Source organism: Arachis hypogaea, chromosome 12 (assembly GCF_003086295.3).
Source record: "Arachis hypogaea cultivar Tifrunner chromosome 12, arahy.Tifrunner.gnm2.J5K5, whole genome shotgun sequence".
In the NCBI taxonomy this organism is placed as follows: Eukaryota; Viridiplantae; Streptophyta; class Magnoliopsida; order Fabales; family Fabaceae; genus Arachis; species Arachis hypogaea.
This window is the reverse complement of record NC_092047.1, coordinates 11,317,523-11,605,880: the sequence shown is the minus strand read 5'-3', so window position 1 is coordinate 11,605,880 and position 288,358 is coordinate 11,317,523. Positions and strand designations below refer to the sequence as shown.

Here is a 288,358-nt window from a genome sequence, read left to right as displayed (position 1 = left end):
AACCACCTTTTACTTACAATTGCACATATTTTCCCATCCTTCATGGTGTTGAGTCGATCCAAGCTTTTGGCAGTTGTTGAACGAATTAAACATTCTAACCAATAACAATCAACCACTTCCAAATATTTCAAGTGAGTGAGATTTACAAAAGAAAGTACTATAGTTTTCATATATGAACTGCCACAATTCTTTATAATAATCAATGACTCTATCCTTTCAAGTGTTGCGTCTTGTTCAAATCCAACATACTCAGGATAAGGCAAGTCTATTAGATTCAAGATTTTCAGCTTTGGAACAACCCCTAACGGCTTTCAACTTTAACTATCATTTCTTGAGGCATCAACTCTTTGAGATAGCGACATTCCTTCAACCATAGACTCTTCAGGTTAGGGTTACTATGAAGGAAAGAATGTGGAATATGAGAATTATGCGACGGTGGATACTACAATGAAGATTTTATAATTGTCTTTATGTGAATATATTTCTTTTTGACCTTTGGATGATGGATTGTATGGTTAGATTTTGATATTTATAAAAGTGTTATTTTTGTTTAAAGTGTGGCTAAATAAATAAACCACACTTTTAACCAAAGCATCTCCATGAGAAGATATTTTTGCCATCTTCATTGTAGTATCCACCTTATGCGATAAGCCAGATAAGTGAAGCTCTTTCAAATCATCCCTTCGAAAGTCGTAGCTAGATGAAAAACTTACATGCCTCGACTAAATTTGCATGGACTTCAACTTATTGACTACCTATAATAAGTAGATAAAAGATTATGAAAATAAGAAAGAATGCTTAAATTTAATATTATATATAGAATTCAAATTTTATATTAATTTATCTAATATTTTAATTAATAATCAATTATTAGAATAATCAAACCTAACATAAACAATATAATTAAACTTTTTTACAGTAAAATAATAAATAATTTCATTCGATTTACATGTAAATAGCCTTATCATTGACCTATTCTGATTTGTGATATTTGCATAATTTAAATTCTATTTATTTTGTTAGCATAAATTACACCAACGACGCTGTTGTTGCTAGAAATACTATGTTGGATTTGAAATCTGAATCGGTGGTACTTCCGTTGGTAGCTAGGATTGTCCAAACAATAGATGCTGCAGTAAATGCAACTAAATCCGAAGGTGCTGATTTTCTTATATATGATAATGATGATCCGAAAGATCTTAGCCAGGAAGTCAATTCTGTGTGTGAGAAGGTGAAGATACCCATTTTTGTCTCATGGAATTTGCAAGGAGCCAGGAAGTCAATTCTGGTACTTGATCATCTATGTTGCTGCGTCATTTTTTACTTATTTTTTCGTTTAGTGTTTTTGCAATACCGCACTATGTTGTGCGTGTTGATCCTTGCAAGCTTTGCACTATTGTGAATCCCATCTCATGTGAATCTTCTTAAGTAACAAAAGTTTTCTTTATTGTTTTCTTTTTGTATTTGACATCATTATTTATTTGTTTACTTATTGTTACTTAAATTTAGTTATGATATTGTCAATATATCTGAACATTTTTTTAATATTAGTTTCTATCGAGTTTCGGTGGTGTGGGTGTGGCTGGTTTATCTGCTTTTATTGACATATCTGCTACCAACAACATTAGAAGATCTTCTTGCTCTTGGCATTTATCTGCTTGCGGTATTATGATTTTCTATTTTTATTTGTAGTTGACTTCCTTTCTTATTGCTCAAGATTGCATTCAAAAGTTTGTTCATGTTGTGATAGAGTTGATGATACCTCTGATCTTAAATCTTGTAAAGGAAACATATTGCACTATTACGAAAAAGTTGCATGAAATAATTATATCCAATTAATCTTCCCGAGACACTCATCTCTATTATTTGCTAGCAGTATATTTGTAACTAATGCAATCTTATTCAACCATCACAATTTTTTAAAAAGAAAATATATATGTCATAGTTACCATAGCAATACGCTATTTACAAGTAAAGACATACACAACTTGAATTTTTATAGTAACATAAGGTCAAAGTTATGCATTAAAATGGTGTTATGTAGAAATAAAAAATATATCTACATGCCATTTTTAATTCGGTTCTTAGAACACAAACCACACACTCCTTCAATATTGTAAAATTATTACAATCTACTTTCATACATGAAAGTGCACTAATGCTCTCAATAACTTAACCACACACACTTTATATATTGTATAAAAATCTAAAATATAATTTATTCATAAAACACACTAAGCTTATAACTTTGTCAGTTAAAAGTTAAAAAATAATCATACACTTCTTCCTGCATAATAATACAGGGGATTTATTTATATCATGCACAACACACCACACTCAAACAGAAATGAATATTTGTTGCTTTGATGGGATCTACTTATATTCTCCTCCTGCATTTGGTGTCCCATAGAACCTAGAAAATAAATTTCACAAAAAATTGTGTTAGATAATATTGACTAAAGTTCAAAAAGTTACAAGATTGAAAAAAAGCAACATTCTTTATGATTTGAGTTGAATGATTGTTATCCAAACTTATTATAGTAAGACTTTCCTGTAGCAAAAAGAAATATGTAACTGCGTCAAATTAACTTGTGTTTTTTCTAGCGAATTGGTTACTTGGCCTAATAATTTTAGTGGTCAATTTGTCATAATCATGAGATTGTATCCATACACAATGAAACCATAACCATTTCCAACTTTATTTATTTTTTAAAATAAAAAGAAAAATCTTACTAACCATCCTTATTTATTCGTCCATTACTCCTTGATTAGACTACTAGTTTTGCAAGGCTAACTGGTAACAAATGCATGCCTTGAAAATAAGCTTCTCTCAGCAAGCAACAGATTTCCTGCAAGAATTTGTATACAAGGGCTAGTTAACTCGAGACAAATTAACTGTACTGTTCTTTTTAAAATTCTCAGAAAGGACAAGCATTGGATAATAAAATAAGCAATGTCAAAAATATTATATAATCGAATATGAAGGAAGCAAATTAAATGACATTTCAAAACAGAAACTTCCTCCATTGTTTTGGTGCAGTGTATAACATGAAAAAGTCAAAGAAGATGCAAATTGAGAAGATAGAGAATAACTTACATGTTAAATTATGATTGTACTAATTAACTCATCAATGCTGCTTTATTCGATCGATTCTCAAATTGTTGACTAACTGTAGTGTTTAGAGGATTCTCGTTTGAGCAACGAACTCCATCTATCTCCACCTTCCCTAAGATAGGTGCTTCGACGTGACCGTGTGAGAAAGTTTTCATGCTCTCGCATTGACTGATGCAAACTTCAAACCTATACCTTGGGAAATTCAAAGTTGATGAGTTTCCGGTGAAAAAACTTTCAAGTTTTGGCAATTCACTAAGAGTCAGATATTCGAGGTCTGAGAATGTGAGATCTTCTTGTGGTTTGTCTTCCTCTTGTGTTGTCAATACTACTGTTTCCAATGACTCACATTTGGAAATCTTCATCTTATGCAAATTTTCCAAGCTTTTGGCAGTTAAGAATGTGAACATGTACTCCAATCTGTTGCATTCAGTGAACTTCACTTTCTTCAGAGATGGGAAATTCAAAGTTGAGTTTCCTTTGTAGAAGCTCTCAAGTTTTGGTATCTGGCTAAGAGACAGTTTCTCAAGCTGTTGGAATATGATGACATCATGATCACCATCATGTGGTTGATAATCCACCATTAAACTTTCGAGTGCTTCACAGTTGGATATGTGCAACTGTTCAAGTTGAACAAGACATTTGGCGGCTGAAGAAGTGAACAAATACTTCAAAGATGCACAACCCTCAACTTTGAGCCATGTGAGATTAGAGAAGGTTACCCAGGTGTGGTCTAACCCAATAGATTCAAGCTTGTGCAGATTCCTCAGTTCCAATTCTTGAGCAAGCAGCTGCGAATGAATATTCTCAGGCTTTTTTGAGGGAAATATCTCCTTGAAAGCACTGTCGGCCACCCCAAGCATCTGAATATTGGGAAGTGGCACCTTCTTTGGGAAGAAATTAAAGGCAGATGTGGCATCTGAGTCATCAATATCATTAAAGCCCTGCAATCTCAGATATTTTATGTTTTCGGGGTCCAAATGAAGCACTCCTTTGTCAAGCATCATCACACCTTCCATGTCTATTGACAATCGCTGTAAGTGAGGGGTAACAACCTGCTCCATCGGATTCAAAGTTAATAAGAAGGACAACACATGGCCATCATGACATGTCAACATAATTTACCTTCTCCATTTTTTAATTGCTGCAAAATGCGTACAGTATTCCAAATAAAATCAAATAAATGAAGCATGCAGAAATATATATATCTTAGATGTGCATATAAGCTATACAAGAGATCAGAAATGGCAAAAGCTGCTCATATTTTCTAATGGTGGGTAGCTTCTCATATTAGATACATGCATTTGGCTCATTATGAATGATTTAAAAGGCTTGGATTGGTGCGCGAGAGATATATTAAGTTATTAACAAACAAAATAAGAATGAGTTGCTTATTGTGATAAAATAAAATGCACTTTCCTCAAAAGTACATATTCTACGGAGAAATAAGTATATCATATATAAAGCTAACAAGATTAGAAAGTTACGAATATTTTTAAGGCAAGAGCTTTCGTACCTTTGCAGTGGAATCTGTTGTAAATTTACAATGAGAAATATCCAACTCTCTTAACTCCGTAAATTTAGAATTTGCATTCCAGCATAAATGTATGTAAGATTTGGCAAATTGTGCAGAGTCAATGAGGTTAGCTCAGGGAACATAATAAGCTCCTTATTTGTTTCTTCATTGTCTGCTTCATCTTTTGTAACAATTTCAACCAATTCCTCACAGTTTTTCACATCTATTTTTTTCATGTTAGACATGGGCAATGATGCTGGCAACAAGCTTGTGAGGCTTTTACATCCATTCACAACCACTTCCTCCAGACATAGAAAGCTGAGACTACTTCCTTTAGGATCATTGTTCCAAATATGGCTTAGAGTTGGCAGATGCTCCAAAGTCAATTTCTTCAATGGAATATCTATAGCAGTATCTTTCACATTATTTGTTGGAGCATCTTTCACATCAAATATTGTCTCAAAAGAATCACAATTCCCAACCACCAACTCTTCCAATCTATGAAGGGAAGGTAGCATATGCCATGGTAGTAATGCATTTGATAATGAAAATTCAGAGTCTTCCATTTCATGATAAATGTAGCTCAGATTTGGCAAATTCCACAGCTTCAGACAAGATAGTTTGGAGAAGATATTAACCTGTTTATCTGCATCTTCTTTGGCTAGTTCATTTCTTGTAACAATTTCAACTACCTTCTCACAATTCTTCACTTCTAACCTTTGTATGTTAACTGATTCTGGACACAAGGATTTTAAGCTTGCACATTCATCAATAATAACCTCCTCCAATTTTGGAAGACTGAGCTTTCCTTTCCAAACATGGCTCAAAGTTGGAAGTTTCTCCAAAGTCAATTTCTTCAAAGGAATAACAATAATCATGTTTGTATCTTGTTCATTTGTTGGGGCATCTTTCACATCAAATATAGTTTTCAAGGAACCACATTTTTCAACCATCAACTCTTCTAATTTATGAAGAAAAGGTAGCAACTGCGATAGTAATGGACACTTCAAATTTGGCAAATTCACCATCTTCAGACAAGATAGCGTGGAGAAGATGCTAATCTGTTTGGCTACATCATCTCCAGCAACAATTTCAACTAACTCTGCACAATTCTCCACTTTTAACCGTTGTATGTTACCCTTGCCAACTGATTCTGAAAACACCGATTTTATACTCGCACATTCATCAACAATAATAACCTCCAGGTCTGGAAGACTAAGCTTTTCTTCAGAATCCTTGTTCCAAACATGCCTCAGATTTGGAAGTTTCTTCAAAGCCAATGTCTTCAAAGGAATAACAATATCTGATGGTGTATCTTTGACTTCAAATATGGTCTCAACAGAATTGCATCCCCGCACCACCAACTCTTGTAATCGATTGAGGAAGGGAAGTAAATGAGAAGGTAGTATTGCGGTTGTAAAGAATTCATCACACCCTTTCACCATCAGACATTCCAAATTAAAACCAGAGGAGTAGGATTCAGCTGAGATATGCACTTTACTAAGCCATAAATCTTTCAGTTCCAAGTGATCGCCAAGATCAAGGTGTCTCTGAATTTTGTTATGTCAAGAAAATAAATATAATAAAAAAGATTAATTAAAACTATAAACAATTATGGTGAATATAATTAATTACAGAAAAAATAATAAATAAATTCTGAGTTTTTTATTGGAAAGACGACTAAATATCTTATCAAATTTAATGGACAACATATAAATTCCTTTGTCGATAATTTGAAATTGATATAAAAAATCTATGTATCACTTGTCTATAAAGGTTTAGCTAGATATGGTTAACATAATGTATTTTCTAATTATTTGTTTGTCACTTACCACTATATTCAAATTAAACATTTTATAAATAGATATTTGGAATTTTATATTTACCCGCATTGATCATTTTGTCAAAATTATTTTAATTAATATCTCTTTTGGCGTGACCATAAAATATAAACAATGCTAACAATATATATATATATATATATATATATATATATATATATATATATATATATATATATATATATATATATTGCCAATTTTCATTATTTCATTTCTAAAATTTATATCAATATATAATAAAAGGATATATGATCAATTTCTTAACTGGTAAATTTTGTACCAATCTTAGCACATTTAACTTAATTTTAGAGACATTTATAGCCACTTATGTTAATTTATATTATCAAAAAGCAGTACATATATATATATATATATATATATATATATATATATATATATATATATAGTTGTAATAGCATAAATTAAATGCAATGTTAAAAACATATAAAAATTTATCTTCGTCAATTTTAAAAAATTATACTCGATGCATCCTTTTTTATATATTACTCTAAATAAATGCATTTATTGTTTAATAAAAAAAATCAAAGTGGTGAAGAAAAAGAAATAATTAGATTATAAAAAAATATGTCATATATTTATTTTAAAATACTTGTCCAAAAAAATAAAATAAAAACGTATATTAGCCTAGCTAGAATGTTAAAAGTGAGATATTATGGAACAAAAAGTTTAATAAAAAATAATTATCTAAATAAAAAAAGGAACACATATTAACACAAAAATAGGTAAATAAAAATAATTTTAAATAAATGAACATACATAAAATAATTATTTAATTATCTCAATTAAATTTTTATGATATATCTTTCTATTTATAGTTATTTCTTATTTTCATTTTTATCTCATTTTAATTTTTAACTAAGTCTTATTCAATTAAAATATTTTTCTATTAATATAAATCCAAATTAAAAATTTGTTAAAGGTATTTTCATTATACATCAGAGTTGCACTTCTTTATGTTTAGCTTTTCATATTTTATTATTGTCTAAAAATGATTATAATGTCCTTATATTTTAGTCGCATTATTCTATTTCTTCATTTTGGTATTTAAAACCTCGAGTTAATTAAAAGTATTTATATATTTTTTTGTATTAAAATAAAATAATAATTTAACTATTTCTTAATTGAATATTTGAGATATGCTACGTACCAAAATATATCGTAGAGTAACATAATAATAGAAGACTGATGTTAGCCTTATTTTGTTAAAATTTTTAGAGAGACACTAGTATTTTATTTTGTATTTAGTAAATCAAAATAGTTATATATTTATGTTTATAATTTTAAAAATTAAAGATATTTTTTAAAATATTTAAGGAAGTATTTTTTTTTTAAATTAGTTTATATTTATCAAAATTAAAAAAATTCTAATATAATTTTATATATTAATAAATATTTATATTTATTCTTGATTAAATTATTGATGTCAAAGTTTATTTACAATCAAAATTCTCTCTATTTTTATGTTTATTATGATCATTTTAAATTTTAAAAATTATTTTACTAAATACAGTTGTTATTATTTGTACTTATTAAAAGTCACTTTTAATTTAATTTACCAAATATAAAATGTTATAACATTTACAAATATATCTTTCAAAAGTCAATTTGATAAAATTATTTGTTTAAAATAAAAGATTTCTCAAACTAAGTCTTTGTCATTTTCAAGAATAATGATAATATCACTCTTCTTTTGTGTTATTTTTAAATTATCCTTTATTTTTATTATTTTATTTTTATAAATTTTTTTAAGGCATTACTTATATAAAGATTCCAAAAACAACTTTTTTTAATTGTTATTTAGCCACAATTAAAAAACTTACTCTAAAAACACATAGATTAATAATAAAAATATAAATTATGAATAAAATTAAAGAGCTAAGAAAAAAAATTACACTAATGATTCTAACTAATATTAATTCAAATGACATTGAATATTTCTTAAATCAATATAAAATATTTTTTTCAAAATCTCAATTTCACAATAAATTTTATTCAAAGAATTTAAAAATAAATAAGAATTACTAGAAAAAAATAGAATAATTAAGACATGGTAGATTAAAATAAAGATATTCAAAATTAAGAGAAAAGATATTCAAAAATAGAATAAATTTTATTATCACCAAGTATTTTATTTCTAAAAATTTATCTGATTAATCCACTTTATAGTTTCTCTTATTTAATTTTTTTTTGTTTTTTCCATACTATCCTTCTAAATTGAAATCGCTTCAAAATAAATTATTTATCAATTAATTAAAGATGTTCGTTATGGTATCTAAAAATTATTGTTTAATTATTAAAAAATTAAATAATTAATTTTAAATTTTAAAATATAAAAATAAAAAAATTTAAAATATTTAAAATTTACTATAAAAAAATAAGTTAAATAAAAAATAGACACCAAATAAAAGGTACTATAAAATTAGCCTTACTTAAATATAACCAAGTTTCTACGGAAAATATTTCAAAGTGGCACAGAGTAAAATTTTATTTGGAAAAGGGTCTTTATTTATTACCTGACTTAGAGACTGCAATACTACGGCATTATTAAGATCACGGTGGAAGACCAAATCATCACTTGAGTCATTGTAAGAAACTTGAATGCTTCTAGAAACGTCGACATTTCCATGAGAGAAAACTTTCATCTTGGAGCAATTCACTATGTCCAGTTGAATGAGAGAGGGTAACTTCAAAGTGGCATTCCCTGAATAAAAGCATTCCAGGCTTTCCAAAGATCGAAGGGTAATCCTCTGTAGCTGCTCAAATTCAATAACTTCGTCTTCCGTCGCACTCTGCTGTTCTTCCCCCACAATTTCTTTCAATGATTCACAACTCTCAACTTGTAACTCCTCAAGGTGTATTAGCATTTTCGCTGTTAAAGATGTGAATAGACGCAGCATTGCATCACATGATTCTATGTGCAGTTCTTTCAGATTGGAGGAAGATTGTAGCACTATTGTTGTCATCAATTTTGGACAATCAGAAACATCTAATAGACGCAGCTGCTTTGACAAGTATTCTACCCCACTCATGGATTTCAACTCATCTAACTTGTATAGCTTCAATTCTTTCAAGTTTCCAAGAACCTCCTTATTATTAGCATTATGATGGGAGGGCAATATATTTTTGAGGTTTTCATCACAGTAATAGCATACTTCCAGTGTTTCCAAGTTGGGTGTCTTCTCAAATAATTCAACTGGGACATTAGAGTTCCTTTTCTCATCATCATCAACAAGGGCAAGTTCATTCAAACTCTCAAGATTTTCGTTATTCAATTTTGTCGACCATGAACTTAAAGCTTGAGTGTGTCTCCAATTCAGAGTCAAATTTTCCATCTTGGAAATATCCTATGACAGAAAGGGTTGATAAGTATAAATAACTTTTTGAAGCTTAGGATTATAAAAACTAACAATTAATTATTTCAAAATTGTGAAATTGTTAGCGAATTGACTCTAATAAGTATCAATTATGTTAGACAATTATTATATAGCTTTTACAAAATAACTATCATATAGGGTTTAGGTTTATTAAAACTAACTTTTTGTGTATTACTCAAATAAATATTAATATCTTTTTAATCAAATAATCTAAACACGCATAAATTATTTTTATATAATTAATTATATAAACAATCATTTAAAACAAATTTAATTTGCAGACTTCTTCATTAGAAAACAGAGAAGAAAAAAAGAAAAAGAAAGTGAAAAACATACAATAATATTTTTTTCACATCAGAAAATATAAAAACAAAATAAGTATTTATCGAATACTCTTTTCAAATTCGAAAGTGTGCATCTCATTCAACATAATTAATAAAATGAGTTTTAAGTTACTATTTATTTTTAAAAGTGCAAGTAACATTAAGAATATAAATATGAGATATAAATCCTATAAAATAAAATGACTTATAAATATAAAATGAAAAGTTAATCATTAATAAAATAGAATAATAAAACTCAAAAGTTGTTATAATAAATTACTTTCACCTTAGAAGATATTATAACGAATAACAATATAAATTATTTACCGTTATATTCATGAAAAGTGGTTGCTTAGCAGTTGAAGTGCTGTTTTGATTTTCCTCTCCTTGACTCTGAAATAGCTCCAGTTGATCATTGCAATCATATACCACTAAGCAATTTAACTCAGGCAGAGTGAACTTCTGAGAGCAAAAGCCAGTAAGATTTGGCAAATAGCACAATGCCAATGTGGTTAAACAAGGAAACACAAGATCTTCATCAACAGTTCCACCTTCTATAATATTGGATAACTCATCACATCCTCTAACATCAAGTTCCTCAAGCTTCTTAAGATCTCTGGCCAAGGCTATAGGAAATAGAGTTCTCAATTCCTCACAGCCATTGACAGTCACTATTTGTAGACTTTTGAAGCTGAGAATTCCTTGTTTTTCCGGGTTCCACACATGTTTCACATTTGGAAGCCATTTCAAAGTTAGCTTCTTCAGTTGGAACGATGTTTCCTTGATCTCAGTATCATTCATTTCAAAAATTCCTGTTATTTTTTTGCAGCTATCCACTTCCAATTCTCTTAAGTTCTTGAAACTGAAAATAACATTTGATGGAATTGCGTATGGTTCTAACTCACAATCACTCAGCTTCAAAGTTTTCAAATTGTTAAACAATTCTCCTTTGCATTGCCATAGTTGTTGTAGATGAGCAAGATCATCAGAAACACTTAATTCCTCCATGCCTTTGAAAAATATCTGTCATTATATTAAATTTACAATTATATTTCCTATATTATTCTTTACCTCTAATTCAAACAATCTTATTCGAGTCAAATAATTTATTTAGACAATACCTTTTTGTTGAATATATCTCGTATTGTTTCTTGTAAATTGTTTGTCCAGTACGCTTCCACCTTGTCTTTTTCATGGACAACATATACTTTTCCCAACTTGGGCGGCGGTTTCATGTGTTCTTCTTGGGAGAAACTTTTCAATTCGGGACAAGCACTCACCACAAATTTCTCTAATGATGGAAACTGAAACGCACAACTCTTGGACCTGCAAAAGCTTTCCAGGCGCTTGAGAGACACAAGTTCAATTGTCGTCAATTGTTTGAAAATGATGTCATCATTGTCTTTATGATCTTCTTGTCCTTCCTCTGATACAAGTTCCTCAAGAGATTCACAATTAATTACCTTCATGGTGTTGAGTTGACCCAAGCTTCTAGCAGTTGATGGTGACATTAAATATTTTAATGTGCCAGAGTTAACCACTTCAAGCTTTGTCAAGTTAGAGAGAAATACATCAGAAGGTGCTATGGTTTTCAAACTTGGGCAATTTTGAAAAACCAATGACTCTATCCTTTGAAGAATGGGGTCTCTTTCGAAGCCAATGTTCTCAAGATAAGGTAGATCTGTTAGCTTCAAGCTTTTCAGCTGTGGGACAACACCTAAGCTTTCAATCTTAGCAAGCCTTTCAAGAGGCACCAATTCTTCAAAAGAAGCATCGTTCAAGCATAGATTCTTCATATTAGGATTGCTATAAAGGAAAGAATACAGAATTTTAGTATCCTTCAGTCTAGATAATTGAAGCTCTTCTAGATGGTCCCTTCGATAATCATAGTTAGTCGATGACGTTGCATGTCTCCACTCAATTTGAATTGACTTCAAATTGTTCATTACCTACACATGGAATAAATCATGAAGAAAAATTAATTTAGTATGCATAATTAAAGTTAAATATATCAAAATATAAATGCATGCACGTATTCTACGTCATTTTAAATTTTTAATTGGGGTTTAGTTGTGACGATATCTTGATTTTGTAAAATTTCATCCGATCATGAAAAATATTTTATTTGATTTTTTTTAAATGATTAAAGGTTAAATCGAAAAAGGAATAAATAAAGCATGTCCCTAGTAATTAATAATAGAGCATAATATAAAATATATATATATACTCATGTTAGACCTAAAAATATAATCTTCTATCAAACCTCAGAGATATTTTTATTTGATGATAATGTAAAAGTTTAATTTACAACCACGCCCATTAAATCTAATCAATTTTATTTTATTCTAAGTTATTTTTCTTCTGCTATTATGAAATAACAATAGAAATAAGAGTTTGAAGGTATTGTTATTACCGTTTCAGGAAAGAGGGCAGGCTTTGTTTGTTCATCTATGATTTCTTCTCTGAATGGTTCTAACTTGTCACATTGTTCAATAGACAAGTTGTTCAGTGCTGGAAATTTTATTTCTTTATAGCACCTCCAATGGTGAGTTCTTCTTTGACTTTTTTCTAACATATAGGAACTCTAACCATTGGAGGAGAAAAGGAGTGAGTTCCTGCACAAGGATCAAGGTAAGGGAGTCCCTCTAAGCAGGGACTCAAATTAACCAATAATAACTTGCCATTTGGCAAATTATTATAAAAATATAATAATATAAAATCTGAAATAATTAAATAATTAAATAATAATTAAATTAGTAATAATTATAATAAAAATTATATTAAATAATTATATTTTTATTTAATTAATAATTTATATTAATTATTTAAATAATTAATATAAATTATTAATTAAATTAAATAATTAAGTTTTTATTTAATTAATAATTTATATTAATTATTTATATTATAATTAATATTGAATATTATTTATATTATTATATTAAATTATAATTAATTAAATTTACTTACATTAAAAAATAAATTTAATTTTTATATCTTATAAAATAATTTTTAGTTGAGTTGGTTATTTTTATTTTTAAAATTTAAAATGATAATGATATTATTAAAATTAGCAGTTGTAAACACAAAACTATAAATTAGTATAATCTCGAATTATATATTGTGTATTATTATTATATATGAATTTATTTAATATTAATATCTTTTAATAATGAATTATTTTAAATTTATAAATTTAAATAATATTATTAAAAAAATTAATTATATTAATTTTAAGTATTTTAATTAATTAATTAAGTGGGACCACAATAGGGACTAAAGTTAGTTCCTCCTAATGGAGAAGAGAGAGATGCTTTGAGTTCCTATTTATTGTTTATAACGCAAAAGCTGATGTGGAGTTACTTTTTATGACAGGTGGGCCATAAACAGGAACTGGGATGAGTTCCCTACTGGAGATGGTCTTAGTTCCTGGTGGATAGAAACTCTTGAATTTCAAAAATTTGATTGTTGCAAGTTTCAAAAAGTTAAATTCAATAAGACTGCTGGCATCTTCTTCTTTTTTCTTGGCAACAATTTCCCTCAATTGAGAGCAATCCGAGACCACAAGCTCTTCAAGATTATTTTCAAGTGTTTTAGCGACAGGAGCAGAAAATATATTTTCCAACCTTTTACAATCTTGAACCCATATTTTATGCAAATTGTTTAACTTAAGAATCTCTTCAAGCTGTTTTATCTTCATGTTGAACATATACTCTAATTTTGGAAGTGATTCAAAATGAACATCTTGCAACTTGGGTGTTGCATCCTTAGAAGTTCGCTTCTTTTCCCAAGCTGAAGCCGTTGTCTCAAATATAGCTTTCATTGACTTACAATTGGTAACGCTTAAGTTGCTTACATGCTGAAATATTCCCACCACATTAGAAGTGAAAACATGGTCCAGTTTATGACACTCATCAATGGCTAGGCTCTCCAACTTTTCGAAAGAGGCTTTTGGGAGTTCTAATTTATTATCACATATCCCACTCAAAGTCTTCATGCTTCTCACTTTAATACTCTTCAAATTTGGAAAGATGGTAACCTGTTTTGTGGTTCACAATGCAATAGCAAAAAACTCAAATTAAGTCAAATGTCACAAAATCAAACCAACAAAGAAAGATCGCCAAAGAAATGCTTGCATTGCTATTAGGAGCGAAGCTATATTAACTATTTAGGGAGACGGTGTTTAATAATTTACTAAAATTATTACCTGTATAAAATAAAAGTGAGGAATTTGAGTAGATGAAGATATTGAGAGAAAAAAAAATTTATATTTTATTTTTTAAATATAGTAAACTATTAGACTAAACTTAAAACTATTATACTTTGTTAATGTTATATAAAAATGGACTGATTTTTTTTTATGAATGAAAGGAGAATTAAAAAAGTGTACCCAAAAAAAGAGGAACTGAAAAATATATAAAAATTAGGACTATGTTTATTATTTTTTTTTTAACAAAAATTAAAAATTTGGGAGGGCCATTACCCCTTCCCATACCTGTAGCTTCGCCCCTGATTGCTATTTGCAAGTTGGCATCACGAACAAAACTAGTAACAGTAACTCAAAATCATAATATTGCAATGTTGAGCTTTAATTTAATTTAGCTTTTGTTTGATAAAATTTTTTGAAAAAGTGTTTCTACTCTTTTTTTTTGGTGACTTAAGTGCTTTTACTCTTTAAAAAAATAAATTTTTTATTTTATATTTAATAAATAAAAAAGATTACGTATTTATGTTTGTAATTTTTAAAAGATCGAGGTATCTTTTAAAATATTTACAGGTGTAGCTTTTTAAAATTAGTTTATATTTTTTAAAATTTAAAGTCTAATATAAATTCATATATTAACTAATTTTTAATTTTAACACTCAAATTTATGTCTTTTATAATATTTTTAAATTTTAAAAGTATAATTGTTGTTTGTGTTTATTAAACGTTATTTTTAATTTGATTTACTAAACATATAAATACTACACTTTTAAAAAAATAAAAACTTTATCAAACTAAGTCTTAACACTAAGATACATTTTCGGTGACAAAACTTAAGAGATATATATATATATATATATATATATATATATATATATATATATACTTTTTTATAAAAATATATAAAATAGTTTAAAACAAAAAATTTATATATAAACTTATAAATGGACTATAAATAAAATTATGCAAATATTGAATTGAAGTTTATTTATTTAACTTCATATAATTATATTTATGTTTATTCATTTTAAGTACGTAGTAACTTCTATTGTTACTTTTATAGTATTTTTTAGTTATATTTAAATATTATATTACAAGGATAAAAGTATTAGATAATATACAAGTATGAATATAATATTTCAATAGTTAAAAATTAAATAATATTTAATTTTTTTATTTTATTTTTTATAAATCAAAATAAAATCTATTTTCAATAATATTATTACAACTACTATATAAATAGTTAAAAGAAAAAGAAAAATAATATATAAATGACAAAGACAATATATAACTAATAAATACAATTAGACTTAGAAAATGAAAGACTAAAATAATATAAAAGAACATTATATATTCTAGTGTTTTAGGGAGTTTATCATCTAATACATATAATTAGAAAACTTAAAGAAGAATTATGGTTAAGAATAGAAGAGAAACAATAAGAGGCATGATATTAGTAACTACTCTGCTACATGTACACTAAAATCAATTATTAAAATCAGTATAAAAATATGAGATTATATAAAAGGATATAAAGAATGATAAAATAAATATTGACTTTTATAATAAACCTACATAAGAAAGAATATAAAAGAAGGGAATAAATTAAGTTTTATTACTCAATTTATATTTATTAAAAAAATAACATACATTAATATTGAAGGCAATCAGTAATTTAATAAAAATAAAGAATAAAAATAATATGAAAAATAAGTCTAAATATTAATTTTATAAAGAAGAATGGAAAGATATGAAATTCATATAAAATAATTAAATAAATTTTATAACTCAATTATATTTATTAAAAGAATAACATTAAGATTAAATACGCAGAATAAATGTGAAAATTATGAATTGATAATAAGTTGGTTACATAAATGCTATTTAATTACTATGCTTCTAAATGTGATTATATAAATAAATAATTTTATAGCATAATTACACATATTATAGATGATGGCGTTAAAAAAAGATATAGTAACCAAAAAAAAAATATAAAAAAAGTAAGATAATAAGATAAGAAGAATTTTAAGTCAATGTAAAGAAAAAAGAAATTAGATTATGCCACCTTGAAAAAAAGTATAATGTGACATAATAGAAAAATATTAAGAATGAATGAAAAATATATACTAACACATTGCAGAGAACTCTCTCTTCTTGAGAAATTTTAATATTATAATTGTGCTAAATTTATGGTCTCTTGTTTAAGATTATCTTGATGATAAAATTCAATTTAAATTCTTTTTTCCAAGTAACGATATTTCTTATTAAAGGAATAAATTAGCACATAGGAACTTTTTCTTGTGACTTTTTAAAATTTATTTGAAATAATTATCCTTTAAATAGATTTTAATAAGTATTGCTAATGTTAACTTTTTTTCATAACCTATCATCATTAAATTTTCTTAAGGGTACATAGAGGGGAAAAAAACTTAGTATCATTATATAGATTAAAGAATATTATGTATGCCACCTAAGAAAAATTTTATATGGAAAAATGAAATGACGTGAAATATCTAAGAACGACCAGAGAACTACTTTAATTTTTCTTATCTCAAAAAAAATTGAAGGAAAAAGAATTTTAATATCACTACATAGATTGATTGATAGATATTTTTGTCCGAATAACAATTTTAAAATTAAGTTAAATCTTATGAATAATTTTGTAACTAAAAAATATTAAAAACAAAAAAAATGTTTAACTCCTACCTTAATAATCAAAATTGTATTTAACCCAATCTAAAACCTTGTTTTTGAGTTTGACTCTCCAACAAGTAACAACGATTAACCTAATAAAAAATAGGTGCATTTTTTTTGCACTCGCTCCTTGAAAATATCAGAGTAAATACGGCTCGTATCCGAGATTTAAGATGGTGGCATACCTTGTGAAAAGCTAATTGTGTTGCTAATTTATTTGCCAAGAAAGAACAAAATCTCCCCCACAACCTCCACATTTTTGACTCCATCTCCATATTTATATCTTGCTCCGACTCTTGATTTTATTGGAACCCTCAGGCTTAAAGAGGTTGCTTAGTTTGGTTTTTCTTTTGTTTTTTTTTTTCTTGGTTTTTTTTTCGGGATCCCATGATGTCTAACACTCCAACAAAAAAACAAAAATACTATTTATATACTAAATTCACTCACTAAATTCAGTTAATAATGTATTTATATATAAATATATATATGATTTAATTTATTTTTAACATGTATTTATATTTTAACATGTATTTTATTTTGAAAAGTACTTTTAAGAATAAAGTATCGTTTTTGAAAAGTACTTTTAAGAGTTTTGTCCCCAACATTTGGGGTAAGTCCCAAAATTGTTCCTAACATTTAAATCATCCTATTTAAATCCTAACGTTTCAAAATTGACTCAATGTTGTTCTGCCGTTAAGAATCTGTTAACAGAATTAACGGCGGGAAAAAATTGAGACGATTTTGAAACGTTAGGGATTTAAATAGGATGAAAATATTGGGGACAAAAATGATACATAAAAATAAATTTTATCTTTCAATAATATCAATTTTTTACAATACATAGTTATTCAATTATTTTTTAACCACATGTAAATAAATTAAACTTAATCACATTACTTTTATTCTAAATGAATTTATTTTTTTATAATTTTACTCTTAAAGATTTTTTTACTCATCATGAAATGTTTGTAGAATGAATAGTACATAAACTTGCGAAAAAAAATATACATATACAATAAAGTATAAATTGTACCTTTTGTCTCTAATGTATCGAAATTTTTTAATGTTTAAGAGTAAAAATCTTTAAAAGTCAAATTTTAAAAAAATAAATTTATTTAGAATAAAAGTAATGTGATTAAGTGTAATTTACTTAAATGTGATTAAAAATAATTGAATAACTATGTATCGTAAAAAACTGATATTATTAAAGGATAAAATTAAAATTTATTTCTATGTATCGTTTTTATCCATAATGTTTTCGTTCTATTTAAGTTTCTAATGTTTTAAAATTGTCTCAATTTTATCCGGCAGTCAATTATGTTAACAGATTCCTAATGACAGGATAACATTGAGCCAATTTTAAAAACGATTTACGGTAGGAACAACTTTAAAATTTACCCCAAACGTTGCGCACAATACTTTACTCTCCTTTTAAATATATACATATATAATTATTGAACATTAAGAATACCAAACGCCTTTTTTTTTTGGGTGACTCCCAAACGCCTTTTTTAAAATAATTATTAGTAGTCCAAAATATGTTTAAATACTTTCTTATACAATTATTATTTGTCAAAAAATAAATACTACTACTCTAAAATAATTGTTTCTTCTACACTAATAACAATCAAGAAAGCAAAATTTTGTTGTAATGATATATGAATCTTATTCATTCGTGGTTATAAAATAAAAATATATGGAATCAATGGCCAAATTACGTACATACCTTCTTTTCACTTTGAGTATCATTGCTGTTCTCGTTGAGAAGAATATGCATCATGTTGTCACACTCGCTGACAGATAGACTTTGGAGAGTCTTCATATTTATAGCCATAGACAATGTTAACAAACTTTTTAAATTATCACAACCATTCACTTCCAAGTGTACCAATTTTCCAAAAGGAGGATTTTTGCCATTCCATATTTGGTGGATTTGGATAGAGCACAACTCTAATCTCTCTAATTTTGAGAATTCAACCTATGAAGAAAATACAAATAATAACTATTAATTTATGTCAAATGAGAAAAAAAAAAAACATCATATGTAAATGTTGATTAACTAAAATTTAAAATGTAAAAGAAAAATAAATTTGTTCTATAGTTCTGAACTGACCTGTTCATCCAACAATACTTTTTGTTGCGCTGTAGATGAAATGGAACAGAATCCATGAAACTCAGGTAATGATTTTAAGGTCAAAGTGCGTAATTCTTGAAACTTAAGAGACTTCGACGCATTAGCATCTTGTGGATCTTCCGCAAACACAATCTCCTTTAGAGAGTTACATTCCGAAACTTCAATTGTTTGAAGAGCAACCAAAAGCTTGACCATAGACATTAAAAAGACATTCTTTAATGAACCACAAAGCTTAATCTTGACAACTTTCAGTTTACAAAATGAGGATGATGAAAGTGACACGCGAGAGCATAGTTGCTCCATGTTATCGAGCTTGTAGATTTGCAATGTCTCCAGTTTCGGAAAAGCGTTCTCAGGATGCTTCCTCTCCTGTGGGTTGATCAAATATCGAATGCTAGAAGTACTCACAATGGACAAAGTCTTAAGACATGGAAACCCTTTCAAATTCAGTGCATAAAAGATGTCTTGGACACCGTTGAGTTCTTCCAGCAACAAATTCTCAACCCTTTCAAACAATATTTTGATCCCTTTCTGAGAATGAATGCCAACATCTTTCTCCAGTATTGCCAAATACCTCAACAGTTGATATTTCTCCGGAATCTTGAAATCTGGCTCCAAATGTGTACTTGACGAGCCAATTACAATTTTATAGCTATGCAGTTTATCAAAGAACAAGTTTTCTGGCAAATGGGAAACACTTGGGATTTGTAAGTCAACATTTGTTATCTGATTTAGATGTCCCAACTCCGAAAGACTAGCATTTTTGTTTTCAGTTTCCTCTCTATTATTATCCACCCTCCATTCAACCAAAGTGTTTCTCATGTACAACTCCTCCAAATTAGTCAAGCTAGATATTACACCAGCATGAATTGATTTTAGTTGGGAGCAATTACTTAAGTCAAGAATTTGCAGCTTTGACAAATCCTTAAATTCAGTGGGCAAGCTTTTAATATCAGATCCAGAAAAGCTTAGAATTCTTAGATTCTTCATAAACTTGCCAACATCGATGCATAAGTTCTCATCTAGATTTATGCATTCCTCCAAACAAAGCTTTCGGAGTTTTGTTAGGTATTTCATTGATGAAGACATTTCGGAGAGATCAATCCCAAGCAGAACCAACGCTCTAAGTTCTTTCATTCCTCCAAAAAAGTCTTTTGGTATTTTGAAATGTTGATGGTTATTGTGAAAATGAAATACTCTCAGTTTAGGACATTTTAAATTTTTAGGAAACTCAACATCACATTGATGTAAGAAAATAGCAGTGTATCGCTTGAGTTTATCATCATCAGGCCATTCATCTAGCTTTCTTTTCGCCAGCATGAACACATTATTTTCTGATGCTATCAACAAAGCTGCATTGCGAATAAGGTTTTGCATCGTGAAACGATCATTTGAATAACTGTTAGACAACAAACCTGACTCTTCTAAATGCATAAGCAACATTTGCACTTGATCTCTGGCATCTCTTACTGTGTAGACGCCTTCAAGAAAATCCAAACCAATGCATAATCTCACTAAGTCTGAGACCAATGCATCTTGACCCAAACAAGCACAAAGCAAGAAGATACGCTTGAGTTCCTCATTTTCTAAAAGTTGATAACTCAACTTTGTAGAATATTCAGATGTTCCTGTAAGCTTTTTCCTTTCAAGTGTTTTAAGGGTCTCTTCCCAAACTGAGTCGCTTTGGTTTTTCAATGCCTTTGCCGTTGTAACTATTGACATGGGCAATCCAGAACATTTCATGGCAATCTCAATAGCTAACCGTGCACGATTAGAGCTTTTATCATCATCTGCTATTCCTGCCTATTTTGTATAAAAGAATACAAGTATTGAATACAATATGATATGATATATAATCAAAACAATTTTATGAGAAAAGAAAATTGTCAATGTACTTTAACAAGTTTGAAGTAACAATATACTGGATTCTGATGTATACTATAATCTGTTAATACATATACTACTAATAAAATATGGGGTCTAATCACTTTGCAAATAGTGGCTGTAAGTATTTGAAATCAAAGGAATAAATAAAATGTATAGTGTAGGCTACTGTGCGACATACAAAATGTAATTTAAATTGAATGATTGTTATGATATTTAAAAATAAAATAGTGTCTAACTTGTTAAAAAAAAAAAGTAAGAATTAATATTTAATTTAAAAAATATAAAAATAAATAATTTTTCAATATTTATAATTTATTATAAAAAATAAGTTAATCAAAAATTAAATAATAACTCCTACACACTATAAAATTCTCCTTTAAATTGTTGTACATTTCAAATGTGAAGTAACTATTTTGGAGGATTACATACAGATATGTAATAGAGGTACAATGGTTAAATTACATAGAGAGAAACAGGTTTTCCCTCTGAAAGAAGTTTAAGTGGTGGCCAAGAATAATAAAATATGAGTTTATATATCTATCTATTTATTTTATTATATAAAAGTTAATATCAATTTTTTATATATTGAATTTAAATCATATTTTCTTTATTAATAATGCCATATCATCAATTTTAATTACTTAGCAAAATTTAAAAATTAATTAATAAATTTTTAATAAAATATTTATTGTCTTTTAAAATAAATTTACGAAAAAAACACTTTTATTACTTTTACTATTTATATTTTTATTATTTTATAATATTTTATATATAATTATATTTTAAGATCTTTATAATTATACTTATTTCAATATACTATTTAAATTAAAGAATCAATTTTAATTATTTTTAATATTATTTTGAGTTTGTATCATTTGAGACAATATCTAACAAAAAGAGTTAAAAAAATATTAACAGATATTTGTACTTTATACTATTTAAATTATTCTTATTAAAAATAACTTATCTAAAAAACTGTATATACTAGAAGAAGAAAAATAAATAGATGTCAAAAAAAAATCTACAAAAAATGAATTTGTTGTGCTATAACATAAAAAATTATTAACAAGTATTTTTACTTTATGCTATTTAAATTATTTTTATTAAAAATAATTTATTTAATATATTATATATACACACAATAAATATTTTAAAAAATTTATTCTTACTATTATATATGTCATTGAAAAACTGTATGCATTAGGAGAAAAAGAATAAGTAGATGTCAAAAGAAAATCCACAAAAATTATTATAGATAAAATTATAAAAAATTATATCAAATTATACTTACCATAAAAAATTCCATCAAATTATAAATTACTAACTGAATCATTATTATAAATTCAAAAATAAATTAAAAGTTTTAGATCAAAATGCTACAACAATTTGTATGCTATTTGATAGAAAAACAAAAAGAAAATTTATTAAGTACAACTACCTTAAATCTAATTACACTCCAAGACAACAATGATACTGAAATACTATCCCAATTAAAAAATTTATACAATCTCACACTTATATTTGACATCAAAGTAAATGATTTTAACTATGCTCTCAACAATACACTATTATCAAGACATTTGTCCCAACAAAAAATAATGAAACTCAACTCCTATTACAACAAATAAAACAAGTAATACAACAAAAATTTTATTTATTTAAGATATCATTTACGTTGCTCATTTATATTTTTCATTTATTATAGGAACTAATTTTACCAACACTAATATCTTCAAACGTAGATGACATACAAATTAAGAGATTGAAGAGGAAAAAAAGTAAATAAATCTAAGACACATCTTTAAATGAAAAACATATATACAAAGATAAAAAAAAAAAAGGCAACAGAAAATATATACAAGTTAACCATTTAAAATAAATATGTCTCCACAAGAATATATGACATGATGAAAAAAGAAACAACTTCAACAACAATCAAGAGGATAAATACAATCAAAAGGATAAACACCATATAAAAAAACTAAATCTGTTAATTAAAACAAATCTAAAATAAAAACAATATATGAAAATGTAACTTTGTATAATTTTAATATAAAAAATAGTTAAATTACAAAATATTTTAAATAAAAAATATATCAAATTTAATATTAATTTAGATATATTTTAATTAATTTTTAAATAATATATTACTTATTAAAATATATTATATAATATCATTAATTTATGACCCGCGTATCGGGCGAATCTTATTCTAGTTAAAAATTATTTGAGAATAACATATCTATCTTTAGTATAAGAATGAGTACTACTACTAACTCTTATACGTGTCATAGTGGGTAAACATGATATTATATAGTTATTTTGAATATAGTAAAATTTCTTTTAGAGTTTTGGAATATGATATTTATATAATTTTTAGAATTTTTTATATTAAATATTGGTGCAAGATTCTATTTCTGCAATAATTTTTGTATGCAAAAATAGGGAAAATAACAATTTTTAGCCAAAAAATTAAAATAACCAACAATTCACAATAAATAAAAGGCGAAACATCCAAAACTAGAAATAATAAAATATCTAAAATTCTTTAAGTCAAACAATTTAAGATTTAGTGTTTAAAGTTAATGCTTAGAATTTAGAATTTAAAATTTAGTATTCATGATTTAAAATTTAATGTTTAAATTTATAATTTAGAATTTAATGTGCAAAAAGTTGAAGATTTTAAATTTAAGATTTAGAATTTTAGATTTACAATTTAAAATTTAAGATATTAATGACTGATGGTGTGACGTAGGGCTGGCAATTCATACCCTATTTGTGGGTATCAAATCCGACCCAATTCGTTCCATTGTGAATAGGGTAGAGATCGGTCCGGGTATGCCTGTGGGTAAGGTAGGGTATGAGTTGTGGGTGTACCCTACCAGGTATACAGTGAAGGAAGTAAGTGTTGAATCCATAACTTCTTTCATATAATGACTTACAATAAATGAGCAACCACTAAACTAGTTAGTTAATTTAGTAATTTAAAGCACTAATTTTTTATTTTTATTTTATTAATATATGAAATTCAGAATGATTAAATTTTATATTTATTTTGAAAAAATTTGATATTTCTGTGGGTATAGTAGAATAGGATAGGGTTTAAAATTTTAAGATGCGGGTAGAGTTAGAGTTGAGAGATTCTCAACTGGCAGATAAGGTAGGTAGAATTTTAATGAAATTTTTAATCGACGGATAGGATTAAAGTAGAGTCCAAACCCTACCTTACCCTACCCATTGTCAATCCTAGTGTGACTGGTGACGACAGAAGTAGACTGTGGTGATTTCCAGCGGTAGAAGTGGCTTGCGGTAGTCTCCAAAAGTGGGGATCCACAGCGGCAATTGTGGCAGGCAGGCAACAGTGATGGTTGGTGCGGTGGAGATAAATTACTTGTGGTGATAAATAAAATTGTAGTGTTAAAAAAAAAAAGAAAAACAAAAAAGATAAAAGTAATTTCAAAAAAATTGTGACTGAATATTTATTTATTTTTAATTATTGCTTGATATATTGGCTGATTTCTTTTTAGTGAAAGAATGGTACTCTAACTAACTAATTAATTACATTGCAGAAAAGCTAACTAACTAAGTTACGAGAGTGACTAACTATTGGTTAGACTAGTGACTAATTAACTTAGATGATCCATAATATCTTCCCTCAAGTTGGCAGATAAAGATTTATTATACCAAACTTGGAAATGAGATTGTTGAATTGAGTTGGGGTCCTAGCTTGGTGAACACATCGGCTAGTTGATATTGCGTCCAAACATGAACGAGCCTAATAAACCCTGCAACCACTTTTTCGTGCACAAAGTGGCAGTCCACTTCTATGTGCTTAGTTCTCTTATAAAAAGTGGGATTGGATGCTATGTGAATAGCAGATTGAGAATCACAAAACAGCATAGAAAAAGAAATATCAACTTGAAAGTCAAACAGGAGGCCTTTCAGACATGTGAGTTTAGTAGCCGCTGCTGCCATGGCCCGATACTCAGATTCTGCAGATGATCTGGAGACTGTGGTCTGCTTCTTCGATTACCATGCAACAAAGGAATCTCCAATGAACACACAGAACCCAGTGACAATCCGTCTAGTATCCGGACAACCCGCCCAATCTGCATCCACATAAGCTATTAGTCTCTTCTCGGAGTTTGCCGAAAAAAGTAAGCCTTGCCCTACGGTGCCTCTGATGTATCGCAACAAATGATGAATGGCATGAAGATGTGCAGTGCAAGGTTGGGACAGAAGTTGGCTAAGGGTGGAGACAGCGTAGGTGATGTCCAGGCGCGAGATGGTGAGGCACATCAATCTCCCTATAAGCCTTCTATAGCTTGCGGGATCCTTGAGTAACTCCCCATCTGAGCTACTAAGTCTTAGGTTGGGTTCCATAGGCAAAGAGGTAGGCTTAGATTCAGCAAAATTGGTGTCTTTAAGGATGCTGAGGGTGTACTTACATTGGCTAAAAACAATTCTCTCATATGATTTTGCCAATTCCAAACCCAAAAAAATACTTCAAATCACCAAGAATCTTCAATTTGAAGAGCGATTCCAATAACTTTTGCACCTTGTACAGTATGTCCTTAGATGGAGTGGCCAGGATAATGTCGTCGACGTATACAAGGAGATAGACTGTTTGGTTGCCACTACCATAGGTGAAAAGGGAGTAATCGCTCCTCGATTGTTTAAAGTAGTGGTTAAGCAAAGCTGAAGAGAATTTGCAAAACCATTGACGGGAAGCCTGCCTCAAACCATAAATGGACTTGTTCAACTTACATATAAGTCCAGAATTTTTGGAATTGTAGCTGAGAGGTAGGTCCATATATACCTCTTCGAATAAATTCCCATTCAAGAAAGCATTGTTCACATCCATTTGAAGCAAAGACCATTTGTTTATGGCTGCCAATGACAGAAGCACTCGAACAGTGGTGAGTTTTGCCACAGGTGAGAATGTTTCCTTAAAGTCTATACCAGCTTGTTGGGTGTATCCTTTTGCAACGAGTCTAGCTTTATATCTATCCACAGAACCATCAGCTTTGCATATGACTTTGTAGACCCATCTTCATCCAATGGTGTGTTTGCCAGCAGGCAGGGGCACCAAAGACCAAGTATTTGTGTCTTCCATGGCCTGGAGCTCTTCATCCATTGCTCTTCGCCATTCTGAAAACTTGACTGCTTGATGAAAGAAGGCAGGTTCAGGGATTACAACAACATTGGCAATGAAAGCACAGCGAGGTTGAGAGAGATATTTAAAATTCATGTGGTAAACATTGTGGCATTGATAATCCTTGAGGTACGGAGGTGGTCTTGATGGTCTAGATGTTCGGCGAGGCTCAGTGGTTGGAATCGCCTGAGATGAAGCTGGGACTTGTTGAAGTTGTGGCTCTACATTGGTAGCAGGTGAAGAGGAACTAGGTGTCACATCGGGAAGGCAAAGAGGCATGACCACATCAGGAAAGATATCAACAATGGTGCTGGAAGTCTTAGAGGATTGTTAAAATGGAAACTCAGACTCCACAAAGGTAACGTCCCTCGAGATAAAAATCTTCTTAGCGATTGGATCATAGAGCTTATATCCTTTGTAGCCAGAAGGATATCCAATGAAAACTGACCACACTGCACGTGGAGAGAATTTGTGTCATTTGAAAATGAGGGTGGAAGCATGAGTTAGACAACCAAAGACCCGTAAAGAATGATAGTCCAGCTGTTTGGAGAATAACTTCTCATACGGTGAGCTATATTGAAGGGCTGGACTTGGCAATCTATTGATTAAAAATGTGGTAGTCAGAACATATTCACCCCAAAATTCAATTGCAGCCTTGGATTGGAAGAATAGAGCCCGAGCCACATTGAGCAAATGCTGGTGTTTTTGTTCAACTACGGAGTTCTGCTCAGGCCTTTCGACACATGAGAATTGATGCACTATCCCTTTCGAATTGAGGTATTCGGTGAGGAAAAGTTCACCTGCATTGTCCGATTGTATTTGCTTCACCTTGGTCTTAAATTGAGTCTCAACCATATTAAAGAAATTGATAAGAGTATTAGCAGCATCAGATTTATGTTTCAACAAGAAGGTCCATGTGAATCTAGAGTGATCATCCACAACAATAAAAAATCTCATATTATTATATGTAGGGACACGATAAGGCCCCCAAATGTCACAGTGAACCAAATAAAAAATGGCAGAACAAAAGGTACTATTTGATTGAAAGGATAAACGCCTAAGTTTGGCTAATGGACACACATCACAATTGGAGTGATTGAATTTTAAGGGTGTTGAAGACAAAATAGAATTCAACTTATTGAAGACTTTTTCAGACGTATGACCTAATCTTGCATGCCAAGTAGAGCTACTAATAGAAGAAACTAAATGACAATTATCAACATCAAGAGAGAGAGCATGCATTAAGGATGGTGATTGCAGAGCAAACAGATCATCAACTTCATCACCTCTGCCAATCACTTGCTTGGAGTTCTTGTCTTGTATCACAAATGATAGGTCAGAAAAAAGGACACTACAATTTGACAATTTTAGAAAGAAACTAACTGAAATCAAATTGACTCTAAAGGATGGAATGAATATGACATTAACAAGTGTTAAAGAGGGGTTGAGGACAACATTACTAATGGCTAATGCATGAATTTTGGTATGATCAGGTAAAGCAGTGGTTAGATAACGGTTTTGGGTCAATTAGAGAATTAAAAGAGTTGGTGATATGGGTGGTAGCACCTGAATCAACAATCCAGGCACTTAGAATTGTCTTTTGGTTCATGTAACAAGAAGAGAACACTTCACCTGCACATATCTCAGGTTCAATGTCTTGAACAGCTTGCTGTGGTTGAAGAAGAGTCACCAATTGGTTGTATTGAGCTACCGTGAGAGAGAATGGAGAGGTGGGTGATGAATCTTGCACTTCTGGAGCATGATTCACTTGAGCCACATGATGCACCTGAGGCATGGGAGTCTTGTTTTGCAGATAGCCTGGTGGATAGCCATGAAGGTGATAACACTTGTCTTCAGTGTGTCCCATGAGTCTACAGTGAGAGGAAGTTGGACAATCTTTCTTACCCTTTGGCTTCAAATTTTGATACATAAAGAACTTCGGAGACTGCTTGACTGCGAATGCCATGTGCTGGCTAGGTTGAGGAGAAGTAAGTGCCCGTTGTTTCTCTTCTTGTAAGACCAAAGAGAAAACTTTGCCAATTGAAGGGAAGGGATCTGATAACAAGATTTGGCTTCTAACATTTGCCAAATTTTCATTGAGCCCCATGAGGAACAGCATGACATATTCTTGATCATGGTAGGTTTGAATCGATTTGACACCACCGCAGGAGCACGAGACCAGAGGCTTGAAGGTATTGAGTTCTTCTTAAAGGATCTTCAATTTCGTGAAGTATTGTGAAACAGAGAGAGAGCCTTGGGTCAGTGATATGAGAGATTGTTTTAGCTCAAAGATGCGAGGTGCATTGCTTTGAGAGAAACGAGTCTCCAGGTCCTGCCAAAGGAGAGCGGTTGAACCCGCGTAGATCACACTCGCAGCAATGTCCGTGGAGATCGAGTTTAGCAACCACGTCGTGATGATGTTGTTGGTGCATTGCCAAGATTCTGCAAGGACGGGATGAACAGTTGGATCTGATTTCTGCAAAGAACCATCAATGAAGCTAATCTTGCATTTATCACTCAAAGCAAGACGCATCGATCTGCACCACGAAGCATAATTGTCTTCTTGGAGTGGCTGAGAAACAAGCATGAGTCCTGGATGATCACCGGACTGAAGCGAATAAGCCTCGCGAAATCGGCAAAGACTGTGCCGGAGAGTTCGAGTTGCCTTGAGAGGTATTCGAATCAGAAATTGTGGACATCTTGATCGGGATCGGTGAAGCAAGCAGTTCGAAAAAGAAAGGAAAGAGAAGAAAATTGAGGCAAGAAAATCGGAAATTTTTTTCTGAAAAATCACAATGAGAAGGAAAGTGGAGAGGAATTGTGAAGAGAATTCACTTCTGATACCATGTTACAACATGCAAATGTAGAGAGAAAATGAGTAATCTCATTGATTAATTCTGTTACAGATGGGATATATATACATATACATAACACAGGGGTCTAACTGCTTAGTGAAGGAATAGTACTCTAACTAACTAATCAATTACATTGCAGAGAAGCTAACTAACTAAGTTATATAAGTGACTGACTATTGGTTAGACTAGTGATTAATTAATTTAGATGGTCCATAATACAAAGTAATTTTTATACGAGGAAGGCGTGAGCGAAGTACGCATGTGAGAGAAAGAGAGGTGTAATAATATATATGCTTGTATTAGCATACCGAGAGGAGAAAGAATAAATCATTCCCAACAATTTCAATGTGACTCAAATCGTATCCAGAAACATTTGATCAAATTAAATCTATCAATTTTTTTTTAAAAATAAAATATCTTAAAAGTTTATAATACTGAAATCGAACATAATAATCTTTTTTCCAAAAATAAAAATTTTTAAAACATAAAATTGTATTTAACATTTTTTTTAAAATAAAAAAATCTCATAAACAGATATGGAATCCAGTAATCTCTTGTTTTATTAAATGATCTCCATATCTTGAGAAAAACATAAAAATACCAATATCCATGAAATTTACATATTTTATATTAGTCCGATCTTAAAGATTTTTAGCTTAATATTTGATGTAGATATACATAAGTAACGGATAATTGGCTAAAAATAATGTATTTATAAATAATAGATTCTAACCCTTTTTTTGAACAATTTTTTGGCATCATCATCATCCTCAGATTTTATGGCATCCACAAAGATAATTGAATTTGCATTCACATTCATCTGGTATAATACTTGTTTTGCCTCGGAAATTAGCAAAACTTTGCATCCTTTTTGATTCTCTTGTGCTGCTTTCCCTACTTTACTAGAACCAGTAGAGGTGTCTTCAATTTTTTTCCCTGTTCTCGTCTTATCTATACAAAAATATGGATATAAGTATTGAATACAATATATGTGTATAATATATAAATATGATAATAAAAATGTTGCTTACAAATTTTAAAAGTTTAATTAAGGTATTATCTTATACAAATATATATACGATATGCGTATGCAAATAAAAATTAAAATATATGTGCATTATAATTTGGTACCTTCTGTTATTGATTTTTGAGTTGTCAAATATTTTCTAACACTATCTATTTCTGACTTTTGTTCAGCAGTCTTTGTCTCTTCCTTAGTTTGAGCTGCTCCAGAGGGATTAGAAGATTTTATTCCTTGTTTGAGAATGAGATTCTTCTTGTCATCGCCACTCTTTGATGAAATTCCCAACTTATCCAAATCCATTTTTGCATACATATCATCTAAGATTATAAGGGTGCTTTTTCCTTTCTTCAAATTATCTCTTATGCGAATAGCTCTCGCATACTCACCTACGTTGTACAATTATCATAGATATAAAATACAAAAACAACAGAAGAATTTATTTTTTCTTTAAAAAAAACAAGTCAACCCCAACACTGCCATCAGACCTATTGAGGGTCTCTTAAGGCATATCCATCAAAGATAAAGACTTAGGAGAGAACATTAATAATATTAGATATAAAAAAAAAAAAAAAGGTATCGAGAGCCAATAATTATAATGTACAATGTGTATAATGGGATGGATTATGTGGTGGTGGTTACTTTTGAAATTAAGATTAATGTGAGTAAATTTTATTTTTACTTCATATTGGACCAATTAAACAGTTTATTGTACATATTATATAGATACTCTATTAACTCTCTAGCAGGACTCTTAAATAAATATTTATATAAAGATATTTTTATGTTAAGATAATATTTAAAAATTATTTAATATAATATATATTAATATATTAATTATTATTTTTATATAAAAATATCTTCATATAAATTAAATAATGACCATAATATTAATCTAAAGAAAAAAATACCATATCCATAAAAAAAAAATCAATTATCAAATTAGTTATTATATATTTATGTGGAAAAATAAATGTGTTATTTAATTTATTTTTAATATATTTTTAAATTTTAACACATATTTTATATAGGTGATTGACTTAATGATTTTTTTTTTTTTTGCCACACAGTATTATTGTGTAAAGTATTATTAAGTTTAACAATATTCTAGATATTATGTTTGTAGATCTGTCCCAAATTCTTACTACAATAATATTTTTATGAAACAGGCTAAAGCGTGGGTTACCCAGTTATAATGTCTGTATTTATACAATAGAAGAAATTTGATATAGTAGTATTTTTTGGTGACTGATATAGTAGTATTTGATATATATATATATTATGGTGACTTAATTGGTACAGTAATATTTTAAATCGTATATTATTTAAGTAAAATTAGAAAAAGAAAATCAGAAAAATAGTCTAAAAAACGTTTTTTAATTAGTGGAAGTAGAGGTAAACATGTCTTTTAATTAGAGGGGGTTGAAGTGGGTGTATTGAAAATAATTTGTAAATAAGTTAAAAAAAATATTAAATTGAGGGAAAAGATACCAAAGAGCAAAGAACGTTGCAAAATGCAACTTAAACAACTATTTTCAAAAAAATCCACTCAAACAACATTTGAAAATTCACCGTCTTTTTCTTTGTTTGAGCAATTATTTAAAAATATAGTTGTTTGCGTTTATTATAGGTATAGAATATAGATAAACACTTACTCTCCTCTTGCAATGTTATTCCGAGCATGTCAGCAATCTGGCCTTGAATTTTTCTGATGTCTGGATTTTTGCCCACATTTGCCATAATGACCATATCAAATAACTTTGGTTCTCCACTTTGAAGTGTGTTAATAGCTTTTATGACCAAAGTAGTCTTTCCCATACCAGCTAGGCCGTGAACACCAACCATTGTAAGACTCGAGTCTTCCAAGGCTTTCTTGACATCTTCCATATTTTGTTTTCTTGAATCAAGCTCTTCATATTCAACAGAAGGAAGCGCATAACCCATTGAAGAAGGTGGGCCCTGCCAGCGAGATATTCTATCACGCTTCTCATTTTGCAAATTTTCAGCATCTTCTTTGATACGTTCGGCTATTTTGCTTTGACGATACCTTATGTCTAAATTTTGAAATGGAAAAGCAAGTGCATACCCTGCATTATTATCATGATCTTCTTTGAACTTATTATATTTAACAACAATTTCATCCACACGAGCCAGCCATTCTAAAACATTATCGTATATCGCTCTCCCATATCGTCCTTCCTCTTCCTTGGCTCTATCGCGCACCTCATCTCTGTCATTCTTGAGATTCTCTACAACTTTGCTTACATCATCGAATCTTTTCTCGTAATCCCATACATACTTTACTTGCTCTGTTAAGAAACCGGCTACTGCATCGAACACACGTTCTTGCAAAAAGTCCGGTATAAAGCTGATCGACATGCTTTTATTTCATCCTTGGTCTAATGGTCTCCTTTTAATTTGCTACATCTTCATGCTACACATGATGTAGAACTCAATGAGAAATTGAAAATGTATAAATGATGAAATGTAAAAATACTCCCCTGATTTATAATATCCGTTTTATTTCTATTCTTTAAAGTTTTAACATTTTTATCTCTAATCATAGTTCTTTTATTTCTTTTTTTTTTTTGTTTTTTGTAAATTTACCCATAACGATGATAGAATTGTGAGAAAGAGATCAAATAAGTGCCCTATTAATTGTATTAAAACATTTTAAATTTTTCTCTTATTACATTAAAAGAAGAGTGAAAAAATACTAAGTTAATTAATGTTTGTGTTTTTTCTTTTATTGGTTAAATGCATATATATATAGGGTAATTCTTTGGTGGCCAAGGTTATAGTGACTAAGAGTGGCTAAATTTTGACTGACGAATGAACACATGACATGTGGAGAGTTGGGTGAAAGTTGTTAGTTAGAGTGATAGGCCTTATTGTTAGTGAGTAGCAGGGCAAAAGAGTAAATAGACGGACCAAAATTATGTGGGCCTTTATTTTGAAGGAAAAAAAATCTGTTAGTATTTTTTAAGTGGATAATTTCTATCCAAAACTTTAATGGTTGGGCTTTAGTATGAAAATCTATTATAACGATAGATTAATAAAAATCATGAACTATTAATAATAAAAGTAATAAAAAAAAGAATTAAATTATGTAATATTTATGTGAATTTTTACTATTAATATATTTGTGGCATAAATTATATGAGAGTATAAATTTATAAAGTGTTAAAATTTTATAAGAAAATATTTTTTTTGAATAAAAATAACTATTAAACAGTATTGTTGATATTATCATGGTTATTATTATTTTTGTTCTTGTTATTATTATTATTATTATTAATAAAAGATAAATTTTTGAAAATTAGTAATTTTTAGTAGTTTTGTTTATATTTTGGTGAATATAAATACTAAATTATTTTTAACAGATAAATTTTATTAATTTATATGTTCAAACTCTAAAAATTTTGAGTGCAAATAGTAATAATTTATGTGTATGTGCAAAACTTTAATAAACATATGTGTAAAGTGTATGTTTATTGTGTACAAAATCTCTATAAATATGAGTACAAATTATTACCGACTAAGCAGGAACGGAGCCAGGTAGGAGGAAAGGGGGCAATGACCCCTTAATTTTAATTTTTTTACATGTAAATTATATGTAAATTTCAGTTTAGACCCCATTAAAATTTTTATTTTAGTCTTATTTTATTGTGTAAATATTTTTGGCCCCCCTCTAATATTTCATCTAGTTCGGCCTCTGTGACTAAGTGCTGACAAAAAATGATAAACTTGTTAGTCATATAACACTGCTCTTATTAAAAATCTTCATAATAGTTTTATTAATAAGATTTACTTTTTTACTTTGTGAATCCACTAAAACTGACATCCGTAAATCTTGAATTCATAATGTCATACCTTCTATAATTTACTTAAATAAACTAGTGGAAAATCAATTATACCAGATTGTCTTAAAACTGAATTTACTGTTAATTTTATTTTTTCTCTTAATATTTATATAAAACGTGGTCTTTGTATAAAATTTTAAAGAAACAAATATAAAATCTACAAAACCACCACAATTTGTGAAGTAAATTTGTTAATTTTTATCAACGTTTATGTTTTTTTAAGATATTAATTTGTTAATTTTTATTTAACTAAAAATTCTTTATTTTTTAATTTGTATATCCATGATTATACATATTATTTGTTAATTCCATTATATAAGTTTTAAAACTAAGGAAGAAATGGCATTAAGAAGCAGAAAACGTAAAAATATAAAACAAAAAGAGTCACTCGTGTTTTTTTAGGATATTCGTGTAAATTTACGGTAAAAAATATTTTAATTATAATAGTGTATAAAATATTTTTGTATTAGATTTCCAAGGACGGATCTAGAATTTTTAATATGGAGGGTAAGTATAGACAAAATTTTTAACTTCTTTTTTAGATTTTTTTATTACATAAAAGTAATTTAGGAATAATATATAGTTATTGAATTGATTTTATCCAAATATAAAAAAAAAAATCTTATAAATTATTTTTTATAATATCATTTTTGATATGACATACAACATATCGATAATATATTATAAAATTATAATGGACCAAACATTTATAGTGTATTTAGTTACAAAAATTATTAATTAAAATTACTTGAAAAAAATCTTAAATTATTAATTACTTAAAGGTATAATACTGTTATCAAATATAAGATACGAATATCAAAATAAAATGATAGCTAGAATTAAATAAGTTAAGATAAAAAAAAGTTTGGTAATTTTTTTTTTAAGAATGTAAAATTAAACGAAAAATTGAGTATTTTTTTGCAAAAAATAACATCTAAGATACACAATATAATTATCAGAACATAATCTCTAAGTCATTACTAATATTTTATATAATAATATAAATGTTAAATATGTTATTATTAAAAGAACAAACAATTTTTCTTAAAAATAGATATAGAGATAAATATATAAAAACTAATTTGATAAGTATAAAAACTTGAGTGTATAATATTAAATTGGTTAAGTAAAAAATATTAGAGAGCTAAATAATTAAGATATAAATCTATTATATAATAAAAAATTAATACATATAAAGTTACTAAATTACATAATATTTTTTATTTTCTTAGACATATATTTCATATGTAGACATAGTTCTTTAAATTTTTTGGATGGCCAAGACCATAACTGTCTCCTACATATTACAATAAAAGATAAAAACAGAATAAAAATGAATAAAAACTGAAATTCATATTTTGTATTTGACTGGAACTCAAATAAAATTACATATCTACAAACATATAAATTTAAACCATAAATTTTGTTTTCGAAAAAAGTAACCTATATATAACCTTCTAATATGGTATTTTAGTATAAATTTTTTATATTTTAAAAATTTTAAAATAACAAATAATTATAATAAAAAATTTTTATAAAACTCTAACCAAATTTATACAGTGTGATTCTAAAAATATTAGGCCATAGCATTAGTAAAATTGTTATTTCTCTTTTAATAATAATAATAATAATAATAATAATAATAATAATAATAATAATAATAATATAAATAATAACAAGAACAAAAATAATAATAACTATGATAAAATCAACAATACTATTTAATAGTTATTTTTATTCAAAATAAAAATATTTTATTATAAAATTTTAATATTTTATAAATTTATATTCTCATATAATTCATGTCACAAATATATTAATAGTAAGAGCTCACATAAATATTACATGATTTAGTTCTTATTTTTTTTAGATTACTCTTAGCATTAATAGTTTATTATCTTTTATTAATCTAATATTATAATAGATTTTCACACTAAGGTCCAACTATTACAGTTTTGGAATTATCTACTCAAAAAACACTAACAGATTTTTTTCTTCAAAAAAAGCCCACATGATATACACATTATTTTGGTCAGTTTATTTACTTTTTTGTCCTGCATAGACTCATCACTCTAACTAACAACTTCCACCAAACTCTCCACATGTCATGTGTTTATTAGTGATTCAAAACTTAGTCACTTTTAGCCACTGTAACTTTAGCCACCAAAGACCTACCCATATATATATAATTATAAGTTATGTGTCATTATTATATTATTCATTAGTCAACTTTTTAATTTTATTTACGTTTGAAACTATTCTTCTAACAACTTTACTTATTTTTTTAATAAAAATTCTTAAAACATAATAAAAAATTATTCTAAAATTATTTTATTTTGTATTTATTAATTATTGTTAAAATAATTAAATAATACTAAATGTAATAATTGTATAATTATGTATACATATTATATATATATATATATATATATATTAAATAAAATTATTTGAAATTATTATTTTCTTAACATTATTGATTTTAATTGGATTTTCTATAGTTTAAACTTTTATAAACTCCATCTAATGTGTTCAAACAAAACTCAATCAACTATAATCCCTTGTTCTATCCACTGTTACAAAAACATCACAATAGCTTCAATATTCTATAAAATTCGTTTTCCTAACTATTTAATATACACTAGAAAATGTTTAATTTGATTTAATTTGATATTTAATATATTTAAAATAATATATTTTGTTATATTTACAATTATATATTTTGAATTAATTTAAAAAACTTAATTAAAAAATTATAATTAACCATAGTAATGAGACACATTAATTTAAATCTATTTGTGCTATAAAGTAGAAGCGTTATTAGCCTAATGAATAGGTCACACACTGAATCTATTATTTTGTATGAGCATATAGAAAAAAATATATCTTTACTAGAAATGAAGTTGTTCGAACGTACGTGTACTATTTGATTTGATTCCTATAAATATATTGGGTATTTTCGTATTGATTCACTTATTCAAATGAATTATTTTTTTAATAAAAAATATATTTTTAATAATATTATTTATATGAGCTCTTCTAAATTATAAGTATACTATCTATTCATCAAATTATAAACTCACTCTGTTGTTTTTCTAAAAAAAAAATTTAAATACAAATATCGAATATGCAAGTCTTTATTAGTCAAAAGGAATGGTCTACAATAAATACCTAATCTTTATTAACATTTTCCGAGGTTTAATAATACTCCATATATTATAGAAAAAATTTAATCATAATAATATTTTATATCTTTTGAAAATATATAACTTATTCATCTTAGAGTATACCAATTATACATGTATATTTATATAATTTATTTGTAACTTTATTATTTAATTTAAATTTAAATTTATTAGAGTTGTTAAGAAATTTTTTTGTGAACATCAATTATGACTCTTTTCGGCCATGATATAATAAAAATTAGAGGCGTTTACGAGTTAGGTTGGTTTGGGTTCGAGAATAAAAGAGAACTAAACAAATTAAATTCTAATTGATTTAGATCGGTTTGAATTTAAATTTTTTTGTAAGTAGATCTGTCGAACTGATTAAACTTGGATTGGATTGATTTGGGTAATTAGATATCCAATAATTAAAAATAAATTTCAACAAAATAAAAAAAATTAGAAAAAATAAAATAAATCCTCTACATGCTGTAAATAATAATAATAATAATAATAATAATAATAATAATAAACAATACATCATCAATTCAAACTTAAATAACTCTCATTATTTTGAATACCTTTGGATTAGGACATAAAGTTGTATATATATTGCTAGATTTTATTTACTTATTTTAAATAATATTAAATTAATTAGACAATCAAATTAATTCGAATTTTATGATCTTAGAACTAATATTCGAACCAATTAAGATTGGGTTTAATTGGATCTAAAAACAAATATCATCATCAATTTAAATTTAAATAACTCTCATTATTTCGAATACTTTTGGATTAGGAGATAAAGCTGTATATATATTACTAGATTTTATTTACTTATTTTAAATAATATTAATTAATTGGACAATCGGATTAGTTCGAGTTTTATAATCTTAGAATCAATATCCGAACCAATTAAGGTCGGATTTAATCGGGTCTGACACCGTTTATAATTGATTATCCATCAGATCCAAAATCAATATAATTATTGGATTGGATTAGTTTTAGATAAATAATTAGATTACATATATCTGTGACTGTAAACACACTTAATAAAAAAGATTTAATTATTCTTTTTATTCTATAATTTTATCAAATTTTTAGTTAGGTATTTATAATTTAAAAATTTATAATTAAATCTTTATATTAGATAAAATTTTTCAATTAGACACCTTCAAATTATTTTTTGTAAAAAGATACAAAATATTTTTAGTATCTTTATTTTTGTGTTTGATGTAGAATAAATTTTGAAATATTATGAAAACAAATACTATAAAATTATTGTGTTTTTTACTTAAAAAATAATAACCAGTGAGGATCTAATTATAAATTTTATCTAATATAAAAATTTAATTATAATTATTAACATATATAAACTTAATTAAAAATTTGATAAATTACAAAGATTAACAAAATAATTAAACTTAAAAAAATGCTCTTACTTAACCCTCATTTTTCTCGATACCCCATCTGAGTCTTCCCCCTGGCCTTTTGTTTTCTTTTATTTGTTTCTTTCCCAATTTTACCCAAAATTAAGTTCCCCTCCTTAGTTTATTTTCTTTTTTTTTTTTTTCTCATTTCTTCTTTATTGCTCCACAGAATAAAATAAAAGGTGGTTTATGAATAAAGGATTCATGAGAGAAAAATGTGTCCCCTCCTCCCAAGAACTTTTAATAAGAGAACATTTTAAATTTGAGTTCACGTACTCTTGACAAAATAAAATAAATAAAAGTTAGTTCTCTCCGTGCATCACACTTTATGCAGACAGGCACAATGTTTGTATTTTTTTTATTTAGCTCAGTACATTTTATGATTTATAGTTATCAATTAATTATTATTAATATTTTTATTGATATGAGATTATATCTTTTTTTTATTTTTAAGTATTTTTTTGGTTTTCATACGAGATTATATTTAATAATATAAAATTATATATTTTTTAATAATTAAATATTGACTAAATTTTAACGAAAATGCTGATCTTTAATACTTCCCTTCGTTCTTTTTTTACTTTTGTATATATTGATAGAGTTGCAACTTTAATTTTTTTTTACTGTATCTCTCATATATTTAATCAATTTAACGGAATAAGTAATAAAATAAAATTATGTCATACTTTTTATTAGGATGCGTACATAATAAGATTAATTTAAAATGCGAAATATGATATTAATTTTCATATCTTACGATGAAATAGAAATAAGAAAAAAAAATAATTATGATAAATATTTACCGCATTTTTTTGTGGGGTTATCTCTAAAATTGGGATACTATATCAATCTTCAAGTCTATAACCCTCCCTTTAATAGGGCATCCTTTTCCAATCTTCTGCATTAGGTAAAAATACCGGTCAATGGATCTTTTAGTTTTAAAAAGTTGGTAGAAAGTTATATCAAAAATAATAATATTTTATAAACTTAATTTTAAAAAATCCAACACATTATTATTTTTACTTTTTTCAAATGCCAAAAAATTATAATTTTAACTAATTTCATACTTATTATTATAATACATATTTAGTATGTAAAATGGTATTTAATAAGTCTTGAATCCAAAACTTTTTCGTTAAAATATAATATACTTACTATTATGATTAAGTTTACATAAAATAAAATAATTAAAAAATAGATTGTTAATATCTAATAATAATAATAATAATAATAATAATAATAATAATAATAATAATTTACATTGAACTTAAAGCTTTCAATTAAATTTTTTTAGTGATTAATATCCTTTCTCAATAAATTAATAATTCTCTTTTTTTTTTCGGGGAGTGATTGGTAACACATGTAAAAAAAGAAAAATTTAGTTAACTTGTGTTCTAAAAATACATAATAAACTTATTATTAGTAGAAAATTTTAAATATTTTTAATTAATTTTTTTTATTTTGTAATCTTAATATATGTTCTAACATAATAGATAAACCTAAAAAAATACAAGAATATGAAAAAGAAAAAAGTAGATAATGAAATGTTGAGACAAACCTCCATATCAAACAGGATGTATAGTCCTTAACCAGAAAGAAGCAGCAAACAACCATAATAGAAATTAGAAGCTCTCATGATTGTCTGGTCAATTCAAAAGAAACTTTTTTTTTGTGTTTTGTGTATTTCTTTTTTTGTGTTTTGTTTTTTTTTTTTTTTTCAGTGAGAATTGGGTTGATTAAAAAGACGTGAAAATAGTAATGTGTTGAATGCAAGACCAGGAAAAAAAAAAAGAAAAGAAAAAAAGAGAAAGAAAGAGAAGTGAAAAGACAAAGGCAAAGGCAATCAAAGAATTAAGATCGATATGAAAACAAAGTTGTGGAAAAGAGGGAATCAAATAGCCTAGATTGGTGGAATCATCTTTCAAACAGCAATTCGCTACGAAAGTGGATATTTAAAAGTGTTGTGGAAAAAGACAGAAGAGTATTATTCGACGGAAAATGATCCTTTCCCGTTTTTTTAACAATGGATAAAATACAGTGTAATTTATTACCTTTGATTCTATGAGTGAGGCCAGAAATAAATAAGAGAAAGAGAATAATGAATGGTTAGATTGAACACTGGATACCATTCAGTTTTTTTTTTTCATTGGAGAGGATCCACTCCCATTATTTGACTATTTTTTTAAGAAGTAAAAACACAAGCAGTAGCTGGTAAGGATTATTACATAAACACAAGCAGTAGTTAGCCTTTCTGCTCCGTTTTTATTTCGTTTGCTAAACTTATATATATATATATATATGGTGAGTTCTATGGTGCCTTTGTTATGATGCCTAAATTGCCTAACTTTCCTTTTAAAGTAAAAAATAAAATATTTAAAATAAAAAGTAAATCATGTAAAATTTATTAAATATTATTTATTTACCTTTTCTAGTAACTTAGGTAAAAAGTGATAGGCACCATAACATTCACCTATATATATATTGCCTTAGTTTTCATAAAAAGTTTCACAGGTCATTTAAATTATATAGCATTATTTTTTTTAGTTTGTTCACATGACAAAAAACAGGGTCTTGATCTTAATTAATATTATATAGCATTATTTTTTTTTTTTATAATCTGTTGACTTTGTTCACATGATGAAAACGGAAAAACAGGATCTTGATCTTAATTAATATTATATAGCATTATTTATTTTTTTATAGTTTGTTGACTTTGTTCACATGAGGAATCCAAAGCCCACTGTTTACCGACCAACCCTTGCACAATGCAATTAATACCAGAATAGCTCTTTTCTCATCCACCTTTGGATAAGGTGCTGCCCACTTCTCTCTCTAATTTTGAAGCTGTCCATTTACAAGTCTTTGCGACATTACAATTCTATTAGCTCTTGTCGTTTTGTGTAGTCAAGTAATGTTAGCCTTGGTGTGAGCTGGTAGTTGAAGAGATCTGAAGAGTGGGCCATAGGTTTTTGTTTATGGTATTTGGGCTAGATACTTCTGTTTGAAATATACTCTCCTTTTGAGGCGTATATGGAATAATGGACTGCACTCAATTTATACGATTTAGTGATAGGGCAAGTTGACATTTGTGTGTGAAATTATTTTTGAAATTTTGGGTCAAAAATATTTTATCTGAATAATAATAATAATAATAATAATAATAATAATAGTAGTAGTAGTAGTAGTAGTAGTAATAGTAGTAACAGTAATAGTAAAATGTTTTAGTAAATATGTATAAAATTTGCATAATATAAAATTTTCTTATAATAGAAAATATTAATTTCAAGACTTTAATTTGTCCATTTCATGAGTAATACTTCAATTCGTTTTTTAATAAATTTTTTATTCCAAAAAAAAAAAAGGAGTTTGACAACTTGGTTTTTAATATTTTTAGAATAATAGATAAATTTGGACATTTGTATTTTAATAAGAAATTATTTATTTACTAATTATGTTTAAGAAATATAGTGTACTCTTATAAGTATTATTTGTTAAGTTTGCAGACAATTTTATTTTACAAGCACATTCTGTAAAAATAAGTAAAAAAAATAGTATTATATGTTATGAAGAGTAAGATTTTAAAATTTTAAATTAACAATGGTTGAGTGGAACATAAATGATTCATTTTGCTGTGTAATATAATATAATTAATTAAAAATTTAACTTAGTATGATTAGCGACATATTATTTATTTTTAAGCTTTTATATTGATAATTGCCTTTGATTTACGAGGAAATTAATAGTAATTTGATTTTTGGTGAGAGTTTATAAATTTTATTAACTCCGCCTATGTTACACTTGCGGTACATAGCCGGTCCTAAGCCCGAATAAAGGAGGAGAGTTGTGTTAGGTCTTCGACAACCAACATAAAAATATAGTCGAACCCCCATGACATGAATTAAAGACATTATTGCGCTAAAGCTAGGTCGTTGCCCAGAAGTAACGCGCTGTATGGCTCGAGTACGGTGTCAAATGAGCAAGAGCCGCTGCATCGGTGCTCGGATGTAGTGTTAAATGAGCAAGGGTTCTTGCATTTTCGTGAACGGACGAGGGTAAATAAGCTAGTTCACAAAGTAAAAGATAAAGGTCGGAGTGACAGAAGGTTAAGATTTGGGACATGGAACATAGGCACTCTAACAGAAAAGTCCATGGAGGTGGTGGACACCATTAAAAGGAGAAAGATTAACATTATGTGCCTACAAGAAATAAAATAGGTTGGTGCGAAGGCTAGGGAGTTGGATACTTCTGGCTTCAAATTTTGGTATACAGGAAAGGTGAAGAATAGGAATGGGGTTGGAATAATTGTGGATAAGCAGTGGAAGAAGGACGTAATGGATGTTAAGAGGGTGGGAGATCGGATCATCTCTATCAAACTTGTGGTGGAGGGAGGTGTTTTCCATGTGATTAGCGTCTATGCACCGCAAGTGAGTTTGGACGAACAACACAAGATAAGGTTTTGGGAGGATCTAGAGAGTTTGGTTCAAGACATACCTTTGGGAGATAAGATTTTCTTAGGAGGAAATTTAAATGGCCATGTTGGTAGAGAAGTGACTGGATATGGGAGTATTCACGGAGGTCATGGTTTCGGGATGATCAATGCCGAGGGTAAAACTGACTTTTTCTCAACCTTTGATCTTCTCATCGCAAATACATGTTTTAAAAAGAGAGACGAACATCTTATAACCTATAAGAGTGGCATGACAAGCTCTCAAATCGACTTCTTCCTGTTGAGGAGAGTCGACCAGAAATTTTGCATTAATTGTAAAATTATCCCGGAAGAGAGTTTGATAACACAACATAGGGTGCTCGTCATGGATTTCCGCGTTGAGTAAAAGTTGAGGAAAAGACATTATACAAAGAACCCAAGGACGAGGTGGTGGCGGATGAAAGGTGAGGAACAAAGAAGCTTCCTAAGACGGGTGGGAGAAGAGGCAAAGTGGGATGGAAATGGAAGTGCGGAAGAGATGTGGAGAGAAATGGCAGAAGTTATTAGAAGAACAGCAAAAGAAAGCTTTGGTGAATCTAAAGGAATAGGACCAAGAGACAAGGAGTCCTGGTGGTAGAATGCCAGTGTACAAGAAAAGATAAAGATAAAAAGGGAATGCTTTAAAGAGTGGTCTTTATGCCGCAACGTAGATAACTAGGAAAAATATAAGGCGGCTAAGAAAGAGACAAAAGTGGCTGTAAGTGAAGGAAGAACAAGAGCATATGAGGGTCTCTACTAGTCTTTGGGCACAAAAGAAGGAGAAAAAGGTATATATAAAATCGCAAAGAGCCGTGAAAGAAGAACGAGAGATTTGGATCAGGTTAAGTGCATAAAGGATAAGGATGGAGAGGTGTTGGCTCAAGAGGAGAAGATTAAGGAAAGGTGGAAGAGCTACTTCTATGAGTTATTTAACGAGGGACAGAAGACTCTTCCGAGCCTTGGTCGATTATGCACAAGGGAAGAAGATCAAAACTTTGACTACTATCGAAGAATTCAAGACTTTGAGGTAAAAGAGGCTCTAAAGCAGATGAAAAATGGCAGGGCAGTAGGACCTGATAATATCCCGATTGAGGTTTGGAAGGGTTTTGGAGAAAAAGACATCAACTAGTTAACCAAGCTTTTTAATGAGATTTTAAGGTCAAAAAAGATGTCTGATGAGTGGAGAAAGAGCACCTTGGTACCTATCTACAAGAATAAGGGGGATATACAAAGTTGCGAAAACTATAGAGGGATCAAGCTTATGAGTCATACCATGAAGTTATGAAAAAGGGTGATAGAACGGAGGTTGAGAAAAGAGACACAAGTAACAGAGAACCAATTTGGATTCATGCCAGGCAGATCTACCACTGAAGCGGTATACCTTTTAAGAAGGATGATGGAGAGGTATCGTAGTAATAAAAGGGATCTACATATGGTGTTTATTGATTTGGAAAAAGCATATGATAGGGTACCAAGGGAGGTCTTATGGAAGGTTTTAGAAAAGAGGAGGGTAAGGATCGCATATATGCGTGCAATTAAAGACATGTATGATGGGGCCACAACTAGTGTGAAGACTCAAGGTGGTGTGACAGAAGAATTTTCTATTGGTATAGGATTACACCAGGGATCATCCTTAAGTCCATACCTTTTCACATTAGTCTTGGAAGTACTCACAGAGCACATCCAAGAGCCTATGCCATGGTGCATGCTTTTTGCCGATGATATCGTCCTTATGGAAAAGTCAAAGGAAGACCTAAATAAGAAGTTGGAGTTATGGAGATAAGTTTTAGAATTGTATGGTCTGCGCATAAGCCGTAGCAAGACGGAATATATGGAATGTAAGTTCAGTCCGAGAAGGGAAAACCCTAATATAGAGGTGAAGATTGGAGAAAACACCCTACGAAAAGTTAAAAGTTTTAGGTATCTTGGGTGCATCATACAGGATAATGGAGAGATTGAACAGGATGTAAATCATAGGATCCAAGCAGGGTGGTCAAAATGGCGGAGTGCATCTGGTTTTATATGCGACAAAAAAGTGCCTTTAAAACTTAAAGGTAAATTCTATCGCACCGCCAAAGACCGGCTATGCTTTATGGTACGGAGTGTTGGGCGGCTAAAGGGGAGCATGAACATAAACTGAGTGTGGCAGAGATGAAGATGTTGAGATGGATGAGTGGTCATACGCGATTGGATAAAATAAGGAATGAAGATATAAGGGAGAGAGTTGGAGTAGCACCCATTGTGGAAAAGATGGTTGAATCGCGTCTTAGGTGGTTTGGACATGTGAAAAGAAGACCGATAGAACATCCAGTCAGGAGGGTGGATGAGGTGGAAGATGGACAAGGGGCGAAAGGCAGAGGAAGACCTAAGAAGACCATCCATATGGTGGTCAAACGAGATCTACATGTAAATAGTCTCTCTGTAGACATGACACATGACAGAGCACAATGACGTCGTTTGATTCATGTAGCCGACTCCACTTAGTGGGACAAGGCTTTGTTGTTGTTATTTATAAATTTTATTGGCCGTTTATCCTTTGCAAAAAAATATTATCACAAAATTATTGATTTTTTTATTATTTAACCTGGAACAGGTTAATCAAAATACAAAATGTAGGATATAAATATCTAAAAAAACATATATAAAAAACTTATGGATTATGCAACACAGGTAAATTTATAAGAGGACGAAGTATAGAAGACGACAATATACTTTAGTTGTTATTGATGTGCGTTATTTATGCAAAAACAAAAACGTTGATTTTCGTTAAGAGATTAAAGTAGTCAGTAAAAAAAGTTTTTCATTAATAAGTAGAAACATAACACGATTGAAATGAAGAAACAAATATGATAAAAGAAACTTTTTGGCTAAGATGAGCCTAAGGTGAAGAAACGTATTGGTTAGTGGGGTCGTAGGAAGCATCAAGGTATTCACACTTTTCTTCCAATTCAGCAACCCAGACAATACAAGCATTGTTAGCCTCTTGCAGAATTGTTGCACAAAGGTAGTTGTAGTCCCTAATTTTCTCATGTGTCATGTGAAGGACGGTATCGAACATGCGATAGGCTGCGTCTTGTCTTGCATCCCACTCGACTAAGGAGTATCTTCCCTTTGCATGGAGATAGATTCCGATCGGATGGTTTGGGAGCACAACTTGAAAGCCGTAGAAAGGTCCATCATCCTGGGTTAAGGTTTCATTTCGATAGAAAATAGGTATCAGAATTGCCGCGTCATAAAAAACTTTGAGGAGCCAATCCTTTATGCTATTGTTGATGGCAAATGCCGAACTTGTAGTCTGGTTTACTAGAACCATGTCAAAGCCTAAAAGATGTGCTCATTGTTGTTGACTATATGTATAATACAAAAATGATGATGAAGAGGGTGAGTTTAAAATGAATTTCATTTAGAAAGTCGAAAAATGTAAAAAATGATTTATTGTGCTATTCTAGTGTAAGTTGTCATAAAGGTAAGAGCATTGTAGAAATTTAGACTTAGAAACCTGAATGTGTTGCATGTGAGAGGAAGATAAGGACTTAGACATATAGTGATATGAAGAGTTAAGAAGGTAGCAGCACAACCTAAGGAATCACATGAAAGCAGCGCATGTAGAGACTACTCACAGCAGGATATTGGAGCACGGTGGCCGTGTGCGGTTTCCCTTGTCCTCGGTTGTGGCGGTGGTGATGAAGAGGGCGAGTTCAAAATGAACTGCATTTGGTAAGTTGAAATATGTAAAAAATAATTTGTTGTGCTATCCTAGTGTAAGTTTTCCTAAAGGTAGGAGCATTGTAGAAATTTAGATTTAGAAACTTGAATGTGTTGCATGTGAAAGGAAGATAAGGATTTAGACATATAATGATATAAAGAGTTAGGAAGGTAGCAGCACAACCTAAGGAACCACATGAAAGCAGAGCATGCAGAGACTACTCACAGCAGGATATTGGAGCACAGTGGCCGTGTGGGGTTTTCCTTGTCCTCGGTTGTGGTGGCAACGATGAAGAGGGCAAGTTTAAAATGAACAAAATTTAGTAAGTCGAAATATGTAAGAAATGATTTATTGTGCTATCTTAGTGTAAGTTGCCCTAAAGGTAGGAGCATTGTAAAAATTTAGACTTAGAAACCTGAATGTGTTGCATGTGAGAGGAAGATAAGGACTTAGACATATAGTGATATGAATAGTTAGGAATGTAGCAGCACAACCAGTGACGAATCCAGAAAATTTTGATAGTGGGGGCAAAATATATATAACATTATAATAATTTTTATAATAAAAATATTACGTTTACATAAAAAAGTAGCTATCAAATTGTCTATTATAAATTTGTGTATAAATACATATATCATTTAACTTATTTTAAATATGTATTTTGTATTTCAAAATTTATATTTTAAGATTTATTCTGTACAAGTGATTATTTTAATTATTGTTATAATTATATTTTGTTATTGTAAAATATGATTAGGTTTCAAAATATCTAATTATAAATTAAAATACTAAAATAGTAATTTAAATAATAACATATAATTTAAAATTTAATTTTTTATATTTCATATTTTGAAACTTTGATAATATAATTAAAATATCTTTTTTTTTGTATATGTCGTTAAACAATCATTTAAAACTCAACTTGCATACAAATTAGCTCTTGATGATATTCATAGTTGAAAAAGTTCATTCAATTAGTGTAGTTATTATGAAAAAACTAAAGCTAATTTTAAAAGAAGAAACACAAATGGATAGATAATATTCTTTCGAGTCGATCTCTAAAAAAGAACACCAATCTTATCTTATTTAAATTTAAAAATTGATCATTATAATGGACCTCTAATATGAAGTTTTCAAATTGGCTATTAAATGTCAAAAGTTGAATAAAAAATTATTGTGGGGTCAAATTTAATAATTTAGTGGGGACAAATAAATATTATTATTATATACTACTCAATAAAATTCCAAATTATAGTGGGGGCGCTTGCCCCCACACCCACATGAGTGGATCCGTCCCTGAGCACAACCTAAGGAACCACATGAAAGCAAAGCATGCAGAGACTACTCACAGTAGGATATTGGAGCACGGTGGTCGTGTGGGGTGTCCATTGTCCTCGGTTGTGGTGGCGGTGATGAAGATGGCGAGTTCAAAATGAACTATATTTAGTAAGTCGAAATCAAGGTTGCGAGAACCGGACCGGTCAATGAACTGGTAAGGCAACTGGTTCACTGGTTCAATGGTCCGACCAGGGTTCAACCGGAGTTCAACCGGTTTAATTAAATATTAAATAAAATTATTAAAAATTAATATATGTAATGCTTGATCACTATCTAGTTGTTCTATCTTCAAAAATAAAAATTTCTAATTAGTAACAACTACAATTTACAAACACAAATTTACACAAATTAAATACATTTACAGTCAATGACTAAATATTGATTGTTGAAAAGAAAAGTGAACCTGAACAAAATCACTAAATGAAGTCAATCAAAATACAATGGTTCTCACAATGGTTCTCAACAAGCAACTAGAGAGGGCTAATTCCATAATTTCTAGCCTTGAAGATGCCCACAGAATTATGTTGTAGTTGCTGATCATTTTGTGGCTGTTCCATCTAAATTCAAAATGACAGCAATCTAGAATCCAGAAAAATATATCAATCCATATAACTCATACGACATTCATTCAACATAATTAACAGAGTAGAATTGAATTTAAATTTTAAACCCCAAAATTCAACAGAGCAGTATTCAACGGAGCAGAAATAAACAAAACTCAATATAGCCAAATCCAACATAGCAGAATTGAATTTATATACCGAAATTCAAAATAAACAAAATTGAAAAACAAAACAAGAATAATTAACAAAATAAAAAAAATTAATTGAAAAACAGAACAAGAACCGATGAAGCTGTCTGAGATTCTTGTCCAACATTATGTTGTTGTTGTTGATCATTTTCTGACTGTTCCATCTAAATTCAGAATGCCAGCAACCCAGAATCCAGACCAATATATCAATTCATAGTTCAAAGTTCATACAATTTATAATTTTATATGCATTCAATAGAGCAGAATCGACAAAATAAAAAAACTAAACAGAGCAGACTTGAAAAGATTCAAAAAAAAATAAAAATTGAAGAACAGAGCATAACATAATTTTCAATTTCAACGTGCATCAATTTTATTCTCAAATCCAACATACAAGTATACAACAAATTCATTCCACATTTGATTAATCATATAAAAAAATAAAAGAACAGAAGCCAGAAAAAAAAATTGAAACAGTATACACTGAACAGACGCCAGAAACCCGATCTTACCTCAAGAGAAGAACGAAGAAAAGCCAGAAAACAACACAGCACGAAGCCACGAACAGAAGCCACAAACCCAGAAGCCCTAAACCCAGAAATCCAGAAACCCAGAAGCGGAGAAACCTAGAAGCCAGAAACGGAGAAACCCAGAAACCCAGGTGCGCGAGCGTGGGCGACGGTGCGCGACGGTGCGCGGATGTCGGCGACGGTGCCCGAAGGTGGCCGAACGTCGGGTGTTCTTCACGGCGTCCTCTGATCCGTTTTATGCAGAAGCTGCTTCAATGTTGGAGAGTGGAGAATAGATTGGGAGTGGAGCTGATGGTTGGGAGTGGCGGTGGAGGGTTCTTCAATCTTCAGTTCTTCACTCTTCAGCCTTCACTTCTTCGAAGATTTTGGAGAAGGAGAAAAGAGATTAGGGATTTTGGCTTTGGGTTTTCAATTTTGGGAGTGGCAGCCTCAGCAAGTCACGCGTTCTTCATCCCCTTTTTCTTTTTTTTTTTTTTAAAAGAAACGACGCCGTTTGACTAGTAGGGAAAAAAACCGGCACGTATAAAAACCGGCCCGGTTCGCCCGGTTCACCGGTTAACCACCGGTTTGGCCGGTTTTTTCACCGGTTTTTTGCAGCGCGGTTTTGTTCATGGACCGGACCGGCTACATGACCGGTTTCTGGTTAACCGGGTTGAACCGGCCGGTCCGGTCCGGTCCGGTTTTCAGAACATTGGTCGAAATATATAAAAAATAATTTGTTGTGCTATCCTAATGTAAGTTGCCCTAAAGGTAGGAGCATTGTGAAAATTTAGACTTAGAAACCTGAATGTGTTGCATGTGAGAGGAAGATAAGGACTTAGACATATAGTGATATGAAGAGTTAGGAAGGTAGCAGCACAACCTAAAGAACCACATGAATACAGAGCATGCAGAGACTACTCATAGCAGGATATTAGAGCACGGTGACCATGTGGGGTTTTCCTTGTCCTTGGTTGTGGTGGCGGTGATGAAGAGGGCGAGTTCAAAATGAACTACATTTAGTAAGTCGAAATACGTAAGAAATGATTTATTGTGCTATCCTAGTGTAAGTTGCCCTAAAGATAGGAGCATTGTGAAAATTTAGACTTAGAAACCTGAATCTGTTGCATGTGAGAGGAAGATAAGGACTTAGACATATAGTGACATGAAGAGTTAGAAAGGTAGCAACACAACCTAAAAAACCACAGGAAAGCAGAGCATGCGTGCAAAGACTATTTACTGCATGATATTGGGGCATGGCGGCTGTGTGAGGTTTCCCTTGTCCTCGTTTGTGGTGGCGGCGACATCTCCTTTGAGATAGTCGCTATTATTTTAACAATCTCTTCGTTTTCTGCTATGAAAGTATCGATTCTTGTTTGGAAGGCGTTTTCAGCCAGAAGTACAGAACGAAACCTTAAGCTTAACCCATACCATCTTCTCATTTTTTTTGCAATCTTGCAACCTTGTCATCCATTTGTCTTTCTCATTTTCTCCAATTTTTCCAAAGAAAATAGCATAGAACAGTTGTCTACTTGTCTTTGGTGGGCTAGCTCGTGCTATCACTTTTTGGACAGGTAGCTTTCTGTGAAACTGATAACATATAGTGGTTTTTATTTTTATGCATTTTTGTTTCAACTAATTAGCTTTAGTGAAAGAATTTGAATATTAAATTAAGTTAATACTAATAGAATATTCAATTTTTCTACTAGAATACAAGAGATTTTGTAATATGTTGATTACTTTTCTATGTTTATTAATTTATTACAGATTTAATGATAAAAAATCAATAGTTTTGTGATAATATTATTTGTAAATAATGCATAAATCAATAATAAAACCATTTAGCTCTTACCAAAAAGTTAAATTACTACTAATTTCATCATAAATCAAGTGAATGATAGATGATTTGTCAATATAAAAAATTAGAAATAAGATGCCATCACTCAACTGTTGGTCATATTAAATTAATTTTTCAAATAATTATTGGACATTAAAATAAGACACTCATATTTCACTCAACTATTATTAATTTAAAATGTTAAAAATCTTGTTTTCCATAAGACATGATACTTTTTTCCTTTAATTATGAGGAAGTGTCAACCGTGTCAGATGCATGCCAACTTTCACGTCGCTTCCCCAGAAGAATTAATTAGTATAACTTCTCCATAGCCTTTTATAAAATGGAGACTGGACCTACTCGAGCCTTTTCCTCAAGTGCCTGGACAAGTTAAATATCTCATAGTGGGAGTAGACTATTTCACAAAATGGATTGAAGCAGAGCCTTTAGCCACCATCACAGCACAAAGAAGTCGAAAGTTCCTTTATAAGAATATCATTACTAGGTTTGGAGTCCCTAACTCCATCACCACAAATAATGGTACTCAAATTACTAACACTACATTCAGAAACTTGGTATCTAGCATGAAGATCAAGCATCAGTTCACCTCGGTCGAGCACTCTCAAGAAAATGGGCAAGCCGAGGCTGCTAACAAGGTTACATTAGCAAGGCTTAAGAAAAGACTTCAAGAAGCAAAGGGAGCTTGGACTGAAGAGCTCCCCCAAGTATTGTGGGCCTACCGAACCACACCTCTTTCCACTACTGGAGAGACACCCTTTCAACTTACCTACGGTATAGAAGCCATGATCCCTATAGAGATCAACGAGCAAAGTCCAAGGGTGAGATTTTACGACGAGGTCGGCAATGTTCAAGTGCAAAAAGAAGAACCTGAGTTGCTCCCCGAAGTCCGAGAACAAGCCCAAATACGAGAAGCAGCATTGAAGTAAAGGATGACGAACATATACAACAAAAAAGTCATTCGAAGAAGCTTCGACTCAGACGACTTGGTTCTTATCAGAAATGACATCGGCGTAAACAAGTCGGGCGAAGGAAAGCTTGCTGCAAATTGGAAAGGACCCTACAAGATAATTGAAGTCTTAGGAAAAGGGTAGTATAAGGTGTCCGACCTAGAAGGATCAGAGCTTCCCAGATCGTGGCACGCTTGCAATATGAAGAGATATTACAGCTAGAAGCGAACCTCGCTCCCTGATGTACTCTTTTTCCTGACTTTATGGTTTTTTCCAAAAAAGGAGTTTTCCTAGAGGAGATTTTAACGAGGCATCACAGCAAGGACTAGGGGGCAGCAATTCCCACCCCTTAGTAGCAAAAGCATCTTTATAAAGCCATATTACATTTAATAATAATATCTCTCTTTATATTATCTTATTTCTCTTTAAAATTTCCTTTTTCCATTATTACGATATGCATTGACTTAAACTCAAAAAAGCGCAAGAATCCGTTGACCGATGATGCGTGAGCATCTTTCCTATCTTTTCCTAGTGAATTTGTATTTAATTTGTTGAGTTTAATCAATAATTAATTATCTTTTAGCCACTATAGATTTTATTTTGATTCGTGTGCAATTCTGTTTATTTTAAGTAGCATTTGGCTGGATTTGATGGAGTTTCCGCAGAAAAAGAGAAGAAGGCGAATGATGCTGTCAACCCTGACCTCTGTACACTCAAACCTGAATAACTCGAGCTACAGAGGTCCAATGGATGTGATTTCAGTGGCTTTGGAAAGATAACTTCCAGAGCTTTCCAACGATATATAATAATTCACACTTTTCTCCCACCAATTCGACCAAGGCTGCGCCTAACTTGAGATTTCTCAAGTTAGGCGCAAGACAACAACAACACGCAACCATAGGCGTGACTCCTCAAGTAAGGCGCACGAATTCTCCAAGTAAGGCACATAATCATTCAAGTGAACTCAAAACCATGCGTCCAAGCTCAAGTAAGGCGCAAGAATTAAATCTTGCATGATTAAAATAGTTAGTAAAAAAAGTCAATCAAGGAAAATAGATAGTGAAGCCTTAACTGTTTCTCCATATATTATTCACAACTTGTATACTGCTTGCTTTCTAATATTCTGAATTTATTGTTAATGCTTTTGAATCTTCAAACACCCGCAAAAAATTTAGTGCGGAATTTACAACCACAAACTAACCGGCAAATGCACCGGGTCGTACCAAGTAGTACCTCAACTAAATGAGGGTCGATCCCACGAAGATTGATGGATCAAGCAAAAATGGTTGATTAATTTACGTAGTTAGCCAAACAGAAAATGGTGTTTGAAGATTCAAAATCATTAACGATAAATTCAGAATATTAGAAAGCAAGCAGTATACAAGTTGTGAATAATATATGGAAAAACAGTTAAGGCTTCAGAGTTATCTATTTTCCTGATTGACTTTTCTTACTAACTATTTTAATCATGCAAGATTTAATTCATGGCAAACCATATGTGACTAAACCTTAATTCTTTAGACCTTTTTAGTCTCCTCTAACTCTCATCAACCGCCAATTCCTTGGTCAATTCATTCCAACTAGAGGGTGAAGTTCAATTCTAGTTATATGCCACAGAAATTCTAATTACCCAAATATAAGAGGATTATATGTCACGTATCCTGTTAAATGCAGATAATTAGAAATTTAGGAGAATATATTTTCAAGTTGTTGTTCAAGTAAAGAGCTTTTCCAAGTTATACAAGAACTCAATTAGAAAGAGGGTCATACTTCCGTTCCACCCAAATTCATAAGATAACGAACGAAAACAATTCTTGAATTATAAATCAGTACATGAATTAAACTAGAGAAACAATAGAATCAATCCATATAATAGACAAAGCTCCTAACCTTAACAGTGGAGGTTTAGTTGCTCATGGTTTAGAGTGGAAACTAGGATTCTCTTAAACTGTAAATTGGAACGAGGTGGAATAATAGAAGAGAAGTTTCTTTTTCCCTTTTATATCTAATTCTAATTAATTTAAAATCTATTTTATAAAACTAAAATAATATCTTTTCCTATTTTAAAATAAAATACAAATTTAAATCAGAATTAATTAAATCTTCGAGCACTCCTAATTTGGACGCTGGGACCACCAATCATGCACCTTACTTGGTGAACTTCTATGCCTAACTTGAGTTGTTGTTGTGCATTGCGCGTGCTTGTTAGCGTCTTGCACCTTACTCAAGTAAGGCGCAAGGTATCCTTGAGTAAGGTGCAAGACACTAACAAGCACGCGCAATGCACAACAACAACTCAAGTTAGGCGTAGAAGTTCACCAAGTAAGGCGCATGATTGGTGGTCTCAGCGTCCGAATAAGAAGTGCTCGAAGATTTAATTAATTCTTATTTAAATTTGTATTTTATTTTAAAATAGGAAAAGATATTATTTTAGTTTTATAAAATACATTTTAAATTAATTAGGATTAGATATAAAAGGGAAAAAGAAACTTCTCTTCTATTATTCCACCTCATTCCAATTTACAGTTTAAGAGAATTCTAGTTTCCACTCTGAACCATGAGCAACTAAACCTCCACTGTTAAGGTTAGGAGCTCTGTCTATTATATGGATTGATTCTATTGTTTCTCTAGTTTAATTCATGTACTGATTTATAATTCAAGAATTGTTTTTGTTCATTATCTTATGAATTTGGGTGGAACGGAAGTATGACCCTCTTTCTAATTGAGTTCTTGTATAACTTAGAAAAGCTCTTTACTTGAGCAACAACTTGAAAATAATTTCTCCTAAATTCTAATTATCTGGACTTAACGGGATACGTGACATATAATCCTCTTATATTTGGATAATTAGGATTTTTGTGGCATAATAACTAGAATTAAACTTCACCCTCTAATTGGAATTAATTGACCAAGGAATTGACGGTTGATGAGAGTTAGAGGAGACTAAAAAGGTCTAAGAAATTAGGGTTTAGTCACATATAGTTTGCCATGAATTAAATCTTGCATGATTAAAATAGTTAGTAAGAAAAATCAATCCAGAAAATAGATAACTCTGAAGCCTTAACTGTTTCTCTATATATTATTCTCAACTTATTTACTGTCTGTCTTCTAATATTCTGAATTTACTATTTAATGCTTTTGAAATCTCAAACACCATTTTCTGTTTGTCTGATTAAGCCAATCACTCAATCATTATTGCTTGATCTATCAATCTTTGTGGGATCGACCCTCACTCACCTGAGATATTATTTGGTACGAACCGGTGCACTTATCGATTAATTTATGGTTATAAATTTTACAAACCGACCTACATAGTCGGCAAGATAAAGCGACGAGTCACAAGTCAGGTTCCTGATGCCTCACATCAAGTCAGGCGCACCAAAACCTTGAGTTAGGCGCAGCCCCCCTCCCTTACTAACTACCCCCCGTTCATTGAATTCTCTAATTCTAGACCAAATCATTCCATTCCTAAACTAAATCCTGTTTGATTCCATCCCCACACCCGAGCCTTATTCCTTTTCCTTTTTCCCTTCCATTCCCAATCGCATCACAACTTTGTTTTACCTTTGACCGAAAGCCCTCCCCCTTCCACCCTCATCCCTTAATATATATATATATACCCCTTCTTATATATATATATATATATATATATATATACGACCCCCCCCCTCCCCTTTTTTATATATATAAATAAATAAATAAATTAGTAAATAAATCACTATATATATAAATTTAAAAAAAATACAAAAAAAGAAATAAAATAAAATAAAATTAAAAAATATATATTTCAATTATTTTAATATTTTTTGTCCTTTTATCATTTTCTTCTTCTTTTGCAATAATATTTGTTGTTACTCCTCCGTACATCTTTTTATGTCCCTCCCTATTTTCAGTTTTTTTTTTTTTTTTTTTTGCTTGAGGACAAGCAAACTTTTAACTTTGGTGTTGTCGCTTCGCTTGTGGCTTTTCTGTTTATTTTAATGGCACCAAAGGGAGGTAAATCATCTTCACGGAGAAGCACAACCTGAAGAATGAGACGGCCACTAGGATACCTGAGGTGGTTGAGTTCCTTTCATTCTATATTTCCTTCCATTCTTATTATGTTATATTCCTGTTTTCTGCTGTTTTACTTGAATGTCTGCATGATCCTTTGTTATTTCAATTCCTATGTTCTAGTTTAGTTCTACTATTTTAAAATTTTCTGTTATTTGCTTTAATGTTGAAAGGTGTCTCATGTATTGTCCACTAAACTTGAAATCAAAAAGAAAGAAGAAAAGATGTAATGCATGAGAAATTGAGTTTAATTTTAAGAGTAGTCTCATTTATCCAAATGTGGTGGTATTTTCTGTGACTCTGAATGCATGACATGAACAGTGCATATTTAAATTTGAATAAAAAAATGTTAATGTACAAGGAACAGAAATTTAGAGAACTATTATGAATTCTCTGCAATAAGTGAAAGTTTAATCCTTGAAGTAGAAGAAACAGTAAAAGAAAAATAAAAGCAAGGTCCAAGGCTCTGAGCATCAATGACTAGGGAGGTCAGACATGATTAAAAGCTCAAAGAGTTGTTTCCCTGGTCATATGCTTGTGGTGTGATTGTGTCAAGTAATCCTTGAGATAGAACACCAAGAGTCGAGATCAAATGCATTTAACAGAGTATGCCAAAGGCTTTGAGCACTACTGTCTGGGAGTAACTGAAAGAAAAATCAGAACTTAAAGAGAGTTCCCTAGTTAAGTGCTTGTGGTGTTTTTGTGTCAAGTAAAACTTGAGACAAAACATTTAAAGTCACGGCTAGGCTCAAGGTGCAAAGCACCAAAGAAAAGAGAATCAAAAGAAATTTGCTGTGTTCAAGGATTAAATTGAAGTACAAAAGATTAGAGAATTCATAATATTATCCAAATTCTAATTCCGAATGACAATGACATCCTTCTAAATCAAAGGAGAATGGGATGCCAGAACTATTCAGGATTGCGGTTGTAAACCCTAATATAAGAAGAGACATGAGCTTAATCAAACTCTCATTCTCATGCAAATTCACATCCTAAGCCTATATTAGTTTGGTTGCTTGAGGACAAGCAATAATTCAAGTTTGGTGTTGTGATGCGTGAGCATCTTTCCTATCTTTTTCTAGTGAATTTGCATTTAATTTGTTGAGTTTAATCAAGAATTAATTATCTTTTATCCACTATGGATGTTACTTTGAGTCGTGTGTAATTCTGTTTATTTTAGGTAGCATTTGGCTGTATTTGATGGAGTTTTCACAGAAAAAAAGAAGAAGGCGAATGATGCTGTCAACCTGATCTCTCTGCACTCGAACCTGAATAACTCGAGCTACAGAGGTCCAATGGACGTGATTTTAGTGGCGTTGGAAAGCAAACTTCTAGAGCTTTCCAATGATATATAATAGTCCACATTTTCTCCCACCAATTTGGCCAAGGCTGCGCCTAACTTGAGATTTCTCAAGTTAGGCGCAAGACAACAACAACATGCAACTATAGGCGTGACTCCTCAAGTAAGGCACACAAATTCTCCAAGTAAGGCACAGAATCATTCAAGTGAACTCAAAACCATGCATCCAAGCTCAAGTAAGGTGCAAGGTATCCTTGAGTAAGGCGCAAGACACTAACAAGCATGCACAATGCACAACAACAACTCAAGTTAGGCGCAGAAGTTCACCAAGTAAGGCGCATGATTGGTGGTCCCAGCGTCCGAATTAGGAGTGCTCGAAGATTAACTAATTTTGATTTAAATTTGTATTTTATTTTAAAATAGGAAAAGATATTATTTTAATTTTAGAAAATAGATTTTAAATTAATTAGGATTAGATATAAAAGGAAAAAAGAAACTTCTCTTCTATTATTCCACCTCATTCCAATTTACAATTTAAGAGAATCCTAGTTTCCACTATGAACCATGAGCAACTAAACATCCACTGTTAAGGTTAGGAGCTCTGTCTATTGTTTCTCTAGTTTAATTCATGTACTGATTTATAATTCAAGAATTATTTTCGTTCGTTATCTTATGAATTTGGGTGGAACGGAAGTATAACCCTCTTTCTAATTGAGTTCTTGTATAACTTGGAAAAGCTCTTTACTTGAACAACAGCTTGAAAATAATTTCTCCTAAATTCTAATTATCTGGACTTAACGGGATACGTGACATATAATCCTCTTATATTTGGATAATTAGGATTTTTGTGGCATAATAACTAGAATTAAACTTCACCATCTAATTGGAATTAATTGACCAAGAAATTGGCGGTTGATGAGAGTTAGAGGAGACTAAAAAGGTCTAAGGAATTAGGGTTTAGTCACATATAGTTTGCCATGAATTAAATCTTGCATGATTAAAATAGTTAGTAAGAAAAATCAATCCAGAAAATAGATAACTCTGAAGCCTTAACTGTTTCTCCATATATTATTCTCAACTTATTTACTGCATGTCTTCTGATATTCTGAATTTACTGTTTAATGCTTTTGAAATCTCAAACACCATTTTCTGTTTGTCTGACTAAGCCAATCACTCGATCATTGTTGCTTGATCCATCAATCCTCGTGGGATCGACCCTCACTCACCTGAGGTATTACTTGGTACGACCTGGTGCACTTGCCGGTTAGTTTGTGGTTATAAATTCCGCACCAACCGACCTACATGGTCGGCAAGATAAAGCGACAAGGCACAAGTCAGTGTAAAGAGGTTATAAAAAATGATTATGGCAAGCTCGGACACGATATAGCTTATGACTTACAAGTTGGAAAGCCCGAGCAGAGTAAAATACATCACAAGAATAACCTAAGTTATATAAACGATTCAACAGACAAAGCAAAATTGAACGTACAAGGTCAGAGTAATGGAAAACAAAGAGATGTGAGAGTTCCTTAGGGAATCAACGATAAAAGCTTTTCATAAAGACTTTGCCAAAGAAAAACATTACTTAGCAAAAAGGTTTTCTCATAACTTAAAAGGCTTCACATAGTAAAAGCTTTCTGTCCAAAAATCAAAACAAAGGTTTTTTCAAAAAAACCTTGTAAAGGCCTTAAATCATTCAACAAAAGTTTTCAAATAAACGCAGCGTTATCACATAAACAATAAAACGATTACTTTGTTAAAGGTCCTGCCCAAAAAAGGACCAGAAACAACAATTGTTGTTAAAGACCCTATAAAAAGGACCCAATGTTAAGGAACCTCAAGCAAAGTATACAAATAAATATAAAAAGATTTCATAAAAAGGACCCACAAGTCAGGCCTTAAAATAGCTTCAATCACTTCAGATCAAGAAGGGGGTTCAAATCATCTCCAAGAGAGGAAGTCGGAGCTGCAGTCGTGGAAGTCGGAGGGGTCGGAAGCATCTCTTCGGAAGTAGTGGTCGGAGCTTCGCCTGGATGAAAAGAAGAACTCGGCAGGAACCCTTCCATCTACTCAGCCTCAGGAGAAGGAGATTCAATAATGCGCTGCCCACGAGTCTTCAAATCAGATTCTGTCTCAGGACGAAGAGGAGAAACTATCTCTCCATTGACAACCACTTTATCGGGGCAAAGGGGAGAAAGGTCCAAGTCGGGAGCAATCACTCCGACTTGTTCCTTAAACACCCTAAACATCTATTCAAGACTCTCAACAATGGAGTCCTCCAAGTCCTGATAGGCCTCCCGATTCAGGTCCAGCTATTTTTTCAGATCAAGATTATCCGAAAAGAGCCTAACATAATTTTTCTCAGACTTCTCCTTCAACCCCTCAGTCATAGCACATTGGCCCATTAATTTTTTCTCCCTCCCCTGGAGTTGGACAAGCTCTTCCTTCAACCAAGAATTCTCCTCCTGCAGCCTCTTCTCCTCTTCCTGATACATGACAATCCTCCCTTCAAGGTCTTCTATGGATTTTTTAGAAGCACTTAAGGGAGCCTTGTTAAAAATATCAAGAAGAGAAGTATAGACCCCGGCAGTCCAAATTCCCCCCCGAATTAGAACCTGAAGATGGTTTCGAAGGGAAGCATCATCCATAGAAAATTAACTGTATGGAAGGATGTGCTTCCTCGCGAATTTTGGACCATCAAAACTGGCCTCCCCAGCAATAGAGGAACCGGTCTCCGAGGTCTTGCATTTTTTATTCTCAGGTTCTGGAGGGGGCTGAATCGGGAGGACAGGGGAAGGAGGAGGAAGAGGAGGAGTAGGAATAGGATTTACCAAAATCGGCCTGGAAGAAGAGGTCCCCAAACCAGACCCATGGGAGAGAAGATTGCTAAAAGTTCCAACTTTCTGGGCGTCAGCTCGGGCACGAGCCTTCCTCTTCGCCTCCTGCACCTTCTGGTAAGCAGCGCTCGACCCACTTTTCACCATTTCCCAAAGAAAAAAAACTTGGTTAGTATACAAGTTGGAATAAATACAAGTCGGAAGTTATCGAAATTAGCACCAAAGAGATAAAAAAAAAACTACCTAGCTCGATCCGTACAAAATTTGGAGAGCCAAGAAGAAATTTCTTGGTATCCAGGTTTGGAGCCCGCCCCCAAGCCTCTCGGAAAAACCCAACAATAGCCTCCTCTATTTCATCCAAGTTAGTTAGATCATATTTCTCTATAGGAGAGGTCTCGAACCAGTACAGGAGAAATCGGGGCTCGTTATTTTCGTTTGGAAAAAAAAGGTGATGGTCCTCTACAGCCTGGATCTTGAAGAAAAGTTTTTGAAATCATGGAAAGATTCATCAAAGATGGAAAATACTTTCCGGCCTTGAATAGCTCGGAAAGACACCCACTGTTGTTTGTTTTGTTTATTTGAAGCACTGAAAGGCTTAGTCAGGTGAAAAAGGTAGAAAAAGATTCGTAAAGAAGTCAGGAAGTCAAGCTCTTGGCTAATGAGTTGGTATATTTTTAGGAAACCCCAAGAATTGGGGTAGAGTTGGGTAGGAGCCACCCGGCAATGAGATAAAACCTTTACCTCAAAGTCGGAAAAACGGAAAGTAACCCCCAAGCGGGTGAAGAGGCGGTCATACATGAAAAAGAAGTGGGGGTCAGAATCATCAGTCCTCCCACAGCAAACCCGATCCTCAGGGTCTGGTGCTACTAACTCATACTTAGGTTCATCAGCATCAAGACTACAGATACTATGGTATTTTCGGAGTTCGATCATAAAAACGTTATCCACTACAGAGCTTTCAAAAAGAACTGAGGCATCTACCCATCTTAAGAGAGTCTCAGGGATACGAGAAGACATTTTTCAATAATGAGGAAGTGTATATAAAAGTGATAAAACCTACAAGGAAAAAGAAACCATAAAAAAACAGGGCTCTCGAAGATAAGACACTTCTTCTAAAACAAACAAAGAAAGCAGTCAATAGCGGCAAAAGAAATTATTTTTGTAAAAAAGAAAATGCAAAAATCCCAGAATTTCTTACTACAAATAACAAAAATGCATTAAAGATACAAGACCCCTCTCCGACATACAGTATATCAAGCAAAGATAAAGAAAATACTGTAAAAATGAAAAGAGGGTGCAAAGAACTAACCTTTGTGAAAAAGATAAAGAAAAATCCCAAGTACGACGCTGCAGAATAGCAAAGAGAAAGAGCCCAAGGGTTTGAGTAAGAAAATGAAGGAGCAGAAAGAGAAAACTTCAAAGAGAAGACAAAAGAAAATGAAGAAAGAGGAGGGAAAGACATTTATAAGGTGTTAGGGGCATTATCATCAAGTGACCCCCTCATTAAGGGAGCGCACCGTTACCAATGTAACCGCCCTCCACTCATAAATGCGAAAAGCCAAAGCGACGGGACAGTTCATAATTTGAAATCATGCCTTTCCAGAAACCAAAATCACGTCGGTTTTCCGACGTGATGGTAAGAAGCCAACTCGAATATTCCTGAATCCAATACTCGAATCCAACTCACAAAAAGATATCGGAATCGAGTAGGGGCACTGTTCATACCCTGTCCCAAGTAATAAGCCAGGCCCAAACTAAGTTAAGAGGCCCAATCCAAAAGGTTGGCCTTCACTGTTTGTCCGAGCTCCTTAAAGAGGTCAGAGTCAACGCCAGAAGGCAGCCAATACTTATCTAAGTGAATAACTGCCTCCTAAAATCTCTCACCCACTTCTAGAAGAGATATCCCAACAACCCTAAGATAAAGGGACAGTTATCCACCCCCAGAAGTGGAACTACTTCAACGGTGGTTATTGGATCATCACCTATAAATACACTAATAAACTCAGGTAAAATCAAGTTCCAATTCATTCAAAACCTGCTTACCCTTTTGCTGACTTAGGCATCGGAGTGTCTTTGCAGGTACCACCCGCCATTCTTCGAAACATACAACTCAGACGGCGGCTCCCAGACTCGAACAAGTCGGAGACCACCCCCCTTTAATGTTTGGGTCTTCCCTTCAAAGCCCAACCATCGAGTTCTAGGTAAGGCCCGAAACAAGAATCAACAATATGGACATAGTCCATCTCATTAGCTAGCTACCCTTCTCTCTTCTATTTAAAGAACTAAAAATTCTGTTCAAGATCTCCAATACACCAAACAAATTTCTCCTTTAAAATAATATTATTTTATTTTAATATTTATATTTTAATTCTATCCAATAAAAGTACAATTTATTTATACTTATCAAAATAATTGATAATATAGACATATAAAATTTTAATTTTTGAAATAGAAATGAATAAAGATACAACGATGCTATGTGCATACACAAAAAACAGTTACTTGTATAAAATACATATTAAAATATAAAATACACATTAAAAGTGAAACAACACAAATACTTATACGCAAATATATAATGACTAATTTTTTATGTGTATATATAAAATTTTTAGTAAAGATAATTTGACCTATAAATAACTGCAAATCTTAAAATTTGTATAAATTTATAACGAATATTTTCATGTGATTAAACTTTTATTATTTCACAAAATATTTTTCTATTCATATTTGTAATTATGTATTTAAAATTGTTTTATAATATTTATTAACAGCTGTTATCATTTATTTGAGTCATCATTCTAGTTTTCGTAATTTTCAAAACCATAATGCAAACCTCGGAAGCATGATAGGGGAGCCTAAGCAAAGAAACAACTACATATGTCTTATCTCTTCTCTAAACATACAAGTCATCTTTATCGAAGTTTTAAACATATATGCCATTGTCAACTCTGTTCTTAGAACAATCTCTCACAACTTCTACACAAACCATACTCCTCTAAAATTGGAGGTCACTTTTATTTTCTACAAGTACAGTTTCAATAACTTCAAAATAATACACACACCTCACATCATGTACGAAAATACAAAATAATAATACTTTCATGTCACTTAAAAGCCATTCACACTTCTTCTCTGTAAGATTACAGGGAACTTATTTCATGCACACCACATTTCAACAATAAAGAAACAACCACTTTATTATTTGAACAGTTGTTGTCATGATGTGATCCACTTTTGCTCTTGCTGCATTTGGAGTCCCATACAACCTTCAACATAAAATTTCATAAACAGGTATGTAAGATATTTGCAAAAAGTAAAAACAGTTTTAGAATTGAAAGAAAAGAAATTAAATAAGATTCTTCATGTGTTGAATTACAACCACCCAAACCAAGTCACATTTACAACGCAAGGTCTAATGCGTTTATTTTGTGTTTTCATTTTCAATGTTTCTTATTTTCAGAATTTTGTGAAGAAAAAACAACCGAAAGTGAAAACGGAAAACAGAATTTTATTATTTTTACTGTTTTTACCTTTTTCTTTCATAAAATTCTGAAAATAAATAAATAAATAAATAAATAAATCAAACACACCCTTCAATATTTGCTATCTCTGCAAAAAACTCACCTAGAGATACTTTGTTATAAAGATGTCAGACATGTTCTAGAAGAAGATCGAATGAGAATCAATTGTGAATTCAGTGTATATCTAACTTATATATCAAGTCACGTATGTATTACTCAATGTTGAATGAATCTTTTTCACAATTACTCTCTTCAAAGTATCAAAATAATTCAGGTGGAATAAACATCAACCAATTGTGGCTGTGGCTAATTAATATTCACAAAGGACAACAATCATTAGATGATGAACAGAGCCATCACTAATGAAAATTAAAATAATCAAAAACTGAACCAGTACAATTTTCTTGAATGTTTAGCTTCCAACTAGTGCACTGCAGCACGGGAAAAAAAAACATATACTATGAGCAGATAGACATGGTGTAATTAGTTAATATCAGTTACCAGCATATGTAGTTCTTACCCTTGAGAATTAACTTAGCTCATTAGACAATATTCCCTCCATTTTAAACTTATTGCCCAATTAGACAAAGTGGTGTATTAAAAAACCAACATATCCAAATAAACAGTTATTTAAGTTTGAATTGGGTAGTATTGAATAGTATGTATACACTTACGAATAAGTCGTGTGAGTGAGATTTTGATTGTGCTAACTTAAGGTTGCTTCCTTTCCTTTTTCTCAAACTGTTGCTGGATCACAGTATTCAGATCAACTTTGGACAAATGCTCTTCATCTATATCCACATTTCGTAGCTTGTGTGCTACCACCAGATTACCGCGAGAGAAAGTTTCCATGCACTTGCACTCGGTGATCGTAACATTCATCAACCACCGGAACTTCAAAGTTGAGTTCCCTGTGTAGAAGCTTCCAAGTCTTGGTAACTTGCTGAGAGACAGGTTCCAGAGTTCCGGGAATATCACTTGATCATCTGGTTTATCACTCTCTTCATGTGCCACTACGGTTTCCAGCAATTCACAGTTGGAAACAGATATCTCGTCCAATGCAACCAAACGTTTGGCAGTTGAGGATGTGAACAAGTATTGCAATCTTGCACAACCCTCTACATGCAGTTCAGTCAAGCAGGAGAAAGATTGTACAGTAGATGGTACCAAATTTGTCAAACAACTGCATTCCAAGACTTTCAAGACCTTGAGATTTTCAAGAAGTGGGGCCACCCAACTGTGCTCCAACCCTATGGATTTGAGCTTGTATAGATTTTTAAGCTCCAATTTTTTAAGCTGTGAAAGGATTTTGGTATGTTGTTCTAGCTCAGGCCTTTGCGAGTGGAATAACGCTTCAAAAGCACTGTCTATCAGGCGTAGCTTTTTTATATTGGGTAGTGGCACCTTTGTAAAGAAATCATTTGGAAATGTATCTGAATCATCATTAAAACTCTGCAAAGTGAGGGTTTTTATTTTTTGGAGGTCCACATGAGGTAGTTCTTGCTCAATCATAATGATGTCTTCCTTATTCAGGGACAGTTTCACCAACTGAAGGGCAACCTAGGATAAGAAATCAATAAGAAATTAAGATAGGGACAATGTCCATTTAATTTACCTTTTCTAGAATTTAGTTATTTAGTATTTATAACTATTGGAATAACAAATTAATTCACTCTCTTTTGATTCCTCATTTTACTAATAACTTTTAGTCCCTGCTTTCAGCTAGCAATATTAAAAAGTGACATTTATAAAAGTTAAGGATATGCATGATTAGGTATGAAAATATAATAGAAATTTATGCACACGTGTGTGTTTTAACAGATTTATAAAAAGTAAAATAAACCTCTTCAATATCTATAAAGACTAAATGCATATTCTCTGTGTTTAACCAGAAACTTGGAAGTTATATATCAAACTAATAAACATGAGAACTCAGTGCAAATTGCTGGTAACAGAGCTTTCGGACATACCGATCCAGTTGAAAGGATGCCATGACTTTCTATTGTAATGGTATCTTGATCCTCTGGATAAGAACGTGGAGAATTTGGGGAATTTGCTGCTAATACCTTCAGATTTTCACAATGATAAACATTTAATTTTTCTAATAGTGGCCAATCAAGAATTTGCATTCCAGAACAGATACAACCAAGATTTGGCAAATCACATAGCACCAACAAAGTTAACTTGGGAAACATAGCTAGCTCTTTACTTGCTTCTTTGGTGGCTGCTTCATCTCTAGCAACAATTTCCACCAACTCCACACAATTTCTCACTTCTAATTTTTGTAGGTTATCTTTGGCAACTGATGCTGGAAACAGACTCTTGATGCTTTTACATTCATTGATGGTAACTGCTTCCAATGCAAGGCTGATACTACCTTGCGGATCCTTGTTCCAAACATGCCTCATAGTTGGAAGATGCTCCAAAGTCATTCTCTTCAAGGGAATTGTAATAATCATGTTTGAGTCATGTGTTGGTGCATCTATCACATCAAATATTGCCTCAACAGAATCACATTTTTGCACCTGCAACTCTTCCAACTTACTTAGACATGGAAGTAAATAAGATGGAAGTATTGCACTTGAGGAAAGTTTTTCACAGCCATCCACATCTGATGAATCTATAATCTGCATTTCAGAACAAATGCTCTTCAGATTTGGCAAATCACAGAGTGTCAATGAGGTTAACTTCGTGAGCAAAGTAACCTCTTTGTTTGCTTCTTCTTTGGCTGCTTCATTGTTTGCAACAATTTCCACTAACTTCACACAGCTTCTCACATCTAATCTTTGTATATTATCTTTTGCAACTGATGCTGGAAACAAACTCTTTATGCTTTTACATTCATTGACAGTAACTTTTTCCAACGAAAGGCTCAGGCTTCCTTTAGGATCCTTGTTCCAAACATGGCTCAGATTTGGAAGCTGCTCCAAAATCAATGTCTTCAAGGGAATAACAATCATGTTTGCATCATGTGTTGGTGCATCTATCACATCAAATATTGCCTCAACAGAATCACATTTTTGCACCTGCAACTCTTCCAACTTACTTAGGCAAGGAAGTAAATAAGATGGTAGTATTGCACTTGATGAAGATTTTTCACAGCCATCCAACTTTGATGAATCTATAATTTGCATTTCAGAACAAATGCTCTTCAGATTTGGCAAATCACAGAGTGTCAATGAGGTTAACTTCGTGAAAATAGTAACCTCTTTGTTTGCTTCTTTTATCGTTGCTTCATTGTTTGCAACAATTTCCACTAACTCGGCACAGCATCTCACATCTAACTTTTGTATATTATCTTTTGCAACTGATGCTGGAAACAAACTCTTTATGCTTTTACATTCATTGACAGTAACTTTCTCCAATGCAAGGCTCAGGCTTCCTTTAGGGTCACTGTTCCAAACATGGCTCAGATTTGGAAGCCGCTCCAAGATCAATGTCCTCAAGGGAATAATAATCATGTCTGCATCATGTTTTGGTGCATCTATCATATCAAATATTGCCCCAACAGAATCACATTTTCGCACCTGCAACTCTTCCAACTTACTTAAGAACGAAAGTAAATGAGATGGCAATATTGCACATGGTTCTTCTTTTTCGGTATTTGATGACGGGAGCAAAGTCTTTATACTTTTACATTCATCAACAATAACTTTGCAGAGAGATGGAAGACTGAGATATCCTTCAGGATCCTTGTTCCAAACATGCCTCAGAGTTGGCAACTGCTTCAAAATCAGTGTCTTCAATCCAAGTGTAACAATCATGTTTGGATCACGAGTTGATGTATCCTTCAAATCAAATATTGCCTTCACACGATCACATTTTTGTACGCACAACTCTTCCAAATTTTCTAGCAGAGGAAATAAATGAGATGACAGTACTGCATCAGATAAAAATTCACATCCTTCCACCTTCAAAGATTTCAATTTGCTGAAAGAAAAGTCACTTGGAATCTCCTGTGCACCAAGCCATATCTCTTCCAGCTGTGGAAAATCACCAAGAGCTAAATGTCCCTGGAATTAAAAGGAAGAAAAGGGAAGAAAGGGAAAGTCAGGAAAACACATTATATCAATGAGAGCATATTCATACTCAATAAATAATGTTTACTGGTATTTTTATAGTTCATATGAATCAGTTTTGCCTCTTAATCTAGCTGGACTACAAGCATCATAATGTCCTAATTCATCCTTGACAATAACTATTCAATATGAACAGCAAGAAAAAATATTACTAGGACTTAAATTTCTCAGCGGTTTAAGATTTTCAATATTATATTTAATCAAACTATATGTGTATTAATCATCATTAATTTAAGAAATAGTCTTTTTGAAATTGTAACAAAATTTGCAGTGAGATACAAAATTTTACTTCATTGTAAGATGCGATAGTCAAATTATGTTTTTGTCACAACAAAATTGGATACAGATAAGAGTCCTTACCTGATACAAGAACAACCTTCCTATGCTGGAGTTAAGATCACTGTGGAAGACCAAATCATCATCTTGGTAGTAAGAATATCGAATTCCTCTAAAGGATTCCGCATTTATCGGACCACGAGAGAAAATTTTCACCTTGGGGCACTCTAGTATCTCCACCTGAATCAAAGAGGGTAACTGCAGAGTAGCATTGCCTGGATAAAAGCAATCCAGGCTTTCCAAATCTTCAAGTCTTATCCTCTCTAGTCGCTCAAATTTGATCTCTTGATTCTCCTGTATCTCATCTTGCTCATCTTCTCCCACGATTTCTTTCATTGATTCGCAACTGTAAATACACATCTCCTTGAGGTTTTTTAACATTCTTGCTGTTCGGGATGTGAATAAACATGCTAATCTATGACACCTGCTTATTTTCAGTTCATTCAGATTGGAGCCAGATTGCACTACTAATGATGTCAAACTTGGACATTCAGAAACATATAGTAACTGTAGCTTTGGCAGGTGCTCTAAACCACTAATGGAGCTCAGTTCAGATAAATCAAACAGATGCAACTGTTTCAAGTTTCCGAGAGTCCCATTACTATTGATGATTTTGGGAGTATCTAATTGAGAGAATATCTCCTGGATAATACAATAGTATATTTCCAATTTTTCTAAATTGGGTGTCTTCTCAAGCAGTTGCAAAGGCAAAGTGGACTTCTCATTCACATCATCATCTAAGTATAACTCGAGCACATTTAAATATTGAAGTTTTTCATCATCTGCAACTTGACTTAACAATGAACATAACACCGAAGTGTCTTTCCAATTAAGACACAAATGCTCCACCTCAGAAATAACCTATTCCAGGTGAAAACAAATATACTCCATCAAAGAAAGGGAAGAAGTCTGAATTAATTAATGAGACAATATACATCCCTACATCAAGCCCAGTGGTGAAACTGTAATATACATTGACTTGCTATAAGAGGAAGAATAAGTACACAACATTTCTCTTAATCAGACAATTAGAAGAAAACGAAAGAAAGAATGCGCCAGAGTGTGAGAGCAGATAATTCATGTATGTTACCTGTATGCTCGAGAAAGTGGGATGTATGGTAATTGAAGTACTATCTTCTGCTTTTAGCTGACCCTGAAATAGCTGCAACTTATTACAGCCAATCACGTCTAATACGTGTAACTCGGGGCAACCCAGAGTGAACGTTGTAGAGCAAAAGCAAGTGAGCTGCGGCAATATATTTAGTTTCAGCTTTGTTAATCGAGGAAACAAACTCTTTCCTGTAGTGCCTTCTTCTGCTTCCTTTTTCTCTTTCTCTCCATCTTCCCTTCCAACAATTTCTAGCAACTCATCGCAGAAACTTACATCAAGCTGCTCGAGCATCCTAAGATCCCTGGCCAGAGCTGTAGGGAATAGTGTTTCCAATTTGTCACATGACTCAACAATCACTTCTTGCAGATTTTGAAAGCAGGAAATTCCTTGATTATCCATTTCCCACACATGTGTCATATTCGGTAGCCAGTCTAAATACAACTTCTTTAATTGGAATGTTCCCCTAAACACGGTGTCATTCATCTCAAAGATGGATTTTATTTTGTCGCAATCACGCACAGTAAGTTCTTTTAGTCTCTTCAGGCAACAAAGAACATTAGATGGAATTGCATATAATTCAAATTCAATCCCACTCAAGGTCAAAGATTCCAAATTGTAAAACCAATCTTTTTGCAGATCATTTTTACCACCTTGCCAGACTTCTTGTAGGTATGGATGTTCATGAACACTTATCTCGTCCATGCCTTCAAAATATTTCTGTACATATTGCAAATAAATTTATAGTCAATTATATTGTAATAATTCATATAACCCAAATGGTTGAATATTAGTAGAACTTCAAAATTCTCTTCCTATTTGAATCTAGATTATAGGGACAAGTGCAGCAATGTATCAAACTAGAGCAAATGATAAAGCATAAAATGATTTAACAACATGCTTGCTTTCAGGAAATATTTAAGGCGAGTACAATATTGTTAAAAAGTAGAGCATCCTTTCCTCTTTTTCTGCTTTGACAGTTGGGGAAAAGTAAAGGTTGGCAAACTTCTATGGATAAATGAAACAGAAGACTAACACTGCAACATACACAAATAATACGCTATAGATTATAGAATTACGGATACAAAGATTCGACAATGTTTAGAAATTATAAGATATGGCAAGATTTTAGTATAAAATACAAAATTAGTAAAAATAATTAACACAAAAAAGAATATTGATGTCAATATTAGTATAAGATTTAAAAATCAGTGTAAAGTGTAAACACAATAAAATGTACTTATTTAGTTTATTATTTTATTATAAAACTTTTACTTATATAGGTAGAAAATTTAATTTTTTTAAAAATTAGTATGGAAACTAATAATAACAAAAGATTACTAAGTCTAAGAGACCAACACTTTCAGTGAAAAAAAATGGGAAATTGACTAATATTGGTTCAAATACAAGACTCAAATAAAACTATTAATTATAAAGTGATATATTCCTAATATGATAAGTCCACCATATATTCTTCAAACACAGTCCAAACTCAATGATACATTCAAATATAAGTTTCAATTTTCCTTCCATAAATATAATTGCATATCTTGACATTTAGTTTGATTACATTTTCGTACTTCTCATTATTTACTACTAATTCAAACAAAATCTTAAAGTTTGCGATGAGATTACAAGTGTGAGGAAAATTTTCATCCACCAGATTAATTCTGCTCATGATTTTGAAAAAAAAAAAAGGAATAAGAGAACCAGCAAATAATAAAATGAAAATTTAGAGAATATCTTGGTCTCAATAGATTAATATTCTGAAACGAGGGACTAAATTATGATGTTTGTGTGATTTGAAAAACACAATGAGAGAAGGTGCGAGAGGGGGAGAGAGAGTGGCGGCACAAGGGGATCAACGTGGGATGCACAAGGATGCGGGTGAAGAAAGAAGCAAGGGTGGGGGGAGACCAGCCACGCAAGGGACCTTCGGAAGCAAGGTATCCTTCAGGGGTTTCGACACCTAAACCCTTGGTTATTGATGAATATCTGGAGGGGGATCGTCTTGCTGTGGTTGAGGGAGGCAATGGGGGAAGGCCTAAAGTGACCTTTTCTAGTGAAGGAAGAAAGGTTCTAGCTGAACCCTACAAAGACTCCATTGTAGTGAAGGTTCTTGGCAAGCATGTCAGTCACACTGCTTTATCTCATAGACTATGCTTCATTTGGAGGCTTAAGGGAGGATATGAAATTTTGGATGTTGGTGAAATGCGATCTTTTGGAAGATCGAGAGAAGGTTCTCCTTGGAGGCCCGTGGATGATCGACGGCTTTTATTTGGCAGTTAAACCCTGGTCATTTGAGTTCCATCCGGCAGAGGAATCCTTTGGTTCCACTCTTGTGTGGGTTCGTTTCAATGGGCTGAAGATCTTTTACTACCAGGAAAAGGCCATGCAACGTATTGCGACGGCGGTAGGCAAACCGATTAAAGTGGACATTGCGACAAAAGAGGCGGAAAGGGGAAAATTTGCCCGGGCATGTATCCTCATCGATTTAGGAGTGCCGCTGATTGATGAGATTGAAGTGGATGATGTTATTTACAAAGTGGATTATGAACATCTTGAACTGATTTGTGAGAAGTGCAAGTGTTATGGTCATGTTGGAGTTGATTGCAAGAAGGTTAATGACGTTAAAGCGGTGGAGGAAGATTTTCCTTTGCCGGAAAACGATAACTAGCACGCTGACTCTGCAGAGACAGAGCAGCAGCAAGATGCTTCCTTTTTTGGCAAGTCTTCAATTGCTGAGGAAAATCAGGGATATCCAAAGTCAGCGCCTAGTAAGGTGCATGCGGAATTAGGAGATGTTCATGCATCTAATCAGGAGGAGGCAATTGGGGCATGGATTAAGGTGATTAAGAAAAAAGGGAAGGTTCTAAGAGATGTGGACAAGAATCTTAAATCCCAAGGGCCCGAACAATAGGCCCGTCACAAAAAGACCTTTGGTGGTAGCTAATCTCTCAAAAAGGCTAATGAAATATGGGCATCCCTCCTCAGGCAAGTCTAATAATCAATCCAAGGACAATAACACCAAACATCTTTCTCCTTCACACGAGGGAACAGTAGCAGGAACAAGTGGAAGCAAATTAGATACTCCCTTTTTCCATTATAACAGAAAGCGTCTAAGGCCACGCTCCCTTCAGAACTCACCACAAGATGCGGGAGCTAAGGAGCAGGATGAAAGGAACCAGAAGTTTTTTGGGCCCAATGTTGGAAAGGGAAAGGAGATCGCCGAGAAAAGGGTGCTTGAGCTATAAAGCAGGTAGTGTAATTTTCCTAAATTTATTGTTTATTGCTATGGATAGTGAAAACATAAGCATCTTAGCGTGGAATGTGAGAGGGGCATCTAGTAACTTAGCCCGCGTGCACTTTAAGGAGATTGTGAAGAATCACCATCCTACCTTCTTTATTGATATTGAAACTCATAGTCTTTGATGAGATGAAATTCTTTTGGGAGAAGCTCGGGTATAGTAGTGTTGGCATCTTTGAGGTTAGGGGCCAGAGTGGGGGTATCTAGGTTCTGGTACAGGAGTCTCGGAAGGGAAGTAGAATTCTTGATATCACTGAGCATTGTGTCTCCTTCGAAGCGGTAAAATGGGTCTAATGCATGGGTGTGCAACGTTATTTATGCCCATCCTTAGGTGCAATATAGAACCCTTTGGGAATATCTTGAAAAGTTCTCTGCTATTATTTCCTGCCCTTGGATTGCTCTTGGAGACTTCAACGAAGTTCTCATCTCAACAGATGTGAAAGGAGGGGCCTTCAACGCTAACAGATCTCCTGCTTTTGCAACTGCCATGGATAGCTGCGGACTTAGGATATGGGTACGAAGGGAAGGAAGTTTACTTGGCACAAGAGAGTTAAGGGAGGATTGGATGTAGCAAAAAAATTGGATAGGACCTTCCTTAATGAAGATTGGCGTCTGCTTTATCCTGAGGCTTTTTGCGAAATTCTGGGAAGGTATCACTCTGATCATTCACCTATCTTGGTCATGTGTAATCCTGCTGGTATGAATAAGAGGAAGAAAAACCGTCCTTTCAGATTCCAAGCGGCATGGACCACCCATCCCCTCTTCCGTGAAGTAGTTCACAAGGCCTGGGACTCTGGGTCTCCGGATGTATCCAAAAGTCTGACTGCTGTAAAAAGACATGCTCAAAAATTTAACTTAGAAGTTTTTGGCAACATTTTCATTACAAAAAGAGAGCTTGAGCAGAATATTAACAGAGTCCAAATTTCTTTGGAGTCTTGTGATGACCCTGGTTTGAGGGAAGAAGAAAAACGACTTCAACAAGAGTTAAATTCTGTCCTCTTAAGAGAGGAGATTTACTGGTACCAAAAATCTAGGGAAAAATGGATCAAGTTCAAAGACAGAAATACAAGCTTCTTTCACCTCCAAACCATTGTCAAAAGAAAAAGAAATAAAATTCACAGCCTTATGTTGGAAGATGGAACTTGGTCGAATGATGAGGGTTCCCTTAAAGAGGAAGCCAATAATTTTTTCCAGAGACTTTTTTGTTCTCGAGAGGAAGTGGCTATTGGTGTTCTTGATGGGGTTCCTCTGTCGCAGCTTAGTCAAAAGGCCTGCAAGTTTCTCTCTGAACCAGTTTCGATTGAGGAGGTGAGGAGGACTGTTATGGAGATGAACTCCTTCAAAGCACCTAGACCAGATGGCTTCCAAGCTATTTTCTTTAAGGAGTATTGGGACCTAGTTGGAAAGGATATTTGGAAGATTGTGTGTAAAGCTTTTGCAGGTGAAGTTTTAGAAGCTTCCTTTTTTGAGACTCTTATTGTTTTAATCTCGAAAGTGGACAGACCGACGGTCATGAAAGAATTTAGGCCTACAAGCCTATGTAACGTCATATACAAAATTTTAACTAAGGTCCTTGTTAATCGTTTCCGCCCTTTCCTTACGGAAGTCATTGGTCCTCTTCAAGGGGGATTTATCCCGGGGAGAAGAACGAGCGAGAATATCATTATTGCACAAGAGATCCTTAATTTTATGCGCAAGACCAAGTCCAAGAAAGGTACTATGGCTTTCAAAATTGATTTAGAGAAGGCATATGATAGAGTAGATTGGAGATTTCTTCAACATACTCTTACTAGTTTTGGCTTCTCTTAGAACATAACTAGCATAATCATGAGGTGTGTTTGCTCTTCTTCACTTTCAATCCTATGGAATGGTGAGAGGTTACAGAATTTTAATCCTCAAAGAGGGCTAAGACAAGGTGACTCTCTATCTCCGTATCTCTTTGTTATGTGTATGGAACGATTGGCTTACCTTATCTCTCATTATGTTTCTAATGGATCTTGGGTACTTGTTGCCATCTCCAAAGGGAGACCTAGGATTTTGCATCTTATGTTTGCTGACGACCTTCTCCTTTTCTGCAAAGCAACAAGATCGCAGGTTGAAATGGTTATGCAGGTTCTTGATCTCTTTACAAAGGCATCTGGATTGAAAGTTAATCTGGCCAAGTCTAAGGCTCAATGCTCTAAGAATATCACTCAGCGGAGGAAGGAGGTCTTGTCAAGGGTTTCTCAGATTCACTTAACTCAGAACCTAGGCAGATATTTAGTGGTGAACATTGGCCACGATAGAGCGGCGAAAAAGACGGTGCAGGAGGTTATTGACAAGGTCCAAGGGAGGCTAGCTAGCTGGAAAGGTAGGCTGCTTAACAAGACAGGAAGGTTATGTTTGGTTAAGTCGGTGTTGACTTCCATTCCAGTGTATAATATGCAAGTAGTCTTTTTTCCCTCTTGTGGAAAAATTGATTCAATGTTGAGACAATTCTTTTGGAAGGGTTAGATTGATGGGAAGGGACTATCCCTTGTGAATTGGACTAAGGTTATCGCTCCAAGAAAACACGGAGGCCTAGGGGTGAGGGACTCTAGGTGTGTGAACATTGCCCTTCTGGAAAAGCTTGTTTGGCAACTTCTTCACTGCAAAGAGAAATTATGGGTACAACTCCTAACTAAAAAGTATTTGTCTGCTGGAAAAGGTTTTGTGGAGGTTGTTGGGGCTTCTTATGTTTGGAAAAGTGTGATAAAAGCGTTCAATAGCTTGAAAGAGGGCTTTGCGTGGTGCTATGGTACTTTGGTTCAATCCTTGTGGTTTGATCAATGGTCTCCTTTGGGTAAGCTTGCGGACTTAATTCCATACGTTCATATAACTGACCTCCACCTTTCTCTAGATGACGTTATTTGCAATGGTTGATGGGATCTCAGCAAGCTCTATTCTCCTCTTCCTCATCATATTCGTTCGTCCCTAATTGAGTTGCTTGTTCCTGGTAACAACCATTATGGCCCAGGGTGGGTTTGGGCTGCTGCCTCAACAAAGGAGTATTCTTCCAGAAGTGGATATCTTTGGTTAGCGAAAAGAAAACTCCAATGGGATGAAAGCGAAGACTGGAATTGGATATGGAAGCCTTTCATCCCGGAGAAGATCAAGTTCTTATTCTAGCTTTCGCTTCACAATGCTGTCCCTACTGACGCGCTCCAGTTCAAGCGCAAGTTAACACCTAGTGATATTTGTAAGAGGCGTGGTGCCCATTCTGAATCAATTCTGCACTGTTTTAGAGATTGCGACAGGGCCAAAGCTGTTTGGAATATCATCGACCCTTCGTTCATCGAGACTAGAGGATCATCCGATTTAGCTCCTTGGCTCAAACAGGGCATATCTAGTAAGGACTGCCTCTTCGCATCGGGAATATGGTGGATATGGAGGCATCGATGTCATGAGATTTTCAACCCGGATGAAATTTGGTCCGATAAGAAAGTGGCAATCCTAGCTAGAAATATCCTAGCTAGAAATATGAGCTTTGATCTTAGAAACCTTCATTACAACCGGATTATCTATTCAGATATTGAAAGGAAATTTAAGTGGGAGCCTCCACCCAACGGCACTTTCAAGGTCAATTACGATGCTAGTGTTCTTCAGGGAGTCCAGCGAGCTGGTTTTGGTTGTGTTCTAAGGGATGATAGAGGGAGATGGGTGTTGGGCCGTTCAGGTGCTTTTCTTTTCTGATCTGTTTATCGTTGTGAGCTGCTGGCTTCTTGGCAAGGGCTGATGTTAGCCTGGGAAGCTGGTTGCACGAGTGTTATTTGTGAGACGGACTCGCTCGATATCTTGTGTTGAATAACATCACCACCCAAACACATGAGGTGAAGGATATTGTGTTAAAACTCCAAGATCTTTTCTCCAAAGACTGGGAGGTCCAATTCCATCTGATTCGAAGGGAAGCTAATGGTGTCGCTGATTGGTTGGCTAAATCTGGAGCAAGAAGTGATTCAGCTCATGTTTCTTGGATCAAGTCTGGTATAGATTTGGAGCAAATCCTAGTGCAGGAGACTACTAGTTATAGCTAGTTTGGCTTGGCTTGTGTTTTGTTTCTTTTTTTTTTTTTTTTTTTCAGTCACAAAAAAAGTTCTTGGTCCCAATACGCATACCTTGTTCTTGAACATGTCTTGTATTGTAGCTTGTAGATGGCCATTCCAGCACCATCTCTTTTTCTCTTTATCATGCACAACATATATCTTCTGCAGAATTGGTGTGCTCTTGACTTCTCGACAGAAACTTTCCATTTTGGGACAAGCACTCACCACCAATTTCTCCAATGATGGGAACTCAAACACACAACTCTCGGAGTTGCAAAAGCTTTCTAGGCTCTTCAGAGAGACAAGTTCTAGAGTTTTCAATTGTTTGAAAAGAATGTTGACCTCACATAATGCATTTTCTTCTTCTTTCCCTTGCTCCGATACAATTTCCGTGAGAGATTTACAATCAATTACCTTCATGACATTGAGTTGACTCAAGCTTCTAGCAGTTGGTAGTGACATTAAATATTTCAGCCCTTGACAATCAACTACTTCTAGATTTGTCAAGTACGCGAGAGATACAGATGACAGCGCTATGGTGCTCAACCCATGACAATTCTTTAAGATCAAGAACTCTATCCTTTGAAGAATTGCATCTTGTTCAAAGCCAATCTTCTCAAGCCTAGATAAGTTCGTTAACTTCAAGCTTTTCAATTTTGGAACAACACCTAAACTTTCAAAATTGGCTGGCTTTTCAAGAGGCATCAAAACTTTGAAGGAACAATCATTCAACCATAAGCTTTTCAGATTAGGATTGCTATGCAGGAAAGAATATATAACTTCAGTTTTCTTTAATCTTGATAAGCGAAGCTCTTCTAAGTTGTCTCTTCGATAACGAGTTGACGACTTTGCATGCTGCCACTCAATTTGCATGGACTTCAAATTATTGATTACCTATACAAAATAAATGATGAAACCAGAGAAAATAAAAATTGTAAATATACATAAAAGTTGAATGTAGGAAGAGAAAAACTATATGTAACATTTAATTGACTATTTTCTTTAATATGTTAGCTGTACAAAAAAAATCAGCTACCAAATTAGCCATTCATATAGAATACATGATACAAAATACACATTGAAAATAAATTAAACTATAAATATATTTATACACAAATAGATGGTGACTGGTTTATGGTATGCACATAGCATTTTGTTTCTCTAATTTGTTTTTTCTTCTGTTTCCTTTACTTTCCTGAACTAGAAACAATTCTCAAGAATTGAAAAGCTATTATTTTTATATAGTTAAAGCCTCTATCCCAATTACAAAACTATAAACCACAAACTAAAATTTCATCTCACAAACATTAAAACTAAAACTAAATTGAAAGTAGGTTTGCTATTACCTCTTCAGGGAAAAGGATTCTCTCTTTTCCAGATGATGCATCTACTTTTTCTTCTGTGAATAATTCTAGGTTGTCACAAAGTTCAATAGATAGCTCATTCAACAGTGGACAACTTAATCCATTAACTCCTGGATAGAAACTCTTGAACTTTGGCAATTTTGAAAAATTGAGAGTGGTTAGTTTGGGAAGTTTAAATTCTCTGCCTCTTTTTATATCTTCTTCCTCTCCCTTAGCCACAATTTCCCTCAGCCGAATGCAATCCAATACCACAAGGTATTCAAGATTTTCCAGATTCTCGGCCACAAAAACTGGAAACATATTTTCCAAGTTTTCACAATCTTGAACATACATCTTTTGCAGATGGTTGAAGTAAAAAATCCCTTCTTGATTTTCCCTCCATCTCAATACATGTTCCAGTTTTGGGAGTGTTTCCAAATGAACTTCTTGCAAACGGCTTACATACTTAGCATATTTGTTTTTAAAAGCTAGGTCAAATATAGCTTCCATTGAATTGCAACTAGTAACCCTCAAACTACTTAGGCTCCGAAATATTCCCACCAAGTAACTTGGAAACACATTCACTAATTTGTCGCACTTCTCAATGATTAGAGTGTCCAACTTGCCAAAGGAATCTTTGCGGACTCCAAAACTCCATATTTCACTCAACCTCTTCATGCTACTCAATTTGATATTCTTCAACTTTGGAAAGATGCTATCCTGTTTTGGTTCAAAATAGTCACAAGATAATCAAATTAACAAGGTAAAATATATCAAACCAATGGAGAAAATAAGTAGATTATATAGGTTTCTTTTATTTTAATTAAGAAATAGCAGTATATATTGATTGCCAACCAAGCAGCCAGAATAATTATCAGAAAGGATATCTTTTTTTCAAAAGTAAAGATGGAGAGAAAAATTTTATGCATAAAATACATGTATATGAAGCTCATCTATGAAAACACAATACTTACCGTCAATAAAACATAGCCACTGCATGAATAACTATTTTCAAGGGTCATATCAATATTATTGGCAGTCAAAAATATAATTTCTAAAGACAACAACACATATTTATCTCACTGGATACAATTGGTTACATGAATAAAATGATATCATTATTTTTGTCATGCATATCTTTATTAAATTCATTTATGCTTAAATCTCTCTTGAGCAAACTTCTTAGATCTCTTTCTGCCTCTAACTACTAGTTTATCTCCCATCTAATATATCTTCCTTGTTGGATGTTTTGTTGATTTTCTCTCCGTTTACCTAAACCACTTAAGACGAGATTCTACCATTTTTCAATAATATGCGCCATTCCGAGTTTTTTCTTAGGTCCTTGTTCCTTATTCTGCCTATTCGCATATGGTTACTCATCCCACTAAGCATCCTCATTTCATTCACACCAAGCTTATGCTGATATTCACCTTTTCTCACCTAATATTATATTCCATACAACATAACTAGTCTAATAACAGTATGATAAAATTTATCCTTAGGTTTGAAGTACCCTTTTTGTCTCGTATGATACCCGAAACACTTATCAAATCCACTTTGACTAACCTGGTTGAATTCTATGGTTTACATAATCCTCTATTTCTCCATTATCTTGAGCAATACAACTAAGATACGTCTTGACCTATGCTGTGATATTTTTTTCCAATTTTCACTTCTTTGTTTGACTTCTATGTTCTCATGCTGAACTTACACTATATGTTTTGTCTTAATACGACTTATGCATAAACCATATACTTCCAAATTGTCCCCGGAAACTTAACTTCTCATTTCAATCTTTCCTTGATTTTCCTATAAGGACAATGTCAACAGCAAAAAGTATACATCGTGATACAGGTTACTGAATATGCTCAGTAAACACCTCCAAGCCTAGTGTAAAAAGGTAAGAGCTTAGAGATGACCTACACCAATAAAAATTCCTCTATTATACTGCCACCTTGGTTCTTGCACTAGTTGTAACCCCATTGTATATATCCTTAATTGCACGATATATGTTATCCTTACTCCATTTTTCTTCAAGACTTTCCATATATAGGACTTTACTTGGTAGCCTATCGTATTTCTTTTCCAAGTCAATAAAGACCATATATAAATCTTTCTAATTGCTCTAATACCTGTCCACCGTTTCCCTTAACAAGTAGTATATAGCTTCTATAATAGATATATCCGACATAAAATTAATTTTTTTTTAACTAGAGTCTCTTGTCTCAACCTTCACTCTATCATCCTCTCCCACAACTTCATGGTATGATTCATGAGTTTCATTCTTCTATAATTTCCACAATTTCGTATATAGAAAATATAAGAATTGAAATCAAAATGTTACCAACCTCCATACCTTCTTACTACTATCCCGACATTGCTCTTGGTTAAAGATGCATCTCATCTGCTCACATTCACTAATGAAAAGGCTCTGAAGATTCACTAAACCCTTGGCTACAGATAATGACAATAAATATTTTAAATTGCCACAATTATTCACGTCCAGATGTATCAAATTTCCAAAATGAGAGCTTTGGCCATCATTCCATATACAGTCAATTTGGATAGCCGACAACTCCAACCTTTCCAATTTGGTAACTCCAACCTGCCAAGCAACAATACAATCAGTAACTCTAGAAATGTTAAGTGATTTTGCATTTCTCAATTCATAAATTTACATTAGAAAATAAATATTTCTTAAGTTTAATCAAATAGGGTATGATTATAAAAATGTTATGTGTATACCAAAAACCAATAATCATGCATTTGTGTATACATGTGTTATTTCACATATTTTCAATATGTATTTCATATTCGAATATATATTCTATAAGAATTACTGGTTTAGCGTATGACTTTTGCTGATTTTGTTTTTTTTTTTTTGGCAGATATATTATCTTCCACAAAAATTTAAGACTTACATATAATTAACATTTTTTATTAGTAAAATATGAATAGATAATATAGAAGAAAAACAAATTTATATGTTAGTTTGAACTTTGAACGCACCCTTCCGTGGAATAGTATTCTAGAATCTTCAAGCAAAATGGGATCAAATCCAACAAATTCAACCAGAGATCGTAGAGACAAATGACGTAGTTCAGGAAACCCAAGAGTTCCAATTTGACTTGTATTCTCTACGTGGACAATCTCCTTCAAAGAGCTACATTCAGAAACTTCAATTGTTTCAAGTGCGGTTAGAAATCCAACCAGAGAGATTTGAAAGACATTCTTCAATGCACTGCAAAGCATGATCTTGATGATTTTCAGTTTACCAAAGGAAGGTTTTGAAAGTTCACAAGATGATGAGCATATCTCCTTCATGTTCTTGAGCTTATAGAGATCCAGTAACTCTAATTTAGGGAAAGCCATCTCAGGACGCTTCCTGTCTTTTGGGTTGATGAGGGAGCAAATGTCAGAATTGCTTACAATGAACAACTCTTTAAGACAGGGAAATCCTTTTAAATTCAACTCATAAAAAAGATCTTGAACGCCATTGAATTTTTCCAACAGAAGATTTTCAACTCTTTCAAACAACATCTTGATCTCGTTCTGAGAATGAATGTCAAAGCCATATTTTTGCTGTATTGCCAAGAAGCGCACCAGTTCATACTTTTCTGGCATCTTGAATTCTTGCTTTGAATATCTCTCAGAAGAGCCAACAATGATCTTGTAGTTTTGCAGCCTGTCAAAGAACAAATTCTTGGGAAGATGGGCAGCACTTGGGATTTGAAGGTCTAAATTTGATAGTTGATTCAGATGCCCCAACTCAGATAAACTAGCAATTTCACTCTGGTTTTCCTGTTCTTCATTAATCTTCCATTGAATTGAAGTGTTTCTCATATACAACTCCTCCAGTCTGGTCATACTTGATATTACCTTGGGCGGAATACCACCAAGTTTGGTGCAATTGCTTATGTCAAAGATTTGTAGCTTAGACAAGTTCTTCAACTCAACAGGCAAGCTTTCAATCTCAGATCCTGAAAAGCTAAGAATTCTTAGATTCTTCAACTCTCCAATGATGCACAAACTTTTCTCATCTATTTTGCAGTGCTCCAAACAGAGCATTCTGAGTTTTGTTAGGTATCCAATTGATGAGGGCAACGGTAAGAGATGGATGCCAGTCAAAATCAACACTCTGAGTTCTTTCATTTCTTGGAAAAAGTTATCTGGTATTTTCAAATGTGGATCATTATTGTCAATATGAAACACTCTAACCCTGGGGCATCTTATTCTTCTAGGAAACTCCTCAATGAAATCACAATGTTGTAAGAAAATATCAGTGTACTTTTCAAGTTTGTCCTCATCAGGCCATTCATCTAGTTTTCCTTTTGTCAATCTGAACACATGGTTGTCCGCGGATGCTATTGACAAAGCAGCATTGCGAACAAGATTTTGCATAGAGAAATGATCACTTGAATAGCTGTCAGACAATAAACCTGATTGTTTTAACTTCACAAGCAACGATTGTACTCTATCTCTGGCCTCCCTTACTGTATAGATGTCTTGGAGAAAACCCAAACCAATGCAGCGTTTCACCAAGTCTGCAATTAAAGCATCATGACCCATACTAGCACAAAGCAAGAAGGTAAGCTTGAGCTCCTCATTTTCTAGAAGATTATAACTCAACCTTGTAGAATACTCAGGTGTTCCTGTTAGACTTTGCCTATGAAGCTTCAGACGAGTATCCTCCCAAACTGAGGGGCTCTGATTTTTCAATGCCTTTGCTGTCGTAACTATTGACATGGGCAAACCATGACATTTTTTGGTGATCTCAGCTGCTATTTTTCCAAGTTCAAAATTTTTGTCGACAATTCCAGCCCTTTTCTTGAACAAGGTCTCGGCTTCCTTGTCACTCAGGACATTAACTGAGAAGATTAAGCTTGGCTTCACACCCATTTGGCTCAACACTTGTCTCATCTCAGAAATAAGCAAAACCTTGCATCCTTTGTGACGCTCTTCTGTTTTCAGCTTACCAGAACCCACAGAGGTTTTCTCTATTTCCTCTGCAGAACCATCTTTGGGACTTTGTTTGGTCTTATTCTTGCTGGGAGGAAAATTGTCAGCAGCAGAAGATTTCCTTCCTTCCGGAACAATGAGATTCTTCTGGCAGTCAATGTCATCACTGTAAGTCTCTGATGCAATCCCCAAGCCCAACATATCCAAATCTACTTTCACACTCATATCATCAAGGATTATAAGCGCATTCTCCTTCTCTTTCTTCAATCTCTTCTGTATGCGAAGTGCTCTCACGTGCTCACTTTCCTCTTCCAACTTCATTCCCAGCATTTCAGCAATCTGCCCTTGAATCTTTCGAATATCAGGACTTTTTGTCACATTCACCATGATCACCACATTGAATAGCTTGTCTTTCCAAGCTTTGTTAGCAACTTCTATTACCAAAGTGGTCTTCCCAACACCAGCTGGCCCGTGAATCCCGATCGCTCTAGCGCGCGAGTCTTCAAGTGCTCTTGTAATATTCCTCGTGATTTCTTTTCTTGAATCAAAGGCCTCATAGTCAACATTAGCGAATGCAAACCCCATGGAAGATGCGCCCTGACAATGAGATATGCTATCATGCTTTTCCTGTTGTAGTTCTCTAATCTTCTCTTCAATATCTTGGGCTGTTTTGCTGCGCCTATGCCTTGTCTCCAGATTTGACAAAGAAAGGGGATACTCCCCATTTTTTCTGTGCTCCTCTTTGAACTTTTCATACTCAGAAATCACTTCATCTATCCGATCTAACCACACTTTAACATCATTGTATATTTCTCTCCCATATCGATCTTCCTCCTCCTCAGCCTTATCATGCACCCTGTCTCTTTCTTCCTGGAGTTCCTTAACAACTCTGCTTAGGTCGTCAAATTTCTTCTCATAATTCCACACATAGTCTAGGTGATTTGTTACATACTCAGCAACCAAGTTGACCGTATATTCTTGCAAGAACTCGGGTATAGGAATAGGAATAGCCATGCTTCTTTCTGCATGAATAAAACAATTAATAATATCATATATGTATTGTAGAATGGAATGCAATTCACATATAAAAGGTTTTTTTTCATGATTTCTTTCCTGATTATCAAGAAATCCCCGCTTAAAGCTAATAATTAATATTATCAAATGTTTAAAGCAATCAAATTAAATAAAGTCAAGTTAGGAATCAACATACATAGTTTGAATTAGAATAAGTTATGAATCTAGCCCAATAAATCCAATTAATGGTTTAAACTTAGTTAAAGGGGGCAAGAGTCTGGTTTGCTAAAGTTTTTTCAAAGAGGAACTTTTTATCCAAAGCACAAGCACCTCACTTTGTGTTTGGTAAATTTAAAAAAAAAATGTCATGTATTTGCATTTGTAGTGTTGAAAGCACCTAAGGAGGTACTTTACAAAGTTAACTTGTGCTGATCAAAATTAAAAAGTCTAATATAATCCTATATATTAATAAATGTTCAGATTTACCTTTAATTAAATTATTGATACTATATTTCATTCACAGTCAAGATTCTCTCTCTATTTATATCTATTATGATATTTTAAATTTTAAAAATTATTACAAAATACTACAACAACAGCAACAACAACAATAAAAAGTCTTATCCCACTAGGTGGACTCGGCTACAGGGATCAAATGACGCCATTGCGCCCTGTACCATGTCTAAGATCCAACCCAAAACCCACCCCAAGCTCCAACACCTTAAACCAACAAAGAACAAACACAAGCAAAGCATACAATATCAAACACGAGATTACAATTATCTCAAACAGTACATATAGCAATTAGATAATTACATAGGCAAACTCAAACAATCATGCACACCCACTGACCAAGTGTTGGTTACCACTAGAACCCGACACTTCTTTACAAATGGGCGTTAAGTCTCGCCGTCCCATTTGAAAATAGCATCCTCATGGACGTTACATATCGTCGTGCCCATGAGGCGTTTGACTATCTGATCCACAAGTGCGTGTTACATATCGCCATCCTCATTGTGATCGTGTCCCTTGTCAAAATCTAGAGGTGGAAGGGACATCCATTGACCTCCTAAAAATATATAATATCAAACATCAAGGACATTAAGCAACCAAGATGAACACAAGTCCCTGCCAGGTAATAGAATCACTATCATCATACAAGCAGGACAACAACCCACGTCCATGCTTACTCGATAATCAAATCATGAAAGCGAGACAAAAACTTACGTCCTTAATCAATAAATGAAATCATGCAAGCGGGACAAAAACCCACGTCCTTGCCAAATTCATTAATTGCATTCACCATTATAAACCACAAATTAATACTCTCTTATAATTCCACTTCAACTCTTCTCTTAAACATAAAATCATATAGTATCTCATATCGTCGTATTAGACCATCATCCTCAATATCTTTCACTCATTATGATAACGCCATTCTAGAGCCTCATCATATCATCCATAATCGTAGTGTCACTCTCGGATCTCATCACATCATTTATCATCATAAATGTTATCTAAATCATCTCTTAATCATTATCACATTTTCTCTAATTCAATTCACAAAACACATCTATCGGGGTTCGGCTTGTGTCGTTATCTACGGCTTGCGATTCTAAAGGCCTCTGATATGAGATGCTAGCCTAAAGGTTAAGGTTTAGGACTTCATAGACTTGTAAAAAACAACCAATCTTTGCGGACGGAGGATGCCGGCCAGCCAGCATACCCTCGCATATGTTAACACTTGTCGCGCAAGCGGAACATTACCCAGTGTTTCCCTTCATTTCCCAACCTCTCGTTTATGCAGCTCCTTTCCGCGTACACAGGACATCATGCACATAGGACATCGCGTACACGAGATCTTATCGCCCATGTGACGATTCACGTCTGCCACCATAAATCCATAATCATAATTCTTTACCCAACTTTCAAACATCACTACTATCACTAACATCAACCAAAATCAATTATATCATCTTTCACCTATGTCAATCCCACCATATCCTTCTTTTATTCTCTTTAAAAACTAACAAATCAAACTTTCAAAATCCAAACTCGAATTACAACATAACCAGCGAGTCATATTACCTTTACTCCATAGTTCTTCAAAATCATGATCTTGCCCTAATCTTCTCTAAAGTGCACTCGTCTCCAATATCACATACTTAATCCCTTTTAAAATATCATATTTATATCTTCAGCCTCAATCTCAACTTCATGTACTCACACTTCCTATATCAAACCCTCATGCTAATGCAAGTTGATTATGTTTTCGTTATGAAAAATCAATTAATACATAAATTAATAACCTCTCATACTTAACCTCATTATTACCAATCACTTCAAAGCAAGCTTAATTTACTTTTGACCTTATTAGTTGCTACTAGCAAACCTAAATACTTAGCTAGATTCTCAAATTAAATCCTCAATTCCATTAATTAAGCTTAAACCAAATTTAGACTTTCAGATCAAGTCCTATTCACTTCATAGCTCCAATTTAGATTTTACTTTATTATTATTATTACCTCGTTAAATTAACTTCTAACCTTATAACCCACTTACCCTATGACCCAAGAACTTACAAACATCCAACTTATCATTTCCATCATCAATCATCCGCCGCTAGAGATCTTACTCACTAAATCCATCAAAAATAACCTTCAACCAGAATCATTAAGCTTAAAGTAGCTACATAACCTCAACTTATTATGAGGATACTTATTTCGGTCAACAATCTTCTACTCACTTTTTATTAAAAATTCTCAAAAAGATTTTGACAAAAATCTCCCTAAGACTTAGACTTATCCACCTTTTAAAGTTTCATCAAAAACCAATAATTTTTCAATCATTCCTCAACCTCTCGTATCCTAAATGATTTTCGACATGAACATTCTTGGTTTATAATTATGAACTATGTGTAAGTTGTTAAGTTTCCAAACATTAGATTATCAAACAAGGGTCCAAATCCTAATTCACCTACCAAGAGACTTCAGGCGTTGTTAATAATTAATGTTTAGTTACTATTATTCAGTCATTCACAATTCTATTAATCCATTTTAATTCCTCCAACCATTCCAGTTCCATTTCTAAAATTTAACCAAAAGTCATTAAAATTAATCCAATCAACCCTCATTAAGAGTAAGCGTAATCAAACCATAGACAGCCATCAGCTCCAATGTACTTTACTAAACTTTTAAATGTATTCAGTTTTAAAAAGCATCAATTCTAAAGAAAGTCAGCCCCAACCTCAATTTGTCAAAACACGAAAAAATGGAGACGAAGTTGCGCTCACAGCTGGCAGAACGGACAGGACAGCAGAGCAGCAGTGGCTCAAGGCGGTGGCAGAACCATAAACGGCTTCAGCGGAAGACGACGTTGCTGACAGCAGCTCCGTGGGTGGAACAAGGCGTCGCAGAACAGGGGAGAGCAGTATAAACGGCAGGGTGGAAAACGGCAGAGCGGCAGCTCCAGCATCTTCAACGGCGGCCTCGATGGCGGCGCGACAATGGCTAGCCGTCGCCGCTCTCTCCCTCTCCTTCATCTTCTTCCTTCCCCTCTCTCTCTCAGGAGACGACGGCAGTGGATCATTTCACCGCCGTCGCCCTCACCCTCTCCCCATTCTCTTCTGGTCGTTCTTCTTCTCTGCTCGCCCTCCCTCCCTCTCTTCTCATCCTTCACTCTTCGTTCTTCAGCTAGGCGGCGGCTCCTCTCCCTGCCGACGCCGTCTTCTCCTTCTTCCTTGGGCTCTCTCCCTCAGCGAGTTCTTCTCCCCTGTTCTTTCTCATTCTTCTTCTCGGTGCTCTGTACTCTCGTTCTTTTTATTTATCTTTTTCCTTCATTTGCTCCCTTGCCTGGACGTGTGTGTGAGTGGAGGTAGTGCGTGTTTTGAAGGGTAAAGTACGATCTTTGTCCTTTAGGTGTGATTTTTTTTAAGAGTGATAGGAACTTTTGTGATTTGTAGTTATCAAATAATTATTAATAATAATTTTAATAGTGTAAGATTGGTATAAAATGTCATTTAATAATTTATTTTTTTTTGTTGATTATATACTGGTTAAAATTTAATAAAATTATTGATCTCTATACTTTTTTTTATTGATATTTAATTATATTTAATTTTTATCTTTAATATTTTTTATTTATATCAAAATTATTGTTAGATGTTAATTTTATTTAAAATAAATCAAAAATATTAAAGACAAATTTATATAAATTACAAATATTAAAAATAAAATTAAATAAAATTAAACACTAAAAATATTTTTTTTTAAATTACAAACTTAAAAAATAAAAAATATACTTTAGCTATATTTTTAATTTTAGGGCCAAGGTTACAATTACGTGATGAGTAAAATTAGTTTATGAATATGACATTTTATTAGTTAATTCGTCGATGAATTCAAAAAAACAATATTTAAAATAATTAAATATTTTATTTAATGAAAAGTATAATGTGTAAAAATTTATCTATTTACCTAATATGTCACATGTGATGTTGAGTTAAGAAATTAACTAAATTAATTAGTGATGACAAATATTATTTTTGACAAATAAATAATTAGTGTGAATTAATTATAATTACATATTATTAATTATTTATTATGTGTTGCAGGCCATAATTCAATTTAAGCAGCTCAAATTGGAACAAAATAAAACAAGGCTGGGGGCTAGTAAATCAAGCGAAGCCCAAGAAAAACAAAGCCAAAGAAATCAAAACGGACCAAGCAAACCATATCCATATCCAAGCCCGATTGATTTCAGCAAGCAAAACTCTCTCACCTACTCTCACAAAATCAACGTTCACCTTTTGCTCTTGGTCAGAAAACACAGAAGAAAGAGAGAGAGCTTCTCCCATACGCCATTCACCGAAGAAGAAAGAAATAGAGAGATTAAGTTTGAAAGGCAGATGTCAAATCAGTGAGTTCAAACCAAATCAAGCTTAAGAAAAGATTAAAGGTAACCCATTTCCTCATACATGCAACACTCTTTCTTCTCTTCATCTTCAACTCTCGTGTATCTCCATTTTGGGTTATATGGAAAAGAGGATTTCTGTTCCTCTCTGCTGTAAATCTACGGTCTCAAACATGTCTTGGGGACCAAGTTGGTTTTCAAGGGCTTAGATCAAGTTGACCATTGGAAGATTATTGTGGTTGCTGCTTTATGGCTTTCGGTCAAGATGAAGAAGTCAGAAGCAAAGTTTCTACTCTGAGGTTTAATGAGAAAAAGCTAGTCTGTGGGTTGGTGAAACTCAAAACTCAAGGTGTTGACCTTGGAAGAATAACCCAGCAACATGCAAGGAGATAAAAGAAGACTTTTTGGTCATTCAGAAGTAAGGAGAGAAAACCAGAGTTTGAGAGTTGTACTCTGAAAAGGAAGTTTCTCTACTTGGGTAATGCTTTCTTTCAAAGAAGCATTTGGCCAATACTGAAAAACTGTATCTGAGGTTTGTGAATCTGGTTTTGCACATAGCAAAGAGACTGCTGATGAAGTCAATCTCCTTCATGTTTTACAGATTGTAATGTACTTTTCAATGTTTATCTTTCTGTAATTTCTTGTGAGAAAAGGCATTGTGAGAAAGCTCAAGTAAAAGCCATGAGTGGAAAAAGGCTGAGTGATACACTTGAGAGAAAAGTCTAGAGTAATTTTCAGATTTCTTTAGGTATGTCTATGTCTTGTATCTTGTATCTGTGAGGTATCCCTTTCTTAGTTGGGTTAGCACTAAGAGTGAATAGTTAGGTATTAGCATAGCCAATGTCAAATTAGGTTAGAACTTGAGTGTGAAAGGATTGGGTCAATTCTGTGAAATTGGTGTATGTAATACTGTTAACTGTAGTGAAAATTCTTCCATTGTTGTAGAGGAGACTGGATGTAGGTTGCATAGCACAAGGCAACCAAATCAGGATACATGCTGGTGTTAGCTTTTCTCTTCTCTGCTATGTTCTGTTTTCTGATATTCATAAGACAAAAATAAATTCTCATAAATTTTCGCTACTGAGTACAAAGTTTGTTTTAAAAGGGTCATAACAACAACTTAAAAAGAAGGCATAGATTCAATCCCCTTCTCTAAGCCTACCACAACCTTCATGTGACATCTTGAATATTGATATCCAAAATTAAAAAAAAAAAGGGTTATATTCTGATTTGTTAATCACACGTTTTTATTTTTAATATTGGATTAACAATTGTATTTTTTTGAATTGTGACTGTCGTGGTATTTTTTTAAAATATTAGATGATTTAATTTAGGGAGTAGAAATTTGATGATTCGATTTTTAAGAGATACAGAAATTGGACCATCCGATTTTTGGCTCTCTGATTTTTATACTCAGACCTTTCGATTTGTGTTTAAAATTAAAAAATCTGATTTGTATATCCCAACTTTTTTTTATTTTTTAAACACAAATCGAAAGTCCAATTTATATACTTTTCATAATTTTAAAAAATACCAAAAATTATAATATTAAAATATATCACTCATTTTATTTTCATATCTAAAATTTTTAATCTAGTTAATCATTGAGATAAATTACAATCAGAATATTACATATCACAAGTGTACTAAGAACATATAATAATTACAAAAATTGGGATATATGCACTCAGAATATAATTGTATGGGTTTTCTAGCTTCAGTATCTGAGATACGTACGATGGGCTATATATAAGATGTAACCAAGATCAACACTTGAATTTTTTTTTTCAAATTTAGCAAGTTCCGGATAAACTTTTCTCAAAGTTCTTTGAAACAATAAAAGCATATGACAAATCGATAATACATGCACTCAAAGGACATCAATCGACTAAATACAATGTGAGACATAGTTAAGACATTGAATTTTGAGATTAGTTTGTCTTTCTCTTGTTTTAAGTAATTAATTAGTTGACATATTACGATATTTTTATTTACTTAATTTTAATAAACATGTTAAGATATTTTGATTTAATTAGTTAGAAGATATGTTAGAATAATAATATGTTAGATTCACTTAATTTAATTAATTGATATGTTAGAATAATTCGATTTAAATAGTTACAGTAGGTGTTAAAATATTAACATATTAAATTATTTTGATTTAATTAATTGGTTTACATATTAGGATTGTTAAATTTAGAGCTCCATTATTGGAAAGCTTCAAAAAAAAAAATTTTAGTTTTTGACTTATAAAAAGTTACATTAATATTGTTTGGTACAATTTTTTAAATATATATTTAATTTTTCGAAAAGTTATTTAAAAGCTTTTTAAGAAGTAAAAAAATTTGACTTCTCTCCTTCTCAAAACTTATTTTATCACTCTTATTTATTAAAATAATTTTAAAATAAATACTTCTATGATAAAAATTCAAACACAAAATAACTTATTTATAAGTTATTTCTAATATAAGTTTTTATGTTTTAAACTCCTTTTACAGAAAAATTTAATTAAATTGTTTATTTAAACTGGCCATTAATTAGTTAGAAGATCAGTAGTGAGGATATATTAGGATATTATTAATTAATGTTGTTATTTGATTATATCCCTAAATTAGAGTATTTTTTTATTAAAATTATTTTAGATGTGTTAGAATAATAACATATTAGATTAACTTGATTTAATTAATTAGTTGATATGTTAGGATAATTCGATTTAAGTAGTTATAAGACCTAATTAAAATATATTAGGATATTATCAATTAATGTTATTAATGAATATATCCATAAGTTAGAGTACTTTTTATTTAAATACTTAATTATAATATTTAATTACACTAAATACCAGAAGTCCTGAATTAGATAAGATTAATTATTATAATTTAGTTATTATAAAATATATAATACGCTATTACAAAAATTTCAATCAATTGTATTTTTACGTATGTCTAGGTTGTTTTTGTTACGTCGTGTGATGTTGTTTATTTCATTGTCTAATGTCCTACCATCTTATATTAAGGAGGTTGGATTTAGACAGTAATTAAATTAAGAAATTTTATGTCTGACAATGCCTTGCTCTCTATATTTTTTGAGCGATAGAGACCCAAGTCAAAAAATATTAATACTAAAGACAAAAAATGCATATCAACTTGATTCAAAAAGAGATGCAATACAAACACAATGACAATAACAATTCATAGGCATGTTAAAAACAAAATAGGAGATACAAATAATAACCAAATTTCATTGGTCCGAGAGTTGGAACATCCTCGCCTGATATGACCTTCTTGTCAGCATAGACCACATCTCTTCTCCAAATGCTCCACATAGTCCATTTTATTTCACAGTCATATCGAAATTGATCTTCCCTTTGCCTTCCGCCACATGGACAGATTGGACTTAAGCCTTGCACCGTACCATGGGTCCCATATCTTTTCGTCTGATATCAGTAAAAATTCTATCTTATAAACCTTGAAAATTGAAGACATCTGGTACATGAAATTCAAGAAGGTGCCCCACTCAATGCTCTTTACAGAACATGCCGCAAGTGCATAACGACATGAATAATGCAAAGGTTGGAATAGCCCACATACAATCGCACGTACGCAAATTGTGCCAAACGTGATAAAAAGTCTGGATCCATCCTTTTAGAGGCTCCACCTCCTCCACACTGAACACCAATGCTCGATAATCACAGTAGGTGACTTTCATCTTCAGTAGGGTCTCTCTATTCTTCTTTATAGCTGCAAACAGATGTTATGAAAATATCTAACCACCTTGCAGTTGAGCATGTGCTTCGTTCGTGACCTTTGCACACAAATAGTTGTTGCAACCTCTCATAAGTTACCCTCACAATAGCCGCCATGGGAAGATTCCTCATTCCCTTTAAAACAACATCGATACATTCTGGAGATTCGTCGTCATGTGACTATTCCTACAACCTTCATCACCATGCTGGAGCCATAATTCCTTTCTAAACTTCGGTATCCATTCCAACATATCCTTTGATAACCCCCTCAGGCGTCCATGTACCGCTCACATCCCTTTTTGCTTGGACTATACGCTACATTGATAAGATACAGCTTGCTCTGTGCTGATTTAAACTAGGTCATGAAGTTAGATGCATGTGATGTATATGCAATAAGTATAGCGAGCTGTTGGAGGATGTCAACCACTATTGGGTGCAATGCATATGGCTTGAGATCTATCAGATATGAAAAGAATGCCATGTTGTGGAGTAATGTGCTACCTCAAATTTATGAGAAAAAAAGATCATGACTCGGTAGACTCAAACTCTACTCGTGCAAAAGCTATAGGCAGAATATTGTTATTATCATCTTGGGTCATAGCAATTAGTAGCACACCCTTATATTTGCCATACAAATGTGTCCTATCAACCGATACAAACGGCTTGCAGCACTTAAATGCTTCGATATACGGAGGGAAGGCCCAAAACACCTTATCAAGCTGGCTACAATATCTTGTTGGGAATAATACACCATTTCCCATTGAGAAAATACCTTTCACAGAGAAATAAAATAGACACAATCACAACACAAGAATTTAACGTGGAAAACCCCAATTACTGGAGAAAAAAAAACCACGGCCGTTGTCAAATGACAACCAAAGAATATCACTATGTGAAAATTGTTACAACACATAGACTTCTTTCTCTCTAACACCGGCACCCAGTACACCCACACTCTCAAAGCAAATATTTAACTACACCTCACAACACTTTCTAATCAAAGAGTATAGAGGAAAAGAAAAGTCAGATACAAGCTTTAAGTGTTTCCGACTGGTGCAAACAATATGGAGAACTTAGCCTCATATTTATAGCCTAGGCCACCCACTCCATTTGCTATCCTAGGCAATGTGGGACTAATTCAACCAAATCCTAACAATCTCCACCTTGATTGAAATAGTCATACATCTTCAGCTTCCATAGTCAACATCGACAATTCTTTGCTGCCATTATCTATACCGACAATCATAGTTCAGAGAACTATCATACTCCACCATGAAAGTATACTCACTTGGAATCAGACCACTCCAAGTATTTTGCCTTGGTACATATCGAAACCTTGCTGAAAATTCATGGTGCAACTTCCAAATTGGCTTTTTCTGGAAGTTCTTCAGCCATCGACATAACTCCGCCACACACCTTGCATCTCAACACCAACCAATGCCCGTGTGCAATTGTGGACCCGATTGCCACAACTTATCCTTATACATGGCAGTGCGACAATACCATGAGAATACTTCTTCTTCAATGCCTTGTGCAAACCTGATTGTATCAACACATCCTTGACTTGTATTTGCCACAAGCCAAAATTGATTCTTCCATCAAATTTCTCTATTTCAAGTTTCACAGCACTTGAATATCCTGACATTGTTGCAACCATATACTGGAATAGTATAACTCAACTGTAGACCGTGCACTAGGAAGGGTCCCCAAGAAAGAGAGGTGGGTCACAATGGACACACTTAAATACCAAGTCTTTCCTTAGCCAGAACCTTTCCAAACTGCACTCTCACAGTATCACACTGCCTTCCAGCAACAACAACAGCAACTAAAGATCAACCTCAAGCCACATGACAAAATTCTTTTCTGATGTGGAAGGTCAGACTAGGCTGCAACTACAGAGCATACTAAGAATAAATCCCACCGAACCGAAGCTCTGATACCACATGTTGGGAATAATACACCATTCCCCCTTGAGAAAATACCTTTCACAGAGAAATAAAATAGACACAATCACAACACAAGAATTTAACGTGAAAAACCCCAATTACTGGAGAAAAAAACCACGGCCGTTGTCAAATGACAACCAAAGAATATCACTATGTGAAAATTGTTACAACACATAGACTTCTTTCTCTCTAACACCGGCACCCCAGTACACCCACACTCTCAAAGCAAATATTTAACTACACCTCACAACACTTTCTAATCAAAGAGTATAGAGGAAAAGAAAAGTCAGATACAAGCTTTAAGTGTTTTCGACTGGTGCAAACAATATGGAGAACTTAGCCTCATATTTATAGCCTAGGCCACCCACTCCATTTGCTATCCTAGGCAATGTGGGACTAATTCAACCAAATCCTAACACATCTTTCAATCATGTTCCCATTGTAATAAGGAATAGCAACGCAATCGTGTAGGGCACGAGGGAGGCATTGTTGCAAAGTTTGTAATAGGATAAAAATCTTGTTATACGACTCTCAGATAATAGAGCTGTTCATCGCCGACTCGTCGATGTTCTGCTTCTGCTTTCCTGTCGCCATTTCATTCGCCTGAGCCATGTTCCCTTATTTTAGTTGCTATGTTCCTCTGTTTTTAGATCTGCTCCTCTATTTTGGATATGTTCCTGTGTTCTTCAAATTTTTTATTTCGAATAGAATGTTTTTAAGATATTTTGGAATGTTAGTTTGTCCCTATTTTAGTTGCTCTGTTCTTCTATTTTAGATATGTTCTTGAGTTGTTCTTCAATTTTGTTTTATTTCTAATAGAATTTTTTAGTATATTTTCGATTTTTTTATCAGTACGATCCGATCCGTAAAATTTAGTACGGATCTTATCAAAATTTTGATCATATCTAATCTGATTGAATTCGTGTGCAACCCTAAAATTTTCATTAATATTTAACACGAAAAGCTCTAAAATCGACTAAAAATCACATGTCGAAATTCCGAAAGAAATTCTACTATATTTAGAATAATTATACAGTATAATATTTAGCCGTCGTAGTTTGAAAAACAATAAAGAGTCATCATTTGTTTTTTTTTAACTTTTTTTTTCATGCATTAGTTTTTTTTTTTTGTTTATTTTATATTCTTTAATTATTGAAAAATAAATTTATAATTTTAGATATAATAATTATGTAATTATAGGTATTACATATATAAAATTATAAAATTATGGATGTTAAGTAAAATAAAGTAATTTTGTGTTATTGTATCCCCAACATTACTTATTACACAATATGCTTTCCATATTTTTAGAGGCTTAAGATTTACAAATAGTGATGTTCTGCCAATGAGTAATGTTCTCCCAATGAGTATCCATTTCTATCATAAAAAATAATAGAGATGTTATCCCCAAAAATATTTTCGACATATAAACCTGTATTTTATAATTTTTGGACATTATCCATTCAGAGATAAAAATGCACATCAATTTTATATAAAATTTTATATCTTTCTCATGGTTTTCTTTCTTGTCTTTCCCTCTTGCTAAAAAAATGGAAGAAATCCATAGCCTAATTATAGGCGAACTTCAGGGTTATTAACTTATTATTAAGGTGACGTTGCACAATAATATTTATTATGCATCATTAGAAATTTTTTTTCTTCTTTACGTATTTTTCAACACAGATAACTCGGTTATTACTATACACAAACGCATTTCTCACCTATCCTTTCTAAAACTTTAATTATTTACACAATAATTAAGTTATCAGTGCAATTAGATATTCTTTAAAAATGAATTTTTATTCAATTTTTAGAAGAGAAAAAAAATAAAAAATAAGTAACTTTTTTAATTTTTTAAACCATCAATATCGTAAAAGTAGATATTTAAGTAAATAACTTTCTTAAAAGGTTGACCAAATTTTAAAACACAAATAGCATTTTTTTTCTAAGTTACTGTGCACAAGGTCTCAAATTTCTTTTTCTTTGTTCAGTTTTTCAAACTGCACCGTTATTGTGAATTGAATGCCGAGTCATTGTGAATTCTTTTATACTTATTTACCTTCGGTCTTTCGCTAGTTTTGTGGTTGTGTTCTATTGCCTTTAGATTATGCACATCAAGTGATGCTGCTAATTGAGATAAATAATTCAAGTTTTCTGTGACCTACTTCGAGTCGATCGATGTTCGTTGGCTTGCAAATTTAGAATATGTCATCCGCTGAGTTTGTTAATTTGGATTTGGAATTTGGATCGGTGTTTAACTTTATCAATTTTTCTTAGAGTATATACCCACTTTGGTCCTCAAAGAATTTTAAACTGGACACTTTAGTCCCTAACTAAAATTAATTACTCGATTGATCCCTAACAATTAATTCCGTCAGTCACTTAGGTCCTTTACTCCGTTAACTCTAACGAAGGACAAAATGGTCCCTGACAACTCTAACAAGGGACAAAATGATCTCTCATCTCTTTTTTTGAAAACGACACTATTCTTCCCCAATTTTTATCATATCTCGCATAACCTTAATATTCATACTCTCCTTCTTCACCTTCACATTCTTCTTTTTCATCTTTTCCTTCCTCCTCTTTAGCTCCAAGATTAAGCTATCGTGTAATTGTCACACGTATCGCACCTACCTCAACATGTCATGGACCACACACTTTCTAAATTTTTGTTACTGGTACATCCACCTCCTCTGCACTTCACCCACTAAAAGCATCCACTTTCACGTCTTCGATAACATCACCTCCAACCCGGACACGTCCACGACATCCTCAAGACCAAGTTCCACAACTATTCCAAGGGCACGCCTTTCTCCACTCTCCAGCAAGCAATATAGATTGTTGGACATTAGGACACCATGAGAAGATTCTCCTTCGACATCATATGTAAATTCTCATTTGAAATAGACACCGAGTGCTTCATTCCTTCTTTTCCAGAGTCCAAGTTGGCAGACAGCTTCAACCTCGCTTCCAAGCTATCAGTACAACGAGCAATGTCGCCGTTGCCGCTCATATGAAAACTGAAGCGATTATTGAACATTGGTTTGGAGAAGAAGCTAAAGGAAGCGATCGGAGTGGTGGACAATGTGGTCATGGAGATGATAGGGAAGAGGAAGAGGGAGATGGCAACGACGACGACGGGTCTTAACAAATCAGACTTGCTGTCTAGATTCATGGGATCCATCGAAGACGATAACTAGTTGAGAGATATAGGCATTAGTTTCCTGAGTATGAATTGGTTGAGAACAAGTTGAGAATTTTTTTTCTTGTGAACATTAAATTTATAGAGTGTGCATTGTGTAGTTTGAAGTTACAGTGTTAAACTGCTAGTGTTGTGCGAGATATGATGGAAATTGGGAGAGAACAGTGTCGTTTTCAAATAAAGGAGATCAGGGACCATTTTGTCCCCTGTTAGAGTTGTCAAGGACTAGTTTGTCCTCCGTTAGAGTTAACGGAGTAAAGGACCCAAGTGACTGACGGAATTAATTGTTAGGGACCAATCGAGTAATTAATTTTAGTTGGGGACTAAATTGTCCAGTATGAAATTCTTTGAGGACCAAAATGGATATATACTCTTTTTCTTAATTACAAAAAGAAAAAGTAAAAAATAGAATAGAAAAAGAAAAAAAAAATTACCATCTGTAATAAAGCAGAACCACAATCACAAACCGCTGTATTCACAAAACCGAGTTGAATTGAATTACGGCAGGTTGACTTAAACTTCGTAAGCCATCTGTGAAATATAAAACAAAAGTCAAGATAATTTGATACTATATATACAAGATAAAGGATCTGATATATATATATATATATATATATATATATATATATATATATATATATATATATGAACAATGTCGTGCACCCTCTCTCCATTGTTTTATGACTTGTTTGTATCATAAGCACTCATGAGTAAGGTAGAGAAAATCGAGATTTTACGTGAAATCGAAAAAGTAAATAAAAAATGTAAAACGTAAAATTTTAATAAGATTTAAATCATAAAATCGTCAGATTTAGTACAAATTTTATAAAATCGTAATATCGAAAGATTCTAGCTACTATGCTGATGACTCATGTTTAGATGCCATGCGATGCAATACATATACACTCTCATACATAGTTACGTACTCTAGCGAATTAACTTACCTTTGAGTTTATTTGAAAAAAAAAAAAAGAAAAAGAAAAAAAAAAGTGGGCTCCAATTTGTGGAGAAGTAGCTTCAACTCTTCAAGTCATTAGGTGGCTAAAGGTACAAAAAATAAAGTTGTCTGCCATGATTGAAAGAAATTTATGAATTTTGTGGGTGACAAAAGTTTGAAGGCGGGTCCCATGTTACTTTTTTACTATTTTTTATTAGTATACATTTGAGAAATAATTTTAGTTGATTACAAAAAAAAAGAGTAAAATTCTAATATTTAGATTAAGTCTTATTTTTGTTTTTAATATTAAAAATATTTTACTTTTTACCTCAAAAATTTTATTTCGTTTTATTTTAATTTTTTTTAAAAAAATTTAATAAAATTTTTTACAAATATAATTAAAAAATAAAATATGTTATTTTTAAAACTTAAAAATTTTACACTAAGTAGATATTTTTTATAATCTTTTTGTCAATAACAAAAAATATTTTTTAAAAATAAAAAAATATTTTTTAATCCAATTTTTAACATACAAGTTTTAAATTTTTATTTACATGTTCTCACCAGAATAACCGATTAGTCTAAGAAGTAAGAACACACAAACTGGGATTGTCATTTTCTTTAGTTACAGATCAGCATGTGCGCTTACTGAATAAATTCTTATCTATACCAAGTATATATAGCAAATAAACTTGTTATTTGTTAATATTCCCCCTCTCATTTATCCTTCCAGCCAAATACTAAAAGAAGAAAAAATGACAAATAGGTCTTTGACTTTTTACTCTGCAGACATTTACTTTTCTGAATATTGAAAAATATTTTTAAGTCTCTGACCTTCACAAAACTTGGACGGATCAGTCCCTAACGGAGGCATTTAGACAGATCAGTTCCTGACGGAAATATTTGGACGGAAGGACTGATCCGTCTAAGTTTTGTGAAGGTCAGGGACTTAAAAATATTTTTCAATGGTCAAGGACGAAAATGTCCGCGGGACAAAAGGTCAGGAACCTATTTGTCATTTTCTCCTAAAAAAATTATTACCTTCTTTCCAATTTTATTCATCTCTCTCCTTCCTTTCAATTTCGTTTCAAACAACGAAAAGATAAAGAGTTGCCTGGAACCTGAGGATAAGCAAGGCAAATTAAATGAGCAACTCAAACCATTAGATATGAAATTATGCTCATGAGTCATGAATAATCCTATAATTATATACATATAATACTAGCACATTCTTGTCCATAATAACAAAATCAGAGAGGTAATAATACAATTTCAGGATTATTCAAGAATTCTTCTCAATTCTACAAAGGTGAAATTAAAGAACGTAATAAAAGTTTTAAAGTAGCTACAATTTCTTTTAAGGAATATTAAGAACTAATATTTTTCTTTTTATATTTATTTTACATTTGAATCAGTACTAATTAACTCTTCTTTTTTTTTTTCACTAAAAATATTTGTCATTAGCCTTTTCATTTTTTTTTTTCTATCATTAGATTTGCTTGTGTATACACAGTGTAAGAGAGTATTTTTTGAGTGACAATAAAAGAACAACACGAATATATAGCTAGGTTTCTCTCCTCTTTAATTTTACTCTATTCATCAATCCTTCTTATGATCTTATGTCACTCTTTTAGTAGTAGTGTTTCTTTTCTACAAGCATGTCTCCCTCTTTTCTCTTTAATCTTTATACATTTTTAGAGGTTAGAATTTCAACCACAAGAAGAAAAAGAGAAGGATTTGAAAAGTATAGTACAGTCTATTTTTCAATATTTTGTTCTTTAAATCCTTCTGTTTTCGCTTTTTAAACATCAACTCACTAATTAAAGCGTAAATCTATATAATATCTACTCCGACACTCTCTTACAAAAGTACTATATGCTATTTGTACAATAAAATTAATTATTAAAATTAATTACTAATATATTTATATATAAATACACGTGTTATTTAATTTATTTTTAATATATATTTATATTTCAATATGTATTTCATTGTTATGACTAATTTTAATGACCGATTTTGTTGATTGTTCTTATTATGCATGGCCTTCTCAAAAGCAAGGGTGACAGAGTGACAGAACAAGATGGATGAACTACAATAACTTAAGTAAACATTTTTGGGAGATGAATTAGTATAGAAAAGTCAAGATTATGGTATTGACAAGATCACAAGATATATAGAGAAACATACCTCCATAAGCAGCTAGAAGCTCCTACTAATGATAAAGTGGCTAGAGAGAATCATCCCAAATTCCAATTAAGTTCCAACAATGACTTCAACGCAGTGAGAATAACAACCTAAGGTTTATAGCAAAACTAGTGCAGAAAACGTGAGGAATCATAAGAATTATTGTATCTGCTCAATTATTGATTAGTAATTATGTTGATGGTCTGTGTCCTGTGAGGAGTGGGGACTGATTGGTTGTTGTCACGTACACAATGACTTGATGATGGTGGTGATGATGATGATAGTGAGATAATTTGTCATCATGTAATTATATTAGTGTTACTAGTTAAGTCCTATTTTATTAATTACAAATTCAATTTAAATTAAAATACAAAAATTTATTATTTTGTGTATTTAATTTTGTTTTTTGCAATCAAAGATTGCAAAACTCATATTTCAATGATTTTTGGTGATTGTGTCTAGTGTATGGCCCGAAAACCCATTTCGACTCCGAATATTTTAGGGGTTAATTTGGTATGATTTTATCAGGTCTAGGGTCGAGTAAATGTCTCAAAAATAGACTTAATCATTATTTTGAGTCGGTCCGGGTCATAGTTCGGGTCACTTGAATTTGGCCGGTGGCCCGGTCATCATACACAATTAATATTTTGTGTTATTAGTGATGGATGATGGCTATTCTTATGTGGAATTTAAGTATTGTAAACCTTAATATTTTGTGTTATTAGTTATTATAAGACTATAAGTTAATGTTTTATGTTTAAAATGTATAAGATTTTAGACTAATGCATAACATTGTGTTATTTGTATTGATTTAAATATTTGGTATTATTAGACAATATTAATATTGATTATGGTTATGCTTTAATTTTTAGAAAATAGTTGGTTCTTGTTATATTTTTCTAAACGAATTTTACCATGTCAAATAATGGTTGGAGCCTTGAAAATTTGAATATTTTCATATGCTAGCTTTTTTTTTTCCAAAGATAATAGGTTATATTTCATTAATTAATAAAAAATAAAATACAAAGATGTCTAAAAGCACGACAGCATAATAAAAGGTGGGGATTTTCCAATAACACTATACTGAAGGTATTCATCCAACAGTGCGTGGTCGAAAAATGAAGAAAAATCTTAAAGAAGAAAGAATGATAAATCAAATTGAATGCAACTAAGAGTTTGCCTCATGGAGATGACGACTTAAACTGGGAGTTCTTTGGATTTCACGGAGCAACTTGACAGAGCTTGCTAGAATGTCAGACGGCATTGAAGTAGAACCTTCAAAAATCAACTGGTTGCGAGCTTTCCAGCAGTTCCAGCAAATGATGGCAAGCAATTGAGGATTATGGTCAGCATTCTTCAACGGGTTAAGCATCTCTGTTGATGCAGTCCACCATGTCCAAAAGTCGTTAGGACTCTGAGGGGGAAGACAGTCACGAAGATAACTCTGAGATCATGCATCTTTAATTCTAGAGCAATCGATCAAACAATGAGTGACTGTTTCTGTTGCTTCATGACAGTAGGGGCATATTGGTGATATAGATGGGATGCGGTGATGAATCTGAGCAACCATTGGAAGCCGGTCATGGAGAGCTTTCCAGATAAATAGCTTAATTTTATGAGGTAAGTTCAACTTCCATATATCAATCCACGGTTTTTTCTGCTGCATATAATTAGGGCAAAGCTCCAGAGGCAGATGGTAAAATAATAGCCAATTCTGTAACCTGAAGTTGTATCATATTACTTGAATTTGTTCAAATCCTATTGCAATTTGTCCCTACTCTGCTGAATTTTAACTGACAAAATCCTGTTTGCAACTTCTTGGGAAAATAATTCTTGAATGAAATTCTGATTCCAATTCCTATCTTCAGTAATTAGATCTTTAACTCTTAGAACTAACTCAAAAATAGCCTGTCTATTTGGCATGTCAGAAATCATTAAAGAATACGGAGGAGACAACCAAAGATTCTCAAAGGTTCGGATATTCTCTCCAGTACCCACAGCCCAATTAAGACCTTTTTCAACAATCTTTCGGCCTTCCAGTATGCTCCTCCATCCCCAAGAAGGTAAGACTCCAATTTCTGCCGTTATAGCATTATCATTGCTAAAGTATTTACCTCTTAAGATTTTGGATAATAGGGAAGTAGGCTGTGTTACGAGTCGCCAAAACTGTTTGCCTAAAAGCGCCAGATTTTGGATTCTGAGATCTTTAAATCCAAGGCCTCCTTCTCTTCGTGGGCAAGTCATAGTGTCCCAACTAATCAAAGCCATCCGCCTTTCAGAACCTTTTTGTCCCCACCAAAACTGAGAAAGTAGAGAGTGAATTTCCGAAGAAGGTATCAAGGTATCAAGGTAATGTAATATTAACGGCCTGATTTTCACCCGGTTTTTACTCGGTATAATCATGGCCCGAAAGTATATAGGTTTCATCGGGTTTAGAGCCGGGTTCGGATCTAATAAATAAGCCCGATATATATTTCGAGTCGAATATAAGTCACATCAAACCCAATTTCACCCGATCCATGCACACTCCTAATTGTGTGTGCAAAAATAAAAAGAATATTTGTTTGGTATTTTTGTTGTTACTATTAATAAAAATAGATCAATTTTTTTCTGGTATATTTTCTCAATCAATCATTGTCAATGAAAATGACAAAAAAAAAAGAGAGATTCTTTTTCAATTTTGCTGACAATGATCAAGAAAATGTAACAAAAGAAAATTAATTTATTTTTGCTAGCAATAACAACGAAAATAACAAAAAATTCTATATTACTTTTGCCGACAATACTAGTATAAATCATATAATTTACAAAAATATAACTAAATATACAAAACGATAAAATTGTGTACAATTTATTTTATTTAAATAAAAAAGGCCGCTATTTGTTTCATTTCATTTATTTTTTATTTGAATTTTCTGTTTTATTAGTTTATTTATGTGAAAAAAATAATATTTGGCTCGGCCTAGTAACCATTTTCACATTAGCTTATGAAGTAAGGATATTTTTTTGATTTACTATGTCTGTATTAGATACATTTTATACACGATATTTATCAATGTTCTTTTAATACGTGTGTCTTCTGTATTTAACTGTATTTTAATAAAAAAAAAATTTTTATACACATCTAAATACTATCACGTATTAACGTATTCATAGTTATTCTTAACATGCATTCTTAAAATGAATTTAAAAATAATATATATTATTAATTATTAAAATAAAAAATATTTTAAATACTTTACATGATTAAAAAAGACATTAAAAATAATTAAAAAATTAATTTATATTTTATATATATGATGTGTTTTTTTATATCTTATAAAAATTTTAAACTCGTATGTTCTTGTATTCGGTATTGTTCGTGTGTCTCGTGTCTATATTATGTGTCCGGACATCATAAACACTAGCAGATATTTTTATTGCATATTAAATTATCTGATGGCATTGTTAACCAATTTTATAATTCAATGATATTTTTGCTCGATTACTCCTTACAAATCAAACTTTGTTGTGATAAAATGTGGATGACCATGTATGATTTAGGTGTGCTAATCTTCTCAATGCTAAAAGAATCATTTTATAAGACAAAATCTAATAAATGAAGGTTGAAAATAAAATCACCTTTTATGTATAAATAGAAGGCATCGTCAGATGCAATATACACACAATAAAAATAAAGAGCAATTCTCTCTTTATTAAACTTTTCTCCTCCCTCTTTCATACGCTACTAATATATAATAGCAATAAATATATAAGTTTCTTCTATTATTATATTACGATAATTATATTGGTGAATATCAAAACTAGAGTCTTCTATTTATTCATCTCTATTTTATATTGAGTATATCTTTTATTTATTTTACAACACGTTATCAGTACGAGACTCTGATCAAATTTTTAGGAAGACTCAGGTAACAAATTTTCATTATGTCGAAGCTCTCTCATCTTGAATTCAATGCTCTTGATATATCTGGAAACAACTATTTATCATGGATACTAGATGCTGAAATTCATCTTGATTCAATGGATCTTGGAGATACCATTAAGGCTGAAAATAATGTATTCCAGAAGGATAAAGCCAAAGTCATGATTTTTCTTCGTCGTCATCTTGACGAAGGATTGAAAAATGAATATCTCACATTAAAAGATCCTGTAAATCTTTGGAAAGACCTTGAAGAAAGATATAATCATAAAAAAACGGTGATACTTCCTCAAGCCCGATATGAGTGGACGCACTTGCGTCTGCAGGATTTTAAATCCATAAATGAATATAATTCTGCAATGTTTCGAATCACCTCACGAATGAAATTATGTGGAAAAAAGATAACTGACCATGATATGTTGGAGAAAACTTTCTCAACCTTCCATGCCTCGAATGTGCTCCTGCAACAGCAGTATCGAGAAAAAAGGTTTAAAAAATATTCTGATTTAATTTCTTGCCTTCTTGTTGTTGAACGCAACAATGAGTTGCTATTGAAAAACCATGAAGCGCGTCCAGATGGCGCTGCCCCTTTTTCTGAAGTAAATGCGGCAAATCATTATCCCAGAAGAGGTAAATGGCAAGGTTTAAATAACAAAAAAAAATTATGGAAGGAAAAAGAATTATATTCAAAAGAGAAGATATCACCAGAAGTGGGATAAAGAAAGAAATATCGAACAGAATAAATCAATAGAGGATAAGTGTTTCCGTTGTGGTGGAAAGGGCCATTGGTCACGTACCTGTCGTACCCCAAGGCACCTAGTCGATCTTTACCAAGTATCTTTAAAAAAGGATGACAAAGGAAAGGAAACAAATTTTATTTCAAATGATGCTGAAAATTCCACCACTCATTATGATGTATCTGATTTCTTTGAGGATCCTGAAGGAAATATTAGTCATTTGATCAATGATAGAATAGTTTAAAATGTGGGATTGTTATGTATCCATGTAAACAAATAATGTAAAGAACTTATTGTTAAGTTTTATTTTCTATGTATTTAAGTTTCAAATGTGATGTATATAAATAATAATGTTCATGAATTTTGAAATCATTAAATGTGTCAAGTTTTAAAATAAAATTTTAGTATATAACATTATTTTTATGTACAGTGTTTCTTAGAAAAATAATTCCGATCAAGTATTCAATTTAACTTTGCATACTACTCATTTTATTATTATTATTTGTCTTTGAAGAAAATGGCAAGGATATATAATGAAGATGTATGCCTTGCGGATAGTGCAAGTTCACACACCATTCTCAAAAGTGATATATATTTTACTCATCTTGTGCCAAAAGAGGAATATGTTAATACTATTATTGGCTCAGGCAATGTGATAGAAGGCTCCGGAAGAGCTATAAATTTGTTTCCTGGAGGAACAAAATTTATAATAAATAATGCACTATTATCTATCAAGTCCCTAAGGAACTTGTTGAGTTTCAAAGATATTCGCCGAAATGGATATCATGTTGAGACAATGAATGGGGAAAACCATGAGTATTTATGTATCACAACTCATGATTCAAATAAGAAAGTTATATTAGAAAAATTACCCTCACTTTCATCTGGGTTATATTACACCAAGATTAGTGCAATTGAATCACATGCCATTGTAAACCAGAAGTTTACTAGCCCAAATGAATTCATAACTTGGCATGATAGATTGCGTCATCCGGGAACAATCATGATGAGGAGAATTATTGAAAACTCTCATGGACATTCACTAAAGAACCAGAATATTCTTAAACCTAGTGAATTTTGTTGTGCTGCATGTTCTCAAGGGAAGTTAATTTTAAGGCCATTACCAGTAAAGATTGGATTTGAATTCCCTGAATTCCTAGAAAGGATTCAAGGTGATATATGTGGACCTATTCATTCACCATGTGGACCTATTCATCCACCATGTGGATCTTTTAGATACTTTATGGTCCTAATAGACACATCTTCGAGATGGTCACACGTGTGCTTATTATCTTCTCGCAACCTGGCGTTTGCAAGATTACTGGCTCAAATAATTCGATTAAAAGCACAATTTCCAGAAAATCCAATCAAAGCAATTCGTCTTGATAATGCTGGTGAATTTACTTCCCAAATTTTTATGCTTATTGTATGGCTAATGGAATAAGTGTTGAACATCCAGTAGCTTATGTTCACACACAAAATGGGTTAGCAGAATCACTTATTAAACGCCTCCAGTTAATTGCTAGACCCTTACTTATGAGAACAAATCTCCCAACCTCGGTTTGGGGGCATGCTATTTTACATGCCGCAGCACTTATTCGTTTGAGGCCAACGAGTTACCATCAGTTCTCTCCTATGCAATTAGCTTTTGGCCAGCAGCCAAATATTTCCCATTTAAGAATATTTGGGTGTGTGATATATGTTCCCATTGCATCACCTATTTGCACCAAAATGGGACCCCAAAAAAATTGGGGATATATGTTGGATATGATTCTCCCTCTATAGTGAGGTATCTTGAGATACAAACTGGAGATGTATTTAAAGCCCAGTTTGCGGATTGTCATTTTGATGAATCAAAATTTTCAATATTAGGGGGAGAGAATAAGCTTCCTGAAAAGGAACTAAATTGAAATGCATCATCGTTGATACATTTAGATCCTCGATCAGGAAAATGTGAACTAGAAGTTCAAAAGATTATACATTTGCAAAGAATAGCAAATGAATTGCCTGATGCATTTTCCGAAACAAAGAGGATAACCAAATCTTATATACCAGCGAAAAATGCCCCAATTCGAATTGATGTCCCAGTTGGATAAATTACCACCGAAGCAAATACACGCCAGAAGCGTGGCAGGCCTGTCGGTTCCAAAGACAAAAATCCTTGAAAGAAAAGAGAAAAATACTATTCCTGTTGAAAAAAACATAGTAAAGACACCTGCAGTTGTCCAAAATTCTGATATAACGCCAGAAGACGTTCAGGTACCTGAAAATTGTGAAAATGACGAGATCTCGATAAATTATGTCTTTACAGGAGAGAAATGGGACCGAAATAAGACAATTGTCAATGAAATATTTGCATATAATGTGGCATTAAATATCATGCATGAAAGTAAGGATCTTGAGCCAAGATCAGTCGAAGAATGTCGACAAAGAAATGATTGGCCAAAATGGGAAGAAGCCATGAAGGCTGAATTAGACTCACTTGCAAAACGTGAAGTCTTTGGACCTGTAGTCCGTACACCTGAAGATGTAAAACCTGTTGGATACCGATGGGTATTTGTGAGAAAACGAAATGAGAAAAATGAAGTTGTGCGCTACAAAGCCCGACTTGTGGCACAAGATTTTTCACAAGGGCCCGGTATAAATTATGAAGAAACGTATTCCCCTGTAGTGGATGCGATAACATTGTGTTATTTGGTTAGTTTATCTGCATATCATAAACTGCATATGCATTTAATGGATGTGGTAACAACCTATTTATACGGCTCATTAGATCGGGATATCTATATGAAAGTTCTTGAAGGACTAAAGATATCTAAACCATCCAATGAATATTCACAGGGGTTATACTCAGTCAAATTACAAAAATCATTATACGGTCTAAAGCAATCTGGACGAATGTGGTATAATCGTCTTATTGAGTATCTGACCAAAAATGGATTCAAAGATGATGATATCTGTCCATGTGTTTTCATAAAAAAATCTACATCTGGGTTCATTATAATTGCTGTGTACGTTGATGATTTAAATATCATTGGAACTCCTGAAGAGATTCCAACAATTATAAAAACTCTGAAAGAAGAGTTTGAGATGAAAGATCTTGGAAGGACTAAATTTTGTCTCGACCTGCAGATCGAGCATACAAAAAATGAGATCTTTATTCATCAAGCGACATACACAGAGAAGATCTTGAAGAGATTTTATATGGATAAGTCACATCCATTAAGTACTCCAATGATCGTAAGATCTTTGGATGTGAAAAATGATCAATTCCATCCTAAAGAAGAAAATGAAGATATTCTTGGTCCTGAAGTACCATATCTTAGTGTCATTGGAGCGCTAATGTATCTTGCTAATAATACGCAACCCAATATATCATTTGCTGTGAATTTACTAGCAAGATATAGTTCCTCTCTAACCAGAAGACATTGGAGTTGAATCAAACAAATCTTTCGATATCTTCATGGGACGGTTGATATGGGATTGTTTTACCCCTATAGATCCAAGTCACAATTAGTTGGCTATGCAGATGCTGGATACTTGTCTGATCCACATAAAGGGAGATCTCAAACAGGATATCTGTTTACATATGGTGGTACAGCTATATCATGGAGGTCCACAAAACAGACGATAGCAGCAACCTCCTCTAATCATGCTAAAATACTCGCGATATATGAAGCTAGTCGCGAGTGTTTTTGGCTCAGGAGTTTGATCCAATATATTATGTCATCATGTGGACTGATTGACCATAAGATAGCTCCAACTGTCCTGTTTGAAGATAATACAGCATGCATTGCTCAACTTAAAGGCGGATATATAAAAGGTGATAGAACAAAGCATATTTCTCCCAAATTCTTCTTCACTCATGGTCTTCAAAATCAAGGGACAATTGATATCTAACAGATCCGCTTAAGTGATAATCTGGCAGATTTATTTACAAAGTCACTCCTAAAATCCTCCTTTGAAAGATTGGTTCATGTGATTGGGATGCGCCGATTTCGAGACATTAAATGATGTCGGCAAGAGGGGGAGACTATACTATTTTTTCCTTGGTCAGATTTTTTTTCCATTGAATTTTTTCTTGACAAGGTTTTTGATGAGGCAGTCCCCATCACCAAAGGATATTGTACTATTTTTCCTTCACTAAGATTTTTTTCCCACTGGATTTTTCTTTAGTAAGGTTTTAACGAAGCAATAATCCTAAATGGTTATCCAAGAGGGAATGTTGTGATAAGATGTGGATGACCACATATGACTTAGGTGGGCTAACCTTCTCAATGCTGAAGGAATCATTTTACAAGACAAAATCCAATAAATGAAGGTTAAAAATGAAGCCACCTTTCATGTATAAATATAAGGCATCGTCAGATGCAATATACACACAATAAAAATAAAGAACAATTCTCTCTCTTTATTAAACTTTTTTCCTTCCTCTTTCATACGCTACTAATATATAATAGCAATAAATATATAAGTTTTTTCTATTATTATATTAGGATAATTATATTGGTAAATATCAAAACTAGAATCTTTTATTTATACATCTTTATTTTATATTTAGTATATCTTTTATTTATTTTACAACAAACTTATACAATGAAAAGGTTAGTGAAATAATAAAATATTTTAATTACTTTTGAATAAGCATGCATTACCGTATATCTTTATCGCTTTACCAGGTACTAGATTCTTTTTCCCTTAGTCCCTTAACCATGGCCTAGGATTCACTCAGCGCGTCCTGAAAACCCACTCTGACCCTCACACTTCCACACCCGCACGGTGGCCTCTTCTCTCTTCGTACCGTTGTATAGAGGTAACCAACATGTTCCGCAGCCATTTTTTTCAATTCTCTTTTTGTTTCTGTTTTGTTAGCTTCCATTTTCGTTTTTATTGTTTCCGATTTTTTCTGCGTTTGCTTTATTTTCATTCTAAATTATTGAATTTAATCTGCCATATGCATTATTCACTCTCCGACGGCCTCCGCAGATCTCCTACTCCTCTCTGTTCGTGCTCCTCTTTGCTCTCTGCTCGTCGACTCCCCTGCTCCTCCTCCCAGTCCCGATTGGAGATGCCTCTGCAGGTATCGTCTATTGTTTTTTGGTGTTTTATTTTTTGGTTGTTTATTATTTGGTTGAATTATGTTATGTTCCAGAATTCATGATTATGGATTTTCAACTGCGTGAGCTATGCAGCTGTTATTCTCTACTTTTTGAAATTAAAGCTTTAATTTATATTTATATATGAATGCTTCTAATTTGTTTGATCAAGTTGTACTTAGTGAGATAATAACCTTTCGTTGTATGTTAGCCATCCTTTATGCTCTGATCATCATTAAGTAGGTACAGAAGTACATGAGTTTTTATGTCTAGGAGAGTTATTAGTAAGAATACAAACTGATATTACTTAAAAATTATCCTAGATGAACCATATTCAATAGATATTAAGTTTTCCTGAAATCAAGTATAAAAAATTTCCCCTAAAATCGTGTTTTCATCCTCTCCTTGACTTGCTTCCTTAGTTTTCCACTCTCCGTCCATTTTCGCTCACTTTCCCTCCACCACCTCGCGAACGCTCCCGTACTTGCTGGCCGCGAGGGGCCTTCCGAGAATGGGGGGAGTACGAGGAGGCCGTGAAGCGGAAGGACCTTGCCGGAGCCCTCAAGTTCCTCAAAACTCTCGAAACTCAAAACCCAATTGAGCCATCAACCGATGCTTCAATCACTGAGTCTACTCGGTCCCGGTTCCGCGAGTTGGAGCTGTTTGGGCCGCAAAAGGATTGGGAGGTGCTTGACACATGCTTGAATGCTGATGACATGAAGCTTGTTGCCAATGTGTACAGGTTCCTCAAGGATCGGGGTTTCTTGCCCAATTTCGGAAAATGCAGGAACATTGGTAAGTTTTTATATTTCTTTAAGTTCCATTTTTATTTACAGTTTTTCATATATGATAATATCAAAATTGAGAAGGGGGAAAAAGTTGTTTTGTTCTTTTAATCATTTGAGTTGTTCAAAATTAATAGGCTCTTAGGCTACACTTTAAGCTGATTTTATAATTTTATATATATTTATATTATGTACAGAAAACATGCAGTACATAAGCAACTCTGTTAGCTTTGCATTTGAATCATAGCATTAATGACATCTTTTCCTTTTTCTTATAGATTATATATCCTAAACAAATGAATAGTTTGTTAGGATTTTATACTGAAAGTGTAAGTGCAGATGAGTTCTAGATAGATATCTAATTGTGTATTGTTTTATCATTAAAACTAACTATTTTCAAACTCACTTTTTGAATATTTGCCTAAATGCATGAATCTAATTACATAAAGTGCATCAAACTTAATCTCATTTATTTATTCACCTTTCAAATATGTGCATCAAGAGTTTGGTAGTAGAAGGCTTTTGGGAGTTTGAAGTGCGAAACCTTAAATTGGTTTGATGTGTGTACAGTAACTAATGCTGTTATTTGGTACCACCATAGATTTTTCCTTTTATTTGTCAAATTTTAGATTATCGTAAATTATGAATTGCCATTCAGAAGTTGTACATTTTTGGATTTCCTCAGCATTGTTCTGTAGAGTGTGCTAACTCTTTCACATATATGATGTATTCAAACTTTCGCTTCTAATGAGACTGGAATTCTTATTCTATAAATGAATCAAAGCAAGCTTTTCCTGCTACACATGCATTTTTTTTAATTTTACCAAGTTTGATGTTTATTTTACATGGTTTGTTCTATTAGTTGTTTCATAATCACTATTGTTATGATGATGGTGTAAACTTTGAAAACTTATGCTTAGAATTGTTAGAATTTCTCAGACTTTTCCTTAACCTCCTTTTCGGTTTTCATCTTCTACAGTTTTGGAGGGTTCAAGGAACATAACACCAGATGTCTTGAGCTCTTCAACTGGCTTGGAAGGTGTGCATATGAACAGGATAAGTTCCTCACAGATGTAAATTGCTCGATGTCCTGTTTCAGTCATGTTATAGAGAAATGAAGATTACTTATTCACAGTTATATACAGCTGGAAAAAAATGGCTATACGATTTAGTTCTCCCTTGCTTTGTTTTTTGTACAGTGACTAAACTTGCTCCAAAGAAGTGGGGTCTTTCGCCTAGTTCAAGCACTGCCTTGGTTGCTTTTCTTGGTGGAGTGTCCTTTCTCATTTCACAAGGTATTGACCTCAGGCCCAACCTTGCAGTTATATTAGGTCTAGCCTTTGCAGATTCTGCATTCCTTGGTGGTACTTGTTTAGCTCAAATCTCAAGTTACTGGCCACCATATCGACGGCGTATTCTCATTCATGAAGCAGGACATCTCCTAACAGGTAGATTCTGTTGTTTTACATGGGCTTTAGATGTTAAATACTGCACATATTCTTTGTGCATGACGTCTTACAAGGTTCATCTCTAATGAAATTTAAGCATATCTGATGGGTTGCCCAATTCGAGGAGTAATTTTAGATCCAATAGTTGCAATGCAAATGGGCATTCAAGGACAGGTATCTTTTTCCTCCTTTATTCATCATGCAACATTTTGTTGCTTCTAACAGTTTATTTTTGTGGCATCATAGTATATTATTTATGTCTGATGTGTTCTTGTTTTTGAGTAAAATACTTGGTGCTATCTTTGTTTTCCTGTCTCTCATCCCTCCTCTATATATTCCTTTCTTCTTCTATGTTATTTTCTCCTTCCCCTCATTACTGTCCATCTGCCCTTGATCAATTTGATGATATAAATTTTAACTGCCTTAAATGCGCTTTGACTAGAATGAAATTCCTTGTTAACCACTTCTCGTGATACAAAATACACTTTTGAACAAAGTTTGTAAAAAAATGAAGGATAACCACTTCATGTTAGAGTGTATACTTGTTTTGTAAGTAAAATGATAAAAAAATGAAGGATAACCACTTCATGTTAGAGTGTATACTTGTTTTGTAAGTAAAATGATGTTCAGTGGTCATATAGCAGTGTCATCAGTAAGACAATAATGGATTATTTATAGTAGGTTGCACTTGTATACTTACAACAACAAGAAAGGCTTTTCCGACTGATTTGATACAAATATAGATTCTATTGATTCTTGTTTTTTCTTTTTTTTCCCCTCATATCAATATGCTTTCCATATAATAGTTTCTCCGTTAAGTATTAACATAGGTTTAGTTGCAGTAAATTCGTATCTTTTTAGGCAGGGACTCAGTTTTGGGATGAGAAGGTTGCCAGCGATCTTGCTGAAGGCAGACTTGAGGGCACAGCTTTTGACAGGTGAATATACCATTATATATATATATATAGTAAAAATTGTTGAAATAAAGTATAGTTATACTATTTTGGTATGGCTCCACATGTCAAACACGTACCCATCTTGGACCTTATACCAGATCCTAATGACACTTATTTAAGTATTCAATTTGACAAGTATTTTATTTTGTTTCTAATATAGTGGGGAATAGCATGAACAAAGCTCTTTTTATTTTTGTTCTATGAAAATTTAAAAGAAAAATCTCACAAAGTGTTGGTCTATATTAAAATTTACATAATATTTTTTTATTATGAGAAATGCAAAGTTGGTAAGGTTGGAGTGTATACATGATACTATACTAAGAATTAATTTATGATACCATGAATGTTTTCTGTATCCATTTTCTTTATTAAATTTTAATATTTAGTGTCCCTTGTGTCTCTGTTATGTTTGTGAGGCTGTCCTAAGCAGTAAGTACTTGCTGATGAGTTATTCGTATGATTTAATGGTGTATAAGTTAGGAAGGATTTACTTTGTCTGTTTTTCATTGAGTTACATAACATTAAACAAATTTGGTATTGTTATATTTGCCCATGAATCTATAAAACATATTTTTCTTTTATCTTTCGCTTTAAAGGTTGATATCTCTTTTTGATACGAGTGGGAGGTGTCTGATTCTGTTAATCCTCCAAGCTAGGTTTAATTACTGTATATATTCCTATAACTTCCAAATTTTCAATTTTGTTCTTAAAATGAAAAGTTTGGAAGTATTTTTCTATATTGGATACAAATTTTCAATTTATCCCTACTAACAGTTGTCGCTAAAAGGAAAAAGAAAAAAGAAAAACGAAGAAGATTTTCTTAGAATATTCCATCCTTCATGAAATGCAGAGCCTATATATATGTGTTGAAATAGAAAATACAGAGCCTATATATATATATATGCAAATACATGATGACTGGTTTTTGGTGTTCAAAGAGCATTTTTGTTCCACAAACTGTAATAAGAAAGTTAAGTTGATTTTGTTAGTAACTCTGGATTTAGTTATCAACCTGTTATATATCTTATAGACATATACACACATAGTTGCTAAAATGTTCACTCTTATGATTCCAGTTCTGGTCAATATCTGTGTGTTGAAGAACAAATTTTCCTTCGCAAGAACTGGCTCTACTTTGACAAGATAATAAGATATTAAGCAGAAAAATTTGATTGTCTGTAAACTTTTGAGCTGATCCTTTCCCGTCATGCACATTTTCTGTTTTCTCGACTTTCTCTTTTTCATTGAGGATTCATGTGTTACTAATGTAGTATGTAACTCGTGGTTTAGGTACTGCATGGTACTCTTTGCTGGCATTGCAGCTGAAGCTCTTGTTTATGGTGAGGCAGAGGGGGGAGAAAATGATGAAAACCTATTCAGAAACATCTGTCTTCTTTTGGAGCCCCCATTATCAATAGCTGAGGTATCTCCACAGTTAGGGCTGGAAGTGAGTCAAGCCAGCTCGAGCTCGACTCGTTAACAGCTCGATAAGCTAAGCTCATGAGCTGGTGAGCCAAGTTTGAGCCTAAAATTGAGCTCATAAATTAAATGAGCCGAGCTTGAGTTTGGATAAGCTCAGCTCATTAGCTCGTGAGCTGGCTCGATTATATATATATATATATATATATATATAACAATCTTAATTATTTAATATTTATATTTATTTTTTACATATAATTTTAATATATGACATAAATAAAAAATTTATAATTTATTGATAGATAAACAATATATAAAATTGATCTTTTCAAATATTTTTAAAAATATATAAGTTATAATTTATTGATATAAAATTATAGATTATGTATCTATGTTTCTCTTATTTGAGCCAGCTCGTGAGCTCGAGCCAGCTCGTGAGCTTTTGGTGAGCCGAGCTTGAGCTTAAGAAATAAGCTCGATTGTTAATGAGTCGAGCCGTGAGCCAAGCTCAATTTTCGTGAGCCGAGTTTGAACTTGGTCTAGCTCGGCTCAGCTCGGCTCACTTCCAGCCCTATCCACAGTGCACAATTGATGCCCCTGTTCTGATGGTATATGTTCATACGTGATACTGAAATTTTAGCCTTAACGTTCTTGCCTTGAGCAGATGTCTAATCAAGCAAGATGGTCGGTTTTGCAATCTTATAATTTGCTCAAGTGGCACAGAGCTGCGCACCGAGCTGCCGTTAAAGCATTGGAAAGTGGTGCCAGTCTGAGTGTAGTAATTAGGAGGATTGAGGAAACTTTGTATTCCAACAAATGATCCTCAGAAATTCAGAATTACAGACAAAAACATTTATGTTCAACTTACTTACAAGGTTAGCACCTCTTCTCGTCTTTGTCACCAATCTTATTTGTGCATTCACAATGGCTTTATTTCTTAGTCTTACAAGTACTTTGCTTTGTTTATTTTCTCGTGCAGGGTTGTCACAACCGATCTGAAGTGCAGCTGGTTTACTGGTCTGCATATAGTTTTCGAATGCCCCTCTATTGGACTTTGTATAGGATGAAAGAGTGCTATGCTGCAAACAACTGAAGAATTTCAGCTTCAGCAAGTGACCTCTTTGTTCACTTCAGTGTTCACACTGAGACATGAGCCATTCCAAAAGTTGCACCTCGCTTGGCTAAATAATAATTGGAACAATATTTGATACATACGGAGAAGTAACCAATAGTCTGTAGTTGAATAATTTGGAGCAGTGCTTAAGGTTTATTTTATTTCACCAGCAATATTGGCCGTGGTTGAAATCAATCTCGAGTTTGTTTGTAAATAACTATTTAGGGCAACTATTTATATCAATTGGTATTTCATAAGATTGTGGACATAGGTATGTGAATCTTTTTACCCCAAATTAGAACATTCCATTTGCCCTGAATTAGTTTTCTCTTCAAACACTCATTATCTTTATGGCAATTTTTTTTTTTTTTGCATTATTAGCACATGGTGGTCGTTATAATTGTTAAATGTTGGGTCTGGGGCATATTTCTAGCTCATATTTCTTTCAAACCCAAAGCTCATATTTCTAGCCCATATTGTCATATTGATATGGAGTTTGTATATTATATTTAAGCTAGACAATTTTGGTCATGTTCAAACCTAAACTGAGCTAGACTAATTTTTTTATTTTTATGTTGGCCTATATTCTCTCTCATTACATTATTTGAGCTATGAATTCAATTTTAATTTTGTTTTATAACTAACTAATCCTGAAGATTTGATATTTTAATTTAATTATTTAAGATCATGAAATTATTTTAGTTAATTTATGTAGTGTAATCACAATAGTTCAACTTTCAATACGTTATTCCAACTATGAATTTAGAGTTTTTATTTTTTCATATGGTGAAGATAGTATAAATTATTTGGAATTGATTGGATATTGAAGGAATCTAATTCAATCTAATCCTAAATTGAGACCAAATTTAATAATTAAATAAAAGATCTGGTATAAATATAATAAATCATATAATTTTGGTTAGAATGATGTCTTTAAATTTGTTTTAAACCGTATTAGAAACATCTAATGAATGATCATGATAATGATAGTGTATTAGACTACTATCAACTGTAATTTGAGTTTGGGTTTTGATTTAGTTTTGGACATGAAATCTAGCAAATTCAAACCATATTATTTAGGTGAATTCTATGATGTAGAAGGAAGATTCTTTTTATACTTATGTATTTGTGTTGTCAAAAGGGTTGCGAGACAAATGTATAGAGAGAATGTGGTTAAAGACAATCTATTCACAGTAACTGACATACTTCATATATTACATCAATATCACGTGATGGTGGTATATAGAGGAAACTGCTTAATTGTGTTTGTCATGATTAATTATTAAAAATGATATTGGGCTTGGTTGTAGTTGTGTTTTTAGTTTAAACTATTTTGAGAAAGTAAAAATAAATTTTGATTGTGGATTAACCTATCGATCCTAATATATTTTTGTCCTATCGAATTTTGAACGTGTGTTTTGTGAATTGTTAAGCTTGCAAAAGGACTATATGTACTCATCAAAGTAACTCCACTAAATTTGCATAAAATTCAGACTCTCTTTTTTCATGAATTAATTTCTTTTATTCACACATGAAAACTTAAACTTAACTCCCAAATATTTATTAATAACTACTTATTTTAATATGTATATATAATTATATATCCATATATAAATATATATTTAATTATTTATATATAAATAAATTAATATTTTTTCAAATTATATATTACTAATTAAAATTTTTACTATTAGATAATTATATTCTAACTGTTCTCTTAATAAGTTTTAACAATTATTTTAAAAAAATTATTTAAATTAGTACCTTAAATACTAAACCCATATAGCCTAAACAGTAAACATTCATTTAAAAATATTCAACGTTAAATCTTACATCGTATACCCTAAATCTTGAATCATACCTTTTAAATCCTAATCCATAAATCTTAAACTTTAAACTTAAATTTTAAATTGTAAACCATAAATTTTAAACTCCTAAGTTTTTAACCTTAAATTCTAAATCTTGGAGTTAAAGTCAAATTGTGACTCTAAAAGTAATATTTCAAACAAATCTAATTACTTTCAAGTATTTTTATGTAGAAAAATGTTGTTTATACCATTAATTATATCTATATAATAAAGAAAAAGTTTAGGGGCCAGCACTTAATCAATAAAAAAAATAAAGTAAATAATTCAACACCTTTAAATATAATTTTACACTATTAAAAATATTAATAATAATTAATTAGAAATTATAAATCACAAAATTTAATATCCTTAGCACTCCTCTATAATAAAACTATTTGATATATTCCATTCAAATTACATATCATAATTGCCAAATTGGTATATCAAAAATTTAATATCATCATATTTTAATGAAGTATATAAATATATTTCATTGACATATTAATCAACTAGGCATCTTTTTATATATACTCAATCAATAGTTGAAATTCATTCAGCTTCTTTTATAGCTTTTTGAAAAGAAAAAATATTAGGGTATTATTATTATTATTATTATTATTATTATTATTATTATTATTATTATTATTATTATTGTGTCACGTTAATAAAATTGGTACATGTAAAAATAATATACTATGAAACCATATCATATGTATCATAGTTAACCACCAAAAAAAGTTTTTGAATTATTCAAATCATGCTAAAATGTCCAACAGTAAATATGTATTTTCAAAAAATGCTTTAGAGATTGAATTTAGATGCGATTTTTTGCAATCATGATTAGAAAAATGAGATATTATTATTCTTAAAATTTGGTGACTTTTTTGCTAAGTATATATTTTCTTGTGATTTTTTTAAAATATTATTGGTTGTTAATAAAAAAATACAAAAAAATATATACTTAAAAAATGATCAAATTTTAAGGATAATAATATCTCATTTTTATAATTTTACTTGCAAAAAATCACATCAAAATTCAATATTTAAGATATTTTTTGAAAATATATATTTATTATTGGGCATTTTTTCGCGTTTTAAAAATATATATTTTTCAAATAATTTCATTATAAAAGAGTGCTCAAGGTAGTAAATTTTGTGATTTATAATTATTAGTATTTTTAATAGTGTGAAATTATATCTAATGGTATTGAATTACTTATTTTTTTTTATTGGTTAAGTGCTGACCCCTAAACTTTTTTTTATTATATAGATATAATTAATCGTATAAACAATATTTTTTCATATGAAAATATATGAAAGTAATCAGACTTTTTTGAAGTTTTGCTTCTAAGGTCACAATTTGACTTTAACTACAAGATTTAGAATTTAAGGTTAAAAATTTAGGAGTTTAAAATTTATGGTTTCCAATTTAGAATTTAGGTTTAAGGTTTAAGATTTATAGATTAGGATTTAAAAGGCATGATTTAATATTTAGAGTATACAGTGTAAGATTTAACTAAATATTTATAAATGAATGTTTAGCATTTAGACTATATGTGTTTAGTATTTAAAGTACTAATTTAAATATATTTTTTAAAAATAATTGTTGAAACTTATTAAAAATACATTTAGAATATAATTACTTAATAATAAAAATTTTAATTAGTAATATATACCTTGAAAAAGATATTAATTTATTTATATATGTTAATGTATATACATAACTTAATTTAATTTATTTATATATAAATAATTAAATATATATTTATATATGAATATATAATTATATACACATATTAAAATAAATAGTTATTAATAAATGTTTGGGAGTTAAGTTTAATTTTTTATGTGTGAATAAAAAAAATTAATTCATAAAAAAAAAGAGAGTCTGAATTTTATGTGAGTTTTTTTTTTTGGTGACTGAATTTTATGTGAGTTTAGTGGAGTTACTTTGATGAGTACATATAATCCTTTTGTAAGCTTAATAATTCACAAAAATACACGTTCAAAATTTCATAGGACAAAAATATATTGGGATCAATAGGTTAATCCATAATCAAAATTTATTTTTACTTTTTCAAAATAGTTTAAACAAAAAATACAGTTACAACAAAGTCTAATATCATTTTTAATAATTAATTATAATAAATACAATTAACTAATTTACTCTATATACCAGTATACCACTATCACGTAACATTGATGTCAACATAAAACATGTCAGTTACCATGAACAGAGTTTGTCTTTAACCACACACTTTATATATTTATTTCACGATCCTTTTGACAGCACAAATATATAGGTATAGAAAGAATCTTCCTTCTATACCATACAACTCACCTATTATTTATATCTGGTATGTATAGTTAGATTGCATAGTTTAAATTTGAAAAAGAGAAAAAAAAGAAATTTAGTGAAGAGAGTGGGGTTAAGGACCGACCCCAATGAACAAGAGAAATCAGACAACTAGCAAGACAAAGAAACATCGAAAAACACAAAAGAACAAGACCAGTCAGACCCTCTTAATCTAAATCTTCCTAATCCATCAAGATACATCACTGATTGAATTTTTAGTTTCAGAATTTTTTTTTCAATGTAAACTAAGTTTTATTGGTTAATAAATGACACACAGAGAGAAAAAGGTGTTAAAGTATTGCAAGAAAATTATATAGTGAATAATTGAACAAAGATACTTTTATTAATTGTACATAATCAAACGTATATGTCGCACTAACTATGTTTAAAAGAACAGTTAAAGAAAACCGGTATCAAAACGAACTTCAAACTATAAACGAATTTCATAATGATACTATTTAATATTTATTGATAATTGATTTTTTTTGTTTAATTTAATTTTTCTTTTTAATTTTAGTATTGTGATTTTAATGGTATTTTTTAACAATGTGAAATGTATTTTTTCTTTGTATATATCACAAATATGAAGGTTAAATTTTTTATTTTTAATTTTTTTAAATATACAAATCTGATAATTAATTTTTTTTATTTTAAAATTTTTAAATATACAAATCTAATCCTCTATTAAAAAATATTTTAAACATACAAATTAAATCTTTCTGCATCGTTTGTTTTGCCATATAACAAAAAAAAAAAATTACTACCCACAAATTTAAAATTCAGTTTTCTTTTTTACCATAAATCAAATCCAAAATTTTATATCCTAAACAAATTTAAGCCTCCAATTTATGAATTTTGATTTTTAAAAAATATTTATCTCTATATTTATAAAAAACACACCAATTTTCTATAATTAGACATAACACATCCTGGATGTTTATAACACAAAAATTAGCCGTTTAATTTCTGATCTTTATGAAATCTTTTTCTGATTTACCCATAAAAACATAGGTAACTGTCCACCGTCAACAAAACCTATAAATAAAGGACCTCGTATCCCTTCCAATTTTCCTTTACACTATCATACAAACACTTTCTTCTTCGCTGAATCTCTCTGACTCTGATTCAGTGATTCTAATTCTGATTAGTTTTATTGGGCTTTCCGATCTCAATTCTACTCTTAACTCAGGTTTGCTTCCTAGCACGCTACCTTCTTTGGAATTTTGCGCTATTTTCTCTTTCTTTTTTGCGATGGATTATATGCGTGAAGAGTTCTCTCCGATTGGATTGACCTCGCCCAAACTCCACGCCATTCCTTGGAGGAAAGTTAGGATTTTTATTTTAGGGTTCCATTTGAAATTTCTTTTTTCTGTAATGTTCATAACTTGTATTATACTCAAGTGGTGTTACTGTGTTGATGTAAAATTGGGGGATAAGCAGAATTTGGGTTTTGATGAGGGAATGGATTCTGCAGCTTATTCTGATTGGGTTGTTGTTTGAGTTTTGGAAGAGGTCTCTGAGCAATGAAGGGTCTTATTGATGGGAATACTGTGTGCCTGATGTTATTTGGATTGTGTTTTTTTTTCCCTAGTATTATGGCTATTATAACAACAACAAGGAGGACTGAAAGGTTCAGTGGTACAACACCACCAACATGTAAGTACTGGCTAGCTGGGAGATGCAACAGGAATCCTTGCAAATTTTTGCATAGCTTATCGACATTGCCATCCAATGTACATAATGCCAATATGACATATATGCATTCGAAGAATCCACATTTGTCTGCTGAGAAGATGACCAGTTCCTCTGTTAAGAAGCCAACAAATTGCGCACCCAAGGCCTTCAAGAAGCCAGCAAATTGTGCACGAAAGGCTGTTGAGTGTGGATCAGAAGCTATGTCTGTTGAGAAGCCAACCCAGTGTGAACAAATGGATATATCCATTGAAAAGACTGAAAGTGTGGAAGAAGTGGCCACTGTTGCTAAGTCTCCTATGGAGAAATCACGCAGTATTTGTAAATATTGGATGACTGACAATTGTGTGCATGGTGACCTGTGTCAGAATTTGCATTCATGGTTTTATGGTGATGGGTTTACTACACTTGCAAAGCTTCATGAACACAAGAAGGTATAGATGTCTGATTCCACCTTTTATTATTTGATATGAACACATGAAAGGATATTATATTATGCTTAGTGTTTTCGGTAAACTAATTCTGTAGTGAATTGTCTTGGTTTAATTTGGATGTTAGGTGAATATTGGCTAGGAACTTTATTCTAAGATGTTTACTCTAATTACTTCATAAGTGCCATTGAGTTAGATTCATTTATGCTAATATTCAAATTTTGTGACAGGTTGTCACTGGAATTGCATTACCTGCTGGTTCAGATAAACTTTATTCTGGTAGCACTGATGGCACAGTTCGGGCATGGGATTGCAACACTGGCCATTGTGTTAACATGATCCATCTTAATTCTGAAGTTACCTCGCTCATATCTGAGGGCCCATGGATTTTTGCCGGCGTGAAGAATGCTGTAAAGGTAAGCTCACAGTTCCTCTTTTATTTTTATTGTAATAATGATATCTTATGTATAGGAGCTTTAACTGCAAATTTATAATTTGATTGTGGTTGTTGTTAAGGCATGGAATATTCAGACGGGTGCAGATGTTACTCTTGATGGACCTAAAGGGCAAGTCCTTTCCTTGAATGTTGGCAATGATATCCTTCTTGCTGGAGCAGAGGTAAATTCCCTTGCAGTGACTTATGGTTGTTGTAATTCAACCTTTGTTTATAGTTAGCCATTTGCTACTGCTGTTGTTTGATCAGAACCGTCACATTTCAGCTAGCTCTGTTGTTTATTAGTTTTAAAATAATATGTTTATTTAAATTGCAGGATGGTGTTATTTATGCTTGGAGATACAGCTCTGATCCCAAACCTGAGTCTCCTTTCGAACTGGTTGCAACACTAAGTGGTCATACTAAACCGGTGGTTTGTCTTGCTATTGGATGCTACAAGATGCTTTATTCTGGGTCAATGGACCATAGCATCAAGGTAGTGTTTTCTGTCAACTAGCAGTTTGTCTATTTATTTATTTATTTCAGTATGAGATATATGTTTCATGCAAAGCTTTTAAATTTATAATTTGGTCATGATCAGTCTTCATGGTATACACATGCAATTGTTTGTTTCATTCTCTTTTCTAAACTAATAGCGGGTCTGAGATATTTGTTACTCTGCTATCTATAGGTGTGGGACCTAAATACATTACAGTGCACAATGACACTTAACGGGCATACCGACGTAGTCACGTCACTTCTTTGTTGGGAAGATTACTTATTATCGAGTTCATATGATTGCACAGTCAATGTTTGGGTGTGCACTGAGGAGGGAACTCTGAAAGTGGCATATACTCACACTGACAAAAATGTAAGTTGTTTAACCACTGACATTTCTGTACAAATATGTTTAAGTTGATATTTTAATTTTATTGATGAAGGAGGTGATTGGTTTATCCAATTTATATTTTTTATCACAGGCTATTCTTGGACTATATGGAATGACAGATGCAGACGCCAAGCCAATATTGTTCTGCTCGTGCCAAGACAATTCAGTTCGCATGTATGAGTTGCCGACGTGAGTAACCATCAAGCTTTCATCTAATTGTCTTGCTACTGTTGCTGCAATGTCTGTGTTATGTGGGGCTTGTTTTTTCTTGCTTGCTGTTTTAGCTACCTGCTGTGCCTGCTTCTACAGGTTTTTAGAGAGAGGTCGACTATTTACAAGACGAGAAGTTCGATCCTTCGCGATAGGTCCTGGTGGACTCTTCTTCACTGGAGATGGGACTGGTTTGCTGAATGTGTGGAGATGGTTGGAAGAGCCAAAGGTGCCAACCTCTTGAACTACAACAAAAAGATCTTTGTAGGAGGAGAGACTGCATGATCATTGGCACTGCATCACATAGAAAATGTTTGTCAATTGTCAGTGATGATTATTCCTTAAACTATGTTTGGTGAGGGTACTCTTTTTCCTCTTATTAGGGTAGGTATTAGTGTTTTAGCATTTGAGGTTTTAATGAGGCATCACTAACATAGGCCGAGCAGAAATAAAACCTCGGTGGAACTTTGAATGTATAATGTAACAACATTCTATGTATGATACAATTTTCAATAAGATCATAAAATTTTGAAAAGAGTGCATATCATTTTAAATTCTTAATTTAACTTCTTAAATTATAATCATAAATATCTTACAGCCAAAGAAAGAAAGTGACTAATTGAAAACTAAATAATAATAGGCAACATAACTTTGGACTGTTGGAACTTTTCTAGGCTTGTAGATGGAAACTTCTCTCTCTCTGTACTAGCCCCAACCCGACCTGTGCACCCTTACTATTTATAATCATAAGCTTCAAAAAAGTTATTTATACTCAAACTCTTTCTGTCGTTATGATATTTCCAAGATGGAAAATTTGACTTTGTATTGGAGACACACTCAACCTTTAAGTTCATGGTTGAGAAAATGTAAGGATGAAAATCTTGAGAGCTTGAATAAACTACTTTACCTTTTTGATGATGATGAGCAGAGTAACTATTTGAATTATTTGAGAAGACATCCAAATTGGAAAATGCTATTACTATGATGAAACTCTCAAAAAATATATTGCCCTCCCATGATGAAGCTAATAATGAGGAGATTCTTGGAAACTTAAAAGAATTGGACCTATTCAAGTTATGTGGGTTGCAATCCATCAGTGGGGTAGAATACTTGTCAAAGCAGCAGCTGCGTCGATTAGATGTTTATGATTGTCCAAAATTGACAACAATAGCGTTACAATCTTCCTACACTGGTGCTTAGGGATTTATACAAGCTAGAATCAACAGCCTTTGAGCAAACCTGGATGCCCCCACTTCTTGAAAATCTTGAACACTTGAAAATTCTGGCATGTAAGATGAACCTGGCACCATACACTGTCTTGTTCTCCAAACTGAGTCAACTGAACGTAAAGGATTGTGCAAGATTGGAGAATTTGTTTACATCCTCAATGGCTAACAGTTTTGCTGAATTGAATCCATTCACTGTAAACCTCGATTCATTTAATATAGTCTAGACAGTTTCAACAAATAAATAAAAAAAAATTAAAGAAATTTTTTTTAAATATATATATTAACATTTACAACGAGTAAAAAAAAAGTGTTTGCTTTTTTATAATTTTTTACAAATTAGTGTTAATTACAATTTCTTACAACGAGTTAAAGATTGAACCTATAATCTATTTACTTTCTATATCCTCAAATGAAAATTTATAAAAAGAGCTCGAGATGGCAGCAGTTAGCTTTGGGAGTCTTATCACTTCAGATGCCTCAATGATTTTGTTTCTCAATTTATTTATCTTGTGCAAAAGAATGGTTGGACCATATTCTTGCCTGAAAACATCTATTTCTTCTTACAATTCAAGTAAAAGAAATTACTTAATTTGAACCCAAATGAGATAAAAAATGAACCGAAATTTATTAATTTAGAAATTACTTACCTGTTTTCAGTTTTTACATTCATACTAGTGTATGTTCCCGTACTTTGTACGGGATAATACATAAATTTATATAAATTTTTTTTATTAAAATTTAAGTAAAAAATATATATATAGTAATTATTATTATAAATATTTTACAACTTAAAAGTATTAAAAATAATTAATATTTATTTTAATCAATTTGGATTGGTTGAATGATCATCTTATTTGTCCGGTTAAGCAAGTATTTGGAGTTCGAATCTCGTCTTATGTGTATAAATAATCCATTAGTTAGGGACAGACCCTTAATAAATAGAGCATCAATATGTGGTGGATTAGTCGTCCTCAACTTGCTGAGATAGGAATCAGTAGAAAAAAATTGTATTTGTCTTTAAAATAGATTAATTTTTTATTAATAGCAATACTTATGGACTTTTGTCTTTGTTGAAATTTACTTTGGACAATTTTATTCGTTGGTATCATATTCATTTTTGAAGTCAAAACAATATGATCAACATTGTTACTCGTTAAAACTTCACATTTTATGAAATGATTTTTAAATTTTCAAATTCATAAACTTATATCATTACAAAAGTTATTAGATCGATTAATATTTCTTGGTAACATGGTGTACCGAAACACCATCGTTGAGTATTAGTAAGTGTGAAGAGAAACCAATAATAACTTTTGTTATTCAATATATAATTTATTCTATTGAAAAATAAATTAATATTTCCTAAACTTGTAAATACATTTTTTTCTAATTTCTTACACCATTATTTACCATTAAAAAAATAGTAAATGACCATACTATCCTACAATATATACGATGTACAAAGTAATTTCTTATCTTGAAATTAATTCTGGTTAGCGAGATAAAATTTAAAATATTTTTTATTTTCTTACTCAAATTTAAATTTAATTTTAGAATTGATTAACAACTCATCCTTTTTTAATTTCAATAAAAAAATAAATTGGTTAGATGCAAAATATTTAACATTTAATAATTTCAATCATTTAAATTTTAATTACCAAAATTTGGGTTAAAAATTAATTATAAACTTAATAATTGATAATATATATTATATTAGTACGTAAATAATAATATCCAATGTATTGATTATTTATTTTTTCACAGAATTAATATATAATTTATTGAGGATTGATTTATTATCCAAAAAATTTTTCATAAACTTTGTAATACATGAAAATAGTAATCTTATTTTTTATTATTATTTAAGAAATTTTTTTAATTTTTTAATTATGTAATTAACTTTTATTATTGCTTTTATACTAAAAAATATCAATTTATACTATTTACATATTTTTTCACTACTAATAAATAAATAAGTATTTGCACTATTATACTTATTGTCTTAGATGATGACTTAAATTTTTTATTTTGTATGTTAAATAATATTTTGTATGTTAAAATTTATTAAATATTAAGATGAAAAAATTATTGAATAAATTATATAAATAGTCATTATAGAAAATAAAAAAATTATATATCATATATAATAATCCTTGATATATATAGTGTCATGCATATATTAAAATTATCTATTTTAATTATGTGAGTAATTATTGTTATTTTTATTTTTTATTACATTAGAAAATAATATTTATAGCTAAAAGATAGATAATTAATTTTTTTAATTTGAATTAAAAAATATCTTGTAAATATATCCAACTTTTATATATATATTAAGTGTTATAATGTTAAATAGTATAGTATTTGCTATAACAATAACTCAAAATATTAATCCAAGATATATTTGGGTCTAGTAAGACCTCAATGCAAGTAAGACCAACTAAAATCCATTGTTAGGGTCCCAAATCTAACTTAGGTTCATTACTTTAAAGGCCCAATGTAGATAAAGTCCATGCGTCCCCCCTTAAATCGACTCAAATTGGATCTCCGATGCTAGTTAGATATGGTAATGAGTACTTAGGGGAGTGTGAGAAGCCCCTTTCCCATCCCTCATTCATATTTTAAAAAAAAAAATGCCCGCGTTCCTTCTTCGTCATTGCAAGTTTCTGTTTAATTATCCCTTAGGGAACGCAGATCTTCTCGGGTATCTATGAATATTCTTTGAAAACTTTTGAAAAAAATTAACACAAAAAGACATAATATAATAATCATAAAATAATCAATTTAATATAATTCAACATAATTTATAACATATTCGTTATGGAAAATAACATTTTAAAAGGAAAAAACATAAAAACATGTTCCAACATAATAACATAACATAATTTTTTGAGACGATACTGAGCGACATAGTGACGGACTTGAGAGACAGAGAAAGTGAGTTAGAGAGATATGATCGAAGCTGAGAATGAGTCTGGAAGAAAAAGAAAAAATTTGAATTGAAAGCAGAAATTAGGGTTACTAAATTTAAGAAATAGATTTATGTATATATAAATTAGGATAAATTAATAATTTTATATTTGTGTATATTTAATAGGTTCCACGGAGTGGGTACTTATGTCCGTGTCCTCATTAAGGGTGGCAAATGGAAAAACCCACCCTGTCTCGCCAAAAGTCTGCCATCTAGTGGGCTGGTCTGTCCCGCCCGCCTAGTAAGGCGGTCTTGAATTTCTCACCCGTTCTGCCTAATGGTAGGCTGGCGGGTTGGCGGGATCTCCTTTTTTTTTTATAAACCATTAAATATTAAACAATATATATAATTTCACAATAATTTTAATAAATTTATAATTTCTAAAAACAAAAAAAATTATAATTTTTAAATTCACACACATTAAAATTTTAATAATTATAAATATGTAATAAACATAATTATAAACCAAATTTTTTTGAAACAAAATAATAAAACCAACATTGTTCAAATCAAAACAAATATTATCTAAAATATATAATTAAACATCTTCAAGTTTATAATTAATCAAACATAAAATGTAATCCAAAATATAACTTAGAACATCTTCAATTATCATCTTTATCCTCTCATAGATCAATAACATCATAGAAATTTGTAAAAAAAATGGCCCTAATAAAATAAAAGCTTGGCCCAGCGAGGAAGTCTGTCCCACCCCACCCCCGCCCTGCCGAAACCCATGGATTAAGTGGTGCGGGATAGGCGGGCTTTTTAAGTTTGCTGGTCTCAAAATTCCAGCCCAACCCGCCTTTTTGGCAGGTTATGCGGGCCAGCTCGACGGGTTTCACCCCATTTGCCACCTGTAGTCCCTATCCTTTTTCACGTGGCAGGTCGTGAGGATTTCACGAGTCCCCATCTAGCCCCAAAACGCGAGTGATCCCTGCAAATATCCGTTTTGACTGTTTTTGTGATAATCAAAGTTTAGGTTATATCATTTTTATAAAGTCACATGTATCCTTGTTATAACAATATTAATAGAAGATAAATGGATAAACACTAAACTATTGTTTGGATATAAGATGGAAAATAAGAGGAAGAAAAATGGAAAGAAAGAAAATGAGAGGAAAGAAAAGTATATTTTTTTTGTGTGTTGTTTAGATAAAGTAAAAATGAATGAAAAAAAATAGAGGAAAATTTTTCTTTTGCTTGGATGAAAGGAAAAGTAAGAAGAGAAAAAATTATAATAGAGTAAAATTATATTAATATTTTTATATATTATATATAAATTATAATTCAAATGGTAACTCTGTATTTTTACCCATGTTTGCACCTCTGCATCAGTTTTCTTTTGTAATTTTGAAGAGAAAAAATTTACATGATCTCTACATACACTTTTATATTTTTCATTCAATTTCTTTGTTAATCCAAACAATGAAAATTTGATTTTTCCATCCATTTTCTTCTCCAGCATTTTATTTTCCTACAAATTCTTCTAATCCAAACAATGCATAAATAAGTCACGTTTTTCATATATATAACAATAACTAATATCACATATTAGGTTAATTTACGTTGATAAACTAAAGCCACCTCAAAATTACCTGAATCCTCCAAATCCAAAAACGTTACCTAGTTGTCTCCTTTTACATTTCTATATAAATCGAATTTAATGAATTCGAATTAGAGTAATAAGTAGTAAATCGAATTTATAGGATTCGAATTACTTGACATTGTGATTCAAAAGTAAATTGAATTCAAAGAATTCAAATTATGTCATCCTCTACTAAATTGAATCTATAAATTTCGATTTATGTGATCCATGCTAAATCGAAGTAATAAGGTTCGATTTATACTCACTTAGTAGCAATCCAGCTCATTTTAAATCGAATCTCTTTCGTTCGATTTAGTAGCATAGATAGCATCCAAGTAATTCGAATCTTATAGATTCGATTTACTATGAAAACACATAATTTGAACTTCATAAATTTGATTTACATAGATATGTAAATTGAGACATGCACATAGCCTTTTTTAATTTGGGGGATATACGTAAAATTGGTATGTAAATGGTTTATAAAGGTGATTTACCCCACATATTATATCTTGTGAAATCATAATATTTTGAGAAGTGATATATAGACAACTTAAAGGTTGATAAGTCTGAAAAATTTTAGAAAAAAAATAAAAATATAAAAAAATTACATGTTGATCCATAAGATTCTTTTTTTAAAAAAATTTGTCCATAGTCTGTGATTAATAACTTTAAAATTACATATATGTTATTTATTTTATATATTTTTTATTTTATAGACACTTATAATTTTGTTATCGGCGATATTAGTAGTTATAGAGAGATTTTTACCTTTAAACAAATTATAGAGAAATTAAAAACAAAATTAGTTGCTATTTTTCTGACAATTTATTTAGTTTTTAGTTTAAATTAAAATTAAATTATATATTCAATTTATAACAGATAATATATTTAACCATGTTTTGAAAGAAACTATTAACTTTTATATAATTAAAAGTTAACTATAAAATTAAAACTAAAATAAAGTGAAATATAATAAACATATGAGGAGTAAAAATAAAAGAAAAATTAAAAATAAAATAATAAAATAATTAAAAAAAAGCAAAAAAAGACTAAAAATAATGTATGTAGTTGATAAAAATACACTATAAAAAAATTAGTATAATAAATAAATATAAAAAATAAAAGACAAAAATTAAAATATATTTTTGTTAAAAAATTCAAGAAAAACATTGTGAAGAAAAACCTATTAATCAAGTTTTATGAAAATATTATAAAAAATTTAAAATGTTAGTAAATAAAATAGTAACTCCTTTAAGAACTATTAATTAAAATACATAAAAGCACATTAAGATTCCTAAATATAGAAAATAATAAAAAAATAATTCAAATTAAATTCATTTATTTTATTTTTTTATTTATTATTTATTAAATAATTTAATATTTATTTAATTTTGGTCAAATCAGATAATATAATTGATTAGTTATAATTAATGTTGTTCACTCTAATGGTATAATTGAAACATATTAAAACTCTAAAGGTAAAAATTAAAACTAAATATTAAGAATAAAATTAAAATAAAATTGTATTTACTATCTTGTAAATTTTTTTAATAAAAATCTCATTTATACATTTTTAAAATGCATCACTTTAATACAATGATATTTTTATTAAAAATAAAAATTATGATAAATATCTCATATATTTGTTAGTAAATTATATACAAATATTTTTTGAAGTATATCACTTTTATTATATGAAAATAACTTAAATACCTTTAAATGTGATTATGATAATTCATTAAGTATTATATTTTTTTTTAATTTATATTTAATAATTTACCTTTAACTTTTAATTATAGTAAAAATATAAGATATGATGACAAAAAAAAGCTAAAGCGACATAAACTTTTTACTAACAAAAAAAAATATATTTTTTATTTTTTAGACACGTTTCTATTTTTTAAAATTTTACATTTTAATTTATATAAATTAATGACAATTAAATGTACAAAAAAAATACTAATTAATAAAGAAATAAAATTTAAGATAAACATGTCCTGAACAAATTGAAATAAAATAAAGACTTTTAATTATGATCATTAATTATAATCACATATATTTACTTCAAGATTTATACTTTAAAAACTCAGTATTTTAATATTTTATATTTTTATTTTTTAATTTTAGACTATCACAAACATTAGTTACTCTCCAATAATAACAATGCTTTTAAAAAAATAAACATAGTTAAATGATCTTAAAATTATATAATAATTTTCAAAATAACATAAAAAAAATACAATTACCTAAAATATAATATTTGTGTAGTAACTTAAAAAATATGATAATTTTTATGATTTTGTGTGGCTATATAGAAGATCAAAAGACCATGATTATCTAACAAAATTAATTTTATTTATTGCGTTCAATTTGAATGAGTAAAAAATAATCTTATTTTAGTTTAGTCCTTAATTCACATGATTTAAATTTAACTCAATAAATATAATTTGATTTGATTTAATTATTAGTAAAAAATATCTCGAGAACCTATTTTATTCATAGATTTATTATTTTAATGATTAATTAATTAATCTAATTAGTTAATTAATACAGATAAATAATATAATTAATTTGGTTTAATAAATTAAAAAAATACTAACAGAACATTAAAAGAAATAAATTAAAAAATACTACTAAATTAAATTGATATAAATTATAATAAATTATGTGATATTTAAATATCTAATCAAATCAGTTAGTTGATATAGTTAATTTATCATAATAAATTGTATTTAATGAGTTAAAAGAAATAAATCGCTAAATATTCTCATAAACATGTTACGTTAACTCCATCATTAAGTGCAGAAACCTAATTTTTATATAATAGAATAGATAATAAATAGAATATATGAGAATATGATATGTGACACATTTTAATTATGAAATTGGTATTATATAATCGATTTTTTCTGAATCTTTGTTGCTTGTTCGTTGCTAATTTTTACGTAATTACTTAATAATTTCCGTCTATGAAACTATCAACTACCTAATATTATGATTTAATTAATAAAATTATGACATTAATATTTTTTTATAAGTCTTGTTATTATTTATAATTAGGAAATAGCCATAAATAAATTTATTTCCTTAATGAATGTTAATTTTGTTGTCAAATTCTATATTACTTTTAAAATTTTAGCGTAATTGAGTCTAACTTCTACATTTAATTTTGAAATGAATTTACTCGAAAAATTAACATGTAAATCATATTATTATTATAAAATTACTTTTTTAACATAATTAGTGGTGCTTATTTGAACTATTAAATTTAGCTTCTAATGATATTAAAGTCAACCTATTTTATTATCTTGTACCTTCAAAGAATTTATACGACTGACATAAAAATATAACAATCGAAAAAAATTTATTACAATGGGTATATTCATTTTAACAAATATTCTTCTATCTAATACTATAAAAAAATACATTGGCCATTTTGAATTGCTACAGGTCAACTTTCATCCACAGTAGTAGAATGCCTAAATTGAGATATATTCATTAAACAAACAATCAATAAAACACTCATCCGTACTTTCTCATTTTAGGTACATTTATACATAAAAGAAATTATACATAAAGAAAAAAAAAGAAGAAGAAAAGAAGAGTTGAAATAGTAAGAGCAATAAAAATCACGATTTTTATAATTTTGTGTTGCCATTTATATATAGTAGACCAGACAACTATAATTATCTAACAAAACTAATTTGTATTTATTACATTTAACTTGAATAAGTAAGAAATTATCTCATTTTAATTTAGTCCTTATTCACATGATTTGAATTTAGCTCAATATATATGATATAATTTGATTTGATTCAATTATTAGTTGAAAATATTTTAATTGCCTATTTTATTAATAGATTTATTATTTTAATGACTAATAAAGTAATCAAATTAATTAATTAGTACACATAATAAATTTGGTTTAATAAATTAAAAGAAATAAATTAAAAAATTAACACAATATTAAAATAAATAAATTAGAAAATACTACCAAATTAAATTGATATAAATTATAATAAATTAAATGATATTTAAATATCTAATCAAATCAATTAATTGATATAGTTAGTTTATCGTAATAACTTGTATTTAATGAGTTAAAAGAAATAAATCGAGAAACACTCTCAGAAACATGCCACGTCAGCTCCATCATTAAGTGCAAAAATTCGATTTTAATATAATAGAATAGATTTCCCATTTTTGATCTTTTCAGGATCAATTATTTTCAACCATTTCATTACATATATCCTGCCATCATAACTAAGAAAGAAATAAGAAAGTAAAATACGATTAATAGAAGAGACACCATCAAAAGTTCTGTCCCAGCATATACCCTCATATGAGATATTATTAAACCTTAAAAAAGATACAAAAAGTGTACTTTAATTTAGTAATAATTGAAGAAAACTAAGCCCACAAATGCTCAATCAGGCACAAGGAGTGATTGATAATGGCTAGAAATAAGAGATAGTTTACAATAAAAATATGTATTATGTAAATAACTTACAACAAATTTGTTTAAAGCTATTCTTTTTTCAGGTATATCTTTTTTCTTTTTCTTGATGGGATCAAGCACATGGAAGGCCTTCTTCTTAACATCAACAATTCACAACCACCAATGGCCTCCATAGCAAACTGGTGCAAACAGCTGAAATTTGGAAAAAGAATAGAATATTTCAGTCTAAATGATAGCAAGTGACAGAATTATTAAAGAAGTTTTAGAAATCACAACTTACAAATGGATGCAATACTAGTTTTCTTTTGTCCAGAAAAGACAGGAAGTCCTTAAATTCACTGATCTGGTAGGCCTCTTAGTGTTTGGATCAATGTAGTCGACCTTATGCTTTCCCAACATTAAATTCTGCAAAATGAACCTCAGTTAAATCACAAATGCACCGAAAATACATCATATTTAAACTTGTAGTAAAAAAAGCTCAATCATTAACAAGAACACATCAAATTCATTTCTAGATTCAAATGAACCTCAACTAAATTAAAAAATAAACCGAAATTACATCAGATTTGAACTAGCAGTCATATACATTCAATCAGCAAGAAAGCACATTTCAATGCATTTCTGCTTGCAAATGAACTTAATTTAACAAATAGATGAACCAAAATTTTTAAGGAATAACAGATTTTGTGAATACTTAACAGTAGTATCAAGTCAACCTAACTCAATTTACAAATGAACCGAATTTGGTTCAGATTTGAACAAAATGTCATAAACATTCAATCAGCAAAAAAAGCACATTTCATTTTATTTCTGCATGCAAATGAACTCAATTAAACTGAGAGATAAACCGAAATTACATCAGATTTGAACTAGCAGTAAAAAAAGTTCAATCATCAACAAAAATAAATCAAATTCTTCAACAAAAAAATTTATTTAAAGAATAAAAAATTTGGCTTACCACAATATTTGTCGGCACACAGTATATTTCTTCAGCAAATCTGCGATATTTTCTGTTGTTGAGAAGCATACACACTGTAGAAACCACCTATAGGACTGAAATTTATTAGATATATGAGAATAAAACTTTTCAAAGAAAAATCATTAATGTTAATGTAATAGCCGAAGAAGAATTTACCGTATTTTCTTCATCTTGTTCGGGTCTTAGAAACATGAAGTGGAATCTATCCCCTCCAAATATGCTTTGTGGTCCAACATGAATATCGGTTCATACTCATTGGTTAAATCATCTTTGTAAATCTTTACTTGTGTCATCCACTGATAACATTTCTCCCTTATCTTCTTTGTTATTTTTTTTCTTTCATCGGAGTCTTGTACCCTTTAAGGATGCTCAAACTCTTCTTTGCACTTGTTTTCTTAGAAAATTGTAATGCTGCTGTCACCCCAGCATCCATTACCACTTTTGCTAACATTTCATGTTGTGTTACTGTTGGTTAAGAGGTTGGGGAACTTAGTGGAGAAGTCGGGAGACTTATGACAAGGCTAAAAGAAGGTGCATCATCTTCTCAATGCCGAGAACGAGAACAACTGCAAGATGACAGAGGAAGGTTTGAAGTAATAATAAAAAAGCATTATGATATAACATCAAAACTAATAAAAACAATTTTAAATAGAACTTACACATTAAGAAGAGTTTCCTACTCCATTTGCCTTGTGGAAGATTTTTCGTAGGCCTGGTGTTGAAATTTTGGAGGGCAGCTGTGTATAAATAGAAAAGAGTTCAATAATGAACTGAAATTACTTCAGATGTGAACGAATAGTCAAAAAAGCTCAACCATCAATAAGAACACATCGAATTCATTTCTAGATTCAAATGGACCTCAACAACTGAAATTACATCGGATTTGAACTAGCAGTAAAAAAAACTCAATCATCAACAAGAACACATCAAATTCATTTCTGGATTCAAATGAACCTCAAATATACTAAAAAATAAATCGAAATTACTATTATATACCATCAAAAGTAATAAAAAGAATTTTAAGTAAAACTTACACATTAAGAGGAGTTTCTTGCTTCGATTACCTTGCCGGAGCTTCTTCGCAGGCTTGTTGTTAGGGTTTCGGAAAGCAACTGGATTAAACACAAAAGAATACAATAATGAACTAAAATTATATTTATATAATATCAAAACTAATAAAAAAGATTTTAAGTGGAACTTACACATTAAGAGGAGCTTCTTGCTCCGATTGCCTTGCCGAAGTTTCTTCGCAGGCCTGGTGTTGGGGTTCCGGAGGGCAACTGGATTAAACAAAAAAGTGTTCAATAATGAACAAAAATTATTATTATTATTATTATATACTATCAAAACTAATAAAAATAATTTTAAGTAAAACTTACACATTAAGAGGAGCTTCTTGCTCCAATTGCCTTGCAGAAGTTTCTTTACAGGCTGGGTGTTGGGGTTATGGAGGGCAGTTGTATTAAACAAAAAAATGTTCAATAATGAACCGAAATTATTATTATATACCATCAAAACTAATAAAAATAATTTTAAGTATAACTTACTTATTAACAGAAGTTTTTTCTGTTTGAGTTTTTGAAGGGACAAAGGTAAAGGAAAACCACTGCAATAGAAACTCTAAGGAAGGTAAATAAGAGAGAAGTTAATGTTCAATGATTAAAATAGGAACGGAAAAACTAAAAGCTGCACATTGATTATAATAGGAAAGTAAGTTGAAAAACTCACATATCCAAAGATTGAGACTGAGTTTCTTCTTGAACCGCAATGATTTGTTATTGAGGATCAGGTATTGTGCTACTAATAATTAAACAAAAATTCTGTGTGATTAATTAAACAAAAATAATTATCTAAGTTGTAAACTCTGTTTTCTTTTCATGTCGTTTCTTTTTTTCTAAAATATGTAACCGGGGTTTCAGAGGTATTTTTTTAAATAAAAAAGATGCCAAATTAAAATCATCAACCAAAATTTTCTAATTAAACTAAAAAATAAACATCAATTAAAATCAAAGAATTAAAAACACATAAAATTCATTTTTAATCCTCAATTAAACCTAGAAATAAACCGAAATTACTTCAAATTTGAACCTCAAGTAAACTCTATTTTTCATGCAATTTTTTGTTCTAAAAATTATAACCGAAAATTTCAGGGGTATTTTTTCTAATAAAAAAGATACTAAACTAAAATCATCAACCAAGATATTCTAATTAAAAGCAGAAGATGTAAATAAAATTTAAGAGAAATTATTTAGTATTGCTCAGTGCATTTACAGACGGTCCCAAGCTCGTTTTTGTTTATAACACAAGTTTGGTTTTGCTGCCCAAATTTATAGTCGAAAGTCTAAGCAAAAAAATAAATATTAATTAGTAAATCCCAAGAAATTACACGAGATTTTAAGAAAAGTTAGCAGAGAAAGAAAAAAAACTTTATATTAGAAACTCTATCTTACGTCTGCAATAAATCATATCGCGTGCCCGTCGAGTCACGGTCATCCAGAGCAACATTTATTTTTTCAACGCCATCATTTTTTCTCTTCATTCTTTTTTCTTTTTGTTTTCTTTTTTCGGTACTCATTTCTTCTACTTGTTCACTTCTGAAAATTCATTTTTTTTTAATGAAAAAGCTCAACACAACAAGTGGAGCAACAGAAGCAAAGAAATAGAAAAACCACTAGTTAAAGGCATAATCTAATAAGCAAAATTACAAGTTATATGATGCCCCTTGTCATCTTCGGCATTGCCATCAACAACAAAAGGGATCTACACCTAACCACTCCTTAAAATTTGTGAAAGACTGGTGAATAATATCGTCAACCCCTTTTCCTTTATTCTGAAAGATCCTCAAATTCCTTTCAAGCCAGATATTCCAGATAATAGCACATAAGGATACCATCCACCTTTTGCGCTCCTGCTTCCTTGTTGATAACTCAGTCCAACTCTGAAAATGTTCCTTTAACGTCCCTGGACATAACCATTGCCTTCCAACAAAAGATAGCCATGCACACCAAACCTGCCAAGAAAATTCACAAGCAAAAAACAAGTGGTGACAAGATTCAACACTTTTATTACACAATACACAGACCACCTCTTCTTGGTTAATCACTCTCAACCGACTCAGCCTTTCCTTTGTATTGACCCTTGCAGTCAAGGCAAACCAGATAAACAATTCAATTCTTGGTGGAACTAGACCCTTCCAAACTGTCCTAGTAAAACTGAAACTCGCTATAACCTCCGGAAGCAATTCCACCTGCAATTCCTGCACAAAGGAGTTAGTAGAAAATACACCTTGTTTATCAAACTTCCACGCCACTCTATCCTCTCTGTCATACACGAGATTAACCAGTCTTAATGTTTCATGCAACTGGTTCAGTAGGTCCAACTTCCATTGGAATAGCTCTCGCTTCCATTGGAAATTCCACCTCCATTCTAACCCGTCCCAGAACCCACAATCCCCTATGACGGATCCTCTTTGGTTTGAAACTGAGAAGAGTCTCGGAAACACATTTTTCAGGGGCCCACCACGCAACCAGACATCCTCCCAAAAACGAGTTCGTCTCCCATCACCAATCTCCATAGACAATCCATTAATCATCTTCTGTCTTACTTGTTCATTCATAAACTGTATATGGCAGATATCCTTCCACACCCCCCCTCCCGAGTGGGTAAGACCTGGGATGACAGCATTACACTGGGATTCAGATTGTTACAAAAGCACACCACTTTTTTCCATAAGGGACAATTCTCCTTCGAAAATCGTCACCACCACTTAAAAAGAAGGGCTGTGTTGCACACCATTGCATCCCTGACACCTAAGCCACCTAACTTTTTAGGAGCCTGCACCACTTCCCACCTGACCATGGCCATACCAATCCTACCATCCTCCTTACTCCATAGAAACCTTCTCTGTAGGGCAATCAGTTTCTCTGCAACAGCTTTTGACATTTTATACAAACTCAAATAATATACAGGCAGACTGTTCAAAACAGATTTAATGAGTACCAGCTTACCAGCTTTGTTAAGCGCCTTAGCTTTCCAGACGCTCAGCTTCTCCTCCACTTTTTCTATAATAGGCTTTCAAGTCTTCACAATCTCGGGTTCGCTCCTAGTTGGATTCCCAGGTATTTTATCGGAAGAGATGCTGCCTTACAGCCCAGTACACCACACATACGCTGTACCCACTGAGCCTCACAATTAATAGGAACCAGGCTAGACTTATCAAAGTTAATACTCAGCCCCGACATAATCTCAAAGCAGCGAAGTATCCTTCTGTAATTCTTTATGGTCTCTTCCTCCGGGGGACAGAACAGGATAGTGTCATCTGCAAACTGTAGATGTGACAACTCGATATGATCTCGACCCACTAGCAGCGGCGAGATTCTGCCATTTCTCACCGCCTCTCCAAGCATCCTATGTAGAACATCTACCACGAGTACAAAAAGAAACGGAAACAGCGGGTCCCCCTGTCTCAGACCTCTTTCCATCTTAAAAGGCTTAGATGGCGAACCGTTTATCAGCGCTGACATAGAGCTCGTACCTACACACTTTATAACCCAACTCCTCTATCTATGTCCAAAGCCCATCTTCTGCAACACCAGGTCAACGAAACTCCACTTGACTCTATCATATGCTTTGTGAAAGTCTAACTTTATTATTACCGCTTCCTTCTTCCTCGCTCTTATCCATTGAACAGTTTCACAAGCTATAAGAACCCCATCATGAATCTTACGTCCCTTGAAAAAAGCGCTCTGAGTCTCACCTACCAGTCGTGGCATGATTGCTCGCATCCTCCTAACCAGTATTTTCGAAATGACTTTATACACACAACCTACCATACTGATTGGTCTTAGGTCTTTGATCTCCTTTGCACCAGAGAACTTAGGGGCCAGTGCCACCCAAGTGAGATTTGCATCCGCTGGTAGCTTGGATGTAAGGAAAAAATCCATCACCGCTGCCGTAAAATCAGATCCAATTTCAGCCCAACACCTCTTGATAAAATTCATGTTGTACCCATCACTACCTGGCGCCTTGCAAGATTCACAGTCCCACACTGCTTCTTTAATCTCTTCAGGGTTCGGCTGTACCTCCAGAGCCAGAGCATCATCTTCACCAATCATTTCTACTAATCCATCCCTGAACCCCACCAAAGGAGCCTCTTCCTGGTGATACAAATTCTTGTAGAAGTCTCTAATCGCAATCTTAATCTGAGCTTGATTCCTTACCAGTCTTCCATTAATGAGCAACTCATCAATCCTGTTGTTCCTTCTTCTCACAGAAGCTAAATTGTGGAAGTACCTCGTATTCTTGTCAATGTCCTTCGCATGTCTGGATCGTGACATCTGCTTCCAATGTAACTCCTTCCGTACATACCATTTCTCACAGCAAGTCACAAGTGCCTTCCTTCTTGCCTCCATTGTTCCATCATACACACCATCAGTCACCATGTCATCAATCTTTCTTATCTCTTCCTCAAACTTCTTGATTTTCTTATCCATATCCCCAAAGTTATCTTTATGCCATCTTCCCATAAGAACTATCATAGCCTTTAATTTATCTGTAAATTGTGTCACACCAAGCCCTCTCCATTCCTCCTTTACCATTCTCAGGAAACCTTCATGGGTAAACCACGAATCAAGACTTCTGAAAGGCCTCAGACCATCGCTACGCCTTCTTTCTTCCACTATAACAGGGCAGTGGTCAGACAAACCCCTTGGACCACCACGCATCCGAGTCTCTGGAAACTTTTCAAGCCATTCCAGACTAACCAGAACCCTATCAATATGACTGCATGATCGACCTCTGAACCATGTAAACTTGCGGTCAGTAATCGGCAAGTCCACCACACCCATGTCATGTATCCAATTCTTGAAGTCTTCGGCTGACAAGGGTAATGTATCTGCGCCCCGTCTTTCTTCCACCTGTACAATCTCATTGAAGTCCCCATGCAGCAACAGGGAACCTGACATAAACTAGCTATATAGCTCAATTCTTCCCAAACAACAAGCTTCTCATCTCTAGTATGCGCACCATACACCAGGATAAAAGCACAAATAAAATTATACTTCAATATCTCCCCTTCAATACACAACCATCTTTCTCCTTTGTGGCTATTTCTTATTTTGAAAAAATCATCATCCCATATTAATAACAGCCCACCAGATGCACCATTAGATTCAACAAAATCCCAATCCGCGCCACTATTTCCCCAAATATTTCTTATATCAAAATTAGTCACTAACTGTCTTTTGGTCTCTACCAGGCCTAACATGTTTAATCTGAATGCACTTCTCAGGTTCTTAATCATCCTAAGCTTTCCATCCCCCCTTAACCCCCTGATATTCCACGAGCTAAAATTCATTTCAAAAACTTATTACACACCTTTTTATGAGTCTTGGGTCTGCTCCTCCTCGCTTTTTCCCTTTGTTTTGCCAACTTTTTCTTCCGTGCAATTTCTTCGTTTTGCTGCTGAAGGATCGCCATAATGTCATCTTCTTCATTATACAGCATTGTTCCTGATTCCCTTGCTAAGTCCCAAGTTCTTTTGTTCTCTAAGAGCTGCTCCTCCAATGTTAAACCCTCATTGTCACTGGCTTCATCGTCCTTGGCCTGAGCTTCATCCTCCACGCCACCGTCGTCCACATCATAACCATCCTCGTCATTAGGCTCCAGTAAGTTTCTGTCGGCAGTAGCTTTTACACCAGGCCCAATCTCTCCAAGCTCTTCCTCATCTTCACTAATTCATTCATCAGCATTACCTAGTTCAGCCTTGTTTTCTACGCCCTCAGCCCCTCTTCCATGGACTGCCCTTCTGCCACTTTCCGCCTCCACCATTCGTGTGTTCAGTCGCATCTCCTTATGCCTACCATTCCCTGCCAAACCCGTCACTTCCCAAGGGGAATTCTGGTTGTCTTCTGACTGGAGAGCCACCGTCGTCAACTCCCTGACGCTGCCCTGCCCTTCTCGGCCTCCTTCTCCCTGTTTACCTCCAATCTCTTTCGCCCAACATGCATCTCCGACTGTGTGAACCGACTAACTCAGTGCTCCAGGAACCAGGGTCGGAAGGCGTTCTTGACTGGGGTAGGAGCGTGCTGCACCAATCCTGGGAGTCGCAGCCTCCAGCGATCGAACAACCCCAGCCGCAGGTGCAAGCGATGCCTTTCCTGGTACATTGCGCCGGTTCTTCCCCTCAGATCCCTGACCCGCTGAAGGCAAACCCAATTTGGTACTGACCCGGTCCGTGCGCACCAAGTTAAGCCCAAGATGGGCATCCGTTCCACTAATCTGTTGGATTCCTTTGGGCCCTACCCCTTCAAAGCCCAAACCTGCATTGCAGCATGTATTACTATAGTGGGGCTTCCTTGTAGATACAGTTACGTTACACAATTTCTCCCCTCTGCCTGGCCCATTATGTTGACAACCGTAATCCCATGGAATCGTCATTTCAGAATCCACTTCGTCATATCCCACCAAATCCGCCATACCTTCATTACCACTTTTATTTGATTGATAAGTTACCAACTTCGATTGATTGTGCATTAAATTATCATAACTCCATTCATTCAAAATTGTTTCTGAAATTACCAATCTATCCTCATCTTCAACCTTCTCTCGCATCACTTCGACAATGACTTCCGCTGCCTGATCCGCACTGCCTGTCGAAATTATAGGTCTTGGCGCCGTTATAGCTACACCATCATTAAACTCAGTGGTTAAATTCCTCTGCTGTTCACCGCTATCCTCACCATCCCTCATCATTCCCATCTTGACATCCACCCCATATGTTTCACAACCTACCTCTTTAACCAGTATGTCAAAGCCACTAGTGCCTATTGTGATATGGATCCATTCTTTAATTACGTCCATTACACATGTATCGATTTCTACCCGACCAGCACTAAACGAAGAGCACGATTCTGTCGTGTTATCACAGCCCACCACCTCACCTCATTGACTGCCTATTAGCCTGAAAGTATCCCCAGACCAAGCATGTAAAGGTACCCCAAAGCATTCTAGCCACACCCTTCGGGTTTCACTTCTCTCCGATTCGTCCCACCTCCATACGCTGTGGAAAAACTGTAGTAGGCCATTCATATTGAAAGTGTAAGCCTCTTCTGCATTCAAGAGGCTGTCAAAGGTCAACAGCGCTTTATAAGCACCCATTTCTCGTACCTGGATGACATGGGGAAAAAATTCTCGCAATCGATTTCCTCAGCGCTCTGAAATTAATAGCCTTCGTCGATCCCCCAACCAGGCTTTTCTGCAACCAGTCCAGGTTTTCTTTCACTGCCATTACTTTAACTCTCTTCGTCCATCCATTGCCATGTGGAGTCTGATCTGTCTTATCGTTTATCAAGGCCTTGTTGGGAGGTTCTGTAATCTTCTTGGCCTCTCCTCCTTCTTCTAGTACTTGTCGATCCATAGCATTTTGACCGTCCCTTCGTGGAGGAATCCTGTTTGTGTCTTTCACCTCGGACATTCTTCTGTACTTGCCTTCCCCCATAAAAACAACCTTTCCTCTCAACCTAATATGATTCATCTCCGCTATAGCCTTTGATGCTCCTCCTTTCGTGGTGTACCGGATGAACGCAAAGATATATAAGCCTCCATTCTTGTATTTCCTAGATAGGTATATGTCGTTTATGCGCCCGGTCCAGTTAAACAGTTGAAACAGCTCTCTTCTCGAGATGTCTAATGGGAGATTATCTACAAAAATTGAAAAAGACTCGCTCTCCAAGCGTCGATACTCATCTCGGTTCCAAACTCTAGGATCCTTGACCTGACCTAACGTTCTACTCCTCCCCGTGTTTCCCACCCACACTCTCTCTCTCCCTCTCTCTCATGAAAATTCATACAATAAGTTTTGATTTAAATCAAGGATGAACCTTAATTAAAAAATAAATGAACCGAAATTATTTCAGATTTGAACAAGCAGTCAAATAAAGTCAATTATCAACAAAACACATCGAATTTGTACTAGTGACAAATATCAGATAGTTGTAACTAACTTAACAAGTACACATGAACAATTTTCAGCAAATCCGAGTGAAACTAAACTAAATGAACCTCAAATAAACGTAGAGATGAATCGAAAATAATCATTTCCAAATCTTACTCGTCTTTGGATTCAGTTTTGCTTTCCGAATTCGTAAAAACAATCTTTTTTTTTTTTTGTTTGTTTTTTCGCCACCCTTTTGTGGTTGTTTTCTTTTTTTTTTTTTTGCGGTGTTTTATCGATTTCTTTTTCTTCTCTGCAACACATACAAAAAATTTTGTTAAAATAACAATATAAAATTTTAAATAAATAGATAATTTTTAATAAGCGATGGTGAGAAATATACTCAGATTCAAAAAAAAAATTCTTCTTCTGAAGACGAATGTAAGATGACATTTTTTTTCCTTCTCCTTTTCCTTCTTTCCCCCTTCTTTTCTTCTATCGCTCCTTTTCTTAATTCTGCTCTTTTCACAAGTCCCTAAAACATAAACTTATTTAGTTAGCACAATATTTTAAAAGCATCTGAACCAAAATTTCAAGAGAATTTTTTTATTTACCATTTCATTAGTTATTTCCAAAGCAAGCCGCTTGACCAGCCTCTTCCTTGTCCAGTACGCCACCCATGGTGGTCCAGGAGCATCATCTACTTCTAGTTGAGAAAACTTCGTTTCATGGAAATTTATTAACATTAAAACGAAGACACAATCATCAAACGAAAGTTTCTTTCCTGCTCTTTAGATTTTGATCCCCTTGATCAGGAAGCTCAGCACATGAGGTGTCCAATTCCATCGTCGGACTGTCTCCACATGAAGAGCAGGTGGCTTATGGACCAGTGAGACAGTGCTTGCTGTTGTCGGCAGCAAGAAGCATTTCTGTACGTAGACGACGAAAGTCCTTTTGAATTTTAGCAAGTTCTCCTCCCCTTCAACACTCATATCAATCACAAATTTTGTTAAAGATGCCAAAATAGCACCTTTGAAATTGTTAACAATCTCTTTCTGTTCCTTACCCAGTTTGTTGTATGTAACTTTTTCAGGAAAATGATCTCCTATAACATTTTAATATAAACAAATCAGTCAAAAAGGTCCAGTTCATTTTTTATATTCAAATGAACCTCAAATAAACTAAGGAATGAACCGAAATAACTTTAAAAAAATAACAAAATATTAAAAAAAAATACAAATGTAAAAGATGGAAAGTATAATACCGCCAAAATTTATGCCCAACCCATCTCTTATCTTGACAGGGATTATGTAGATTTTGCTATAGAGAGTGCCAGGATCCATGATAGACATCAAAGCAACGAATCAATTTCCTCAAGAGCTTGTGAGAGACATTCAATTCTGGGATATGTGTCAGTATACCGAATCCCGTTTGTTCAACAATAGTTTTCTTTTCTACACTCAATTCTTTGACACCCTAGCTTTTGATTTTGTTGAGCATCTCAAATCGTGAGTTCTTTGCAAGGATTTGAAACATTATGTTATGATATATTTATAATACAAAAATAGAGTTGATTTAACATGTGTATGCTTACATTATAATGCTGTTTTTCCTTTTTTGAGACGATCATCTTTTTTATTTTAGCTATAAGGAACAAAAAATTTGGTCAATACTTAACAAGTGAACCTCACTCAATTTAGAATTGAATTGAATTTGGTTCAGATTTGGTGAATACTTAACAGTAGTATCAAATGAACCTAACTAAATTCACAAATGAACCGAATTCGGTTCAAATTTAAACAAAAAGTGATAAGTATTCAATCAGTAAGAAAATCATATTTCAATTCATTCCTGCATGCAAATGAACTCAATTAAACTAAGAAATGAACTGAATTTCTTGAGGAATAATAGATTTGGTGAATACTTAACAGTAGTATCAAGTGAACCTCACTCAATTACAAATGAATTGAATTCGATTCAGATTTGAACAAAACGTGATAAACATTTAATTAGCAAGAAAAGCACATTTTAGTTCATTTTTGCATGCAAATGAAGTCAATTAACCTAAGAGAAGAACTGAATTTCTTAAGAAATAACAGATTTTGTGAATACTTAACAGTAGTATCAAGTGAACCTAACTCAATTCACAAATGAACCGAATTCGATTCAGATTTGAACAAAACGTGATAAACATTCAATCAGCAAGAAAAACACATTTCAATTCATTTCTACATGGAAATGAACTCAATTAAACTAAAAGATGAACCGAATTATTTACCAGAACCAATAAACTAACAACACAGTTTCATTCGATGCCCTAGTTACGGAGAAAACAAATAAAAATAGAATCAGAGAAACTTGATCTACTAAATGAATGAACGAACTCAATCCACTAAACCTTAAATCGAACTAGAAGAAACGCGAGATTTGCGAGAAATTAATTGAACATAATAACAATAGTTTTCTCAGTACCTTGCAGAATCTTTGTTCTTGTTTTTGTGTGTTTTTTGTTGATGAATTCAAATGCTCCACCTAATTCTACAGTAGTTTCCGCAGAGAATATGAACAAGTTTTAAGAGATTTTTTCATATTCAAGCGCGAAGTAAATTGATAACGTTTGGGAGATTTATGGGAGAGTGAGTTTTTTTTATATTGGACCTACTTGATTGAACTTAGATACAAAAATACTTGAATCTGTAGTCCAACTATTTTTTTATTTTTATGTTGGCCTATATTCTCCCTCATTATACTATTTGAGCTATGATTTCAATTTTAATTATGCTTTATAACTAACTAATCCTGAAGACTTGATATTTTAATTTAATTATTTATTAAGATCACGAAATTATTTTAGTTAATTTATGTAATGTAATCACAATAGTTCAACCTTCAATAGGTTATTTCAACTATGAATTCAATTTTAATTATGTTTTATAACTACCTAATAGAAGATGAGTTTTTATTTTTATTTTTTGATATGGTGAAGAACTGAAGATAGTATAAAATTATTTGGAATTGATCGGATATTAAAGGAATCTAATTCAATCTAATCCTATATTTAGACCAAATTTATAATTAAATAAAAGATCTGGTATAAATATAATAAATCATATAATTTTGGTTAGAATGATGTCCTTAAATTTGTTTTAAACCATATTGGAAACAACTAATGAATATCATGATAATGATAGTGTATTAGACTACTATTAACTGTAATTTGAGTTTGGGTTTTTATTTAGTTTTGGACATAAAATCTAGCAAATCCAAATCATATTATTTATATCTCGTATGTATAGTTAAATTGCATAGTTTAGATTTGAAAAAGAATTTTTTTTTTGTTTAGTGAAGAGAGCACAAGACGCTAATGAGTAATAGCTCAAATGACATTGTCTCCCCATACTCAATTAAGAGGTTGCGGGTTCGAGTCTCCTATCTTTGGTAAAAAAAAGAATTGCACAAGACAAATAAACAGCAAAAAACACAAAAGAATAAGGCTAGTCAAACTCTCTTAGGGTTTGTTTGGGTGAGCTTTTAAAAAAAAATTTTGACTTGTTGTTTTTAAAAGATCTTATGAAAAAATAAAAGTAATTTTATATTTAAATATCTTATGCAAAAAATCTTTTTATTTATTAATTACATTTGGGTATAACAATATAAAAGTATTTTTTTATTTATTTTTATTATGTAAAAAACATCTTTCTTTTAAAGAAAAAAGATCTTTTAAAAAGATGTAATAGTTTCTCAAAAAAGATGTTTTTTTTTATTTTTCTAGTGCTTTTACTTTTACTACTAGAAATTTGTCAAACACGCTAAAAAATAAAAAAAGATATTTTTTCATTGAAAAAGATATTTATTTTATTAAGATAATGACGTCTAAACAAGCACTTAATCTAAGTCTTCGTAATCCATCAAGATACATCACTCGTTAACCAACTTAAATTGGTCAAGTGAGTGTCAAATTCCACCTTTGTACATACAACAATTCATTTCCCAATGATAGACCCATTTAACGCAAAAAAATCTAAACCTCCTATTTACGCATTTTAATTTAAAAAAATATTTATCTTCATATTAATAAAAAATAGGATTTGAATTTTTCAAAGTTTAAATTTTATTTTAGAAAATAAAGTGTGATCTCTTACTATTTATTTTATAGGTAAAACCAAAAATAAATATAAAAAAAAATATTCAAAATAAAAGATCATACTTTACCCTCTAAAGTATAAATTTAAAATTTAGAGGATCCAACTCCAAAAAAATACACCAAATCTCGGTAACTAGACATAACATATCTTGGATCTCCATCACTAAAAAAATTAGACATTTAATTTCCGATCTTATAAAATCTTTTTCTGATTTACACAAATAAAGAACCTTAACATTTGTAACTAACTGCCCACCGTCATTCGGTCAACGAAACCTATAAATAAAGGACCTCATATGGCTTCCAATTTTCCTTTACACTATTATAAAAACACTTTCTTCTTCGCTGAATCTCTCTGACTCTGATTCAGTGATTCTAATTCTTATTAGTTTTATTGGGCTTTCCGATCTCAATTCTACTCTTAACTCAGGTTTGCTTCCTAGCACGCTACCTTCTTCGGAATTTTGCGCTATTTTTCTCTTTCTTTTTTGCGATGGATGAAATGCGTGAAGAGTTCTCTCCGATTGGATTGACCTCTCCCAAAATCCACGCCATTCCTTGGAGGAAAATTAGGATTTTTATTTTAGGGTTCCATTTGAAATTTCTTTTTTCTGTAATGTTCATAACTTGTATTATACTCAAGTGGTGTTACTGTGTTGATGTAAAATTGGGGGATAAGCAGAATTTGGGTTTTGATGAGGGAATGGATTCTGCAGCTTATTCTGATTGGGTTGTTGTTTGAGTTTTGGAAGAGGTCTCTGAGCAATGAAGGGTCTTATTGATGGGAATACTGTGTGCCTGATGTTATTTGGATTGTGTTTTTTTTTCCTAGTATTATGGCTATTATAACAACAACAAGGAGGACTGAAAGGTTCAGTGGTACAACACCACCAACATGTAAGTACTGGCTAGCTGGGAGATGCAACAGGAATCCTTGCAAATTTTTGCATAGCTTATCGACATTGCCATCCAATGTACATAATGCCAATATGACATATATGCATTCGAAGAATCCACATTTGTCTGCTGAGAAGATGGCCAGTTCCTCTGTTAAGAAGCCAACAAATTGCGCACCCAAGGCCTTCAAGAAGCCAGCAAATTGTGCACGAAAGGCTGTTGAGTGTGGATCAGAAACTATGTCTGTTGAGAAGCCAACCCAGTGTGAACAAATGGATATATCCATTGAAAAGACTGAAAGTGTGGAAGAAGTGGCCACTGTTGCTAAGTCTCCTATGGAGAAATCACGCAGTATTTGTAAATATTGGATGACTGACAATTGTGTGCATGGTGACCTGTGTCAGAATTTGCATTCATGGTTTTATGGTGATGGGTTTACTACACTTGCAAAGCTTCATGAACACAAGAAGGTATAGATGTCTGATTCCACCTTTTATTATTTGATATGAACACATGAAAGGATATTATATTATGCTTAGTGTTTTCGGTAAACTAATTCTGTAGTGAATTGTCTTGGTTTAATTTGGATGTTAGGTGAATATTGGCTAGGAACTTTATTCTAAGATGTTTACTCTAATTAAATTACTTAATAAGTGCCATTGAGTTAGATTCATTTATGCTAATATTCAAATTTTGTGACAGGTTGTCACTGGAATTGCATTACCTGCTGGTTCAGATAAACTTTATTCTGGTAGCACTGATGGCACAGTTCGGGCATGGGATTGCAACACTGGCCATTGTGTTAACATGATCCATCTTAATTCTGAAGTTACCTCGCTCATATCTGAGGGCCCATGGATTTTTGCCGGCGTGAAGAATGCTGTAAAGGTAAGCTCACACTTCCTCTTTTATTTTTATTGTAATAATGATATCTTATGTATAGGAGCTTTAACTGCAAATTTATAATTTGATTGTGGTTGTTGTTAAGGTATGGAATATTCAGACGGGTGCAGATGTTACTCTTGATGGACCTAAAGGGCAAGTCCTTTCCTTGAATGTTGGCAATGATATCCTTCTTGCTGGAGCAGAGGTAAATTCCCTTGCAGTGACTTATGGTTGTTGTAATTCAACCTTTGTTTATAGTTAGCCATTTGCTACTGCTGTTGTTTGATCAGAACCGTCACATTTCAGCTAGCTCTGTTGTTTATTAGTTTTAAAATAATATGTTTATTTAAATTGCAGGATGGTGTTATTTATGCTTGGAGATACAGCTCTGATCCCAAACCTGAGTCTCCTTTCGAACTGGTTGCAACACTAAGTGGTCATACTAAACCGGTGGTTTGTCTTGCTATTGGATGCTACAAGATGCTTTATTCTGGGTCAATGGACCATAGCATCAAGGTAGTGTTTTCTGTCAACTAGCAGTTTGTTTATTTATTTATTTATTTCAGTATGAGATATATGTTTCATGCAAAGCTTTTAAATTTATAATTTGGTCATGATCAGTCTTCATGGTATACACATGCAATTGTTTGTTTCATTCTCTTTTCTAAACTAATAGCGGGTCTGAGATATTTGTTACTCTGCTATCTATAGGTGTGGGACCTAAATACATTACAGTGCACAATGACACTTAACGGGCATACCGACGTAGTCACGTCACTTCTTTGTTGGGAAGATTATTTATTATCGAGTTCATATGATTGCACAGTCAATGTTTGGGTGTGCACTGAGGAGGGAACTCTGAAAGTGGCATATACTCACACTGACAAAAATGTAAGTTGTTTAACCACTGACATTTCTGTACAAATATGTTTAAGTTGATATTTTAATTTTATTGATGAAGGAGGTGATTGGTTTATCCAATTTATATTTTTTATCACAGGCTATTCTTGGACTATATGGAATGACAGATGCAGACGCCAAGCCAATATTGTTCTGCTCGTGCCAAGACAATTCAGTTCGCATGTATGAGTTGCCGACGTGAGTAACCATCAAGCTTTCATCTAATTGTCTTGCTACTGTTGCTGCAATGTCTGTGTTATGTGGGGCTTGTTTTTTCTTGCTTGCTGTTTTAGCTACCTGCTGTGCCTGCTTCTACAGGTTTTTAGAGAGAGGTCGACTATTTACAAGACGAGAAGTTCGATCCTTCGCGATAGGTCCTGGTGGACTCTTCTTCACTGGAGATGGGACTGGTTTGCTGAATGTGTGGAGATGGTTGGAAGAGCCAAAGGTGCCAACCTCTTGAACTACAACAAAAAGATCTTTGTAGGAGGAGAGACTGCATGATCATTGGCACTGCATCACATAGAAAATGTTTGTCAATTGTCAGTGATGATTATTCCTTAAACTATGTTTGGTGAGGGTACTCTTTTTCCTCTTATTAGGGTAGGTATTAGTGTTTTAGCATTTGAGGTTTTAATGAGGCATCACTAACATAGGCCGAGCAGAAATAAAACCTCGGTGGAACTTTGAATGTATAATGTAACAACATTCTATGTATGATACAATTCTCAATAAGATCATAAATTTTGAAAAGAGTGCATATCATTTTAAATTCTTAATTTAACTTCTTAAATTATAATCATAAATATCTTACAGCCAAAGAAAGAAAAAAGTGACCAATTGAAAACCAAAATAATAATAGGCATAACTTTGGACTGTTGGAACTTTTCTAGGCTTGTAGATGAAAACTTCTCTCTCTGTACTAGCCCCAGCCCGACCTGTGCTCCCTTACTATTTATAATCATAAGCTTCAAAAAAGTTATTTATACTTATAAACTCTTTCTGCCGTTATGATATTTCCAAGATGGAAAATTTGACTTTGTATTGGATACACACTCAACCTTTTAAGTTCATGGTTGAGAAAATGTAAGGATGAAAATCTTGAGAGTTTGAATAAACTAGTTTACCTTTTTGACGATGATGGGCAGAGTAACTATTTAAATTATTTGAGAAGACATCCAAATATATTTGACGATGATGGGCAGAGTACTATGATGAAACTCTCAAAAAATATATTGCCCTCCCATGATGAAGCTAATAATGAGGAGATTCTTGGAAACTTAAAAGAATTGAACCTATTCAAATTATGTGAGTTGCAATCCATCAGTGGGGTAGAATACTTGTCAAAGCAGCAGCTGCGTCTATTAGATGTTTCTGATTGTCCAAAATTGACAATAATAGCGTTACAATCTTCCTACACTGGTGCTTAGGGATTTATACAAGCTAGAATCTACAGCCTTTGAGCAGACCTGGATGCCCCCACTTCTTGAAAATCTTGAACACTTGAAAATTCTGGCATGTAATTGTTTGATGAACTTGGCACCATACACTGTCTCGTTCTCCAAACTGAGTCAACTGAACATAAAGGATTGTGCAAGATTGGAGTATTTGTTTACATCCTCAACTGCTAACAATTTTGCTGAACTGAAAAGGATGTCCATATCAAACTGTGAGTTGTTAGAGGCAGTAATGGTTGGAGATGGAGATGATAATGAAATGAAGACATGACGTTCCCCAAGCTCTCATTTATATATCTTGGCAACTTGCCAAAGCTTGAAAGGTTTTCCAAGGGGAAGTCAAAATTGAATTTTCCACAACTGCATGAAGTTTTCATCACTGAATGCAATGGTATGCAAACTTTCTATCAAGGTAATGTGTGATCACCCGAGCTACAAGGGGTGAAAGATACAGAGGGAGAATTTTGCGAGAGTGATGATCTGAATACTGCAATCGAACACTATTTTAGAGGTGACGAAGTTGACAGTGACTTAACCAAGCATGAAGAAAGTGAATAAGAAGAAGAAAACTTGAATTAAAATAATCACTGAATCTCGGTACTAGACAACATTTTTTGTAAGTATTTCTTGACGAGCTATGTTAATGTTAATTATCATATATTTCCTTATAGTTGGATTGGATGTGAGACTTATCATGTGAATCACATACCTTATGAAAATGAGTACAAATAATATATTTCATTTTTAATGCTATTTTAACTTTTGGCAAATGACTAACATAATAGTTCATGAAATTTGTTTGCAAGGTTTCATGGGACTCCAAATGTAGCAAGAGGACAAGTGGATCACATATTCACATCATGGCAAGTTGGCAACAAATATTCAGAAATAAAGCGGTATTTCTTTTTTGTTAGAGTGTGTTGTGATGAATACATTTCCTGTATTCCTACGGGAATAAGTGTGAACGGCTTTCAAGTGGCATAGATATGTCTCATGAATAAATCTGTATATCATGTATTTATTTTTTGTTGAGTGTGTGTATGATTTTTAAGTTATTGAATGTTTTTATAAATAAAAGTGATATGTAATTTTACCAGTTTACATGATACATGATAGAATGCAATGACGTTGCTTGATTCATGTAGCCGATCCCATTTAGTGAGATAAGACTTTGTTGTTGTTATTATGCTTTTGAGTTAAGTTGTAAGTGTGTGTTGTAAGAATAGAGTTTACCACACCAAGTAGATGTATTTCTACATGATTGTTTCATAAATAAAGTTGATGTATATTTTTATGAAAAGATGTGTATAGTTTCAGAAAATGATAGTTGTTTTTTTGTTAACAAACTTCCATTTATTCATGATCAAAGGTGAATATATAATCTCTTTAGAACAGAAAAACTTGTATAGCATAACAAGAGAAAACAGAGTTCGAAAGGAAATGGATCCTCTCAATTTTTTTTTACAATTGAGAGAGTAAAGTGTAATCTCTCACCATTAATTTTATAAGTGAGACCAAGAATAAATATGAGAGAGAAAGTAATAAAGGGTTAGACCATCTCCAGTAGGGAACTCATTTCAGTCCCTATTTATGACCCACCTGTCATAAAAAGTAACTCAAAGAACTCAAAGAATCTCTCTCTTCTCTATTAAAAGGAACTAATTTTAATCCCTATTGTGATCTAACTTAATTAATTAATTAATTAAAGTAATTAAAATTAATATAATTATTATTTTTTTTATAATAATATTATTTAAATTTATAAATTCAAAATAATTCAATATTATAAAATATTAAAATAAATAACTTAAATTTGATTAGTATTTTAAATTTTATAAATAAAAATAAATAATCCAACTAAAAATTATTTTATAATATGTAAAAATTAAATTTATTTTTTATGTAAAATAAATTTAATTAATTATATTAATTATAATTTAATATAACTAATTATTAAATAATTAATATAAATAATTAATTAAATAGATATATAAGTATTTAATATATTATAATTATTAATAAATTAATTATAATTTAATTATTTAATATATATATTTAATATATTTTTTATTTTTTTATTAACTTACCACATGGCATGATTTTATTGGTTGTTGCAAGTCCCTGTTTAGAGGGACTCTCAACCTTGATCCACGTAAAGAGTTTTCGTTTCCCTGTATATCAGAAGAAGAACTCTATTTCTTAGCATTGGAGTTGCTCTTAGAGATCACATTTTACACTCTCAATTTTTTTTAACAATTGAAAGGATCCATTTCCAGTTCGAAATGGCAATTGTCTATGTAGCCTATAATCCAATCAGAATGTTGTTGCCTATTATAAAGGAGGGCATCTTTTCTTACAATAATCTTTCACAATTTCGACACTGACCACACTCTTTCAATCATGTAAAATTATTACAATACACGTTCAATAACTTAAAATCCACACACACACCTTACATCTTGTATATAAATATAAGATATAATTTCATTCATAACACACACTTAGAATTATACCACATAAAAAGTAATCACACACTTCTTCCGGCATAATAATGCAGAAAAGAAAATATCCCCCTTGTTTTCTCCTGAATATTTGTTGCTGTGATGTGATGGATCACTCCACTATCCTCTTGCTGCATTCGGTGTTCCATAAAACCTTGGAAAATTCGTAAACAATTATGTTAGATATTCGCCAAAAGTTAAAATTGTTTTAAGATGGAAAGAAGCTAAACTCTTCAGGATTTGAGTTGAATGATTGCTGCCCAAACTTTGAGTAAAAAGAAATATATGTAACTGCATAAGATTAAGTTTTATGTTTTTCTAATTTGTCATAAACATGAGAATGTATCCATGCAAAATAAAAATGAAACCATAACCATTTCAATCTTTCTATTATGATTATTATTATTTTCTTTGGATTTCACAAAATTAATCTCTTCAGTTATTCTGTATGCACTTTAATTTGTTCATCAAACCCTTTATTAGGTAGGTATAAGGAAAAAGAAACGAACAGAAGTAACAAAAACACACACACATAATAATGCTTCTCTCAGTAAAAGATGAATCAAACTTACATGTTGAATTATGATTGTGCTAACTCATCAGTGCTGCTTCCTTGCTTCGATTCTCAAACTTTTGACTGACTATAGCATTTAGGTTATCCTCCGAGAAACGAACTCCATCTATGTACACCCTCCGTAAGTTTTGATGGTTGGGTAGTTCCACATCACCTTGTGAGAAAGTTTTCATGCTGCTGCATTCACTGATCCAAACTTCAACCCAATTCTTTTGGATTTTCAGAGTTGAGTTTCCCGCGAAAAAGCTTTCAAGTTTTGGCAATTGGCTAAGAGACAGCTTCTCGAGATTCGGGAACGCGAGATTTTCACGTGGCTTATCTACCTCTTCTGTTGCCACTACTATTGATTTCAATGACTCACACTTGGAAATCTCCATCTTGTTCAACAGTTTCAAGCTTTTGGCAGTTGAGAATGTGAACAAATGTTCCATTCTGTTGCATTCAGTAACCATGACGTCCTTCAGAACTGGGAAATTCAAAGTTGACTTTCCAGTGTAGAAGTTCTCAAGTTTTGGTAACTTGCTAAGAGACAATTCCTTGAGCTCTTGGAATGTGATGACATCATCATCATCATGTAATTGATAAGCCACTATTACACTTTGCAGTGCTTCACAGTTGGAAATGTATAAATGTTGCAGTTGAACAAGATATTTGGCGGTTGAAGACGTAAACAAAAGCTTCAAACTTGCACAACACTCTACTTCCAGCCATGCCAGATTAGAGGAGGCTACCCAGGTAAGAAGTTCTAATCCAGTGGATTCAAGCTTGTGTAGATTCCTGAGTTCCAATTTCTTAAGCCGTGAAAGGATCTTAGCATAGTTTTCTGTGTCAGGCAGTTTTGAAGGGAATATCTCTTTGAAAGCACTGTCGACCACCGCAAGCATCTCAATATTGGGCAGTGGCACCTTTGAAAAGAATTCAAGGGGAAATGCATCTGACTCATCAATATCATCAAAGCCCTGCAATTTAAGATATTTTATGTTTTGGTTGTCCAGATGAAGTAGTACTTTCTCAAGCATCTTCACACCTTCCATGTCCAGTGACAGTCGCTCCAAGTGAGGGGTAACATCCTAGAATTCAAAGTTAATAAGAAAGACAAGGCTACGATGAGAAGATAATTTCCTTACTCGATTTTTGAATTGTTGCAAAATGAACGCATTGATGAAATGGGTAAACCTTAATAATAAAATTAACAGAAACATTCACGAGTTTACAGAACTATGATGATTAATTAATGGGTAAATGATCAAATTCGTCATTGAAAAATTATTCGTCCTTTAAATTAGTCTCCAAAAATTTTTTTTAATTAAATTCGTCTTTTAAAAATTTTAAATTAATTCTATTAGTCATTCTGTCATTTTCTTTGTTGACGGTACCAAAATTTATTAATGTGGCACGTTAAGTGATACTACAACACACATAGGAGTCTTAATTGACTATTGTCAACATAAGTTTATGAAATTAGATCAAATTAAAACTTCATTGAGAGAATAATTTAAAACATTGAAATTCCTCAATTTAGGATTGATTTGATCTGATTTCATAAACTTATCATGTATATTAACCGCCAATCAAAACTACTAGGTGTGTGTTATGGTGTTTCAACAAATTTTGACATCGTTAGAGACGGAAATAACTAAAGGACGAAAATGACTAACTTAAAATATTTGAAAGACGAATTTGATTAAAAAAAAATTTTTACGGACTAATTTAGAGCTGACTATTTATTCATTGACACATGCATTCTCGTTGAGTATCTCGACATAATATACAACCATATTAAGTGTACATTAAAATCAGTCACTAAAATTAACTATAGTGTAAAATACATATTAAAATATAAATTACACATTAAAAATAACTCAAACTACATATATATTAATACATAAATATATAATAGCTGATTTTAGTATTAATTTTAGTATTCAAATAATATTTTTGGATAACGTATTTGACTTACACATGATAGGTATATTAAGAAATAAAATATGAATGTGGCGTTCTTATGTATGATGAATAAAGTCAAGTCTATTCAAACTAGGACTTTTGTCATGGCCCAAAACGAGCCATGACCGGCGCTCAGGAAAATAATCCCTAACAAGCCTAACCGACTCAACGATAAATTGAATAAAAAAAATAAAAAATATTTAAAATAGAAAATTACAGTTTCTAAAATGAATAATTACATATTTTTAATAAAAGATAAAATAAATAAACATGGATGGATCCTGCCTGTGACATATGGAGCATATACATCTAGGAACTCAACAAAAATAGATACTCATTGCAGATCGTGACTCTTGATTAGAAAATCTCACATAGTCAAGTATTTGTTCCTGAAAAATATTTTCAGAAAAAAGGAGTGAGTTTTGCAACTCAGTGACTAGACAATACATTTATAATCCACATGAGACCATATAAACATTATTGTCAAAGTAATTTAAATTAAAAAATAGCAGTTGATAATAATAAGTGAATCAATAAGGGAGTTCTCATACAGAAATCAAATCAAAAGTCCACACATGGGCGGCTCCACCTCTATGGGTAGCCCTTTCCTCTTGTGTGTCCTAACAGAATAACAGATCTAACGTGTGGCCTACACGTTAGGCTAGCAACACCCCTGCTAGTTGGAGTCTGAGTCAGATGCATCTAAGTTAACGTCATAATCGCCGTTAACTACGGTTTTCTAATACGAGCCTCCCAAACCAATTCAAAACATATAGTTTCAAATACAATGAATCTTCAATCTCTCAAATATATAAGGTATCAAATCAAATCAATCAGATAATATTTTTTTATCAGAAATCTTTTTAAATCATACTTTCTCAATCATAAAAAATATTTCATAATTTTAAAGTGAGTGCCAACAAATACTTTAATGTTTCAAAAGTATATATTCGAATAAAATCAATATTTTAAAATAATATAAAGCTTTATCAAACATATATATATATATATATATATATATATATAGTCTCATGTAAATCTCTAAAGTATGGATTTCATAAAAATAATTATTCAGCTATAATAAATCAATTATTCTAATCAAATCAAAGTTCTTCAATAACAGTTTTATAAATATAATTAAAAATTCATAATAGCATAAACCAAAAGCTTAACGGTTATAAATGTAAAGCATACTCACAGCATGGTCCTAACGGACCGAAGAGACCAAACCCAGAATGTCGAATTCAAGATAAGGAGGATTGAAGTAGAATAAAACGAATGAGCGCAGAATTTGGACCGGAGTAGCGACAAAATGGAGCTGGCGATAGTCCCAGAAATCTAAAACAGGCAAAACTAAAATCGAATTAAAACAAGGACAAGACAGATTAAATGGTGGCATAATAGGACATGAAAGCTAGAGCAGAATCAAGGAAAAAGGCTGGACCGGGATAGGCAACGACGACTTGGTTTAGGTACATCCAAACGGCGACAGGAACAACGCAGCGGACGTCCCTCCTTGGCGTTTCTTGGTGGCAGAGGCGCGGCGGCCTTAGCAGCAGCAGCAGCAGCGGAGTTCTAACGGCGGCAGAACCTCCCTGCGACCACTTCTCTCTCCACGCGCATTCTGTTTCTCTCCCGGCGACAGATCTGGCGGCGCGAAACGGAGGCACGAACGGCCGCGATGGTGGCTGGGCTTGACGGCGACGACCCTTCCCATGGCGGCTCTGGGTAGATCGGCGCGTCTTCCCTCTGTTTGCAAACCTCCATAGACGGCAATGATGAAGACCTCGACGGTGACGACGGCGACGGTGACGCCTCCTCCTTGCGCGGCTCTCTCTGTCCCTCGGTTCTGGCCTTCCTCGCGATGACACCACGGCGGCGACGGTGGCAGTGACGCCCACCGGCGCCACCTCCCTTCCTTCCTCTTCTCTTCCCTCTCTGGTTCTTCCCCTCTTCTCTTTTCCCTTTCTGTTCTTTTGTTCTGCTGTTGGAAGGGGTAAGGGTGGCTAGGGTTTTGGTGAGTGTGTGAGGGAGTGTTATGTCAAAGTTAGGGTTAGAATTTTGGTTTGGAAAAAAAAAAGAGAAGGGTATTATAGGGATTTTACATTCTACCCTCCTTAAAAAAAAATTTTCGCCCTCGAAAATTGATCGAAAGTTGATATAATCTGTAAGACCTTATTTGGTTTTAGCATTTTACCAAATATGTGAAAGAAGTATGAAGAGATGCAAAAGTTACAAGATAGGTTTTTGTTAAAAATATGCGGTTGACATTCACCGACTCACATTTTCTTGACAGCTCAGATGTACATAGCACTCTTCACTTCGTTCGTCAATCTCCTCAAAATACCTTCCTACTTCATACTCTCCTTGGTTCTATAGTATATATCTATAGAAGCAACCGGTCTTACGTCATGTCTTAGAATTACAACTTTTCAAACTTCAGCATCAATAAGCTGTGTCCTAATGAATTAACGTATCGTTTGCTATCTGGGAATCGCACGTGACACCGAAACAAGCATGGGTTTACTCAAAAGGATTCGAAACCTAGAAAGAGAAGAGCAAACATCACAGATGGTGTTCGCACGAACGTGGAAGGATGTTTAAGATTGCAATTAAACAATGATGTACAGAAATAATGAAATGTCCCAAAAAGAGAGTCAATTGAATCTTAACAAGAAAATCTGAATCAAAAAAATTTTGATAGAAACAATAAAAGAAAAGATAGTGCATTAGGTCAAAACAAGTTTAAGTTGGATCAAAGAACTACAAAGTTCACTAAAAGAAGGTAACCAAAGTCAATGGCAGTGTTTTTTTTTTCTTTTTTTTTTTTTCAAAAAGATTTTAAGTAGATGATTAAGGACACGATAAGGCAAGAAAAGAATCAAATCAATAACTTTTCCAAAGAAGATCTGGAACAAGAATTCGAGGAGAATATTAGAAGATATGATGTATCATAGTAAAGCAAGTTCAGATTACATCAAGGAGTTACATAGTTCACGTAAAGGAATGCAACGTCAACACCTATGTTGTCGAGAATCTATGGGATAGCCAAAAGCACGACGATAAGATCGAGATATGCATAAGATGTAGGACGTGAAACAAAATAATCAAATTTCCAATTTCAACAAGGATTAAAACAAGGAACTCTTGATATGAAATATAGCGGAGTGAACGATAAATAAAATCATGCGGCACGATTATAGCGCATACTTCAACACAAACCATCCCAAGAAGACCACCTAACGTTCCCAAACTTAACGATTACCATTACTTAAATAAAAGAAACGAAAGAGTTTAAAAGAACTATTTCTCGCAAGTTATAATTTCTAGCTCTCCGTATGCACCATGCTAAACAGTCATACCACAAGATGTGACGACGCTAGATAGAATATAGATTTTTTTTTTCTTTCAATAAAACTAGAAAGCGAACAAAACAAAACAAAGTCCAGCAGAACAATATCATCATAGCATAAGAGGCTTTAGGGCATAAGTAATTGTTGAAATCACCGAAAAAGCTTCACCATATTCCTTATTCTATAACCATTCCTCATCAGCATCATCATCAAGACTCTAAAAAGGCCAAAAATAATGAAAGTATTGCAAATAATTGAGAGAGTAAATTAGGAAAAGAACATAGATGTTGCATCCAAAATTAGAAGCTAGCATATATAAAAAATGGTATCACTTAAAAATTTTTATTTCTAAACATCAACAACCATAACAAAACGAAATATTCAAACACAATCAATCAAAGCATACAGATAAAGGAAAGATTCAAAACAACCAAATGCAATGTATGATAAAATTCAAAATAAATGAACCAATTAAAAAAGGAAACTCATGAAAAGAAAGAAAAAAAATGATAAATTTACATCTTCAAGATCAAACTGTGATCAATCCATACCCATTATTTCCTAGGTTAACAAGCTATGATGGAACAACTCAAGATCAAACCCAAAAACTCAAAAAGAACTCACAGTACAAAAATTTATTCATCAATTTATTAAGAGTATAGACATCCCCAATTTTCATACATTGCAAACAAAAAAATTTTTCAATCTTCATCGCCCACAATTTCAGTGCAAGGTGTCAAATACAGATGGGCTGGCAATTTAAAATATTTTCGACATAATTCTATTATCAATGAAAGAAAACTTATGTAACATATAGAAGTTTATGACTCAATATAGTATTTATTGTACAAGCACATGATTCTCAAGTGAGCATTACCATACTAATCATATGAATTTAAAAGGAAAAATTCTTCCTTGATATCTTAAAAGCAAAATATCTAAAGGAAATAGCATCACCCAATCGAGAGCCATCACTATATCATAAAGCCAATGACGTATAAGTTGAGCAATTAGAATTTAGTTCTTTCACTCTTTGTTCATGGAAGAATAATAACAAAAATAACTAAATAAATAATCGCATAAGTATGAAAGTCAAATTTAAACCATAAACACTTTATGAATAAGATAAGATATGAAAACCTCCTAGCTCACTATTAACTTATTTTAGCAATTTTCAACCAAGATTCATCAAGTTACAACCGCATCGATCACCAATTCAACAACACTTACATATTATTAAACTACTTTACAGCAGCAACCAATAACCTCATGCATCCCTCAAAAGCAATCAATTCAGATTACTTATTTGTTAATAATCACTAATCAAGCAACATATATCAGCAAAGAACTATCTAAATTAGTAACTAACTCTCACATGCAAGCTACAATTTAACATATATTCAAGATAATCATCATATGCTTTATAATCATTAGAATATAACAAGGAAAAAACTTGTATATAAACTTTGTTCAGCTTTGAGGATTTAGATATCTAGTCTTTTTCGTTGAAAATCAATAAAAATTCTTTTCAATATGCAAGATCTATAATCCCAATCTCACAAGGCACTATAAATCAAGAAAATTAATCTCTCTAAACCTTTGAGAATAAAAACTAGTTAAGAGCAGAAAAATTCTCAAAAAAACTAAGATGGAGAGAATTCTCAAGTTTTAGATCTTAGTCAAGAGCAAAATTCATTATCTAATCACCAACAAAAAGCAAGCGTTCATAATCTAGATATCACCTGAACAATCAGAAAAATAGTTCCATAACAGAAAAACCATATTTGACAACATAGTACCATAATAGAACCAAATCAGCAAATTAAAAAAAAACTCAACCAAACTTCTAGATTGAAAAACATTTCAATCCAGCCAATTAATCACCTAAATAATTCACTACACCTAAGTAGAGAAAATCATTAATCTAACAAACAACAATAACACTTCATTCATATGTTTATCGCATAATTCTTCTCCTTGAGCAACTGAATAACAATTTTTAAAATTATTGATTTGAAAGAAGGGATCACAAGCACCTCAAAATTTAGTCATAACTTCAAAGATTATCAACATAAAAATAAAAATTCAGATATCGCTTATCAAGTCCAAAACAAAGCATCTCGTTTAGTAACTCAATTAATTCATGCAATCCAAGATTTCAAATACAGCTCTATAAAGGAATTAGATAGTAATTCACAGCAAACACCAATCGGATCTTCTAAGTATTTCATGAAATATTGACATCAGGAATCATAGAGAACAACACAGACGAAAAAGATTAAAGCATGCATTCACAAAAATGGAAAAGATTAGAACTAGCTACAAGGCAGGAATCGCGAACCGGAACCAAAACTGAAACTATTGCAAGAACACGTTCGAGAAAATCTAGCAAAGGATAGGGCAAGATTGGGTACAAAAGGACAAGAGTAGAAAGAAGAGGCAGAGGACAGATGATCACAATAATCAGAAGACAACAATGACAGAGGACAAAGAGGACATTCCTATAGGCCTTTGATAGTGCCACAATTTGTACAAATAGGCGCGCTTCTATTTATATAATTGTGATCCTACCATAGGACACTTGCTCCATATTACACAGATTAAACCTAAGCTCTGATACCACTTTGTCATGGCCCAAAACGAGCCATGACCGGCGCTCAGGAAAATAATCCCTAGCAAGCCTAACCGACTCAACGATAAATTGAATAAAAAAAATAAAAAATATTTAAAATAGAAAATTACAGTTTCTAAAATGAATAATTACATATTTTTAATAAAAGATAAAATAAATAAACATGGATGGATCCTGCCTGTGATATATGGAGCATATACATCTAGGAACTCAACAAAAATAGATACTCATTGCAGATCGTGACTCTTGATTAGAAAATCTCACATAGTCAAGTATTTGTTCCTGAAAAATATTTTCAGAAAAAAGGAGTGAGTTTTGCAACTCAGTGACTAGACAATACATTTATAATCCACATGAGACCATATAAACATTATTGTCAAAGTAATTTAAATTAAAAAATAGCAGTTGATAATAATAAGTGAATCAATAAGGGAGTTCTCATACAGAAATCAAATCAAAAGTCCACACATGGGCGGCTCCACCTCTATGGGTAGCCCTTTCCTCTTGTGTGTCCTAACAGAATAACAGATCTAACGTGTGGCCTACACGTTAGGCTAGCAACACCCCTGCTAGCTGGAGTCTGAGTCAGATGCATCTAAGTTAACGTCATAACCGCCGTTAACTACGGTTTTCTAATACGAGCCTCCCAAACCAATTCAAAACATATAGTTTCAAATACAATGAATCTTCAATCTCTCAAATATATAAGGTATCGAATCAAATCAATCAGATAATATTTTTTTATCAGAAATCTTTTTAAATCATACTTTCTCAATCATAAAAAATATTTCATAATTTTAAAGTGAGTGCCAACAAATACTTTAATGTTTCAAAAGTATATATTCGAATAAAATCAATATTTTAAAATAATATAAAGCTTTATCAAACATATATATATATATATATATATATATATATATATATATATATATATATATATATATATAGTCTCATGTAAATCTCTAAAGTATGGATTTCATAAAAATAATTATTCAGCTATAATAAATCAATTATTCTAATCAAATCAAAGTTCTTCAATAACAGTTTTATAAATATAATTAAAAATTCATAATAGCATAAACCAAAAGCTTAACGGTTATAAATGTAAAGCATACTCACAGCATGGTCCTAACGGACCGAAGAGACCAAACCCAGAATGTCGAATTCAAGATAAGGAGGATTGAAGTAGAATAAAACGAATGAGCGCAGAATTTGGACCGGAGTAGCGACAAAATGGAGCTGGCGATAGTCCCAGAAATCTAAAACAGGCAAAACTAAAATCGAATTAAAACAAGGACAAGACAGATTAAATGGTGGCATAATAGGACATGAAAGCTAGAGCAGAATCAAGGAAAAAGGCTGGACCGGGATAGGCAACGACGACTTGGTTTAGGTACATCCAAACGGCGACAGGAACAACGCAGCGGACGTCCCTCCTTGGCGTTTCTTGGTGGCAGAGGCGCGGCGGCCTTAGCAGCAGCAGCAGCAGCGGAGTTCTAACGGCGGCAGAACCTCCCTGCGACCACTTCTCTCTCCACGCGCATTCTGTTTCTCTCCCGGCGACAGATCTGGCGGCGCGAAACGGAGGCACGAACGGCCGCGATGGTGGCTGGGCTTGACGGCGACGACCCTTCCCATGGCGGCTCTGGGTAGATCGGCGCGTCTTCCCTCTGTTTGCAAACCTCCATAGACGGCAATGATGAAGACCTCGACGGTGACGACGGCGACGGTGACGCCTCCTCCTTGCGCGGCTCTCTCTGTCCCTCGGTTCTGGCCTTCCTCGCGATGACACCACGGCGGCGACGGTGGCAGTGACGCCCACCGGCGCCACCTCCCTTCCTTCCTCTTCTCTTCCCTCTCTTTCTGTTCTTTTGTTCTGCTGTTGGAAGGGGTAAGGGTGGCTAGGGTTTTGGTGAGTGTGTGAGGGAGTGTTATGTCAAAGTTAGGGTTAGAATTTTGGTTTGGAGAAAAAAAAAAGAGAAGGGTATTATAGGGATTTTACAACTTTCACATTAACAAAACTATAAGAGGTTATGAATATTATTAATGCAAGAGCTTTCTTACCTTTCCAGCTGAAGCAATACTATCTGGTGCAAATTTCTTCAGCAATTTACAATGATAAACATCCAGTTCTCTTAGCTCGGGCCAATTTAGAATTTGCATTCCAGCATAAATGTGTGTAAGATCTGGCAAATCCTGCAGCGTCAACGATGTTAACGTAGGGAACATACTAAGCTCTTTGTTTGTTTCTTCAGTGGCTGCTTCATTGTTTGCAACAATTTCAACTAACTCCTCACAGTTCCTCACATCTAATTTTTGTATGCTACCCATGGAAACTGATATTGGGAGCAAATTCTTTATGCTTTTACAATCAATAACAACCACTTCCTCCAGACATGGAAGGCTGACACTTCCTTTAGGATCCTTGTTCCAAACTTTCCTCAGAGCTGGCAGATGCTCCAAAGTCAATTTCTTCAAAGGAATAACAGTAATCATGTTTGCATTTTCATCATTTTTTGGTGCATCTTCCACATCAAATATTGTTTCAAAGGAACCACATTTCCCAACCACCAACTCTTCCAATTTATGAAGGCAAGGTAACAAATGCCATGGCAGTAATGCATTTGATGATGAAAATTCACGTTCTTGCCTTCCATGATAAAGGAAGTTCAGATTTGGCAAATTCCAGAGAGTTAGACTGGATAGATTGGGGAACATGTTCATGCTGACCTGTTTGTTTACACCTAATTCATCTCCTGTGACAATTTCAACTAACTCCGCACAATTCTTCACTTCTAACCTTTCTATGTCACCCTTGGCAACTGACTCTGGGAGCAAGAATCTTATGCTTTTACATTCATCAACAATAATCTTCATTATGTCTGGATGACTGAGCTTTCCTTCAGGATCTTTGTTCCAAACATGCCTCAGGGTTGGAAGTTTCTCTAAAGTCATTGTAAACAAAGGAATAACAATCATGTTTGGTGTATCTTTTACTTCAAAAATTGTCTCAACAGAATTGCATTCCCGCACCTTCAATGTATTTAATCCCCCCAGTAACGGAAATAAATGAGATGGTATTGCAGTTGTTAAGAATTCACAGCCTTCCACTTCCAAGAGTTTCAAATAATCGAAACTAGAGTATGAGACCTCTGGGAAATGCATTTTACCAAGCCATAAATCTTTCAACTCCGGGTGATTCCGGAGAATAAGATGATATTCCTGAGTTTCGTTATATTCAGAAAAAGACAATACTATTATAAGATGATAAAAGTATTATTGGCTACACAAATTTGGAAGCAACATTGAAGCCAGAATAACATTTTGATGGAGATAAATTCAAAAGTGTTTACCTGTTGTAGAGACTTCCACGCAACAGCGACGTTTAGATCATCGCAGAAGAGCAAATCATCATTTGATGAGGTGTAAGAAACTTGAATTGGTCTAGAAGGTTCCACATGTATTGCTGTTTGAGAGAAAATTTTCATCCTGGGACACTGCTCAATTTCCACAGAAATCAAAGAGGGTAACTTCAACATGCCATTCTCTGAATAAAAGCATTCCAGCCTTTCCAAAGATAAAAGACTTATCCTCTCTAGCCGCTTGAATTCAACTGCAGAAACTGTAGCTGTTTCATCACTTTGCTGTTCTTTTCCCACTATTTCTTTCAATGAATCACAGTACAAAACTTTCAGCTCCTGAAGCTGTATCAGCATTTTTGCTGAGGAGGATGTGAATAAACACTGCAATCCATGACACCCCTCTATATGCAATTCCTTCAGATTGGAGCAAGATTGTCCTAACGTTGTCAATTTTGGACATTCATAAACCTGTAATAGCCGCAGCTTTAACAAGTACTCTAGACCACTAATGGAGTTCAGCTCAGATAGTGACCACAACTTCAATTCTTTCAAGTCAAGTATCCTCTTAGCCGCTTCGGGAATATTAATGGTTTTGCAATGGTTGCCATATATTTCAATGATCTCTAAATTGGGTGTCTTGTCTAGTATCTCTAATGGTGTAGTAGAGTTCTCTCTGACATCATTGTTCTTCTCTTCATCAAAGTCAACAAGGTTAAGTTCGTTTAAACACGGAAGGCCTTGATTCATAGATTGTCCAAGCCATGAACTTAATTCCAAAGTGTGATTTTTATTGAGCATTAACTTCTCCACCTTGAAAATAGCCTATTAAAGGAAGCACAAATATGAAAGAAAGGGTCAGGGGTGTGAGGGACAAAAATAACAGAAAAAGAGAGCGAAAAAGAAGTACAAATATAATGTGCATACTATAGTGTGAGATAAAACTTCAATATATTTTAATTATATTCTTGATTTAAGTGAACATTTAAAATAAATAATTAACTAAAATAATAATGATATATACACATAATTTATACTGTAAATATGTGTTAAGAATACAAAAATAAAACGATTTTTTTTATAATTAAAAAAAAACAAGAATAGAATTTTAAAGTTTTCAATAACATCAAAGGTCTTACTAATAACTAACAAGTTATGTTGTTAAGGAAAAAACTAAGCACTTATAATAACATAGCAAAACTCTTAACATTAAATACAAATAAGCTCATAACTTTTTTATAAATTATTAATATTTTGTCTTCTTAACAAAGTCTCCTTACAAAATCCAAATTATTATGCAACTCTCTATCTTCACCTAATTAAGAATTATTTAAAAATATAATTTTTAAATTACTTTTGATTCAAAATTTTCTAATAATTATTTATTAAGACAGAAAGAAAAAAGATAAAGTATATTTTTTGTCTTTAAAATTGGCTAAAATTTTCAAAAATACCCCTAAGTTTTATTTTGTTTCAATTTTGTCCTAGAAGTTTCGATTTGCATCAAATTTATACCTAACGACTATTTTTTAAAAAAAATCATGACCAATTCAAGAATAACTACACAAGAACAACATTTAATATAAGCAAATCAAATATATTTATCATGCATTATTGTTAAATTAGTCCTATTTTTTTTTTAAATTTAGTTGCCAAGGATATATTTGATGCAAATCGAAAATTTTTAGAACAAAATTAAAACAAAATAAAACTTAAGAATATTTTTAAATTTTTTAACAAACTTCAAAGACAAAAATATACTTTACCCGAAAATAATAGGTAAAAAGAATATTTATTACATCTTTATTGGTGAAGAGGGGTTGTCTCCTGCTGGGATTTTCAAGAAGTTGTTGTTGATGAGAGTGAAGCAGTTCCAACTCGTCACTACATCCAAACACCTGTAACTCATTTAAATCGGGGCACTCCAAAGTGAAATTTCCCGAGTAAAAGTAACTGAATCGGGGCAAAAGACACAGTGCTAGCGTGGTTAAATTCGGAAACTCAAAATTTTCTGTTCTTTCCATTGCTTCCTCTTCCTTTCTAACTATTTCAAGCAACCCTTCACATTGTGCTACAGCGAGTTCCTCGAGCTTTTTAAGATTTCTGGCCAAGGATAATGGAAACACAGCTTTCAATTCGCCACAACCTAAGATTGTCACCTGCTGCAGATTTTGAAAGCCCAGAATCCCCTGTTTTTCATGTTGCCACACATGCGTCACATTTTGTAGCCCAGTTAAAGTCAGCTTCTTCAGCTGGAATGATGTTTCCTTGATCTTAGTGTTGTCCATTTCAAATATGGTTTGTATAGTGGAGCACTGATCCACTTCCAATTCTTCTAAGATCTTCAAAGAAAGAAGAACATTGGATGGGATTGCATATGATTTGAAGTCACAACGCTGCAGCTTTAAAGTTTTCAAATTGTCAAACAAGTCTTCTTGTAGGCTTTTGTTACTTTCCCAGAATGGTTCCAGATAATCAAGATGTTCAATCACACTTAATTCCTCCATGCATTCGAAAAAATCCTGGGAACATATGATAAGTTTATGATTAGTTCAGTAATATGATATTTATACAATTATACTATACTGCAAAATTGAATGCGTAGACTGTAAAACGAATTATGACTCTGGACTTTAGTGAAATAGAGAACTAAAAAAACTTTAAAAAGGAGATATGGGATTGAAGAAAAATATATGAATTTAATTGCCATTCATTTTTAAGGTAAAAATATCTTAGTTGGAGATTCAATAATTATATATATCTATTCTTATTATATAAACTACCCGCGCGATGCGCAGAATGGTAAATTAATGATAGTATAAAATATATTTTAATAAGTATTATATTGTTTAAAAATTAATTAAAATATATACAAATTAATATTAAATTTGATGTATTTTTTGTATTGAAGTTGTGCAAAACTACATCTTCATTTGTTTTTTTTTGCATTGTTTTAATTGATGGACTTAGTCTTCTTGTATGGTGTTTGTTCTCTTTTTTTATTTTCGATTGTTGTTAGACTTGTTTTTTTTCCATATGTTATTGTGAAGACATGTTCTTTCTAAACTGTTAATTTGTATACATTTTCTATTATCTTTTTCATTCCATCTTTGTATGTATGTTCTTCGTTTGAACATGTGCCTTAGATTTATTTACTTTTCTTTCTCCTTAATCTCTTAAAGTTTGTTCCTATAATAAAAAAATATATAAATGAGCAATATAAATAATGTTTTAAATAAATACAATTTTTGTAGTATTACCTGTCAAATTTGTTGTAATAGGATTTGAGTTTAGTATTTTTTGTTGGGACAAATATAATAGTATATTGTTGAGAGCCTTTTTTTCTTCTATCAGGCTATGCCTTGGGTGATACAAACTCAAATAGTATTGGAAAATGATTAAAATTGATTCTTTAATTTAAATAACATATTAAAATAAGTATAGTTAAAAAGATCTTAAAATATAATTATATATAAAGTATTACAAAAATTTTAAAAAATTATAAATAGTATAAGTAATAAGAGTTTTTTTTTTGTAAATTTGTTTTAAAAATATAATAAATATTTTTATTATGTAATCATCTAATAAAATCATTTCTAAGTAGATAAGTTCCTCTTTATTCGTTAGTGTAAATATTTTTCATAGGTGAAATTGTGAAATGAAGTAATAGTGTTAAAAGTCTTATGTATGATATATAAGTAGATTAAATAGGATGAAATTTAAATATTTTGTAACTTAAAATTTATTATGATAATATTATTATTATGATACTCTTAATGTAGATATTTATTACATTTAATTAATGCTTTATATTTCTATTGAATAATAATATGTAATAAATTAATTAATTAATTATGCATGGGAGTTATGGTTTTAATTTTTTTAATATTTTATTAAAAATTGATTGATTGATTAATTTCTAAAGTTTTGCCAAGTAATCAAAATTGATGACATGACATCATTAGAAGAAGAAATATGGCTTAAATCTAATGTACAAAGAGTTGGTATATTAGATTTAAGCCATGATTAAGCCAACTCTTTGTACATTAAGCCAACTCATTTGTACATTATCATATGATAAACATGACATCATTAAGCCAATTCTTTGTACATTAGATTTAAGCCATATTTCTTCTTCTAATAATGTCATGTCATCAACTTTGATTATTTGGTAAAACTTTAAAATTTAATCAATCAATTAATTTTTAATAAAATATTAAAAAAATTAAAACCATAACTCTCATGCATAATTAATTAATTAATTACATATTATTATTCAATAGAAATATAAAGCATTAGTCAAATGTAATAAACATCTACATTAAAAGTATTATCTCAAATCTTATCATTATTGGACACAATTGTCTCAAATCTAATTACACTCCAAGTCACTAATAAGGCAATAACACTAAAGCATTATCTCAATCGAAGAATTTATGCAGCCTCACACTTGTATTAGAAGTCAAAGTAAATTATTTTAACTTTAAAAAAGACTCTCAACAATGCACTGTTACTGAGATATTTATCCCAACAAAAAATACTGAAACCCAACTCCTTTTACAACAAATCTAACAAGTAATACTACAAAATTTTTATTTATTCAAAACATCATTTATATTGCTCATCATTTATATTCTTTATTGATTATAAGAACCAACTTCACCAACACTAATATCATCAGATCTAGATGACATACCAATCAAGAGATTAAAGAGAAAAAATAGTAAACGAATCGAAGGCACATCTTCATATGAAGAACATACATACAAAGATGGAACAAAAAAGACAATAAAAAATGTATACAAGTTTCTAGTTTAAAAAGAAAATGTCTTCACAAGAACATATAAAAAAAAGAAACAAGTCTAATAACAATCGAAAATAAAAAAAAAGGAGAACAAACACCATATAAGAAGACTAAGTCCATCAATTAAAACAAATACAAAAATAAAAACAACAAATAAAGATGTAATTTTGTACAACTTCAATATAAAAAAAATTTATATTATAAAATATTTTAAATAAAAAATACATCAAATTTAATATTAATTTATATATATTTTAATTAATTTATAAACAATATAATACTTATAAAAATATATTTTATACTATCTATAATTTACCACTCCGCATATTGCGTGGATCTCAATCTAATATATATATATATATATATATATATATAAAGCTTGTTTTACACTGTTCAAGTAGAAATTTATAACAACACACTTTTTTTTTCTCCTCTTTTTTCCTTTTTCATTTGTTTTTTCTTTTGGTGAATTTTATGATACCTCTAATTTGGTGTTTAATTTTTATTTAATTTATTTTTATGATAAATTTTAAATATTTAATAATTATTTAATTTTATACTTTTTAAATTTAAATATTAATTTTTAATTTTTCTAATAAATTAGACAGGTGCTATAACAATCACCTCCTCTTTTTTTTTCCTGCAAGTCTTCTCCTATTTATGCATATTCTTTCCTTCTTCTTTCTCCATATATTAATAAATATTTAAATGTACCCTAATATTTATGTCTATTATGTTTTTCACTCTTTTTTAAATTTTAAAAATTATTTTATCAAATATAATTATTCTTGTTTATACTTATTAAAAAGAATTTTAATTTAATTTATACTATGTTAATTATTAACTACTCCTATCAACTAATTCTGGTTAAGCATAACAACTTTCTAACTATCGTAAATTAACTGCTAGAAACTAACTTCTACTCACTATCATACATTCAGCAACGTGATGAGTACACTATACCACCTAATATACTAAGTAACCATAATATATCAAGCAATAATTTTCACCCATATTTACAAGAATTAAATATATAATTTGCACATATATTTACTAGAGTTTGCATACATGAATTAATACGTATCTACATTTTTTAGAATTTGTATACATAAATTAGTAAAATATATTTGTTGAAGACAATTTAATGTTTATACTGATTAGATGATGGCCAAAATTACTAAAAACTGCTAAACCCAAGAGTTTCTTTTTTTCTAATAATCAACTCTCTAAACCTTAGGACATATATATAATTACGTAGACTATCTCATTTGTGTTATTTTCCATCCCATGAATAAGTAGGGAAAAAAAGAAAAATGAAACACATCAAATTTACAATACTTCCATTTTATGTTGAACTTTTTCTATTATTTTGTACCGGAAATTCAAACATAATCTTAATTAAGTAATAGTTTGTTAATTTTAATCTTTAAAGTAAATGAGGAGAAGAGAAAACTATCAAAAGAATGATGAAGAAATTGAAATAGTTTATCCATATATAGATGTACGTTGTGTTTGAATATATATTGTATCGTATCTTGTAAATTCTCCTTCCAATACCATCTCATCTTCTCTTTGTCATCATCAAGATACACCTTTTGCAGAATCGGTGTGTTACTGACTCCTTGAGAGAAATTTTCTAACTTGGGGCAGACATTCATCACGAATTTCTCCAATATCGGAAAATGGAAGGAACAACTCTTGAAACTACAAAAACTTTGTAGGCTGTCTAATGCCACAAGCTCAAGAGTTGTCAGTTGTTCAAAAATGAGGTCAACCTCACCTAAATTTTCTCTGTCACATGACACAATTTCCACTAAAGATTGGCAGTTGATTATCTTCATGGTGTTAAGTTGACCCAATCTTCTTGCCGTGGATGGTGATATTAAATATTTTAGTCCTTTGCAGCCAACTACTTCCAGCTTTGTCAAGTGAGAGAGGCATACAGAGGAAGGTGCTAGAGTCTCCAAACGTGGACAATCCTTTAAAGTCAATGACTCAATCATCTGAAGAATCGCGTCTCGTTCAAAGCCGATTCCCTCAAGATATGGTAAATCCATTAAATTCAAGCCTTTCAGCTTTGGAACAACCCCCAATCTTTCAATATTAGGAGGCCTTTCAAGAGGAACCAATTTTTGAAAATAACATCTATTCAACCAAAGGCTCATCAAGTTTGGATTGCTATGAAGGAAAGCATATAGGACATCAGTACTATCCAATTGAGAAAAATGAAGCTCTTCTAATTTGTCCATTCGGGAGTCATAGTTACTTAACAACTTTGCATGCTGTGACCCAATTTGCAAGGACTTCAACTCATTGAGCGCCTATAAAGATAAATAACCAAAAGAAGAATTAAGGTAGAGTTTTAGTTATTTATATATCTTAGCTATAAATTTTATGTGCTCAAATTTTCTATGGAGTAAAAATAATAATCAAATGTTTGAAGGCATTATCTACCTCTTCAAAAAAATACATAGGCTTTCTTTGTGCATCTGTGGTGTCTCTTTTGAAATGTGGTTCCAACTTGTCACAAATTTCAATAGACAAGTCATTCAATGCTGGCAACTTTAATTCATAGTCTCTTCGGCAGAATCTCTTAAATTTTGGTAGTCTCAGAAATTTGACTGTTGCCAGTTTGGTGAACTCAATAGTATTACTTGGGTTATTGGCATCTTCTTCCTCAGCTACAATTTCCCTCAATTGAGAACAATCTGACACCACAAGGTATTCAAGATTATCTTCAATAGTCTTGGCTACATGAAAAGAAAATATGTTTTCCAACCTGCCACATTCTTGAACCCATATCTTTTGTAGATTCTTCAAGTTAAAGTTCCCTTCCGGCCGATCTTTCTTCCAGTTAAACAAATGCTCCAATTTTGGGAGTGTTTGTAAATGAACATCTTGTAGTTTGATTGTTGCATACCTACTAGTACCAGCAAGCTTATTTTTCCCATCCAGGTTAAATATAGCTTTTATTGACTTGCAATTAGTAACTCTTAAGCTGCTTAAATGTTCAAATATTCCCACCATGTCATGAGTAAAAACATGATTCAATTTACCACACTCATTAATAACTGCTGTCTCCAACTTGACAAAGGAATCTACAGGGAATTCAAAGTCACATATCTCACTCAAACTCTTCATGTTACTCACTTTGATATTCTTCAAATTTGGAAAGATTGTTTCCTGTTTTAGTTCACAACAGCAAGGAACAGAAATTAAGCCAATGGCCATATAAGCAACTAAGTACTAAGATTGTGATCTGGGTTAAAATTAACAACAATAAATATAAACTTATACATACCTTCTTTTTAACATCAGTACTGCCTTTATCTTTTGAAAATATGAGTTTCATTTTGTCACATTCCGTGATAGAAAGGCTTTGTAGTTTCACCATATTTCTAGCCATAGATAATGATAATAAAAATTCCAAATTCCCACAACCCTTCACTTCCAAGTGTACCAATTCTGCAAAAGGTGGCTTTTGGCCGATCCATAGTTGGTGGATTTGGATGGAGGACAACTCAATTTTCTCCAATTTGGAAAATTTAACCTATGAAGCAACACAAAAAATTAGTAATTTCGATCCAGGAATCAAAGATATATTCTGAAACAAACATGCAGACTAAAATCAGCCATCGTGTATTTGTCTATAAATACATGTATAGTTTAACTCATTTTTAATGTATTTTGTATTTCAATATGTATGCTACATTGGTGACTGATTTTGGTATATACCTGGTTGATTTTGAAATTATATATGAAAAAACAAATCAATCTTTTAATTCTAGATGTCTGTTTGAAGAGCCAATGACAATCTTATAACTGCAAATTATTGAAAAACAAATCCTTTGGCAAACGGTCAACGCTTGGGATTTGTAAGTCAATATTTGATAGATTCAGATTCTCTAACTCTGAAAGACTAGCATTGTCATGACTCTCCCATTCAGTGGAGATGTTGCTCATGTACAATTCCTCCAAACTAGTCAGGTTTGAGATTAAACCAGGTGGAATGACTTCTAGTTTAGTGTTTTTTAAAAGTGTGGAAGATACACAAATCCAAGAATCCGATTTCTGTACCTCAAATTTTTTTCATTTTTTTAACAGAAATTTTTCGTTCCGATTTCTGTACCACTCACAAATCGGACGATCCGATTTCTGATTCTCTAATTAAACGATTCCACATTTGAGAATAACATCCCAACCGTCCACATTTCAAAAAAACACCATTGCTATTCCAATATAAAAAACAAAAGGTGCTTCATAACTAGACATAACACATCCTAGATCTCTATAACAAAAAAAAAAAATTAGCCATTTAATTTCTGATCTTATGAAATCTTTTTCTGATTTACCCAAACGGCCAAACCACTGAAATCTTAACATTTGTAACTGCCCACCGTCAACCAAACCTATAAATAAAGGACCTCATGTCGCTTCCAATTTTCCTTTACACTATTATACAAACACTTTCTTCTTCGCTGAATCTCTACTCTGATTCAGTGATTCTAATTCTTATTAGTTTTATTGGGCCTTCCGATCTCAATCCTACTCTTAACTCAGGTTTGCTTCCTAGCACGCTACCTTCTTTGGAATTTTGCGCTATTTTCTCTTTCTTTTTTGCCATGGATGATGTGAGTGAAGAGTTGTTCTCTCCGATTGGATTGACCGAAGCTCCACGCCATTCCCTGGAGGAAAGTTAGGATTTTTATTTTAGGGTTCCATTTAATTTCATTATCATCTGAGATACAGTAGTTTGACTGGTTGGAGAGCAAGATTAAATTATATGAGAGGATTTGTTTGATTTCTTATCAAACGAGTGTAAATTATTGTTGTTATGAAAGTTCTTTTCTCTGTAGTGTTCATAACTTGTATTATACTCAAGTGGTGTTATTGTGTTGATGGAAAATTGGGGGATAAGCAGAATTTGGGTTTTGACGAGGGAATGGATTCTGCAGCTTATTCTGATTGGGTTGTTTGAGTTTTTTAAGTACTGGCTAGCTGGGAGATGCAACAGAAATCCTTGCAGATTTTCGCATAGCTTACCGACATTGCCATCCACTGTATACTATCATGCCAATATGACATATAAGCATTCGAAGAAGCCACATTGGTCTGCTGAGAAGATGGCCAGTTCCTCTGTTAAGAAGCCAACAAATTGCGCACCCAAGGCTTTCAAGTAGCCAGCAAATTGTGCACGAGTGGCTGTTGAGTGTGGATCAGAAGCTATGTCTGTTGAGATGCCAACCCAGTGTGAACAAAAGGCTATATCCATTGAAAAAACTGAAAGTGTGGAAGAAGTGGCCACTGTTGCTAAGTCTCCTATGGAGAAATCATGCAGTATTTGTAAATATTGGATGACTGACAATTGTGTGCATGGTGACCTGTGTCAGAGTTTGCATTCATGGTTTTATGGTGATGGTTTTACTACACTTGCAAAACTTCATGAACACAAGATGGTATAGATGTCTGATTCCACCTTTTATTATTTGATATAGATGTTTACTCTAATTACTTAATAAGTGCCATTGAGTTAGATTCATTTATGCTAATATTCAAATTTTGTTGACAGGTTGTCACTTGAATTGCACTACCTGCTGGTTCAGATAAATTTTATTCTGGTAGCACTGATGGCACAGTTTGGGCATGGGATTGCAACACTGGCCATTGTGTTAACATGATCCATCTTAATTCTGAAGTTACCTCGCTCATATCTGAGGGCCCATGGATTTTTGCCGGCGTGAAGAATGCTGTGAAGGTAAGCTCACACTTCCTCTTTTATTTTATTGTAATAATGATATCTTATGTATAGGAGCTTTAACTGCAAATTTATAATTTGATTGTGGTTGTTGTTAAGGGATGGAATATTCAGACGGGTGCAGATGTTACTCTTGATGGACCTAAAAGGCAAGTCCTTTCCTTGAATGTTGGCAATGATATCCTCCTTGCTGGAGCAGAGGTAAATAAGATTGTTGTAATTCAACCTTTGTTTATAGTTAGCCATTTGCTACTGTTCTTGTTTGATCAGAACTGTCACATTTCAGCTAGCTCTGTTGTCTATTAGTTTTAAAATAATCTGTTTATTTAAATTGCAGGATGGTGTTATTTATGCTTGGAGATACAGCTCTGATCCCAAACCTGAGTCTCCTTTCGAACTGGTTGCAACACTAAGTGGTCATACTAAACCGGTGGTTTGTCTTGCTATTGGATGCTACAAGATGCTTTATTCTGGGTCAATGGACCATAGCATCAAGGTACTGTTTGCTGTAAACTAGCAGTTTGTGTATTTATTTATTTCAACATGAGATATATGTTTTCATGCAAAGCTTTTAGATTTATAATATGGTCATGATCAGTCTTCATGGTATACACATGCAACTGTTTGTTTCATTCTCTTTTCTAAACTAATAGTGGGTCTGAGATATTTGTTACTCTGCTATCTATAGGTGTGGGACCTCGATACATTACAGTGCACAATGACACTTAACGGGCATACCGATGTAGTCACATCACTTATTTGTTGGGAAGATTAATTATTATCGAGTTCATATGATTGCACAGTCAATGTTTGGGTGTGCACTGAGGAGGGAACTCTGAAAGTGGCATACACTCACACTGACGAAAATGTAAGTTGTTTAACCACTAACATTTCTGTACAAATATGTTTGAGTTGATATTTTAATTTTATCGATGAAGGAGGTGATTGGTTTATCCAATTTTTATTTTTATTACAGGCTATTCTTGAACTATATGGGATGACTGCTGCAGACGCCAAGCCAATATTGTTCTGCTCGTGCAAAGACAATTCAGTTCGCATGTATGAATTGCCAATGTGAGTAACCATCAAGCTTTCATCTAATTGTCTTGCTACTGTTGCTGCAATGTCTGTGTTATGTGGGGCTTGTTTTTTCTTGCTGTTTTAGCTACCTACTGTGCCTGCTTCTACGGGTTTTTAGAGAGAGGTCGAATATTTACAAGACGAGAAGTTCGATCCTTTGAGATAGGTCCTGGTGGACTCTTCTTCACTGGAGATGGGACTGGTTTGCTGAATGTGTGGAAATGGTTGGAAGAGCCAAAGGTGCCAACTTCTTGGACGCAAAAGATATTTGTAGGAGGAGAGACTGCATGATCATTGGCACTGCATCACATAGAAAATGTTTGTGAATTGTTCGTGATGATTATTACTTAAATTATGTTTGGTGAGGGTACTCTTTTTCCTCTTATTTGGGTAGGTATTAGTGTTTTAGCATTTGAGGTTTTAATGAGGCATCACTAACATAGGCCGAGCAGAAATAAAACCTCGGTGGAACTTTCAATGTATAATGTAACAACATTCTATGTATGATACAATTCTCAATAAGATCATAAATTTTGAAAAGAGTGCATATCATTTTAAATTCTTAATTTAACTTCTTAAATTATAATCATAAATATCTTACAGCCAAAGAAAGAAAAAAGTGACCAATTGAAAACTAAATAATGATAGGCAACATAACTTTGGACTGTTGGAACTTTGGCTTGTAGATGAAAACTTCTCTCGTTGTACTAGCCTCACTCAACCAGACCTGTGTACACCATTACTATTTATAATCATAAGCTTCAAAACAGTTATTTATACTTATAAACTCTTTCTGTCATATGATATTTCCAAGATAGAAAATTTGACTCTGTATTGGAGACACACTCAAGCTTTAAGTTCATGGTTGAGAAAATGTAAGGATGAAAATCTTGAGAGTTTGAATAAACTAATTTACCTTTTTGATGATGATGGGCAGAGTATCTAATTGAATATTTGAGAAGACACCCAAATTGGAAACAATGGATGTAAAGTATTACTGTGATGAAACCCTCAAAAATATATTGTCCTCCCAATTTTTATATTTTTTAATTATATCTCTATACTATTTTTAATTTTTATAATTAGATTCTTACCAATCTAAAAAATATTAGAGTTAATAAAATATTTTTTTCATAAATTAAAAGTATCCACAATTTAGAACTTGTTAAGCTTAGTTTGATGATTGGACAAACAAATGATGACAAACATTGGTTGGGTTAAAAGCCCAATATTATCTAATGTGGGTGCTAGTGATGCAGGCTCAAAATGTCTAATTTCATAGTGCATCAGCCACTTCTAGTGATACACAACATGGGTCCATTATCCTTTTCTCAGCCCAACAATGTTGCTTAAGTATTCCTTGAGTGCTTCAAATCAATGCATAAGCCCAAGGCACTTAATAAGCACCGTTCAGCAAAAACTAGAAGGCTATGCATTGGCTAAAGTGAAAAATGGGCATCTGTCTTCATCATGGAGAAAGGAGGACAGCTGGAACAAAAAAAAAAACACAACAAGGACAGCTGTGGCTCTAGCAAAGCAACAAAACATAAGGACATCAGCAAATCAAAAATGCAGAAGATCACAAGTAAAGTTTGGAAGAGCTAAACAAAAACTCAGAGCTATGGACAGCAGTTGGAATGGCTCAAATATGGAAACACTTTGCATGCCAAGGAAGACAACAACTCCAAGGACAACAGAGGTTGGTGGATCAGACCCTCCAACAAGCAGCGTTAGTGGAGCAGGATGGAAAAAGGACTGCATGCCATAGGAGACAGCTCCAACGGGTTGATGGTACGAGAAATTGGAAGAGGCAAGGAAGAACAAAATGGTAGAGCAAACTGATTCTATAAAGGAAGCTTCACTCCACCATTTCAAGTCAAGAAAAAGAGAACACACATACAGAGCACCTTCTCATACATTGAGCTGGAATCTTTTTCTCCTACTCAAGCTTAATTCTGATCTTTGTGTTATGGCTGTCTTGCGTTATTTTCTGTTTTGAAAAAGGCAATTATGTGAGGATCAAAAGTCAAGAGAGAAAAGGCAAGAGTGATGCAAAATAGCCACTGTTTGTTTTTTGATGTAATTTGGGCTTATGAACTAGGATTAGTTCCCCTTGCCAAGTTAGGTTAGCACTTGGTGAGAATTGAATCTGTGTAGATTCCCCTTCCAAGTTGGGTTAGCACTTTGGGGTTCCTAAGCTTTGGTGAAGAAAGCTTAGGGGTAGATACTAGTTGAATTAGGGAGTAATTCAATAAGTATTGGTGTATGTAATCTGAGGATTATAGTGAAAATTCCACCATGGTTTGTGGTGGAGACTGGACGTAGGATTCATGGTACTGAGAATCCGAACCAGGATACATGCTAGCCCCTTTCTCTTCTTCTCTGCTCTTTTAATATTCTGCGTATGAGATAATTTCAAATAATCTCCTGCAACTTAAGCTTCCACTGCAACAGAGTTTGAAACTCTAAATTTTAAGCTAACTTGATTCAACCCAGGGACGGATCCACTCATGTGGGTGTGGGGGCAAGCGCCCCCACTATAATTTGGAATTTTATTGAGTAGTATATAATAATAATATTTATTTGCCCCACTAAATTATTAAATTTGACCCCACAATAATTTTTTATTCAACTTTTGACACTTAATAGCCAATTTGAAAACTTCATATTAGAGGTCCATTATAATGATCAATTTTTAAGTTTAAATAAGATAAGATTGGTGTTCTTTTTTAGAGATCGACTCGAAAGAATATTATCTATCCATTTGTGTTTCTTCTTTTAAAATTAGCTTTAGTTTTTTTATAATAACTACACTAATTGAATGAATATTTTCAATTATGAATATCATCAAGAGCTAATTTGTATGCAAGTTGAGTTTTAAATGATTGTTTAATGACATATACAAAAAAAAGACATTTTAATTATATTGTCAAAGTTTCAAAATATGAAATATAAAAAATTAAATTTTAAATTATATGTTATTATTTAAATTACTATTTTAGTATTTTAATTTGTAATTAGATATTTTGAAACCTAATCATATTTTACAATAACAAAATATAATTATAACAATAATTATGCTACGTAGACATAAAATAATCACTTGTACAGAATAAATCTTAAAATATAAATTTTGAAATACAAAATACATATTTAAAATAAGTTAAATGATATATGTATTTATACACAAATTTATAATAGATAATTTGATAGCTACTTTTTTATGTAAACGTAATATTTTTATTATAAAAATTATTATAATGTTATATATATTTTGCCCCTACTATCAAAATTTTTTGGATCCGTCACTGATTCAACCCCTTTCTCAAGTTCATCTAGAACCATCAAAACTTCAATAAATTTTTTACCACATATTTTTTGAAAAAAATATTCCGTTAATTTTAATATTTATGATACAAAAATGATCTAATTATAAAATTAAAAATAATGTAAAAACTTAATTAAAAAAAAAATAAAAATCTTATTACAAATTTGATAAAACTATAAGAACCAATAAAATAATTAAATTTAATACAAATATAAGGTCAACCTTATGCATGAAAATGGTCTTATGTAGAACTGTATCTACATGCCATTATCAACTCTTTTCTTATAATAATCTTTCACAATTTTTGACACAAACCACACTCCTTCAATCATGTAAAATTATTACAGTACACTTTCATAAATAAAGATGCGCTAGTGCTTTCAATAACTTAAAAATAAAAACCACACACCTTACAATTACATCCTGTATAAGAATACAAGATATAATTTTATTCATAAACCACACTTAGAGCTATTCCACTTAAAAGGTGTTCTACACTTCTTTCTGCATAGTAATACAGAGAACTTATTCATACAAAGCACACAACACAAGCAGAAAAGAAAAAGAAAAAGAAAAATATCCTTTTCTTTTTTCTCCTGAATATTCGTTGCCAAGATGGAATCCACTTATATCCTCATGTTGCATTTGGTGTCCTAGAGAACCTTGAAAATAAAATTTCATAAAGAATTATGTTAATATTGGCTAAAAGTAAAAATATTATTAAGATTGAGAGAAGCGAAATTCTCCAAAGTTTGATTTAAATGATTGCTGCCCAAACTTACTAAATTTTCCCAAAGTTTGATTTGACTATAGCATTTGGATTATCTTCCGAAAAACGAACTCCGTCTATCTCCACAATCCATGAGTCGGGAGCTTTCACGTCACCATGTGAGAAAGTTTTCATGCTCTTGCATTGACTGATTGAAACTTGGGCACGCCCTGCAAAATTCAAGGTTGACTTTCCATTGTAGAAGCTCTCGAGTTTCGGTAACTTGCTAAGAGACAGTTCCTTGAGCCCTTCGAATGTGATGACCTCATCATCATCCGGTTGATAAGCCACTATTACACTTTCAAGTGCTTCACAGTTGGATACGTGCAAATGTTGCAGTTGAACAAGACATTTGGCGGTTGAAGACGTGAACAAACACTTAAAACTTGCACAACACTCTACTTTCAGCCATGTCAGATTAGAGGAGGCCACCCACGTGTGCAAAAGATCTAACCCAGTGGATTCAAGTTTCTGTAGATTCCTGAGCTCCAACTTTTTAAGCTGTGAAAGGATCTTAGCATAGTTTTCTGTGTCAGGAAGTTTTGAGGAGAATATCTCTTTGAAAGCACTATCAGCCACCGCAAGCATCTCAATTCTGGGCAGTGGCACCTTTGAAAAGAATTCAAAGGGAAATGCATCTGACTCATCAATATCATTAAAGCCCTGCAGTGTGAGACATCTTATGTTTTGGAGGTCCAAATTAGATAGTCCTTGCTCAATCATCATGACACCTTCCTTGTCCAGTGACAGTTGCTCTAAGCCAGGGGAAACAACCTGTAGGATTCAAATTAAAGTCAAAATAGCACTATGATTTTGATTACAGGTTAAAAGATCTGTCTTTCATTCATCTAACATTTAAGCCTGCCAAATATACAGGAGATCAAAATCGGCAACACATGAATTTGGCTCATTATGAATGACTTAATATTCTTTACACTAGGACCATGAATTTATGAGGATTTTGAAAATTCAGTAGAGATAAACTGTTTGGATTGGCAGTTTTGGCACGTATGTATGGCCTGCTTATATATATATATGATAAATTAAATAAGAGAAATAATAGCAGACCAACTTTTTAAGTTAGCCAATTTTAGTGTTTAGGTTTATAATTTAGAATTTAGGGTCTAGAATTTTGGATAAACAAAATCATTTTAAAAAAGTTGACTGATATTGATGGAAAAAAAATTGGTTATCTAGCATTACTCATAAAAAGGTTAAAGTCTATTCAAAACTATACATGTACTCTATGAGAAATAAGCATATAATCAACTTGACTAGAAAATTTATGAATACTGTTAAGACAGGAGCTTTTCATACCTTCCCAGCTGAATGATTACTATCAGGTGCAAAATTCTTTAGCAATTTACAATGATAAATATCCAACTCTCTTAACTCCGGCCAATTTAGAATTTTCTTCCCAACATAAATGTGTGTAAGATTTGGCAAATTCCTCAGAGTCAAGGACATTAACATAGAGAACATAGTAAGCTCTTTATTTGTTTTTTTGGTGGCTGCTTCATCTTTTGCAACAATTTCAACCAACTCCACACAGTTCCTCACATCTAATTTTTGTATGCTACCCATGGCAACTGATGTTGGGAGCAAATTCTTTATGCTTTCACATTCAATAACAGTGACTTCCTTCAAGTTTGGAAGGCTGAGACTTCCTTTAAGATCCTTGTTCCCAATTTTCCAGATGTAGCTCAGATTTGGCAAATTGCACAGATTCAGACAGGATAGCTTAGGGAAGATATTAACCTGTTTGTTTGCATCTTCTTCTTTGGCTACTTCATTTCCTGTAACAATTTCAACTAACTCAGCACAATTCTTCACTTCTAACCTTTGAATGTTACCCTTGGCAACTGACTCTGGGAGCAAGAATTTTATCCTTGTACATTTATCAACGGTAACCTTCTCCATATCAGGAAGACTGAGTTTTCCTTCAGGATCCTTGTTCCAAACATGCCTCAGACTTGGAAGGTTCTCCAAAATCATTGTCTTCAAAGGAATAACAATCATGTTTGATGTATCTTTTACTTCAAATATTGCCTCAACAGAATTGCATCCCCTCACCTCCAACTCTTCCAAATTATTAAGGAAAGGAAGTAAATGAGATGAAAGTATTGCACTTGTTAAGAATTCACATCCTTCCACCACCAAACGTTTCAAATTGAAACCAGAGTAGTAGCCCTCTGGCATATGCATTTTACCAAGCCATAAAACTTCCAGCTCTGGGTGATCATCGCCAAGAACAAGATGTTCCTGAGTGTCATTATATCAGAGAAATAAATATAAGGGTAACGGAATAAACAAAGATATTGCATTCAGCTAAAAATACTTGTTTAAGATGTTAAATGTAGAAAATTTTGTAGTTAGAAAATTAAATCCTTTCAAATTTTCAAAGAATCTATTTATCTATTTTTATTATATAAAAATTGATACAAATTTATTATAGAATAAACTTATACCATATTGATTTATATGATTCTGCCATATCAACAATTTTACATAGATAACAATTTTATAATTTTGCAAAATAAAAATAACTAGAATGAGACCCGCGTGTTACGCGAACTCAAATAAATGATGACAGCAATTAATAAATATTATCAAATAATTTTAAATACATAATTACAAATATGAATAGAAAATTATTTTGTGAAATAATAAAAATTTAATCACATAAAAATATACATTGTAAATTTATAAAAATTTAAAAATTTTGTAGTTATTTATATAATATCAAAGACTATCTTTACTAAAAATGATATATATACATAAAAAATTAGTCATTATATATTTGCGTATACATATTTGTATTGTTTCATTCTCAATGTGTATTTTATATTTTAATATGTATTTTGTAACACCTTAACTTTTAGCACCTCATGATCGTACTAAAAGTCTGAGCGCTACTTACCTCTATTCCTTTAATTATATGCTATGTTTATGTAATATTGAGCCTTCGCGAATACGAACCGAAACTTTAATTAAAAAAATGGAAAGTTTTTACTTTCAATCACTTATAATAAAATAATTTCTAATAATAAGGAACTCCAATTTATAAAATAAATTATAACTTATTTATATTTATATTTTTAAAAATATGGGTGGTTACATATTTTATGCAAGTAACTATTTTTTGTGTATGCACATAGCATGTTGTATCTTTATTAATTTCTATTTTAAAAATTGAAACTTCATATATCTATAGTATCAACTATTTTGATAAGTACAAATAGATTGCATTTTCATTGAAAAGAATTAGAATATAAGTATTAAAATAAAATAATAACATTAATTGATCTACTTGATTCGGTTCAAAAGTTAGCTTTTTAAGTTAGCGATTACTACTTCTAATATTTTTTTTTGAATGTGGATTATTTTTTAAATATCTTTGCTAGTAATTTTATAAAAAAAAAATTATTTTTTTTTTATTTTAAGTAACTTATAATATGTAATGCTTTACAATGTTGATTTTATAACTCATCCTCTTTATCATCACTCTCTTAAGAGATTCCAATATTTTTTAATATTTGTATTATTATTATGACTTTAAATATTGCTTCTAGTATCTATATACATTTAAATTATATGTTTTAAAAAATATGAATTGAATAATTTAGAAAACAATTAATATTACTAAAAAAAGATTTTAGTTGTAGGATTAATTTTTTGTTTATATCCATGTAAATTATGTTTTAAAAAATATGAATTGAATAATTTACTCTTTTATAACATTCTTTTTTTAGTAATGTTTTTTTTTTGTTTCCCACGGTATCCCCTAACTCGACAGGTCAAGAACTAATCCGTTGCGGATCTAAGTTCCATTTAATTGTGGATAAGTTTGCTTGGACTATAATTTTTTATTTCAGACCATTTATGACAAGTCCAATAGGTTAAAAGGAGCCGGTCCATTTATGTTTTTTTTTTTTAATTTTATATTTTAAAAAATATTTTAACAAAAATATTTTTTTAGTTGATGGGTTGAATATTCAAATTAGATTAGGAAAAATATTGGCTAATTTTTTTTTTTTTGAAAAATACAAAAAAATTAACAAGTTGGTCTTTTAGCCTATGACACTAACCCGTTTATACTATTTTTTAGAATAATTATTGGATCAGTTTGTTTAACCCGAAATTTAAATGGACTTAAATTTAGAGACAAAATTTTCTCGTTTAAATGAACAAATGAACTAGTCCGATAGATTTAGCCCATTTTAACGGCTCTAGATGCGAGCCAATGTAGTACTCCTTTAAGTGTGTGGTGACATTGGAGACCAGAAATTGAAGGGCCTGCTTAGTATGGAGAAATGTTGGTGGTAGGGGTGTGCATGGCCCGGCCCGGCCCGAAGACCCGGCCCGGTCTCGAACACTTTAGGGGCTAATTTGATGTGATTTCATCGGGTCTAGGGCCGGGTATGGGTCTCAAAAGTAGACCCGGTCATTATTTCGGGTCGGGTCCGGGCCATAGCTCGGGTCACCCGAAATCGGCCCGGTGCCCCGGTCATCATACACAATTAATATTTTGTGTTATTAGTGATGGATGATGGTTATTATTATGTGAAATTTAAGTATTATAAACCTTAATATTTGTGTTATTAGTCATTATATATAATACTATAAGTTAATATTTTATGCTTAAAATGCATAAGACTTTAGACTAATGCATAATTTTGTGTTATTTGTATTGATTTAAATATTTGGTGTTATTAGGCAATATTAGTATTGATTATGGTTATACTTTAATTTTAGAGAAGAGTTACTTCTTATTATATTTTTCTAAGTGAATTTTACCATGTCAAATAATGGTTGGAGTCTTGGAAATTTGGATATTTTTACATGCTAACTTACAAGAAGGTATCAAGGTAATATAATGTTAACGGCCCGGTTTTCACCCGATTTTTACCCGGTATAATCGTGGCCCGAAAGTGTATAGGTTTCATCGGGTCTAGGGTCGGGTTCGGGTCTAACAAATAGGCCCGGTATATATTTCGGGTCGGGTCTGGGTCACATCAAACCCGGTTTCACCCGGCCCATGCACACCCCTAGTTGGTGGGATGATAGTGAAGGGTTGGAGGTTGGAGACTTGGAGTGACTTAGCAATAGAGATGGCTGTAGGTTAGTTAGTAGGTTTTTTCTTATGCTGTTTAGGTGAGAAATGGTTGAGGATTGAGAATTAGATAGTATTAGAGTTTGGAATTAAATTATATTAGAGAATAATTTAAGAATTCTTTTTTTTGTATTTTTTGGAGTTTGATAATTTTGTCAACTAGAATATCTTTTATAGTATAATTTTAGTTTTTTTTTGTGAGATTTTTTTTCAGTATTCTGAATATTTATGGATAAAAATAATAATTTATTCAAAAAAAATTATTCTTAACATCTGTTTAATTAATGTGTACTAATTCAAAAAATTGAAAAAAAAAAAAAGTAAATGAAAGTACCTTTCAAGTTATAACAGAAGATGATATAAGTCATGGTCATTGGCTGGATAATTTTGGAGGGAGCATAAAAAGTGAAGTCAGAATAAAACTTTAATCGAGATAAATTCAAAATTCTTTACCTGTTGTAGAAACTTCATCGCAACGGCGACATTTAGATCGTCGTGGAAGAAGAAATCATCATTTGATGAGTCGTAAGAAATTTGAATTGCTCTAGAACGTTCTTCCACATGTACTGCTCCTTGTTGAGAGAAACTTTTCATCGCAGGACAGTCTTCTATATTCACCCAAATTAAAGAGGGTAACTTCAAAATGGCACTCCCAGAATAAAAGCATTCTAGATTTTTCAAAGAGCAAAGTTTTATCCTCTCAAGGCGCTTAAATTCAATGTCTTTCGTGGCCGTGGAAGCTGTAGTTGTTTCATCACTCTGCTGTTCTTTTCCCACTATTTCTTTCAATAAGTCGCATCTCGAAACTTTCAACTCCTCAAGGTGTATTAGCAGTTTTGCAGCTAAGGATGTGAATAAACACTCCAATCTATGACAAATCGATATATCCAATTCTTTCAGATTGGAGCAAGTTTGTCCTAATGTTGTCAATTTTGGACATCCAGAAACTTTTAACAGCTGTAGATTTAACAAGTACTCTACCCCACTAATGGTGTTCAGCTCAGAAAGTGAGAGCAAGCTCAATTCTTTCAAGCCAAGCATCCTCTTACCTGCTTCTTCTGGAATATTTATGGATTTAAAATGATGGTTACGTATTTCAAATCTCTCTAAATTTGGTGTCTTGTCAAGTATCTCTAATAGTAAAGCAGAGTTCTCTCCATCGTCATTGTTCTTCACTTCAGCAAAGTTAACAACTCCAAGTTCAATTAAATACTGAAGGCCTTGATTCACAGACTGTGCCAACCATGAGCTTAATGCCAAAATCTGATTTTGGTTGAGGTACAACGTCTTCACGTTGGAAATAGCCTGTTAAATGAAACAATTTTAAATTCGATTTTGCTAGATAGACAATGACTTTGGTAAAGAATGTAAACTATGGACTTTAAAATTGACCCAATAAAATAAAAACACACTACACCTCTACAAAAAGTACGGAAATTACAAGTGGAGAAGGGAGATTACTGTATGCATAATTGCATTGTTCACTAAACTCATTGTCTCCCTCTACTTTTTCTTTTAAATTTAATTAATTGGTGGCTACTCCAATGAAGATTTAATGATTGTCATCATGTGAAGATATATCATTTTGACTATTGGATGATAGATTGTAGGGCTTGATTTTATTTGAAGTAAAAATGTTACCTTTATTTAAAGTGTTGCAAAATAAATAAGTTACACTTTTTAAACAAAGATCTATCATAAAAAGATGTTTTTGGCATCTTCATGAAAGTAACTGCCTAATTAAATTACTAGATTTATAGACTATTTAGATGATACTTTGATAGTTGAGTAGCATTACTGTAAAAAATACACAAATATAACGAATAAAATAAATAAAAAAATTTATGACACTGACATAATATATGAATATATAGAATTTTTTATTGGTATTAAGAACAGTGTTATGAATTAATTTTTAAAATTTATAATTCCGATGTAATTTAATCATATTCTTAATTTAAGAGAACATTCAGAGTTAACAATTAATTCTGATAAAAAAAAAGAGTTAACAATTAATTAAAATGAAGGAATTATTCACCTTATTATATAGTAAACTTTTAAAAATGATTACATTTTGATTTTGTTAAACACATTTGTTAAGAGTATAAAAAAAGAATGTTATAAAAGAGTAATTTTTAAAATTTTCAATAATATTAAAGGTCTTGATAATAATTGGAAATTTAAATACCTGTTAAGATTATATAAAATATGAATTTATATTTTCGATACAACTATTTTATAATAAACACCTTAATAATATCTCTAACAAAACACCTTAAGTCCTTAATAAATACTTATAAACACTTGTTAACATGACAAAATTAGAGTTAAATTCTAAAATAGTATCTAAGATTTTCTTTATTTCTCATCCTAACCTTTCTTCCAATGTTCCAATTACAATGTGGGTGTTTGAAAAAAAAATTGTTAATTTCTTTTATTTTATTAATTGCTAATGTTAAAGTGTAACTATACTTGTTGCAGACTAGTGAAAAAAAATGGTGTGAGTTATTTGTCTAAGACTGACAATGTACAAAAAGAAATAAATGGAAGAGCAGATGCTACAAACAACAATGAACAAGTGAGGGTGAATTGTTTTCTTGAGGATTGAAAAGTTGGAGATGAATTAACGACCTAGAAATTTATAATCCAAGTATTAGGATGAAAAATATTTGCTCTTCCACACTTATCTCTCAGTGCCTCGGTTTTGGTGAAACAACCTTTCTCCTTCCTCCAAAATTTATGAACTACAATACATTCTATGGTATCAAAATTTTTCAAAAGTTCTAACTGCTTCAGCAAACAAATCTTATCTTCTAGTCATAGAGGAAGAAATTTTAAATGCGAAGAGTTTGAGCGAAGAAGACGAAGAAGTGATCAAAACATTGGAGGTGGCAACGTCTTATGTTTTATTAAGGTTAAATGACATCATTTCATCAAGTATTTAGTACTAAAATTAACGCGTTGTCTAGTCCAAAATGACTGTTAATCAGTTATGTCTCAGGTCACTTACGAAGTCAAGAGGAAATTGACGAAAAAGAGATGGAAGATTAATATGATGTAATTTTTTTAATTTCAAAAATATTTATAGTGTAATTAATTTCTCGAAAATCTTTTTGGTGCAAAAAATGAATATCAGGAATCACTGTAGTTTTAACTTGCAAAAACTCCAACGTTAAATATAAATAATAAGTTCAGGAAAAATATGGACCAAATAAACAGCTCATTGTATATATTGTATAGATATCTCATTGTCTCCCTACCAAGACTCGTAAGTTTATACTTTCTAAAGTTATTAACTTTTTTGTATTCTTTAGTATCTTAACAAATTAATGTCCTAACAAAATCTAAATTATTATGCAATTCTCATGGTCGGTTCCACAAAAAATCAACTAGGGATAAAGCCAACTGTAATCAATTAGTTAAAAAATAAATTCATTACAGAAACAACAACAAAAAATTTCCACTATCCTAAAATTTTTAACTTCAAAATCAGAAATAAATAGAGTTGGTTTAGTTAGCTTATGTGCATGTTTGGGGGCCATTATTTTGTTAAAAAAAGATCTTTTTTCAATGAAAAAAGATCTTTTTTTATTTTTTAACGTGTTTGGCAAATTTCTAGTAGTAAAAGTAAAAGCACTAGTAAAATAAAAAAAAGATCTTTTTTGAAAAGCTGTAATTTACATCTTTTTTTCAAAGATCTTTTTTCTTTAAAAAAAAGATGTTTTTCATGTAATAAATAAACAAAAAAGTACTTTTATATTGTTATACCCAAACATAATTGATTGATAAAAAGATCTTTTTACATGAGATATCCAAACATAAAATTACTTTTACTTCTCTATAAGATCTTTTAAAAAAAGATAACTCGAAAAAAGATCTTTTTTTTTAAAAGCTCACCCAAACAAGCCCTATACTGTAATTGGTCCCTTAAACTTCTTCTTCATGGAAAAATTGAAAATGAAAAAGAGTATTTGTTACCTCTTTATTGGTGAAAACGGGTTGCCTGCTAATAATTGAGGTACTGCTTTGATCCTGGAGACGTTGTTGATGACTCTGAAATAGCTCCAACTCATCGCTACAGCCAAGCACTCTTAACTCATTTAACTCGGGGCACACCACCGTGAATTTTCCAGAGCAAAAGTGAGTAAGTCGTGACAACATGCCAAGTAACAGTTGGGTTAAACAGGGGAACAAAAAATTTTCTGTTATTTCAATTGCTTCCTCTTCCTTTCGAACGATTTCCAGCAAATTTGTGCATACTAGTACATTGAGTTTCTCTAGCTTTTTAAGATTTCTGGCCAATGCTACTGGAAACACGGTTTTCAATTTGTTACACATAAAGATTCTCACTTGTTGCAGATTTTGAAAGCCGAGGATTCCCTGTTTGTTATGTTGCCACACATGCGTCACTTTTGTTAGCGATTTTAAAGTTAGTTTCTTCAGCTGGAATGATGTTTCCTTGATCTTAGAGTTATCCACTTCAAAAATGCTTATTATCTTGGAACACTTTTCTACTTCCAATTCTTCTAAGATCTTCAAAGAAAGAAGAACATTGGATGGAATTGCATATGGCTTGGAGCCACAACACTGCAGCAGCTTCAAAGTTTTCAAATTGTTAAACCAATCTTCTTGTAGACCTTCGCTGATTTTCGAGATTGTTCGATAATCATGTTTATCAGTCACTCTTAATTCGTCCATGCACTCGTAAAACTTCTGTGAACATATAAGTTATGATCAGCTTAGTAATATGTTTATTTATAGCCCAATGCTCTTTTTTTTTTTTTTAATCAAAAGTAATAAAATTAGAAATTATTCTTTTCCTACTTTGTATACCATAATTTTATGGTAGAAACAAAGTTAAAAGTTGAAAATATGAAAATTCAGTAATGTCAAGTCAATGTCAAATAATCTAACAATTCTCATTTTTCAGTTATAAATTTTACATGAAGACACTTGCATGTAAATTTTTACCTTATTTTAAACAAAATCTTATTAAGTAAAAGATAATTTGATTTATTCATTTTTAACCTTTAAATTAAAAAAGAGAAAGAAGAGAAAACCATCAAAGGAAAGATTATGCATGTACCTTGTGTTTGAATATATACTGCATCGTATCTTGTAAATTCCCCTTCCAATGCCATCTCATCTGCTCTTTTTCATGTGCAACATACACCTTTTGCAGCATTGGCATGTTACTGATTCCTTGAGTGAAATTTTCCAATTTGGGACACACATTCACCACGAATTTCTCTAATGATGGGAACTGAAAGGAACACTTGTTGAAACTACAAAAACTTTGTAGGTTCTTCAATGCCACAAGCTCAAGGGTTGTCAATTGTTTAAAAGCAACGATAACCCCGTCTTCTTTCTGTTGTTGTCCTTCATCTGATACAATTTCCATTAAAGATTCGCAGTTGATTACCTTCATGGTGTTGAGTTGACTCAATGCTCTTGCCATAGATGGTGACATTAAATATTTTAGTCCTTTACAGCCAACTACTTCCAGCTTTGTCAAGTGAGCGAGAAATACAGAGGAAGGTGCTAGAGTCTCCAAAAGTGGACAATCATTTAAAGTCAACGACTCAATCATTTGAAGAATTGCATCTCGTTCAAAGCCGATCTCCTTAAGATTTGGTAAATCAATTAAATTCAAGCTTTTCAGCTTTGGAACAACCCCTAGTCTTTCAATATTGGGAAGCCTTTCGAGAGGCACCAATTGTTGAAAAGAACAATCACTCAACCAAAGGCTGATCAGATTAGGATTGTTATGAAGGAAAACATATAGAATATTAGTATTCTTCAATCCAGATAAATGAAGCTCTTCTAATTTGTCCATTCGGGAATCATAGTTGCTTAACAACTTTGCATGCCATGAGCCAATTTGCAAGGACTTCAATTCATTGAGCGCCTATACAGATAAATAACAAAAGAAATAAGGCTGCGTTGGTCAGGGAGATTGATATTGAGAGTGGTATAAAATATATTAGACTGAGTTATATTTAAGTATCATACTTGGTTTAAGATAAATATAAAGATAACGGGATAGATTTAGAATTTAAAAAGTTAAATAAAAATATTTTTTAAAAAAATATTATTAAAGTTTGGGTTTTGCTAACTTATAACCGAAAGGCATAGATTAAGCATACCATAAAAAAATATTTTACAAAAATTATTACAAAATTTAATTTTTTAACTTTTCAATATATTGAATATATCAAAAGTATACATTTTTTTTATTATTATACTTTTTAAAATGTGCCATTATCTGGAAACAAACACTACCTTAAGGTAGAGTAAAGTACAAGTTATATTTATCACCTTCTGTCTAAATTTTATTTGCTATAGTTTTCTATGTAGTAGAAAGACTAAATTTCTTTAGTCGTTCTTGAAGTTCTTGACGTGCATCAATTTGGTCTCTAAAATTTCAATTGTATTATTGTGGTTCTTAAGATTGAGCTTCAGGTATCATAATGGTTCTTCGACTTTTTTCTAGCAGTAACTCAGCAAATGAAGTGATGAGCTAACACTCTTGTTACAATGGAAAATAGTGAAATGACATCGTTTGTCAATCAAAGTGTATGTGCAAACCGTTTTATGTATTCACAACTATCAAAACGATGTTTCTATTTTAATTAGCCGCCAAAAGCAAACAACTTCATTTTATCATTGTCTAGCGTGGTAAGAGTGTCAACTCATCATTCTGTTTACTAAGTCACTGTTAGAAATGAGTCGAGGAACCACTTTGATGTCGAAGGTCAATTTCAAGAATGACAATAGTATAATTGAAACCTCATAGACAAAACCAGTGCATGGCATGAATTTTAGATGTCACTTTAGGAATTTAGTCGTAGTAGAAATAATAGTCAAGTGCTTAAAGGCATTATCTTACCTCTTCAAAAAAATAGATAGGCTTTCTTTGTGCATCTGTGGTGTCTCGTTTGAAATGTGGTTCCAACTTGTCACAAAGTTCAATAGACAAGTCATTCAATGCTGGCAACTCTAAGTCATAATCTCTTCGGCAGAACCTCTTCAATTTTGGTAGTCTCAAAAATTTGATTGTTGCCAATTTGGTGAACTTAATGAGAAGATCACTTGGGTTATTGGCAACTTCTTCGTCAGCTACAATTTCCCTCAATTGAGAACAATCTGAGACCACAAGATATTCAAGATTTTCAGAAGTCTTGGCTATAGGAACAGAAAATATGTTTTCCAACTTGCCACATTCTTGAACCCATATCTTTTGTAGATTTTTCAAGCCAAAGTTCCCTTCTGGATGATCTTTCTTCCGGTTAAACAAATGCTCCAATTTTGGAAGTGCTTGTAAATGAACATCTTGCAATTTGATTATTGCATACCTACTAGTACCAGAAAGCTTACTTCTCCCATCCAGGTTAAATATAGCTTTTATTGACTTGCAATTAGTAACTCTTAAGCTGCATAGATGTTCAAATATTCCCACCATGTCATGAGTAAAAACATGATTCAATTTATCACACTTATCAATAACTGCAGTCTCCAACTTGACAAAGGAATTTACGGGGAATTCAAAGTCACATATCTCACTCAAACTCTTCATGTTACTCACTTTGATATTCTTCAAATTCGGAAAGATTCTTTCCTGTTTTAGTTCACAACAAGAAGGAACAACAATTAAACCAATGGCCATATAAGCCAAGCCAATTACATACTTTTCTTGTAGTAAATTGTTGGACCCTACATCAAGTTACATACTTTTCCTTTAGCAAATTACATAGAAAAACAGATGATACAAATGTATGCATTTTCCAATAAAGATATTCATATAAAATTGGTTTTTTAACTAATTTATGTCCGTAAATTACTAGCATTTTAATTTGTCTACTGTTACACTTATTTTAATTTGACAATTTTAAAATAAAATAATCTGTTAAATCATATATTTTGTCATTTTTTATCATTCAAATAAAATTTATTTTAATATTTTATGAAATTCAATTTTTCTACTCTAAAATAATATTACATATCAAAATTAAAAATGTTAAGTGTATACCAAAATCATTTGTTGGTATATTTATATATAAATATATATATAGGTTAAGTTATTTTTAATATGTATTTTGTACTTTATGTGTATTTTATATTGGTGGTTGATTTTGGTATAAAGCTAGTATAGTTGTATAAAAATTAAAGAGTAATGCTAGGGGACCAGCAATTTTTGTGATTGGTAGCCATCAAATAGCCATCAATGATAATCTAATGGTGTGAGATTGGTGTGAGATTTCATCCAATGACTCACCTTTTTCTGCTGGTTATATGCTGGCCAAAATTCAACAAAACTGCTGGCCCCTAGACTTTTCCAAATAAATAACTTATGTAACCCAAAAACTGAACAATCGATGAAAATTGGGGTTATGCAATAATGCAAATATGGCATTGTTTTACAGTAACTGGGTGCAGGTGGGAGGAAAACGGCAACTAGTGAGAGGAAGAAAAATATGAGAAAACAGGTAAATGTTAATTAGCGTATTATTAAACTTTATTAGGTTATTATTTAAGGTAATAGTGTTATACCATCAATCAACTTATACGTACCTTCTTTTTAACATCAGTACTACCTTGCTCTTTTGAAAAAATGAGTTTCATCTTGTGACATTCCGTTACAGAAAGGCTTTGTAGTTTCACCATATTTCTAGCCATAGATAATGATAATAAAAATTCCAAATTCCCACAACCCTTCACTTCCAAGTGTACCAATTCTGCAAAAGGTGGCTTTTGGCCGATCCATATTTGGTGGATTTGGATCGACAACAACTCGATTTTCTCCAATTTGGAAAATTTAACCTATGAAGCAACACGCACAAAATACTTATTTCGATCCAAAAATCAGAGATATTTTGAAATAAACTTGTACACTAAAATCAATCATCATACATTTATTCATAAAAAATGTTAAAAAATTAGCAGAATTTATTATTTTTAGCTAGTAATTAGCCAGCAATATTTTAAAGTGTGGGCTAAAAATAATTCTTTGAGTTTTTCTCTTATAAATACATATATGATTTATTTTTTTTTTTTTACCAAAGATAGGAGATTCGAACCTGCAACCTCTTAAATGAGTATGGGGAGACTATGCTATTTGAGCTATAACTCATTGCCAATACATATATGATTTAACTCATTTTTTATGTATATTTTGTATTTCAATATATATTATATTAGTGACTAATTTTGGTAATTGATTTTAGTATATATCTAACAATGATTCTAAAATTATATATGAAAGAAAACTAATCTTTTAAAATGCAAAAGAAAAGATTAATTTATAGTTTATACAGTAGAAAGTAGTTTCTAACTCACCTTTTCATTGAATAATACTTTTTCCTCCACTGCAGATGATGAAGTGAGATAGAATCCAAGAAACTTTGGCAAGGATTGTAACGTTAAAGAGCGTAACATTTGGAACTCAAGTGGCTTAGATGTGTCAGCATCTTCTGCTTCCGCAAAGAAAACCCCTTCTAGAGAGTTACATTCTGAAACTTCAATTGTCTCAAGAGCAACCAGAAGCTTGGCCATAGAAGCAAAGAAGACATTCTTCAATCCATCACAGAGCTTAACCTTGACGGCTTTTAGTTTGCAAAAGGAGGATTCTGAAAGTGATTTACAAGAGCATATTTGCACCATGTTCTTGAGCTTGTAGAGGTACAAAGACTCTAATTTGGGAAAAGCCTTCTCAGGATGCTTCCTCTCCTTGGGGTTGATAAGAGATAAAATGCTAGAATTACTCACAATAGATAGTTGTTTAAGAAATGGAAATCCATTCAAATTCAGCTCAAAGAAAATATCTTGGACACCATTGAGTTCTTCCAGCAACAAGTTTTCAACTCTTTCAAACAACATTTTGATTCCCTTTTGAGAATGAATGTCAAAGGCACCATCTTTTTCCCGTATCGCCAAATACCTCAACAATTCATACTTCTCTGGCACGTTCAATTCTGGTTCTAAATGTCTGTTTGAAGAGCCAATAACAATCTTATAACTATGCAAATTATTGAAAAACAGATCCTTTGGCAAACGGTCAACACTTGGGATTTGTAAGTCAATATTTGATAGATTCAGATTCCCTAACTCTGAAAGACTAGCATTGTCATGACTCTCCCATTCAGTGGAGATGTTGCTCATGTACAATTCCTCCAAACTAGTCAGGTTTGAGATTAAACCAGGTGGAATGACTTCTAATTTGGAGCAATTACTTATGTCAAGAATTTGTAGCTTAGATAATTGCATTAATGCAACCGGCAAGCTTTTAATATCAGATCCTGAAAAGCTAAGAATTCTCAAATTCTTTAGCTCCCCAATATTGATGCACAACTGATCATCTAAATTAATGCATTGCTCCAAACAAAGCTTTCTGAGTTTTCTAAGGCATTTTATTGATGAAGACAATTCTGATATATCAACGCCAATCAAGATTAACACTCTAAGTTCTTTCATTTCTTGAAAAAAGTTTCCTGGTATTTTAAAATGATGGTGATTATTATCAAAATGAAAGACTTTTAGTTTAGGACATCTTATATTTCCAGGAAACTCAGCAGTATTGACATCACACTGACGCAAGAAAATAGCAGTGTACTTTTCAAGTTTATCCTCGTCAGGCCATTCATCCAGTTTACATTTAGTCAGCATGAAGATTTGTTTCTCCTCTGATGCTGTCAACAAAGCTGCATCGCGAACAAGATTTTGCATCGCGAAACGACTAATTGAATAACTGTTAGACAACAAACCTGACTCTTTTAGCTTCATAAGCAATATTTGCACTTTATCTCTTGCTTCCCTTACTGTGTAGATGCCTTCAAGAAAACCAATACCAATGCATAGTCTCACAAAGTCTGAAACTAAAGCATCTTGGCCCATACAAGCGCAAAGCAAGAAGGTAAACTTGAGCTCCTCATTTTCTAGAAGTTGGTAACTCAACTTTGTAGAATATTCCGGTGTTCCAGTCAGCTTCTGCCTTTCGAGCGTTTTAAGAGTTTCCCGCCAAACCAAGTGGTTTTGGTTTTTCAATGCCTTTGCAGTTGTGACTATTGACATGGGCAAGCCGTAACACTTCTTGGCGATTTCAGCTGCTAGATATTCGAGCTCAGAGTTTTTGTAGTCTATTCTAACTTTTTTCATGAACAATTTCTTTGCATCATCAACATTTATGGTGTTCACGAGGAACATGTAATTTGGTTTCACATCCATTTGGCTCAAGACTTGTTTTACCTCAGAAATCAGCAAAACCTTGCACCCTTTGTAATTTTCTTCTGCTTTCAATTTACTAGAACCAATAGAGGTGTCTTCTGTTTTGGCATCCTCTGATAATGTATTCTGTTTCATAAAAGAGGGTCCATCGGTTTGGTTTGTCTCCGCCTTAGTTTGATCCACATTACCAAAAGATTTTCCTTCTTTGAGAAGGAGATTCTTTTGCTTGTCATCAGCACTCTGTGATGGAATCCCCAACATATCCAAGTCAACTTTTGCATACACATCATCAAGGATTATAAGAGCATTCTTCTCTTTCTTCAATTTCTCTTTTATGCGGATCGCTCTTGCATACTCACCTATGTTGAACAAATAGAATTACATACAAAAGTACGACACAGATTAAAGAAGCTTAAAGGTATAACAATACTTGATGCAGATACACATAATATAAATATAATAAAAAAAAAAAGTAAGTATCCTTTCCAATTGCTGATCATTTACATAAAAAACAAAATATCTCTCTACAATTCGAAATTTTTTAACCGGTCCTTAACCATCCAATTAATTGGTCTAAGTGGCCTTGTTACTAGACTAAGCGACCCTGACACATGGACAGGTCACCGTTTACAAAGCCACTTAGACTAATTACTTGGATTATTGGGACTGATTAGAAATTTTCGAATTGTAGAGGAGCACTTTGTACTTCGAACAAATAAACGGACATTCACTCAAAAAAGTAGTACTTAAGCATTAACAATACTCACTCTCTTCCTGTAATGTAATCCCCAACATGTCAGCTATCTGCCCTTGGGTCTTCCTGATGTCTAGAATTTTGCCCACGTTTGCCATAATCACCACATCGAATAATTTAGATTCTCGATTTTGAACTCTGTTAGCGGCTTCTATGACCAAAGTGGTCTTCCCCATACCAGCTAGCCCGTGAATACCGATCATTGTAGCACTGGAGTCTTCCAGTGCTTTAGTGATTTCATGCATAGTTTCTACTCTCGATTGGAGCTCTTCATAGTCAACACTAGGAAGCGCAAACCCCATGGAAAGTGGGCCCTGCCAGTGAGATATACCATCAGGCTTGTCTTTTTTCACTTCTTCAACCTTCACTTTCATTTCCTCTGCTATTTTGCTGCGATGATGCCTTTTCTGCACATTAGGAATAGCAAGGGGATACCCATCATTTCTCTCGTGTTCTCGTTGGAACTTGTCATATTCAGCAACAACATCCTCCACCTGGGCCAACCACTTATGAACATAATCATATATTGCTCTTCCATATCGGCCTTCTTCTTCCTCGGCTTTATCCTGCACCCATGTTTTATCTTTCTTGAGAGTCTCTGCAGCATTGCTTAGCTCCTCGAATCTTGTCTCATAATCCCACACGTAATCACATTGATTCTTTACAAAGTCAATTGCTGCGTCGATCAAACGTTGTTGCAAAAAATCAGGTATCGGTATAAAAGCAGCCATACTTCATTCATCCTTGACGATCTTGTTGCTCTACATTTTCTCTCTGCAATAGCTAGTAGTTAGTAAAAGAGAACATAAATGAAATAAATTGCAACTAGAGTCAGATGGGCGCGATACCGGATAGATAAATTAATTATATTATATAGGGTGTTCTAATATTTGATTAGCAGAAGTTGTTTTTCAAAAGGGAAAAATTGAAATGCTTGGAATATATCAAATTGAAAGGAAATAAAATATTTAGCGTCTCTGCTCTCTCTTAGAGGTTTCTGTTTCTCGCTACTGTTCCCTATTTGAGGTGTCACTGTTGCTACTCCTTGTTAGACTTAATGGAGTATCTTATCGTCTATCCTTGCTGTTCACAATCTCGCTGAGTCACAGCTTAGTCGGAGTGGCTTCACACCGGATCTAAATCATATTACCACCAAAGGCTTCCTATCCCACGGTTTTGTAATTCGGTGGTGGTGGTCTTCGCAAAGTAGTTGCGGATTTAGTGGCAATAACGATGTCAAATTCGTAACGATAAGTCATTACTGGCGAATTCTATTTTTTGACGGTAAATTCGTCGGTAATATTTGTTGGGTTTTTGGGCTCCCTTCCTATGTGGAGAAAAAGTCCAAATGTTAGTATCCAACCCCACGAATAGTTAAAGTGGCTGAGGTGAGTTAGGTTTGAGAGAGAGAGGTCATTGTGCAAGGAGAACACCAAATACTAGAGAGAAAAAAAGAGAGAAAGTTATTTTCACACATACACAAAGCTGTCTCTGTAAATTGGTCACTGCAGATTCGTTAACTGTTGGATCGAGCTCAAATTTGGACAGTGCGTTCTACACATCTGGTTCTTTGATTTCACCGTTCGATCTTCAATTCGACATCTGTAACTGGAGATATTGGCCACGCACAATAGCTCTGTTTTTGTGGTATTTTCATCTTCTTGTTCTTGTTTTGAAAGCATTGAAATTTGGGTTGTTTGGCTTGTTGTATGCACGTTTTGTGCAGTAATTTGTGACTCTCTTGTTTTCTATTTTTCATCATAGTGAAGCTATATCCTAGTCTTGGTGACTCGTGGCTTTTACTTCTCTCATTGAGGAGGTTTTTCACGTTAAAAATCTTTGTGTGTTAGCTTGTTTCTAATTTCTGGTTTATGTGATTTTTCCGCTGCTATTAGGTATTATTGTGCTAGTGTTAATACTTGTTGTGAGTGGATATTGTTGCTCCTCTAATTCTTGCAAGTAGGAAATTGTGTATTTTATCCTATCAATTGACATCAGAGCTCAGTTTTGGGTATTTGGTTATAACTTGCTTGAAAGATGGAGGCAAATAATTCTACTAGGATGATAAGTTTGAATGGCACTAATTACCATCTATGGATGGAAAAAATGAAAGATTTATTGTTTGTCAAAAATGTACATTTACCCATATTTTCTACACAAAAACCAGAATCTAAAACAGATGAAGAATGGGAGTTTGAACACCAACAAGTTTGTGATTTTATTAGGCAATGGGTAGATGATAATGTTTATAATCACATTGCTAATGAGACTCATGCTAGGGTTTTGTGGAATCAAATTGAATCCTTGTATGCTTCCAAGTCTGGCAATAATAAATTGTACTTGTTGCATATGTTGATGAATTTGAGATACAAGGAGGGGTCACAAGTATTAGATCACTTGAACGAATTTCATGGAGTTCTAGATCAGTTGTCAAGCATGGGAATCAAGTTTGAAGATGAGGTTCAAGAATTGTGGTTGCTAAATACTCTACTAGATTCTTGGGAGACTTTTCGTATCTCTCTTACTAATTCTGCTCCGAATGGTAAAGTGAGCATGCAACTTGTTAAAGGTGGCATTTTAAATGAAGAGATGAGAAGGAAGACGCAGAATTTTTCGTCACACTCTGAAATGTTAGTCACTGAAACCAAGGAGAGAAATCAGAATAGAGTTCAAAAGGGTAGAGGTAAAAGCAGGAGTAAATCCAAGGGAAGATACAAGAATATTGAGTGTCACTACTGTCACAAAATGGGTCACGTTCAAAAATATTGCTATCTTTGGAAAAACAAAAACAAAGGTAAGCAAGAAAAGAAGGATGATAGTGGTAATGATCCTGTATCTTCTATTTCAGATGATCTTCTTACTATTGATATTGTTGATTATGAGTACAAGGTCAATCTTGTTTCTGATGATGAGCTCAGCTGGGTAATTGATAGTGGCGCCTCAATACATGTTACACCGAAGAAGGAGTTCTTCACTTCTTATACTCCAGGTAATTTTGGAGTACTTAAAATGGGTAATGATGGCTTGGCCAAAGTTATTGGTGTAGGAGATGTTTGTCTTGAGACTAATATGGGAATGAAGTTGCTACTCAAATATGTTAGACACGCTCCAGATGTTCACTTGAATTTGGTTTCAGTTAAAAGGCTTGATAATGAAGGCTTTGTAAACACGTTCGGCTTTAGACAATGGAAGCTTACTAAAGGCAACTTAGTGGTGGCTCGAGAAAAAGGTACTTCAAGTTTATATGTGATGCATGCCATGATTGCAAAAGGTAGTGTGATGCGATTGAAAGTAAAGAAGTTTGTAGCTTGTGGCGCAAAAGACTTGGTCATATTAGTGAAAAAGGACTTGGCTATTTGGCTCGAAAGGATGCTCTTTCAGGTTTGAAGAATGCAGAGTTGGAGAAATGTTCTCATTGCATGGCTGACAATCAAAGAAGATTATCCTTCAAGAAGCATCAACCTTCAAGAAAATTAGACTTTTTGGAATTGGTGCACTCCGATATTTGTGGTCCTTTGAAGGTACAGTCTTTTAGTGGAGCTATTTACTTTATTACTTTTATTGATGATCATTCAAGAAAGCTTTGGACTTATACTTTGAAAACAAAGAACCAAGCTTTGGAAAAGTTCAAACAATTCCAAACTTTAGTTGAGAGGCAAACAGGTAAAAAGTTTAAATGTATTCGCACTGATAATAGTGGTGAGTATTGTGGACCATTTAATGAGTATTACAAGCAGAAAGGCATTAGGCATGAAAAGACACCTCCTAAAACACCTCAGTTGAATGGTTTGGCAGAAAGGATGAGTAGAACGTTGATTGAAAGAGTTAGGTGTATGCTTACTGAAGCTAAGCTACCTAAAGTCTTTTAGGGTGAAGCGCTACTTACAGCGGCTCATGTGATTAATCCGAGTCCTACAATTGCTTTGGACAATGATGTTCCGAATCATGTTTGGTCGGGCAAAGATGTCTCGTATGGTCATTTGAGAGTCTTTGGATGCAAAGTATTTGTTCATGTTCCAAAGGATGAGAGGTCCAAGTTGAATGTGAAGACAAGGCAGTGCATTTTTATTGGATATGGTCAAGATGAGTTTGGTTACAGGCTTTATGATCCAGTTGAAAAGAAGCTTGTAAGAAGCCGTGATGTAGAGTTTAATGAAGACCGGACCATTGAAGATATTGATAAGGCAGATAAGAGTCAATCACAAGAGAGCAGTGACTTGATTGATGTAGATCCAGTTCAGCCGCCTCCTTCATCAGAACAAACAGATAATCAAGATCAGGAGCATATGTATCAAAATGAGCCTTTGGTTCCTGATGACCAGGAGATGGGAGATCCAATTGATGCTCCAGTTGATGATGATGATGATAATCAACCTGAGCTACCTGAAGATCCCCTAGGTTTCCATCCTAGGAGGTCTTCTAGAGAGCGACGACTTTCAACGAGGTATCCTTCTAGTGAGTACGTAACATTTACTGATGGATATGTGACCTTGACTGATGGGGGAGAACCTGAATGTTATGCAGAAGCTATGGAAGGTGACAACAATAAGAAATGGTTTGATGGAATGCAAGATGAAATGAAATCCTTGTATGATAATCAAACATTTGAGCTTGTGAAGTTGCCAAAAGGAAAGAAAGCTTTGCAGAACAGGTGGGTTTATAGGTTGAAGCATGAAGAAAATTCTCAGTGTCCAAGGTACAAGACTAGATTGGTGGTCAAGGGCTACAAGCAGAAAAAGGGAGTTGACTATAATGAAATCTTTTCACCGGTTGTGAGAAGATCTTCTATTAGGACTGTTTTGAGTTTGGCTGTAAGTCTTGATTTAGAGATAGAGCAGATGGATGTGAAAATTGCTTTCCTTCATGGTGATCTTAAGGATGAAATTTACATGGAACAACCTGAAGGTTTCATGGTAAAAGGCAAAGAGGATCATGTTTGCAAACTAAAGAAGAGCTTGTATGGGTTGAATCAAGCTCCAAGACAATGGTACAAGAAGTTCGAGTCTGTTATGGCAGAACAAGGCTACAAGAAGACTACTTCTGATCATTGTTTATTTGTTAAACAGTTTGCTAGTAATGATTTTATTATCCTTTTGATATATGTTGATGACATGCTTATTGTTGGTCAGAATGCTTCTAGAATTGATATGTTGAAGAAGCAACTTGCAATGTCATTTGCAATGAAGGACCTTGGGCCAGCAAAGGAGATTCTTGGCATAAGAATCGAGCGTGATAGAAAGGAGAAGAAACTTTGGTTGTCACAGGAGAAATACATAGAGACAATGTTGCACAGGTTTCAAATGGAGAAAGCAAAGGCCATCAGTACTCCTCTTGCTACACACTTCAAATTGAGTTGTAAGCAAAGTCCATCAAGTGATGAAGAGAAGAAAGACATGGAAAAAGTTCCATATGCATCAGCCGTGGGTAGTTTAATGTATGCTATGGTGTGTACAAGACTGGATATAGCTCATGTTGTTGGTTGTGTTAGCCGTTTTGTTTCAAACCCAGGAAGAAAGCATTGGAATGTTGTAAAATGGATAATGAGATATCTTCGTGGTACTTCTAACATGAAGTTGTGTTATGGGAGTGATAAGCCTATTCTAGTTGGTTACACTGACTCAGACATGGCAGGAGATATTGACTCTAGAAGGTCCATTTCAGGCTTCTTGATCAACTTTGCGGGTGGAGCTGTGTCTTGGCAATCAAGATTACAAAAATGTGTTGCTTTGTCTACTACCGAGGCCGAGTTTATTGCCATTACCGAAGAGTGAAAGGAGATGCTTTGGATGAAGAAATTCTTGAAGGAACTCGGGTCTACTCAAGAGAGGTATGTGTTATTTTGTGATAGTCAAAGTGTTATACATCTTGGTAAAAACTCTACTTTTCATTCTCAATCCAAACATATTGATGTGAGGTATCATTGGATATGTGATGTTTTGGATGCTGAGTTGTTGGAACTTGAAAAGGTTCATACTGATGAGAATGGTTCTGATATGATGACCAAGGCATTACCAAGATGGAAGTTTGAAGTTTGTTGCTTAATCGCCAGATTGGCAGTTACCTCCACATAGTCGTGAGGGGGAGATTTGTTGGGTTTTTGGGCTCTCTTCCTATGTGGAGAAAAAGCCCAAATGCTAGTATCCAACCCCATGAATAGTTGAAGTGGCTGAGGTGAATTAGGGTTGAGAGAGAGAGGTCATTATGCAAGGAGAACACCAAACACTAGAGAGAAAAGAAGAGAGAAAGTTATTTTCGCACATACACAGAGCTGTCTCTGTAAATTGGTCACTGCAAATACGTTAACCGTTAGATCGAGCTCAAATTTGAACAGTGTATTTTACACATCAGGTTATTTGATTTCACCGTTCGGATCTTTAATTAAACATCTGTAGTTGGAGATATTGGCCACACACAGTAGCTCTATTTTTGTGGTATTTTCATCTTCTTGTTCTTGTTTTGAAAGCTTTGAAGCTTGGGTTGTTTGGCTTGTTATATGCACGTTTTGTGCAGTAATTTGTGACTCTCTTGTACCCTATTTTTCATCATAGTGAAGCTATATCCTGGTCTTGGTGACTCGTGGTTTTTACTTCTCTCATTGAGGAGGTTTTCCACGTTAAAAATCTTGGTGTGTTAGCTTGTTTCTAATTTCTAGTTTATGTGATTTTTCCGCTGTTATTGGGTATTATTGTGCTGGTGTTAATACTTGTTGTGAGTGGATATTATTGCTCCTCTGATTCTTACAAGTAGGAAATTGTGTATTTTATTCCTATCAATATTTGGAGGATAAATAAATTAAATTACTGCGTCCTTTACTGTCGGGTTTATCGTCAAATTTAGTGAAAAATTTTGGTGACCCGTAATGGTTAACCGTCGAATTTTTCCGACAGTAAAGGTGCATAAATTCAAATCACGAACCCTCTTTTTCCTCATTCAAAACCATCACCACCATCTCTCTCTCTCTCTCTCTCTCTCTCTCTCTCCTTCCAGTGTCTCCGTCACCGCCATCTATTGCCACCGATGAGACCACCACCATAGGAGCCAATATCTGTGGCCGTCAACCCACCGTCGACCCCTCCTTCTTCCCCTCTTCTCCTCTCTCCTCGCGCAATCATATGTCCGTCGCCCCCACCATCATCACACCGCCGCTGCCTAGCCTTTGGCGAGTTTCCCATCCTTCGGCGACCGCCCTTCCGCTACCTCTAGGTTCGGCGACCACCATTCCACCACCATTCCGCCGTTCTACATTCCGGGTTTCTTTAAAATCTGTTTCTCTTTCTTCTTCAATTTCTGTTTTGGTTAGGTTGTTTCATTATTTTAATTTTAGCTAGGTATTTTAGTTAGAGTTAATTTTTTATTTTAGTGAATTTTAGGTGGTTAGAATAGATTAGTTTTAGAATTATTAGTTTGTTATATTGCTGAAATTATTGAAAATTAACTGAATTATTCGATAATGCTATTAATTTTTTGTTGAATAGGTTGAATTTGTGTGAATTGATATTAAAAGATTATTTGTTTTGTTAAACAATTGTTAAAATTTGGTTGAATTTGTTGTTGTGTTGCTTAAAAAATCACTTAGTTATTTTCACTTAACTTCTTTTTCATTTGGTTATGGGTTCATGAATGTGACTTGCAAGAAATGTTGGTTAGATTATTGAAATAACTTAACATATGTTAAAGTTAATGTATTATATATATTAAAATTAAAAAATATGTTTGTTTCATGATAATTAAAACTTTTGAAACTTCAACAAATAACAATAAATATTCTAAAATGTTTCTTTCTAAAATTTATTATAGAAAAAGAAAACACATGACATTTTGATACTAATAGACATGCAAGACAATTCAGTTACTGAAGCTTTTTGTATTTGAAAGATGAGTTCAATTATTATTTGTTTTATTTGTTGAACTATTTGATTTGTTGTTCTGAATTTTTGTTAATTAGTATGCTATTTGCATACATGACGACTGATAGAGGTATTTCAGATCAGGCTGCTGGTCGTGGTTGTAGTTGTGGTCGGGGTAGAGGGAGAGTTTCTTCCGATACCCTCGGGACTTCTGGATTCTCTCCCTTTACTCTGACCACTCCGGTGACGTCACGGGTTGCAGGTTTAGCGGATCAACTGTTCATCATGGTCCCTAACTCCAACTGCGTGCCTCCGTCTACGGCGACACCACCGCCTCCTCCCGCTCAGTAGCCCATTGCCACGACAACGCCTCCTCTAGCGATGGAAGCTGCGGCCCCGGAGTCTTTTCACGGAAGTGAGGCAGTTGATGCCCCTCTACCACCTCCCATCGTACGGTTGACCATTTTTCTTATGGCAGCACGGGATACGTATCACTTTGAGTTTTATATATTTTCTGGTTATGATTATTGCTGAAAGTTCTTGAAAATTGATTCTTGTTTAGTGGATTTAGGTTGATTTGGTTGCCTGGTTATTGTTTCCTGTTTCAATGATTATGGTTATTGCTAAAGTTCCTGAAAATTGCTTCCTTTTTAGTGGACTTAGGTTGATTTGGTTGCCTGGTTATTGTTTCCTGTTTCAATGATTATGATTATCGCTGGCATCAACCCTGGTGGTGGCACATGGACATTATCGACTTTTGCGCCACTGACTTAGGGCCACGAGACCAACAACAACGACGACGACGAGGACTACCTAAATCTTTAGTGATTAGTTTTTCATTTTATTGTTTCATTGTATTTATTTGATATACTTGACTTTTAATTTATTTGAACATTGTATTATTTATTTTAAATAATATTATTTATAAATTGACCATTTATTTAAAAAAATTGACATTATCGTCGGATTTACCGTAGGAATAATCCGATGGTAATAGTGCGTGAAACAACATTTTTTTGCGCCAACAATACCGTTGGAAAAATTAGCCCGTAATCAGTTGGTTTTCGAGTTGGTAATCCGTCACAGAATACTGTCGGATGAAAAAATTTCGATAGTAAACATTTACCAGCGAAGTTTTTACTGTCTAATTATTTCCGATGGTAGTTAACTTAGGATCAGATTTTTTTTATTTTTCCGACGGTATTCATTATTTTTCTTGTAGTGATAGTGATTAATTTTTCCAATTAGGTTGTTTTTGTTCTAGTTTATTATCTTCTTATTGTTATTTGAGAGAACACACACAAGGAAATATGATCATTCGTAGTGGGTCGACAAGCACCTCTCAGGAGACCGTTGTAAGTCTCCTAAACCATTACAACTATTCAATATTATGGCTTATATTTAAATAATGCTAATCCTTTTCCAATATGAAATCAACGACTATTCGAGGAGATCGTGGTGAAGGCCTACGAGGAACGTGCCATCCAGATCGCTCAAGAGGGTCTAGAGCCGCCGCCCATTGAGGAGGATGCCTTGTGGACGCAGGCTGTAGGCAAACACAAGTGGAGTAGGGTTTACAGTGTCGGATGTATCACCACCACCACCACTCTGCGTTTCTCTGGTGTTGAGTACTTGAGTCCACTGCTAGTGAATCTGTGGCCATTAGGGAGGTTACTCTGCTCAATGCGGAGCTGACGTAGGTCTTGGAGCAAGAGATGCAGTAGCACAAGACAAAATATGTGTAGCTGGAGGCACACTACCAGCCAAAGCAGGAGTAGTTGTGTGCTCATCAGAGGTATAAGGGAGAGATCAGCCGCCTCCAATCTACTGTTCACACTCAACTCTCCAATCTCGACCAATGGAAAAGCACAGTTACTGACATGTACTCCTACATGTAGCAAATATCGAACAACTCATTCAATAGTATGCTACCCATGCCTCCTTCACCTCCACTTCCTTGTTCACATCGTTGGTCGTGAATGTTGCCGCCATCAGCTCCCATCAGCAAGATGACAAATCACTAGGGGGTGGTGATGGCAATGGTTTCATCTTAGATGAGTACTTGTAATAGAAATTTTTTTTTGGTATTTTCAATTTTGATGACATTTTTATATTTATTTTTATTTGTTATATTTACAACATCCTAATTTATCGATGGAATAACCGTTGAAAATATTAAATTAATTATTTTCACCACGTCTTTAATTATCGACGGCATGAGCATCATTATTATTTTATTATTGCTGTTAAACTCTGTCGGTAATATTAGTCCAGAATTACTAATACATAATTTGCACGCATTTTTATCAACGTTTTGAGCTTCGAAAAGGTTGAATAGCGACGGCCTGATCATCATCAGTACGGCTGTCAGAACAAATTGTTCCTGTTGTAGTGTAATAACAAGCATTTGATCCAGCATACAACTAATAATTATTTTAGTACTTATTGAAACACGAATATAGTTTGTCAATCAACATATGTTGGAAAGTTTTTAAATGTACTTAAAATACCAGTGTTTTAATAATTTTAACTGTTCAGTTTAATTAATATATTATATATTTTTTATAACGAAAATCAACTATTAAAATTATTGAAACACTAATATATCCCATACACTTGTAAATCTTCCACATATGCTGATTATTGAACGAAGTTGTTAGAAGTGGTTATAATACTTATCATCATCATGCTTTCTTTGACAATCTTATCTTTCTTCCTTTTTGTTTGTTTATTTATTTTTCATCCTTTGTTATTTTGTACACACAATGTTAATATGTTATCATTCCTTAAAAGAAAATGAACATTTAATATGGTCACAAACATAAAAATCAAAAAGTAATATATAGTACATCCTAGTATTTAACTACAACAAATATGGACTTTAGCAACGCCAAATTTTGCAACACCTTAAAACCGTTCTCTTAGATAGTTTTAGACAACGATTTTTTATAGTGTTACCGTTGAATTTAATTTTTCATTATTTTATAGCAACAAACTAAAACCGTTCTCTTTGACTATTTTAAAGAACGGTTTTATAACCGTTACCATGATTTGGTTTTAACCAACGGTTTTTTATTGTTATTTAAATAATTGTACAAAAGAAACACATAAAAACCGTTGCCAAAATGCTACAATTTAAAACCGTTCTATTAGATAGTCTTAGACAACGGTTTTTACAGTGTTGCTGTTGAAGTTCAATTTTTCATTACGTTATAGCAAAAAATAAAACCGTTCTCTTTGACTATTTTAAAGAACGATTTTATAACCATTACAACAATTTTTTATCAAACAATAATTTTTTAATATTATTTAAATAATTATACAAATTTAAATATTTTTCTCTATAAATATTAAATTTGTAGAACACTCAAAATTATTGTTATAAATATATGACAAATATTATTTATAGAAGAAATAAATTTAAAATAAATTTATAACAATTATAAATTTTTGGTTTCATTCCCGCTCTAAAATTTAAGATAATATTTTTTTAACACTTCAAAAAAATTTCAACAACCTCTCTTCAAAACAAAACATAGAGACTTGTCAATTTTTCCTCCCTCTACTAGCCTTAGCGCTCCATAACCCACACCACTCATCATTAGAGCCATCATCGAACAATGCCAAACTTGTAACAACCCAAGTTTTTGAAAAATTAAATAATGATTTATTTATAATTTATTATATTTGTTGATAATTTTATTTTAAGAAAATTATTTCACTAAAAGTAGTTAAATAAAATTTTATGATACTTTAAATTTAAAAATAATTAAAAACTATATATAATTTTTATAATAGTTGGAGTTTAAATTAATTAGGATTTTTATATAATTTTTATTATAATTGAATTTTTATATAATTAAAATTATAATTTTGATAATTAAAAAATAAGAAAGAATTATATAATTTAATTTAAGTAACTTCTATTATGAATAATTTATGATTTAATTCGAGTTTCTTACTTTTAGAAAATAATCTATTAAGAATGATTAAATTGATTTTATAAATACTTTGAGTTTAAATTAATTAATATTCTTTTATATTTTTATTGTAATTGGTTATTTATATAATTTGAAATTAAAATTTTAGTAATAAAAAAATAATAAAGAGTTAAATAATTTAATTTAGATAATTAATATTTCGAACTTAACCTGTATTTTATAAAGTATAATTAATCTGTTTATTTTATAATTTAAATTAAAAATAATTATTTAAAATGAACGATATATTGATAAATAACATTTTTAAATAATTTTAATAAAATACATTTGATTTTAAAGTTATTATTTTACTCTTTAATTTTATCCTTATACCTTTACAAAACCCTAATTTTTAAATCAGAAACCTAACCCAACACTAATTACACTCACGCGAATACAGAGAGGGGAAACGAAAGAAAGAAAGGGAAAGAGAGAAGTGGGGACTCGGGGACGAAGGAGAGGGAAGAAAGAAGGGATGACACCGCCTAGGATCGCCACCATCGTTGTCGCCGAGAGAGAGAGGGGAAGAGCTGCGTTCCGAGACAGGGAGAACCAGAGGGACCGTCGCCGCCATCATCGTGCGTCGCCATTGAGCACACGGATGAAAAGGAGACGCGAGCAGTGAGCGAGAGGAAGCTTCGTCCTCGTCGCCGAAAGTGCGCCGTCGATTAGGACAGGACGAAGAGGAATGCGAACGACTAGAGAAAGGGGAAGAAGAAGAACGCATGGTGGTGGGTGTTTTCCTTGCCGTCACCGTCGCAGTTTTTGAAGCTCACCGTTGCCGCCGTGAGAGACGCTCTTTGTTGGCGCTGCTACTGGGGGTTTGGAGAGAATGGCCCCGTTCTGCCTCTGCCTCTGGGTTCTGCAAGTTGCTGGAGTCCTCTGCTGCTGGGAACCAACACTGGAGCTGCCCTAAGGTAAACTAACCCCTTCAGTAATTTTAGTTTGGTAAACAAATTCCCAAATGAACTACCAATCATTGCTTTTACTGTTTAATATTCGAATCTGGTCTAAAGAAAAGGTTGTTACGTTATGCAGCTAGTGCTTTGCTCTTTATTGAAAAGGGTGTTGATCCATTCCTTGTTCCATGGAATCGGTAAGCACTAAAAAATTTTGTTTACTTAGGAATGCCCTGTTTGTTTGTATGGACTTCAATTCTGAATATAAATTTGCAACATGCATATTTTGGTTTTGGGACATCTGTAAAATAACTCAGTAAATTTGTTAAGATTCTATAGAGTTCCTTTAAAAGAAAAGCTTGCAGTTTGAGAGACTATAGCCAACTCTTGCAAACCATGAAAGAGAAGGGGACTCAACAGACAAAGGAAGGAGACCAAAAACTTGCTGATGGTGGAACCATACTTATTGTGTTCATTTGACTGTGAACTAAAAGCTAATAGCATAGAACTCGCACAAATAATATCATTTTGGATGTGTTTTAAGCTAATCATGTTTACCTTTATTTATTTGAATCTATTTTTACTAATGCAAGTAAAATTATTGGATAGATTCATAACAAACAATAATGAGTTCTATCTAGAAAAATGGAATTAAAGAAGAAAAAAACTATGAATTGATATATAAGTTCTTTTTTAGAGGACTAAATCAGGAATATATCTTGACATTTTTGGATATTTATAGCATAATTCTTCTACATGGACCCCCTGGAACTGGAAAGATTTCGTTATGTAAAGCATTAGCTCAGAAATTATCGATTCGATTTAATTAAGGTGCACTGACAACACTGTTAAAATTTTAATACAACATTTTCCAATGAGACAAGTAAATAAATGAACAAAAACTCACCAGTTTATTTTTGTACTCAGATTCCCACAGTGCCAGCTTATTGAAGTGAATGCACATTCTTTATTCAATAAATGGTTTTCTGAAAATGGCAAGCTGGTATGCATGTACAATAGTTATTAGAAGTACCAATGCTTTGTAGTTGATGAATTTCCAATTTGTTATCACTTCAGAGCTTATTAATAGATGAACTGTTATTATGTTGTATTGTTTCACTGAATGCACAATTGTGGTTCCTTGTTGTTTAGGTTGCAAAACTTTTCCAAAAGATTAAAAAATGGTAAAGAAGAAAGCAATCTAGTATTTGTTTTGATTGGTGAGGCAGAACAAAATTTAACTTAATGCTATATGCTTGTCATGTATCCGCTTTGGGTTAAGTGTGTGGTCATGCAGATGAAGTCGAAAGCCTTGCTCCGGCCAGGAAAGCTGCTATATCCGGTTCAGATTATTCATATTCTATTCAGGAATTTGTGAAGATGATGAAGAATCTATTTGCTATTGTAATATATCAATCTCTTTTCTTTATGATTAGATATGGTTATGGCTTAGACTCTTATTATGTGATTTTAAAGTATCTTAGTTTATTTGACTTCTAAAATCTCTTTTATAGGTCACAAATATGTATGAATGTTATAGAATACTTTAAAAATCAAATTTGATGGTAAATATTCAATTATTTTCTTTAGTAATTTGATTCAAATAATTAAGATTATTTATTGACACTAAATTAAAAAATAGCTGGAATATTAATTTTAATGCAACATGAGAAAATTATTGTAAATAAAAAAAAATATATAACTACAAAAAACCGTTGTCAAAAGTCACAAAAGGAATGGTTTTAAAACCGTTGCCAAAAAACAACACCAATGGTAACGCTTTTAAAACCGTTGTCTTAGACGACTATTAAATGGCAATGGTATTAAAACCGTTGCCAAAAAACGACACTAATGGTAACGCTTTAAAACCGTTGGTTTTGTGAATAATAAAACTACAACGGTTTAAAATCGTTGCCTATTCAGTTATAGTTTTAAACCATTGGATCATGAAAGAGAACGGTTTAAAACCGTTCCTTATCGAGTAACAGTTCGAAGCCGTTGTTTAAAATTTTCTTTCAAAACCGTTGTCTATACCAGTAACTTTGGCAACGGCCGCATATACCACAAGTCAAAAATTATTGCCAAAGCGTTGTCTAAAGTTTTAGGAACGATTTTTTAATCTACGACAACGGTTTTTGACCGTTGCGAAAATCCTTATTTGTTGTAGTAATTTGTTTCCTTAATATTAAAATCATGTTAATAATTTTTATTATCAAAAGAATAGGGTGTAATGGTGTATTACGCATGATGTAATAAGTAATAACGAAACATATAATACAACTCAAAATCAAAGATAAATCTTACCGTTGAATATAGAAGCCCGCTAATCCACACTTTAAACTCATAAACAACCCTTAAACAAGAGACGTTGACCCTGAAAAAGAAAAACAAAGAACCTCCATGAGCGAGACAAGTACTGACTCTCCAATCGAACCGATTAAAATACTAAATTACTGAATTAATGGTTCAATGAATAAATTATTAGTTAAATTGATAATATCAAATTAATTAGTTAATTAACCATTTGAAAGATATTTAAATTTAACTTAGAGAATATATTTAAAAAAACTAGCATATATAATAAGAAGAATTATTCTAGTATATTTATGTTACGATAATTATTTGTTATAGTATTTTAAAAATTATTGCTAAAATTAAAATAATTTTTTATTATTTAATAATATTTTTAAAAAAGTATTGTTAAAGATAAGTATTACTAAAATATAAAAAAAATATAATATTAATTTTAATAATACTTACCTATTTATCGTAACTACTCTAAGTATGTGCATACTAAAATTCGCCTAATAAGAATCATGATATCCCAATGATTGTTGCCTTTGAGAACTAAGTTTGAATCCTACTATATTCAATTTGTAGTTAAGGCTAATTTTATGGTATCTTTTTATTTATCGTCTAATTTTTACTTAACTTATTTTTTATAATTTTTAAATATTTAAAATTTGTTAACTGTTAAACTTTTTAATTTAAAATTAATTATTTAATTTTTTTGATAATTAGATAATACTTTTAGACACAATAACAAATACCTTTCAGTTAATTGGCCACACTCACACTATGATATCAGCATACACATCAGTAAACGAGTCTTACTCTTACATGCAGTGATCTGTTCGGTTCGACCATAGTAGCTCAGGCCGGTTCAGACCGGTGACTTAAACAATGCTATAATCCACTAGAGGAGTAGAGGTATGGTTTATTGATTTTTCAGTCTTGGATCCAGATTTGATAACAATGATTTGCTACTTATTTTTCAATCAAATATTTCACAAGTTTTATAATTCTATTAGAACAGAAGTGATAGAATAAGTTAATTATTTAAGTTTAATTTAAATATAATATTTTATATTTAAATAAAATATGCAAAAAATTATTTTATGTGTTAGATATATATACAATTAGACTTCCGATACAATAATATATAAGAAAGGATGATTTACTTTCTAATTTTCGAATGATGCCAAAGTAATTATCTTTAACAAGTTCAAGTTTCAAACTAAATATTTATTTATAATTTCAAAATATATAGTAATTAATATTAAGAATTATTTCTTTCATTTCTGCTTTTATCTGTCACTTTAATTATTATGTGTGGTCATCCTAGCTATAATCTCCAACTTAGCATGCTTGCTTAATATGTTTAAATAATCAAAACTATGGGAAAATGAAACTACAGGTAGTATGTTTAAATTGATCATCGGAGAGTAAACTTTCACTTGCTAAACAATATAAGAGTATGTATAGACAAATTATATGAATATAGAGTAGGCTGCTGGAACAAACCTCCACTTCAGGTAGATCTGTAGATGGATGACGATCACGTCATGAAGTTAATCTATGCTTCATCATTACGAAGACAACCAAACTTTTTTTTTTTTTTTTTTTGTAAGTAGGAGTGTAACAAAGGCTAAATATATCCTAATCCTATCTGTAATCACTTCAAAGCAGGGAGCACAAATTCGGGGATGTGCGGGGTTGGTGAGCATTTCCCTTGAAGTGATATTGTATATATTGCAGCCAAATCAAAAGATTAAAATATATGTGCTGTATTATATTATTGTTTTTGTTGGGCTATCGCTGTAAAATGTAGTATTTAACTATTTAAGTAAGTGCTATATGGATGAGGAGTAGTGGATTACATCTGTCAAATATTATATAGAAAAATGAAAGAGTAAGGTATAAGGGTCCCAATTAAATTTTTTAATGAATCAATTAATTTTTTTTGTTAAAAATTAAAAATTTTAAACTAATTGTTTCATAGTATAAAATATTATATTGGTTCCAATTATTGATCAAAGTCGCAAATTATTTTTTAACGTTTTAAACGTATTATTTTAGTTTCAAATAGTTTAAAATAGTATCAATATAGTCCTACCATTAACCCTGACGGTCAATAGTTAACAGAGCATCCTACGTGACCGTTAAGAAGCCAGGGTGACACAACTGTTTAACACTACCATGGAGACAAAAAAGTAAAAAGACTAAATAAAAATAAAAAATGTACAGGAAAATAAAAGAGGGGTGGCTGTCGTTATCTTCTTCACCATAGACGGTCCTAATTGCTGCACAGGTAGGGTTTAAACCTATCATCACCACCTTCATTTGGTATTTGTGTTATTATCAACGAAAATGACTTTTCAATCTTCATGTAACAACAAGGGTCGAAGGAGAAGGACGACATGGTTTTGTGGTGAAAGACCTGTGCTCCAAACGTCGTTGATGCCGGAGAAGACCTACACACTACAAGAATGAAGAACAAAGTCTCTGTTTTGAAGGAGAAAGTGTACTATGCTAAGAAGAAATTCATGGTAGCATTTGCTTTATTTGGAGATCGTTTGGTGAATGATGACATTTTTCTTACTATAAAAAAGAGTCACAAGTGTTAGGCACATGAGGCTACCATACATGTGAAGTAATGGCTTTGAAGGACAGAATGTTTAGGTCTACGGGATTTGGGATTTTATTTTGGAAAAGTGTAATGTATAGCCCAAGGGCTATGTGGTTTAGCAACATGAATTTGTACACCCTTTTGATGAAGAACTGAGAAATGATTGTGATTCATATTGTAAAATAGAATGTCAGGATTAACTAACACAAGACCAACATATGAAACAAATTTTGGCAATTTACCTACAAACTGACAATGTATCAATTTTCCATTTCATAACCATTTGAAACCAAAACATAGAGTACTGATTCAGTTGGTCCTTACATTTACCAAAATAACACAAATTCTAAAACAAAACATAGGATTTCATATGTGGCTCTTGACAATTGAGAAACAAACATAGTTTCTAAACCAAAATAAGTTTCATATGTAGCTCTTTAGAATAGAAAACAATAAAGTAAACTAAAAGATAGAGTTCCTATACATATCATGCAACATTCTTCTAAGTCCTCGGAGGTGTTTTTGTCATATACTTGAGCACTCTCTTGGGTGGGTTTTGCTCAGTTAGGGAAGATGTTTAGGACGCTTGTTGCACACTTGGACTTCTTTGAGGAGGTTTGTGACTGTTGAGAGCAAGGTTCTTGTGTTGTGCTCTTCCTCTTAGGAGGCTGTGTTGAAGTTTTTTTTTTTTGAGTTGATATCTCTCCCTTTTGCAATGCCTTTGTGACATTTGTCCTCCCGATTGATTTCAGAATTGGCCTAGTAGCTGAGTCTTTGCAGATCTATCATACAAACAAACAAGATCAAAGAAGAAGAAACAACATTAGCAGTAGCTTTCTATCATACAATCATAGAAGATCAAAGGGTTAAGCATGATTTTGGTCCCTAACATAGAGGCCAAAAATTTATTTCGTCTCCAGCCTTTTTTTCGCTACAAAGTGGTCCTGAAGATTTCAGTTTGATTTAAAATCGTCATTTTTATCAAATTTTTAATTTTTATTTCAAGAATATCCCTAACTAAAAAAAAAGAAAAACATTGAATAAGGGGGAAGGGATTTGCAGGGAGGGGGGAGGAGGGGGAGGAGTTGGTGTTGTGTATATGGTATGAGAAGATGACAAAATCTTATAATTGTGTAGTGGTTTCAAGGCATGATTAGATCGCTTTTTTTAGAGAGATATTTGTCTTCACACTTAGTTGTTATAGGGTTGATGACAATATTCTCCCAGGATACAATGAAACCAATGAATTTCTTAGTTAGCAATAATAAAAAATTCTTAACTCTCTTGAACAAAGAAAACTCTCAATAGATAAAATCACATGTACACTTAGTACTTATTATTATCCTTTTGTTACGCACACTTTGAATAGTGGGCAATTCATATATATATATATATGCTGCATGTATTAGGATAAAAAAGTCACGTAGTTTATGAATAGATGTAACCTTTGGTTATTGAATAGTTACATAATGAAAAGATGTGACTTTTGATTATTCCTTGAATAGGTACAAAGTACCATTAACATACACTAACAATCATTTATAATATACCGTTAGAGAAAGAATTAAACCGTAAACGGTAATTATTTAACCGTTTATATTTAATATTAATATATTAATTTGTAAATACTCTTTAATCTCCCACTATTTACAAAATTTAAATATTATACAAGTATATGCATAAAGAATGTGTCACTAAAATTAAACATTCTTTTAGTGTAAATTTTAAAGTTCTAATGAAGTAATAGGTGTCTAATCGATTAAACCTATACTCCATATGTTAGTACCAAAAATCACACATTACTTATACCCTCCAAGTTCAAGAGTTTACAATTTTAAGCACTTATATGGCCTTGTGCTCATCCTGGTTTCATAAATATTTACAAGAATAAAACCTCTAAAATTCTCGATTAGAGCGGTACCACTCTTATATTCATATAGGTGGAATCTTTTGATAGATAATATTATCATTCCATTAAGAGTTTAAACTCACCCTCCTAATTTATTGTAAATAGCACTAAATCCTATACCTTAGTGCTCCAATTGCTAAATAACTTGTTATTACCCATTAAACCTTGAAACTAGTGGTCTACTAGAATAAGGTTGGGTTCCCATCATTTAGCAATAATAGGTTTTAATCCCATTTTAGCAGTAGTTTCTTTGATTTTATCCCTTGACAAACCTTTAGTCAAAGGGTCTGCTAAATTTCCTTGAGATCTTACATAAGTGATGGTAATTACACCATCATCTATTAGTTGCCTCACAAATTCATGTCTCAAACTTATATGTCTAGACTTTCCATTATAAACCTTATTATATGCTCGAGACATGGTTGATTCACTATCACAGAAGATTGAAATGGCTGTCGTCTGCTGTGGCCACAACTTTATATCATATAACAAATTTCTTAACCATTCTGCTTCTTTACCTGCGGCTGATAAAGCTACAAACTCAGCCTCCATAGTAGAATGTGTAATACATGTTTGTTTCTTTGAGACCCAACTTATTGCTCCACCACCTATGGTGAAAATCCATCCTGAAGTGGATTTGTTATCACTAAGATTTGTAATCCAACTTGCGTCGGAATAACCTTCTAAAACTGCGGGATAATCACTATAATGTAATCCCAAGTTTATGGTTTTCTTGAGATAACCAAGAACTCTTGTTATAGTTTTCCAATGTTGATTGCTAGGCTTTCTTGTAAACCTTGATAATTTGCACACAGCAAATGCTATATCAGGTCTAGTACAATGCATTGCGTACATTGAACTTCCTATAGCACTAGCATATTCTAATTGTGCTATAGGTCTTCCCATGTTTCCTTCTAATTTAAGATTAGGATCATACGGCGTATTGGATTCTTTAATTGTGAGATGATCAAACTTTTCCAATACCTTTTTGATATAATGAGATTGACTTAAAGTAAAGCCAACTTCATTCTTATACACTTTTATGCCTAATATTGTATCAACTTCATTCAAATCCTTCATCTTGAATTTAGAAGTTAGATACTCCTTCGTTATACGAATTCCTTCTAAATTTGTTCCGATGATTAACATATCATCAACATATAAACAAATAATTACTCCATAATCTTTGGTAAATTTTGAGTAAATACATTTATCCGCACTATTATGTGAGAAGCCATTTGATAACATCACTGAATCAAACTTCTCATGCCATTGTTTAGACGCTTGTTTTAGCCCATACAAAGACTTAAGGTCCGTTTGGGAAACTCTAGAAGTAGCTTTTTTTAACTTTTGACTTATGAAAAGTAGTAGTATTAATGTCTGGTGCAATTTTCAAAACAAAATTGTAACTTTCTAAGAAGCTATTTTGAAGCTTATAGAGAAGTTAAAAAAAATGACTTCTCTCATAATACTTCTACTTTTCATTACATTTATATAAAATAAGCACTTTTAGAGTTAAAAATCCAAACACAAAATAACTTATTTATAAGTTACTTTTAACAGAGTTATTTATTGTTTAAGTTATTTTATCAAAAGAAACTTAATTAAGTTGGTTACCCAAACTGGGCCTTAATTAATTTGCAAACTTTCTTTTCATTTCTGGGTAGCACATAGCCTTCCGGTTGCTCCATATAAATTTCTTCATTAAGATCTCCATTTAGAAAAGCCGTTTTAACATCCATTTGATGTATATGAAGCTTATGTATGGATGCTAATGCTATAAGAGCCCTAATAGAAGTCATTCTTGCCACAGGTGCGTAGGTATCAAAATAGTCTAGACCTTCTTGTTGTCTAAACCCCTTGGCCACTAACCTTGCTTTAAAGGTTTGTAATGAACCATCAGTATTATACTTTTTTTTTTTAAATACCCACTTACATCCTATAGGCTTTGATCCTGGAGGCAAATCAACTAAGACCCAAGTATTGTTAGATAATATTGAGTCCATTTCATCATTTATTGCTTCTTTCCAAAAAGCAGAATCCCTTGAAGCCATAGCCTCCTTGAACGTTTGAGGATCACCCTCTATGTTCATCACAATAGGAATCTTGTTAGTTACAGAATTCATAGTTCCTTCTACCAAAAAGGTGATAGCCTGAGAAGAAATAAAATATGGACCTAAGTCCTTTTCTTTTCTTACTCTCAAGCTCTTCCTTAGTTCAATCAACTCTTTGTCGCTTAGACGTTTATTATTTTGATTATTTATTTCTTGTGAAATATTAGTATCATTTTGGGGATATTCTGAATTAAAAGTTGAATCATTGATAAATCTATTTTCAATAGATTCTACCTCTCTTGATTCAACAACTATATTAGACACTAAGTCTAATATTCTATATGCTTTAGAATTTTGAGCATATCCTATAAAAGTGCCTTTTATAGCTCTTGACCCCAATTTGGTTCTCTTTTGATCAGAAACTCGATAAAAGGCTAAACACCCCCATACTTTAAGATAATTTAAATTAGGTTTCCTTCCTTTCCAAATTTCATAAGGAGAAACCTTTCTATGTCTTGATGGTATCCTATTATGGATATGACATGATGTCAATAATGCTTCACCCCATAAATTATAAGGCAATTTTGCATTTAGTAACATTGAATTAACCATATCCACTAAGGTATGGTTTTTCCTTTCCGCCAAACCATTTTGTTGCGGAGTATATGGAGCGGAAGATTCATGCACAATACCATGTAATTCACAAAACTTATCAAATTCATTAGAAAATTATTCTCCACCTCGATCACTACGAAGAACTTTTATTTTCTTATCATGCATATTTTCTACTTCTATTTTATATTTCTTAAACATTTCAAAAGCTTCATCTTTATTTCTAAGCAAATACACATAAGTAAATCTAGAACAATCATCAATAAAGGTTATAAAATATCTTTTTCCTCCTCTAGTAATATTGCCATTTAGTTCACAAATATCACTATGAATCAATTCTAATAAATGTGTATTTCTTTCAACCTTAGGAAAAGGTTTCTTAGTAATTTTGGATTGTATGCAAATATCACATTTCTTATTAAAATCCTTGTTACTAAGATCAATATAGTTATTCTTTTGAATATATTCAATTGATTTGTAATTTAAGTGTGCTAATCTACTATGCCATAAATCACAAGAATCAACAACATACAAGGAAACATTCACTTTATTAATACTAAGTTTAAACATGCCTTCAGTACAATATCCTTTTCCTATGAATACATCATTCTTAAGCAAGATCACTTTATCGGATTCCATTACAACTTTGAATCCTTTCTTACACAAGAGACTAACAAAACTAAATTTTTTCTCAAATCTGGAACATGAAGTACATTTATTAAACTTAATTTCTTTCCAGATGTAAAATTCAATTCCACACTTCCTTGACCACAAACTTTGGCTGAGTTGTCATTGCCCATCAAGACTTCTCTATTGTTCACTTCTTCATATGTTTTGAATTGGTTGCGATCATTACAAACGTGAATAATAGCTCCAGAATCTAACCACCACTCAAGTGATTTTCCTTGTGTTGCTATGTTGACTTCTGTAACCATGCCAATATGCATGTTTTGTATTTTTTCTGCAACCATAGCAATTAGATCCTTCTCTTCCACTAAGTTGGTCTTTGGTGCTTCCCTTTTCAGAAGTCTACATTCTTTGATATAGTGTCCTTTCTTGTGACAATGATAACACTCTCTTTGTCTCTTCTTATCTTGCTTTGAATCTTTAGAGAACTTTCTTTTCTTCTTATTGGTGTTGTTTTCACCAATACGATTCACTTTAGAACTTTGAGAAAGATACACAGCATCACGTTTTCGAGTTTCTTCCTCTATACGTATATGCCTTAGTAATTTCTCAATTGTGAAGTCCTCACCAAGATGTAAAAGTTTCTTTCTATAACCATTCCAAGATGAAGGCAATTTTGAAATAATTGCTCCAACTTGTAATGATTCAGGAATCACCACTTGTAGATCACGAAGTCTACTTACAAGGATTTGTAATTCATGAATTTGATCCATGACAGGCATAGTATCATTCATAATAAATTCAAAATATTTCATCATAATAAACTTATATGTTCCTTGTCGTTTGGTATTGTACTTTTCTTCCAAAGACTTCCAAATCTCCAATGGTGATTGAATTGACATGTAGAGATCATAGAGTCGGTCGGATAAAGTGTTGAGGATATGACCTCGACATGCGAAAGTATCTTCATCACGTTTCTTTTTCAATTGAACAATCTTTTCTTTCTCTTCCGGTGTGGAATTTTCAGCGGCATCGGCAATTGGTGTAGTCTTTGGGTCAATCACATATGCAAAATTGAGAACTGAAAGAAGAAACATCATCTTGTCTTTCCAACGGTTGAAGTTCGTTCCATCAAAGCGATCTAATTTGACAAACTCTTGATTCATGACCTTGAACGTAGTGTTTTGATCTTGTGCCATCTTCAAGAAATATCTCTCTAAATTGTTGTGTATATGGTATGAGAAGATGACAAAATCTTATAATTGTGTAGTGGTTTCAAGGCACGATTAGATCGCTTTCTTTAGAGAGATATTTGTCCCCACACTTAGTTGCTATAGGGTTGATGACAATATTCTCCCAGGATACAATGAAACCAATGAATTTCTTAGTTAGCAATAATAAGAAATTCTTAACTCTCTTGAACAAAGAAAACTCTCAATAGATAAAATCACATGTACACTTAGTACTTGTTATTATCCTTTTGTTACGCACACTTTGAATAGTGGGCAATTCATATATATATATATATATATATATATATATATATATATGCTGCATGTATTAGGATCAAAAAGTCACGTAGTTTATGAATAGATGTAACCTTTGGTTATTGAATAGTTACATAATGAAAAGATGTGACTTTTGATTATTCCTTGAATAGGTACAAAGTACCGTTAACATACACTAACAATCATTTATAATATATATGTAGGTACACAACCGTTAGAGAAAGAATTAAACCGTAAACGGTAATTATTTAACCGTTTATATTTAATATTAATATATTAATTTGTAAATACTCTTCAGTTGGTTCAGGGAAGAAGAGGGGGGGAAGGGCCACCGCCGCCACTGCTCGTCGTCGTCCGGTCGCTAGATCTCGCCGCTGCTCCTCTGGGCTCGACGGAGGTGCTCGATGGCGGTGGGTTCTGGTTCGAGGCAAGAAGGGGAAGACTTCGGTGGTGAGCCGAGGGAGGAGAAGAGGTCGCGCTGTGACGGTGGCGCTAGGGTAGCACGAAGAGAGAAGAAGAAAAGGGTTGTGGCGCTGTGATGGCGGATCGGCGTTGTGATGGCAATTTCGGGTGGCTCGCTGGCTTCTACTTCTATTATGTTGTTGATTTCTTATTATTGTTGCTTCTGGTTGCTTTTGCTTCTGATTGATTACATTGTTTCATTGTTGTTGTTCTGCTCCTGTTTCTGTTTCTGCTCCTGCTCCTGCTTTTGCTTGATTACATTGTTGTTGTTGTTCTGCTCTTGCTTCTGCTTGATTACATTGTTGATTCATTGTTATTGTTGCTTTTGGTTCTGCTTTCAGTTTTGCTTGTGCGTGATTTTGGGGAAGAAGGGGAAGGGGTATTTTGGTCCGAAAGACGGTTTTAAAACTAAGTTAAACATTCGGGACCATTTTGTAGCGAAAAAAAGGTCGGGGACAAAATAAATTTTTGGCCTCTACATTAGGGACCAAAATCATACTTAACCCAATATCAAATTATATACATGAAAGAGTAATTGAGATACCTTTTCAGCTGCAACTTCAACTTTTCTTTTCTTTGGACATGTTCTTTTGTTATGGCCTAAACCAAAACAATATGAACACTTTTGTTGTTGCCCCTCTCTAGACAATGTTAATTGTGGTCCATTACTTGAGATCTCATTACCACTCTTGTTCCTACTTTTCTTAGGCCTTTTAATAGGTTTTCCAAACACTAGGGGCAACACATCATCATATTATGTCCTTTCCTAGAGATTAGGACCATTCACACGATATATCACATGTTGGTAATAACAATTAACATATGTGTCTTGATAACATTTATCCACATAGTCATTTACTTGAAAACACATTTTACTTATACAGCTCATTGCATGTTCAAATGGATGGGTATCCTGTCAGTTGAACTTTCTACAAGAGTATTCATGATTTTTCAAATCTACCACAAATTTATCTCTATTACCATGAGTGCTATACATCTCATACTTATCTCTCCCAGTGTATACAACTATCCACTCATCACCTTTATCTAATTCCTTTTCAATTTTCCTCTTATTTTTAGCAAACCAAAATCTGTGTAAGTGTTTATGCTTTCCCCATTATCGGCCATGTATTCATTAAGTACACCCTAATGTCTTTTAACATAGATACAATGGATTTTTTCCTAGCCTCTACTATCACAGAACTAAAGCATTCACACAAGTTATTAACCAGGGCATCACATTTAAGGACAATAGAGAGCCTGGACTTGCTCCAATATTTTGCGAAAAATTTTGCCAAGTGATTATAGGCTTGCTGATCATGCTTCTGAATGTCACTCATTTTCCTTTCCCATTATTGAACATATGTTGCTTTAGAAGCTCTCCACATCATAAACTTCAGCTGAATTCCTGAAAATCTTTTTCTGAAGTTGTTATACAAGTACCTAACACAGAATTTGTGCTCTATTCTAGGCAGCAATTGATCAAATGTTGGTATTAGATCCTAAACAGAATACAATGTTAAACAAAATATCATTCAATTAGTACACACAACACAGACCAAGAATATAATAAAGTCCAGGATACAATACTTTTTGTTGGTCACATGTGAATATACATTGTCTTATTCTGTCAACCCCAAGTCATCATAGAGGCGAGTCAGAAAGCAAGTCCAAGAATTCTTTGTCTCTACCTCTACAACACCATAGGCAATTGGTAATATTTGGTCATTTAGATCCCATCCATAGTTGTCAATAGTTGTCCACCAAAATGAGTCTTGATGAAGCATCCATCAAGACCAACTATGCTCCTACACACCAAGAAGCTCCTCTTGCAAGCATCCAAACTGATGTATAGCCTCAAAAGTTGGTCTCATATCCTTCCCGATGGTGGTCTTTCTAGTGCAGACTCTAGTGGTCTGTAAACTTGAAGATGAATAAAAGATCATAATTACACCTCAACAATTCATGATAGTGGTTATGCAGCATCTTATACTATACAACATATGTACCATTTATCTCATCTAATGCTAACAGCCTCACTCTAGTAGCATTGAATTTAGTGAGATCAACATTCCATTTGTAGTGACATTTCTTCGCCAAGGTTGTCAACTTGATCTTGGGATTCTCAGCAATCTTCTTCATAAAAACTTTATTCAACCATTTGCAATTCATGATTCCAATCCTTGTGGTTTTGCTGTATATATGCTTCTTATAACAACTCTTTAGCTGCCATGTGTCTTTCCTTTTTATTTTTCCACAATATGCATATCATTTGCACTGTCCTTGATATACAACTTTACACCTTCTACCATCACACTTTGAGAAACTCAAGCCTCTATTGCTGTGGTGTTCTACAATCTTTGAATTCATATATGGATACAGACAAAGTGCCCACTTCCCACTTGTACTCCTGCATGTCCTTCAACTGTTTGTGTAGTGGGTATTTTTTCAATGGAGAAACTCCTTCTTCATCACTTAAGAGAGCATCCAGCTGGTCATCACTATCATACTCATCATCCTCATCCCTAAAATCAACCACCATCTTCTTCTTACCCTTACTAGCACTGGCAGCTTGTTAAACATTGTCAACATTCTCTTCATTGGTAGTCTCCCTGTCCTTTGAACCTTGATATTCATTCAATGTAGTTATATCTACATCAAATAAATCCTTATCCTCATTTCAATCATCATCACTATCATCAAAGTGTATATCAGCAACACTATCTTTAGATTGACAATCAGTCTATGACTCATCATTATCCTCTCCATCACTCTTAGGCTCAAAATCACCATCTATTGAGTCATCCTCACTCCCTGAGTCTGACTTCTCTGATTCCACATCTTCATCGTGAAGAGGAGATGTTCCCATATGTACCTTTTAGACTTTTCCATCACTTTGGACCTTGCCAACCTATTGGGCCTCTTTAACCATGCTTTGCTAATCTGAATCTTGGGTTTTATGCACCACAATTGCCCTATTGTTAGCAACCGTCACACTTTCTTCAACTGGCCCAATACTCTCTTGCATTTCCAATTCCTCAATGGTATAGGACTTGCTACAATTTCCAGTCTTGTGGACAACATATAGCTCCATGTAATCCTCCTTCATTCCAATTTTGGCCATCTCCGTTGCATCTTTGTCTATTCAAAGCATCTTCAGCCCTTCCTTTGTGCTCTCTGTTAAAGACTTGTACCACATCACTGCAATGTTTTCTCCCATAAAACCTTGCTCTTTTAGAATCTCAACAACCTCAAACTTGCTCCATCTATCTTTATCATAGTAATCAACAATGCTCGCCTCACCACACACATAGTATAGGGGTTCTCCATTAAGTCAGTAGTGCTTTACGTGATAGAGAGAACAATGTTACCCTACTGAGTTTCTATTTTCTCTTTTATTACATTTTTCTGATGTAACCGTTATTAGGCATTTACTGCCTTTAATGTATGCTTTTAATGCCATAATTTCACAATTTCGTGAATTAATGACTTTATTAATCTTAATGATGTAGCCGTTAGCTAGTAGTGTAGCTTTTTCATTTATTCGTATTCTCGATATGCATTTTCTTGTCCAGAACAGTGCCCCAACTCGAGTTTGTTGATTTAACAACTTTGTCAAGAATACCCAAGTTTAATGGACCGAGCCCAAACAAATTTTTACCCTTCTTATTTTGAGTGCCAAAAAATCCATAGAAAACTTTTTAGTTTCCTTCAAATAGTTGCTTCTCTCAGTTTTCGAACTGTAAAAAAAGTGAAGGGTCAGTCATATTAATGATAACTTATCTTATCAATCAATGCAACTTTCCATCAATAAAACTCCACTTTTTTCTTCATACTCACTTTTACTAATGAAAATATTTCAAAACTCCCTTCTCCTTTCTTTCTTTGAAGAGACCTTTTGGACGTTTGAACAACTTCACCAATCGTTCTTCCTCAAATGCTTACAGTAATCTCTGTTTATTAAGAATTTTCTTACTGCACTCCCTTTGAAGCATTTTCTTTGACACTTTGGAGTTCATTTTCATGTTTCTGCTTGTTTATGATTTTTCTTCTCTGGAATGCCAAGCTTTTCGGTTACTGCAGCATGCATTTCTTGGAGGATAATCTTGATCTTCCTTCATAGTTTTGATTAGGTAAATGTAGTAGGGGTACCACTATTTTAGTTTCCCCTAATTTGACTAGTATTGATTTAGGTTTTTCTTTCCTCTCCCTGGGTTTTCAGAAATTGGTAAGTTTTCTTCAATTTTTCTTAGTGATTTTCGAAGTTTTCCCCTTATAATGTAGCGATGGTACCCCTGTAGTTTTTTCGAGATGCCCAGGAAGAGGGCTATTGCCACTCGCGAATGCATTGGTTCCTCGAGATAACTGAGAGCCCAACCTGTCCCAGCTCCCCACGTTTAACAAGCTAATGAAGTGGATATCTATTTCTGGGTTTCCAAGGAAGTGAAGTCCACTCCTTCCAACATCACTCAAGAGAAGTTGGACAATTTTTTAGGATCCGGGATTATCTTTACTCGGATCTAGGTAATTTATATGTATTGCTAGCTCCAGGTCTTGATGATCACTTATGCCACATAAACAAGCATGTTAGAAATATACCAGACTGGTTATGGATGAATGAATCTTTGTTCACACGACTTGGTATCCGTCTTTCTTTTACAGAATTCCAGAAAATTATTTTAAAGCATACTAGTTGTGCTCCTTCACAAATCCATCCTAATAGCTGTGCTATTATACGTGGTTTCAAACTTCTATGTTCTTTCTTAGGTCTTAACATCTCCATTAGAGTCCTTTTCTATTTCTTTACTTTCACCATGCCTTTTAGTTTCCAAGGTCGTGGGTTCATCTCTTTCTGAGATAACTCTAAGAGAAGAATTTTTAACCTTTTCGAGAAATATTATCCTAGATTTAAAGAAAGATTTTTAAAATTGAGATAATAGAAGGTACGACACCTTTTTCGTGACTTTAAAAGATGGCAAAAAAGGTTCAACTTTTACTGGAACTTTAATGTTTCTTCCCTGAAAATCCGACTTCAGGATGTTAATGCTTCTGAGCTTGTTAGCATTCACATGATTTTGGGGTTATGGAAAGAACATCCTTTAAGCTTAAGGGACATCATAATTGATGAACACACTACTCGAAATGCTATTGGTACTTTTTAATTGCTTATCTTCCGACTTTATTACTTTTTCACTTGTTCTTTCCTTGTTTTTTATTTAACAACTTCCTCACTTCTCTTTTATTTTTCCCTTCATTTGGTAGTTAACATGGCTGGAGGACTTGGAGCTATCATCACCATGAAGAGAAGGTTGGCTTCTGGATCCAATCTTCCAACTAACCCTAGCAGAAGTGATAAAGTGTCTTCATCAGCCATAATGAGCAATGTCCTCCTCCTCGAAAATTTGATCAAGGACCTGAAATCCATGACCTAGAGGAAGAATCTCCTACCAATTTGGTGCGAAAATTCTAACCACAAACTAACCGGCAAGTGCACCGGATCGTACCAAGTAATACCTTAGGTGAGTGAGGGTCGATCACACAAGGATTGATGGATCAAGCAACAATAATTGAGTGATAGGCTTAGTCAGACAAACAGAAAATGGTGTTTAAGAGTTCAAAAAGTATTAAATAATAAATTCAGAGTTTGAAGATAGGTAAGTGAATAGGTTGGGAATAAAATATGGAGGAAGCAGTTAAGGCTTCAGAGTTATCTATTTTCCGGATTAACTTTTCTTACTAACTATTTTAATCATGCAAGATTTAATTCATGGCAAACTATATGTGACTAGACCCTAATTCCTTAGACCTTTCTAGTCTCCTCTAACTCTCATCAACCGCCAATTCCTTGGTCAATTAATTTTAATTAGAGGGTGAAGTTTAATTCTAGTTATATGCCACAGAAATCCTAACTACCCAAATATAAGAGGATTATATGTCACGTATTCCGTTAAATTCAGATAAACTAGAAATTTAGGAGAATTTATTTTCAAGCTGTTGTTCAAGTAAAGAGCTTTTCCAAGTTATACAAGAACTCAATTAGAAAGAGGGTCGTACTTCCGTTCCACCCAAATTCATAAGATAAAGAACGAAAACAATTATTGAAATAGAAATCAATACATGAATTAAAATAGAAAAAAATAGTATCAATCCATACAATAGATAGAGCTCCTAACCTTAATAGTGGAGGTTTAGTTGCTCATGGTTCAGAGAAGAAAACTAGGATTCAGGTAAACTGTAAATTGGAATGGAATGGAATGAAAAGTGAACTAATTGGAATCCCCCAGAAGGGAAGTTTCTCTTCCTTTTTATATCTAATCCTAATTAATTTAAAATATAATTTCTAAAACTAAAATAATATCTTTTCCTATTTTAAAATAAAAATTAAGTTTAAATCAGAATTAATTAAATAATCAGCAAGTCTTCAATTGATGGATGGGGACCACTTGCTTCGTAGGGTCCACGCTTAACTTGGGAAGTAACGAGAAGTGTTTCCCTGAGTCCTCCATTCTGCAGCCTCTAATCTGTGTTTCCTGGGCCAAAAACTGGGTCAAAAACAGTCCAGAAATCGCCCCCAGCGTTTTCTGTATTTTCTGCACGTGGCGCAAGTCACGCGTACGCGTCGATGGTCTTCTTTGCGTGTCACGCGTACGCGTCAGGTATGCGCACGCGTCGCTGTGCAACTTCGCTTTTCACGCGTACGCGTCAGGTAAGCGCACACGTCACCATGGAAAGCTCCAAATCACGCGCACGTGTCGCTCCTCGCTGTCATCTCCTTTAATTCTTGTGCTGCAGAATTTCCATCAAATCCAGCCGAATGCTGCCTAAAATAAACAAAATTGCACAAGACTCAAAGTAGCATCTATAGTGGCTAAAAGATAATTAATTCTTGATTAAACTCAACAAATTAAATGCAAATTCACTAGAAAAAGATAGAAAAGATGCTCACGCATCCCAATTCACCAAAGAAAAAGTCAAAGAATAAAGTAAAAAACCACGTTGAACCATCTGGGGTCGTTTTCTCGACCTTCTTTGATTGAATTCTAGAGAAAGACTTTCATTCTTCTGAGTTCGTGGACTCATATCTTATGACTGAGACCACCAAATTGGGGCTAGCCAAGATGCCCCTTAAAAACACCTTGTCCCAAGTTCAGAGGATGCTTCTTCGCTCAGCTACCTTTATTAGGGATATTTAGGCGAACATTTCAAATTTCTGTTCTAAATTTGTGATAAAGGAAGACATTGACAATGCCCACACTCATATTTAGAGTTTAAATGCATCTTTGGCCTCTTTTCGAGGGAAAAATACCACTTTTCGGGGCAAAGTAAAAATCTTGGAAGAAGAGAAGACTTCTTCTTTTACCAAAATTGAGAACCTGAAAAAACAGGTTGCCGAGCTCATGAAGGAGGTCGAAACCCTTAACTAGTCATTCACAAAGGTTGAACGTGTTGCTGTGGATGGGTTGTTCGATGTTGAGCATAACATGCTTGAATAAGTAAAACTCTTAGCTCCCGACATGGACGTCTCCAATGTCAGTGTTTTTAAGAAGGTTGTTGATGGGAAAGTAGTGGAGATATTATAAAGATCTTTGTGAATTTTTCTAAGTTATTTGTACTCTAAGTTTCTGCACTTAGTACTTTTATTTGCCTTTGTAGACAAATTTTTTTTATTTGTCTTTGTGGACAAGTTTTTTTATTTGTCTTTGTGGACAAGTTTTTTTTTTCATTTTTTCAAAAAGTTTTTTTAGCTGTTTTGAACCTTTTTTAGACAAATAGGCTAAGTTTACTTGAAAATTTATTGCCTTTAAGTTTCATGATCGTGCTTTTATCTTTTACCATTTGCACTTTATTACCGTTATATCGACAGTGATATTGAATGTATTTTATATATTTGTGATGTCGTTATACCGACATTAGTATTTATGTACATTAAATAGACAATAATGACATTGATGTATGAAGCAATTGACATAAATAATAATATAGAAGTTAGGCCTCATTAAAAATCTAAGTTAATAGGAAAATAGTAACTTTACTATAGTAACTTTCTAAGAATAATACCTTTTGAGGTGGATAGCATTCTATGTTCTCGGAACCTCAAAACCATTTAAGTTTTTTAACTTGTATGCCCCTTTACCTAGATTTTCTTTAATCCTAAAGGGCCTTTTCCAAGTGGGGGTTAACTTTCCTTGAGATACCGAGGTACTAGCATCATCTCGTTTCAGTAGCAAGTCTCCTACTTGGAAGCTCTTAGGTTTGACTTTGGTATTATGTCTCTTTGGAACTTTTCGCTTTATTGCACTTTATATCAACTATCAAATCTCCTTGGATAGTGGTTACACGACCTTCAGAGGTCAAAACTTCATCCCAAAACTTTATTTGTATAAATGCTCATAGGTGATTTATTGTTTTCCTTTCCAAGATCACATGTAGGCTGTTGAGTGTTGAATCCTTTAGGATCACATTTATTATTTTTCTTCCTAACTTGTGGTGTTGACGACCTTGGGGTTGAGGATTTTTCTGAACTTCCGGCCCTATTAGGTGGCAGAGCTAGGTTTTTTCTTTTAGTCAGAACCATATTTGAGTCATCTTCATCTCGCATATATTCCAAGGTGACCAATGAATTTCCTCCATAAACTTCACATCCTTGGAAGTCAAGTGTCTCCTGGAATCACCTTCCAACAAAATAAAAATGAGGCACAAGCACACGACTTTAGGAGTTTGTATGTTAACCTCCAGTAAGGCCTTGTTAAAGCGATCCAAATAATCTCGGATGCTATCACCCACTCTTTGTTCTATACCAAGTATGGAAATCAGGTGCTTGGCCTAAGTTCTTCTGGTAGTGAAATGTGCTAAGAACTTTGTCTTGATGTTAGCAAAAGAGGATATGGATCTGGAAGGCAAAGTGTTGAACTAAGATAACTTTTTGAAGTGAGCGAGAATAGTAACGATCATCCTCTTGACGTTGAACATGAGCTTTTTCTAGGATTCTCCTTTCACGACTATGCTCCCGTCCTCTAATTGTACAACTTTGGAAACGGGATTACCTTGATTGCGATCGCTCTACGAGTTGTCGCTCTAACTGTTACACTCGATGGTGCATTTCTTGCATGGCATGGACATAGTTCTCACCCAAGCCAGCAAAATGGAGAACTCTAGGGTTTTGAACTTCCTAACATTCAAACCTTGGGAGAACTTGATGATGTTTCTGATTAGCGGATGGAGTAACATCAGTCTCATGTCCATCATCTTGATTTTGTTGTTTCTTGAAATGAGTGTTTGCGTTAAATACTAATTGTATTTTGTGGTCAGTCGCAGAACCAACAGCGTAGGATCTCCACAAATGGTGCCAAATGTTCATACTTTTTGCAAATGTGATGAATTAATGAGATTCGGAGATCCTAATTTGACAACGTTGGAATCAGATCGGGAGGGCAACCTGCAAAATACTCTGATACTTAAGTCAATAGTGTTTTAGGTGATAGAGTGAACTATGTGTTACCTGTTGGGTCTCCCTTTTTCCTTTTATTACATCTCTCCAATGTAATTGTTATTAGACATTTACGACCTTTAATATATGCTTTTAATACCATGATTTGACAGTTTCGTGTGTTAATGACTTTATTAGTCTTAATGACTTAGTCATTAGCTAATAACATAATTTTATCATTTATTTATATTCTCGATATACTATTCTTGTCTAGAACAGGATCAACTTAGAGTATATTAATGATTTCATCGCTTAGAGTATTTCATCGCTTATCAATCCATCGGACAGGAGTATATTAATGATGATCGACCTTGAGGGAGCGCGCCACAATTCTCTCAGTTTTGTGATCAATAACCGCGTGTACCACATGCACATGGGAAAGTGGGGTTGATAAGCAATTTCACGAGACTATCTCTTTCTTCTATCCACATCTCTTGCATGTTCTTTTCATCTGTGATATACTTCGTTTGGAAATGAACGAACTTACCAAACATTGATACAAGATATCAGTATAAAATACTCGATATCATCTTTGGTATATGCGGATCTATTCTTTCACAAATAACACTTTTTAGTTCTTCAAATGATATTGTAAAAAGAACAATAACATTACATGAATTCTCGCATACAAAACTTACTCTCTCAAGTATTTGTAATAATATCTAACCATGATAATATAATTTTAACATAATTTTATCCTTCATTTTTTTTAGACAATGTCTCTCCACTTAACATTAGTTCAAAGTTGCAAATGTGAAAAAAAAAAACAAAGTAAACACTGAGAGAACATATAAAAAAAAAAAAAGAATTGAAGAAGATAAAGTTTGCGCAAGCAAAATGCGGAATATATATAAATTACAAATCTAACCCTCAGTTTTCAATTTCAATAAATTAAAATTTTTCTTAATTCAAAAAACTGACCCACAGATTTCAATTTTATATTTTATAATTTTTTTATATCCAAAATTTATCCTCCATATCCAAAATTTATCCTCCGCCCCATCTAAAAAAAATCTGAATCCACACAAATAAAAGATACTGATACACTCCCTAATTTGAATCTTACGTTCTTCAAATTTGACTCTCAATTTTTTAACCCTTGTAAAACTAAGGCTCTAATTTGTATCTTTCGATTTAAAAAAAAAAAATCAACACCATATTCTTCAAAAACACAAGCTCTCCAAATTCATAACTAAAAAAGTAGCCACTCAAGTGGTCCAAGATTATTTATTAGATGGCGACATTTTTTCTGTACAAGAAGCAATAGCTCAAATGACATAGTCTTCCCATATTCAATTAAGAGGTTGCGATTTTGAATCTCCATATCTTCAGTAAAAAAAAAAAGTGATCTATTCATAACTTCTTGCATAAAATATTTTTTCATACTTTTAAATATATATAATATATGAGTAAAGTTGCCACTAGATCCCTTATAATTTTACGTTAAGACAATTTAGTCCCTAAAAAATGTAACAATTACATCCCTAAAAAAACGTGGACATGTTACAACCGTTTAGTTCCTAATGTAAAAACTAACTAACGGCGCTTCTTATGTGTACTGTTTAAGTTAATGAGATGTATGTTGAATACCACAGTGGAAATACTCCAAATGATGAGGACAAATTGGTCCTTCAATATTATTTGATTTTAACATCTTCTAAACCCGAACTGTGCAAAATCGCCAATTATTAACCCTGAAACTTGCTGCAAAACCCTCCTCCTCTTACTTGGACCTCCATCATCAAGTGCTACACTTTCCATGGCTTCTTCAACCATTCATTCTCCTCCTTTAGTCAAATGAGGGCACTTAGCATTCGGCCTAACCGCCACATATTCCCTTCTCTCCTTAAAGCTTGCGCCCCTTCTGAAGGACTTCTACCTTGGCCAATCTCTTCATGCCTGCATCCTTCATCTCGGCTTCAATTTTGATTTGTACACAGCCAATGCCTTGATAAATATGTACTCTAAATCTCATGGCTTGGGTGCCTGGCAGGTAAGGTGCTTGATGGATTGTTTGAGAGATGCAGAGCCAATTGCAGCACCATGGCTATGAACATAGATAATGTCAGAAAGGTGTTTGATAGAATACCTGTGAGGGATGTTGTGTGTTGGATCACTGTCATTGCCGGAAATGCTAAAAATGGCATTTATGAGGAAGCATTGGCCTTGTATAGGGAGATGGCTAGAGCCTTGGATTTAACATTGGGACCACAGCGAAAGGAACTAACAAAAAGGTACACTAACTGGCAAAAGCATCAACATTTTTAACCTACCTGAAGAATGTCTCTGCTAACAACGGTTCAGTGACGACGTCTTCTTCCTTGCGACGTCTTCTTCCTTGCTAGTTCGGTGAAGGAAAAACCGTGACTTTTGTTACTGCACAGAGCCAAGATTCTTTGGCTTCAACTTCTTCCTTAGGATTAATGGATAAAAACAGAGGGTAACTGAGGTTATAAGCCAAAAACTTTTAAAAATAATACTTATTTCAGATGAAACACTACATAATTTTCATTTACCAAAAAAACTTCTTTGGAAAAATGGCAATATGAAGATTTAACGAACTTTATAATATTAAAATAGTTCGTCACTTTTAACTATATACATCAATATCAATAATTAACAACAAAACACAATTTAAATTAATAAAAAAATTTATAACCAAGAAATAACAATTGTCAATATCCTGTGCAACGGAGCGACAAATTGATTAGTAGATACATAAAATACTGTCAACAAGAGATTGTGCACAACATGGATCATATGCAAACTTCATAACTAAGATATATGATCAAGCATGCACAATCCAAGACCTTCGCCCTTCATCCCCTTCTCCCCTATCCTTCCTAAGAAGAACAGTACAACAAAGAGGGCTAACTGCCTAAACCCACAGCCTATTGTTCTTTCTTCTGAGACTCAGAAGATTGCGGAGCATTGGTTGTAGGCTGCTTCATACTAGCCTTGGCCTCAGCAAGAAATTTGGGATCTGGCTTGTGTTTTTCGGCAGGTTCTCTCATCGCCAAGTATATGTAAAATGCTATGACTACATTAACTGATATAACCGCAAGAAATCCACTCACTAGTGTCACAGAGTAAGGGGACAAATTGTCGGTTCCTGTTACACAAAGGGAACAAGGTAATCTAGTTTTACATCTTACACATTTGTTTATGGGACATTACTCTACATTGCATTCAAGAAACATTAAAGGAAATAAACAAGAAACTGATGAGATCCATTCCAACAAGGCAAGGGAAATGTAACACTCAATAAATAACACAACGGGAACTTTATATTTGAAGAGTCTTAGTAGGGAAACATTTAGATAACAGTTCAGATAAACAATATGTACCAAGAGAGTCAAGGGTTCTGTTTTGAGAATTAAGTTGATATGGTCAGCATTTGAAGCACTGAAAGATGTTGACAAAATAAAATTCCAAATGTGCTTAACAATACAACAATAGGTCAATAGCAACAACAAAGCCTTATCCATTATCCCACTAGGTGGGTTGGCTAGAACAAAGGATGCTATAATGCCACCTGGAAAAAAAAAAGGGGGGGGGGGGGGGAATAAGCCCTAAGATAATTCATTCTCTCATTCTTTGGTTATTATAAATATCTTTCTTGGTTACTCAGCACCGTATGAAATAACACATTAAAATGGATTAGTTGTTTCTTGTATGATCGTCCATCGGTCTATATGTCAAACATAAATAAGAAACAAGAAAGCATCTAACTTGCAGTTTAAGACTGCAATGACTATTACATATTTCCAATTTGCAGATACCACTAAAAATTGAAGCCAATGTGAAAAATCAACTGCCACTGACTAGAAATTTTGAATGCCTTTATAAAGGCAAATTCCAACTTAATGCATTGTTTAAGATGCAATAACATTGGCTGACATTAAAAAGAAAAATCTCTTCGACAAAAAAGCATAAAACAAGTAAAAAGATGGGTTTTACAATACTTGAAAAATTGATATACATCCATCATCTTAAACAAATGTAAGATAACGAAACTATCAAGTAAAACCAACAACCACTTGGAAAAAAAGAGAAATCAGTAAAGAAACAACTGAAAATACTTAACTATGAAAACTTACCAGGAAACAGATTATTGTTAAAACCATATAGAATTGCAACAGGGACAGCCCACATGAACATTGAAGCAATGAAAAACTTCTGAATCACACTCATTGTTGCTTTTGGTCCCTAATGAAGCAGGAAAAAAATAAAGTAAAATAAAAATAAAATAAAATAAAAAGAAGGAAAAGAAAATATTAAATCAAGATGCAAATTTTGAATCAGAAAGGACATATCCAATATACGATATTTTTTATCTAAGATACATTCCATATTTTTTACAGAGTTACCTTGTGCTGACTTTTCTTCACTAACATTAGTAGCACTAATTCTGGAAAGAAGCCACTATAAGGTTTGTTGAAGATTTACTTCTTTCTTTCTTCCTTTTAAGTTTTATCCTCTTTTCCATCATTTTTCTTTTAAAGGAAATGAGTAATACTAATTAGAATCAATTTAAATTAATTAGTATCATTTATATTTATATAGAATATATGTATATTAATTGTAAAATTGCATGCTTTTATTACTTTGATTCTTCTAGCACCTATATATACCCCTATGTATTATACATTTTGACATACTCAATAATATATTCTTTAGATTACTCTCTTGTTTTTCTCTTCCGACAGTATTCTTTGGCCTCTTTTTCGATCCTTTCCCGACGCTTTGGTTCTTCACCACCGTTACCACCATCTTCGTCTCGTCGTCGTGGGTCCAACGAGCCCATCGCCGGCAACAACCGGATGCGCTGCTGCAAGATCGCTGCCCGCTTCCATCGTTTTCCTCCTCTAGATGTCTCCAGCACCGTTTGATCTTCAGCAACGATCAACGGTCCGGAGTGTGCCACGTGTCACAAAAGCAGCGCCTCCCACTGACCTGCGAGCCAACCAGCGCCTCGACCCGACCCATAATCAACTTTTTTAATCAACATCAGCCAATTTTTTAAAATTATTGTCTATCTCAATTCTAGACCCTAAATCAAAAGGTTTTAACCCTAAATCCTAAACTACAAACCTAAATACGCTAATGTTGGCTAACTAAGGCTGTGTTTGTTTCTGAGAACAGGATAGGACAAGACACTGAGAACAAGACATAAGGGACAGAGATACAAAATTTTGTGTTCTTGTATTCTTTTTGGTGATAAACTAGAACAAATTATGAAAATTCAATTTATTCTCATTTTTTTTCATTCAAAAAAATTGAGATGAAAAATATAATAATAAAAAATATAATTATGAAAAATTAATAAGAATAATAAAAGAAAAAATGAAAAGTAAGTTGTGTCCTTGTTAGTGTCTCCGTCCTTCCTTTCACGATGGACACAAAATACACTAATTTAGAGTCTATGTACATATTGTCCCTGTCCATGTCTCTGTCAAACACGATTTTGTGTCTCACTGTCCTGTCTCTCTAAACAAACGCAGCCTAAAAGTTTGTTCCTATACTTTCTCAATAAGAATACATAGCTATTGATAATACACAAGGTAAATCACATAACCTTTGACTGCTAAATTACAAGAACAAAAGAGCTCCATCCTAACCAAGTGTACATCCAAGGTAGAACACTAATCAAAATTCATAAGACCAGAGAATTGCAATGGGCAGAGACACCCAAATCCATGGCAGAAGCATTAGACCTATCTCAGCATACATCCAAAGGACAGAACAAAAAAATTTAAAAAAAGCATAGCCTCCAAAGCACACATTACAGAGCTGGAACAGCACCCACACTCCAGCCAAAAAACAGTAATTCACTAATTCTACATTATACTTCTTATTAATTAAGATATAATTAAAAATTTTGTAATGAAAACTATGGTACAACCATATAACTAAATGAAAATCTAGCTGGTAAAAAAAAAGAAAAAAATGGAATAAGAAAACGCAAATCCAAATAAAAAAAGAGAGGAGGAGGAAAACCTGCTATTAATGGTGGCGGCGACGGTGCTGACGGGTGATGGAGGCAGGATGCTTGTGCTGTAGCAGCAGCAGATTCGGACCACGCACAACGCAGGAGGAGCTGGCGAGCAGAAATGGCGGAAAAGCGGAAGCAGAGAGCAAGCCGCGGCGTCGGACGCAGCAGCAGAAGAGCAGAGGGAGGCTCAGGAGAAGAGGGTTAGGGTTCGCATGGTTTGGGCTGCTAAAGGGTGCGTGTTAAGTGACGTGCGTCGACGAAGGTCGGAGTAGACAGTGGCAGGTTATGGGGGAGTCTGATGTGTGAAGTGAGAGGGAAAATATCGAACTGCAAAGAACTCTAGAGGTTTAACCAAGGTTGCGAGATCTCACCGCTTATTGAACCCATCAAGTCACTGATTTAATAGTTTAATCTGAGTTTAATTATAGTTGAATTAATTTAATTAAATATATAATAAAATTATTAAAAATTTTATATATAATTTTAAATATTTAAATTTTATATTTTTTAAATTAATAAATTTTAAAAATTTATTATTTTACATAATAATTTATTTATATTTTATTATTAAAAATTTATAAAATAATAAATTTTTAATTAATTTTTAAATTCTAATATAATAATCAACAAGAATACTCATTACATCAATAACAAAAATTTAAAATAAAAACTTTCAACAATTATGCTAATTAGTACTAATAAAAAAAAAGAAAAATACACCAAGGATCAAAACTATAAAACAGAGAAAGAGAGAGCAAAAAACAATAACTTATGATTAAAATAACACACTAATATATCAATATACTTATATGAATATATTTGTCTTGATCTCAATTCTAAACACTAATATATATACTAACATTTGGTACTTTTAGGAGCTAAAAATTAACCAAAATTAGTAGTAACTAACTCTAAAACTAACTTTTGCATATCAATTTGTCATTTTCTTTAACATATTTGTTTCTTAAATTTTCATAGAGAACCAACTAAGAGGATAAACAACTAGAGTCAACTAGAATTTTTTTAAATATTTTTCATAAAACAAATCGTTAGAGTTGTTTTTTTTTTTTTCGATTTTTCATAAATACTTAAGCTGGAATAGTTCAGTCACCATTCTTAATCTTTTAAATTTTTAATAAATATATTTTTGATAAAATTTAAATACAAAAAAATTACTGACTTTGACAAACGAAAAATAATTTAGGGTGTGTTTGGCAAATGCGTTGGCGAAGGAAGAAGTGCGTTTGAGCTTTTTGAAAGTTTCACTTTATGTTTGGCAATTTTTTTTTCATTTTAAACGCAGAAACGATTCTGCCTCTGAACTCACGTTGAGAAGAAACTAAAATTTGTAGCTTCTGCGTTTCACGTTCATGGTTGCTGATTACCTTTAGAAAATTAGGTGAGAAATTTATTTCTTTTTTACCAACCTTACCCTTCATCTTCTTCTATGAAAAGGATACTAATAACTATAAGTTTCAGAGTAGTTCTTTGTAGTTCTTTCTATTTTTTCATAGTTCTTCAATCACTAGTAAATTGAATATTTTAATTTTTTGTATTATTTTTAGTACTCATTTTCATATTTTAATTTTTAGTATTACGATTTGTGATGTTATGTTTTTATATGAGTTTTTTTTATCATTTTCTATACTATTTTTTATATGTATATTTTCTATGAATTTTTTTTATTTTTGTTTGACTTTGTTTATATGATTTTTTATTTATTTTATTATATTTCTTTTATTCATATGACAAATGTTGTTGATTTTTTTTCGTAGTGTTATAATTTTTTAGGTATTTTATTAATTTTTATGATATTTTTATTATTTTTTGTTCATATGAATTCTTTTTTTTCTATCTTTTATTACATGTATTTATGTTGTGTATGAAATTTTTTTATTTTTTTATTTTATTCATATAAATTTTATTTAGTTTTTATTGTATTTTTTTGTTCATATGATATATGTTGTTGGTTTTATAAAATTTTTATTATTTTTTATCCGTATGATTTTTTTCTATTCTTTGATGTACTCTATCTTTGTTTTATATTAATTTTTTTATTTTTTATTTTGACTTTGTAAAATTTGTAATTATAATTATTATATACTATGTTTATTATCAAAATTTTGTGTAATATAAACTATGATCTTATAAAAAAGGACAAAATAAATAAATAATTTATTATAAGTAACAACAGAGCCATAAATAATGAAAATTTATAGTACAAAATAATACTTAATTAAAGAGTACGGACAATACTAGAAAAATTATAGAATTTTTTTTGTTTAACATTATAAAATTTATAGTACTCTCTTTCATATTTTTTATTGTATTTATTTATTTATATAATAAATACTTTTTATATTTTTTTTTAGGTTCTGTTTTTGCATGTATATAAAAAAAATAATTTAAATTAATGTCTCTTTTAATAATTTTTCATCTAAAAATGATTTTGAGTAGTATAATCCAAACAATATTTATTTTACTATAATCAATTTTGATATAAATATTGTCAAACATTAATCACGTTAATCCAAATTTACTTTTCATCAAAATCAATTTTGTAAAATCAATTTTATACCAACTGATGTTTGCAAACTGAAATCCAAACACACACTTAATCCTTCGGTCCATTGTCTCTTCTCAGCCAACATTGAAATCCGTATATGGACGATAGCGACGCACCAAGGTAGCAAGCGAAAAAACTCCGCCGCTGATTCCTTTTCTTTGTTGGAGAACACAAGCAGTTCTAATCCATCTTCTTCGACGACTTTGATTCACGCTACTGATAAGGATTTCTCAATGCAAGATTTGTTCAAAGTCTTTGAAGATACCCTTTTCTTTGTTTATTTCAAACCATCCGTGCTTATCAGCCCAATCTTTGTAACTTTTTTTTTTCCGCCTCAGCATCCATTACTTGCCTGTTCTTGGCCGCAGTTACCTCAATCCAGACCGAACACCCCATTGTCCGTTCCAAGTATTACATACTTAAAAAAACGAATAAAAAAAATTAATATTTACTTACTACCCGATATTAAAGGCATCATTAATTCTCAATTGCAGAGTTAACAATAAACAAACACTGAAATCTTTGGACCCTCCTTCTGCGTCGTCTGTGAGATTCTGACATGTATACAGTCACTCTAACCACTCACTCCTCCATGCGGACGCACCTCAAGAGTCAAGACCGACACATATATTCAGTATATAAGGAAATTTCAACCCTTCAGCACCATAGAATCTCCTAATATCCCCTAGTATCACGAGAAGAAAGTAAAATTGAAATCTCCACTGACACAGCAATGCTCATCCAGATTAATGCTAAAGCTCATGAAGCCCTGGCTAGAGTTCTCTGCGATTTGCTGCTATTGGGCTAGAATAAGTTGTAGTAAGCATCTAAGATTCGTATTGTCCCCTTCTTATTTCTTCTATCCTATCATCTAAGAACCAAAGACTTGAATCCTGCAATTTTAAATCTTGTTTGTTCGAAAATTTGTTCTCTTCCATTTCTTTATCTGTCCTATCAACAATATATATCATCTTTCCGCGCGACAATCTTAAGGGAAAGGAGATCTCGAATTTTCCAGATTATCGTTATGAACAGTTCCATGAGTGGTGTGCGGCGGGGTCGTTGAGACTTCAGTCGTCTCCTTCCATGGCTTTTCTCCCTGCACTGGTCATCCTTAATTTATGAGTTAGTTGTGTTGATAAGGTGACGTCGTTATATATACGATGCATTGGATTTTCTGCTTAAAACAAACTAATTAAGCAATGTATGAACTAATAATTAATATTTATTAAATAGTATCATATTATGTATCAAAGATTCGACGATGTAAGCAAAGCTGTAGTCTGTAGAGGCTCTCAAGAATGACAGAGATGGGGTGTCTGATAAAGCCGAAGAAGATGAAGGACGGTATGGAAGAGCAATATATGATAATGTTGTAGAATGGTTGGCTCGTGTGGATGGAATTGTTGCTGAATATAAAAAAATTCAAAGAAGAACATGATAATAATGCAGGCTATGCACTTGCTTTTCCATTTCAAAATCTAGACATAAGATATCATCGCAGCAAAACAGCAGAAGATATCAAAGAGAGGGTTACAGAATTGCAAAATGAGAAACATGATAGTATATCTCGCTGGCAGGGCCCACCTTGTTCAATGGGTTATGCCTTCCTTCTGTTGAATATGAAGAGCTTGATTCAAGAAAACAAAACATGGAAGATGCCAAGAAAGCCTTGGAAGAGTCGAGTGCTACAATGGTTGGTGTTCACGGCCTAGCTGGTATGGGAAAGACGACTATAGTCTCTCAATTTTTTTTATCCCGCAATTCATTACATTATTAGAGACTAATGTAGTATATTTTTGTTAATTTCAAAATTTAGTCGGGATCCTATTCTCCACTATACTATATCAGAAGAAAAATGATATAAGTAGTTGTATACGTAGACATTGTAATTGAGTAACCCACTCTTTAGCTAGTTCTGTACAAAATATTTTTTTTTTATCAAACATATAAAATTCGAACCCGCAACCTCTTAATTGAGTATGAAGAATTGAGTATGGGGAATTTATGCCATTTGATCTATTACTCATTAGCAGTTTTGTACAAAATATTGAAATAGGAATTTGGCACAAATATACAAATATGGATATCCAGAATATTATTGTTCTTAATAATAATGTTTTAAATTAATATTGTTCGTTTTCTCGCCCAACGGCCCAAGTCTTTGTTTCTGATGCCTTTGCCCTAAGAGAAAAGGTTGGGCCCTAAATAGGCCTTGAAGGCATTGTTGGAGTTGATATATCTTTTTTTTTTTAACTAAGAAAAACATCTTTTATTGTGTTGAATTTGTATTTCACATTTGTGAATACCTGTACAATGTAGTAAGAGAGAAATTGAAGAAAGGAAAAAACACCCTTATTATCCTAGATGATATGTATGGAAAAGTGGACTTGGATATGTTGGAAATTTTATCAGAGTGGCGATGAGAAAAGAAGAATCTCATTCTCAAAGAAGGGAAAAGTTCTTCCAATCCTTCTGGGGCAACTCAAACTAAGACAAACAAAAAATATTGCTAGTACTGGACAAAATTTGACAAGACAAAAGTCAAAACTCAAAAATAGATGGTGCTGGACAAGACAAAAGTCAGGAATAGATGATATTAAACTAGCGGAAAATTATCGCATGTTCGGTTCTACTAGCATGGAACATCATGTTCTTTTGTACTATCGGTTTCTATTATGTATTTGTCTTGTAGTGAAGAACTTAAAGACAATTTTATCTTTTGAAGCAAAACTAAAATGACCCATTTGTCAATGGTTGAGTTTCTAAATTCCTGGCTTGGCTAGCAATGGGGCGTGAGCCACTATTTGTTCCATTGAGAATTAAATCTTTATGCCATTCTTAAAATACACACCATTAGTAACATATCCTAGCATATTTAGTTTTTATATTTATTAACAAATCATTCAATTTTTTAGTAAAAAATTATAAACATATTCAGCAGTTATCTTAGTAAAAATAATATTATATAAAATAAGCAAATAATATATATCAAAATAAAATTTAATTTTCAAATATTAACATTACAATTAAAAATATTGAACTCTTCTTGCTACTTTTTTTTTAAAATCAACTCTTTTACTTTTAATTTGTCTTTTGAAAAACTTAAAAATACAACTTTAATAACATCCTCATTTAAATCTTTTAAAATATTTATTCGACATCTAATTTTCTAAAAACACAAAATTCGAACAAAAAATGTACGTCTAATAGATTTAATGACAAGGAAAAAATATTTATTTTTTTAGTGACTTCACTGAATCTAATCTATAGACTTTGAATTGATTTCAATCCACATATTTTTAACTTTAGTTTTTACAAAAAAAAAATAGTTCATTACTGTGGTACTTATATGAAGATTTAAATTTAGTATCTAATGATATTAGATTTTTTTTTTATTCGATTTGTGTCCAAAAAAATATATTTGGCTATTTTAATATTAAAAAAATTATAATTATCAAATTATCGTAAATCAAAATTCATTATATATACCTTCTCTTTTATAATTTATATATAGATAATAATATTATTATTCCTAAATCTTGTTACTCTACCATGATTTACTAAGAATTTTATACTATATTTTAATACGTAAATTATGGTAGGATAATTATTTTACAAAAATACACAAATTACGTTATATCTTATTACTGTTTATTTGTAAATTTAATAGTATTTTTTAACACATAAATAATGATAGGATAGTGAATTTTTTAAATTGTACACAAAATTCACTAAACATAATTTGCTAACACAATTGTCGCTAAACATGATTCATGAATTTCAATAATTTTTCCACCATCACATACTAATAAATTTTATTTTTTTTCAATACATAATTAAATTTAAATTACTAAAAATGACATTTTTAAATTTTTTAATGCTGTCATTTTGTGTACATATATTTGGTCATTTGTTTAAAACAGAGTTAACTACTAGTTTAGTCGTCACACAACTAAAGCTGCGTTCACTTTCTTTTTATGTTTCGCTTTCTTACAATTCGTGTGCGATGCAAGTTCTGATTGTTTTGTTTAATTTTTTCTTTAAGGATCTTAGTTAAATTTCTTTTCATATATGCCTATGTATGCAATTTTATTTTTAGAGGCCCCAATACTTCACTACCTTTAATTTACGAACTTAAACGTAAAATTCTATATGGTAGAATGTTACACTTTTTATGTCATATAATATTATTTTAACTTTAAAATAATTTATTTTGGTATAAATATGATGTAACTTTTATTAAATTTAATTTTAAAAGTTAAATTTGTATGAATATATTATATAAAATTTATAAATTTGTACCTTCTAATTTTATATCCGATCAATCCAATTTAATTTGATTTATTTTGGATCAATTTAAGGTCGGGTTAAAATAAATTCAGTGAGATATTAGAGATCCAAATCTAATTGAACCATGTCCAGCCTGACCCATGTGCACCACTACTTGGGTTGTAGTATCAATATAATATTAGGATAATTTAAATGTTAGGAGCATAGTTATCAAAATCAAATCGATAATCAAATCGGTCATACTACCAGATTATTCGTTTAACTAATAGATTACAAGTTGAACCGATTAATCCATTTATAACTAAATAATTATATAAAATTTAATTTTATTTTTTGTTTTCATAATAAATATCTTTTTTAGTAATTTTATTTTATATCAATTAATTATTAATTTTAAATTTTAATAACTCATCAATTAGTTTATATTTATTATAACTCTTCAAGTATTTATAAATTTATATTTATTATACTATTATTTGTTTTTTTTAGCAAAGTTTTTTTGTTATCAAAGATAAAATTGAGACTTGAGTATAAAGAAATTATGCCATTCAAACAAAGTTATACGTGATAAATTATGGATTTTTATAGGTGTGTGTGGTAAATATAAAGAAAGAGCCTTACATTTTTTACAACTTAATATAATCATCATTGATCACAGGAATATTGTTTATATAAAGAGGAGTTTTAATTTTAAAACTAACAAAACATATTTTTTCAATATAAATAAAGTCAAGTGAAACAAATTCTAAGCCAACATTTCTACTTTAAAAAATCCAAGATTTGTTACTATACATTATTTTTGCTTTAATTTTTAATTTTTTTTTATCTCATAGTCTTCAATCTATTATAGGATGAGAAATCAATAAAATCATTTAATATATAAATCTAAGTATTTAACTGTTACGAATCTTATAACTGAGAAATTATGAATATTGAAAATAAAAAATTAAATAAAAGAAAAATAATCATTTTTTAAATTAAGAAAAAATATATAGAACCAAAAAGTTACCAGCCAAAAATTAAACAAAACCACATTAATTTATATTAATTATTAATTTTAAATTTTTTAAATTCAAAATTTAAAAAATTTAAAATTGATTAAGTAAACCTAATTAAAACCTATAAAAACCTTCCTCTTCTCTCTCATATTAATCTACCAACCTCTAACAATCACACACAAACCTCTCTCTTTCAACAATGCTGCTGAAAACGCCGGCGATTTCCATACTCTCCGCGACGCCCTCAACAAGCGCATATAAAGTTTAACATCTTGAAACTCTCCATCTTATTTTGATTGCCTTATCAGATAAAAAGGGACCTAACTTACAGCAGAAATCATCAGTGCCGTTGCATCTCCAGTTCAGCAGACATTTAGAGGCTGCTCTCTGGTAATTTCTTCAAGGATTTCACAGAATCTTTCCCCTTGATAAACACCAATGCCTTCGGTTGTTGTGTTATCTTTATAAGGGTATGGACTGCATGCCTTGGACAGGACATGTGGGGTGGCAAATTTGTATTTCGCTGACTTTCCCAATTGTGATGATATGCGAACCGGATCAAAATATTTAGGATTTGATAGGAGGTTCACACTTCTTAACTCTTCATTGATGATCCTGTTTGTTGATGTGAATGTCATGAATTATAAAAAAAAAAACATTCATTTAATATAAAAAAAAAACATCCTAATACTTACCAAAAGAAACATCCAATTATATTTTAGCAAAAAATAATTAAAAATCTATAAAATTTAAAAAAAATATGAAATTCTTAAAGAAATATAGACATTTATATTTGCAATACAAAAAAATTCGAAAAATATATAAAAGAACATCCATTTAGTATGAAAAAGAAACATTTTTATACTTAGCAAAAGAAACATCTATATATATTAACTCGTAGATATTTTGGATTCACCCAAAAGTATTTGGCTGATTTTTGGCTAATACCCTTTTGGTTCCCTAGCATTGCTCATTAAATTAAATATGCATGGAGTAAAAAGAAGCAACAAAAATATAAAGAGAAATATAGGGATGAGTTTTATATTTATTATGTAAAATTTCGATTATGGATTATGAAGTTTTGTTTTTTTTTTTTTTTTTGAGTAAAGTATCGTTTTTGTTCCCAACATTTGGAGTAAGTCTTAAAGTTGTCCCTAACGTTTTAATCATTCTATTTAAGTCCCTAATATTTTAAAATTGACTCAATGTGTTGTCCTACCGTTAGGGATCCGTTAACAGAATTGACGGCGGGACAAAATTGAGACGATTTTGAAACGTTAGGGACTTAAATAGGACAAAAACGTTGGGGACAAAAATTATACATAAAAATAAATTTTAATTTTATCCTTTAGTAATATCAATTTTTTACTGCATTCAATTATTTTTTAATCACATCTAAGTAAATTACAGTTAATCATATTACTTTCATTCTAAATAAATTAATTTTTTTATAATTTTATTCTTAAAGTAATGTAATTTTTTTATAAATAAATAAATTTTACACTTTCATTCTAAATAATGTAATTTTACTTTTATTACTTAATCACATTACTTATAATTTTTTTAATAATTTTACACTTTCATTCTAAATAAATTAATTTTTTTTATAATTTTACACTTAAAGTAATGTAATTTTTTATAAATAAATAACTTTTACATTTTCATTCTAAATAATGTAATTTTACTTTCATTACTTAATTACTTATATTTTTTTTTATAATTTTACACTTTCATTCTAACTAAATTAATATTTTTATAATTTTACCCTTAAAGTAATATAATTTTTTTATAAATAAATAAATTTTATACTTTCACTCAAAATAATGTAATTTTACTTTCATTACTACTTAATCACATTACATATAATTTTTTTTTTTAATTTTACACTTTCATTCTAATAACATTACATTATTTATTTAGAATGAAAGTAATGTGATTAAGTATAATTTACTTAGATGTGATTAAAAAATAATTGAATACTATGTACAATAAAAAGTTGATATTATTAAAAGATAAAATTAAAATTTATTTTTATGTATCATTTTTGTCCCCAACGTTTTTATCTTATTTAAATCCCTAACGTTTCAAAATCGTCTCAATTTTGTCCTGCCGGCAATTTTATTTATTATTGAAGATAGAGAGACTCGAACTCGCAATTTCTTAGATAAGTATAGAAAGACTATACCATTTCAGTTATAACTTGTTGGCTTAGTTGTGAATTGAGGGTTTTGATTATGGATTATGAAGTTATGTATAAAGTAACATGTTTATGACATATTTAAATACTATAGTCAAACAAAGAAATCATCATCTGCAATGCAAGTATTAAAAACCTTAACTAATTTTTTTTGTTCAATTCATCAAGAATTAAGAAACTATGCATTTTCAGTTCAAAAGAGTAGTTATGAGACTATCAATAATTTTAGTATAATTTTATATCTATATACACATACATATTTGTGTAAACATGTAAATTAAATGGTTGAAAGAAACAAATGAAAAGAAAAGGTGAAATATAACTGACAAATAATAGTATTTATATATGTTTATATCTGCGCCGCAAGTATGTATCAAATTAAAAAGGAAAAAAAAAGAAACTAACATTATAATATGAGAAGAAAAAAATGAGTTATAAAAAAAAGTGAGAAGCATGCAATTATAAAAGAAGAAAGTAAATAAGTAAAAATATAATTTTATATTAAAAAGATAAATAGTAAAAATGAGTAAAATAAAATAGTTTTATAATTTAATTTACACCTATTAAAAATAATAACAACATAAAAATATATAATAAAGTAATAAACTAAATAAAAACAAATGTTAAAGAGAGACTGAAATAAAAAATAAACTAACTAGATGACCTAATTTATACCAGTTCAGCTAACTTATAGGCTACTTTTAGTAAACTCCAACACAAATCTAACTACATTTTTTAAATTATATCTTTAAGGTTTAAAATTGAGGAACAAAATGTTCCGTGTTCGTACAACGGAACACGTGAACAGCTTCCTAAACTAGAATGCACAAATATTTTAATTTTTATTTGCATACAAATCTCATATACATATTTATATTAGATAATACCTTAAATTTCTTAAATTTGTAAGCAACTTTTTTGTGATTATATTTATATATTATACGTACATCGTATCGTATTGTATTCAATAATATCTATATTTTTGTATAGCTAACAAGGACGAGAACAGAGAAAAAAACTGAAGACACCTCTAGTGGTTCTAGTAAAGTAGGGAAAGCATGTAGCACAGGAGCATCACAAGCCGATTTCTGAGGCAAAACGAGTGTTGAGCCAAATGGATGTGAAGGCGAATTTAATCATCTCTGTGGATATCATAAACTCTGATGACCCCAAGAAATTGTTCAAAAAAAAAGGTTAGATTATTAGCCAACTATCATTACTTAATCTAACATTAGATATTGTGGCACAAATTTTATGATATTTTTAGCCATATATCCATTACGATATTATTTTACCTTGAGATTTGAGAATCAATTTTAACAGCACAAATTTAATGAAAATATTTTTGTAAATAGTATTGTATAAATCAATGTACATATATACATATAATATCAAATATCATATTATATTATCAGCTATCTCCCGTTGTCCTGCATTTTGTTAAAGCATATTAGGTATAATTGCAAAAAATCAGCAGGAAATCACATACCAGCTCTCATGAAGACATGAATGCTCTCTTCCGTAACACCTAACTTGTGAGTCGCACCTCCCTTGCATGCATTTTCGATTCTAAAGTCATACCAGGATTCTTTTCCAGGAAAATACAGTGAAGCTTGTTTAGCTTGCTACCATCCATAAGCATTATAAAATCTTCGGTCATGAACCCCAAACATGAAGTAAACAAATGATTTTACTGAAAAAATAAGTAAATAACCAAAGCACCTCAGTGTAGATCGCCAGCACTAATAGACTGTTTCCAATCATGAAAGCTTCATCATTGCTGAAGGTAGCTTCCTCAGATGGGAATTTGATCCACAATGGACACATAACACTATAACAGGAACCCTTCCTACTGCCATCACTGCCAAACAACCAATACACGTCACCGCCAGCTTGCTATTGAAACCCATCATCATCGCCATCGATCTTCTTGGCAGCCTCGTACAACAGTACCGCGACACCCTTCTTGTCCTCGCCTGAAGCCTGGTCAGTGGGTTGAAGAGACCTGCCTCCACAGGTTATATATAGATAAAAAAAAAAAAAAAAAAAAAAAGTGATGCAGAGAGATATATAGAGAGATAGGAAAAGAAAGACATGAGAGGAGATAGAGAAAAAAAGAGGGTTATGATATGAACAAAATTGAAATTTGATTATCTAAGAGATGGTTTGAATGTTTGATAGGCTTATATATATTTAAACTTCAAATTTCAAAATCAAAAGAACGTACACCAGGAACGCCTTGAAAATGAAGATCAATTTCAAGTGTAGTTATAGGATAGGATAGGATGCCTATAAGTAATTGGTACTCTTTTACTACTACGCAAAAGAACAAAGTGACATACAAGACAGGTAACTTGCATACTTTCTACCCAAATACATCTCAGAGATAACTGCTATCCTCAGAGTTACAAAGTATTGGCACCACATTCAGGATTACCCTTAATGGATAAACATTTTTCTGAATTCATCATTGGATTTTGGCTTTTCATCGTCTTCTTCTGTTTTTGATCTATTTGCAGCGACACCATGCAGTTTGACATTTCTAGGCATAGCAAAAGTATTCTTCCTTGGCTTTCTAGAAGAGATCCCCTCATCCTTTACATCTGATACCTTGGAAGTATCACCGGTTTCTTTGGACATGGAACCTTTTCGACTGGAATGATCCGGAGCATCTGCATGTTCTTTTAAGGATTTTGGAGCAGAAGACTTCATTTTCCCACGCTTTGGATCAGATCGAAGAATACTTAACCTCTTCCCGAGTAACTTCTGCTTGTTCTTAGCTAAACCTGCAGCAAGGTGCTCATCATCCAAGAAGTCCACATATGCCAGTCCCCTTGATTTTCCAGTGAAATTGTCATTCAAGATACGAATGGCAACAACTCCACCGACATCACTGAAGAAATTACGGACATGTTCATAGTTTGCTTTAACATGAAGATTTGAAATAAAAGCAGTGCACTGGTCAGAGTATGTCTTGCTTTCTTTTGGGGGAAGGTTGTCATCAGATTTGTTATTCCTTGAATTGACATCTTCCAGTTTTGTCTCCTGAGAAGAATTCTGCCCATGATGTTTATTTTCCACATGTGTTTTCTCTGCCACTCTATCAACACCTCTTGGTCGCTTGGCAGGAGTCTGTTCTTTGCTAATGTCAGACCCAAGCTTTCTCTTGTCGTGAGCATTTTTCCTACGACTATTCTCATTTTCCTCTATTGAGTTGGATTCCTGCTGCATTCTAAATAATCGTAGCTGTTCCAGACGAGGAGTAACCTTTTGTAAAGCATGATCAAAATCTTCGAGCTTGCCAAACTCCCTCTCGAAGCGCAACCACGAGTCGCATATATCCTCTGAACCAGTTCCAGAAAACCTTTTACTGTAGCATCTCCTGTATATGGACCTCGCCTCGTTTATGTGACCTAATTCAACTTCCATTGCTATATAACTTTTCCATGCCTCCAACATTGATCCACATATCTTAAGAAAATTCTCCCAAACTCCACGTGCCACAGTTATGTCTTTTCCAAGTTTTGCCTCTAAACGGGCCCAATAAGCATGCAAGTGCAGCAAACCCTCTGTATTCTTCAACTGTGGCGACAGGTAATCTGATGCCTGCTGGAAGACCTCCCTTATTTTTGTGTATTCCAGCTGATCCTCTTCACCAGTGGATGCCATTCTTCGCCTTAAGCCATCTATCCGAGTGAGAAACAAATCAAGATACTCATCAAGAGTTGAAAAGGTGCATCGCAAGGACTTCTCAAAGACTTCGGCCAACTCTTTCTCAGAAGCATGACTGCGCTCCATACAAAGCAGATATCTTACCCAAAGTTCCCCAACCCAAGGACAGTTCTTAGTGGCCCTGAAATAAATGTTGCTGACAACACTACCAACCTTCAAAGTCTTGTCCATGTATCGAGTGTAGCCAAGCCAGAGATCAGGTGATATAGGAAAGTCCGTGATGGCTCGTTCATACAGAACTTGAACTCTCGCAGGTGTTCCAGAAGTTTCCTCAAATTTCAAATAGCTCAAGTAGTGTTGTAGTCTTTCTGAATCAGGTGAATCCAATCTAGTAACATGTTCTTCAAAATGACCACGAGCATTATACATCTCCAAGGCCTTTTGGTATGCGGATACAATATTAGGATCCTGAACACTTCCTTGTTCCTCCTCCCAAGTCTTATAGTCTGTAAATGTTGAACTCATATCAGCAAGAGGAACAGATAATTGCCGATGAAATAAACCTCGAATGCGTTGAACTTGTTTCTCTTTCGCCTGTGTATCAGTTTCATCAATCGTTAGGAATATAGCCTGCTCATATTGCCTATATGCTTCCCATATTTTGCTACCTTCAGCAACATGCAAACCGGCCGCGGTAAGTGCTCCCTCAAAAAGATCCCTTGCCTTGGAAATACCGGCTGGCGAACATTGCCGTACAATTGGGTCAAACTCTTGCACGAAATTGATGTAGTCACACCAAAGAGACACAGACATATAATCGAACACGGCACGCTCGTAAAGCTTCACAATCACAGAGGAAGAATCCTGCGAATCAGTGTTGAGAGAGAGTTCATCTTTGATCCATTCTTGCCACATTGCAGGGCTCAACGGAAAGAGTTCACTCATAGCTTCCCTTGCTGCTCTCAATTTCTCAACGTCACCCATTTTCCTCAGAAGCTTTATATACTGCGAGTGAGAATCATAGTTGTAGGGATTAGCAGTAAGCCCAGCTTCTAGGGATTGGAGCTGGAGGTTCTGCTGAGCCTCATCATCTGAATCAGAATCAGAATTATCTGATATCTCGTTCATTACTTCCTCCTTCTCTCCACTCTCCACGATCACTTTTCGCTCTCCATCTTTAAGTTCCTCATGATTGCTAGGTTCAGGTGAGGATTTGAGAGCAGAGTCTCCCTCTTGTGGTGCCTTGGACATGGCTGGGAAGGAAGGTGTCTTGTTGAAGCTTTTTGCTAGGGTTTCCAAATTGGGGCTGAAAGATTGTAGGGATAAATGGCTTATTGTTCAAAATTTTGATGCAGAAGCTGTGAGCGGATCATATTTTCAATCACTGACTGAAGCAACAATCCAAAAACGGTAAAATCAGTACTTAAAAAAAATGTAACGAGAATCAAGTATCCATAAAAGCGGAACCGAGAAAAAGTTAAAACAAGGTTCTGAAAACCGGACCGGTCATCAAACCGCTCTAGTGGTTCACTGGTTCAACCAGTCCAACCATGATTCAACCGGAAAAACCGTTTTATAATAAAATAATAAATAAATCATAAATAAACTACAGTATTGTTCTTAACTACCTCAACAAACTGAAAAATCTCAGACTGCACCTTTTCAACTGAATTAGCTTTCACTGCTGCAACATACAAAGCAGAGACAAACTTTCCAGCCACCAAACATAACCATTACTCCATTAGGACCTATAGATGTAATCAAGAAATAATAAGACTAAAAAATTCTAATCCCATGAAAATAAGCACAATGGCTCAAGGACGAAACAAAATTTTTTAGAACAATTCAATGACCTAAATGAAATATAAATCAACAATTCATTGAATTTAAATGATAAACATAACAACTACTTAAGTGAAAAACTGAAAATTCATTGAATTTAGATTCATATTCAATCAGTTATAAGTTCATATTTTCTTCTTCTATTCTAAGCACAATTTCTTCTACATCAGCCTAAAATGTATTAAGAAATTATGATTTATGGCACATACAATACGTCCAATTACCTTAACTTAATCTTCCTTTTCCCATGGAACAAAGAATTCATGAAAAATTAATCAGACTGTTATGAATCAACGCAACAGCAACAGCTATATATATTTTAAAAAAAATCATTTTTCAAAAAATAAATAAATAAAAATCAGACTGTAAAAAAAAGTAGGTTCGTCATACATTTCAAGGCTTAAACAGAAATAACGGATTTAGGTTGAGTAAACACAGATGTATTATAATCGGCAAATGCTTCTTGATTAATACCGTCATCCATAACTAAAATCGATAAATCATCAAGATCATCACAATCTAAGCACAATTAAATCACAAAACACTAAAACACAACACAGCAAAACCAGCAGCACATCACCAATCATAATCAATAATCAAAAGACATTCAATAATCAATTATCACAAGACCTTCAATAAACACTAATTAGTTCTTTATGTACTAACTTTCTTTTTCTCTTTTAGTTCCTTTTTTTTTTAATCCAAACAAGATTCAACAACAAAAACTCAACAACAATAAAAATTCCATCATTCATTTTAATCAATTCAAAACAAGATACAGCTTAGCAAAATTCAATAAATAAATTCAGTTCAATGCAGCAAAGAAGACTCAATCATCCAAATAAAAGCTCATACTTTTATATTGAACAAATAAAAGCCCATGTTTTAGCCTAATTTTAACAAAGATTAGCAATATTTTCAACATACAACTGATCATAATTTTAACAAAATTTCAGCATAATTTTAACAAACTTTTCCAAAGATTAACAAATATTATCAATTCAGCACAATTTTTGTCAACACAGCACAAGAAAAAGCAACAAAACAGAGTACAGCATAGCACAGCGGCAGAGAGCAGAGGTAATCATTCAACAACTCAATCTGGCACTAGCAGTAGCAGAATCCCAAACCGAAGAACAAAGAAACAAGAACATAAACATTCAAAAAAAAATCTGAGTAGCACTAGTAGAATCCTAAACCTTCGTTCTCACTTCGGAACAGAGCATTAAAAAAAAACGAAGAACAAGCCCTAGCAGGGAGCACTGACCTTCGAACTTAGTAGTCTGGGCAGACAATGACGGAGAGAAGTTGAGCGCGACGGTGGCCAGACAACGGCGATTAGACAAAGACCAGACGACGACCACTGTTATTCCTTCTTCTTCACTTCACCACTGAAGACTCACAAGCCAGCTTCCAAGGGCGGAGACCGAACAGACATATCGTTCAGAAGACGACGGCGGCGGCGGCGGCGGAAGTTCAAGGTCTTCCTCCTCGGCGCAGCGACGGCAGAGTTCCGCAACTAGTGCTCTGTGATGCAGTTATCAGAACGGATTGGGGGTGGAAAGCGAGCACTCTGCCAGATCGAACGAGAAGCAAGGGGGAAGAACTTCAATCCGGGAAGAAGAAGGGATTCAATGGCTTGGGTGGCGGTAGCGCGGCTGAGCAGACAAAGACGACGGACGCCGAGCTGACCTCGAGGAAGAAGCTGCGATCGGTGAAAGCGAACAGGAGTTGGAGACTTGGAGCACGACAGAAGCTAGGTGGACGGACGGACGGCGGCTTTTAGTGCGACGGACGGCGGAGATGTGCCACTGCTTGCGCCGGTGGTGATGGCTAGGGTTTTTTTGGGCTCAATTTGTTTCTCAATGAAAGAAAGAAAGGGAGACAGGGGCTGGGGGAGAAGAAACAAAGCAATTAGGTTTTCACCGTGTCTGACCCATTTTGTAAAAATCGGTCGGGTTCTGGTTCGATCCAACCGTCCAATTTCTCACGGTTTTTTAGAATGGACTGAACCGCAAAGCCATTTGGTTCCCAGTCAAACTGGTTTGATCAATCGATTCGGTACGATTTTTAGAACCATGGGTTAAATCACGTCTATGAAAGTTTTGAGTGATGGTGAACCTCGGAGGGTTGCGCAATGGAGAAGACACCTCCTACAGCAGGCGACAATAACCTTGACAGTCAAACACAGAGCAGTGGACGGTGGAGAGGAGAGAGAACCTGCAAAGTCGCCGCAACCGTTAAAGGTGGTGGGTTGGCGGAAATTACTAAAGACAGAATACTAGTCAAATTTGTTTGTTAACTTCCAGAAAAAATTGAAAGCATAGTTGTCACAACCGAACTGGTAATCGAATCGGTCAGATTACTAAACTATCGGATTATTGGTCATCGGTTGAATCGGTAGGTCACCAATTGAACCGGCTGACCCGGTCCTGCTTAGGTAAAAATATAAATAGTCAAAAACTTAAAATTAAATTTTGAAGTATATATCTTCACCAACACTTTAACAACAAACAAATCTCAATTTCTAAAATAACTAATACAAAAATAAATATAAAATTAGTCAATACTACAATAAAATCTTAATTTGACACAATAATAGTGACAATTAATTAGGTAATTTGCAATAAATTCCAATTAGGCAATTAATAATCACACTGCAGCAACAACAGAGTCTATTAACAATTAACAATTAATCAATTAGACAATTAACAATCAATTCTAACCGAATTTAATATTTAATTTTAATCACATTATCACATTGACAATCAATTAGGCAATTAGAAATCAACTCTAACTACGAAATTAACAATCATATTGTAACAATGGAGTCTATTAACCATTAATAATCAATTAGACAATTAACCATCAATTCTAACTATAGTAATTTCAGACCCTCAAAATTGAAATTGAAAATAAGATACATCTCTATTATTTTTAGGAAAAGTATAGATAGACAATGAAAATACTAAATAATGTGAACAAAAAATATATCGAATGTTCATTTCACTAAGTGTACGGATGGTTATTTTAATATTAAGATTTAGGTGGATAATTTGAAAGTGTAGTATGTTTTTATTTTATTAGTGGTTGTTTATATTGTTCAAAAAATTTATTGTTTACCTAGCACTCCCTTTATTTTTATTAGCAGAATCATAATACCATAACCACAAAGTAAAACTAAATAACTAAATGCCAATCTTCAAACATTTTCTTTCCAAATTCAAAATTAGCAAACAAATTGGTAATTAACAAGCTCCCTATTCAACAAATTCAAGTCTTCTATAATTAAATTCCAAATTCAAAATTAGCGAACAAATTGATAATTAACAATCTCCGTATTCAACAAATTCAAGTTTTTTATAATTAAATTGACAAATTCAAGTCTCATCATAAATTCATAACTAAGTAATAATTAGCCAATTACATTACATATATAACATCATAAGAGATTAGAGTAGACACAAAATTAACTAATTATTTTTAATTAAATTATTTTGAACACATTAAAAATTAAATTAACCAAATCACATTTTTGTATGAACAACATATTAAAAATAAAAAGATTAAGCAAGAAAATTACGTAATCAAACGTCAGAAGTTCTACACATACAAGTTATTTTGGTTTACAAGTTATAAAAGTTGGGCCAAATCCAACAAAAAAGACGCTCTCCCATGTGAGCATGTTAACACGCGCGCTACTCAACGGTTTCCATAGCGCACTTCGCGTTCCTCCTCCTCCTCCTCTTCCTTCTTCTTCTCCTTCTTCTTTGCGTTTCTCCTCCTTTTTCTTCGCGTATTTCATCTTCATCATCATTTTTTTTACTATTGTTGTTGCTGCATTTTTTTCCTCCTTCTCTTTCTATTGATTTTGTAACATTATGAATTTTTTTCTTTTTTGTTTGATTTTTTTCCTTGCAAGAAGAATTATGAGAATATAAAATAAGAAGATGAAGAAGAAGAAGTAACAGAAGATGAGGAGGAGGAAGAGGAAGAGTTTTGAATTATATAGAAATTATTAGCACACATATAGCGAAAATTCTTAAATAATACACCCAAATATCTTCGTGTTACACCCAAATTTGCTGCAAATCCAGAAAAATATTTTCTCTAGTGCTGCATTTTTTTCTTCTTCTTCTTTTCTTTATTTATTTTTTCTTTTATTCGAACAAATGTAAGTTCATCCTCTTTCAAGTAATTTTGTACCATTATGTGTTTCTTCTTCTTTGTTTGATTTTTTTAATTCTTGTTAAGAGAGTAAAACAAAAAACTTGAGAAGATAAAACAAGAAAAAAAAAGATGAAGATGATGATGATAAAAAAAGAAGAAGCAGCAAAAAATGAGGAGGGAGGAGAAGAGGAGTTTTGAATTATGCAGAACTTATCAGCACATATATACCGAAAATTCTTAAAAAATACACCCAAATATTTTCGTATTACACCCAAATTTGCTGCAAATACAGAAAAATATTTTCTTTAATGCAGAACTTTTACATTATAGTCAATTCAAATTATCAACGATGAACAACAATTTTCACAAATAAAAACAACATTATTCACCTACAAAATCATAAACTACTGACGAAAACATTAACTAGAATCGAACCACACCTCAGCTACTTGATTGGATTCAAAATAATCAATTTTGTTCTGGTTCAATTGACAATTTGAACTTGAATTATTCATTATCTTCAATAACGAGATAACTGATGATGGAAGGAGAAAGAGGAAAAGGAAGGAAGAGAAGAAATTTCAATTAAAAAAAGAAGGAGAAAGAAGAGGAGGAGGTGGTAGTGGTTGTGAGAGAGTAAAATAAGAAGAAACTTAAAAAGGTAAAAGAAAAAGAAAAAGATGAATAAGAAAAAAAGAAGAAGAAGATGGTGATAACGATGAAAAAAAGAAAAAGAAGTAACAGAAGATGAGGAGGAGGAAGAGGAAAAAATTTGAATTATGCAAAACTTATCAACACACGTACACCGAAAATTCTTAAAGAATACACGCAAATATCTTCGTGTTACACCCAAATTTGCTGCAAATATAGAAAAATATTTTCTTTAATGCAGAACTTTTACATTATATTCAATTCAAACCATCAACGATGAATAACAATTTTCACAAACAAAAACAACATTATTCACCTACATAATCATAAACTACTAACGAAAACATTAACTAGAATCGAACCACACCTCAGCCACTTGATTGGATTCAAAATAATCAATTTCGTTCTGGTTCAATTGACAATCTGAACTTGAATTATTCATTATCTTCAACAACGAGATAACTGATGATGGAAGGAGAAAGAGGAAAAGGAAGGAGGAGAAGAAATTTCAATAAAAAAAAAGAAGGAGAAAAAAGAGGAGGGGGAGGTGGTGGTGTTGGTGAGAGAGTAAAATAAGAAAAAACTTAAAAAGGTAAAATAAAAAGAAAAAGATGAATAAGAAAAAAAGAAGAAGAAGATGGTGATGACGATGAAAAAAAGAAAAAGAAGCAGCAGAAGATGAGGAGGAGAAAGAGGAAAAATTTTGAGTTATGCAAAACTTATCAACATACATACATCGAAAATTATTAAACAATACACCCAAATTTGTTGCAAATACAGAAAAATATTTCCTCTAGTGCTGCATTTTTTTCTTCTTCTTCCTTTCCTTAGTTCTTTCTTTCTTTTAATTGAATGAATGCAAGTTCATCATCTTCCAAGTAATTTTGTACCATTATGTATTTTTTTCTTCTTCTTTGTTTGATTTTTTTGTTTTTATTCTTGTTAAAAGAGTCAAACAAGAAGAAACTTGAGAAGATAAAATAAGGAAAAAAATATGAATAAGAAAAAAAAAGAATATGATGATGATGATGATGAAAAAGAAGAAGAAGTAACAGAAGATGAGGAGGAGTGAGAAGAACAGTTTTGAATTATGCAAAATTTATATCAGCACACATACACCAAAAATTTTTAAAGAATACACCCAAATATCTTCGTGTTACACCCAAATTTGCTGCAAATAGAGGAAAATATTTTCTTTAATGCAAAACTTTTATATTACATTCAATTCAAAATCAACGATGAAACATTATTCAATTATAGAATTATAAACTACTAATGAAAAAATTAACTTGAATCGAACCACACGTTAGCTACTTGATTGGATTCAAAACAATAATCAATTTCGTTTTGGTTCAATTGACAATTTAAACTTGAATTATTCATTATCTTCAGAAACGAGATAGGAGAAGAAGGAGGAAAAGGAAGAACGAGAATAAATTCGAATAAAAAAAAAGGAGGGAGAGGAGGAGGAAGTAGTGTTGGTGACAGCGATAACCGAAAAAGAAGAAAAAAGAAGAAGAAGAACGTGCAACAAGAAGAAGAAGACGTGTGCGCGTTGATTGAAATCTGTTAAATTAAGAGGCGCGGGAAATGTGGGTGCATAAGGGTGATTTAGTGAAAAATGACATCTATAGACTTGTATGGTAAAATAAGTATATGGAGAATAATTGATCAAACATAATATCCCAAAACATTAAATTTTATAACTGTTCATACCCTGGCCCAACGATAAGGCCCAGGTACAAATAAAGGGCCCAATCTGAAGGGTTGAGCCTCACCCAGCACCGACCTTCCCCCTGGGAAGTCGGTTCTTACCGCGATTCACCATGAAGAAGTCGGGGACGAGAGTTAGCTGGCAGATAAACATACGTTTGAATAAAGTAACTGCCCCTAGAATCTCTCTAACCACTTCCAGGGACCATATCTCAACCTCCCTAAGATAAAGGGACGGTTATCACCTTAAAAGGTGGAACTACTTCAGCGGTAGTTATTGGCACACCACTATAAATACACTGACACCCCTCAGGTATCTCTAAGTCCCAATACTCTCTAGACCTGCTTACGCCCTTGCTGACTTAGGCATCGGAGTGTCCTTGCAGGTACCACCCCCATTCACTCGTATTCACAAGTCGGAAGGAGGCCCTGAAGACGCGAATCCGCCCGAAGGCTTCCCTCCACAGACGATTGGGCCAACCCAGCGAGTCCAGCCCAATAATCTCCGGTTACCCATCGTAACATTGGCGCCGTTGCCGGGGACTCGAGAGATTAACCAGTGATGGCGGACAGATCCCTTAAGGAGGGTCATGTGGAGACAGATTCCGAACAAGAGAATCTTGACACCGGAAATAATGACGTGGCCTTAACCCTCCACCAAGAAGCCAACGATCAACACAGAGAGGGTACCTCCGGAGTCAAAACCCCGAAGGTGAATTCCTCAGAAGGGCGTGAATCGGAGAAGGACGGACAGTCCCACGCAACTGAACTTATGGGATTAGTCCATGTCCACCAAAGTCGCTTGGAACAGCTAGAACTGGAACGAGAGCGACAATGGGAGATAGAAAAATACCTAAGAGAGGAGATGGATCGACGAAAAGAGTTAGAGAAAAAACTCTTAAAGTTAGAATCCTCCCTCAAAGGTCAGAACTCCCGTGATGATAGAGAAGAGTCGCCCCAGGAGGGGAGGATCCTTTTAGTGAGGACATAATGAGGGCAAAGGTTCCAAGAAACTTTAAAAGCCCCGATATGGACCTCTATGACGAAACCACAGATCCGAAGCATCATTTGAGCAACTTTAAAAGTCGGATGTATCTGGCTGATGCTTCTGACGCAATGTGCTGCAAAGCTTTCCCGACCACCTTATCGAAAGCAGCGATGAAGTGGTTCGACAGCCTCCCCCCGAGGTCAGTCACCAGTTTTGAAGACCTCTCAAGGAAGTTCTTGATGAGGTTCTCCATCCAGAAAGACAAAGTAAAACATGCGCCGAGCCTCCTGGGAATAAAACAGGAGGTCGGAGAATCCTTACGAGCCTATATGGAAAGGTTCAACAAAGCATGTCTAGAAATCCAAGACCTGCCCACTGAGACAGTCATAATGGGGTTAGTCAATGGGCTTAGAGAAGGTCCCTTCTCACAGTCCATATCTAAAAGACACCCCACCTCCTTAAGTGATGTACAGGAAAGAGCTGAAAAGTACATCAACATGGAGGAAAATGCTAGACTGAGAGATTCGAGTTGGCGACCTGGGCATCTCCCCTCAACAAAAGACAGGGAGAGGGAACCCAAAAAGAAGGAAGAGTTCGGTCTCGATAGGCCAAGAAAATATCATTCTTATACTCCTCTAAAGGTTTCTATAGTGGATGTATACAGAGAGATTTGCAATACTGAAAGGCTGCCACCTCCCAGGCCCATAAAAAATAAAAAAGGGGAGAGTCGCAGCGACTACTGTGAGTACCATAAAGTATATGGTCACTCGACAAATGACTGTTACGACCTTAAAAATGTGATAGAAAAGCTGGCTAGAGAAGGTCGGCTTGACAGATATCTCATAGAAAGGTCGGACAGTCATGGGAAGAGAAAGCGGGACGATGTGGACAGAAGAGACCCACCACCGCAGACTCCGGAGAGACACATCCATATGATCTCCAGAGGGTTCACGGGAGGGGGACTCACCAAATCCTCTGCGAAAGGCATCTCAAGCGAGTCTATCAGGTCGAAGGAGAATCATCCGACCTCCCTACCATTTCATTCACAAGAGAAGATGGGCAAGGAATAATCCCTGGGCATGATGACCCAGTGGTAATCACTATGATCCTAGCCAATGCCCATCTCCACAGAACCCTAGTAGATCAAGGGAGCTCAGCGGACATCCTTTTCAAGCCCGCTTTCGACAAACTAGGGTTGGATGAGAAAGAATTAAGAGCCTACCCCGACACCTTGTACGGACTAGGCGATACACCAATAAGACCACTAGGATTTTTACCCCTACACACTACCTTCGGAAAAGGGGAAAAATCCAAGACTCTGAGCATAGACTTCATAGTCATCGATGTAGGGTCAGCATATAATGCTTTGATCGGCAGAGCTACCCTTAATCGACTCGGAGCGGTGGTGTCAACTCCCCACCTTTGCATGAAATTCCCGACCCCAGCAGGAATAGCAACGGTGAGGGGAGACCAGAAGTTGGCAAGGAAGTGCTACAATGAAAGCCTGAACCTGAGGGGAAAAAGCAAAGAAGTCCACACCATAGAGCTCGGTGGTGCAAGGGCCCGAGAAGAGCTGCGACCACAGCCAGGAGGAAAAACTGAGGAAATACAGGTCGGCAAAGAGGAAGGAAAAAACACCAACATAAGAGCCAACCTAGGGGAAACCCTAAAGCAAGGGTTGACTAAGCTCCTAAGAGACAATTCCGACCTCTTTGCCTGGAAAGCCTCCGACATGCCCGGGATAGACCCCGAGCTCATGTCCCACAAGCTCTCGGTATACCCAGGGTCCCGACCTGTGCAACAGAGAAGGCGTAAGCTCGGCCCAGAACGAGCCCTAGTAGTGGAAGAGCAAGTGCAGGCACTCCTAGAAGCCAGCTTCATCAGAGAAGTTAAATATCCAACATGGCTAGCCAATGTAGTGCTAGTCAAAAAGCAAAATGGCAAATGGAGAATGTGTGTCGACTACACCGACCTAAATAAGGCATGTCCCAAGGACCCTTATCCACTACCAAGTATTGATACCCTAGTAGACTCCAGCTCGGGATATCAATACCTGTCGTTCATGGATGCCTACTCGAGGTACAACCAAATCCCGATGTACGAGCCAGACCAGGAGAAGACATCATTCATCACGCCCAGAGCTAACTTCTGCTATGTGGTCATGCCATTTGGATTGAAAAATGCAGGGGCCACATATCAGAGGCTGATGAATAAGGTGTTCGCTCCCCACCTTGGAAGCTTAATGGAAGTCTACGTCGACGACATGCTAGTAAAAACCAAGGAAGAAGTCGACCTCTTGTCAAACCTCTCGCAAGTCTTTGATACCATAAGGTTACACGGAATGAGATTAAATCCCGCAAAGTGTACCTTCGCGGTGGAAGCTGGAAAATTTCTAGGGTTTATGCTGACACAAAGGGGAATCGAAGCAAATCCCGATAAGTGTAAAGCTATCCTGGAAATGAAAAGCCCGACTTGTTTAAGAGAGGTCCAGTAGTTAAACGGCCGACTTGCAGCCCTCTCCAGATTCTTGGCAGGATCAGCACTAAAATCTCTTCCACTTTTCTCCTTATTGAGAAAGGGATGTCAGTTCGAGTGGACTCCTGAATGCGAAGAGGCGTTCCAGGAGTTCAAAAGATGCTTGAGTCAACCTCCGATTCTGACCCGACCTGTAGTTGGGGAAGACCTCGTCCTATACTTATCTGTAGCAGACAAGGCTGTCGCGTCAGCCCTGATAAGAGAAGACGAGGTCGGTCAGCACCCAGTGTATTTCATCAGCAAAGTTCTACAAGGCCCCAAACTAAGGTACCACAAACTAGAGAAGTTTGCCTACTCCTTAGTAGTAGCCTCACGAAGGCTACGGCCTTACTTCCAAGCTCACACAATAAGAGTCCGCACGAACCAACCCATGAAGCAAATCCTCCAAAAGACGGATGTTGCAGGGAGAATGGTTCAATGGGCAATAGAGCTCTCCGAGTTCGACCTGAGGTATGAAACTCGGACGACAATTAAAGCCCAATGCCTCACCGACTTTATAGCAGAATATGCAGGAGATCAAGAGGAAAAGCCAACTACATGAGAACTCTATGTAGATGGATCCTCAAACAAAACAGGAAGCGGTGCAGGCATAATATTGGTGGATGAAAGAGGAACCCAAATAGAGGTTTCCCTCAAGTTTGAATTCCCAGCTTCAAATAATCAGGCAGAGTATGAGGCCCTGATTGCTGGATTGAAGCTGGCAGAAGAAGTCGGTGCTACAAAGGTGATGATATACAGCGACTCACAAGTGGTGACCTCCCAGATAAGTGGAGAGTATCAGGCAAAGGACCCAAATATGAAGAGGTACTTGGAGAAAACTCTGGAGCATCTTGGGCGCTTTGCGGAAACCGAGGTCAAGCATATAACTCGGGTTCTAAATAGCAGAACAGACGCCCTATCAAAATTAGCAAGTACCAAGCCAGGAGGGAATAACAGAAGCCTGATCAAGGAAACTCTCCATGAACCCTCTGTGGTAAAAATGGAGGAAACGCAAGTGATCCTTGAGGTAACCAGACTAAACCTCGGATGGATGAACCCCTTGGTCGAATACATGAAATTCGACATCCTCTCCAAGGAGGAAAAAGAGGCTAAGAAAATCTGGAGGGAAGCACAACACTACACTCTGATGAAAAATATTCTCTATAGAAGAGGAATATCAACACCATTGTTAAAGTGCGTACCGACCTCGAGAACCACGGAGGTATTAGAGGAGGTTCACAGTGGGATCTGCGGAAATCATCTCGGAGCAAGGTCACTAGCCAGGAAAGTAATCCGAGCTGGATTCTATTGGCCAACCTTGCAGAAAGATGTCTTGGAATTTGTGAAAAAGTGTCAACCATTGCAAATGCATGCGAATTTCCACGTGGCTCCCCCCGAGGAGCTAATCAGTATAACTTCCCCATGGCCCTTTGCAAAATGGGGGATGGACTTGTTAGGCCCTTTTCCCCAGGCCCCGGGACAAGTCAAATACCTGATTGTGGGAATAGATTACTTCACAAAATGGATAGAAGCAGAACCACTGGCTACCATCACAGCCCAAAGAAGTTGGAGGTTCCTCTACAAGAATATCATCACAAGATATGGGATACCATATTCCATCACTACAGATAATGGAACCCAGTTCACCGACTCTACCTTCAGAAGCCTGGTGGCCAGTATGAAGATTAAACACCAGTTCACCTCGGTGGAGCACCCGCAAGCAAACGGACAAGCCGAGGCAGCCAACAAAGTCATACTGGCAGGGCTGAAGAAAAGGCTACAAGATGCAAAAGGAGCCTGGGCTGAGGAGCTCCCACAAGTGTTATGGGCTTACAGGACAACGCCCCAATCCGCCACTGGAGAAACGCCCTTCCGACTAGTCTATGGCGTAGAAGCCATGATACCAATAGAAATCAGCGAACAAAATCCAAGGGTGATTCTCCATGATGAAATCGGGAATATACAGGGGCAAAAAGAGGAGCTCAAATTGCTCCCCGAAGTCCGAGAAGAAGCCCAGATAAGAGAAGCAGCGCTGAAGCAAAGGATGACTACAAGATATAACAAAAAAGTCATTTGAAGGAGCTTTGCCTCAAACGATTTGATATTGATCAGAAACGACATTGGAGTCAATAAATCGGGAGAAGGAAAGCTCGCTGCCAATTGGAAGGGACCCTACAAAGTTAGCGAGGTCTTAGGAAAAGGTTATTATAAGGTGACCGACCTAAATGGCACCGAGTTACCAAGGTCGTGGCATGCTTGTAACATGAAAAGGTACTATAGTTAAAAGCGAACTCTACTCCCTGATGTACTCTTTTCCCAACTTCATGATTTTTTCCCAAAGTCAAAGGGTTTTTTCTGGAGAAGGGTTTTTAATGAGGCATCATAGTAGAGGCTAAGGGGGAAAAAATTATTATTAAAAAACCCTTAGTAGCAGTAAAGTACCTTCCCAAAATTAATAAAGATCTTTTACAATATCTCTTATAAATTCCTTCTCGTTTATTTTTCTTTCTACGAAACGCGCCGACTTAAGCTCGACAAAGCGTGAAAATCCCATGACTCGACCTAGATGGCCGTCAGGATAAAACGACGAGGTACAAGTCGGTGTAAAGAGGTTATAAAAGTTGATCGTGAGAAACTCGGAGACATCCCGACTCATAAGTCGAAATGAAAAACCGAGTAGAAACAAAAACGCATCGCAAAAATAACCTAAGTCATAGAAACTCAATAAATCACCAAGTTGAGTATAAGGAATAGCAAAAGAGATTGAAAAACCTAGGAAAAAGCTTAAAAGCTGTCTTAAAATCCTTAAAGCGAAAGGGTTCAGAAAGACAGACAAGCCAAAGAAAAGGTTTTCAGAAAAGATCAAGGGGACTTCGGAAAATCAAAATCAGAAAAGCATGTGCGCATAAGGTAACTTCAACCCTTAACCAAAAAAGGGTATTTATTTTGTTAACTTAAAACCCTTATTAAAAAGGGTATTTTTTTAAAATATTTTGTTTACGGCCTCAAAAGGCCAGAAGAAATTGTTCAAACAACCACCACCAACAACAAACAAATATAAAGAGTTTAAAAAAGGGGGGCCCACAGGCCGGGCCCCCATATAGCCAATAAAGATTATTTTTGCAGAGGAGTAGATGGATCACCACCAGGACCAGGGAGAGTAGTCGGAGCAGCTTTAGGGTCAGGGAGAGAAGTATCCATAGGAGTCGGAGAGGAGGACCCTTGGGGCTTTGAGGAACTCGGAGCATCCTTCGAACGAGGAGGGGACTCAATGATTATTTGCCCCCGAGTCTTCAACTCTGACTCGGAGACAACCTGGGGAACTGGGGGATAAACAATGGCCCCATCAATCACAACCTTGTCGGGATCTAAAGGAGAAAGATCCAAGTCAGGGGCAATGACCCCGACTTGCTCCTTAAAAACCCTCCAGGCCTCCTCAGATCCCTCAGCAATAGAGTCCTCCAACTCGGTGTAGGCGGTCTGAGTATTCAGCAAATCTTTTCTAACCCTCACAAGGTCCTCGAACAAGCTCTGGTAACTATCCTGTGCTATCTTCCTCAGGCCCACCTCCATGTTACACTGGGCCTGTAGCTTGCTCTCCTTCTCCCGAAGGCTATTTCTCTCCTCCCTCAATTTGGTAACTTCCTTCTTCAACTCCCTCTCATGCTCCTGATACATGAGAAGCCTTCCCTCTAGCTCTTCAACCTTCGAGGTTGAACCCAAAGAGCTAAGAGGGGTCTTCTCAAAAATATCTAAGAGCTTGGCACAGACCCCCGCCACCCTGATACTCTCCTCAGCCAGAGAGGTAAGGTGGTTCCGGACAGAAACATCATCCATACCTATACGGGTATGGGGGTAGATGTATTTCCGGATGAATGCAGGAGCATCCATTTTAACCTCACCCTCCAAAGAAGAGCCAGGCTCCAAAGCCTTGCGCTTCTTCCTCTCTGGCTCAGGAGAAGGTCGGGGAGAGGGGGGCGGCTGAGAAGAAGCTGAAGAAGAAATCACAATGGTTCTGAAGGAGTCCCCAAATTTCGGGGAGGAAGGGGAGGAGGAGAGATAACCGCCCTGGCACCACCAGTCCTGGCCCGGGACCTCGCTTTAGCTTCCTGGACCCTCTGGTAAGACTCACTCGAATTCCTCTTCGCCATCTCTGCAAAAACAAGTAGTAGCCAACAGATTAGACAAGTCGGAAAAACAAGTCAGACAAGTCAGAAATCTAATAAACAAATAAAAGCTACCTAGTTGTGTCTGGACAAAGGTCGGAGACCCCTGGAGAAATTTTTTAGTGTCCAAATATGGGGCCCTCCCCCACACTTCTTGGAGGAACCCCAAAATGGCTGCCTCCACTTCATCCAGGCCATATTTCTCACAGGGGGAGGCCTCCAACCAATATAGAGGAAAGAGAGGAGAGGAATTATCATCCAGGAAAAAGGGGTGGTGACCCTCTACAGCTTGCACTTTGAAAAAGTAATTTTTAAAGTCATGAAAAGATTCATCAAAAAGGGTGAAAACCCTCCGACCTTGTATAGCTCGGAAGGACACCCATTGTTGTTTATTATTTTGCCCACTGAAAGGCTTGGTCATATGAAAGAGATAGAAAAAAATCCTCAAAGAAGTCGGAAATTCCAGGGCATGGCTGATAAACTGGTAAATTTTCAAAAAACCCCAAGAGTTGGGGTGAAGCTGAGTAGGAGCAACTCGACAGTGACGTAATACAGACATCTCAAAGTCAGAAAATGGAAGAAAAACACCCAAACGGGTAATCATGCTCTCGTACATGAAGAAGAAATGAGGGGCCGCCTCAGTGGCCCTCCCAAAGCACACCCGGTCCTCTGGACCCGGGGCCACTAACTCGTACTTCGGCTCATCCTCCTCAGAAGTACAAAGCCTGTGATGAGTGCGAAGGTGGGTGATAAATTCGGCATCAACCAAAGGTTCCTCCCCCAGGACCGTAACATCGACCCACTACTCAAGACTTTCAACGGAAGACATTTTTTCTTTTAAAGGGTTTTGATAAAACCTACAAAGGAAAAAGAAAAGAAAATAAAAAACATGGTCTCTAAGGGGGAAGTACGGAATCAAACAGAAACCTACGAGTCAACCTATCCATCCGAAAAATAAAAGCATGCAAACCGAAAGCATGTTGCAAAAGGAGAAGAAGAAAAATCTAACCTTTATCCGAAAAAGGTTGGAGGAAACGAAAGCCTTCAAACGCGAGAGTGCAGCACGAGCAGGTGAAGAGGAAATTTGAAAAAACGCAGAAACGAAACAATGAAAGAGAAGGAAAGTATTTATAAACACGTTAGGGGCATAATGGTAAAAACGGAGCAGTCATTAATGGGTGCACCGTTACAAAGGTAATCAATACCTACGCGAACCTCCAACAGACGCGACGTTTGATAGGACGTAACTGTGAAAAATCAAAAGTCACGAAAGTCACGTCGGTTCCAAACAAACACGTCGGTTCCCTCCCAAGTCGGCTACGTCCCCGAGTAGAATACTCGAACCCAAAATCTTAAAAGAAATTGGGCTCGAGTAGGGGCACTGTTCATACCCTGGCCCAACGATAAGGCCCAGGTACAAATAAAGGACCCAATCTGAAGGGTTTGAGCCTCACCCAGCACCGACCTTCCTCCTGGGAAGTCGGTTCTTACCGCGATTCACCCTGAAGAAGTCGGGGACGAGAGTTAGCTGGCAGATAAACATTCGTTTGAATAAAGTAACTGCCCCTAGAATCTCTCTAACCACTTCCAGGGACCATATCTCAACCTCCCTAAGATAAAGGGACGGTTATCACCTTAAAAGGTGGAACTACTTCAGCGGTGGTTATTGGCACACCACTATAAATACACTGATACCCCTCAGGTATCTCTAAGTCCCAATACTCTCTAGACCTGCTTACGCCCTTGCTGACTTAGGCATCGGAGTGTCCTTGCAGGTACCACCCCCATTCACTCGTATTCACAAGTCGGAAGGAGGCCCTGAAGACGCGAATCCGCTCGAAGGCTTCCCTCCACAGACGATTGGGCCAACCCAGCGAGTCCAGCCCAATAATCTCCGGTTACCCATCGTAACAATAACCAAACATAAAAATCTTATATGCCTACTAATATTATTTCTAGGTATTATATTCCTAATAATGATATTCTTGGTAATAAAAACTAATCCTTAAACCACGACACTTTAAGATTTTTCATTTCTCAAAAAAAAAAAAAGTCTTTTGGTATTTTAAAGTGTTGATGATTATTGTGAAAATGAAAGACTTTTGAGTTTAGAACACACTACATTTTGAAAAAACTCCTCAGTATTGATATCACAATGATGGAAAAAAATAACAGTATATCTTTCAAGTTTATTATCGTTAGGTCATTCATCTAACTTTCTTTTTGTTAATACAAACACATTTTTTTCATCCAATGCTATTAACAAAGCTGCATTGCGAGCAAGATTTTGCATTGTGAAACGATGATTTGAGTAACTGTTAGACAACAAACCTAACTCTTTTAAATGCATAACCAATATTTGCACTTTATCTCTGGCTTTCCTTATTGTGTAGACCTTAGGTCATTCATCTAGCTTTCTTTTTGTTAATACAAATACATTTTTTTCATCCAATGCTATTAACAAAGCTGCATTGCGAACAAGATTTTGCATTGTGAAACGATGATTTGAGTAACTGTTAGACAACAAACCTAACTCTTTTAAATGCATAACAACATTTGCACTTTATCTCTGGCTTTTCTTATTGTGTAGACGCCTTCAAAAAAATCCAAACCAATGCATAGTCTCACTAAGTTTGAAACAAATGCATATAGACCCATACAAGTACAAAGAAAAAAAAAAAAAAAGCAAGCTTGAGCTCCTCATTTTCTAAGTGTTGATACTCCGGTGTTTTTGTAAGTTTTTGCCTTTCAAGGTGTTTTAAGGGTCTCCTCTCAAATCCATTAAATTGTGCTATAGAATAAAGGTATTTTCTTATTCAACTAGTTTGGCATAGTAACACAATCAATTGAATTTTGTACATGATTAAGGGTATTTTTGTATTCAATCGATTGGTATGATAATACAATCGATTGAAATTTGTACATGATTAAAGTTTTTTATGTATTCAATCAATTGATATGATATTATATATATATATATATATATATTTAAAAAACTCATATTTTTATGATGAAATAATGTCATTTTCATTTATTATTTCAACAACTATGTCATATAAATATTATGTCTTGTCAATTATATTTTATTTTATACAATTAATTTGTTTTTAAAAAAATATTTTCTAATTTTTATTTGTTTACATATATTAATGTTATTTCCATTCTTTAGATGTTTGTGATATAAATTAATAATTTTTTTGTGACTCTAAATTGATATTTTTTAATTTTTATGTAAAATTTTTTTAATTTCCTACAATTTTTTTAGAATAATGTGTTTTGCATTGATTAACTCTTGGAATAGATTTTTCTAGAGAATTGAAATTCTATTTCATGTTTTGGTATCAAATAGACTGGTTTCAATTCTAATGAGATTTTAATTCTCATGCTAAGGTTATATACAAATCAGATTAAAATAGGTCTGATTTCTAATTTGATTTGTTCCTCTTTGTATCCTGTTCTGCGTAACTGCTCAAGCATCCACACTTTAACAAAATAAAAAAAAAATCTTAAAAAAAAAAACAGGAACCGAAAACAAAAATGACGAAATACGAAGTGTGAAGGCAAACAATTGAAGAAGAAAAACGCAGTAACGACGAAGAGAATTCTAAATGATGAGCCACTGAGAAAGAAGAGCAAACAAACACTATTTTTTTATTTTTGTTTCGAAAATTTGTAATTTTTACTATTATTTAATAGTGGCTAATTGAACAGTTTTAATATATTAAAAATTGTACTTCAATAATATCTATATACTTTTGATACATAACGAAGACTGCTGTAACTAATAAAACAAAATTTTATATATATAAATTGGATACATTATTTTTGCATGATTATAGCATTTCAAGAAAAAGAACGCAATACTAAAACAATCTATTATTTATATTGATAAATAAAAATAATACAAAATATCAATTTAGCTCTAAACTTCTTTATAATAACAAATAAGATTTACTCTAAAGATTGAACTAATAGTTATAAAATGCACCAACTAAGTGTGTGGCATTTTTCCAAAGATAGCAGGCACTTCTCATGATCATGCTGGCGGGATATGACGGTAGTGCTTGAAGATTATCAGAAAGAACTTTGTGATACATCTTCCCTTTCATTTTCAACTTTCTCCGAATTGCAGGCTTCAAATTCTGACACAAATGAACAAGGAAAGATTGTTTAGTAACACCCAATTTCATATGATGCATTGTATTTGAATCAATATATAGAAAACTGAAAATATGAAACTATGTAAAGTTACAATAATTGATCAAACAATTCATTTAAGGTTCATATATTTGAAGACCATCAACTTTATGTAACTTCTCTTGCTACTTTCTAAGTCAATTTATGTTAATAATGAAAGAGACAAGAAAGCCCACCTGAATAAAGCTTTAGACAGTAACATTAAGCATTTCTGGGAGTCGCATGACAAACAAACCACCAAGGTGATTTGGAGAGTGCTCTTGCAGCAGCGAATAACAAGATTTCATCATTTGCATGGGAACTTTTATTGGAAACAGTCCTACAAAGTCCGCTAAGATAACAATTTGAGAAATGTTATTTGTACTAAGAGTGTGTATGGATTTAGTGAAACTGGGTTTGATGTGACCCAGACCCGACCCGAAATATATACCGGGTATATTTATTAGACCCGAATCCGGTCCTAGACCCGATGAAATCTATACACTTTCGGGCCACGATTATACCGGGTAAAAATCGGGTGAAAACCTGGCCGTTAACATTACATTACCTTGATACCTTCTTATAAGTTAGCATGTGAAAATATCCAAATTTTCAAGACTCCAACTATTATTTGACATGGTAAAATTCACTTAGAAAAATATAACAAGAACTAACTCTTCTCTAAAATTAACACATAACCATAATCAATACTAATATTGTCTAAGAACACCAAATATTTAAATCAATATAACTAACACAATATTATGCATTAGTCTAAAATCTTATGCATTTTAAACATAAAACATTAACTTATAGTCTTATAATAACTAATAACACAAAATATTAAGGTTTACAATACTTAAATTTCACATAATAAGAATAACCATCATCAATCACTAATAACACAAAATATTAATTGTGTATGATGACCGAGCCACCGGGCTGACTTCGGGTAACCCGAGCCATGGCCCGGACCCGACTCGAAATAATGATCGAGTCTATTTTTGAGACTCTTACCCAACCCTAGACCTGGTGAAATCACACAAAAATAACCCCTAAAGTGTTCGGAATCGGGCCGGGCCGGGCCGGGCCATGCACACCCCTAATTTATACACCAAAATCAGCTACTAAAATCAGCCACCAATATATTTGTGTATAAATACATGTGTAATTTCATTTATTTTCAATGTGTATTTTATACTATGGCTGATTTTGATATACAGTTAGCATAACCCAAATAATTTGGAGATAATGATTGCACAACATCAGTTTTAAAATTTTCAAACTCTTGAAAGAGTTCAGATAACCAATAATCAGATTCTAAAATTTTGAAGTAATAATGACTGCACAACACCAATAATCGTAGTTATCTAAGCAAATAAAATAACAGAACTAAAATTTAATATACTAAGATATGATATATTATCGGATATTCTCCTTATTTCTAACACTACATTTCTGAAAAAAAAGAAATCAATATTGGAAAAAATAAATTAAGCAAATTACAAAATAAATGTATATAAAATCTACCAACCTTTATCAGTCCTTCTTGAAATAAAATATCAATCACTTCCTTTAGAATTGGAATTAAACCAGAACGATGCACTCCTATTCTCCGTTTCAGCAAGACCAGCATGTTTGAAACCTAATCAAATCCATAAGAATGGAGGTAAAAAACTTAAATAGCTTCAAAATGATGAGCCCCACAATATTCAATCAAAATAAAATGATCAAATTCAAGACAAAAACAAAAACAAAACCAAATTAAAAGAAAAGAAGTGAGCAGCGAGACATACTAAAGGAAGAAAACCTTTATTAGTTCTTTATGCACTAACTTTTTTCTTTTTCTTTTAGTTCGTCATTTCTTTTTTTTTTTAATCCAAACAAAAGTTCATAAATTGGTGGGGTATTTAATTTAAGTCTTGTTTCAGAAGATTAGTTGAATACATAAAGATCTTAAATTGGTGGGATATCCAATATGATAGGGTTAAAAAAAGAATACCCAAGTTTCTTAAGTTGGTGATGAACTGATGATCCAATCTGAAGCACTTTAATTTATAGACTTGAGAAGAATTAAGGAAAGAATATTGATCTAACATTCTTAGGCTAGTAAATTATCTAACTAAAGTCTTACGTGAGAAAGTTATGAGAATATCTAAAATTCTTAAATTATATTACAATCCAATCTGAGTCAAAGTTTAATTTGAGAAGATTTGAGAAAAAAAATATTCAGTGTACATCATTTTAGAAATAGAACTCCCAAATTATTTGAAGACTAGACATAAACATTTTAATCCGAATCAATATATATCACTTGTGTAGTTGTGTATATCTTCTAAACCTTTATCTCTTTGTTTTAAAGCTTTAGCTTATTTTACAAGTTTTAACTTTGCTTATGATACCTCAAAAAATATTTTTAAAAGTTTTCTAAAATTAAAAAAAAAAGGCAACCCGCAGCACCCCCGCACGCCTCTTTCATTCTAGGTCTCCTCCACCGCCACAATCCTTCTTCGTCTAAGCATTTTTAAGTAGATAACGGTGATCCGACATAGCATACCAAATTCAACACAACACAGAACAAGAGAAAGAGAAGGGGAGATGATGGATAATGATAATTAAGTTTTAACAGAGGATGAGTGACCGAGAGATTGAAAGGGGGGGAAACACAAGTGGGGGTGGGATACGGGGCTTCTATTCACGATTGAAGGATCCGAGAATCTGGAATAGAGAGGAATATCATCGGTTGGAGAAGGATTCTTTTTCTGTGTTTGTGGATAATCTGCCGGAGGATGTATCCAGGAGAGAGTTGTTCCAGCTATTCTGTTGGACGGGGAGGATTAACGATGTCTATCTCAGCAGGAAACAAAAGGGTGCAATGCTGTACCTATTTGCCTTTGTTCAATATACAACAAAAGGGGGTGCTCTGAAGGCTATAGCAGAGATGAACCAATTCAGGCTACGTGGTAGAATTATTTCTGTGAGGGAAGCTAAGTATCGTAGGAATTGGCAGGCGGGGGACAAACAGGTGAATGTGGCATCTCGACGGATAGCGGAACGGAGGCCAGGGTTTATTCCTAAGCCTCATGAGGAGGTTGTTAATTCTGTGGCAGAAGAAACACAAGAAGGTGGCAGACTGCATGTTCAGCAGAGCAATGGATGCAAGAAAAGGGTCGAAATACCTATTGTAGCAGAGAATATGAACTGGTTGGTAAGGAGCTTAGTGGGCTATACACTGAAGCCTATGGCCCTCCGGTCTTTGACTAGAGTAATCCGTACCAACTGGCATCATGTAGAGGACATGAGGGAGATCGGGGAGACTAAAGTGTTAGTAACGTTCGACACTGTGGAGCATGCTGATGAGGCGTATACCTTTAAATTGGATACTATGCTGCAAGTTTTTCATCGGATCCGGCGATGGGATGAGTCGGAACGATGTGTGTCTCGTAAAGTGTGGTTGGAATGTTATGGAATGCCTCTTCATGTCTGGTCACTAGAATCATTTAAAGCGGTAGGAAGATTATGGGGAGAAGTTCTTCACTGTGATGTTCCAGAAGGAGAAGGGGTTTCTTTTAGGGTGGGAAAGTTTCAAGTTGTTACTGGCGAAATGGATGACATTAGGGAGTGGGTCAATATTGCTATTGGGAATAAGGAGTTTACTGTGTTTGTTAAAGAGGTGAGGTTGGAGGCTGTTGGGACTAAGGGTTTGTTGGAGAGGAAAACAGACCAGGGTGAGAGGGACGATGACGGTTACTGTGAAAATAGACAGGCAAAGACGGTGGTGCATTGGGATCCGGCGGCAGACCTGATAACCGGTAGTTTGCCGGAGGGAGACTGTGGGAAGGATAGAATAGTAATTCCGGAGGTGTTATTCAATGATGTGAACGTTAAGTTTTCGAATTTCAAAAATCTTGGTGATGCAACGGATTCAGTGAGTTGTACACAGAATCAAGGTAAGGCAGTTACGGAGGGATCTGGTAGTGATGAGGAAGATTCTGAGAAAACGGTTACACAGGGGATGTATACTGAGGAAGGAAGGGAGCCGGGAGTGAATGTTATACCAAACGGGTCATTTAGTTTGGGCCAGCTATTATCAAAAGAAAAGGTTTGCTGCATAGGAGAGCATGAGTTGGGCCTAAGTCATCTAAGCCCAATAACTATGAAGCAGGGATGTGGGCCATGCGGTATTCAGGATGTGGGATTGGAGTTGGGGAACGCAATTGGGCCTGGGGTAGGCTGGCTAGTGGCAAACCGGGTCACTGGAACCCTAACCCATGTGCAGCGAGAGCGGGCAGGGATTGATGGGAGGAGTGCGATTGAGTCTCTGGCTCCGATTGGGCGTGAAATCCGAGTACCGGTGCTCACCTGTGGGAGAAATGGAGAAGACGACGCAGGGGCAAGGAAGATGAGTCCGGCTCTGACGCTTGCCGTATCGAGCGAAGCTGTAGCTGAGCTCCACGGCGTAACAGTACAGGGGTCGGGTGGGGGCATGGTTGGTGGTTGCGGGACGGTGACAGGGGCGGGGAAGAGCGCGGTCGATGCAGAAGCAGGGGCTATTCATGGAGGTTCTGCTGCAGGGGCCCTGCCGCTGGCTGTATCCCGCGAAGCTGTGGCTGAGCTCCATGGCGGAACATTCCAGGGGTCGGGTGGGGGCATGGCTGGTGGTTGCGGGACGGTGACAGGGGCGGGGAAGAGTGCAGTCGTTGCAGAAGTAGGGGCTCATTATGAAGATTCTGATGCAGAGGCCCTGACGCTGGCTGTATCGCGCGTCGCGGAGGTTGAGATACACGACGTAACAGCTCAGGGGTCGGGTGAGGGCATGGATGGTGGTTGCGGGATGGTGATAAGGGCGGGGAAGCGAGCGATCGAAGCAGGGGCAGGGGCTCTTCATGAAGGTTCTGCTGCAGGGAGTGAGTCGATGCATGGGGACCGGTTGGGGGTGTCTGAGAAGTTCTTGGAGACAACTCGTGAAGCAAAAATGGGTATACATGGGCTGAATATTGATGAGGGGGAAATTGGGAATGGGGTGGTCATGGAAGCAGATGAAGGAAAGTCCAGAGAGAGAGAGGACGACATAATTTTTAAGGAAGCACAACTCAAGGAATCGGAGGTTACATGGAATCTGGCAGTGGAATCCGGCGCTGAGTTATATGATGAAGATGTGGATATTATGAGTATTTTACAAGCTGAGAATGCAAAGATAGCGGAGAAACGGAAGTTGGCGAAACAAAAAGAAAAGGCAAGAAGGAGTCGTCCAAAGAACAAATGTAAGGTGAGAAATAATTTGGTTAAATGATTGTGAGTTGTTGGAATATTAGGGGTTTGGGGGAGACGAAAAACTGAGCATGATAAAAACATTAAAGAAGAAATATAATGTGAACATGTTAGGCTTAATTGAAACAAAAAAGGAGGTTATTTTGAAATATGATGTTGCCAGGATATGGGGAAGTAGTACTGTAGGATGGGAGTTTGTGGAATCTGTTGGGCAGCTGGTGGGCTTCTGTTGATGTGGGATGATATGATGTTTCAAAAAAGTAATTGTTATAAAGGGGAGAGGTGGTTGTGCGTTGAAGGTGTGTTAACAAAAAATAACTTCCAGTGTGCCTATTGTTTGGTGTACGGGGCACATGGGAGGGAAGAAAAGCGGGTGGTATGGGAGGAATTGAGTTATATTGCGGGTTTGTGCCAGGTTCCTTTCTGTTTGTTGGGAGACTTTAATGAGATTTTACAAGTGGAGGATCGCAAAGGGGGGATGAGTTTGTCGGTCTCGGCGGAAGAGTTTAAAAGTTGGGTTCAAGACATGCAGCTAGTGGATTTACCCCTTACTGATAGGAAGTACACATGGTTCAGGGGTCAGTCTTGTAGCAGAATAGATAGGGTGATGGTTAGTATTGAATGGGTGGAAGAATTCTCTGACATTAGGCTGAGAGGTGGTCCAAGGGGCTTGTCCGATCATTGCCCGTTAATTGTGGATGATACACGGGTAAGAGAGGGTCCTCGACCGTTTAGGAGTTTGGATTCCTGGTTTACACATAAGGGTTTTCTACTGACAGTAAAGAATGAATGGCGAAAATTGGGAGGTACTCCGTTCCTTGGTAAACTGAAGGCCTTGACGACACCTTTGAGACAATGGCATAAGGATAATTTTGGTGATATGGATAATAGGATTATGAAGTTTGAGGATGAGATAAGGAAACTGGATGATCAGGTTAGTGAAGGAATCTATGATAATACAACGGAGGCTAGACGGAAGGCGTTGGTGAGATTTTGTGGAAAGTGGTACGTTAGGAAGGAAATCCATTGGAAGCAGTTGTCTCGGTCCAAACATGCTAGGGATATGGACAGGAATACCCGGTATTTTCACAACATTGCCTCAGCTAGGAGGCGAAATAACAGGATTGATACTCTGATGATCCATGGGAGACTTGTAAGGAATCAAGTAAGGATAAAGCATGCAATAAGGGGTTTCTACAAGGAGTTGTATCGGCAGGAGCCTGCTCCTAGGATTGGTGTACGGGATGGATTGTTGAAGCAAATTGGTAGGGATGAGGCAGACGCCTTGGAGGTCCTCCCTTCTGTGGAGGAAATCAGGAAGGCAATTTGGGATTGTGAGTCTTCTAAGGCCCCGGGTAGTGATGGGTATAACATGAATTTCATTAAGAAGTGCTGGGAAGAGATTGGTCAGGAGTTCACGGAGGCAGTCATGGATTTCTTCCAAAGGGCTAAGCTACCTACAGATGTAAATCTAACTTGGGTGACGCTAGCCCCAAAGTTTGTGGGGGCTAAAGAGATTAAGGATTTCCGTCCGATTAGCTTAGTGGGATGTGTGTATAAGGTGGTTTCGAAGGTGTTAGTGAGAAGAATGAGAGCGGTTATGCCAGGTTTGGTGGGTGAGACTCAGACTGCATTTGTGAAAGGCAGAAAGATTCACGACGGTGCCCTCATCGCCTGTGAGACGGTCCATTGGCTGAAGTCACGAAGAAAGAAAGCGGCAATTATAAAGTTGGATTTTCATAAAGCTTATGATAGAGTCAGATGGAGCTTCGTGGATATAGTGTTAGAGAAAATGGGTTTTGGACAGCGTTGGAGGTTGTGGGTCAAGGAGTGTCTTACTACGGCCACTATGTCTGTACTGGTAAATGGGTCGCCATCCAAGCCGTTTAAAATGGAGCGAGGTCTCCGACAAGGGGATCCCCTCTCTCCATTTCTGTTTGTGCTAGTAGTGGATGTGTTGCATCGGATGCTGGGAGAAGCTATCAGGAATGGCCGCATTGATCCGCTGCTAGTTGGGGGAAAGAATATCGCATTGTCGCATTTACAATTTGCGGATGATACGATATTGTTTTGTCCCCCGGTGACAGAGACGATTGTGAACTACAAGAGACTGCTGCAGTGTTTTGAGTTGATGTCGGGGTTGAGCATCAATTTTGATAAATCAAATCTGATATCGGTGAATTGTGAGCAGGAGTGGATAGATCATGCGTGTGGTATATTGGGGTGCCAGCAAGCAGTATTACCAGTTAGGTATCTCGGGATTTCCTTGGGAGCAAATCCGCATATGGTGAAGACTTGGAAACCGGTAATAGATAAGGTGGAAGAGAAACTCAGCCTGTGGAAAGCAAAAGTATTAAACAAAGCGGGTAAGCTCGTGCTCATTAAATCAGTGCTAAATAGCCTTCCAATATATTACCTTAGTCTGTACAAAATGCCAAAGGTGGTTGCGGATAAGCTGATATCCTTGCAAAGGAGATTTATGTGGTGTAAGGGGGATGGTAAGGAGGGTATCCCGTTAGTTAAGTGGGAGCTGGTTCAGGCGCCGAAAAAAGTTGGGGGCTTGGGGATTGGGGATGCAGTAATTCGAAACACAGCACTCCTGTTTAAGTGGTGGTGGAGATTTTCAAAGGAGGAGTGCCCCTTGTGGAAAAAGATTGTCTGCTCGTGTAACAACCTGAACCCGGATATAATGCTAGTAAATCAGCAGCTACCGGTTAAAGGAGGGCCCTGGAAAGACATATGCCATTTGAATATTATAGAGCAGCGAATAAAAGACAAAATGCTGACTGGCATGGCGATGGAGGTAGGTAATGGAAGGAGCACTATGTTTTGGGAGGATAACTGGTTGCACGGTGGACCCTTGAAACTGGCGTTTCCAAGACTCTATTCTATTTCAAACCAACAAGGAGCTATGATAGGGGATTGTGGGTTTTGGAATGGACTTGAGTGGATATGGAATTTCCAGTGGAGAAGGGAGTTGTTTCAATGGGAGATGGATCTTCTTGGCCAGTTTCATGAGAGGTTAATGCCGGTGAAGTTGGCAGCTGATGTAGAGGATAAGCTGGTATGGAAGTTTGAGAGTAAAGGGGTATTTTCTACCAGATCTGTTGTACAGATACTTCAATCAGATATTCTGTCAGATGAGATAACGAGCTACAGCTTTACAAGTTCAGTCTGGCGAGGAGTGGTGCCTTCGAGAATTGAGCTCTTTGGATGGTTCGTGCTTGTTGGTCGAGTGAATACCAAAGAGAGATTGAGTAGGCTAGGTGTTATTATGCCCAATGATAATATCTGTGTTCTTTGTAAGAAGGAGATAGAATCGGTCAAACATTTGTTTCTTCTATGTGACCTCACATGGCAGGTGTGGTGCAGTTGGCTGAGGAGATTTGGGGAGGATTGGGCTATTCCTGGTACCATTAGGGAACTGTTTGAGAGTTGGACTGGTAGGCATAAGCAAAAACAGGAGCAGAAAAGGTGGCTTATTGGGTTTTTCACTGTGATCTGGAATGTCTGGGTGGAACGTAATGCGAGGATATTCAATAATAAAGAAGCAGGTGTTGACATAGTAATAAAGCGGACATTTCTGAGCTATGAAGAATGGACTGATAGTGATCCTTTCGATAGTTGACAGGAGTTGTATAATTCTATGTAGCACTTGTTATTAGAGTTCATTGCTCCACTATTCTGTGTTGAGCTTATTTTGTTTCAAAAAAAAAGTTTTCTAAAATTACTTTAGACCTCAGAAGATGTGTCTTTAAATCTAAGTACCTCAGGTCTTCTCTAAAGAACTTGTATAAAACTTTTGAACCTACGTTCTAATATTTTTGCTGCATACAAATCTTAATTTTATTTTTAAGTTTTTGTTTCAGATGTAGAAAAGTTTAGATTTTAGAAGTACGATTTAATATTCTTCCCATGTAGTTTTAACGACTACCGGTAATGATGTGAAAGAAGAGGGACAAAAAAAAAAAAAAAAGGAGGAAATGAGTTAAAATAGAAAAAAGAATTGACTAAAAAAATAGTTAACAAAATGATAAAATTGAAATGTTTTAAATATTTGGTATGAAATTAAATTAAAATAAAATAAATTAAGGGATTCAATTAAAATTAAGTTTAATTATTTTGCTAGTCTCTATAGTTTTATTAAATTTATTATTAGATTTTTATATTTTTTTCTTTCAATTGAATTTTTATATTGTTTTTAATTTTATAATTAAATCTTTTTTAATGTAAAAAATATTAGAGTTAATTGAATATTTCTTTACAAATTGAAGGTATTCATAATTAAAAACTTAATTAGATTTTTGACTCCATGTATTTTGGGAGAAATATTCTGTTAATTTGAATATTTTTAATATAAAAATTACCTAATTACAAAATTAAAAATAATATAAAAATTTAATTAAAAATTAAAAAATATAAAAACCTAATTAAAATTTTGATAAAATCAAAAGAACCAACGGAATAATTAAATTTTAAAATTACGTAAAAACATTGGGGTATAATGCATATTTTTTCTTAATATTTTTTATGTTACTCTTATTGATACTATTTTTCGTTGTCAATAATTGTTAAGACTTAAGAGTTTGACTAAAAAATTAATATTTTTCAGTTAATTTTTTTAAATTATTTTTTATCTTAAATTTTTTATTTTTTAAATTTTAAATTTTAAATTTTAATTCTAAAGTTTAACTCTTCTAAAATAAAAATTTAAAAAATAATTTTATAACAAAATATTATTTAATATTAACAAATTAAAAATTATTTTTTCGTACTCAATTATAAAAGTCCAATACAAAGCAGAAAAGAATAGTCACCAAAAAAAAAAAAGCAGAAAAGAAACTAATGCAATACCTAAAAACTCGCAACAAGGGATAGGCACAGGGTGTAATAGCAAAAAATAAGGAAAGATTCTTGTAATTTACTCAAGATTTTATTATAAGTAAGAGAGAATCACTAAACATAATCATGGATCTCACAAACTCATCAAGTTCTTCTCAACCTATACATCACTCTACCCCTCTGAGCATAGACCGATTACCCGCCAGTTTAAAGAAAACTCTTGGAAATAAGATTGATCAGTTGGTAGAATTCACTCATGTTCCAGAAGACTCTCGTACCCCGGCCACTGAATACCCTCTCATAAGTCCTTACTCTTTCTACCATAGACAAAAGAAATCAACCCTCACTTCTATTCGCCATCTCATCCATAGAAACCCTTCTCCTCCTCCCAAAGAAGTCATCCAGTCCTCTAGTCTCCAACAGTGTGGTTTAAAAGCCACTACTACCGAACAATACATCACCTTAGAAATCCCACAAGAACTCATCCAAAACTACCAAAACCAAGGCTACACTCATATGCATCTAGGGGCAGTCAGGCTCATTCTTACCCTTCATGGAAGGAGATCTCTTCCGGTAACAGCCAAAGTTGCTCTTTTAGATACTACTTTCAAAGAATACCAACATGCCTTGATCGGAGCATTAGTAACAACACTCTCAAATGGAAGTGTCATTCTTACTATAGCTCCTAATTTCACCATGAGATTATCAGATCCTACGATAAGTCAAAGGCTGAAAATCCAAATACAATTGGTAGGAGTAATTCAGGACTCTAATGCTGAACAGGCCACTCTACATCACCAAGTCCTCTACAGAGTCCAAGATCATGCTCTTGATCTTAATCTCCCAAACACTACCGGAGAAGCCCTATTCATGTTCACAGACAGTGCTGGAGGACCTGCAATAGTAAATATTCCAAGGATGATCACTACTGAAGAACTTGCTTCTATCATTCCGTTGGAATGGATTACTGATTATGAGAAAGCTTTCCCAAAAGAACAGGTTGATGTTCATACTACAGCACCTCCAACTATTACCCATAATAGTGATGGAACGGTGACGACTGTTTTTCAGAAACCTGGGATGACCAAACAAAGTTCACTGCGAAGATCATCCTTCAGAAGGATCAATATGATTTCTCCTGTTCAGGTGCAAACAACTCATGATCAAAATGATCCACCAGTGCATTTCTATGAGAATGGAAAACCTGTTTACGTCTCTCACGTAAATGGCCACTTCATTTGGGATGTTGATCCCTCTATGTGTGATTCTGACTGTGACTGTGCTAATCAATGGAGTGACACTGATGATGAAGATTATGCTAGAAGACGGAGGAACAAGAAAAAGAAGAAGAAGTCGTTACAAGCCCCATGCTCCTATAAAAGACCTGAGCCTCCTGATGATGCTGAATCAGCTCCAATGCTCAGAAAGAAACCAATGATCAAAAGGACGAAACTGTCTAGGAAAAGCTTCACAGATTATCCTTTTCAGCCAGACGATACAATCCCATGTATTGCCACCCTCAGATCTTATGAGGAAGAATTCCCACCTTTAGTGATCCAAACTGATGAAAAGAAAATCACAAGGAGACCTTATGTGATACCTCAAGGAATCACTCCACATGGACATCAAGCTACAACTCCTCAAGAAGAAGTGCTCAATTGGCATACAGATAATGCAGTCAGCCAAAATAAAGTACTGCTCCGAATAGATCACACTCTTGATACTCTTGTAGAAAAAACTGAGGGTCTCTCAGTACAATTAAGTTCTATGGCAGAACAAGTGGCTGAACTCAAAGATCGACTTTCTGCACAAGCTTTTCAACTTGATCAAGAACTCAAGGCCTACATTGACAATCGTTACTTTGGCCCAGAATTCCAAAAGAAGAACAGAGAATTGGATCAAGTCAAAGCTCAACTTCGACAAATTGAGATGGACAAAAGCAAAACAACTGTACCCCAGACGCTGTCCATAGACCCATTATCCATGTATGCCAAACCATACCCCTCATATTCACCTGTCTTATTCCCTTCCACATATTCACCACCAGAAACCCCAGATTATGACTCCATCTTCAAATCCACCTACCATTTGGCCAGGCAAGCAAACACTAAAAGATCTATTTCTCCTCAAGGACGGCATCATTCGTCCTTGCCTAGGCCACCACAATCTCAATCTAGACATCATCCTCCTTGGAAACCAGGAAATTTTTTTAGAGACGAAACATCTTCCAATGTCCCTATGAAAGATAAGGGCATCAAAGAAGGGTCTCCTGCTCCAGGACGATCAATATATACCCTTACTCTGGATACTCAATCACCCAGTGAAGAAATTACTGAAGAATCAGAAGATGAGACTACTGAGACCAGTGAACAAGAAGATGAGGAGTCTGAAGGAGATTATGAAGCAGATCTTTCAGCAATAGCCATGGTCAACCCTGTAGAGGAAGAGGAGGAAGAGATAACTTCTGAAAGGGATGAACCAGAAACTTCAGCTAATCACGATCATATAAGCCCAATTGAAGTTAAAACTCCCAACAAATGGTTCACTTTTGATGATGTCCCACCAGCAAGATACAGAGAAAGGTTGAATGAATTTAGTGCATGGATTCAGACCAACATGGCCAACCCAAATCTCACAAGCAGACAAGTCCTTGCAGATTTTATAAATCGGATGACTGGCAATCTCCGAGAATGGGCAACTAACCTTTCTGAGTATGAAAGACTCCAACTCATCAATGGTACCTCTTCACAATTTCTGGGGATAATACATCAAGAATTTCTAGGAGACATTGCAATTATCCAAAAAAGAAATTCTCAAGAATACTTTGAGATGAAGTGTTGTTCCCTCAACAGAAAAGACTTGGAAAAACACTACAAAAAGATGGCTGCTAAATATTATCCTCTTGGAGGAAATAATAATCCGCCACTTAAGCAAGTCTTTATAGCATCCTTGCCAGATGAGCTTCAGCCTGAAATACAGCGAATGATGATGACTCTTCGCAAAGAAGTGGCTACCACAACCATTGGAGAAATATACCAGTTAGCCCTAGCTGCCTTGGACAAGTTGTGTGAACAACAACAAATGTTCAAACAGCTTAACAAAAACTCAGGCAAACTCAAAGGAGCATGCAGCAAATCCCATCTGAAAATTAAGTGCAAAGAGTCAAGTATGTGTGAATGCAAGCCAAAGAAAAAGATGCATTGGCGATCATCAACCAATACATTTCATCAGAAAGCATTCAGAAGGAGAAGAAGCAAGCAAAAATACCGTTACTTCAAAAGGAGGAAACCCCATACCAAGTCAAACAAATGCTTCATTTGTGGAAAACAAGGACACTTTGCTAAGTCATGTCCTCACAAGACAAAGAAGGAAATAAAAATGCTCCAGTCTTTAATGGATGCTGCCTCCATTGGTGAAGAGGAAGATCTAGAGTCAGTACTTGAGGAACAGAGAAGCAAAGATGATGAAACTGAATACGTCTTCCAGGACTCTGACTCAGAAGAGAATAGTTCAGAAGAAGACCTCCCACCAAAAAGGTCTATCTTTACCATATCATCTATTGCTTCCATCACCACAAGAATTCCTAAAGGAACGAGTATGCCAGAAGAAGAACTTGGGTATCTCGGATCTTTAGGAGTAAAACAGATTGATGGTACTCCTAGACCTCATTTTGATCTAAAAGTCAAAACATCTGTCTATGATAAACCAATAAAGGCCGTTGCATTAATGGACACTGGATCTTGTGCTACTGTCGTAAAACCACATGTCTTACCAAAAGAGATGTGGGCACCTTTTTCCAAGAAATTTGCAGCAGCTAACAGTGAAGTCTTCACCATCAATCTCATCTCCAAAAAACCAGTTGGACTGGAGATATTTGCAGGCCAGACCACTTGGCTTAGAGTGCTGGGAAGCTACCTCCCTGACAAAGATGTTCTGTTCGGATTCGATGCCTTCTTCCGAACTCATGGGCTACACATCAAACCCACTGGTCTGAGTTACAAAGGGCAGTTTTTGCCTTTTACAGG

At 33.2% G+C, this 288,358-nt stretch overlaps 14 protein-coding genes and 4 long non-coding RNA genes across 30 annotated transcripts; 6 read left to right on the top strand and 12 right to left on the bottom strand.

The window, feature by feature from the left end:
- Window positions 1-2,108: 2,108 nt before the first annotated feature.
- LOC140177279 (uncharacterized) lies at window positions 2,109-4,420 on the bottom strand. The gene is made up of 3 exons (XM_072210438.1): window positions 3,098-4,420; window positions 2,738-2,849; window positions 2,109-2,413 (listed from the first exon to the last, which is right to left on the bottom strand). The coding sequence occupies exon 1, from the start codon at window positions 4,228-4,230 to the stop codon at window positions 3,121-3,123; it is 1,110 nt and encodes a 369-aa protein (XP_072066539.1). The 5' UTR covers window positions 4,231-4,420; the 3' UTR covers window positions 2,109-2,413; window positions 2,738-2,849; window positions 3,098-3,120.
- A 258-nt stretch (window positions 4,421-4,678) lies between these two features.
- LOC112729683 (uncharacterized) lies at window positions 4,679-25,084 on the bottom strand. Its single transcript, XM_072208156.1, has 8 exons — window positions 24,794-25,084; window positions 19,202-21,025; window positions 18,815-18,904; window positions 13,750-14,226; window positions 11,309-12,136; window positions 10,515-11,210; window positions 9,004-9,834; window positions 4,679-6,178 (listed from the first exon to the last, which is right to left on the bottom strand). The coding sequence occupies exons 1-8, from the start codon at window positions 25,082-25,084 to the stop codon at window positions 4,679-4,681; spliced, it is 6,537 nt and encodes a 2,178-aa protein (XP_072064257.1).
- Window positions 25,085-29,669: 4,585 nt separating this feature from the next.
- LOC112726853 (probable disease resistance protein At1g51480) lies at window positions 29,670-40,549 on the bottom strand. Of its 2 annotated transcripts, XM_025776397.3 has the most exons (5): window positions 40,153-40,549; window positions 39,398-39,492; window positions 31,796-32,574; window positions 30,251-30,529; window positions 29,670-30,070 (listed from the first exon to the last, which is right to left on the bottom strand). In XM_025776397.3, the coding sequence occupies exons 3-5, from the start codon at window positions 32,517-32,519 to the stop codon at window positions 29,832-29,834; spliced, it is 1,242 nt and encodes a 413-aa protein (XP_025632182.1). In that variant the 5' UTR covers window positions 32,520-32,574; window positions 39,398-39,492; window positions 40,153-40,549; the 3' UTR covers window positions 29,670-29,831. The 2 variants fall into 2 exon arrangements, with proteins under 2 accessions (XP_025632182.1, XP_072064895.1); XM_072208794.1 differs by lacking the exon at window positions 39,398-39,492.
- An 11,235-nt stretch (window positions 40,550-51,784) lies between these two features.
- Window positions 51,785-52,147, top strand: LOC140176624 (uncharacterized). Its single transcript, XM_072208155.1, has one exon. It carries the CDS (start codon window positions 51,785-51,787, stop codon window positions 52,145-52,147), a length of 363 nt encoding a protein of 120 aa, XP_072064256.1.
- An 11,125-nt stretch (window positions 52,148-63,272) lies between these two features.
- Window positions 63,273-101,326, bottom strand: LOC112726852 (uncharacterized). 4 transcript variants are annotated; one of them, XM_025776393.3, is made up of 12 exons: window positions 101,021-101,326; window positions 99,872-99,951; window positions 98,328-98,424; window positions 81,126-84,097; window positions 80,473-80,721; window positions 78,120-78,836; window positions 76,846-77,667; window positions 69,388-70,125; window positions 68,322-69,158; window positions 65,853-67,895; window positions 64,557-65,442; window positions 63,273-63,627 (listed from the first exon to the last, which is right to left on the bottom strand). In XM_025776393.3, exons 4-11 carry the CDS (start codon window positions 84,087-84,089, stop codon window positions 64,594-64,596), a joined length of 9,219 nt encoding a protein of 3,072 aa, XP_025632178.1. In that variant the 5' UTR covers window positions 84,090-84,097; window positions 98,328-98,424; window positions 99,872-99,951; window positions 101,021-101,326; the 3' UTR covers window positions 63,273-63,627; window positions 64,557-64,593. The 4 variants fall into 4 exon arrangements, with proteins under 4 accessions (XP_025632178.1, XP_025632179.1, XP_025632181.1 ...); XM_025776394.3 differs by lacking the exons at window positions 98,328-98,424; window positions 99,872-99,951; window positions 101,021-101,326 and adding an exon at window positions 87,336-90,036; XM_025776396.3 differs by lacking the exons at window positions 98,328-98,424; window positions 99,872-99,951; window positions 101,021-101,326 and adding an exon at window positions 84,906-85,158.
- Window positions 101,327-110,322: 8,996 nt separating this feature from the next.
- Window positions 110,323-116,813, top strand: LOC112726851 (uncharacterized). Its single transcript, XM_025776388.3, has 10 exons — window positions 110,323-110,489; window positions 110,663-110,756; window positions 111,195-111,567; window positions 112,537-112,596; window positions 112,757-113,005; window positions 113,103-113,179; window positions 113,867-113,943; window positions 115,252-115,384; window positions 116,045-116,255; window positions 116,360-116,813. Exons 2-9 carry the CDS (start codon window positions 110,745-110,747, stop codon window positions 116,198-116,200), a joined length of 1,137 nt encoding a protein of 378 aa, XP_025632173.1. The 5' UTR covers window positions 110,323-110,489; window positions 110,663-110,744; the 3' UTR covers window positions 116,201-116,255; window positions 116,360-116,813.
- Window positions 116,814-121,665: 4,852 nt separating this feature from the next.
- Window positions 121,666-124,887, top strand: LOC112726849 (zinc finger CCCH domain-containing protein 48). Of its 2 annotated transcripts, XM_025776387.2 has the most exons (8): window positions 121,666-121,886; window positions 122,289-122,823; window positions 123,051-123,236; window positions 123,337-123,438; window positions 123,591-123,749; window positions 123,945-124,124; window positions 124,234-124,331; window positions 124,452-124,887. In XM_025776387.2, the coding sequence occupies exons 2-8, from the start codon at window positions 122,293-122,295 to the stop codon at window positions 124,594-124,596; spliced, it is 1,401 nt and encodes a 466-aa protein (XP_025632172.1). In that variant the 5' UTR covers window positions 121,666-121,886; window positions 122,289-122,292; the 3' UTR covers window positions 124,597-124,887. The 2 variants fall into 2 exon arrangements, with proteins under 2 accessions (XP_025632172.1, XP_025632171.1); XM_025776386.3 differs by having other exon boundaries at window positions 121,666-122,823.
- Window positions 124,888-148,883: 23,996 nt separating this feature from the next.
- LOC112726848 (zinc finger CCCH domain-containing protein 17) lies at window positions 148,884-152,092 on the top strand. The gene is made up of 8 exons (XM_025776385.3): window positions 148,884-149,087; window positions 149,490-150,024; window positions 150,257-150,442; window positions 150,543-150,644; window positions 150,797-150,955; window positions 151,151-151,330; window positions 151,440-151,537; window positions 151,658-152,092. The coding sequence occupies exons 2-8, from the start codon at window positions 149,494-149,496 to the stop codon at window positions 151,800-151,802; spliced, it is 1,401 nt and encodes a 466-aa protein (XP_025632170.1). The 5' UTR covers window positions 148,884-149,087; window positions 149,490-149,493; the 3' UTR covers window positions 151,803-152,092.
- Window positions 152,093-155,096: 3,004 nt separating this feature from the next.
- On the bottom strand, window positions 155,097-161,388 carry LOC112726846 (uncharacterized). 2 transcript variants are annotated; one of them, XM_072208792.1, is made up of 4 exons: window positions 159,263-161,388; window positions 159,017-159,156; window positions 155,870-158,207; window positions 155,097-155,451 (listed from the first exon to the last, which is right to left on the bottom strand). In XM_072208792.1, exon 3 carries the CDS (start codon window positions 156,903-156,905, stop codon window positions 155,889-155,891), a length of 1,017 nt encoding a protein of 338 aa, XP_072064893.1. In that variant the 5' UTR covers window positions 156,906-158,207; window positions 159,017-159,156; window positions 159,263-161,388; the 3' UTR covers window positions 155,097-155,451; window positions 155,870-155,888. The 2 variants fall into 2 exon arrangements, with proteins under 2 accessions (XP_072064893.1, XP_025632168.1); XM_025776383.3 differs by having other exon boundaries at window positions 155,870-156,941; window positions 159,263-159,867.
- Window positions 161,389-163,872: 2,484 nt separating this feature from the next.
- Window positions 163,873-165,945, bottom strand: LOC140176972 (uncharacterized). Its single transcript, XR_011868305.1, has 3 exons — window positions 165,169-165,945; window positions 164,923-165,062; window positions 163,873-164,085 (listed from the first exon to the last, which is right to left on the bottom strand). It is a non-coding gene; the product is annotated as an uncharacterized lncRNA (long non-coding RNA).
- An 8-nt stretch (window positions 165,946-165,953) lies between these two features.
- Window positions 165,954-175,372, bottom strand: LOC112729682 (uncharacterized). Its single transcript, XM_072208154.1, has 7 exons — window positions 175,268-175,372; window positions 174,421-175,149; window positions 173,472-174,287; window positions 168,962-169,684; window positions 167,157-167,987; window positions 166,094-167,025; window positions 165,954-165,999 (listed from the first exon to the last, which is right to left on the bottom strand). Exons 1-7 carry the CDS (start codon window positions 175,370-175,372, stop codon window positions 165,954-165,956), a joined length of 4,182 nt encoding a protein of 1,393 aa, XP_072064255.1.
- Window positions 175,373-176,236: 864 nt separating this feature from the next.
- Window positions 176,237-179,341, top strand: LOC112726845 (zinc finger CCCH domain-containing protein 17-like). Of its 2 annotated transcripts, XM_072208791.1 has the most exons (7): window positions 176,329-177,422; window positions 177,536-177,721; window positions 177,821-177,922; window positions 178,059-178,217; window positions 178,410-178,589; window positions 178,698-178,795; window positions 178,887-179,341. In XM_072208791.1, exons 2-5 carry the CDS (start codon window positions 177,641-177,643, stop codon window positions 178,494-178,496), a joined length of 429 nt encoding a protein of 142 aa, XP_072064892.1. In that variant the 5' UTR covers window positions 176,329-177,422; window positions 177,536-177,640; the 3' UTR covers window positions 178,497-178,589; window positions 178,698-178,795; window positions 178,887-179,341. The 2 variants fall into 2 exon arrangements, with proteins under 2 accessions (XP_072064891.1, XP_072064892.1); XM_072208790.1 differs by having other exon boundaries at window positions 176,237-177,422; window positions 178,698-179,341.
- A 3,011-nt stretch (window positions 179,342-182,352) lies between these two features.
- Window positions 182,353-216,820, bottom strand: LOC112726844 (uncharacterized). Of its 2 annotated transcripts, XM_025776380.3 has the most exons (13): window positions 216,516-216,820; window positions 215,016-215,085; window positions 213,619-213,711; window positions 199,999-200,759; window positions 197,348-199,590; window positions 196,583-196,831; window positions 194,901-195,629; window positions 193,098-193,919; window positions 191,990-192,724; window positions 188,465-189,316; window positions 184,216-185,160; window positions 182,912-183,672; window positions 182,353-182,791 (listed from the first exon to the last, which is right to left on the bottom strand). In XM_025776380.3, coding segments are annotated over exons 4-13 (8,055 nt in total). In that variant the 5' UTR covers window positions 200,717-200,759; window positions 213,619-213,711; window positions 215,016-215,085; window positions 216,516-216,820; the 3' UTR covers window positions 182,353-182,790. The 2 variants fall into 2 exon arrangements, with proteins under 2 accessions (XP_025632165.1, XP_025632166.1); XM_025776381.3 differs by lacking the exon at window positions 213,619-213,711 and having other exon boundaries at window positions 216,516-216,742.
- A 350-nt stretch (window positions 216,821-217,170) lies between these two features.
- LOC112729135 (uncharacterized) lies at window positions 217,171-217,824 on the top strand. The gene is made up of 2 exons (XR_003166376.3): window positions 217,171-217,302; window positions 217,392-217,824. It is a non-coding gene; the product is annotated as an uncharacterized lncRNA (long non-coding RNA).
- Window positions 217,825-235,639: 17,815 nt separating this feature from the next.
- LOC140176971 (uncharacterized) lies at window positions 235,640-236,729 on the bottom strand. The gene is made up of 2 exons (XR_011868304.1): window positions 236,553-236,729; window positions 235,640-236,326 (listed from the first exon to the last, which is right to left on the bottom strand). It is a non-coding gene; the product is annotated as an uncharacterized lncRNA (long non-coding RNA).
- Window positions 236,730-236,895: 166 nt separating this feature from the next.
- LOC112726843 (uncharacterized) lies at window positions 236,896-240,670 on the bottom strand. The gene is made up of 3 exons (XM_025776378.3): window positions 240,280-240,670; window positions 238,380-238,488; window positions 236,896-237,391 (listed from the first exon to the last, which is right to left on the bottom strand). The coding sequence occupies exons 2-3, from the start codon at window positions 238,471-238,473 to the stop codon at window positions 237,171-237,173; spliced, it is 315 nt and encodes a 104-aa protein (XP_025632163.1). The 5' UTR covers window positions 238,474-238,488; window positions 240,280-240,670; the 3' UTR covers window positions 236,896-237,170.
- Window positions 240,671-251,231: 10,561 nt separating this feature from the next.
- LOC112726841 (uncharacterized) lies at window positions 251,232-252,381 on the bottom strand. The gene is made up of 3 exons (XR_011868303.1): window positions 252,051-252,381; window positions 251,818-251,953; window positions 251,232-251,488 (listed from the first exon to the last, which is right to left on the bottom strand). It is a non-coding gene; the product is annotated as an uncharacterized lncRNA (long non-coding RNA).
- A 77-nt stretch (window positions 252,382-252,458) lies between these two features.
- LOC112726839 (uncharacterized) lies at window positions 252,459-257,758 on the bottom strand. 5 transcript variants are annotated; one of them, XM_025776372.2, is made up of 3 exons: window positions 257,110-257,758; window positions 255,629-255,748; window positions 252,459-255,388 (listed from the first exon to the last, which is right to left on the bottom strand). In XM_025776372.2, the coding sequence occupies exon 3, from the start codon at window positions 255,249-255,251 to the stop codon at window positions 252,768-252,770; it is 2,484 nt and encodes an 827-aa protein (XP_025632157.1). In that variant the 5' UTR covers window positions 255,252-255,388; window positions 255,629-255,748; window positions 257,110-257,758; the 3' UTR covers window positions 252,459-252,767. The 5 variants fall into 5 exon arrangements, with proteins under 5 accessions (XP_025632157.1, XP_025632159.1, XP_025632158.1 ...); XM_025776374.2 differs by having other exon boundaries at window positions 252,459-255,306; XM_025776373.2 differs by having other exon boundaries at window positions 255,659-255,748.
- Window positions 257,759-288,358: the final 30,600 nt, after the last annotated feature.

Bases quoted from the DNA above. Each gene is read 5' to 3' on its own strand.
- LOC140177279 (XM_072210438.1), bottom strand. From the start codon at position 4,230: ATGTTGACATGTCATGATGGCCATGTGTTGTCCTTCTTATTAACTTTG.
- LOC112729683 (XM_072208156.1), bottom strand. From the start codon at position 25,084: ATGGCAGCAGCGGCTACTAAACTCACATGTCTGAAAGGCCTCCTGTTT. The intron at 21,026-24,793 runs GTATAATAAATC...TATACAAAATAG, and splicing joins CAATCTCATTTCCAAGTTTG to GCAGGAATAGCAGATGATGA. The intron at 18,905-19,201 runs GTCAGTTCAGAA...ATAAATATGAAG, and splicing joins AAGTATTGTTGGATGAACAG to ACTCTCCAAAGTCTATCTGT.
- LOC112726853 (XM_025776397.3), bottom strand. From the start codon at position 32,519: ATGTCGATCAGCTTTATACCGGACTTTTTGCAAGAACGTGTGTTCGAT. The intron at 30,530-31,795 runs GTAAGTGTTTAT...TGTACAACGTAG, and splicing joins AATAACATTGCAAGAGGAGA to GTGAGTATGCGAGAGCTATT. The intron at 30,071-30,250 runs GTACCAAATTAT...ATTTTTGTATAG, and splicing joins TCAAAAATCAATAACAGAAG to ATAAGACGAGAACAGGGAAA.
- LOC140176624 (XM_072208155.1), top strand. From the start codon at position 51,785: ATGAAGATCAAGCATCAGTTCACCTCGGTCGAGCACTCTCAAGAAAAT.
- LOC112726852 (XM_025776393.3), bottom strand. From the start codon at position 84,089: ATGGCTATTCCTATTCCTATACCCGAGTTCTTGCAAGAATATACGGTC. The intron at 80,722-81,125 runs GTGCGTTCAAAG...GTTGCTTGGCAG, and splicing joins GAATACTATTCCACGGAAGG to GTTGGAGTTACCAAATTGGA. The intron at 69,159-69,387 runs GTAACATACATG...CACCTGGAATAG, and splicing joins CCACTTTCTCGAGCATACAG to GTTATTTCTGAGGTGGAGCA.
- LOC112726851 (XM_025776388.3), top strand. The intron at 113,180-113,866 runs GTATCTTTTTCC...GTATCTTTTTAG, and splicing joins AAATGGGCATTCAAGGACAG to GCAGGGACTCAGTTTTGGGA. The intron at 115,385-116,044 runs GTATCTCCACAG...TGCCTTGAGCAG, and splicing joins CCCCATTATCAATAGCTGAG to ATGTCTAATCAAGCAAGATG.
- LOC112726849 (XM_025776386.3), top strand. From the start codon at position 122,221: ATGAAGGGTCTTATTGATGGGAATACTGTGTGCCTGATGTTATTTGGA. The intron at 122,824-123,050 runs GTATAGATGTCT...ATTTTGTGACAG, and splicing joins AGCTTCATGAACACAAGAAG to GTTGTCACTGGAATTGCATT. The intron at 123,750-123,944 runs GTAGTGTTTTCT...TGCTATCTATAG, and splicing joins CAATGGACCATAGCATCAAG to GTGTGGGACCTAAATACATT.
- LOC112726848 (XM_025776385.3), top strand. From the start codon at position 149,494: ATGGCTATTATAACAACAACAAGGAGGACTGAAAGGTTCAGTGGTACA. The intron at 150,956-151,150 runs GTAGTGTTTTCT...TGCTATCTATAG, and splicing joins CAATGGACCATAGCATCAAG to GTGTGGGACCTAAATACATT. The intron at 151,538-151,657 runs GTGAGTAACCAT...CTGCTTCTACAG, and splicing joins CGCATGTATGAGTTGCCGAC to GTTTTTAGAGAGAGGTCGAC.
- LOC112726846 (XM_072208792.1), bottom strand. From the start codon at position 156,905: ATGGAAGGTGTGAAGATGCTTGAGAAAGTACTACTTCATCTGGACAAC.
- LOC112729682 (XM_072208154.1), bottom strand. From the start codon at position 175,372: ATGGCTAGAAATATGGTGAAACTACAAAGCCTTTCTATCACGGAATGT. The intron at 167,988-168,961 runs GTAATAAATATT...TTCCTTTAATAG, and splicing joins CCCTCTTCACCAATAAAGAT to GCTATTTTCAAGGTGGAGAA. The intron at 167,026-167,156 runs GTAAACACTTTT...AACGAAACTCAG, and splicing joins CGTGGAAGTCTCTACAACAG to GAATATCATCTTATTCTCCG.
- LOC112726845 (XM_072208790.1), top strand. From the start codon at position 177,641: ATGATCCATCTTAATTCTGAAGTTACCTCGCTCATATCTGAGGGCCCA. The intron at 177,722-177,820 runs GTAAGCTCACAC...GTTGTTGTTAAG, and splicing joins GCGTGAAGAATGCTGTGAAG to GGATGGAATATTCAGACGGG. The intron at 178,218-178,409 runs GTACTGTTTGCT...TGCTATCTATAG, and splicing joins CAATGGACCATAGCATCAAG to GTGTGGGACCTCGATACATT.
- LOC112726844 (XM_025776380.3), bottom strand. From the start codon at position 200,716: ATGGCTGCTTTTATACCGATACCTGATTTTTTGCAACAACGTTTGATC. The intron at 196,832-197,347 runs GTGAGTTAGAAA...GTTGCTTCATAG, and splicing joins AAGTATTATTCAATGAAAAG to GTTAAATTTTCCAAATTGGA. The intron at 183,673-184,215 runs GTATGAAAAGCT...TGAATCCTACAG, and splicing joins GTAATCATTCAGCTGGGAAG to GTTGTTTCCCCTGGCTTAGA.
- LOC112726843 (XM_025776378.3), bottom strand. From the start codon at position 238,473: ATGAGTGTGATTCAGAAGTTTTTCATTGCTTCAATGTTCATGTGGGCT. The intron at 237,392-238,379 runs GTAAGTTTTCAT...TTTGTGTAACAG, and splicing joins TAACAATAATCTGTTTCCTG to GAACCGACAATTTGTCCCCT.
- LOC112726839 (XM_025776372.2), bottom strand. From the start codon at position 255,251: ATGTCCAAGGCACCACAAGAGGGAGACTCTGCTCTCAAATCCTCACCT.